Raw genomic sequence first — 288358 nt, forward strand, 5'->3', positions numbered from 1 at the left:
TGTTGGACTAGAATCCTTAAGGCCCGGGTTCAAGTTCGCCTTCAGCCATAGAAGCTCACTGGGTGATTTTGCATAAGCAATTCTTACTCAGTTCAAGCTACAGAGTTATCATCTCAGCCAGGGTTTCTAAACCTCAGGAACTTTAAAAGGTGTGGACCAACTCCCAGAATTCCCCAGCCAGTGCTGGCCAGGGAATTCGGGGAGATGAAGTCCACACATCTTAAAGTCCCTGAGGTTGAGAAACTCTGAGCTAGGCCGTTTGGTCGGGTTCATGGGAACCAGTTACTAAGTTTTTTCTAAGTTACATCTCATCCATTGTCATCCTGCCCTAAATTGAATAAATCATTCCATTTTTACAATTGTGGTAAACCTTACAGCTGAAGGCTGGTGAGAAGATGCTGATGGCCCTGTGAGAAAGTGCTGCTGAGCAGCCTGGCAGAAAGGTCAGTGGCAGCTGCATGAAGATCCTAGGAAAATAGGGTGGTACATCCAAATTGGGTAGCACCCCTGCCAAGCTACCCCACAAGGATGCTGTTGTAGGAAGACATTAGATGAGACGGTGATCTATAAACTACATGCAGCTCCTGGGGGAAAAGTGAGATGTAGGTCATACAAGCAAACAAACAAACAAGAAAGAATGAGGAAGTCTGTATTTGCTATCAAAGGAGTTATTTCCTCCTATTGTCATCCTATGGTGGGGGGGAGGGGCAGTGCTGATCAGGAACATAGCAGAGGTAATGGATTAAATCTATAATCCCTCTCTGAGTCAAAAAATCCAATTTAAAACCTCAATCCCACAAGTCATATAGGGCAAACCAAATGACTAACACCACATCAAGCTTCACTTGATATTTTGAAAGCAGTGCAGGTGTTGCTGTGTTTTTAAAACGTTTGCTTTTTAAAAAGATGGCATTTCTCATATACTGCTTTGTCTAGTGCTGCTGCAGTATTTTAAAGGTCAAACAGCACAAACAGGATCAGGCTAGGCTTGCCTTTGGCACATGTGGCTTAAGCTGATTCCTATCTGCAGAGATAAGCTTGAGAGAGAGAACTTTGGGTGATAGCACCATCGGTTGGAGAAGGAGAAGCCGCTTTCTTTTCTGCCTCTTGCTGTAGCTCAGAACGAAATCTCTGTAGGAAAGCTCTCAAGGCTGACTTCTCACTCTGTTCTAAGAGCCTTTGACAGCTGAGCATTTGTGTCCAGTGATGGCAGTTGAGAAACTAACTATCCCTGCAGTTTAAAAGCCTGGCATTACACTCAGGTGAAAAAGTCCTGTTCTGTGAAAGATAACATCTCACACGCAGAGCTCAGACCAAGGGCAGGAAAGTTCAATCAAGGGAAAAAGCCCAACAGATTCTGTGGTTTCAAAAGATGTAGAGATACTTTAGCAGTTGCTCCAGAATGCCTGCTGCTGTATATGACTTAAGCAATTAAAATCTTCCTAGTTTATGCCATCAGCAAATGAGATGGCAAAACTCTTCCTTGCCTGTTCCTCTTGGGAGTGCAGTTTAATGCTTCTGTTGCTAAGGATCCTCATACGTGTAGGCAACCTGGTGTTTTCCAGGTCTTTTGAACCTCAGCTTTCTTCAGCTCAGCAGACTGCCTGGGAGGGATGGGAATTCACGTCCAATTTATTTCTAGGATGTCAGGCTGAGGAAAGATAGGCTTTCCTCCTCTCCCTGCTCCATCACTCTCTCTCTCTCTCGCTCTCTCTCTTTCACACATAGTCATCTTAATGTCACTTTTTGTCTGCTTAGCCTTCTCTTTGTAGATCAAGAATGTGCAAAATCTGAGGGGACCACTAGCCTTTGGATAGCACATCAGAAGACACCCTTGAAAAGGAAGCAGGATACAGAAAAATATTTAAAGGTGGGAGGAGATAAAAATAGAGTTAATGATTACTGTTATTGTTTTAAATTGATTTAATTTTACTGTTAGCACTCACTTACATGGATTCTATCCCCAGACATTTCAACTGATCTTCAATTTAAAACAGAGAGTACAGAAAAAAAGCATTGTGCCTTTTGGAAACCCAAGATGAATAAGAATGGAGGATGTTCAATGACTATTTAGAAAAAGGTCTGTTTCAAATATGTGGTGTGGGTAGCAGTCTGTTCTCATCTACCCATGGCAAAGGAGTGACTGTACGTCTGAAAGCATGATTGCCTTGATTATTTATGATGGAAGTTGAGACAATTAGTGAAGGATACAAGAGTAATGAGAGATCCTGGATGTAGAAAATAAATTTTGGCAGGATAAAAATTTGGATGTTGGGGGAAAAATTGTCATGGGAGAAAAACAAAGCAATGTAAGAAACAACAGTGAAAGCAGAACAATTGCAAGAGAAAGTACAAGCCCTGTATATGAAAAAGCTTTATCAGCTAGATAAATTTCCCAAGATAATGAATGGAAAATGAAAGTAAGAAAGGAAAAGAAGCTACTTGGAATGGAGTGAAAAGAATTCTGTTACAGAGTGCTCCAGTCGAATGTAGTTATAGTAGTGGAAACTATGAAAAAGGATGCTTGATGGAATGATGAAGTGAAAGAAGCTATGGATAAGAAAAAAAATCATATAAGAGAATGATTGCTATATAAAATACAAAAAAATAGAGCAAGTAGCTTGATTTGATAAAATGTCTACTACAGATGGAAAGATGGATGGAGAAATTTTAAGATTTGCAAATGCTTTTAGAAATGTAGTAGGTAGTATGTGGTATGTTTTAAGGAATGAATTAAAATGAATTTTAAAAGGGCTGCTGATGCAAATTTGCACTTTGTTATATGGAAATAACAGGTAGGATTTCAGGAGAAACAAAAAAAAAGTCAAATACAGTGGGAATGGGCTACTTAAAAAGTTTGGGAGGTAAAACAAGAAGAAGCTCTAAATATGGGTTGAATACAAAAGTAAGTTACCCTTATGAAGGAAACAGTTGAGGAAGTAGACAACAAAGAGAATAAATATTAAATTACAAAATAAATATATAAAGGAAACTTGAATGGGCCAAGAGGACTGAAAAAGTTGTGGCTGGATTGAGTTGATGGGATCCTTTAAAAGAGCGATGTGAAAAGTTTTAAGAACATGAAGTGATAAACGGCTGGAATGGAAGCTAGAATGGTTGAAAAAGTTGGAAAGGTCTGGAGGGAGTAAATGGCAGGACGATACAGAAAGAGGCAAGCATGTGAGAGGTTATTGCTGACAAATAAAAGACAGTGAGGGGAGATATGGGCGCCCCTATGCTGTAATGGCTTTTTTTTTTGTCAAAGATTGGTAATGAGAGAAAATTGGTCTATGTACAGCCACTAGTGCAGTCCAGTAAATAACTCACAAAGTAACAATTAGCTGTTGTCATCAGCCCAGGAAGAATGGGAGAGGAGGGCAGGACTCTGCTTACCCATCCCAAAACTGTGAATGGATACAGTAGTAAGCACTATCTAACCCAGCCTTTGTCAACCTTTTGACCCTGGAGGAACCCTTGAAATATTTTTCAGGCCTCAGGGAACCTGTGCACATTCAGGCTCAAGCATAGGCCAGAAGTTACAAAATTATTATACTTGTTTCATGTGTAGGCCTGTAGATATGCACTAACAGTGTTCTTAAACTAAAAATAAAGAATGAAACTTATCTCTTTAATGTGAAGTTGCCTGAATTTGAAATAATTTTTTAAATTAATTGTGATCTCCCAGGGAACCCCTTGTGACCACTCATGGAACCCTTGGGTTCCATGGAACCCTGGTTGAGAAACCCTGGAATCTAACCTATGGTAGATGTACAACCAACAGATGAATTAGGTGGAGAAATTTATAGTCATAATTTTCCCTTCCAGGTAGCTGGATATTTCTTACAATTGTGGCTTCCTGAGCTAAACTGAGGTGCCCCCATTTAGACACTTTATCAGCCATTACAAATGCTTACTGAGTAATCTTTTAAAAACTTCTGGAAGAGCCTCAGTGTTCCTGGGATGTAACTAAGAATCAAGACCATAATGGAAGCAGCATAGTGAACACAGTGTAACTTCTTTGTGAAGAACTGAAGCTTGGATATCAATAATAAAAACAAACAGCAGAGTCAAAGAGTGAAAAGAAAAAAAAATCAAAAGCTGTTTCTTTGCCAGTTGCCATGAAAGTAGCATTCTGCTATTTAATTAGCATGAATAACAGCTAGATAGGGACATGGTTACTTCTTAGATCACTTTCCATTCTAGTCATGATCATATGACGTCCCCATGGCAACTCTGGAGAAATATGGAAAGTAATATTAGGGAAAGCATTAAGTGTTAGTTTTTTTTAATGTTATGTGGCAGCTGAAAAGGGAAAGTAGAAATCACATGATGAACTTAATCCCTAAAGACTGATGACATTCTTCGAGAATTATTGCTTTTGATATTAAAAATAAAATAAAAACAAATCTTGGGATAGGCATGCAACAAGGTTTCAAAGGCAAATATTTTCATGACCAAGTGGAAAAAATCATCTGGTAGACATTTTTTACACCTTATAAGGTGACCATGGGTGCAGTACAAACCCTGCTTTTCCATTCACTTCAGATATGCACGGAGTTTCACCAGCTTGCTGACGATAGTGGAACAGTGTCAATCTCTGGATGACTGTCATGGGTCTTTATTTATTTATTTATTTATTTATCTAATTTGCCCCCACCCATCTCCTCCCATCAGGGGACTCTGGGCGGTTTACAACAATCGATTAAAAACAACAACCATAAAATACACAGAATAAAATACAATAATAAATAATATAAATAAAGGTAAAAATAAAGAATCCAGGTGGTGAAAAATCTAAAACAGTCCAAGTGTGGGAGGAGTGGTCTATAGCAACCATCTCCATGTAGATCTATTCCCCAATCCACCCCAAGCGAGGCAGCAGTTTAGGGATGCAGTTAGGATTTCATGCCCTCTTTCTATCTCAGAGGAATAGTCCTTTTCCTCCAGCATGCTGGTTCTCACCATAAGCTCGGTGTGAGAGCCCTTCCCATCGTTGCTCTCCAGCAACTCACGTTGTGCCCTGTCTGTACTTGAAGCTTGTATATACAGTACACAGCATGGCAATTAGTCATGACAGATTGTATGGCATAAAGAAAATTTCTGAGTTACGCTATTGTTAATATTTAACAAACACTTATTTATGGATTATAAGGCTGTATGTTGGTGAAGGAAGGGTGGGAAACAAGATACTACTGTACAAGGGTGGTCAGGCTAGCATAAAACTGAACTGAAAAATGAAACCTGTTGATCATATCACCTCTTTGGAGTTTTATGGATAGCTTGTAATTCAGAAGCTATAACCAATTCAGAATAATAGAAGAAATGTTTTTTTCCTGTGTTTTCTCATAAGAAGGAAGTTTTTGTTCCTCAAGCAAGAAGCCAGCCAATGCAGTTAGTTCATAGACACATCAACTTGAAAACAGCTAGGAGGTCATCGAGTCTAACACCCTGCTGAATTCAGGATCTATAAAGCCGTTCAGTAATTATCCAGACTTCAATGTATGTCTCCAAAGTGCTGTCTTCAGACTAGCTGTCTGGCCATTCAGTCTGTCTTCTTTTCCTTAGTGAGAAGCAGGCAAACGTTCCCCATATTCCAAAAGAAAAATGAGAGGATCAATGCTACTTCTGTCTAGTCAGCGTGTTTGATAGTGATACTTGGAAAAGTTACAGAATAGATCATTAAAATGTTCATTGGTGAGGTAGGCGTGAGTTTCTTAAGAAAAAAATCATGCTAAACTAAACATACCTCTTTTTAAAATGAAGTTACAGGTAGTCCTCAGGTTATGACCATTTGTTCAGCAATCATTCAAAGTTACGCCGGCGCTGAACAAATGGTATTTACGCCTGGCCACTGAGGTTATGGCAGTTGCAGCACCCCCATGGTCACGTGATCAAAATTCGGATGCTTGGCAACCTGCCTGCACTTACGACCGCAGGGGCACTTCAACTCCCCTCACCCGCCTATCTCCCCCATCTCCCTCTATCTCCCTGCACACCCCCCATGCTCCCTGCACTCTGCAGCCCTTACTGCCCTGTGGTCTCACGCCCCCAGCTGACCTTCGTTGTCTTCTTGCTCCCACTGCTGACCAAGTGTGCCTGGCCTGGCCCTTTGTGAGGCAGTTGCTAACCATGCAAGGCCTTCTTCCTGAGCCACATGTGGTGGTTTCTTTGCTGCTGAGTAGGCTGGGCTGGGCTGGGCTGGGCTGGGCTGGGGCAGCTGGGGCAGCTGGGGCTTCCTGGAGTGGCCATGGCTTTGTGCCAGGCTGCTGGTCTGGTCTGGGCTGGTCTGGTCTGGGCTGGTCTGGCTGAGGCTTGCACTACACTGCGACTCAGGGGCTTCTTGCAGTCCCAGAGTCATAGCGCACCAAGAAGCCTCTGAGCCACAGCATGGCAAGCAGCCCTAAAGCAACACAGTTCTGGGACTGCTTGCTGCCCCACAAGGCAGGGTGCAGGCCAGCCAAAAGGGCAAAGATGGGGGGAATAGCAATTGGGGGGAACTGAAGAGGAGACAGTCCCTTACCTTGGAAGAACCGAGGCTTGGGGCTGGGAGGGACCAATCCAGGAATGGCTTGGATCAGAATGGATCTTTGGCTAACGACTGATGGGATTCAGTTAACAATGGCAACAGGGAGTACCAGGGTTGCCATTGCTAAGAGATGCGGTCACGTTACGTCATGCTTTATGACCACCTGGCTTAGTGATGGAACTTCTGGTCCCAACTGCAGGTGTAACCTGAGGACTACCTGTAATGGCCTGGTACCTCTTGGAAATTCTGTAGATATAGCATACTATACACTGATGTCAGCAAAACTACCTGTTCCTGTTGGCAAGCTGATAAAGTCTGGATTGGATTATACTAGTTTTAAAAGGAATTGTTTGACCAATAGACAGGTAGTCTTCAGTTAATGACAATAACTGGGACCGGGAACTCTGCCACTAAGCAATGCGGTGTAAAGTGTGACATCACGTGACCATACTGACTTACAACAGCAGTTCTGCCAGTTCCAGTTGCGGTCTTTAAATGAATCCCATGCAATTGTTAAGCATGATGTCATATGATCAACATTTGTGACCTCCTGCCAGCTTCCCTATTGACTTTGCTTGTTGGAAGCCAGTGGTGAAAGTTGCAAATGGTGATCATATGACCACAGGATGCTGCGACCGTCATAATTGTGAGCCGGTTACCAAGCGCCCGAATTGCAGTTCACTCTCATAGCATGTTAGGCTAAAACACATTAAAAGAACACACATAATAAAATAATAACCAAAAGCATGGGTGGGTAGTCTTTTTAAATTCAGCATCATCTTCCTTTTGGTTAAGTATGAAAACAAATGCTTCTTAAGTGTAAATAGAAAGTGAGGGTGACCTCAGTCCAGATCAGAACTGTAGCAAGATGCAAAGTGTTAAAATCCACTTCTACTGGAGTCTTGAGCTGGATCAGGCCCTCTCCACCTGCTGTTTATATTTAGACTGTGTTTGTGTGGTGCACCTCCTCACAGTTAGCTGGACTCTGGATATATGAAATTATCCCAATTTTCTGGGTTTACATGGAGTACTGTAACATTAACTAAACCACATAGGCTAGTTTGCAGAAAACACTAGGATAAAGTGCAGCCTTAAAAAATCCATACTGATTGCTTGCATAGCACCACACTTACTTAGCCTTGAGTGCAACCATTCACTTTTAAAAGAAAATTAAAAGGTATTCAGGGGAATGCTTCTACAGTGGAAGCCAGACCTGCCACCTCTCTACGGAAACTTCACCTGTGCTTATGATCCTCTCCTCCAATTGTTCTTTAAGGTTAGGAGAGCTGCCAAGGGCCAGGGTGGAGGGTGAGGGTATGGCTACCAGGGCTGCTGGCACCAAGCCAGGGCCATGAGGGCTCTGGGAAAGCAGAACAGTAGACTGACAACTGCCAGTGAAGTCATCAGCCCTCAAGGATCTGATGTCATTGGTAGGACTCTATATCTGATGCCAAGGAAGGAAGAAGAGGGGTAGAGAAAGGGAAGAGAGACTAGACTGACTGGTCTATTCTTGGTTCTAGCCCTTGAGCACTTTTTCTGCATTAGTATAGTGCATGACCTCCAAAAGAATGTGGCCCTTAGAAAAGTTTCACCCTACCCTTTCCAAACCACAGAAATGGGAGTCCCGTGGGAACCCTCCATGAAATAAGCTCCCTCTTTTTCCACCACAAGTTACCAAGTGCTTTCCAATGACATCTTCCAAGGATCCAGAAGATCTAGGAGTCTCCAAGAATAATTTGCTGGAATCAGATGTTTCACAGGGAGGTGTCAAAAAAGTCAAGATTGTGGCTGCAACTGCACAACTGAAGCCCAGCAACACATGTAAAAGGGGGCAGGTCTTCAATTGCACAGTTGCAATCACTTGACTTTTTTGCCCCACCTCCATAGATGGCCCCTGTCCAGCCAATATAGAATGACAGATTGTTGAGATCTGATTTTTTAAAAGCAGAGGTCATAACTGACTCACTCTTTTTTAGATTTTGCAATTCAGTATTTCTGAAAAGCTCTATCATGCAGCTTTCTAAAGCCAAGTTGTTTTAATTGACGTATGTTAAGTGCATCATCCCATGGGTCATGATTTTTTACTTTGCAAAGAAGTAGGAAGTATTTTCTCCTTTTGAAAGTTCTTTTACAAAATTTAACCCAAGTAACCCAACTTGTGACACAGAATTTCTGCATGACTCAGGAGGGAAATGGGGGATATCTTATAAGGGAAACAGTGTTTTCTACTAATATTTTACCTTGTTCTCTGTTTTTATTTCAAGACTAAAACTGTTTTAGGTTTAGGTACAATATAAATATGTATAAAATCAGTGGGCTAAATACAGTGGAAATATGGAGTGGGGCTACCATGTGAAAAGCGAATGGTCCCCTGTGCAAGCACCAAGTCATGTCTGACCCTTTGGGGGGACGCTGCTTTCGCGACGTTTTCTTGCCAGACTATAGCAGGGTGGTTTGCCATTGCCTTCCCCGGTCGTCACAACCATACCCACAATACCTGCCTGAAAAAAACTAGATGACCACTAGGAGATCAGCAGGAGTTGGGGTTTTCTTATCTCCTCACTGCCATCTCTGGAGGTTGTTTGGATTTTGCAACCCAAGCACAGGAGCTGTCATGAAAGAGTGGTGTGAAAGGAAGGGAGGGAGGGAGGGAGCAGCCACTGCTATCACCTCTGCTTCTGCTATGACTCTTGAATTAACCATTGCTTCAACAGCAGTAGTATGTGCTGGAAGTGGATCTCTTGGTTATTGCTCTCTTTGTCTTCTCGTTTTCCTCCTCATTCTTACTTTTGAAGAAATGAGGGGAGAGAGAATAGGCATACCATATTCAGTTTGCAAACATCCAACCAACCAATAGATGGCAGCAAATAGATGCACAAAACTAATTTGGTCACAGCAAAATACAGGCTGCCACCTAATGGCCATCTAGATTTTTGCAGCCCAGATTATCTCTTCCTGTTCTCCTGTCTATCTTCACTTGCCAATAACTGGAGGGAGAGGAGTTCCATGGCACCTGATTTCTTTCATCAGGATGTCAGTTGCCTACCAGTCGCCCCTATAGAAAACATTTATTTCTGGAAAAAAGAAATAAATAAAATAAAAATCCATAAAAGTAACTTCCTTACTATATCATGATTTACTGAATATCAAGCTTCTATATTTCCAAGGACTCTTAATCAAGCAAGATCAAGCAGGAAAAAATGCAGTAGAGGAAAAATGAGGCTGAAGTTCAAGACATATCAATAACATACCATTTTTTTCCTGGTTTATTTGTCTTGCCTGATTAAAAGATCTTGAAAACTACGAAGTTTGTTATTGTTTTGTAAACTGTCAGTTGGCTTAATCAAATTAGTGCCTCTAAAACCTTGTAGCAGCATAATTGGACCCATAAGGTAAAAGACTGGAGGATTCAAAAGTCCTCATCCAAAGGTCCACTGGCTGTAACACTCTGGCCTCACCTCCTACTCTGGTATAGCCATTCAGTAGTTACTGCTGCTACCACGTATTTTTCAAGATGTGCCTCCCTTGGCTTCCTCCCTCTAACCCAGTGTTTCTCAACCTTAGCAACTTTAAGGTGTGTGGACTTCAACTCCCAGAATTCCCCAGCCAGCTTTCCATAAATAAATCATGTAACAAGAGTCCCCCTGGTGGGAGGAGACGGGTGGTAACAAATTTGATAAATAAAATAAAAATAAATAAATAAAATAAAAAATTGTTTCAGCCATTCCTCCATACTTTGGAAATCAATCCCACAAGAGATAAATAAAATCAAACTTTACTTTTTAAAAAAGTAGCTCAAAAGATATGGTATACAAAATTCTATTTCCAAAAATACATGCAACACTCTCAGCTTTCCACAAGATGATGTTGGCCTGCTATAATTATTGATGTTGGGCAAAAGATGGCTTCCAAGTTGTATATCAGTTCCCAATAAATTAATAAAAAGAAAAGTAAGTCTTGAACTCATTCTGAAATTACACAAAATACCATACTTCAGCAGAGAAATAAGACTAAGGATTCTAACACAGACAAAAGAAACTAAGGCTCATTGCAATACCTAACTAGAATAGTTAACTATTCCACAGAGATACCTGAATCCTGAAGCAAAGACTTCTGATTCTTTATCCCTTGACCTTCCCCAGCTTTGTGAGGTAATTCCAACTATTTACCAGAACTCGGAGGAAATGGTACATTCCACTTGTTCTCCCAGCTCAGGCCCAGAAACTTCTAACTTCATGTCTCTGGAGTTCTGCCTTTGTCTTTTAAAGGAACAACCCTTTTTCTCTGCCAAGAAGGGAAGGGGTTGAAGGAATCTCCTGAGCATAAGTGCCAAAACCCATTGCTGAGAAGATATGTATACAAACTCAGACATTGCCTGGCATTTAGACAGGCAGGGAAACTGCAGTATTGTGAATGCTGGCTGGCTATTCACAATAGTTGTGTTCTATTATGGGATTAAAATGTTTCCTTGTTTAATATACTAAAAAGTTTGCCTTAGGTTTCTAACACCTTTTCTCCTTTCATTTAAATTATTCTTTACCATAATCATAGTCACTTTATTTGTATGCCACTTTTCCAAGTATATTATATACAACCATACATTTTCAGCAAAGGATCGTTACCTTGTTGTGGTGCTGGAGCTTGAGCACCTCAATGATGCCATGAGCTAAACCGTGAAGGGCCACCCAAGATGGGAAGGTCATGACAGAGAGGTCAGACTAAATGCGATCCCTGGGGAAGGTAATGGCAACCCACCCCAGTATTCTTGCCGTGAAAACTAAATGGATCAGTACAACCAGAGATATGTCGGTATACCATCGGAAGATGAGACCCCCAGGTCGGAAGATGGTCAAAATGCTACTGGGGAGGAACAGAGGATGAGTTCAACTAGCCCCAGACGTGATGACGCAGCTAGCTCAAAGCCAAAAGGACGGCTAGCGGCCGACGGTGCTGGTGGTGAACTGCGAATCCGATGTTCTAAGGATCAACACACCATTGGAACCTGGAATGTAAGATCTATGAGCCAGGGCAAATTGGATGTGGTTATTGGTGAGATGTCAAGATTAAAGATAGACATTTTGGGCATCAGTGAACTGAAATGGACTGGAATGGGCCACTTCACATCAAATGACCACCAGATCTACTACTGTGGACAAGAGGACCACAGAAGAAATGGAGTAGCCTTCATAATTAATAGTAAAGTGGCTAAAGCAGTGCTTGAATACAATCCCAAAAACGATACAATGATCTCAATTTGAATTCAGGGCAAGCCATCTAACATCACAGTGATCCAAATATACGCCCCAACCACAGATGCTGAAGAAGCTGAAGTAGAGCAGTTCTATGGGGATCTGCAGCACCTACTGGACAACACGCCCAAAAGAGATGTTATTTTCATCACAGGAGACTGGAATGCTAAGGTGGGCAGTCAGATGACACCTCGAATTACAGGTAAGCATGGCCTGGGAGAACAAAACGAAGCAGGACATAGGCTGATAGAATTTTGCCAAGACAACTCACTCTGCATAACAAACACTATCTTCCAACAACCTAAGAGAAGGCTTTATACATGGACTTCACCAGATGGACAACACCGAAATCAGATTGACTACATCCTTTGCAGCCAAAGGTGGCGGACATCTATACAGTCGGTAAAAACAAGACCTGGAGCTGACTGTAGTTCAGATAACGGACTTCTTATTGCACAATTTAGGATCAGACTAAAGAGATTAGAGAAGACCCACAGATCAGCTAGATATGAGCTCACTAACATTCCTAAGGAATATGCAGTGGAGGTGAAGAATAGATATAAGGGACTGGACTTAGTAGATAGGGTCCCGGAAGAACTATGGACAGAAGTTCGCAACATTGTTCAGGAGGCGGCAACAAAATACATCCCAAAGAAAGAGAAAACCAAGAAGGCAAAATGGCTGTCTGCTGAGACACTAGAAGTAGCCCAAGCAAAAGGCAACAGTGATAGGGGGAGATATGCCCAATTAAATGCAAAATTCCAGAGGTTAGCCAGAAGAGATAAGGAATTATTTTTAAACAAGCAATGCGCAGAAGTGGAAGAAGACAATAGAATAGGAAGGACAAGAGACCTCTTCCAGAAAATTAGAAACATTGGAGGTAAATTCCAGGCAAAAATGGGTATGATCAAAAACAAAGATGGCAAGGATCTAACAGAAGAAGAAGAGATCAAGAAACGGTAGCAAGAATATACGGAAGACCTGTATAGGAAGGATAACAATATTGGGGATAGCTTTGACAGTGTGGTCAGTGAGCTAGAGCCAGACATCCTGAAGAGTGAGGTTGAATGGGCCTTAAGAAGCATTGCTAATAACAAGGCAGCAGGAGATGACGGCATCCCAGCTGAACTGTTCAAAATCTTGCAAGATGATGCTGTCAAGGTAATGCATGCTATATGCCAGCAAATTTGGGAAACACAAGAATGGCCATCAGACTGGAAAAAATCACCTTATATCCCCATACCAAAAAAGGGAAACACTAAAGAATGTTCAAACTATCGAACAGTGGCACTCATTTCACATGCCAGTAAGGTAATGCTCAAGATCCTGCAAGGTAGACTTCAGCAATTCATGGAGCGAGAATTGCCAGATGTACAAGCTGGGTTTAGAAAAGGCAGAGGAACTAGGAACCAAATTGCCAATATCCGCTGGATAATGGAAAAAGCCAGGGAGTTTCAGAAAAACATCTATTTCTGTTTTATTGGCTATTCTAAAGCCTTTGATTGTGTGGACCATAACAAATTGTGGCAAGTTCTTAGCGGTATGGGGATACCAAGTCATCTTGTATGTCTCCTGAAGAATCTGTATAACGACCAAGTAGCAGCAGTAAGAACAGACCATGGAACAACGGACTGGTTTAAGATTGGGAAAGGAGTATGGCAGGGCTGTATATTCTCACCCTACCTATTCAACTTGTACGCGGAACACATCATGCAACATGTTGGGCTTGAGGAATCCAAGGCTGGAGTTAAAATTGCTGGAAGAAACATTAACAATCTCAGATATGCAGATGATACCACTTTGATGGCTGAAAGCGAAGAGGAACTGAGGAGCCTTATGATGAAGGTGAAAGAAGAAAGTGCAAAATCTGGCTTGCAGCTAAACCTGAAAAAAACCAAGATTATGGCAACCAGCTTGATTGATAACTGGCAAATAGAGGGAGAAAATGTAGAAGCAGTGAAAGACTTTGTATTTCTAGTTGTGAAGATTACTGCAGATGCTGACTGCAGTCAGGAAATCAGAAGACGCTTAATCCTTGGGAGAACAGCAATGACAAATCTCGATAAAATAGTTAAGAGCAGAGACATCACACTGACAACAAAGGTCCGCATAGTTAAAGCAATGGTGTTCCCTGTAGTAACATATGGCTGCGAGAGCTGGACCATAAGGAAGGCTGAGAGAAGGAAGATAGATGCTTTTGAACTGTGGTGTTGGAGGAAAATTCTGAGAGTGCCTTGGACTGCAAGAAGATCAAACCAGTCCATCCTCCAGGAAATAAAGCCAGACTGCTCACTTGAGGGAATGATATTCAAGGCAAAACTGAAATACTTTGGCCACACAATGAGAAGACAGGACACCCTGGAGAAGATGCTGATGCTAGGGAGAGTGGAAGGCAAAAGGAAGAGGGGCCGACCAAGGGCAAGGTGGACGGATGATATTCTAGAGGTGACGGACTCGTCCCTGGGGGAGCTGGGGGTGTTGATGACCGACAGGAAGCTCTGGCGTGGGCTGGTCCATGAAGTCACGGAGAGTCGGAAGCGACTAAACAAATAAACAACAACATAACCATACATAGGATATATAATAATATATCCTATGTACAGTATATATTAGGATATATCAGAAATAAGACTTACCATATTCAATGGGCCAGAGTCTCCAGAAAGATGGTTTGCAATGGCTGTTTAAGAATGTATCTGAAGAAGCAGGTTTGGAGGTATATTGTTAATTATTAGAACTCTTAACTAAGTCTTTTGCTGACTTTGGTCTTTATAATAGAAAGAAGATGGTAGTAATTCTTTACCTGCTCTTGAATAATGGCATAGAAACATAAACATTGAAAAATAAATTATGGTATATGAAAATAATTTCCAGACTTAGTCTGAGTTTGAAAAGACTGATCTTAATCAGAACAGTTGCTGGGCCTGTGACATCTTCTTTTATGAACAGTATTATAACATGTCTTAGACTGTCAACACTTCACTTGTTAGAAGACAGAGAGTCTCTTGGAGGAATCTATAACTTCTAAAGTTTCATTTGACATGATCATGTGGGCAAATCTTCGTCCAAAGGGAATGCTTCTAATTGGTCATTAGTCTTGGGCTTTGCTTTGAAATCTGTTCATATATGTCAAGGCATATCCATTTGTAGCTCCACAGCAGATTCAATGACCAGCCTTGTGTCAGTTTCATCAGAGAGGATTTAGAAAAATACAACACAGAGTTTTTTGACACGAATCTATAAGAACCCTGAGGAAAACAGCTGTGGTTTAGTTCAATTCCCAGAGTGCCCAACTCATCCACTTTCTTCTCTGTAATTGACATGGTGATGCCTATAACCAACTTACCTGTGACACTTTATTTTCCCCTTCTCCAGAATATCTTGGAGGGTCATACTAATGTGACAACTAGCCAGAAAAGAACTGATAAGGTGCCATTGGAAAGCCACATGGTAATGGATGTTACAACTACCATCTCAGGTGATGACTGGATTTTTGTCTAGCTGGATTTTAATAGGAAGCCGTACAACCTAGGAAAAGTTTACTTGCATAGAATGTTAAAACCCTAGTAAATTCATATTTAAAATTACTACTAATGTTCAGTATTGATCTAGAACAGGGGGTGGGAGAGTTTATAGGTACAGGTATCATTGTGTGATCTCACACAATAGGACTGGCAGTACTTCATAATTAAAATAAAATGACCATAATCTCATAAAAACATCAAATCTCATGAGAATACAATGATATCACCCATGAAATTTCACGATACACATGAGAGCTCACATCACAATCTTGTAAGATTTTTGTCATTTAACAAAAACAGTTTTGCTCTGAGGAACCACAAATGACACTTATCTAGAACTTTATATCCATTTACTATAATAGTGTTCCTCAACCTTTTTTTTTTTTTTGGTAAGTCCTGCCAATCACTCTATCAAAGATCCTGACTCCCACCCAGATAGAAAGAAAAAGGCTGTTTTTCCATAAAGGACATTTATACATTTACATGCATCCTATTACTATATTTATGGTAAGTTTTAAGTACATAAAATGTACAGGACTACTGCTGCCAATCATTTTACTGCTATAATTGTAAAATACAAAGATAAGAACTAATTTTATCACTACAAAAGATATGACAATAATAACAACCTCACGTAAAACAAAATCAGCTCTCTCTATACATGGAGTAATTGAATGCAATGAAAAGTGTTTTTGTCTCAGCCAACAGGAAAAAAATATCGATAGATCTCTCACCTATAACCACCCAAGCACACATTGCACCCAACGGCCAGCAGCATTTCTGCTGTATGTTATAGTACTTGCTGACCACTTCTAAGCTTTAAGCTCTCTCTTGTGTTTGCCTTTATCCAATATGCACAAAAGGAGGTAGCATGGTTGAAACATCTTTCTCAGAAACTATAGTAGAGAAGCACCCCCCAATTTCTCTCTCCTGATACAGCTGGGCCACCCACCATGGCCATGAACAAGAACCAAACTGCCTTTGTGCACTGATCTGAAGACTACTTGCTATTTTCTTCTCTGCTCTCTTTTGTCTCTCTTTCCCATGTAGAGATTGGGGAAGATAAACCACATCCCACCTAGGATTCTTCTCTATACCAGCAGTACCACCTATACTACAAGTGGGGAAGCACTGCTCTGCAATATCTGAAGTTACTAGTGACTCAAATCACAGGACCATCCAGCTGTTGTACTAACAGACAAAAGTCTCCTTTTCAGTTGTTAGCATTAGTCTTCCATCTTTTTTCAATGAAATATAGTTTTGAGATAAGTCCTCATGTATCATAATCTATCATATCTTTCACTTACCTATTAGATGCCAATGGACAGTAGTAACCATTTCAAAGGAAATCAAATGAAGATGGAAGGCATATGCTGAAATTCTGTACAGTTCAGTAGAGATGTCAGCAACCAAGATACCTTAGAAGATACTCCCTATTTACAAGAACCTCTAGTACTAGAAGATGAAGTTAGATAAGCACTCATTAGCAAGTCAGAAGCCTATAGGAACTGATGGAATACTCATAAAAAATATGGCAATGGAAGAAGGATCAGTAAAGGTTCTAACCAAGCTATGCCAGCAAGTCTGGAAAATGACCCAGTGACCAACCAATTGGAAGAGGTCAGTCTACATTCCAATGCCAAAAAAAAAGGAAACTTAACGAAGTGTGCAAACTATCATACAATATCCTTAATTTCACACGCTAGCAAAATAATGCTTAGGATCATCCAACACAGATTAGAGCCCTACATGGAAAAAGAGATGCCAGATGTTTTAGAAAAGGCAGAGGAACATGAGGCATTATTGCTGATGCATGCTGGATAACTGAAAAAGCCAAAGAATACCAAAAAGAAGCTAGCATGTGCTTCATTGAATACAGAAAGGCCTTCATTTGTGTTGATCACATCAAGCTGTAGAATATGCTTAGAAAAATAGGAACCCTAGAACATCTCATTGTCCTCATGAGAAACTTGTATCCAGGTCAGGAAGCCACAGTACAGACAGAACATGGTGAAAAAGACTGGCTCCTGTTTGACAAAGGGGTGCAACAAGGCTGTATACTTTCTTGTTTGGGCTGTGAGAATAACCATGAGGAACAAGAAGAAAAGTCACAACCAAGACAATGATCAGATAAAAGAAATCTGAATTCAAAGCAAGAATGTAATTTGAGAAAGCATCTCAGACTTGACCCTCCCTAGCAGTCTTGAATGTAAAGGCAGGGAGGGGAGAGGAACAGATTTGCAAGATTCTGTTAATGTAACCTTATAATAAAAGCAGTATTAGCATTCACAGTTTTGGTTTCCCTGGTCTGGACTACCTCGAAGGGCTTACATCTTTCCTTATTTATTCAACCTATACGTTGAATATATATTAAGGGAAGCTGGATTGGAAGAAGAGGATCATGGTTTGTCCAGCCTCCTCTTTATAACCTTCAGAGATGGAGAATCCATCTCTGCAAATATTGTTGCATTATTGTAAAGAAAGTTTTCCTTATATTTAAATGAAATCTAGGTAGCTGTAAATTATACTCTTTATTTTTGGTCCTAATTTCTATGTCAGTGGAAAACAGTTCCATCTTTTCTATGACATCTTGTTGTGTACTTGAACACTGATGTCATCACTGCCCTCAGTCTTCTTTTCCCCAAATTGAACATCCCAAGTTCCTTCAGCCTGTGCTCATAGGTCATGTCTCTATGTAACCTTTGTCACTCTCCTCTGAACCTGTTCTAGCCTGTCAATAAATGTGGCACCTGGAATAATACACAGAACTGCTTGTTTGGTCTCACCAGCGTAGAATAGGGGTGAATAAAGACTTCATGCGTCTTTAATACAGAAGTGCATTAGCCCTTCTAGCAGCTCTCTCATATTGCTAGCTTATGTCCAGCTTTTTGCCAGTCACCATCTACAAGTTCTTTTCTGATGACATGCTTCCATGCAATGAATCCTTCGTTTTATATCTCAGGCCTATATTTTAACTCCCTAAATGTAATGTAATACTTCACATTTCTTCCTGTTGAAGGACATCTTGTTCCTCCCAGCCCTGTCTTCTAACCTGTCCAGATTAGATTGCAAAATTGTTCGGTCATCCCAGATATTGGTCAGACCTCCCAATCTAGCGTCTTCTACAAATTTGATAAGCAGCCTATCAATCCTGTTATTCAGCTCATTAATAAAACTGTTTCATAATGCTGGCCCCATGACAGATTCCTATGGAACCCCACTGATTATTGCTTTCCAGTTTGATGTACAGAAATTAATGCTTAGTCTCTGAGTGTGGTTAACCAGTGGGTTGCGAATCCAGCTTACTATAGTGTCATCCAAACCACATTTTAACAGCTCGTCAACGAGAATGGAAGCTTGTCAAAACCTTTGCTGGAGTTGAAATAGATTGTATCAGCAGCACTCACCTTGTCCACTAAACTAATCACCTTGTCCAAGGAGGAGACAACATTTGTTTTACATAACCTATCTTTGGCAAAGCCATGGTGGTGCTTAGCAATCATGGTATTCAAGCAGCTTACACATGTTCTCCTTTATTACCTGCTCTAACATCTTTCCAGGTATTGAAACCTATTGGCCAATCATTGCTGGGACCCTTTTTGTTCCCCCCTTAAAGAGAGGGGAAACACATTTGCTCTTCTCCAATCCCTTGGCACTTCCTCAGTTCTCCAGGACTTCTGAAAGATCATTGACAGAAGTCCAGATGGTACTTCAGGTCATTCCTTCAGTATTCTAGGATGTACGGTATTTCATCAGGGCCTGAGGACTTAAAGGATTCAAGTCAGTTAGAAGATCCTTTACTTCATTATTGACCTACAACATCCCTGTTACATGTGGTCCCAATCAATTCTACTCAAATCACAATTTTCTTTGGGTGTAAGGACAAAGGCAAAATAAGAGTAGAGTTCTTCTCTTGGTCTTCTGTTAGAGTAAGCAGTGAGCCTATTTCCTTCTTTGTCTTGCTATTGACTTTTTGGGGAAAAAACATCCCTGTTGGATTTTGCCTATTTTGCTAACCTTAACTCATTTTCATCCTTTGCATTCCTGACCTCATTCCTATATTTCCAGTAACATCCTGCTTTAACCTCAGCTTCTTCTCAAGCTGTGACTTCAATCACACTGGCTCCTTTAAATGTCTCCTATTTTTCTTCCTCATTGGCACTGTTTGAAACTGCATTAGCTTTAATTTCTTTTTCAAGAAGTCCCAACTGGCTACCATACCTTTGCCTTTAAGATTTTCTTCCTACTCTATCTACTATACTATTTCTCTTAGTTTATTAAAATTGGCCTTTCTAAAATCCATTGTGTGGATTTGACTGTTTTTTTAACCAAGCTTTTTGTTAAAATCAAGAGCCCTTTAAAATTGATGAACACTTAACAATCCAAAATGTCCACCACTTTAATAACTTCAACCCTTCCCCACTGCCATTAGTAGGGACCAAATTGAAAGTAATACATCCTCAAATACTGACCTCAACTTTTTGGAAAAGGAAATTACCACCAAAAATTATGATTGTGCAGGCATTCCAGTCCAAACACATATGTAGAGCATCCAGGTGTGGAAGGCTGGTCTGACCTAATTAAGTTTGTTTAACACTCCTCCACAACTGTAACAACTGTAGACTGGGGATTTCCCATGGTGCCCAGGAATATCTTTTTCACTCCCCCACATTTTATTTGATGGTGTATTTAACACCCTGTTTAAGGAGAGTTCCAAGATACTAAAATCGTGCTTGCTGATTTGCAGTAAGAAGAAAGTAATTACCTGTGGGCCCCTCCTTAGAAGTCCTTCTTACTCTTATTTCAGTTACTGCCTACCTACTACAAACACCCAGGAAGTGAGCTTCTCTGACCACTTGGTGCCTTTGAACAGGAATGGGGAACTCCCACTGTTGCTGAACTACAGTGTAATTCTTATCAGCTCAGTCAACAAGAACCCTGGGGGTTGCAGTTCAGTAACATCTAGAAAGCTAGTTTCGCAATCAATATTGTATCCTACAGCTGAAATTAATATTAGAGCTTAATATTTTACTAAGGCTGTGCATGTTTCAAAAATTATTTAGAAGTGCTTTGGACCGTGCACAACCACACCTACTCTCTGCTATTAATTAAAGCAGACTGACTTTTTTCAGGCCTCCACGTGACACTGTATGAAAGTTGTGGCTGCTTTAAGGAGTAGATTCATTAAAGCTAATGCAACTGTTACATGGGGACTAGGAAGCGTATGTGTCCAACTTGACAAAAGACAGCACTCTGTTTAAAAGGCTGTTTAGCCCACATCTGGTTTAAGTATCAAGAACAGTGAAAAAGGAAATCCTTGAAAGTTGTCCAACCGTAATTCCACCTGCCCAACAGACTGAACAGACACATAGGTGTGCTCTGTTATTTCCATACAATTTTCCATTCAAATCTTCTCTTCTATGGTGAGATGGACTATATTTCTACTTAGAGATGGGCATTTAAACTTAAAAAATACTTATTTTGTTGGTTGTTATAGAAATTTGTTTTGAGGTGTAAATGGCTACCATCAAAGGAGTAAAGCAGAAAAAGAGTGCATATTGTGGCAGAGAGACAAGCATTATTTTTTATATATCAAATTTAGTAACTGCCCATTTCACTCAGAGTATTAACCAGTACTTCCTGATTTATAACTTATCTGCTACTCTGCAGCAACTCTCTAAAGCACGTTTGTAGTTTTTCCTACTTAAGTCTCAAGAAATTATGGTTACCAGTTCAGAGTTTATTGCAGACCCCGAAAGCCTGTAAGCCAATAAAGTGCCCCCGCCATGTGTGGACAACAGATATTTAACATGTCTCCTAAGACACTCTTAATCATTCAGCCGGAAATCCTCCAGGAACATTGTTTCAAGGTTCACCTTGTCATTAAACAAAAGCAATTGTTGCTGTTTTTTTGTCCTCGTGTTGCTTAAAGATTGGTTTCGGTCATGTGACTCTTGAGGTTCCACTTCAAAATAAACACCTGCCTTCATATCAGAATTAGTTTCCAGCAGAGAAGCTTTGGAATGGATTTGTTCCAAGAGAATAGCTAACATGAATTCTATATAAGAGAATGTGATCAGAAAACAGTGGTCTGACCCACTGAAAATATACTGCAGATGTGAGATGGTGGTGCCATCCATTTACTGTTTTTGAGCCTAAAATGACAGGAGAGAAAATCAGCAGTCACCACAATCACCCAGCAAAACACCACAGCAGGTAAAAGGCCCGGTTCCCACTGACTGACATGGGAAATGCAACTAGATGCATCACTTTAGGTTGCTTTATGAAAGATATGATTGCGTACTTCATCAGAAAGAAAGACCCTTTTACACAACAAACCTAGATATCAGGGAGAGGTGGTCAAATCTAGTATTCACCTGGACATGCTAGTTTTCTATGTGCAGCTGGATAACCATTTGTGCATGGAGGATCCTAAAAGGCACTGGATGACCTCTAATAACCTATGAATTTTGAGACATTTCCATCTTTTATGATATCTAAAATGTTAAGATCTTGAGAGAGCCAAAGGAATCATAATGAAGATGAAACCAGAAAGAGATTTGTACATTCAAAGAAGTTCACCACAAAGCAATTTCCATTCTTCACTATGTGTCTATAAAAGCGGGGGGATATAAATGGTTGCAGTTCATTGTATGTTTCACCCCCTTGCAACCATTTTCACTAGGACCTGAGTTCAAATCTTTGGGCCAGGTACAATCTCTCAGCCCAACTTATCAGAGGTGGGGAATTTTTATTTTTGAGTTTATTTTTTTGCAGGGGAATGGAGCATGCTGGCTGGGGAATTCTGGGAGTTGAAGTCCACACATCTTAAAGTTGCTGAGGTTGAGAAACACTGGTCTAATTAATAAAAATAAATCCCAGAATCCCCAGCCCTTTGCATTTATACCCTGTTCTTCCTACAAACAGCTCAAGGAAATATACATGTTTCTAACCAATCCCCCGCTCCCATCAGGACTTATTTTCAGCATAAGTCCGTGTAGTAGATTAGACAGAGTTAAGATAAAACTAACCAAACATGACTCCTGGTCATTACATAGAAATGGTTTGTTACTGCTTTCTTTGTTATTTAATTTCCCATTCTAGCTTATAGCTCTATGATGTTCTGGTGGGCTCCCATCCAAGTACTGAAATGAGGTCTTTATTGCTTAGCACAGCAGGGGGCAGCATCTGTGTGACCTTGGCTGAGCTCAGAAAGGCTAAGTAGAGTCAGACCAAGTTAGTATTTGAATGAGAGAGCATCATGAAATCCCTGGGCTGCAGATTAGGCCAGAAAGTTGGAAAAACAGCCTGGATAGAGACAAAGGCAAAGCACTTCTATATTGTTGCCAAGAAAACATGTCGCCTGGAGTCAAACTCAACTCAAAGGACCTTTTTATAGTCAAGGCCTTTTCTTCAATAGCATGCTCTTGCAGGAATATCCTTCCGGATATATAACCAATGTTGATAATATAATTCTTTCGGCACCAAACTGTGATGCAGTTATTTACTCCCCTGTTGGGGGAAATGGGCAGTGATATAAATTTAAATAACAGATGGATGGATGGATGGATGGATGGATGGATGGATGGATGGATAGATAGATAGATAAAAATTTTGAAGGTTGATATTGCTTCAGTCAAGAAAGCCAGTGTGGTGTAATGGTTAAGATGCTAGATGGGGAGGGAGGAGACCCAGGTTCTCGTCCTCCTGAGGCACAGAAGCCAGTTGGGTGACCTTGGGCAATCATGGCCTTCTCAGCTCTAATCAGCATCAGGGTCTGCAACAAGGCAGGAGAAAAGCAAAAGCCCTTGTCACATCAGGCACTGATAAGCCTCACTGTAAGATCTAGGCAAGCACAGGGCAGAAGAAGCAGAACTTGCAACTGGGTGGGGCAAATGTTCAGAAAAACAACAGCCCCAGCATATTGCTTCAGTGGAAGTTTTGTGTTTTATAATCATTTGCTATCTCTCAATTTGCAATATAAGTGCACAGCTTTCCTGCAATTTTTGCTCGGCGTAGGTTTTGTTGCTTTTCCAGGGCTCTGGATCCATTGGATGAAGGGCGGTTTAGAAGCACAGCACATAAATAAATATTCCAGTATGCTAACCATTGCACTATGCTGGTTCTGTTGGAGTAAAATCCACCTTCGTTTCACCTCTTTGTTGTACAGTCAGTAAAGTATGTCTCTAAGCAACAGTAGATAAAACACAGAGACGTATAAACATCCACACTGCAAATGGTTGATTTCATCCCTCCTACATTTGAAAAACTATTTTCAAATACCAATTGTATTCCCACTTTATTGTAAATAAAATTTATCTTTATTTCTATAAACTGTTGTTCCCATTCTGTCATGGATAACATGGCATTATGTAAGCAGGTTAGGTAGCTGTTTCTCCTTTACCCTTGACAATATTGTTAAAATGCAAATGTTTAAATTTTAATTTATAAGGAACACCCTGTTCACTGCTCACAAAAGATTTACCCCGTAACATTTTGGCTCACATGAACCACCCACACAAAAGCCAGAGCAAGCTGGAAGGAAAAATAACGCTTTCAACTGTTACCTTATTTACTTTTATCCCCTGCCCCCCCCCAAAAAGGAAGAAAATGTTTCTTTGCAATCCAGAGTTGCCCCTATATGGGGAAGATATGGCAAGGATTTCAGGTGGTCTATGGGTTTAAGAAACTGTGGGGAGTGCTCATCTTTTCTCACCCTGCAAGAGGTGAAGTGGATTTGTGAATAGTCTTGGAAAACTTCTGAAACTAAGGGGGAAAAGTAGGACCTGGAGGTTGCTGCAAGTGCCGGGAAAACAACCACCACCACTACAGGATATGAACATGTCTTAATGGTAACATTCAGTAAGTGATGAAAATACTCTAATTTTCAGCAGTGACTTTATTGGAGGATCTCTAATTACACATATAAAGCTGCCTTATGCTGAATCTGAGTATTGGTCCAGCTGAGTTCTCTTGTCTGCCCAGAATGACAATAATTCTCCTGGGTTTCAGACAGAGATTTTTTTCCCCACTTACCTGGAGATGGCATAGATTGAATCTGAGTCTTTGGTTTGCAATGTTTTCTCCATTACTGAGGGAAAGCTCCTCTTTGGTGTGTCCACGGACTTACACATGGTAGAGAGCATAGGGCCAAGATTGCCAAAATATAATGACTTGCTCATATTTGACATTTTGTGGTTTGCAAGATGTACTGAGCCACAAACTGGCCCATCACATTTTAGCCTAATGTATTATGCAAATTGTGCAAAGACTCAGCTCTCTGGAAAAGGGTCTAAAGGTGGAAGGTTGGGAAAGGTGGAAGAGAAGAAGAGGACGATCAGCAGCAAGATGGGTGGACTTAGTTATAGTGGTTATAAGGACACCATTGGGAGACTTGAAAGAACAGGTTAGGAACAGGTTGTCATGGAGAAAATCTATCTGTGTGGTCACCAGGAGTCAAAAACAACTTGATGGCACATAAACAATCATCAATCAATTATGCAAATTCATCCAGTTGGTTATTTATGGTTCCTTGTGTTGTATTCTTCAATAATTGGATTTACTGAACTATGTTAAGTTAATCTTTTGAACACAGCTTATAGAAATATTTTCCATTTTCCAATATTTAATTCTGTAAGATGCCCAGAGTCACTGTGTGTGAGTTGGGCAGCCATATAAATTAAATAAATAAATAAATAAATATTTAACAAAATTGAATTATGGTCAACTAGTATAGCACCAGTAGACTGATTAGCTAAGAGTATATGATCAACCAATTAATGACATCCCAACTGTAACTGAAAGTAAAATAATCCACTCCAATACTTACAGGAATATTGTAGCATACTATCTTTTCTAATACATCATCCCTTGAACTCATTATCAGCTTACCAGATATATTACCAGATATTGATAACTTTCCAACAACCTAAGAGACGGCTTTATACATGGACTTCACCGAAATCAGATTGACTACATCCTTTGCAGCCAAAGGTAGCGGTCATCTATACAGTTGGTAAAAACAAGACCTGGAGCTGACTGTAGTTCTGATCACGAACTTCTTCTTGCACAATTTAGGATCAGACTAAAGAGATTAGGGAAGACCCACAGATCAGCTAGATATGAGCTCACTAATATCCCTCAGGAATATGCAGTGGAGGTAAAGAATCGATTTAAGGGACTGGACTTAGTAGATAGGGTCCCGGAAGAACTACGGACAGAAGTTCACAACATTGTTCAGGAGGCGGCAACAAAATACATCCCAAAGAAAGAGAAAACCAAGAAGGCAAAGTGGCTGTCTGCTGAGACACTAGAAGTAGCCCAAGAAAGAAGGAAAGCAAAAGGCAACAGTGATAGGGGGAGATATGCCCAATTAAATGCAAAATTCCAGAGGTTAGCCAGAAGAGATAAGGAATTATTTTTAAACAAGCAATGCACGGAAGTGGAAGAAGACAATAGAATAGGAAGGACAAGAGACCTCTTCCAGAAAATTAGAAACATCGGAGGTAAATTCCAGGCAAAAATGGGTATGATCAAAAACAAAGATGGCAAGGACCTAACAGAAGAAGAAGAAAGCAAGAAAAGGTGGCAAGAATATACGGAAGATCTGTATAGGAAGGATAACAATATTGGGGATAGCTTTGACGGTGTGGTCAGTGAGCTAGAGCCAGACATCCTGAAGAGTGAGGTTGAGTGGGCCTTAAGAAGCATTGCTAATAACAAGGCAGCAGGAGACGACGGCATCCCAGCTGAACTGTTCAAAATCTTGCGAGATGATGCTGTCAAGGTAATGCATGCTATATGCCAGCAAATTTGGAAAACACAAGAATGACCATCAGATTGGAAAAAATCACCTTATATCCCCATACCAAAAAAGGGAAACACTAAAGAATGTTCAAACTATCGAACAGTGGCACTCATTTCACATGCCAGTAAGGTAATGCTCAAGATCCTGCAAGGTAGACTTCAGCAATTCATGGAGCGAGAATTGCCAGATGTACAAGCTGGGTTTAGAAAAGGCAGAGGAACTAGTGACCAAATTGCCAATATCCGCTGGATAATGGAAAAAGCCAGGGAGTTTCAGAAAAACATCTATTTCTGTTTTATTGACTATTCTAAAGCCTTTGACTGTGTAGACCATAACAAATTGTGGCAAGTTCTTAGCAGTATGGGGATACCAAGTCATCTTGTCTGCCTCCTGAAGAATCTGTATAACGACCAAGTAGCAACAGTACGAACAGACCACGGAACAACGGACTGGTTTAAGATTGGGAAAGGAGTACGGCAGGGCTGTATACTCTCACCCTACCTATTCAACTTGTACGCAGAACACATCATGCAACATGCTGGGCTTGAGGAATCCAAGGCTGGAATTAAAATCACTGGAAGAAACATTAACAATCTCAGATATGCAGATGATACTACTTTGATGGCTGAAAGCGAAGAGGAACTGAGGAGCCTTATGATGAAGGTGAAAGAAGAAAGTGCAAAAGCTGGCTTGCAACTAAACCTCAAAAAAACCAAGATTATGGCAACCAGCTTGATTGATAACTGGCAAATAGAGGGAGAAAATGTAGAAGCAGTGAAAGACTTTGTATTTCTAGGTGCGAAGATTACTGCAGATGCTGACTGCAGTCAGGAAATCAGAAGATGCTTAATCCTTGGGAGAACAGCAATGACAAATCTCGATAAAATAGTTAAGAGCAGAGACATCACACTGACAACAAAGGTCCGCATTGTTAAAGCAATGGTGTTCCCCGTAGCAACATATGGCTGCGAGAGCTGGACCATAAGGAAGGCTGAGAGAAGGAAGATAGATGCTTTTGAACTGTGGTGTTGGAGGAAAATTCTGAGAGTGCCTTGGACTGCCAGAAGATCAAACCAGTCCATCCTCCAGGAAATAAAGCCAGACTGCTCACTTGAGGGAATGATATTCAAGGCAAAACTGAAATACTTTGGCCACACAATGAGAAGACAGGACACCCTGGAGAAGATGCTGATGCTAGGGAGAGTGGAGGGCAAAAGGAAGAGGGGCCGACCAAGGGCAAGGTGGATGGATGATATTCTAGAGGTGACGGACTCATCCCTGGGGGAGCTGGGGGTGTTGATGACCGACAGGAAGCTCTGGCGTGGGCTGGTCCATGAAGTCACGAAGAGTCGGAAGCGACTGAATGAATAAACAACAACAAAAATTGATAACTTACATTTGTTGTTTATTGACTAACATTGTCAAGCTTCACATAAGGACACAGCAGAAAATCTCAGCTCTCCAGATACTTAATCTCTTATTCAGCAATTATCTTACTTGGCAATTACTCCTAAACATGATTTAGCTAAATTAGATTCTTTATGCTTACAGGAATTAAGCCATATATACACAGATGAGTTGCCCTTTGCAATGCAAAGAGGTCAAAGTCTTTATACATTTCTGTGTTCCTCCAGAGTTTAAACTTTAGGCTTTTCCTCCTACCTTCCAAAGTTAATGGATACTTGGTAGTCCACTTGTGGCCTTGGGTGGCATGTTGTACCTAAAGTTCCTCTCTAGTTTGCAAAAACATTTACAACATGGAGCTTTTTCTACAAGTCTTCTGTCCAATACAGCTTGCAAAATTTTGAGCACAAGAGACATTGGGTGGTCACAGTTGCTATATTCACCTCTAAAGAAATCAGTACTAAAGATAGCTGTTACCAATTAATTCTAGTTCCTCTTCAAGAAAGTTTGTTGTAAAATATTGCTGGAGCCAGGCTGCTATACTCCTAAAAGGTGGAAATAGAGACCCCCTTCCTAAGCTTTTAATCCAATTTTTGATAGGCAGATGGAAAGCCTACGGTCAATTGATAGTTATAGCACACTGGAATGTGAGTCAAACCCACCTGCCACAGTGGAATTAAAACTTCGTTGCCTGATTTTCCACAATGAGGCTTCCCCAGATAGTACATCCATTACTGTTCTGTGGAATGTGGTTTGCATGAATACCATAGGAACACATTGCATAGTGTATCTGTGACAGCATTAGTCATGAGAAACATGCACAAAACCAAAATGTGGTTGGGCCCTGGGTTTTGTTAGTTTGGGGAAAGGCTTTGTGCAGCTTTTGGATCCTGATGGGAAATTGGAATTATAGTTTGCAAACAAGCTTAGCGATGTTGCAAGCCCCTATTTTTCTGAACAACATCCCAGAGCAATAGGAAGCTGTCTTAATGTCAGACCACAAAGTCAGACAGCTGAGATAACCAAATGAGAAATATCCATAGCTGGGGTTATGTTTTGTTTCATCATGTGAGATACACATTTTTAAGACCTCAGATGCAAGTTCTTACAAAGTTCAAAATAATATTTTGGAGTCTGATTATGAGATTTTTAAAAAGTCTCTGATCATCCTAAGTAGAAAAATGAGACAGCTGTTTCATCAAATTTTCAAATGGCAAAACTGTGGAGCTGAAAAACGTTAAAATTATTAGGAAGATGTTTCACTTAGGTCCTCTTGCAAACTTGGGCAGAGTAAGAGATGTTGCTACAAAAAGGTTCAGAACAAGCAAAGAAAAGCAGGTGACAAGCTGAAGTTAAAGACAGAATGAATTAACCTAATAGACTATTTTTTAGTCTCCTGCACAACCAGAATTTTTTTTCTTTATTTGTTAGAGATATATCCTGCCTTTCTTCCAAGAGCTCAAAGTGACATACGCAGCAGTCCCTCCTCCAATTTTTCCCTTGACTGGGGATGGAGGGGATACGTTCTAAGACATCTGGAAAGCCCCAACTTGGGGAAGGTTACCATAAGAAGAACCTTGCTGAAGCAGACAACAGTCCATCTGGTCTGCCATGAGGCAGCCTGATACTCCTGGGAAGTTGCCTGAACTCAGCAGTCCTCCCGTTCTTTGCGTCTTTCTCATCTCTTAGCATTCCAATTACTTAACATCGGTTTTAGGCACATGCAGAATCCATCACTGATAGATGGGAGCAGGGGAAGGGGATCAGGGAAGGGAAAGCGGGGGCAGGGGGAGCAATCGCTGTACTGATTCAAAACGTTTTACCAGGCTCCAAATGACTGTATCGCTTAGACTTCTGTTTGTAATCTTCCTTCGTTTTTCTTCTAGTCTTTCCAACTTTTTGCTTTCCATACAAATCCAGATCCAATCCAGAAAAAGGAAGCAGCTGTAAAATGCCTTTGTTGGTGATAAAGGTAATCTCTTTGGAAGCCCTTCTGCCTTTCCCACACTTTTTCACTTCTTTTCAGAGCCATCTAAATGAGAGGGCTTCACTACAAATCATGGCAGCAAATGGCACATTGTGTGAAGAATGACATTTTTTTCATCTGTTTTTAATTTAATGCCCATTAGTTTAATTGGTGAATTGGAATTTGTCTTATGGAATAACTAGGTAAACTATTCACTTCCATTCTGGGAACTCCAGCCAATCCATGACTATAGCCTCAGTTCCTGTTTGGCCGATATGATACCAGACTTCCACCTCATTCACTGTGATGCCTCTTGTTTCTGGCCCTTGTGACTAGTTGTAGACTGTCAACTTGTCAGAAGTTAAGTACAATGAGCAATATTGTTATGGAACTTGGGCTGGATGATTTCCTGGAACCCTCCCCATCCTTATGATTCTATTGATTTAAGACTGGGGTTTGGCTCAGAGAGAGTTAATGCTAGAGAGGATTTAATGAGTCTGGCAAGTATCTCCTTGTTATGGAAATCTTACATTAATAGCCCACAATGTCTCTGAAATGGCCAGTTTTCTGGAAGGAGGATAGATACTGGGAAGAAAGGGGTCTGCCTTTCCTGCCACCAATTGACCTTCCCCTTTGGCTTGTTAAAATGACCTTAAGGATGGGGGTGTGCGTGAAAGAGAGAGGGAGGGAGATAAAAGAAACCAGAGTTTGGAAAAAGGCAGACTGCAAATAAAGGGCTTGAGTTTCAAGGTATTGGATGCCCTTTGAAATCTAGTTAGGTAACAGTGAATTTTGGATGCTCAGTGAGGTTTTAATGCTGTCCTATATATTTAGCTTGAATATTTGTAAATAAACTAAACATGAAATGCCAGTCAGTCTCTAGTGGGAAACCAATGTTGGGTAAGTGCTGCATCTTTGAAAGTGAGAGTCCATGTAACAGCTTTTGTTCTGCTATTTAAAAAAAAACACCTCAGCCTGGAGCACTCTCCTTGCCCTGCTTCTCTCTCTGCCATGCACAGGCTTGCTCTGATGTCTATGGAAGTTCTAGGAAGCCACAGGTGACCCAGCCTTCTTGTTCTACCATTGGTCTGGCCTCTCTGATGTCATAAAACCACACAGTCAAGAGTTAGAAGGATTTTGAAGGCCAAGGCCCATAGCAACAGGTTTTAAATTAAATGCTACAGGAATAGTTGCCATGTGTTTTCAAACAAAACATCTGCCAGATCCAATGAGCAGCTGTAGATATTTCATTGGCCTGGCTACATAGACAAATACTTGCTATTTATATGATTGCACATATATTGTAGCTTACTGTTTTAATTCTTTCTAGCTACTTCTCTTCCTTTGTTAGGAATATCATCTCTAAAAGGGCACACACCTTATTAATGAAGGCATGTTACTTATATGAATTTATTCTTCTGGGGCTGTAACATTTTTAATTGTTATTGGGGAAAACCAGACTTGCAGCAAAAAAGCACATTTATCACTGCCGAATTCTTCCCTTCTACAAGGATAAACTTGTCACTGGTGAGTAGGAGGGCTGCTGGTTAATTAGCACAACTACTGTCTCTCAGTTTTGGGTATGACAGGAAAGTGGGTGTAAGCACGTATGAACAGGGAATGCAGATAATTCTCAAGAGATCTCAGTGGGTTCTTTATTTAAATTTCTCTGACAGTAGTTTGATTACCGGGCAGTATTAATGGCCAGACAGATTTCCTGTCTCCCACTCTGGGCTGGTTCAAGAAATGTTGTTGCTTAAGTTACAGCAGGCTAAACTCATCCGCCCATAAGTTAAATGTACAGTACTCAAGGCCTGTGGCTTCTGAAGCATAAACTACCAGAGAAATCTCTTGCTACCCCAGCAGTAAAAATGCAACACTGTAGAACTAACGCTTTGCAGCCCTTTCATGAAAGTCTAAATTGGCTGCCTGAGTGCATCCTTAGCCTACCTGCTTCCAGTGTGAAAGTACTGAAGGACAAGCTACACCTCAGAATACCCAACCATATGTAATGTTGTTATCTAATACCTGCTGCTTCACTTCAAAGTATCCTGTTAGGTGGGGATGATGTGCAACAGAAAACCTGCCAAGGGCACAGTTGGGAGGAGTTTTAGAGAAATCAGCCAAGTGGAAGAGTAAAGGTAAGACATTACTGCAAGGCAGTCTCTCTCAATGCAGAACAGTAGTAGCCGCTGGCTAGCGTTTGCATATAGCTTGAAGTCAATGACAATGAAGCCATGAAAAGATCGGAACAGAGGATTAAGGGAAAACTGAAACTAACCAGGTGAAGTGCTTATTTACTTATTTATTTTATTTAGTGTCATATTTCTCCCCGCCCAACTCGTACGATGACTCTGGGCAGTTTACAGACAATTAGAAATAGAAGAATAAAATGTCATTAAAACAATATAATATAAATATAAATATATACAAAAATATAAAATAAGTAATATAGAATAAATAATGTAAAATTCAAGATGGGAAAAACACTGCAATGTTTTTCCTTTTGATGGCTTTTTTTCTGAGTAGCTCTTACTGTTTAATTGTTCTAATTGAACGTCGTTTTTAATCACTCTTCATTTCCTCACTTTGGGGCTCCTTGAAGGAGTATAAAAATAAAATAAATCCCAATAAAAATGTTGCTGTTGTGTAAAAATTATTTCATACTGATTAAATATTTTATTATTTAACAACAACAAAGAAGTTTTAATTTAGCAATAGGCAACATTTTGCTGGCTGAAAATCACATTTTTAAAAAGTTTATGGCCATATTTAGCAGGTAAGAGATATAAAGTGGATGCGATAATTTCATAAATGTGGAATAGGAACAGGATTTTCTGTGTTGTGTTTTTCCAGGACTGAGGAAGAAAATTGGATTTTCTTCACCAGCCCCAATCCTGCAGATATGTCACAACTCCAGTTCCAACATGACGGAAGAAAGTCCCATTACATCTTGTGATGGGAGGCAGATGTCAGTTTGGAGAAAGTTGTTTTGTTGGGGTAAAAAAAGGTTGACAGGGAATGTTTTTGGCTCACACACACGGCAGAGAGATGCTCTCCAGCTTAATATCCTGACGCTATTACTCCCTCAATATACATTCTTATGCCTTGTCCTTGGTGGTAGTTTTGTGGGTGACTAAGGTTTGTGTTAATCAGTTTATCCGTGAGAACCAGTTCAGTCTAGTGGTTAAGGTGCTGGGCTAGAAACCAGGAGTCTGTGAGTTCTAGTCCCGCCTTAGGCCTGAAAGCCGGCTAGGTGACCTTGGGCCAGTCCCTCTCTCTCAGCCCAACCCAGTGCAATGTAGACTAGCCTCCTCGTGATGCACACCGGGCAACATGACTTGTCACCGCTAAATAGTCTACACATCTGGCTGCTGGACCTCACAAGGATTTCCCAGCAAGAAAAGCAGCATGAACACCAAACTGCTATGCCATATGATAAAAAAAGAAAAGTTTAACACTCTCAATGGTGGAACCATTTTCAAAGCTAAAGAACCAGTTCCACAACATTTTTCTCATCTTCACCTTTCACTGGGGGTGGGCGAAGAGATCTGCAAGCAGGAAATTTATGATTGTCCTCAGTTGCCTTTCCATTGACCATGAAGACAGCTTATTGGCCATATTTTTAGGCCAGTTTTCAGGGTAGGTCAAACCAGCTGCACAACTATATATAATCACACAACCTTTTTTACTTTAAAATCTGCTGTTATGTATAGCTCTGCAGATGCAGATGCATTTATTGACTTTAAAAAAGATACCTGAAACAACCCACATGACTTCCCACTTCTCCCGCAATTTCAGCTCTTGTGGCTTGCACATGTGCTCCTGCTATAAACATAGATGATAAAGCATATGTGACCTTTCAAACTGTTCCTGCTGCCAATACAGCACTACACATTGGCATATGATGCTTAATCATATTATACAGTGAATACAGTGGTATATTAATGAATGTATCCATCGAATAACAATTCTATGTGAAAAAAGACTGACACAACAGGGCTAGAAAGCCAAGGGAGTTCCGGTTCTGATTCTGTGTCAGGAATGACAAACATTCTTCCAGATGTTGCTAAACTACCACACCAAGAAGCCTAGACTACCTAGTCAATAATCAGGAATTGTGGGAACTGTAGTGGAGCAATATCTGAAGGCCACAGATTCCCTTATCATTCTTGCACTAGACTTCTCAAGACTGAGAGCCAATAGGATATAGTGGCTAACGTGCTGAATTATGAGCAGAGAGAGACCCAGGTTCTTATCCACCCTTGGCCATGGAAGCTCACTGGATGACTTTGGGCCGGTCACTCCCTCTCAACCCAACCTATTTCACAGGGTTGCTGCGGAAAAAATAGGAAGAGGGAGTGCTATGTATGGTGCCCTGAGTGCTGAATAAAAATCAGGATATATAGATCAAATGAATGCATGCATGCATGCATGCATGCATGCCAGGGAACATAGATTGGCGAACTGTCTCTCTTTCTACAGATTCCTTATTAATGGTGTTCAGTGCTATTCATTCTTAAAACAGATGGGTGGTTGTCCAAGATCATATGGTAATCAACTTAATAGTTGACTGGAGATCTGAATCTTCACTCAACAGTTGGGGAAAGATATGAAATAATGGCTTGTAAGGTACAGGCTCATACCACTGAGTCTCATGAGTTTATAACTATCCAGTATAACCCTCATATATAAATACTAATCTATATTGCTGTTAATAAACATTTGGGAAACATCGGTCTTTAAGTTACTGCAAATCATTCTGGTTAAGTAGTTGGATTTTATTGTAAACATCCCATGGAACTCACTGGGTGGCTTTGGATCACTCAGATTAATTTAGCTCACAGAACTCGTGTTGTGGGAACAAAATAAGGAGAGGCATGTTGTGCCTTGTTCCCAGAGAAAAGGTAAAATATTAATGCAAATAAGTCAATCTATTATAGAACCCTATATATTTTCCATCTAATGCTGGAATTCAGTTCTTTGGAATGTATGCTTTATTATCTTCTTTTTTTCCTCCAGAATACTTAACACATTGACAGTGCAAGTTAACAATAGTAGATGAAATGCTGACCCCCAAAATTTAATTTTAGATCTAGCAATACTATGTTGTGAAAGTTGTTTAGGAAAAAGTCTATATATTTTTCTGATTTTTTTTCCTTTTAATGTGGCATTTACATTTGGCAATTTTGCAGAAATGTAAAGTAAGTCATCACAGAGAAGAAGAAAACGCATACAAAAGGTAGTGACACATGCTTTGCCTTAGAATAACATAATCAGATGTCTAAGGCTAATAATAACTTCTGCACAATAAAGGTTGAAGAGTTTCACATTACTCTGTTATAATCTGTTCAAGAATCCTGAAGGTTAGCAGTGTCATCCTTGTATCAAAAAAGGAGCGTATGTGTGATAAAAAGGTTTCTCTAAATTCATCTAATAAATCTTAAATCAATAGTTAGATTGGAATTCATCATTGTTCCTCCCTGGCTAGAAACAATGGAATATAAGAAATGTTCATGGTTTTGGAGTTGACAGTTATTTCATTCCATTCTTCCATAAACAGTTTTATAGTCAAAACAACAGAGAGTCTTGCTGTGTTTTACAGACTAATACATTTCTTATCATATAACTTTTCATCGACCACAGTCCGGTTCATCAAGTGCACAGATTAGGAAAGGATGGACTGCCCTGAAACAGAAAAATGTTACCTGTGACTATCAAGACCAATGGTGTTTTTTTTTTTCTTTTTGGTGGTCTGACTGTCAGGTGCACAGCTAAGGCATGTAAGCAGTTACAGAGAAAAGGGGGGAAAATAAACTCCTTAGAATCACCTGCAAGCTGGCACATAGCTTTTGAAAGAAAGAAATATAAAAGAAGCCAGAGCAGGTAGACAGTGTTGGAATTATCAGGGTTCAACTCAGCATTGTCTCATAAGCATAAGGGGGGTCACTCTAGCAAATCGCATCTCTATTGTGCTTGTGGGATGTCACATGGGTCACCTGACTTCCTCTTCCTCCTCCTTCTTGGGCTTGGGGATTAATAGTCTCCATTACCTCACAGGTAATGGACATGCAAGCAGGAGGTGCTGCAGGAATGCAGCCCTCCCCCAACCATCCTCTGCTACAAAGAACCAGTGATGATTAAACGCTTTCTACTATGAACCTACCTGTATCCAGATCTACTGAATAAAAGTAAGCTGTCTCTATTTTTCTTCATCTAACTACAGTGTGAAGACTGAATTTATTTCTGAACGTAATTAAGCTTAATGTGCAAGTTCTCTTTTTTGGTTCACGCTTCTATTTTGTAAGATTGCTGTTAGCTGCTTGGAGTTCTTTTACTAACCTTTAAAAACTCCATCAGACAGAAGGGGTTCTTCTAGATTTGGCATATGGTGCTCCTGGAAAGAAAGGCAACCGAACAGGACATGAAGTCAAAGAGGCAGCAGCCGAGAGATCCAGGAACCAGATGATCCACAGCCAGGGAGAACACCAAGAAGTCTACAGCAACTGAAGACAGAGAAGAAAACCACAAAGGGTCTGAAGAAAGGAAAACACAACCCTGGACTGTAGACCATGGCGGAATAGATACCAGGTGGTTCAAGTGCTGGAGAACTGGGCAAGAAGGATTTCAGAAGGGGTGAGATTAGAAAAACTTGATATAGTTGCAGACAGGCAGACAGGAAAAGTTGCATTTCTAATCCTGTAGATAAGTATGTGTGGGAGGATGGAAGAAATTAGCAACCAAATTCTTTATATTACAGGTAGTCCTCATTTACTGACCGCAATTGGGACTGCAATTGGGACCAGCAACTCTATTGCTAAGTGGTGCGGCTGTTAAGCGAACCATCACATGACTGCACTGACTTATGACATCAGTTCCAGCTACGATCATTAAGCAAATCACTGTGGGTTGTTAAGTGCAATATCACATGACAGTGACTTATGAATTCCTGCTGGCTTCCCCAGAAGCTGGCTGTGAAAGCTGCAAATGGCAATGGCCATGGGACACTGCAACTACCCTAAATGCACGCCAGTTGCCAAGCGCCCAAACTCTGATCATGTGACTGCAGGGACACTGCAAAGGCCACAACTTCAAGGACTGGTTGTAAGTCTCCTTTTTCAGCACTGTTGTAGCTTCAAACAGTTGCTGAACAAGTGGTTGGCAAGCGAGGACTACCTGTATAAAGTAAAGGGGCTTGAATTTATTTATTTATTTATTTATTTATTTGTCAAATTTCTCTGCCACCCATCTCGCGTACGATGACTCTGGGCACCTTACAGATAATAAAATGACAAATTGCTAAAAAACTACAATGTAATATAAATGTAAATGTAAATACCCATAAATACAAACACAAATATAAAAATACAAAGAATATAAAGTATAAAATATAAAAGATGGCAATAAGATCTAACAATTTAATTACAGTCATCCAGTGAGCTTTTGTGGAGAGAGGGATTCAGACAAGGGTCTTCTTTGCACTAAGCCAACATACCGGCTGTATCAGCAATGCGTAATGTTTCTCAGCCTGGTGCCTGCCCTTTCTCTGTGCTACTTGCCTACCACAGATGGTGCGGCTGATTATACTCTGATGTCACTGGAGTGAATAGGGCCAATTTTTAGACTCTTTTTGTTGTTCTGTAGGGGGAAATAAGGAACAACATGGGTACCTAAATCCTCCACATTTTGCTTTTTAAACTCACACCCCAGCAAGTGGCTCAGTTTGGGGGGGTCTGGTTTTTAAGGGATATTATGAATATTTGAAACCTCTTCAATATTTAAGGTACCCATTTCAAAGTAACAAACATTTTTAAACATCAGCCCTGTGCATTGTGTGAGGGCTCTGAGGACCATACTTGGCTGCTGGAAGGCCACAAATACACTTCATCAGCTGCTTAAGAAGTGAGCTCATGCCTGAACTATCTGATGAAGTGTACTGTGATCTATGAAAGCTTATGTGCAAATATATTTGTTAGACTTCAAGCTCTTTACCATTTCAGCTGCAACAGACTGTTCTTGCCCATTATGCTAAGGCATGCTTTCTTTAACCATGTTTGTTGAATAAATCACAAATTGCTTGATCCCACAATCTGCTAAATAATAAACCATGGTTTATAAACCACAGTGGCTAGATTTTCACAATGTGTTAACGAAAACTAAATAAACTACATCATAGTTTATTGGGGGGGTTGCATAAGAACTTTATTAGATTTAGAACAAAGATAAAAACTACAAAAAAAACTACAAAAAGAAAAAAAAAGAAAACTAAGACTGTGAAAATACAAAAAGAGAATTTTTTTAAAGATTACACAGAGAGATGACTTCAAACTTTTAACAGCAAGAATATATAACAATTTTCCATAATCAATCCCTTAATCTGTATTAAACCAAAATCACAAACCTGTCTAAGACCAAAACAACTACCGCATTGTCCTGCCTGCAGAGCCCACGGACACAGCTGTTCAGTCTGCCATGTTCCCACTGGAAGTCCCGCATCATAGTTTATTGTGATGTAAGTTCCTATCCACAGGCAGCTACTACTCTTCTGGAAACTGTTGTAAAGGGTCAGAATTGAGAGGGGCAAGCATTTGAAGAGGGAACCAAAGGGATCAAACACCCACACTCCCAGTGATGTCAGAGGTATGCTGGAAGTTACCATCTGCCTTATAATGGGTTCAAATGAAATTAATTTCCAAGTAGGGAAAACTGCTTGGTCCCCTGAGGACCTGTAAGAGCTCAAGTGTACTTGTGATGTGCTGTAAGGGATTTAGAGGAAAGCTTGTAACTTAGATCTGGATGGCCCCCATTCTGCTGTGGTTTAGAAGAGCCATGAAGACCTGGCTCTTCACCCAGGCCTTCAGCAAGGGAGAGCGTGACCCCTTCCTTCATTGCACTTGCCATCTTTTATCTTTATCTTTTATCTTTTATTGATTTATTGTGATTTCTTTGTTTGATTGTTGTGAACCACCCAGAGTCATTGAGACTCAGGCAGCATATAAGTTTAAATAATAATAATAATAATAATAATAATAATAAGGAGGAGGAGGAGGAGGGGGGGGTCATGCTTGGATCTGGTCAACAATGCTAACAAACAGGTAACTTAGAAAAAAAAAAGATTCTTCTGCAGGGCAAGGTCATGATATGATTCCTAGAACAAAGCCTTGTTTACTTATACCATTACTTGAATTATGAGTCTCTCGATAATTAATCTGAAAAAGGTTTAGCACCATCTTAGCAACATTTCAAAATGCTCTGCAAAGCAGGACCTGGTTAGCACTTGGACAGGATAGGCCTCAGCAACCCTAGAACTGAAGCTGAAAAGAAATTCCCAAGAAGATGTCAATGAGAAACTATTTCTATACTAATGCCAAGGAAACTACGTTTGTATCCCTGTACTCACTGGAGTCAAACTTTACTTTACAGAGTCTTAAGGGCATACTAAACATGACACTTAACATGTTTAAGTATTAACTGCAGATGTAATAATTGCATTGAAGGAGGTTTTTTAAAATGCAAATAGCATCAGGAGCAAGAGGCCCCACACTGACAGAGCAGGCCTAGAAAGAGAACGGAATTCTGTCCTCCCCTGCTGTGCTCCTGAAAGGAGCAGTATTGGCCTTGGTAGGAAATCTCCCATTGGCACAAAAAGGTTAGACAGGCATGTCCAGGAAAGGAATCTTCTCTGTGCCATGCACTGGAGAACTGTGAAGGCTTTGGTGCTTTCTTCCCAAGATGATCAGGCTGAGAACAAAGTGTGCTTCTGAATGATTAAAGCTAGTTGGGATAGGTGAGTCATTGTTTCATTTTCTGAAAGCCACCTACATCTGAAAATACCTCTAAGATGGAACCTGCATCCAAAGGGAAAACAAAAACTTGGATTAATGTAGCTAATGTGCTCCAGATGGTCTCCCATACAAAGGCAAAAAAGCTAAGCCAGCAAGTATCCCTTACCAGTTGTTTTTACTTCTGTTGGCAGTGAGCAGGGTTACATCCACAATCAAAGAGCAAACAATTTCACATCACTATTGCTTGTGCCACGTTTGGCTTTCCTGATCGTGTTTTTTGGTTTTAATTGCTGAATTGAACTAAATGACTGTTTCAGCATATGACCCCCAGACTAAACACTATGTTAAAATAAGCAGGTTTCTTGCCAAATGTTTGCATTGCCTCGCATCAAGTTTGACTCTCCCCCACTCCAGAAACAATCTTACCTGGCACTAATCAGATTTGCTAAGTAATTGAAGCAATAATTCCTCCTTCAGCACAGATTTAATTGGATTTTAAAGTTCCTGGAATGCAGAAAGTGTTACGTTGTTAAGCCAGGCCACTTTGCAAGGAAAAGAAAAAGTACAATAAAGACTGGAATTAAAAATATAAAAATGAACAGGTACAGTTCATTAGTTAACATATTCCTCTGAATTATCTTTTTTGAGTTGAAACAAAGTTTGTGCCAAGAGGATGAATTGTTTCCTTTCTGGATCATCATGTGTGTTGCACAGGACAAATTCTGGGTATTAGGATTGTTGTGGAGAACAAGAGGTGATGTTATATGTGATTTCAGTGGCATACCTAAGGTTTTTTTTCCCTCTTATGTACTGTATAACCACTTTGGCAGGTGTGTGTGTTTGGGCGAGGGGTATGAATTTAGGATTATTTCCTAGCCCCAGAGGAAGATTAGACAGAAACGCCCCCCTCATCATCCATTATTATATTCTCAGTGAATCTACGACAAGCTTCCCACTATAAAAAAAATCACTTGGAGAAAACATCCTCAATGCAACTGACAGTCCCAGGAAAGAAGCTCTAGAATAGTTCTGCTGTAATCCTGCTCCTGAATAGGAATTGATGACTTTACATTAAAAAAAAAGCTGGATATGTTAAAGGCAGTACTGTAATATATTTAACTTTGGGTTTAATTTCCATGCTAAGCCAAGCTTGTCTTAACAGTAGTTTGTTGAATAAGACCCACTGACAGGCTACACACATCACACTAAGACATAAGCCATGCTTCACACAATGGATTATGCCACAAACTACCTGATGGCTTAGTGTCTATTTTGGCCTACAGTTTTCTTTGAAAAAAAAATCTTAATCTAACTTTCTCAGTTTTAAAGGAAAATAAACTTTGTCATAATATTGGTTAGGATACTGTATAGAGTCACTGGGAGGGATCTGTGGGGGATTAAAATGGCAAGATGGCAGACAGAGCATTGTGATATGAGCCCCACCCTTGTGAACTTGCACTTTCAAAGATCACTGTGCCATCTTGTCAGTTCTGATACATATACCCCCACAATTTGCTCTCAAAATTACAATTTTCACTGCTATCAGTGGGATCTAACCTCTCTTAGTCACAGTTTCATAAACTTTGGGTGCTTTGGGAGTGATCTCTGCATCCTGAGTAGCAGATAACTGGTAGTCAATCATACATTTCTCTAGATTTGGCATGAAATTTTAGACTTAGACTTGCCAGCATTCAACCATGTGACTTCATAACTTGAAGTGTAAGTTTTTGTTACCTATTTTATGTGGAACCACAACTGAGGAACTGTGGTTCAGTTCCAAGAATATTACTCCAGTGCAATTTTGTTTCAACTCTCAGATTCACACTAACTGCAATATCTAATTGTGTTTTGCATCCTGAATCAGCACTGCTTATTTATTGTTTTTCATTTATGCAAACTTACGTTTATACACTGTGAAGAATCTACTGGTTTCAGAGTTTACTCACAGCATGAGGTATTAACCAACTACATAAATCGTTGGAGAAGAGTGCCTGTTATAACTCATTTTCGTTACTTTTTTTTTCAGGTTTAGCAAATTCAAGGCCTTGGAACTTGGAATTAACAGCTAATAAAACTTCATTTCAAAAGCCAAGCTAGGAGGTTTGGTATTATATGGCACTACCTTGGTTTACACTGTTAACATACCCAGCACTGATGTGGATCTATAATTTAGTTCTTTTTATTGGGCAGACGTTACCAATCCAGATCACTTTTTAGAAATAAAGCATTAACAGAAATGTTCAACATCTGTGCTTTTAAAGGAATGTTTTATAGAGTCAATGGTGGAGACCAAAAAAGGGACAATAAGTAAGGATTTTCATCAAGTTTCATGTACCAGTCCACCTTTGCACAGCAGTCCTGCAGTGAAGTGTTGAGAAGCAAGTTGCTAGCCAGTGATAAAAATTCTATGCTTAATGGTCATCTTTTTATGATTAGCTTTATCACCATAACCATTTATTTGAATTTCAGCAACAAAGGATAAAAACTGTGTATCTGTGCAATCAGTTCATAACAAGAAAAATAGCCTAATTAAAAATTCCGTAGTACTGTACTTGGTGAAACACAGTTTGTGTCACTAACTAAAGTTTGGGTCTTATTATGGGTCCAACTATTAGTTTGCCCCAAAATATTTTCTATGTTCTGATATGGCAAAGAAACTGATAGCAAACAGGTATCTTATAATTGTTCCTTCCAGGTCACAGAACATCTATTGTGTACTATATCCATCAATGCCTTTTCAAGATTCTGAGAGGTCAGCTGGATCACATGCTCATTTGAGCCCCCTTCGATGTTACCAGATCTGGGCTGCAAAAACCTGGATGATGACTAGATGGGAGCAAAGAGACACAAAATTCTTCTCACAGCATCTTTTAGCAGTGTAACTTTTTTCCCCAATTGCTTTTCTCTATTGAAATCAATAGCATAGCCAATGAGGGGGAGGGGGAGGGGGGAAGGAGAACAGCATGACTGAAATCATTGTTGGTATTTTTAAGTAATTAGTTTTCCTGCTTTAAATGACATGTTTTGAGCAAACTGATAATTCCAGATACTAAACCAGGCTTTGGATGTAGCCCCTTTATTTGTGGAGCCCAGAGCCTTGCCCCATCCCACTTACCATCTTATATTTGCATCTTCTATCTGTCTTTGAGACAGCCTGCAGTAGTATTCCTTTCAGCAACAGTTGTTATTTAATTCAGTGTTTTATGGTATGGCCTTTTTCTCTCTCTAGCTGACTATTCTAATTTATCTGTTCATTTGTACTCACTGGTAAAGAGAAGCAACTCCTAAATCAGGGATGCACAACTTCTGTCTTCACAAGAACTATAGCAGGTATTATGTGGCATGTTAAAAGCTTTAGACACCTCTTTTGTCCATTAATCTTCCCAAATCACTAAAAATGCACTCTAGAGGGTTTCTGAGGCCACTAAAGGAAAGGCTGACGGGCTGCAGGTAGCCTATATTCCATACTTTTTGTATTCTGTCCTAAATTATAGACATAAAATACTTTTCTGTAAATAAGGCAGAAGTCGGTGCAGCTTATTTTTGCAAATAAATCCAGTCCCTTTCTTTAGTCTTATGTTAATCAGTTTCACTCCTATTGTTGCATTGCCAATGACAATGCTAATTGCTATCTGTAGGATCAGTCTCTAGAAAAAAAGAAAAAAAAGCTGACAGGTTTGTTTACTAGAAGACTGGTGTTATCCCCAAGGGCCCCAAAATAAAGCTGCAAATGGAGCAGAGTTTGTGTCTTGATATTTGGGGCCCTGTAGTAATAAATGCCCAACTCTCTTGGGAGCAAAAAAGACAAAGCAGCATGCAGTGTAGCTATTTGTGTGTGAATTTTCTCAGTGTACCTAGAATCCATTGCAGTCATGTGAGCTTTGTTCACTGGCCTTTTTCTCTTTTCAGTTGTCAATATTAGCACCAGAAGTGACTTTTGACTTCATGGGAACCAGGAGGGGAACTGGTGAGTCATTGCTCTTTTGAGCCATATAAGCACTCTCTCTCATGGTAGGGCTTGAAAAGAAAACACACACAAAAAATGGATCTATAGGGCCTCATCCCAGCCAGATGCTGAACTTCTTACAGGGAAAGCTGACCATGCGTTATTCTCACAGATATCAGCCAGCACTTGCCCTGGGCTTCAGAATTCAAGCCCCAAGAGACACATTCAATGTATTTTTTTTTCTAAATCAGCAAAAATAAAATGCAGTAAGTAGAAGATACACCTTATTCAAAACATTATTACTACAGTATAGTATTAGGGCTGTACACAGCATTCAAAATAGGTGCTTTGGATTGCAACATGTGAGGACACAAAGAAAGCATGGGGTTTTTTTTGCAAAATTCACACAGCCGCTTTAGCACCTCTTTCAGAGCTGAGAGCTACTTCTGGAGAATCCACACTGGGAAAAGACAGAACTGCTTCTCATGCATTGCAAAGCACGTTCTTTGAATGTTTTGCCCAGCCCTAATTAATATTTTGTTAATAATATTGTTAGATTGCCCCTATTCTAATTCCATCTCCATTGGATAGGAGGAGACAGCCCTGGAGTTTTAAACTTTATCTTTGCAGTCTTTCGTTTGCTTACAAAGAACAGTGCTGGACTTCTGGCTTTACTTTGTTCAGCAGTTTGGGGAAGTGAGAAAAATCCTCCTCAAAAAAGGGGGGGTGGGGTTAGGGGTTAGAAAGGCATTAGAATATTCCAATGTAAATGGTTGGTTGTTATTCTGACTGATAAGCCAAAAATGAAACAAAAGTGCTCACCTAATTTAAGGCAGTGGTTTAATTTAAGGCAGTGGTTTAGCTGTTTAAAACAAACAAACAAATAAATAAATGCACAGTAGCAATTCCAAAGTATTTCTAATATTCTGTCCACTTTTATAGGAGACGATCTCACAAATGTGGCAGAAGATAATTCTACTCTCCCAACCAAAACAGCAGCAACACATATTAGAACAGTGTTTTTTAAACTTGGCAACTTTAAGGTGTGTGGACTTCAACTCCCAGAATTCCCCAGTCAGCTGGATCTGCCTGATTGCATGACATTGGATTATTAAGAGAACTGAATCAGCTTTTTCTAACTTTGTGCTAGTTTGAAAATAGAACAAACCTGGGAAGTTCCTTGAGATTCAGTGACTGTAATGAGTTTGTTGGCAGTTTATGTTCTCAAGGGCAGGAACTCTTACCCCACCAGGCTTCTTTGCTTCAAGTAGACTGTTATTCTTACCTTCCATCATCCCAACTGCAGAGGCTCAGCACCCAGCTGATAGTGACAAGATTGGAAAGGGATTCCCACCTGAATCTTTTTGTTTAGGCATCTATAGCTTTGCATTGTTCTCCACTCACACTCCCCTAGTATCTAGCTATGGATACTAGTTAGTCATTCTGTGTGGTGGAATCTACATAGAAGAAAGATGCAGACAAAACATTGGTCAAAATAACTTTTTTTGTGCTGGCACTGATTTCTGCACTTCCACTTCTACCATAAGAATTACAGCCTTGTAGACAATTACTTCAGAGTAAGCCTCATTAAATACAGTGGGATTTACTTTTGAGGAAACATGCATATTATTGCAAGATACTTTGGAGAAAATAATAGGATGAGATGCTTATTTTCTTTGGTTGGTGCTAAAGTGTTAAAATGTTCATGTAGAATAGAACATTCCTTAGAAAAGAGTAAGAGTGGCAATAGGAAGCTTAAAAGCAAGCAATCCCTCATGTATTTCATTGTTAGCATTATTTTGCAAGAAACAAATTCTGACTAATAAGTTGTTGTAACTCCCAGTTGCTGAGTGTTTGGAGATTCCAGAAGAAGGCGGCTTGAAGGGGATTTCAACTGTCTCATCATGTTCATTTCTCTCTAGGACTGAATCATTTGAGTGCAACAGAGTTTTTTGTTGTTCTCTTTCATTCTCATTCCTACAGTTCTGAAAATACATGCATGATTTATTCCCTACCCCCCACCATCTTAATGATGTAAAATGAATACTGTAGGACCTACTCTTCAGTAAATATTGTTCAAGGTGAAAAATAATTCCATTATAAGGATAGTCTAAAACTAAGAATTGGATTACATAACAGACCATTGTTGCAGTTAACTACTAAAATAATGAAGAAATCATTGAATCGGTGAAAAAGAAAACTTTTATGACTTTGAATGCCCTTGTAAGGAGCCAGTTAAGCCCCAGAAGGCTAACTGCTCTCCCAAGAGATGCATGGCACCAATTAAGATTCTATCCCTTTTCTGGAAAACAAATCTGAGTTCCCTTCTTTCAGCATAGAGCCAATTTATCAGATGCTTTACCATATCAAACTAGGGGCTTTTCAAACTGAGCTACTGTACAGTACTTACCCCAAGCTACTGGGGAATGAAAGAAAGAAACTGACTGATTTTACATGTTACATTGCCTTTAAAGAATTTCCCACGGCAACTGTGGACAAAAGTTCCTTCCAATGAGGAAATGGACTGCTCACAAGATGTACTGAGCTTCACCATAGCAAAAAGAAAGATAATGTTTAACAAACTGAATTATACTACCATTAAGTTGGAAATAAATGGGTTCAGCTAACACTGAGCTGCCTGTGAACCTATAGAACCCCAGTTACTCTTCCTGATACATTCTTGATTCTCTGAGTTATTTCCACCAACATTCAAGGCTAACACTATGCAACCTATCATCAGATCCACTGTTGGTTTCTCAACATATGCATTCCTGGCAATGGGATGGAGATGGACAGTAGTGATTGCAGCCCTTTGCTCAGCATTTGGTACCTTGGAATCTCTATTTCTCAAAATGCCCAACAGCAATACCACACCAGTAACGATCTGAGATGCTGCAAGACATTTAAATAGCAGTTCCAAGCTATTTGGCATTTATTAGAACTCTAAGAAAGAGGCCCATTTAGTAAACCTTCCTGGAGTCCCAGCATCTGGCTAATAATACTAATGTTGCATGCACTGATACCGTTGCTTGAGTATATTTATTTCAATTTAGATGGTTGCCCATCTTGCAGTAGTGACTCCAGGCAACTAACACAGCTTAAAAGACTTCAAGTCCAACAATATAAAAGGGAAAAATATAATAGAGAAACAAAATGGCAACCAAGGATAAAATCATTCAACAGTAACCTTAACAAAACCTCACAGGCTTAACTAACCTCCTGACCCTCCCATGCCCAGGGCTTTAAGGCTTTCTGAAAGACCAACAGGGTTGGGACCAACCTGTTGGTCTCAGGTGGTATGGTATGGGCAAGCACTGCAACTGAAAAGGCCCGCTTTCAGAGTCCCACTAGATTATAATCTCTAATTGATGGAATCTGTAGCATGCCCATCCTGTTGGACCTTACGGGGTAAAAAGAAACAATCACAGTAGGTTGAGTAGGAGAGAGAAAGAAGAAAGATGCAACCATGTGTTCAGAAGCTCTAGTAAGCTTGAACCAGTATAAATTTATGGTATCAATTTATGCTTGAAGACCCTGAGTGCTAATTTATAAAGGATAGTCATCAATTTGAATTTTCCCCGTGTTTGAAAGAATGTCTAGTCCTAATTTAAAAATAAGGATGAGTGCAGGGATCAAAGTTGCACCTGGACAACAGGATAGAATCATAGAGTTGGAAAGGACTTTAAAAACCATCTACTCCAACCTGCTCCACATCTCTGAGACAACCATCCAACCTGTTTGAATACCTCCAGCAAGAGAACTTACCACTCCATGTGGCAACCTGTTCCAGTGGCTGACATCTCATATGTCAGGAAGTTTCTCCTGACATCAAGCTTCAATCTACTTTCTTGTAATTTTATCCCAATGGTTCTGGTCCTGCCCTCAAGGGCAATAGAGGATAAGCCCACTCCTACTTCTGTCTTGCAACATTTCAGATATTTGATGATTGCTTTCATATCTAGTAGTCTCTTCTGTAGACTAAAAATATCCAGCTCCTTTTACCATTCTTCACAGGGCCTAGTTTCCAGACACCTCACTATTTTAGTAGTCCTTCACTGAACTTGCTCATATTTGTCACCATCCTTTTTTGAACTGTGGTGTCCACAACTTTATTCCAAATTGGGCCTGACCTCCTCTCCAGAGCACAGTAGAGTTGATGCTCCTGTTAATTCACAATAACATTTGCCTTTTTAGCAGCTTTTCACACTGCTGGCTCATGTTAACTTACGGTTGACAAGGATCAAATCCTTTTCACATGAACTACAGCTAAGTCAGGCCTTTCTCATGCTATATTTGTGCCTTTCATTTTTCCTACCCATATGCAGAACTTTACATTTCTCCCCGTTAAATTCCATCCCATTCACTTCAGTTCACTACTGAAACCTGTTTATATATTTTTTAATTTTTTTCTCTCTTCTAAAGTATTAGCAACCCTCCCAGCTTTGTATCATCTGTAAGACTGATAAGTGTCCTTCAATTCCCTCATTCAAATCTTTAATAAAAATGTTGAACAGCATAGGCCCTAGGTCAGAGCTCTGTGGCACTCCATTTGATACTCCCAAGTTGCAGTGGAGCCATTAATGAAACTGTACGGATGCAGTCACTCAGCCACTGTGAGTCCCTCAATGCAGTACCATCTAGCCCAGATTTTTAAAGGAGACTATAAAGAGAGGCTCTGACAAAGGTTTTGCCAAGGTCCAGGTACATTATATCTATGACATTCCCCTGATCTACTAGCTAGTAACTGTATCAGAGAAGAAGAAAAGGTTTGCCTGGCACAATTTATATGTAACTAACTTGGCTGGCTCCTGTCGAAGTGCTCATATGTAATGGTATGTGGGAATGACCTTGGGAGACAGGAGGAAGAGCTGCAGACTGGACAACCAGCAGGTAAAATATATCTCAGTCCACAGAAGGAGAAAGGGTGTGGAAAGTGTTTCAGAAGGGACCCCTCCTGATTTTCTGGAGAGTAAAAGGAAAGGAGGGGAGAAATAGAAATGCATTCTGTAATGTAACTTTACAATAAAGATAGAGTTGGTACTCACAGTTGTGCTTCTTGCCTGGACTACCCCGAAGGGCTAATATCACACAAATGCCCAGTATTGACATCAAGCTTGACAAACCATATGGTATCCAGGGTCCTCCTTCTCTCCCTTCATGATGATGACAGCATTTGTTCTCCTAGTATCCTGGCCAATCTTCTCCTCTATGGTGGGATGTAGTGTATTTTTGTTTAAATGCAATTTGACCTCTTGACAAGAAGATGGAAAGAAGAACTAATAAAAGTATAATAGATTTCAGTTAGAAAAGGTGATCAGTGTGGAACAAGTCCAGAAGGGAGGAATTTATTTTAGATGGAAATAATAGAAATGCATTTAATTAGAAATGCCAGCAGTAGGAGCTATCAGGATAGATTTTGAGAGAACTTTCTCTCACAAGACCTCATCATTATGTAAGGAATGAGTAGAATCCTGTGTCCGGATGTTGTGGAATCTATCAGCTCCAAGCAGAATGACCAATAGATTTATAGTCTTCAATATCTGCAGGATCATAGATTTCCTCAAACTGAGAAAGATTGAGATGACCAGCTCAGGCACCCAATACTGAGACAAAGGAATGGTGATGAGATGCTGAAGGACTGCATGCATGAGGCCTATCCTACAATTTCTAAATTAGTAGCGGATACTATCACCAACATTAAGTAAAATTCAACTCTTGACTATTCAGGTAGGCCGCACAGCACAATGTCCTGGGCAACTCTGTACTAGAAGATATGCATATCAAATAAGGACAACAAAAGCTTCTTGAAGCCAAACTGTTCATTCAGAATTATCACAATATGAGGTTCACTACTGAACATCATATTGTGGGATCATTGTAGACTTCTGTTAATGCAGTCTGAAATATCCTTGCATTTTTTAGCAGACATTTCACATTGCTGGCTTTTTATCCAACATTCTCCTCTGATAAACAAATTTGGAAAGTTTCTGATTGACCTGACAAGCACACATAACCTATTTGATGACAGCAGGAGAACAGCAATACTTATGCACACCAAACTACAAAACCAAACTTCCTTTTAAAATTGTACATATCTACATACAAATTCATTGTAGCATTTTAGGTTTGTGCTCTTCGGTTTACTCAGGTAACCTGTAGAACTCAAATTCACAACCTTAAAGAATGTATATAAGGAAGCATATCTAAATGTTCCCTATTTAATAACAAATATGCAAACATATCAGTGCCTGTTGTCAATCAGTAGATAAGTGAAAAAAAGTTCTCCGTAACTTTGGGCGCTTCCACATTACACCAGTTATACTTTCCCAATAACTCCAAACTGTTTTAAAGCCAGCTGTGCAATGTCTTGACTCCATCTGGCCTCAAAATGCAACAAATGTGCTCAGATTACCATGACAAATCAGCACTTCCCCCTAGCCAACCAGTTTTTTTTTTTTTTTTTTTTGTGCCTTTGAGTCAGTGTTGACTCCTGACGACTGCCTGGACAAGTCCCTGCAGTTTTCTTGGCAAGATTTTGGAAGTGGTTTGACATGGCCTCCTTCCTAGGGCTGAGAATGACTGGCCCAAGGTCATCCAGTTAGCTTCATGCCTATGGAGGAAGTAGAACTCACAGTCTCCTGGTTTCTAGTCTGGTGCCTTAACCACTACACAAAACTGGCTCTCAGCCAACTAGTAGGAGGATGCAAAATCTGTATAAAGGTCTTCAAAGAATCCCACCCTCTGAACACCCTCATACAGGTTCGGTTACTATATAACAATTATCCCCACGCCCAAACTCTATAATAAAATGTTAGCACCCCAAACATCTTCAGAATAGGTTTATACTTGTGTGGCATGAAAGCTGCCTGGCCACATTGTTGATCCTTTAAAAAACAAAACAACTCTTCGAATTATGCAAGTAAATGTCAGTCTTGCTTCTAAACTCTAGGATGCAAGACATTAGACTTAAGGGATAGAAGAAGATCAGCATGTACTAAAGCCACCAAGCCACCATCAATTGGCTGTGGAATCATGCTTCAAGATGTCGTGGGGAGAGGAGAGGAAAATGCATCAAATTTGAATGCTCATTAACCTGGTAGGCAAGTACTGTACTTGCTCAGGATTGCTGTTCTCGGAGCTTTTGCTTTGCCTCCCTTTGCCAACAATTTGGTCCTTCTACTATCTGCTCACTACCTTTGTCACTTTTGTCCCCCCACCAACCTCTTTCCCTCTCTGGAGTATGGGTAGGCTCCAATGGAAGGTATTCATGGCTCTCTTGCTCCCAGAAGCTAAGAGGTTTGGTAAAGCAAAAGCTATGCCAATAGAAAACCAGACTGTTCTAACATTGAAAAAAAAGTCCCAACTTTGTTCCAGTTATTGTAAATTGGTGAAGAGTGATAAAGTAATTTATGTTGTTGAAATATGCTGATATAACGTGAAGAGCAAAGATATTGGGTCTCCTAGTCCCAGTCCCATTAAGATCTAGTGATCTGAAGTACACTTTCATATTTGCATTGAATATTCTTTATTCCAAGCTAAATTCATCCAAATCTTTTAACATGGCTTCATAGAACTTGATTTCCAAACCTATATTTTGTCCTTCTCTGAAGGTACTGTTATAAAATACGACATTTGGAACTGGTGGTAGCCCTAGTAGCACATAATCAAGTTATATACAATTACTTTTTCTGATCCAGTTACTAAGGGTGCTTCCAGACATGGCGTTGTTTTGCAATTACTCTGCTACATTCATAGAATTTTGCAGAGGACCCAGATGCCATTGACTTCTATCTGTAACCCTCCCTATATTATCTGACCACTTTTTTCATTTTTTTTTCTTAAAGAAAAGTCCTTTGGGGGAGATGGTGAAATAGCTCCAACAGCTCCAAATAGCTCCTAGTACTATTAAAGCAAAAGTACCTTTTGCTTTAATAGTACTAGGAGTTGTCTATATGGGATCATTGCAGACTTCTGTTAATGCAGTCTGAAATATCCTTGCATTTTTTAGCAGACATTTCACATTGCTGGCTTTTTATCCAACATTCTCCTCTGATAAACAAATTTGGAAAGTTTCTGATTGACCTGACAAGCACACAAAACCTATTTGTTGACAGCAGGAGAACAGCAATACCTGTGCACACCAAACTACAAAACCAAACTTTCTTCAAAAATTGTACATATCTACATACAAATTCATTGTAGCATTTTAGGTTTGTGCTCTTCGGTTTACTCAGGTAACCTGTAGAACTCAAATTCACAACCTTAAAGAATTGGAGAAATAAGGGCATAGAGAAGGACCCAAAGGCAGGACCTACTAATACTTATTAGTTCACAGTTGTCATCCTGCTGGCTTGTTAGAGAATGGCAAAAGAAGTCCTGTGTCCTGCCCGTGTGTGCCTGTGTTTCCGCACGTGCGTTCTACAGGCCAGTCCTTCCGTTAGGGCATAGAAAGCACCACCTCAGGCAAGAGATTTTCTTGTCCCGATGTGGCAGCAAACTGCTAATTACTTAATTCGTCACGCTTGCATTCTCCTGCGAGGGAAGGAGAAGCGCTCGTGAGATTCCTCCCTCAGGTGAGAGGAGCACCTTGCCTGGGGTGGGGGGACTGCCGCGTCTTAGGCAGCGACAGGTCCTGGGCCGCGCTTTGCGGTTCTCCAAACCAAAGGCCCGACCATGCGAGGGAGGAACTCTACGCCGTTTGAAAGAAGGGCTACTTGTTCTCACGAAGAACCGGTGGGGACGAGGCGAGGTAAGGCAAAAGCCAGGGCGCCTCCGTGGAGCTCTCGTGCTAACATCTACCGAAGCCGACAAACCCTATCACCGCCGCAAACTCGGCTCATCCACCCTCGCCGCTTCTCTCTACGGACGAGGCTGCTGCGCGCAAGCGATTGGCTACCGAAGCCGGGAGCCAAGCAGGCGGGCAAGCAGCGAGTCCGGACCGCGCCTTTTTTTTTTCCGCGCGCGCGGCGCGGGCTGGGAACAGAGCCAGGCAAGTACTGTAGTTGGGAGTCCCGGCGGCTTGGAAGCCGGGATATTTCCCCGCTCCCTCCCCAAGTAGGATTCACCACGTTGGGATTGGAGGCGACCTGCATGGAGATGGTCTCTCTCTCCCTCTTTCTCCCTCTCCCCGACTACTGAGGCTCGCAGTGGCGATCTCCCTGCTAGGCGCAGTCGGCCTGAAGTGAGGGAGCATCAGGGGTCTGTAAATGCGTGACATTGCAACGGATGTGTGGGGATGCCCTCCAGATGTTGCTAAAGTACCGTGTTTGCCGTCCAGCAGCACGATCAACCCCGAGAGATGCTGGCAGTTGTCCTTTATCAGAATCTAGTGAATCCCAGATTGCCCATCTCTAATGGAGGAAGATAAACGAATGGGTAGGTGAACGGTTGGTAAAGGGAAGGGGAAAAAAGGTGGAGACGTTTATTTTCATTCGTTTCTTTAAACTTTAAAGGCATATGTATTGTTCCTATACCCCTTAAGATCTTCAAAGCAGTGCTGTAGAGGGGGAAAAAAGAGTGGGATGGATAGAAAAGACCTTTATTCAAAACTTTATATATATGTTTTTATGTGAGAAAGTGTTGTTTACCTCATCTTCTGCTTGTGTAGTGCTGTGGAAATGTTGGGGTGGAAAGGGGAAGCTTTCCACCCCAATTACATGAACATATAGTTTTATTGGCAACAATACAGAAATGATTTGCCATTGCCTTGTAGGATTTTCTTTTCTTTTCTTTTCTTTTCTTTTCTTTTTTCTTTTCTTTTCTTTTTATTGAGTTCCTAGCCCAACCTACACCCTGGTATTTCCTGATAGTCCCCTATCCAAACATTAACCAAGTTTGACCTTGCTTAACTTTTTTGACATGAACCAAGCAAGTTTGGCTAGGTGCTGCCACCTGCTGTGACACCAGATGTAATAATGGCCACTAATTTAAATTATTTTAAGAAGGGATGAAACAAATTCATGAAAGAGAAGGATTCTACCTGTATATTCCAATTGCTGGAAAGCAGTAGTTGAGGAGGACTGTCATTGTCATGCCCTGTTTGTGAACCACCTAGAAATATCTGGTTGACCCTGTGTGAGATAGAATGCTGGTGGAGACTGTTTATCTGACACATCTTCCAAAGACCTTGTAGCAGTACAATCCTATGTGGAATGATAGGCTGAGAAATATTTGAGGCCAACCTTCAAGTTTTATAGTTGAGTGGGGGGTTAACCTGAATTTCTTACATTCAGAAAAAGCACTACTGCATCACCCTGTCTGGGTTACCTATCATGCAAAGCAACATAAGGGTTTAGTGCGATTTGTGAACCCAGTTGACAGAACTCATTTTAATTGTGTTGAGGCAATGCGTCTTTTGGTAAGATTGGCATGGGATTCTGTGTGAAAACAGAGAGAACATAAATTGTGGGATTCATGCTGGAGGAATTTGGTGGAATACTGTTGTAAAATGATGTTTGTACTCTTAGTTGTGGTGAGAATGAAATGCAAGACTGATGAAGAGGGTTTTTTATGTGGTAGGCGCAAAAGGGGTTTGGAAGAAGGAAGACAGCATGGCATGTCACGAGTTTGTGGGGAGCTTAAACTGGACAGGATGGGAGAAAAAAGGGACACTTTCTGAAGTATGGCTGAATCCGGACATGACAGTGTTAGCTGTAGAGCAATGAGTACACACACACACACAGCATGGGTTTGTGCAATACACTGTTCTAAAATGTGGTTAGCTAGCTTGTGGCTGAGTGGGTTGCATGAATTTAGCCAGAATGGCTACTTTGTTATTCACTGTTGTGCAAATCCAGACAATTGTGTTAGATCAGAAAACCACTGTTTAGTTAACTATATGTTAGCTTGTTATGTGAACCCAGCTACCGTGTAGGTCTGGTCAATAGGCTAATTTCTGAGACCCCATCTGCAGATACAAGATGGCTGTTGAAGCTGGATGCTGGATGTGGCCCGGGCAAGATTATTGTCATTTTAGTTTTACAAACTTCTGACCTACATAATGTTAAACATAATCTCAAAGCAGGGAATAATTAAAAAATAATTTTTAAAAAATGTAATAGCAACATTAAAGTATTTATAAAACTCTACTTATATAGAACCTTAAAACAACTAATATAGGACATAAGAAAATGGAACCAGGATTTGCTACTAGGAGAGCTGGATTTTTTCCCGTTTTGATGGATTGTTGTTTGCTGACGCATGGAGTGATGTAATCTTTGTAAGAATGTCAAGTATTAAGATGAATTGAGCTGGGGAGGGTCAGAGAGTATGTTAGGGACAGAAAGAGCCAGGAAAACTGACAAAAGTGACAGGGGAGGGGAGAGAATTGGATTGGGCTAGACCATTTCAATCTAGCTTGAAACTACCTCAGCTACTCATCTCTGCTGGTTAGAGGAAGGAGTGAGGCCTTATTGATTGTTGGATCTCAGTTATTTTTGATAATATTAACTGTAGCATCCTTTAGGAGTGACTCTGCTAAGTGGGAATTGATGGTACTGTAATAAAGCGATCACAGTCTTTTCTATCAGACAGCTTCCAGAATAGTAGCAAAACACTGTTGTCCAACTGGTGGCATTTAAGCTACAGAGTGTTGCAGGGTTCTGTCTGGTGGGGAAGGTCATTCAAAGATTTAGGCCAGAATGCCATCAATATTCTGATGACAATTATTTCTGTCCTTACTTTCGCTCTGAATCAGGTAAGGCACAGCAGGGATCTGGAAAGCATGTTGAGGTACTAATGATGAGACAGATAGTTCCCAGGCTCACAGATGGGAATACAACCTGGTCTGGATGATCTGCAGTGTCCCAAAAAGAGCAACAAGGAGCTGATTGCTGTCCAGTGGCCTTGTTTAGGGTGACCTGGCTCCTCTTGGATAGGGAGGGCCCCTCAGAACATCTGCTGGGCTGCTATGAGCATTATTCAGGCTATAGCAGATAAAGTCAGATTCACTCCAATTCTGGGCAGGGCAGGCCGAGGTGCACAGGGGGTATGATCTGGGATGAGTTTGAGCCACTGACACCTGAGGAAGTGGACAGGGTTCTCTGTGTGTCAGCATGGCCACCTGCTTACTGGATCCAGGCCCCTCCTGGGTCATAAAGCTGGCCAGGGAGGTAACCTGCAATTTGGCCCCTGCTGTGGTGTTGCCCATTTCGATGGAGGGGGTGGTATCTCATGCCCTGAAAGGGGCAATGGTATGACCCCCTCCCCAAGAGGTCATCCTTGGTCCCAGTGGTTTCCAACAACTGTCAACAAGTCTCCAACCTTCCCTTTGTGGGGAAGGTGGTTGAGAAGGTGGTTGGTCAGCAGCTGATGAGAATGTACCAATCGAAGCAAATATTTGTAGCTCAGGGTTGGAACTGTGGAATTCTTGGTGCTCTCTGAGCCTTGTTGTTTTCTTGCAGATGTTTCATTGCCAGACTAGGCAACATCTTCAGTGCGAACAGGGAGAGGGACTTGCTCTCTGTTTGTATACAGTGGCTTGCCCTGCTTGTGTTGGTGGGGGTGTCGTTCTCTCCTTGGGAGTTCTTTGATTGGGCTGTTTGACTGAGTTAATAGTTCCTTAATTAGGGTGTATTCTGATGAGAATGTTTCCAGTTTCCTGGAGGAAATGGATGATCTAAACCCATTTCAGTTGTGTTTCAGGCCAGGATTTATTACTGAGACAGCCTTGATTGCACGGTGATAACCTGTGGCAGAAATGGGATGGAGGTGGTACATCCATCCTTGTGCTCCTTGACCTCTCAGCAGCTTTCAATACCACTGACCACGGTATCCTTCTGAGCCAGCTCTGTGGGTTGGGGATTGGTGGCACTATTTTATGGTGGTTTCTTTCTCTTGAGCCAGTTCCAGTCGGTGCTGGGTTTGGGGATGAGATCACTCCCTAGGCCCCTTTTGTGTGGGGTGCCCCAGGGTCCTACTCTCTCCTCCTTTTACATGAAACTGCTGGGTGAGGCCATCTGCTGGTTTGGGGTTTGGAAGCATCAGTACACTGATTACATCCCAACTATATTTTTCAACCCCAGGCTGGCCAAGTGAGGCTGTTGAGGTTCTGTCCCAGTGCTTGGAGGCTGTGCAGGTTTGGATGGGGAGGAACCATCTCTGGCTGGATCCTACCAAGACTCAGTGGCTGTGGGTGTTTAATCTGGGGTTAGTCCATTTCTGACCTTGGATGGGGTTGCACTTCCCCATTTAAGTGCAATGCACAATCTGGGGGTTGTCCTGGACTCACAGCTCCTGGTCAGTGAGTAGGTGACAGCTATGGTCAGGAAGGTACAACTTCATCTGGTGTACCAGTTGTGCCCTTTATTAAATCAGGGGTCCTTCAGTCACCCATGCCCTGTTCACCTCATGGCTTGACTATTGCAATGCACTCTGTATGGGGCTGCCCTTGAAGAACTCTCAGAGGCTCCAGTTGGTTCAGAATGCACAGGCACAGGCAGTGATGGGCAAGCCTTGGTATGCCCATGTAACACCTTTGTTTTGTGAGCTGCACCAGTTGCCAGTTTGTTTCCGGGTGTGATTCAAGGTGTGGCTGTTACCTATAAAACCCTACATGGCACAGGGCCTTGTTACTTGAGGGACCACCTATCTCCCATAGTATCTGCCGGCCATTTCGATCTTGTAGGATCGGCATGCTTCATTTCCTTTGATTAAACAATATCATCTATCAAGACCCTGGAAGTGTGCCTTCTCTTTAGCAATGCCTGCCCTCTGGAATGAGGTTTCCCCTGAGATCCAGATGGCCCCCACTCTGCTGTTGCTTAGAAGTGTAGTGAAGATCTGTTTTTTCACCCAGGCCTTTGGTGAGGGAGTGGGATCCCTTGCTTCATTTCTGTCCAATTTGTCATTCTTGTTCTAGTTGTTTTCCTCTTCTTCTTTTTAATTGGTTTTATTGCAATTTCCTTGTTTTGGTTGTTGTGAGCCACCAAGAGTCATTGGGAGTCAGGCAGTATACTGGTTTGATAAATAAATGCACACATACACAGTCCAGCTTTGTTATTGGATACCCAGGGGATTTAGCTGGTGTGCTAGTTGCAGCATTTCCTAGTGATCCATGTCTTAGAAGTTTATTCTGAGATTATTATAGTGCATTCTGGGACTGAAGATGGTTTGGAGGCTTTAACTAGCGCAGAATGCCTGGTTATGGTTTGGCACTGCATGGTCGAAATCACATTCTCCGTGATCTGCACCTGATGCCTATTTGTTTTGGAGCGTACCTAAAGATACTGTTGCAAATTTGCAATGCCTTAAGCATCTTCAGATCTAGGTATTTGTTGGAATGTTTTTTCTAATATAGGACAAAGGTCATGGTGCTGAGAAGTTTGGAAGGGATAAAGATGATGGTGCTGTGACTAGCTGATGCCAGGAGGCTGATGCCAGGAGGATGCCAGACCTACTTGGTGGTGGTGCCATCATTGCTGCTGAACTTCTTCTCTGTTGAACTCCCCCTGCTTGGACCCTCAAGCATAACCTGTAGTTCAGTTTCACAGTCTGCACCTGATTATCCAGATTATTGTATTTCTGGCCTTCGATGCCTTTGCTCCTGACCATTTTGCATTGTGCTTTTATTGTTATAAACTATTTTCCAGTCTTTGGGTGATAGTCATCTAAATACAAATCATGATCATCCGTCATTTCTACTCTTCCACAAGGCAAAAATTCTCTCCCTGGACGGAATGAATCATCCTGGGGTGTGAAGCTTGTAAGCCAAAGAGGAGGTGGAGTCTAGTGTTTTTCTGGTGAAGCTTGTACTTGAGGGGGGGCGAGAAGAAAATGTTGCGGGGTGCGGCTGCATCTCTGCTTTTGCATTTGCCGAAGCGAAACGTTTTTCTCTGCGGAAACGGGTCAGCCAGTTGCCAGACTCTCGGATTCTTCTCCATTGTTGCTAGCACGATTTAAAAAGAGAACTAGAAGGGGGGGCGTCCGTGGAGAACGCAAAGCAGAGCTTAGCGTGGCTGCTGCAAGTCAGCAGCCTCTCTCGATCACAACCGCGGCGGCTTCAGGAAGCTCCTGAGGACATAAGGAGGGAAGGAGCAGGGCGGGCCGCGGCGCGGCGCAGGGTTGTGGCAGGCCGCGCGTGTGTGTATGTGTGCCTCCACCCCCCCCCTGCATATAAATGTAAACAGTGCCCTCGCGCTGTGGGCGGAGCTGGGCCGCCTCTAACGCGCCGGGATTGGCCTTGCTGCCTTATTTTTTATTGGCGACGGGGAGGGCTTTCTCTCCCCTTCGCCCGGAGAGGCAGTCAGAGCGCGAGGCTGCTGCTGTCGCTTGGCTGGCTGGCTGTTTTGTCCGCGCGGCCAGAGGCCAGCTCGCTCTGAAACGCGCGCGGAGCGTGTAGTTCCCAGCCGCCCTCGGTGCCCGGGGAAGGTCCGGATTGCCTCTGATGATTCAGAAGCCCTAACGCGTAAGTAGGGCCGGGAGAGGGGGGGGCGGGGGGCGGGATTGGGGGCCGGGGTATCTTGGTGTGCGCCCGTGTCTCCACCCTCTCTTCTGGTTATCCCCTCCCCCTTTGCGTGTCTCTTTCTGGCTCTGTTATTCTCCTGCCTTGCACTCGCGCTCCCTTTGTTGGGCTCTCGTTGGGAAGAGACCTGTCTTTCGCGGCGCCGACCGCAGCTCTCCCCCGGTGTCGTTCGACAGCGAGGGAGGGGCTTTCCAGAGGCGAATGAAGTGACTTGGCCTTGTAATTGGATTTCTTTTCAAGTCCCGGCGCGGGGCTGTTTTCCCCTCCCTCGCCTCTGCCCGACTTCCCGCACCATCACCTTTTTTGTTCCCTGCTTGTGATGGTTTCCCCAACTTGGTGGTGGATGCTTGGCTTGCGTTGGCCCTTTCTTCAACCTGTTGTTGCTTGCGTGTGCGCCTAGTCCAGTCGCGGGACACAGGCGTTTGAACGAAAGTAAATAAAGGTGAGTTAGAGTGCGGTAGGTGGGTGGGAGGCTACTGTTTCTTCTTGCCTTGCGGCTGGAGTGACCTGTCGCGCTCCGTTTCTCGCTCACGCCTTTTTGCTCTTGATTTCGCCGCCCGCTCAACAGCATCTCATTAAAAAAGAGTGCGGTTTTTCGAAAGGTGCCGAAGTGAAACGTTCTTCCCTGCGTGTAGTATAGAGGAGGATTTGGTCATGGCCGTAAAAGGATGAGGGGAGGTGGAGTGAACGGAGGAGCACTTTGCAGTGTACAAACTATTGTGACGCACTTTTACAACTGATTGCTCTTGCCAAACCTTCCAGACTTGCTGTGATCAGCATATTCGATAGAACAATGGAGCGAGAGCCTGGCCGACTTCCCCGTCCTGCACAATCACCACATCGACTCCTCACTTAACATTTCAACACTGTATCTGATCCTCCTGTCTAGAACTTGGAGGGCCAGAGGGTGGGGATCCCGAGTTAAATGTTTCAACCCCCTCTCCTTTTTAAAGGAAAGCCAGTTGGTTCTTCTGCCCCCCCCCCTCAAAAGATCAGAATTGGAATATTGCTTAGCAGGCCCCCAGGTTTTGTCTTAGAAACTTTGTTGCTGTTTTCTTTTCAACAAGCTTTTTTCGCCCTGGGTTGGATACAGCAAAACACCTTTACCAGTTACTGGGTTTTATTTTACTTAAAAGTTTGACACACAGGGAATTAGATTAATTAATTAAGATTAATTAATGGGGGAATGTAAAATGCCATGGGATTTGCATTGCCAATGTTCTGGTAGTGATTTCTCTGTACTGCAAGTCATCACTGTTATCAAGTTTGAATGAACTTTATGTGTAATTTGAGTTGTTTTTCTCTCTTTTTTTTCCCTTATTTCTTCCAGGGTTGGGGGGAAAAGAAAGACCAAATGGCAAAACAATCTTCTGATTTAAATTCTGAGTGTGATAGAGAAGGTGGACAATTGCAGCCTGCTGAAAGGCCAGCTCAGCCTCATCACCTTCGGCCTGGGGCCCCTACCTCCTTACAAACTGAACACCAAGGTAATCATTTGGGTGAGCGGGACAGTTCATCACCCAGTAGCCCTCAGGGACCACTGGCACCACCCTCCAGTCCCAGTCCATTTGCTACCAGATCCCCGTTGTTCATGTTTGTAAGAAGATCCCCACTGCTGTCCAGATCCTCCAGTGGGTATTTCTCTTTTGACATCGACAGGAGTCCTGCACCTATGAATTGTGACAAAGCTACACAGACTCCGAGCCCCCCGTGTCAAGCCATCAATCATTATCTAAGCGCAATGGGTAAGCAAGAGCATGGTAAGAAGCTTTTACACTCATATTCGAAACAGTCAACGCTTCCTACTCCCTTTTGAATCCTGTATTTGTGGTTTGGAACTTAAGTCTCAAGAAATCAATTTGTCTTGTGTATTACTAGAACTCTAGTTCAGGGGGACCTGTAATGGTTAACAGGTTGGATTGAGGACATCCAGGTTCAAATCCCTACCCAGCCTTCAAGCTCACTGGGTGATCTTGATCTCATTATTATCTTTCAGCTTAAGCTTACTTTACAGGCATAAAAGTAGGGGAAATAAAAAAGAGAACATGAAGGTTTCCGAAGGAAAGGCAGGGTACAAATGTAATAAATAAATTCTAGGCAGCGTTTGAAAATTTTGTGGTTAACCCTCTCATATGATAAATAGGGATAATAGTACCAACCAATTCATGAGGTTGTTTGTAAAGATCACTAGATAATATATGTGAAATGTTTTGGCTCTTCTACATAAATATGCAAACAAAATGAAGGTGGTAATAATGAAAATTTAAAAAGATGTGTTTTCATAGCAATAACCTTTTGTAATATAGAAAAAAACAGGCAGAAAGTCCAAATGAACCAGAAATTGCCTTATAGCTTGTTGAAAATGTAATTGTGCCCTTTTGTTTGGGTAGTGTTGTTAATGTTTGTGGCTGTTGGAAGAAGTAAGACCTAAATTGCATTACTGCATGTAAACATTTGTATTGTGAGTGTTTGAAAATGATACATAGTAGGAGTAGAATGGACGTGTTGATCAAGGATTGGGACCATGGTGCACCAGGAGGTGACTTTAAATCTTTATTCCTTTATTACAAGTGAAGATCACAGTTTCAAGTGGTTATTAGCCCCAGGAAGGGAGTTTCCATTGATGCCAAAAAGCACTTCCATCTTGGGGTAGATAGCTTTGGGTGTCAGTGCTATTATCCAGAGTAGGCCTCCTGGGCCTGTTCACTCCATTAGTGAAAACTAGAAGAAATGGTAAGCAGTATGTATAGTTTGGCCCTAAGATGAGGATTATAACCAAAATATCTAATGAGCTTCTTGGTCCTTTCTTTGCATCATTTGGGAGCACAGGAGGACAATCTCTGAAATATGAGGTGCCTTATTTCCATGTACAGAGATTTTGAATTCCATTCAGTTCCACTGAGTTTCCTCTATGCTAGTCCAATGGATTTGCTTTAGTCAAAATGGGCTTTATTTGGTTTCTGAGTGAACAACTGGTTTTCAGAACAATTTTTGTATAGTTGGGTAGAGGTGTATGGAGTAACTGAGTTCTAAAATTTGTTCTACTGCAGTAGTGTTTCTTTTAAATATGCAGTGATCAAGAGCTCTGTCTTTATTTTTTTCTATCTCCTGCAAAAAAAAAAGGTGGGGGGGCTTCAGATAACTGTTTGGTCATTTCCCTACAATATAAGGTTCCTGAATATGATGCTGAACCAAATTGCTGCTTTAAGCTGCACCGAACTTTCCTCTCCGTTTTAAAGAAATAAATCGGTTATATTTTTTTCTAAAATGAAAATGTTTTAAGTTTTTTTGCTAAGTATCTTTAAGTCATGTAATTGCAGCCTCCCACAAGGTACCCACACTCTTCTAGGAGAAAATGCATATTTGTTATGATGGTTATCTATATCCAGCCCAATGTTCTTTTAAGAAGAGACCTTGTCTAATGAAAAATATAAAGCTAATGCCAATTAGGTGTTTTTGCAAATTGATTCAGGTATGTTCTACTTGGTTCCTACTTGGGATATGTATGCATGAGGTACACATATAGTGCATCCTGTTCCCTGTACTTCAGCATGGCTGATTTCCTGCTTTGAGTGCAGTGTTCATATAGCACTAAACCAGGAGTAAGAGAAGCTACTTCGCATAGACATCCACTTAAGCCGCTATACTCCTTTTTAAAGTGGTTTTAGGCATCTTAGCCTTATATTGCCAGCATGTTTACCTTCCAGTTTTTACCATGGAAACTGAAGGTACTTCCTGAAAATCCCACCAATCAGAATGTAGAGAGGAAAAAAATCCCTTGGTTCTTAAATAGACTCTTTGCTGTGATATTTAAACTCTGTTAGGGCTTAATTTGCCTGGCATAGCTGGAAAAATAGAGTACTGAATGCATCTCAGGAAATCTGTACAGCCTATTGATTAGGTGGTAGACCGTGATAATATATATCAAAACAAAAAACAATATGTAAACTGTAAAATAAGTCATTTTTTGGATTGAGATAAAATGTATGGGGAACAGTTGCTACCTTTAATGATAGAGGCTTTGTAGCATTTTTAAAATATTGCTTTTTCTGGCGTGGAGATGCAGTAATGGGGGAAGTTGCACTTACTGAATCTCTGCCTACAGCTGTTAAAACAGAGGAGCTTTGTTTGGGGAGGGACAGCAACACTAGTAAAGAATGAAGTTAACAAGTAGAAAAGGGGCATTACTGAGTATTTTCAGCAGCCTGCCTATGTTGGATTGGTTAGGCCAATCTACCCAAAATGATTCAACTCCTGTTTTATTTCATTTGTTGCCCTCTTCTCAGGAGTTGGGACTTTGTCCACTAATATGAGAAAATAACAAGATGTCAAAACTGTTTAACAGAAGAAAATTGAACATAACAATTTAAATTCTGCTATTAAATGAAATTATATCAAAAATATTCATGTGGAAGATAGATTTATCAGACCTCTCAAGGAGAAAAACCCAATTTTAGAGCAGCTCTCAAAGATGCTATCTTATGTTCTTGTTGCTTAGATGATGTAGCTATTCTTCAGTTTTGCTCATGTACAGAAAAGGATACATATATGGAGGCTGGTCGGGAATTATTTTTCATTACCACAGAAACTAGGTCAAATAATGGGTATAAGTTGTAGATACTTAACTTTTGTTTTAATATAAGGAAAAGCTTTCTGATGGTAAAATCTGTATTACTGTGGAATAGTCTACTTACAGAGTTGTGGGTTCCTGATCCCTGGATGAACCACTTCTCATGGATGCTTTAGTTGGTTTTCCACCAAATTACAGAGGGTTGGGCTACATGATCCCTTTGAGCTCCACAGTTCTGTGATTCCGCTGTACAGATGTGCTCAGTTTCTGTTTAATGGTGATAATGAAAAATGATCTTACACATTTTACAGATGCTAATGTTGTTAAGTTCAATAGGATGTATGCTATGGATAGTGTACACAGTGTTTGTAGATTAAGTTTATTTTCTGAGTTGAAGAGTTTGGCATTCTTGGTAAGTTATGCTACTGCTCTAGGACAACATAAGCTAGCTTCAGAGAACTGTTAGGGAAATATGAGGACTTCTGTGATGTCACACCCACCTTCTGCAGATATTCTAGAAATAATATAGAACAAAATTAGTGTTTGTTAAAGTTCAGCAGACCAGCAAATTGGTTTGCTATCAATATATGATTTATAGATTATATAAGACCTAAATGGTATTTGTTTGTAGTCTGTGGATGGATCCTGGCAATCAACAATTATTTTTTAAATTGATGTTTTAGTTCTCAGAGTTTCTTTAAAAATGAATATGGGGAAATGATTTTTGAAAACATTATCTGAGGGATAATTGCATATTTTTATGACGTCCAAAAGCAGGTTGTAGATAATTTCAAACTAATGATTACTATAGTCTATAATACAGAGCAAGTACAACATAGAAACTTGCTGCAATTTGGAATTCCTAAGGATGAAACAAACATGGCTAAAACATGCAAACTCACCATAGCCTAGTGATTTGTGAAAATTGTCAAGTCTTCCAGTTTGGTTTTCTAAAACCACAAAGGAGATAGCTTGGAAGTACAAAATGACAGATCTTTGTTTTTGCTCTTGTTCTAGCTTTTATATGATCACTTTGAGCCAGTTCTTAGGATTCCTTCTCTGCCTTTAAGTCTATAACTTGATTTTTTGTTGCTTTAATACTAAGGTTTTTGAAAGTTATCTGTGCTAGTTTTTTTGCAGCAAAACCCACAAAAGACTTGTGATACTTTAAACACTGTTTATTGTTTGGCACCTATGTATGACAGATCATGCAGAATGAACCATTTAGAATTAACTAGGCAGGTTAGGTACGCACCTTCTTTCACTTAAGAAACAGATTATGAATTTTAATCATGTTCATTTATGATGAGTGTAAATAAAGCAAAGATTTTATGCTTATTGTATCATTTTACATTTCTGAATGTCATATTTTTCTTGCAGCTTCAGGCAAAGTTTACATCTGAGTTTAAAATGATGAAGGGGGGAGTTTTCTGCATTGTGCAGTTTATATAACCCTTTCTTCATATTTCAGGTAAAACTGATCTTATGTTTGAATTGTTTTAAATATAAACACATTGCTTTCCTATTTTTTGTAGGAAACAGTGTTTCACAATCATGATACTATTTGAGATACATATATACTATGAGTTGGTTGCATACTGAAAAGTCATTTTAAGCGATACAATTAAGAATAAGCGCCATAGATTAAAAAACTGCACAGTTTTGCTGAAAGTGTAAGTTAATTGAAACAAGGACGTTTTCTCTTCTTTATATTGCTGCCTGGTTTGTTTGTTTTTTGAAACGATTGCAAGTTTTACAAGCTCACCAAGAAGAATGCCTGCTTTCAACAGAAAAAGCAATCTTCAGGTATCTTCACATCAAGATGACGTATTGTTTAATGCCAAATTATACTAATATCCAGCACTTCCTATGTGATGAAAAAGGGAGAAGATATCTTTTTAAAAAAAGCTATGAGATGCACACTATTACATGTTCTTACTTCTGTAGATTGCCTAAATGATTTCTAGAGAGTACAGATTATATTCTCCAGAAAACTGGCACCTAACTTTTTTTATTATACCAGTGCCCTGATAGACACGAAATACGTCGTTTTCTTTTGTGTGTTTATTCATTCCAGCATTCAGTTCTGTGAACACCCTTGATCAGTAGCAAAAGTATTGGCATAGATTTCAGGTTAGTGAGAAATTACACCTAAATGGTTTTTGCATTATAGATAACCCTTATGTAGTATATGCTTTTCTTCTTGTATTTCTGCCTTTATAAAAAAAAAAAATCCTTTTCACAGTTAGAAACAACTGCTTCTGGCTTGAACGGGTTATGGCTTGCATAAGGAAAGTTGTGGCAGGGTTTTCCTTTTTCTTTCCTGGGATGATGCTGCTACACTTCCTGAAATTCACTAGAGGTCCTTCTGACTCCAGTCCAGCCTGTGCTGACAATTGGAAGCACAAATTTACTTGCTTTGCGGGTAGCTAAATTACCTCTGTGCTAAGTCTCAGTTTCTTGAATTGTCCTGTAGAGCAAAAAAAGGAGGAGAAAGAGTAAAAGAAAAAGTGGGTAACTTATTTTTCCTGTTTGTCTCGGCTGATACAATATTAACCCATAGAAAAACAATACAATAGGATTTGTACTAAGATTTTCATCCGGTAAAGAACGTGATGCTCCAGTTTTGCAAGTTTTTGGAATGATTGGTGGTGCGTATGAGTTAGATGCTTAATAATGGCTTGAAAAATGAGATAAAATCTTGGAAATGAACAAAAATTATAGTCATATTTAGCATTTGTGTTTGTATTACAGAAATCTACCTGTAGTTATGGTTTGTACAATGTAATTTTCAAATTCAGTATCATAATTAGCCATTTGCTACGCTGACAGTGTTACAAGGTAAAATATTTTGAACATTCCAGCCTACATTCAAAATTTGAATAGATCGAAGAGTTTAATACTCCCAATGCTTTTATATGATGATTAATGTGAAATGAAGTGTATGTGACCATCCCTGTAATAAAAGAATCCTTATAAAGAACCAAAAGAACAATATTTGAAAAAAATATTTGTCTGGTTATAATTTTAACCTCTTTGTGTTATCTTCATATTTGTAATATAGAATCTGCTTCAAATAGTGCTGTAGAAATGTTAACTCCTACTGCTCTATCAGAAATCATGAGCTTTTAGTTGTATTTCCTGGATTTTCAATATATTGTTGAGTACATTTCCAGAATTAGATACAGTAACATTTAAGAAGAGGAGAAACGTAAGCAAAAAAATCTTTTTTGTATTTTTTTCAGAGCCGTTGAAGGCCGGGGCAAGCTGTTGTATGAGCATTTTGTTTTCTTAAAACATTGATTCATTCATGATATTGTTCATCTTATTCATCTCTTGAAAATAGACTACTTTATGATAATGTGTTGATGTATTCTAAGAATTTTATCTCTTAGTCCTATATAGTGTAAAAGGCTTTCTGGTATAGTCTAGTTTCATATTAGTACTATGGTTTTCATACTATGTTTAAAATGATGAGTCAAACATGTTTAAAAGAACATTTTTATATTTAGTTCTCTGTGTTTCTAAATCACTCCACCGTATTTTTTGGCTCTCGTGTGATTTAAACACTTTTTGGTTGAGTGAAACTATTTCTCAGTTTCCAGATAGGGACTTTAAACCAAAAATTGCACAGCAGTCATGGTAATGTAGTGTTAGCTTCTGCAAATATTATTAAATAATTACTGATTTTCTATGTCCCCTGCACTTTGATTTAAGTATATTTCTGAGATTAAACTGATGTAAATAACCTGTAAGTGTTGGTAAAATCAAGTATGCAATTCATTCTAAAAGCATGAAGAGTTTGGCTGCATTTCTCAGATTACTGTGGCATCAAGTTCCAGCAGCTGTTCAGTGTGTTGCCTCAAATTAATGTGACTGTTTGCCCATATGTGTATAGCAATTCAGTGTGCTAAGAATGTTGGAGGATTCCTGGCCTCTGTCTTCCCCAAGTTACCTGCATACCTGCATCCATTGTCTTTTTTGTTATGTTCTTAATCTGATTGAGATTTATGTATTTGTATTATTCGTTATCTTGTAATTTGAAAGATTGGTTATAACGGATAAAGTGTTGAAATATTTTGTAAGCTTAGCACTTTTTATTGCACAAATAAGTTTTCTGAGCTTATATTGGTAGTGTCTGGTGTGCATGGAACAGCTGTGCTTCTCTGCAGCAGCAGCTTTGTTTTTTTGAGGAGGGGAGGAAACCAAACACTTCTTTTTTAAAAAAAATATCATATGTGGAATCCTCATTTCTTTTCCACTATAATAGTACCATTATATCAGTGAAATCCTAAGCTACTATCAAAATACAATATGAATGTTCCCAAGTCTCCTAAATTGCTGTCTTAGAGTATGTATGTTCCAACTGCAGCATGGCGTTAATGTTTTTTTTTTTGTCATGACTGCAGTGTTTCACAGCTTTTAAGTGAGATGATTATGTCCTGTCTTCTGCATTTCTCTTGTGTGAGATTGGAAGTATTTCAGAAGTATTTCAAGGGCCATTTCCTGATCCTTCCAGGAAATTCCTCACTTGCTGACATCTTTCCCCTTTGGAGGAAAGAGGAAGGCACAGGTGTATCAGCTATCTTGACTTGATACTGATCAATAAAAAAGACATGTGGGAAGTGGAAGTGGCAAGAACTTTGGGAGAAAGTGGCTGTGTAATGCTGAAAGACTTGATTTTAAGGGAAACTAAAACTGAGCATAGTTACATACCTTACCACCCAGAGTCCCCCATTGGGGGAGATGGGCGGTGATACAAATTTAATAAATAATAAATAATCTTAGGATTCAAAGGGTGGATTTTAGTAAACTCTAGACAATGATAACTAATACCCCACGACAGGAAAAGCCGTTGGGAAAATGGCTGTTCTTAACAAATATTAAAAGCACAAGTGCAAACAGTTACAGTGAGGAAGAAAAATGGAAGACAGAAAAATAAGCTAATATGATCTCACCAAAAGCTTTGTGCAGATTTGGGAACAAATAATGGTACATGTAGGAAATGGAATGAGGGTCAGGTCACAAAGGAAGAGTACAGATGGGTAGCCGGCATGCATCAGAGTGGTAGAGGCGCGTCAGGGAAGCAAAAACTCAGAATGAGTTAAGTTTAGTGAAGGATGCTAAGAATAACAAAAAGGGTTTCTTCAGATATGTTCAAAAGAAAAAGAAAAGAAGCAGTATACCAGCTACTCAATGAAGATGGTAAACAGATAGCAAAGAAACAGCAGGACTACTCAATTTCTATCTCAGTTCAAGCTTTTCTAACAACAACAACAACAACAACAAACCCCTATGTATTCCACTATGAATTGTAAAGGGCTAGTTGAAGGGGGAGAACTGAAGCTTGCGCTGAATAAAAACACGGTGAATGATATCTCCTTACTTTGAATGACATTAAAGCTCTAAGACTAGATGAATTGAATTGGCTGATGGTCTGGCTGAACTCTTATGAGTTTTAGAGACCCTGTAGTGATGATGTGTCAGGTGACTGGAGAACAGCAAATGTCCCTGTTTTCAAAAAGGGGGAAAAGATCCCGCTAACTATAGACAAGTTAGCCTGGCATTGACACCTGAGAAAATCTGGAGCAGATCATAAAGAAATAGATGTATAAACAGCTTGAAAATATTGAGGATATTATCAGGTCAGTATGGATTTGTCAAGAACAAACTTGCCAGACAAATTTAATTTGAACTTTTGATTGAGTAACTTCCTTAATAAATGGAAATGCTGCAGGCATAATATACCTTGACTTTAGGAAAGGATTTGATGAAGTGTCCTATAACTTGGAAGCTAGTTAAGTGTAGGTTGTATGGTATAACAATGAAATGGATATATAACTGGCTGGAAAATTAAACTTAATGCTCATAAATGGTTCTTCATCAAATTGGAGAGAGATGTTAAGTAGGGTACCAGAAGAATCAGTCCTGGGTTCTCAACTCTTCATATATTTTCATAAATGATTTTGATGAAGAGGTGGATGGAATGCTTATCAGATTTGTCAATAATGGAAAATTGGGTGGGATAGCTAATAGTCTAGAAAATAGAATAAAATTCAATCTATTTTTAAGAAACAGAATGAAATTTAACAGAGACAAAGACAAAGTTATTCACTTAAGTTTAAACATTCAGATGCATGAGTATAGGATGGGCAATACCTGGCTTTGTATTAGTATTTGCAAAAAGATCTTGGAATAATAGCTGTTTGCAAAGTGACTACAAGTCAGCAGAGTTGCAATGCAATTTTAAGCTGCCAGTGGAAATAGCTGGAACTGGAAACTGAGTCCTATGAAGAAAGGCTGAAGGAGCTAGGTATGTTTTGCCCTGAGAAAAGATGACTGAGCTGGATACCTTAAAGGATGTCACATAAAAAGTCTGGACCTGTTCTCTGTCATTCCAGGATTCAGTTTGTAGAATAATGGATTTAAGTTACAGGAACACAGATTTCAGTTGAATGTTAGAGAAAATGCCCTAACAGTAAGAGTTTTATAGAGACACCAGCTACATGTTTAACAAGATGAACAAATGATGATTGCAAGAATTCTTGATGTTATGTGTAGCTGCTGCTGTGCACAGGTTTATATATTATACAGTGCAAATGTTTTTAATTCAAGATACTCTGCACAAAAGTGATTTAGAGATTGGCAGATCAGGGAGAGATTATTGCTAATGGAGAAGATAACCTAGAAATAACCCCTTTTAGTTTTGCTTGGCAGAATGGTATGTTAGATGGATGTTTTCATATTTCCTGTGCAAAATCTATTAAAATTAACCAGAATTATACTGAGGCATTTATTACAGTGACAATTTTTATGAGAGTTTGATTATCTCTGTTGGAGATGTAGACATATTTCAAGCTGTTTGATTGTGGTTATCTTGAAGACTAGCAAGAAGAATGTCTTACATAATAGAACAGAGATATATGTAGTGCATGATGGACATCTTTACAGTAATGATTGCATTTTTTTCAATGAGGCACTGTGACATCACATCCATTGTTTAAATATAGTATCAGCTGTTTGTATTTTGAATGGATATTAAGTATGAATTGAAAATGTATCTCTATTTTGCATAACTAAATGACTTGACACTCCTAATCTTTTTGATCTTGCAGTCCCACAGAAAGTCCTATATGAAAACCTCAAATTGATTTCATGGTTAACCACATGAAACATTTATATTAATTTCTTGACTTGCAGAAACTGTCATTTAGAATCAATTAAAGCTTTTTATACCTTTGTAGTCCCATAGGTCCCATTATATGTTTATATGATTTTGGTAGCTAGTTGAACAGTTCTGCTTTTGTCTGCTTATGTGAAACAAACATCTTGTCAAGTAATATACAAAGCTTAAGCAGGTGGCTCACAATCTCTGTTCCTCAGGTCCTGGTATATTTTGATTTCTGTGTAATATGCAGAAACCTCACTTCATAATTGAGGAAAGAGTAAATTTTTGCCTTTTTTTATAATAACTTCACTGATTAGTTTTTGCAAAAGTCTAATGAAGCAATCTACATTGTTCTTACTCTTTAAAACTGCATAGTTTCCCAGAGGAACTATATTGATAGCTTCCAGTTGGTATGCACGTGGTAAAAACCATCTTTTGGGTAGCTGCATACAGCAGATTCTGTGTAGAGTACATACATTTTCTGTTGCAGAAATTACTTTTTAAGAAAATTTTTAAATTTAATTTTTAGGAAATTTGTTCTCTTCGAAGAGTCCCCCTTCTTACTGAAATTAAGTGCTACATTATTAAGTGCAAAGTGATACTAATTCCTTGTTCTAATGAGTAGCACTTAATTTCAGTAAGAAGGGGGACTCTTCGAAGAGAACAAATTTCCTAAAAATTAAATTTAAAAATTTTCTTAAAAAGTAATTTCTGCAACAGAAAATGTATGTACTCTACACAGAATCTGCTGTATCTACATAGAATCCGCTAGTTTGATTTCATCCAGAAACCTCTTGGCTGCTTATAAACAGATCATGGAATGACATTTTTGAAGCTATGCTTTATTTCTCAGACTGCTGAGGCACCTATTCCTATACACATTCCCACTGGCAGAAATCGTACTATTATTCTTGGCCAAGATTGCTTTAAGATTTGATTCTGCTCTAATTTCTGCTTTGCCAATTTTCTGCCTCAGGCATCAAAATATTTTGGCTGGCACTAGATGTCACGTACGTAACTTGAATACTACATTGGGTGTTGGAATTTGCTTGAGTGACATTTATAGTTTGGGATTTTCCTAGACATAGCTCTGTACTACCAGGGAATGTACCAGTGGAAATGATATATTTGGATTAGATTTGGGAGGAACTATTTTTATATGTTTGATTAACTCAAATGCAAGTTGAGAGACAGAAAACACCAAATAGGATTGTTCTTAATGAAGTAATCCTGTGATGGTTTCATTAAAAAGGTGGGGAGGGGGGTATAAAGGGTATGCTGAAATAAAGCATGATTTAATGCTTTCTCCCCCACTTAAACATAATACGTTGGCTAAGCATCATAATGGGAAGTATGAGTTTGTATATGTTGGTATATTTTGTCAATGTCTGGAGTGCTACTGTTTAAAGAAAATTTTTAAAAGTTTGTGTAACATTCAGCTTGTTTCAGTAATATGGCTTTGGTTATAATGCATGCTGAAACAAAAGCTGTTAAGACATTCAGTGCCCTTTCACTTAAGTGCCTATTCTCTGTGCACTTTCATTCAAGTCTTTTGTTTCAGTGTGATGTTTAAGAATGGATCAGCCAACATCTCTTCCGTGTTGGGTAGAGAGGGTATTTGTTTGGCGAGTGGCTAGTGCAACTGAATAGATTCAGAACTTGGAAAGATGACAGAATACCCTGAAGTAGTTCAAGGAATACAAATATTTCACAGGTGTCCCACAGGGAAGGCAAAGAGGATCAGACTCAGAAAAACAGCACTGTGGTGTTGTGATGCAAGCCCCATCCTTTTCTACATACTGTAGGTTGTGATCTTGCATGAATAGCCAAAAGGGGCAGAGATTGCAGCACTGATACTAGTTTTGTCATTATGACAAAAGCAGCCAAATCTTGCAGACACTGCAAAATGCTACTTTGTTTTGTCATTTCCATTCCTCCACTGTTGAAAATTTTGAGAATTCTATTGATTTCTACAATGGTATAATTAGTATAGGATTACCTGTACAGGTGTGATGATCAAATTAGAGTGAAATAGCTTAATTTTAGGCAGGAAAAGATGGCATTGTTATATAATTGTGGAAAACTTATCTTCCAGTATACTATAGTAAGATGAATTTAGCTACCTCTCCTTTAAAATGATTGAAAGATTAGGAATTGAGTCAACCAGTATTGCAAGACGTCTGCTTACTAAGCTGAAATTCATTCAACAAATCACTAAAATTGAGCCTGATATAAACTCTTATTTTGAAACTTGATGTAGTCTTTCTCCACTATAATGTGAAAACAATACATTTGTAGACCAATGAAACATTAGTTTGGCTCTGAAATAAATTTTCCACCCAGTTTGGAGCCAGGCACATTTGCTTAATATTTTCACTGCTCTGCTAGTGATTGTTGTGAGATTGGGAGTTATGTATATTCCCTTATGATCCTTTCAAAGATTTTAATGCCAGGTTTGTGGAATAATTTGTGTAAGAAGGGCTGTTATACTTGCTTATATTCGCCATTCATTTTTGTTGGCGGAAGAAGTTAGACCAGCATCATAGAACTAAGAAGTGTTCAAAGGCATAAATTTTCAAAGGCATGGGCATCTGAAGGATACAGGGAGCAAATAACATGATGTGTAAATGCATCAGAGGTCCATCACTGAGACTTGTTATGGACACTGCAGCTGAATGGTAATCTTATCAGGACTTCTACAGTGGCAAAACTGTGTTGGTAGACTTGTATGCCCATTGACACATATGCTGGCAATTGCCAGGCAGTATTTTCCTTCCCCTTCATATGTAATGACAAACAATTAGCTACCAAACAGTGTTTTTGTAGGTAAGATATAGATGTTTTTGTACATAGTTGTAATGGTATGTGGGAATGACCTTGGGAGACTAGGTCCAGAGACACAGGCTAGACAGCATAGTCTGCAGCTGTGTAGTGGGCGGGGCAAAAGGCTCAGAAGAGACCTTCCCTAATTTCTTGGGGTGTAAGGGTGATAGGGAGAATTGTACTTCCAGACTTGCAAGATTCTGTTAATATAGCGTTAAAATAAAGTAGAATTAACTCATCTGATTGTGTTTCCTCTCTGGTCTACTTGGTAAGGCGGACTGTACTTCAAAAATGAACCAAGAGCTTGATGTGTGGAACATTCTCTATTAGCGTAAATGATAGTCTTCTGATGTGATAGAAACCGCGCGGCGGGGTGAGCTCCCGTTGCTCGTCCCAGCTCCTGCTTACCTAGCAGTTCGAAAACATGCAAATGTGAGTAGATCAATAGGTACCGCTTCGGTGGGAAGGTAACGGCGTTCCGAGTCGTCATGCTGGCCACATGACCCGGAAGTGTCCTATGGACAACGCTGGCTCCAAGGCTTAGAAACGGAGATGAGCACCGCCCCCTAGAGTCGGACTCGACTGGACTTTACGTCAAGGGAAACCTTTACCTTTACCTTTACTTTCATTTAAAGATCCCCTTGTTATTTCTTAGATATCTATGTAAGAACATATACACTTCTCAAAACAATTGTTTTGAATTGATTTGCCTCTTGTATATCATTGGCTAAGTTCACATATGGTGTACATCATTGACTAGATTCATATATAATACCCATAAAGCATAGTTTACAGACAGTAGTAGCCAGATTCCTATACAGGTAGTCCTTGTTTAGGGACTGCCTTGGACAGCCACCATTCAGTTACAAAGGTGATGAAAAAGTAACTCTGCAACCAATGCCTACATTTATGACCTTTGCAGCATCTCTCTTTCAGTCACATGTTCACCATTACAGTCAGCCAGTACACATTGTCTTGTGCCTGACCTGTTTTTTTTCCTTTTTCCCCTCTTTGCAGAGTGGAGAGATCGCCTAAACAAGCAATCTCTTCCTGAGCTGCCTTTCTCCACAGCGCAACCCGTCCCTAAAAAGTGCTAACCACAAGTTAACAAGCTTAGCTCTGTGACCTTAATTAGTTGATTAGAATCCTCAGGCCAGCTGGCACTGCTGCCTGGCACTAACAAGACTCTAATCAGTTTCATACTAAAGGCTTTTGGTTGCCTCCTAAATGGCTCCTGTCTCACAGCCACAAGTGTGCTAGGTGGACAGCCAGTGCTAGAGCATTACTTTGGATGAGTAATCCGCATTGTGGGCCTGCTTACTTTCTTGTAATCTCTTCCTCTCCAATGAATGTAAATACAAACATTTAATTTCCTTCTTGCTAATTATCCCAGTGCCAGGGTAAGCATTCCAAAGGGTGGGGGAGTGGAAGAAAAGAGCTATAAGATTTGTCCTTTTACCTGGCTTCCTCATGAGTCAAGTTCTGGAAATCTTCCCCGCTATTTGGGCTCACCTGGCCTTTAGGGGTCGTATCCCTCTGACACTATAAAGCAAAGGAAAGCTGAAGTAAAATAGTAAGCACAGTTGTGGTCATGTGATTATCACTTAGTGACCACTTTGTTTAATGACTTAGTTGCTGAAATCAATTGCATTGCATTAAGCCAAAAACAAGGACCACAGTAGTGTGATGTATGAACCTAGGCAGTGTTGAAATGCAGTTTTAAATTATTGTCATACATTTTTTATCCATCCATATTCTGCATTTTTCCAAAGAATTTTCAACTGCTATGTTATTGGAGAAACAGAGGAAGGGGAGATACAGCAGAATATATGGGGAGGAATAAGCAGTTATTTCAGTGATGCATCTTGGACTTAGTTAGCAGCTGAGTTGTAATTAGGCATAGGAATCAGGGTATTGTGCCAAACACTTCATGGAAAAGGTGAGGAACAAAACAAATATCTCTCTCTCTCTCTCTCTCTCTCTCTCTCTCTCACACACACACACAAATAAATAAATAAATAAATAAATAAAATTTTTGGTGGTTTGCTTCAGCATCTATTTGTGAACAAGTTACTTGAGTCTACATGCTTGAAATATATCTTTCCTTACACTCAACATTTCTCAAAGAGAAAAAGTAATAGTCCCAAAGGGCAATCCTCAAGACTACACTGCCCCCCTTTTTTGTTTTGAATAAATGTATTCAGTGTATCTGTGAGTAGATAGAACAGTATACTGCTTGAGCTGAAATACTGCTTGGCATCTTCTAAAGTAAATTTACTTGAGAGTGGAAAGCAGCACATTCCTTGACCTTTGAAAAGAGTACATTTAAACATAGTTTGGAAGACAGCTGTAAACCAGGTTCTAAACATCTCATAGTTTGCTAATAATGTGAAACTGTAACAAATCCTAGCTGGTTTGCTTGTATATTTGTGCAAGGAATGAAGTTTAGCACATACTAGTATTTTGGTTTATGTGATATGCGGCCCTTTAACAGCATCCGTACAATGTTGGGCTTGTATGCGAAACTGTTCTTCAGATTTTGCTTGGTTACAGAGCCTGGAGTAAATAATTCTCTAATGTTTAATCCAGAGATGATGTTAATATGTGCTGTTTGAAAATTGTCAGAGAAATGACAGAATACTGCTTCACTGGTAGAAGTGCTACTGATTTCTGACTGGCAAGGGAAGTGGGATATAAATCATAATGGCATCAGAATGCTCCATGCTATAGGCTCACCTTTTTTGCTTTAAACATTGTTTTTGGGGAGATAATCCTCCATTATTTCTGTTCTCTTTTTACCTGTCTAATTGTAAGAGGGTTTTTGTGATTCTCTATGTAGTTCTATTTTACTAGTACTTTGGAGTTTGATTTCCCATGTAGCTGTTGGAGCAGTCTTGGATTGTTCGGAAAAGAGTTTGTTACTAACGGAGTGGGAAGTATCTGAAAGCCCATAGTGGCCATGGATATAGCTTTGCTTTGCACAATCTACTACTACTATAGGCAGAAAATACAATTTAACACTGTAGATTCAGTTGATATAATGAACAAAAGAATTCAGAATTTGATGACATGATAGCTTCAGTATAAAAAATAATCACAGATATCACTATGATGTCTTTAGTGCAAATTATTTTCCCCCTCTATCTTTATTAAATTACTATTATAGTTTGAAGAGAAATAAGTAGTAAAATCCTTTGAAGTATGGGCATTGTGGGGAATGGATGTGGAAAACATTTTGGAAATGTAAAAAAAAAATTGTGTTGTTTTGATCCAGCTTCCAGATGGCAGTCACGGCCAATACCTGAGGATATGCAGCCAGAAATATGGATTGCACAGGAATTACGACGCATTGGAGATGAATTTAATGCTTCCTACTGTCCAAGAAGGGTAACTTTCAACTTTTTAAAAAAATTATTTTGCTTATTTCAATGATGTAGCTCTGTCTACTTAAACAGAGGACAGGGGAAAGCAAATGTTATGTAAGTATTTCAGCCATTTTCTAAAATACCGCCCTCTTACTCAACTATATCTGATTTCTAAAAAGCTGAAACCTGATAGCAAATTTGTTTATTAGCATATTTACATTTCAAGGCACCCACAACAGTTTAAACACTAGACCTCTGCTCCAGACCGCTCTGCTACTAATTAAAGCAGCCATGTCCTTTTCAGGCTGCAGTGGTGACCTGAAAAAAGACACTGCTGCTTTAAAGCAAAAGGATCTGCTTTCAGGCTCACATGGATCCTGAAAAAGGATATGGCTGTTTTATGTAGGCCTGTATAAAGTTCTGTGTCAATTACTACAGCAAAGATAGACAGAATATTCTCACAATCTGTATCAGCTGATTGTAATTATACTGTGTGTTATATTAATGTTGTATGCACATATGAACCATTGGTACATATACAGGATATAACTTACTGAACTCTGAACTGGTTGAAATTTTTGCCAGTGTATACTGCACAATTGTTATATATTCCTGCCTACACAATTTATTTTAGAACCAGTATAAAGAGCTACATCCTTGGTATTTAATTTCACTTCCCTCCTCCAGTACTCTTAACTTCGCATTTACTCAGCTGTTGTAAGAACTGCTTTTAATGCTAGGAGCATACCAAGGAGATTAGCTTAGCAATGGGAACTGACTTTTGTTTTTGCTGGGAATTGAGGGTTAAACCTAGTAGCATTAGATTTGGTAAGAGGTCATGTAGAATTCAGCTCAAGCTACTGGGCCAGGTGAGGTAAGAGAAAATTAGGGTTTAGAGCCCAGGACCAAGCTTGATTTCCTTAAACGGAACTTTGGGAACGGAGTAGCTATTACAGTCTGGGGAAATAGAAGCAAATTTAAAATAAGTGGTGGGTTTTTTAAAATAAGTGACACAACGTCCTTTGGGTAATGAGATAGTGTTTTAGTTTTATCCCAGTTCTTGAATTTTTGAAATGTTACAAGGTACATCCTTTTTAAAAAGCACTGAAAACCTAATCTTATTGTGAAGCTGCTATTGTTGTTGTTGTTGTTGTTGTTATTCAATCCGTTCAGTCGTGTCCAATTCTCCGAGACTGCCTGGACAAGTCCCTGCAGTTTTCTTGGCAAGTTTTTTTCAGAAGTGGTTTGCCATTTGCAGAGGAGGATGTTGACCCTTTCCCTGGGCTGTGTGTTTTCAGGGTCCCCTAGATGTTTTTCTACTCATGAAAGAAAGCCTATGAGGATTTTTTCTCCTTTGGGTGGAAAAATAGCTAGAGAATCACCACTTCTCTTTATCCATTGCAGTGATCAAATTCACAGCTCTCCTTGGCAGCCTTTTCCTATGATTGGGTGTACATAGCTAATGGCCACTGATAGCCTTATCTGTGAATGTTCCTAATTCCTGTTTTAAGCCATTGAAGTCAGTGGTTGTCATGTGTTGAAGGAGCGAACCCCACAGTGTAATTCTATTTTCTGTGATTACTAATTCTATAATGTATGGGATATTTTGGTGTGCTTTGTACCTGTAGTGCAAGGGAGAAACAAGGAAATGGAGCTTTCTTTGACAGCAAAACACCAAATTTGGTAGCATCTTAAAAGGCTTAATCAATTAAATTATCACATAAATATTTATAAATTACATCCACCATCTGATGAATGAAATAAATTCCTATGAACTTGAAAGTCCGTAAGGTTGGGGTATGTTTGGAAACAGTGAGAACAGACAGGATTGTTCTGGCAGCTGAGAGACATAGATGCACAATAGTTTAAATATGGACAATAAAAAGTAGTGTTGTGTCCGTGTTAGTCCCATGGAAAAAAAAGAATAGTGTGACCATGATACAATTAATGTTACCAGTACACTGTAGATTCAGCAGTGTGAAGGCTATGTGTTTCTGTTTTAAGGGGACAAAAAACACTCTGGTCTTCTATAGGCTTGTGCAAGTGGCTGTGCTTAGTCTCATGGAAGTCAGGAATAATGCACCTTAGCTCACCAAGGCATCGCACCTTATTTCCAAGTTCTCTTGTGGTGCATACTGAACATGCCAGAGGAAACCTCAGAAGCAGTGTAAAATAAATGTGGCTCTGAAATACTTTTAAATAAAAATGGTAATATGTACTCTGAGATACAATATTCAGCTCAGAGTTTTGAAATTGCATGCGCCCACTCCTCCTTTTTCTCTCTAAAATTCTGAACAGACAGTAGATGGAGTCCAAGCATGGAACATGTTGTTTTCTTCCAGCAACTTCTGTTCACATGATGGTTGAGTTTTAGTAAGCTTTCACTGTATTTTTGATTAGGGAGGGAAACAGGGCACCAAAGGAAATACTTGAAATGGAAGATACTTTTGTGTTTTACTTTTTCTATGGCAATACTCTAACAGCAGCCTTGTATTAAGAAATTAAGCACAAAATGCTTTTTCTGGCATGGAGATAAAATGATACAAAAAGCTTGAGTTGCTCAACATCAGTAAACCTCATTACAATTAAAGGGAGAAAAAAATGGCAATTCTGACCAGTAAAATGACAAATAAAAGTATGTTTGGCTTTCAGAAACAAAACAGAGATATTATCTTGACGATTGACACATACATTGCATGTCATTGTAAGGCTCCTTGTTGGTTCTTGGTGCATTTGGTAAATGGAGTAGCTTATGGATCATAATTCTGTGTAATTAAGGGTATGCTGATAATTCGAATTGTTTTAAGAGTAATGGGAATCAAATAATAAATAATAGTTCGATGAATTGTGCTATTGTATAGGAAATTTGCATTGTATGTGGCAAATTTGGATAGGGTAGAACCTCTGTGTTGTTTTTGGTCATACAGAAATAGATCCATTTTGGAGTTCAATATGCCCAATTTGATATTGCCCAGTTACAAATAGCAGTTGTAGTTTGATTCCTTCTGCTGAAATGGAAACAACTTTCAAAATATATAAAAGCTGGGATTTCTTTTCTTTTGTGTATGTAATATATGTGTGTCTTAAATGTACATATAAACTGTTAATTTCCCAGTATACTTTAAATGCCCTTTCCATTTCTATGGCATCCGTCCTGTCCTTGTTTCCCTTGATATGGTGTGCGTCTTTGGCCTTCAGCTCAGGTTGGCAGACCTAATGCCCTTACTTAGAAGTTCACATATTGTTACCACAAACTGATCTGTGATAGCAACTTTGACAGACTCCTCTACAGTGTATTTGAAGCAATCATAGGTTGACTATTTAAAGTGAATGCATGGGAAGGGGGAAGGAGACATTTGCACAGGAAAGATGGTGGCGGGCTTGTGATGCTGAATCTTCTGCCCTGTCTGCTCCTCCTTGAGGGACGAGCAGCCAAAGGGCAGGAAGGAAGGAGGGTTGAAGGCGTTAAGCTTCCCTCCTTTGACTGCCCATGTTTGCATTGCTGGTCAAACTTGCACCAGTGGTGTACCAATATTTTCCAGGCTGCTGTTTTCAGCCTAGGAAATATTTCCTCAATACTGTTTTGCTTCTCATTAGCTATTTGTTTTGGCTAAACTTCTTTGGCTGTTTTATATTTAGCTCCTTCCGGTTTTTCACGCCTTTATTTTGGACGATGTAGCTTTCTTGTTCAGCTGGCAAAGCATCACACACCTGATTTGTCGTACACGAAAATAACGTGCAGAAGGGTGTTCTGTAATGAAATGTTATTATGATGAGTCATTTGGTTTATACATGAATTGGGTTTTAGACAGTTTTTGGTTTCCTCATTCATATCTGGAAACTTGAGTAGAATGTACAGCTAAATGTTACAACTGATAACAATAGTAAATTCACAGGAGACTTCAGAAAGAGCAAGTGGCTGTCAAGGTCTGTTTTTGTTTCCTATGCACCTGCTTCCCTGGATTGAACTTGCAGATTGTTTTGATTTGGGTATTTCTTCATTTCACTGTTGTGCCAATGCAGGCACTTGCATTACATCAAGCTTGTGGAAGTGACCAATGCAGAGAAGTTAACCCTTAGAAACTGCTTAGCTGAGGAACTGATCTCCACATGGAGTCTCCTAAGGCATCAGTAAAGCTCATGTTGTAGTGATCTTGGCAAAAGCAGCACTGTTCTCAAGACATACTATATAATACAAGAAACGTATACTTGACGTTGCTCAGTGTTCCCAAAATATAGTTGTACAGAGGGTCAAACTTACATGACAGACAGATGGTTCTAGGAGAGAGATTAGATTTCAACTGACATGGTTTCATTAGAATTTACACCTTGGTCTATTGTGCAGTAGCCACATTTTCGTGTCCATCTTATTCTAGCTGCCTACTTCAGCTCAGTTATGTATTTTGGCCCCTTTTTGCCACTTGCTTTTACTTCAGTTCAGTCCTCAATCCCGTCACTCTGTTATTTAAAGCAATCGAAATATTTTAAAAGGTGTGGCTAGCTGAGGCCTTCTACTTAGTCTGGACCAACATTTGAAGCACACCCCTAAGATGAAAGGTCATATGCATCTAAGTATTCAAACATCAAGATTTACTTGCTGTTTTGAATGAAATTGCCTTTAAGCTTAAAATAGAATCTGTGCCCTGGCCTCTGCTTTGCTGTGTTGTAGTCACATAACAAACATTTATGAAGGGTCACAACATCTACCAACATGCCTTTGTGTAGGGAAGAGGTTTGGGTGGATTTTTTAAACATTTGAGTGCAGTCTCTCTTTAAAATTGAGCACTCTGTATTGTAGTCTCTCTGACTTAATCAAGCAAATTAGCTGTGCTGCTTTTTCTAGAGTTGATGGTGAATTACTTGTAACAAGACAAGAGAGAGTATCCTTTTATCTCCAATCTTAAACTTTGGCTTCTAAGATAAATTTATCTGAGGCCAGTTCCCTAGTTGTTTTAAGGGCTCCAAACAACTTTGATTCTGTTATTTATATACCTGACTTCTCCCCCACATGTATTTCTTTTGTGGATATTTAGGGAAAACATGAGAAGCTTTACTGTATTTAATATTTTTAGAATACAGGTTATGGACAAGCTAAGGTGGACAATTTTTTTCATTAAACTGAAAAAAGCTACTATATGCAAAACACACTCCTAGACCTGGTGAACTTTAACAAGACTCTGGCTGAAGAAAAAAACAGAGTACAGATAAATAATCTCTTACATCGCAGTCATTTGACTTACCTTTATTTTGTAAGTAGCTACAATTTCCACTACAGAAATAGTGTCTTGGGATTTGTAGAAGGGAGAGCATACCTTTCTTTGTGCATTTAATTATGCATCCCATAGGCACACCCCAGAAATGTCTCTCTTGTATCCTTCCCTCTCCTTTGAAAGGGTAGCAAGAGTGCCATTTTTTGTGGTTTCCCATGTGCTTAACCACAATTAACAATGGGGAAAAACATAACCCCTGGAACCTATCCATTCTTTCTATTATGATTGATAATCCAGTTAAGTTTGTAACTCCTTTAAACGTCAATCCAAAACAGGCCTTTAAAATTTTGAAAGTATATTTGTGAAAGGTTAATTGTGGAACAACCTTGCACATCTAAGATAAAAATCACAAGCTGTTGTTAAAATGCCCTTACAGGAATTGCAGGCATGAAACTTATTTCCTCTCATCTTGTTATGTAGAGATGGAAGGGAAGTGCCATAGCCTTGCCAGAATCCCATTATGTCAGGTGGATCAGGCAAGAGCTTTGCTGCTGCTGTCCTTCCCTTGCTTGGTTTTTAGAAATGTCAGAAATGTTATATCTTTGCTTGGCTTGAAAACTGAAGGAAGATGTAAACAGTTCAGATGTAGGTGAGCTGCACCATCTGGCTTTTTCCAGCTAAAGCAAAGGCAACTGCAGTGCTGCAAGACTCTGGCTGGGATAGGACAAAGAAATGACTATAGGCAGCAAGCCAATTCCTTTTAACCTTAATCTGAATTAAGTGTAGTTATAATTATTTCCCACATATTTACTAAGTTCCCAGTTTTGTAGTAGCCTTTGGAGGAACTCTCAAATTGTGCATCTCTGTTATAAAATAATTTATCTTCTTGCCAGACTCAAGATCTTTGAAACAGATTTATGACTGCATTTGACATAATAGGCTTTACTACATGAAAGCTTATACCACAATAAATCTGCTAGTCTAAGGTATCCCAAGATACTTCTTGTGCGTATGTGCTATAGTTGGTCTTCTGAGACTTTTTGGTGTTTGTTTGATGCAAATGAATGAAAACCTCTATTGCATGTGCTCATTGTATGTATGGATTTAATTACTTTAAAACAACCTTTTCTAAAATGAGTTGAAAGAGAAATAACTGGCATGATTGTCCCTGGATTATCTTCCTTATTTCATCAAAATGAGCCTTGTGGAAGTTGAAGTCAGGCAGCACACTAGTGTGCCTGTCCTTCTTTGCCTTACATGGCTGCATCTTTCCTAATGTACTGCATGTATTTATACTCCCAAAAAAAAAAAAGTGAGTATTTATACAGGTGGAGTCACTTGAGAATAATTTGGAGGTTCACTAGTTCATTAGCTCTGGCACAGATTGCCAATAGTTTTATTTAGGTTCCTGGCATACATTACACCAAATCACTGGTTTCTCAGATAAATTATAGCTACCAGATTTCATCCTTTGGGAACCTCTGTAACATTTTCAAGAGTCAACAATTTAGACAATGACATGATTATGCTCCGAGAATACCATCCTGGTTTTGGCGTCTCTTGTTTCCCCCCCCCCCTTCTGTGTGCTCTACCAGATCACATAAATTATATACCATTTGTTTCTGGTAACAAACCTCACATTAAGCAGCACAGAACAAGATTAAATATAGTGACAGTTGCTCCAAACATAGTGTTAAAGTTACGATGCATTCACAAGACTTTCTTCTGCCTTTATTTCTAGCCAAATTATGGATTTAGAGTCTATATAGAGTCTTCACCTAGAAGGTGGAATGTCAAAAAATTTCCATACATAGGAAAAATTAGGCTGTCCATAGAAGTTGTTTTTCTTTGTTAAGATCTTGTCCCACAGGAATTTTAGAGCATGTTAGATGAGCCTGTGTTCTGGACACATTAGTAGAGGGAACCCATTTGAATGAATCCGCTTTAGTGTGTGTGAAAGTGTGATTGAGGCAGACAGCCGGGACATTGAGCAGTGTCAGAAAATGGATATAGGGAAAAAGAATTAGGTAGACATACAGAATTCTATGACTTAATCATTTTTTTCCAGGTTTTGTTGAATGTCCCCAAGTAATTTTGCATCACGTTAATGAAGCATACTCCATATGTACCTTAAATAAAAAGGTAATGAAATACATGTCTCCCAAAGGATGAGTTTAGGATTGAGATATAATACTGCTTCTTACACTCCAACTTTTCTATTCATATTCTGTTTTGAATATGAGGTATACATAATTTAGGTCAAGGATTAATAATCTCTTCCAACACACACTCTATGCCATTAGCCATTTGGAAACTTCTGTTTTTGCAGCACGTAACCCCTGAGCACTAGATGGGTTATTATTATTTATTTTTCTCATCTCATTAAGTGGAGATAGTAGAAAATGTCTGTCTTTGGTAGCGTACTTGAAGCAACTCATTCATAAATGGCAACTTTATTTGATTTGTAGCCCATAAACAACACATGCCCTTCCTTTGTCTTATACCAGCTGAGTCAGGCTATTTGCCCATCCAGTCCTACTCAGACTTGCAGAGGCTCTAGAGGGATTTAGGCAGAGTGTGACTTTCTACAAGCAACACCCTGCCATTGAGTTCTGGTCTCCTCCTTTGAAATGTAATTCTGATCTACATAGATTTATACTGAGCCATGAGCTAGCAATTGTATGCTTAATTTTTTTTAAAAAAAAGTGGTGAGGACTGCCTGCTAAGGAAAAGAGAATTTGAAGCAAGAGAGAACATGTTTTCTTGTTTACATTATTTATTAAAAAACAAATGATAGAAGGTTTTCATGAATTAATCAAGAGAAGGTAATTTTCATGCAAATACTTATTGACTTAGCAATCTCATTAAAGCTTGCCATCATACACACTTGTTCCTTTTCAGATGTAAAGATGCAATTATAGGCCTTATTGCAATAGAAAAACCAACTGCTTTGTTACAATCCCAGTTCTACCCACTTTTGTTGCATCTGCAACTGCCTTATGGGCCAGCTTAACTCCTCTACCATTTGTGCTTTGCTAAAGCTACCCAAAGCACTTAATGTGTTCCTCAGATGGCCTATACATTTGATCATCTTTACTGCCTGAAATGAAAGCTCCTTGTTTTAAAATAACCTGTTATTTCTTCTTTCAGGGTTTATTGGATTACCAGGGAGTAAATCATCAGATCATAATTTTGCGCCTCTTGCATTACATCGTCCGCTTCATATGGAGAATGCAGTGACTAGTGCTTCAAGATGCCATGAAGATTGTTTACTTGGTTCTAGCAACAAAGCCCATGAACAATCTCTCTGGATGCAGCTAACCTTCCTGACTTTAAGTGTCATCCAACAAATTAAAGGAGCAGGAGGACTCCATATTAAAGAATTAATAAATTGTGATGGATTTTTGGAAATGGATCATCATCTTTTTTTTAGAAGCAAGATTTCATGTGAGAGTAGAGCTGACATCATGTTGTTGTTGAAACTTTTTTTTAAAAAAAACTGTGCTATATAAAGCTTTCAAGAAAATAATTGAATCATGTTGTGTTCACATTAGGAAATGTGTAGGCTGCTCCTCTGTCTTGCAACGGAATTGACTGAGCCAGCTACTTTTGTAAAGCTGCCTTAGTTTTTATATTAAAGACATATTGTACAGCTTTTAAAAAACATGAATCTTCCTAAGCAGTGAGAGGCCGGACTCTAGTATTAGGTCCTCCATTCATTCCAGATCACTTCCATGCAGAAGAGCTCATGATCATAAATTGAAGCTGGTGGAGTAAAGATGGAAAGATTGGAATTGATACTTCTGGTTACTCCTCCCCAAATTTCTGCCACTGAAGTCAGCTGCCTTTGTGTGTCTACACACAGAACATGTACCCATCTGCTGTGCAAGTACCAGATTGGATCTTTCCTCGTGCAGAGCTTCTTGCAGCCCAGAGGAAGAAATCTTGAAGATGCTTTGAAAACTGAAATTAAACTGTGAAAGTTTAAATGGTCCAAATAATGACACCAGGTTGCCTTTTATAATTTTCTTCCTATATTATTTGTATAGAACATGTATATTCTATAACATAAACTGATGTGGGGAGGGAGGGAGGGGGCAATGTAGCAATACGTTTTTGCATGTGGGTGAAAGCAGTTCCCGCACCTGTGCAATATTGCCCCAAGTTGTTACAACAGGGTCCTACTGCATGATTCCTGGCACTGTTTTGATCCTCATTGTGGTATTTCACTGTTGTTTAAATCCAGTTTGGGTGTCTTTATTTTTTTAACACGCACTCTGGATTTAGTTATTGCTGCCTTTATTCTTAAAATAAATTATCAGGAGGGATGAGCTATTAACCATAATGTGGAATGTACAAGAACTACTGACTCAGTGCATGGGTTTGAGGTCAATTGCAGCACAGTTTTCAAATTGATTCCACGGGTAAAAATTCCAAAAGAGAGACAGAAGCAATATTTTTTTCTTTTATAAGTTTTAACAGCAGAATTTGTGGACTCCCCACCCCAGTGCAGCCTCTTATCTTCATATGAGAAAGTAGATGACAGGCTGCATTTACCTACTATGTTTGCGAAGACTGCTTGTAGTATGCTCAGAAAAAAGAAAAATCTTGAACCAAGGGTAACTGATTCCAAAAAGCTGGACTGTGCAACCTTAATAAAGGAAATAAAGCAAATTGTGGTAAGGATAGTGATTCCCAAACTGGACTAAGGGTCTGTCATATGCCATGGGAGAGACCGAAGTGTGTCTACAAAAAGAAGCTGCCATATTTGATGTTACTTCATCCCCTTTCTGTGCCTATAGGTGGAAACAAATATCCTTCCCAGGATAAGGTTTCTCTAGAGTTCCTGATTTAGGTTCTTCTACATTTTTACCAGGTACAGAAGACTCCACAAGCATAGGAAGCTGCCTCATTCTGGATCAGACTACTGGTCTGTTTAGGTTAGTGGTTGTTAGATGGATCTTTGCCAGCCCTTCTCAGAGATTTATAATATTTGCATGCGAAGTATACGCTGGACCATTTAATTATGACCATTCTGTCCCAAAGCCCTGATTAATATAGGAGAAGGCATGATGGCAGCAGGTCCAGTTCACTATGGCATTTTCTGTAGTTGCAAGGAACATGCCTGCTCGTTACTTTAGGCACTGACTGGAAAATCAGTATATTATGAACTGGACCTTTAGTAAAGACAAGAACGCACAGTGCTCCAGATAGCAACTTTAAAAACAATTTAGAAGGTGAGAAAGAACCTTGAGGCACCTTATTTATGGAAATCTTCTCTAGCTTTCCTTTGCCTTTGGTGTTTACAGGAGAAATGATCAAACACTTCCAGGGTTTTTTTGGCCGGGGGGGGGGGGGCTTCCAAAATTATTAAAAATTTTGCTTTAAAACAACAAAAGCTCAGGATATTGAATTCATGAAATTAGTTTTTAAAAAGGCATGCACGTAAGCTCTACCTTGAATGAAAATGAATCAAAATATAGCAAGTAAAATTCTAATATAAGAATGGTGGCTAGCCGATGTGCATGTTGACTTGCTTTCAAAAAAGCTTTCAGTTCTGAGAAATCTTTTGCACCCTTCTTGATTTGTTAATTAAATATAAATTGTTTGACTCTTCAGATGTCATAGGTGATAGTAAAATGTAAAATAATAGATGATACAGCTTGGGAAAACTCAAAACTGAAAGCAGCAGTGATTTAATAGAAATTAAGCAAGCAGTAAAGCTGTGCTGCACCACATTATGGTCAAGTAGTTCATACGTCATTTTTTATTTGGCCATGAGAGGCAACTGAAAGTGAGTATTTGCATAAAAGTTTCTGTTTATGTAGCTGGCCCTTATTCTCTTTGCCCATGTAATTTTATCTGGTCCTTGATTAGGTATGTATACTGGTGCAGACTATAAACATGATTCCAAATACTGTGCCACTTACTTCTGGTTTCACCAGCACCATGGAAAATGTGTAACTACCTTCAAAAAGTTACAGGTTTTGACTTCTCTTGAAGTCATCCAAAGTGCATTTGTAGAATCTAGACTCTTACGACTTCTCTGTATTATCAACAGCACCTCTGTGGTTTCTCTGTATTGTACTATAAATGTTCAACTCCTGCGCCTGCCTGGAATGTGTGGAATGCTAGTCCACTTAGTGGAGAATCATCTGTCCCCTGTATTACTTCAACCTATTGTTTCAGAAGTCCAGTGAATTAAAATACACACCAGGGTCTCCAACAAGTGAAATGCACATGCAGGTGCAAGTTGTCCTCAACTACCTGACAGTGGTCACCAAGGAGAGAGAAAACAAAGTGCTAACCGTATCTTGGAAATGGGGAAGTTAAGAGTGTATTAGATTAAAGTTCTTTGCCCATCTTAACAGGCAAATGACTTTCCAAACTGACAGGGCTGATTAGCTGGCACTGTGTTCTTAAAACCAGGAGCAATGCACAACCTCAACAACTACTTGCCACCCTCTCTTGTCCATATATTATAGGGCTGTGCAGCACTTCAGATTCAATTTCAAAAAATGCTTGAGAATGCACAGGGGAAAGGAACATGACCCTTGACTGCAACTCCTTAAAGCAGCTGTACCCTGTATCATGTGACAGGTGTGTGATTTCTTGGAAAAGATGCAGGTGCATTAAGGTGTGCCAAGGTGCAATCTGCTGTGCATTCTGTAGCACCTTATAGGAAGAAAGCCATGTTAGTCTATGGTAATAAAAAGTCCGGAGGGCTCTAGAAGAACCTTTTCTGACTCACATTTTATTAAAAGACGTAGGCACTTGCAAGCTGCAGCTCACTTCTGATGCACAGAGTGGCTAGATTGATACAGAATTTAAATTGGGGCAAGGTGGTGGGAACGGGGGAAAGACAGGTTGGTTATGCAGATGCAGCTTTATCCCACAGGTTACCTATGCATCTGGTGGAGTGAGCTGCAACTCACAAAAGCGTATGACTTTTAATAAAATGTATTGGAAAAGGTGTTACCAGAGGCCTCCTGATTTTTTAAAGCATCTTTTGGAATTGTGTCTGAAGCACTGCAGATGTCTACAGTTACAGATGCAGCAGGGGAGACACATGTGGAAGTCTGTTGCTTTACATGCTTAGCTCTTGATAAATCAAGCATCGCTTTGGTAGCTCTATAGGAGGGAGATTCCTTGTTTGATAATGTTGGTCAATAACTTCCTTGATTTGATTTGTTACCTTAATTTCAAATAGAAATGACAATGTTGTTAATAGGAATTTGATCTGTATATTTGCATGTTGCCTGCAAAATCTGATCTATTGAAAGAGGAAAGGAAATGGATTAACAGCTAGCATTATGCTGCTCAGATTGATACCGTGCAAAATGCCAGAAATTCTTTCTGTTCCAACCACAGTGATGCCGATAGACAGCGTTTGGCACAAACTTCTTGATTAAGAGTTTGCCAGTAATCTTGTCTGTGTGTCATAGGATCCTGTATATAAATTTGACCATATTTTAAATGGGAATAATTACCAGAAGTATCTTTCAGCACAAACTGGCTTGTGTTGGTTGCCCACATGGACCCAGCATAATGTGCCTAGACGTCATCTCTCTCTATTCACCAAAGCATATTTTCTTTTTAAAATGAAACCTTTTGCTCATGCTTCTGTACCTGGAGCGCTCCAGCGTTAATACAAAATTCTTCTGTAGACTTCATCCATGGTTGGGATCTTGGGAGTTCCATGCATGCACCTTATGTTGGAGGACTCCTTTGTTCTTTCCTTAGATTGGGGCAGATGCTGCTCTTTAGAATACTCTAATTTGAGGAGTGGCTTTTTCTTAGGGGTGGGTGTATGGAAATGAGCTGCTGTAGGAAGGGGGGCTTCGAAAAGTCCTAGTGCATGAGCAGCAGCAACTGTGCTGCCCTTTTGCATCCCTTGTCCTCCCCCCATCCCTCAATTTCTTAAAAGGCTTGGCTGGCCCAGTGCCTTGAGATGTGTACACATCCATATGTGTTAACTGAGAGCATGGAAGCACAATGAGCTTGCTGCCATGGCTTAAGGCAAACTTATTATAAGCCTAGTACATATTTTTAAAATTCTGTGAATTATAACGTAAACAGTAAATGACACGATATTGGCACTGTGTGGCCCAAACCCAAGCTTTCTTTTTTCCGCAGACATTTATCTATCTATATAGATACCTATATCTAAAAACTAAATCAAATAATGCCCATTTGGTTTTCCAGTTCACTGCAGGTTTTGTGCCTTGACAGCCCCACTGTGAACTTAGTAGACTTGTGGGTTTTTAAAATCTTGATATAATTTAACATATATAACCTTTTTGTCTATTAGAGGATTTTAAAAAAATAAAATTTCCTTTTAAATAGTCCTGCCAAAACATTTTTATGAAGAATTTTCTTTGGTTGTGGAGAAACCAGATATAAATTTCTTCCCAGAGAATTACTAAGACTTTCAATGCTTTTATTTTCTTTCAATGATTGTAAATATTTGAGTATTTATTAGATTAGAGCAGTTCTTCTCATCTGAGCCAAATGTTACCTGTGTGCAATGTTTCCTCTTTTCTTACTATTTCATGTAAGATTTTTTTTTTGTATAGCAGCAGAAATTTCTCTAAACTTCTTTTTGTAAAATTGAACTTGTTAAATACTGTAGGTTCCCCCTTTCTTTGTACTTAATGCACTCTACTGTTTCATAATGCTGTAACTTGTAGAAACGTTGTATATTTATTTTCTGCTTATTTAAGTTCTTGTAAAGTCTTTTTTTCCTTTAAATTTTACTTAGCATATATGAAAATAGTGATTGATCAGTTTAGAGCACTGTCTACTAGTTTGGGATAGTTGGCCCTATTTTAGATGATATTAACCCCCCTACTTTCTCTCATTGCTCTTGCCTCCTCCTCTGGCTTGTTACAGGGTTCAAGCATGAAGTGCAAGCAGAGAGTAGAATTCCACGGTGTCATTAGGAAAGCCCCATACCCAAGGGCCACATACAGCATCTCACTTGAAGTTTTGAAACATTTGTTCTACATAACTTTTTTGTGGGGACTGATGGTGGCTTTCAAAGAAATTTTGACTAAAGCAACATGCAGTGCTCTGAATTAGTCTTCAAAAATGATAGGATGTGACCTAAGAACTCGCATGGGCATCTTGTGTGTTCAGTCAGAATTCAGTTGACCCCAACAACCCACCACAAAAATCAGTATCTGTAGAAAATTCATGAAATGCCAGATAACCTTTTTGGTGCTTCCTGTTTCTTCCTTGAATTGTGCTAATTATTAAGGGCTGTTAATACTGCATCCCTTGACCTCAGTTTATGTAGCACAGGATATGGCTGTTACCTCATGATCAAGAAGTACCTGCAATTTATTCAAGAACTACTAAATTTTTAGGGGATGAGTGAAATTTTGCACCCTGGTTTAAAGACCACTAGTTACTGTATGACAGACCTCGTCATCGAGTACAAACATCAACGTAGCACTGATCTTGTACTGATTAATCACTAATTGGTTTCATAGAACCCAGCATATGTAGCATTTTTATTGCAGTTTCCCTGGCTTACTTGTGTTTTGCACTGATGAAAATTTGACAGGGTAATTGCCACTTTACTTGTGCAATACTGCTGTAAATAACTGCAGATCCTTTTTTTTTAAGATGCAATCCTTTATGTTCTTAATAATGGATTTTATATGAATAAAACTTTCAACTATTCATTGTGTACTTGTTTCTCATTTATCAGCAATTTTCTCCACAGATTTGCATATTTTTATTGTTGCATTTCATAAATCTGCATGCAGTTCGACTTAAACATCTCGGCACCGTACTTGTAACGTAGTCCATGAGGCTGAAGGTAGCAGATGCCTTGCCTGCCTGCCTAAATAAACTCAGTAATACCATTTCTAAAATACATAGTGCCTAGCTACTGCTAGAGTAGCGTAAGCAGTGAAATGAACAGGGGAATTAAAACAAGTCGGTTTGAGAAAAGGATATGATTTTTAAAACATGTAGGGAAAATTGAATTAATAATGTGAGGGTGTATTAGATTTGCTTTTTCTGTCATCTTTTTGAGGGGAGATTTTCTAAAATCCAGGAATGTCTTCCTTTTGGGCAAATACAGTAACAAGTTAGTACAAGTTAGTTAAGTAGGGATAGCTGCTATGGCAGACAACATGTGGGCTTCCTGGAGGGAGATGGGCACTACATAGCCTGCTTTGGAAACAGAATAATCTACAAAGAAAACCTTTGGGAGGATCAGCATGGCTGCTCCTAACATTTTAATATGGCTCATATGTTGACCTATTGGTTATTTCTTCAGCACCCTATTTACTGTATCCTTAAACTGTTGGTAACCCAAAGTGTTGAGTCTGTTTAAATTTAGTAATTTGTTGCTGCCTCATCTTGTGGAATAGCCCAGGCCCTGAGGTAAGGATAGCTTTGTCCCTGCTGACATTTAAGAAGGAACTGTGAGGTGAGTTGGGCTGAGAGAGAGGGACTGGCCCAAGGTCACCCAGCTGGCTTTCATGCCTAAAGCGGGACTAGAATTGGTTTCTAGCCCAGCACCTTAACCACTGAATTGGGATTCCCCATTTGCTGATTGATTGTGTTTAGAAATACCCTACTACTTTTTTGGCTTCAGTACAACCACTTATAAATGACCTCTGGTGGGACTTGGATTGAGGGAGGACAACCATCCTTTTCCTAGATCTTTGAGCTGCTTTTGATACTTTTCACCACAGTACTCTGGACTGCCTGCAAGGATCGGGAGTTAGTGGCACTGTTTTATAGTGGTTCTGCTACAATCTAAGAGGACGTAGGAAAAAGTCAAATCCTTAGATTCAGGTCTATTACAAGACATCACAGGGTTTGGTCTTCTCCTTTATCTATATGAAACTGCTTGAAGATTTGGAAACTTCAGCTGGTCCAAAATGCAGCAGCCTGCATGCTTACTGGCCAGTCTTGATATTTCCATATTATACCGTTGTTGTAGAAGCAAGGTCAATGCATCTATTGCTTAATCTGAATGACAAAGATTGAGCCAATGAGGCTCTGGATAACTATAGGATATTCTTACTAGAGTGCCCATTCACATCATCTGTAAGTCAACATGGATGCAAACAAAGTTATCATTCCATCCTCCAAAATTGGAGGAACGTTATGGGATATTCACATCCAAAGCCTGCTTCTCAACTTGCAACTTGCTGCCCTGAAAAGTCTAGTTAATTCACTCATTGCTTGAAGGCATGAAAAAGTTTCATGTCTGCTGCTGAATTCCTAGATGTGGACACGCTGATAAACAGTCTGCCTTTCCAAGCAGCTGCATTTTGATGGGGAAACAGAGTGATAGGGTTTCAATCAGCCTGTGCATGCTGTGCTGAATCAGCAGGCTGCCTGAGCTCTGGCAGTATGCCCTCATTGAAGAAGGGCCTCCATGGCTCCCTTACCTCTTGTGCAACCTGCCAGGCAGCCCTGCTTCAAATCCCAAGGGCGAAAGCATGGCCAGGTGAAAGCATGGGCCTGGGACAAAATGGATATTTTAAGTCAAGAAGATACTGTGTAAAGTTACTTCAGCATGTATAAAGGGAAAAATGGGTGGGTATTTCTCTATAGATTTCATAACCAAGACAGAAATTTGCTTGGTACTGAGCATGCACTCTGGGTCTACTATCTAATTACAAGCAGATGGGGTGTGTTTGTACATAAGAGAGAGACTCTTACAGGGGACAATGTGGGACAATATTCCATTTAACTGGAACAGTCATGGAAAAGATCTCCATTGGGTCATTTGACTTGAGGGTTCTACTTTTAAGACATTTCAAATTAACAAGGCTCCTAGGCCCAAGATCATCTCAGGGATGATCCTCAGCAACCACTGATAGAAATTGGAGTTCCATATTCTAGCACCCCAGTGACTGATGGAAAAGGAGACAGTGTCTGATCTGGCCATGGAACTCATCTCAGTGACAACACTAGCAAGGCACCAAGAAAACTCTCCAACAGACATTCCATCCTCCTATTCTCTCTAGAGGGCCACTCTCAGAGAACATTCTACCATTCATGCTATGAACCGGGTCAGTCCAGACAGGCCATTAGGCCTGGCTGATTCAGGATTAATCCACTGCTCCCCATAATCACCTGATCAGTTTTAGATGTTTGCAAAATTAACACATTTTTTCTGATTAATTCTAAATTGGATACAAGAGGGGGAAGCATGATCATTACCAGTCTACCTTGTAAATTACATTATCTCGGTTCGATTTTGTTGTATGCTTAGGCTTTTCACATAGTGAGAAGCAGACAGAAGGAATCATACTCAGAGTGGGTTAACTTAACTTTCCTTACTTAAAAAGGGGAAAAATATGCAAGATCATCTTGGCATACTTGAATTTAAGAGGAAGACTTGGTTTAGGCTGTGCTGTGCTTCATCTAAACTGCCATGGCTTCTTAAAAAGTATCATGTAATCATAAAACTCTTCAGCCAAGGTGCAATGTAATATGGCAGCCCCTCCTGATGTAGGCCATGTATACAGCCATCCATTCTTTGGACAGTTGTAATAACAGCATTTGTATTCCATTAAGACCTGTCAAGAGCGATTTCATGACCCAGCCCTGCTACAGTTAGCTGCAACAGTCGGAACAGCTGTGGCGCAGCGTGGAGATGCCTTTCCAAGCCCAGAGCAACTCATATCCCACAGGTGCTAAAGAAACAGCAGCAGTAACTGTTTATACAATCCAGAAGCTCTCATTACACTTCAGATGCTATGGTACCAATAAATATTCCTTCTCACTACCGTGGAGGCAAAAAACAATTTAAACCAGTGTTTCTCAGACTGAGACTTGCAGATCCTGTATCTGAGATACTCAGAGATGGGCCTGCCGACATGTATATGCCTCTACCCACAGATACCTACTATAGAACCAACTTAGCTGGACATCAGTCTACAACATTTAACAGCATTTTTGGTTGTGAGTTCACATGTATGCATTATATTACCATCTGAACTTCAAAATATTCAAGAGTAATGGCTCTGGAGGCAGACTGATTTTTTTAAAAAGGCAAATATTAATTATTTCATGTTATGGGAGTTGACTGAAGCTGCTGTATTTGTTCTAGTGATGGAGAAATCTGTGGATTCCACTATTTTTTAAATTGTATTACCGACCTACAGTTGGAACCAGAGTCAGTCATATTTAAAATAATTTAGGCCAAATTTAAGCCCTAATTCATTAAGACTTAGGTGCAAATTATTCATGCTTACCTTACTTGGCTCAGTCATTTCCTTGGGTATGCTTATATAAGTATGCTTAAATTTGCAATTAGAACAATGTTTTTAAAGTTTTAATTTCTCCCCCCCCCCTGTTGTTTTCCATCACAATTATTCTGGACTGAAAAGCAGATTATAATTTTCAAATAAATAAAATGAGAAATGTGAGTAGATAGAAATTGTGGAAACAGAACTGATCTCTTTTCAGCATCCACCCAAAACCTCAAAGTGTCCCTCTCCTAAAACTTTTAAGTGGAGCCAGTATTTAAGTTAGCTATATGGAATGATTATTGGCTACCACTGCATCACAGGAACAAATGAGAGTTAAATGAAGCCACATGATTTCCAGGAAAGTGTTATGAATGACAGGAAGTTCTCACGAGCCGCTGGGCTGGTGTCCCTCAGAGTGTTTGCTATTGGTCAGCTTAAGGCTTGAGTACAGCCCAAGGGTCCACAGCAGCAACCTGAAAAGGGTACACGCTCTCTGCAAGGGCTACCGAATGAAAATACTTCGGTGTGATGGAGAAGCAAAGGAAAAGTTGTAGCACGGGAATTCCAGAACTGGCATGCTCTATTGGTGGAAACGGGAAAAGCTGAGTTCCGAGTATGCCTTTCAAAGCTGCCTCCAAATCCACTTTTATTCTCTTTCTTTCTTTCTTTCCCACTCCAGGGAAAGGGCTGATTCTCGTCCTATCACCACCATTGGGTGGGAATTACATCTGCCAACTTCAGGGCTGGTACACACCCTCCCCCGCCCCAAATCAGGGTTAAGTCTGGGGAAGCCCTTTCACTCCACCTAAGTTCCAGGGTCAGAGAGGCAAGGGGCACAGAAGCGTGCAAGGGAGCTGGGAGGGGAACATACAGCTACAAACCTTGCTCTCTCTCTGCCTTCATAGAAGAAGAACTGATCCATTTATCCTCACTGGGACGCCTAGAGAACATAGGAGTACAGCAGCCCTGAATTAACCATTAAGCAAAATAAGCATGCTCTTAGGGCACCAAAGGAAGGGGGACACCACAAAGTTTTCCCCCTAGCTATCATGCCCTAACTCTTCCACTGCCACAGTCAGCTTTAGTCAATTCTTTTGTAATTGCCTTATCTGCTGTGTTTGACTTTAATCTTGTTGGCTTGTTAAAAAATGTTTTCTTTGGCACGGGAGTGACTAAAGTTTAAAAGCTTGTTTTGGAAGTCTCATCAGATATCTCATTTGTTTCCGTCTCACACCGGGAGACTTTTGCTTCCACTGAGGGGCACCATTCCTGGCCTGTGCTTAGGGCATCAGCTGGCCTTAATCTGGCCCTGGTGCACAACTCTTAACGCACCCTGCTCTGGATGCCGGAAGGAGGGCAGAGGAAAGGAGAAAGAGCAGTCGGTGCTACAGAAGTCTGGTGGTATACAAATAGAAATAGAAATACAGTCCCTCCCTCCCTCCCCTCTTAACTTTAATGGTGCTTCTCAACAAAGATGAAAATCTGTCCTTGGGGTATGGCCAGGTGTACCTAAAAAAGCATCAGCTCTGGAACCACAGTTATGAGGCAGTTGTCAGAACGGGATAAATGCATGGAAAATTTGTCTTCAGAGCTGGAAGCAGAATCTGGCTAAGCTGGAGATTCACTGGTTGGTAGCTTACCATCCTCATTATATGCCTCATCACCCTCCCTGGAAAAGCTTTGCAGTTGAAATTATTGAGTTCTAAACAAAACACTGTCTATGCTTTGAATCTGGGCTACTACGAGATTTTTTTATCCATCATGACTGCATGAATTGTAGCCAGTAAAGTTGCCTACAGCTGAATCAATCAATTTATCAATTGACTACAATTGTTTGCAGGCAGAACCAGTATTTCTGAAACTGTATTTTCTTTCTTCTTAGATCATACATGAACGTATGTATCTTAGCAACTGTTTTCTTGGAACAGCCGTTCCAAGTATGTGAGAAAAAGCTTCAGTTAAAATGGTGCTTGCACTCCATAGTTTTTATAAACATAGCAGAATGTAATTATCTTTATATCTGTTGTTTGATTTGGGCTCAAAGAAAAGGTTAAAAAACGAGAATACGGTTTTGTATAGGTTTGAATATGTTGATCTATGGATAGAAACACAAATCTACGAAACCATCACTATACTTTAAATAAATATGCTGGAGACAGTTTGGCGTAGTGGTTGTAAGGCACCAGGCTAGAAACTGAGACGGTGATTCTAGTCCTGCCTTAGGTGCAAAGCCAGCTGGGTGACTCTGGGCCAGTCGCTCTCTTTCATCCCTAGTATTGATGGTATTACCTAGTTGGATAATGAAACGTCTGCAGGCAAACAACCAACCGTACCAAGGACTCCACATTCAGTCCTTGTCTTCTATTGAAAATTGCAGGGACTTGTCCAGGCAGTTGCCAGGAGTCAACATTGACTCAAATGCACCAAAAAAAGATATGCTACCCATTTGACTATAGCAAGGAACTGTATACTTGCTCAAACTTAGCCATTTGCTAATTGTTAATGGGCCACGTAAAGGTTCCTGCTCACCTTTTCATTTTTAAGTAGAACTTTAAATGGATAGCCCTTGGTGGATTATGCTCTAAAATTAGGGTATTTGACCACGCTATGACTGATTAATTGGAACCTTTTTTGTAGCTGATCAGTGTTGGGTAGGAAGTTCATACAAACAAATAATATACCTACTATTATAATGTTTGATAAAGTAGGCCAGCATTGGTAAATAGATCTCCTAAAGGTGAAATCCTTTATACGTTTATCTGTAAGCTCCATTGATACTAATGAGACTTGCTTCAGAGTAAACACATATAGCACTTCACTGTTAGGTTGTTCAAAAATAAAGGTTGAACTCAAGAACACATGTAGAACCTCAGGACACATGATGTCTCTAAGATCTCAAGATTACTTGGTGTAACTGTAATTTTCAGCATATGGAACAGGCCTTCTCCAATGAGAGCGCAGTTGAGAGCCAGAGTTTCTCAGGGCAGAGATGTCAGTTATGTTAACAACCAATCATCATTCTACTTCAGAGAGGTACAAGGCAAAAAAAGCAGTTAAACAAAAGGAGAGATGACAGAAAGAAGCTGCAGACAGCACCCAACTGTTTCATGGTTTATTCCTAGTATGCAGGAAATACCTTTACTTAGCTGTGTTGTGTAGAGTGTCTGAAAGCCTTAGGGCTAGAACCTAATCAAGCTGTGCCAAGTTCAGCATTCAAGAAATTCTGATGCGGTCTTGCTAGTGAGCCTGACTTCCCTGAAACCAGTTGCATAAGCACCTGAATGAAAGAAAAAGGTTTCATCTCCAAGGTAGCTACAAAGAGACTGTGTAGAACAAACCTGCCTATTAAAATGCAAGCTAGGTTAAATATAAGGGTTAATTCAAATGTTGATGTAAAAAAAAATCTCTTATTCAAAATTATTTGGTCATATCCCATGATTTTGAACAGGCAACTACCAGATTTGAATACAGACTATATAGACTATAGACTGTTGAATATAGAGGATAGACTGTATGCCTGTGGTTACATATTGTTCTGGAGGCACAACTGAGTCAGATGCATTCTGGGGCAGTTAACTGACTCATGTACCAGCAGCCCATGGAAATGGATCACTGGGTCATCACAGAGTAGCCAGCTGCTGAAATCTCCCCGGATACTGCAAAGGAGGCTAGGAGGTTGTAACTAGTTTGCCTTTTACTTTTCAGTGAAACAACCTCTTGTGCCCCACCTGTGGCTACCTATCTCATCCTATCCCTTTTCCACCCTCTTTGGCTACCAGATAAAATAAAAAAGGGTAGCTGTTTGGCTACTAAATAAAAAATGGACAGAGTGACTAGAAACATCTTTTTTTGTGGATCCTCTCTAGAATTTAATCTCTGCTTTTGTGGTGCTAAACCCTCTGGGTTGATTTCCAAGGTTTGGGTTATGGTGTTTGCATGATACCCCTTGATCAATTAAGTGTCTTGTGCAAACAGGGCCTATATCTATTTACTTGCAAATAAGTTGCCCAGAACTTAGTGGATCTTACAAACATGGGCAAAGAAGAAGTAGGCTACATCCTTTCTTCCATTTTTTAAAAAAATCCAATGGAGAAGAGCATTTACATTCAAAATAGATTGGGATATGATATTTTATATTAAATATATTTGATATGAATGTGTAAATCTCTTTTACTTAATAGGTTCTTGGTTACTCCATTTATAGAGCTTCTTAGAATTACATAAGAGTTGCATGCACATCAGTCACTTTCTCAGCACCCCTGAATTGTGCCACTGAATTATAATTATGCACTGGTGCTAGATTTTTTAATTTTTTTAAAAAAATATTTATTTATTTATCAAATTTATTCACCGCCCATCTCACTCAGAGAGCAACTCTCAGTGGTTTACATAAAATAGGAATAAAACAGTTAAAATACAATAACACAATAAAACAATACAATAAAATAAATACAATAAAAATACAATAAATAATTAAGCTTCTGATTTTATTTTTTAAATCCCATCATACCTCACATTTAAAAAGGACAGAATTCTGGTTCTACCTTGGTGGGAACATCACTGCATGACCATACTTTCCTAAAAGGTTATAACGAAAGAAATTGCTACTCTTATCCTAGATTAAATTACTTGCTCCAGCCAAGTGGCAGCATTTCATGGACCTTGGGTGAAGTTAAGCAAGGGCAGTTCAGGTAAGTACTTGGATGGGAATCCACCAGAAATGTCAAAATAACATCCTGGGGGAAGGCAACAGCAACCAGTTTCATATTGTTCCAAGAAAACAACAGAGATCACCTACCAGAAGTTAAACTTGACTTTTTGGGCTGAAGTATAGACTAATAACTGCTATATCATTTAACACATTTGTTATCCAAACACAGAATGTTCAAAATAACCCAGTTTACTGTCGTGGAATCCTTGATATAGAAGAATAACGATCTAAGAACAATTAAGCAGAACGCATGCCTTTTTTTTTCCTTTTTGCTGTGTTCTTTTTATGCTAATCAGATGTATTTTTAAATACAAAGTATAGGTTCTATTTTGTTTTAATCTATGTTGTGAGGGACCACTGCGTTATAACAGATAAAGTACAGTTCATTGTAACTTATGTGCAGCTGGAGAAAGTGGAGGTCATAATGGAAATGGGGAGGTACAACAGAAGCTTAGAAGTAGACCTTCTACAGAGGAAAAACATGTTTTAGCACAGTGTGCCCAGCCCCAAACCCCTTTCCACCGAGAGAGGCCCCTGCAGTGCCTCCCACCCTCCCTCCCTCCTGCCTGAATGAGTCTGGCTGCGGGCAATCCCCAGCACTTCATCAAGAGAGGTCATTAGGGGAAGGGTAGCTTGCCCTTGCGTTTGTTCCTATTACAAGGCTATATTTAAACAAGAGAAAGAAAATTTCTTCTGGGTTTGTTAACAGCGGGAGCAACTCTTGAGTTCTACTTTTAAAACCCCGGAATTACTAATCTGTTCTCCTAAATTTATCATAAAGAGATACTGCCAGTCTTCAGTATCCTCTTTCCTTAACATGGAAAAGCAAAGTTGTCTGCATATTCAGCTACTTTTCATTTATTTTATAAAATAATAAATTTATATGATAAAATATTAAACATTTGTGGGTGTGCATTTTATACTGTTTGCCATTATTAGACATTTGAAGCAATTTACTACAAAACAATGAATATACAGTATTACAACAAGAAGTTAAAAACAATATAAAAACAATGTATTTGGGTAAAAAGTCCAGAGAATTTCATACTAATTCAATAAAGCATCCTAAGTAAGTTATTTTACACAACCAATAAACACATCCATTCTGGATAATATGAACATCACTGAAGTTTAAGCAATGCTGAAAAAGCCAGCCATCTATGCCACAGAATCATGGTGGTATAAATTTACCCCATCACTAATTCAGATATTAAAAGGTCACTGTGTTTTATGCAGTACTTTTGAATTGTCCACAAACATCATAGTGCTTCTCATGCCACTAGATAGCATCTATTATTTATTTAAAAAGTTATTTAAAAAATAATTATTCTGCATCAGCCACAGCTTTTGGTCAGCCCTTTAAACAAATCTCAATGTGAGACTTCCAGTGTGTAGACAACTGTAGTGGGGCTACCCCTGTCTAGGAAAGGGCACACAGTAGGTGGTGTATTGGGATTGAATGTTCCAGGTATTACTTAGATATTTTTAATTAATTGATCCCTACTCTGGAAATTAACAAGCATTATGCAGATTAAATTTTAAATAAATTCATAGCATTCTTGGAGCTCCCCTCATTGGGCCCCAGCATTGACAACTGGAGGGGATACTATGAGCAGAATCTGTTTCCCTTCACCCCTAGTAATAGCCTACTGGCATTGTTAAATCAAGGTGGTGTTTGCAAATCACCACGAGAAGCATTTCTGTACACTTTAAGAACATTTGCATACAACTATTAGGATGACAAAAATGCTCCCCCGTTCTGTTTGAATCACCATCTCCTGGCTTAACACCTTCAAGTTCTAGCCTGCCATGAGCAGCTCCATCCTTTCTACCAAGAGGAGGAACACTATTTTCTTTAACCCCATGTTTCCTGTTTAGTATGAGGTGAAGGCTTAAACCCTCCAGTTCATCCTTTGTCTAATAGTAAAAAATCAGTTCTTCAGTGCTAATTAGGAAGCTCAATTCTGGTGTGCAGCAACCATATTACAGTTCCCCAAAGGTAAGTCCAAGTTAATACTGGGCGCTGAATTTAGAGTAGTTGAGCAGGAAGATCCAATATATGGTAGCCACCTGTCACAAAATAGAGGCAAATAATGGCTCTCAACTGCCAAAGAGGATGGGCAGAGGAATGTGACTGGCACCACTAGAAAGCAACCCAATTCTTGGGTAGGACAGGAAATTATCAGTGCTTGGCTGTGTATAATTATTTGAAACAGATGCATTAACAATTCTCATATGAGGGGATAGTCATATTCCAAAAGAAAGAAAGAAAGAAAGAAAGAAAGAAAGAAAGAAAGAAAGAAAGAAAGAAAGAAAGAAAGAAAGAAAGAAAGAAAGAAAGAAAGAAAGAAAGAAAGAAAGAAAGAAAGAAAGAAAGAAAGAAAGAAAGATTCACTTCGATTGAAAGAAAGGAAGTCTGGTAATATTTTTCATATGTACATATAAGGAAAAAATATCCACAATTACTTCCAATTTGAATTAAGAAAAAAGGGATCTCTCTGCTTGAATCTTGAATAAGCATGTGTGACTCCACATTAAGCAAAAATGATATACTTTAGACTAAATGGAACATGAAATTTAATTAGGACTGTATTTCAACATCAGGTAATAAGATACCTCTGAGGCAACATTACATATTCTTCAACAAGAGCAAGTCTTCTCACCCTCTTAGAATAACCAGAAATTGTCATTGCTCAATAAAGGTTAATTCTACATCTTAGGGTATTGTCTAATTTACCTGCATATTTTGTATAGAATGCTTTTATATATTTATGTATATATTGCCAGAATCTGAAAGACTCCTGGTGGTTTACAACTTTAAAAACATACAAAAAGAATTCAAGCAAAAAGCTTACATACAAAATAAAATAAAATAAAATAAAATAAAATAAAATAAAGGTTACAATAATTAAATAATTAATAGTACCCTCCTGCATTGAAGATGTTTTGATTACCTTCTGAAATGTTGTCCCCAATCTGACTTCTAGGGAAGGCTATTCCATACAATGGGGGCCATCACCGAAAACACTCTCAGCCCCCACTGGGTTCATCCCACATGGACTGGATAGAGGTCACAGTCCCATCTAAGCTGAGCAGACTGGATGGGTCAGTTCTTCCTGAAGAAGGCAGTCCCTCAGATACCAATGGCGCAAGCTATTAAGGGCTTTAAAGTTCAAAAACAACACTCTGAATTGTATCAAAAGCATTTGGACAGCAAATAAAGCATCTGCAATATGGGTGTTACAGGTTGTCCTCGCTTAACAACTATTTGTTTAGTGATGGTTTGGACTTACAATGGTGCTAGAAAAAACAACTTATGACCAGTTCTCACAGTTACAACTGTTGCAGTGTCCCCACGATCATGTGATCACAATTTGGGTGCTTGGCAACCAGTTTGCATTTATGACCATCACAGCATTCTATGGTCACATGATCACCATTTTTGACCTTCCTGGCCAGCTTTTGGCAAGCAAAATCAATGTGTGAACCTTGTGATTCACTTAACAACCACGAGGTTTGCCATGATGATTTGCTTAACAACCACTGCAGAAAAGGTTGTAAAATCGGGTCTGATTCGCTTAATGACTGCTTTGCTTAGCAACTGAAATTCCGGTCCCAATTGTGGTCGTTAAGCGAGGACTACTGTACTCCTCTATAATGGCTTTCACCTATCAGGCCACAGGCAGCTGCAAGTTGCATGAGTCATAGCTCCTGAGGAGCCTCAAAGGTAGCTCCATATAGAACATACTGCAGTAGCCTATTTGGGGTGGTGGGGGTGGTGATGAGGACATGAGTTATAGAGGGAAAACTTCTGCAGGCATCATAGCAATATACTCCAATCCACACCATTTTTAAATTATTTGCTGCTGCTATGATATATGATATGATATGATATGATATGATATGATATGATATGATATGATATGATATGATATGATATGCAACTTTCCTGATACGTTCAGTGCATATTAAGGCAAGATGGCATGACAGCTAGCATTTTGAATTTGGACTGGGGAGATTGGCTTAAATCCCCGCCGGGGCCAACTATACAATACATAAAACAAGCATTGTGCCACTGCCCTTCTGGCTTTTATGTTTCCCTGTCCTGTTGTACAAGTACACAATGGCCTGATCCAAATCAGGGCCACTTCAAAGGAAAGCATCCTCTTTCCCGCCAGCCCCTTTGTTTATAAACATTCCAACAGCGCCCTGGCACAGGCCGGGATTTATAAAGAAAGGAAGAAAATCAACTTGTGCCAGGAGCAGTTTGGAAAGAGCTGAGCTCATGCAGGGGACAGTGGAAGTTTTATAAACAAAACTTGCTGGGCAAACGTGCGGAGCTCCTAATCTAGAAAGGTGTGCTTACACTAAAGCAGTGTTTCTCAACCTCAGCAACTTCAAGATGTGTGGACTTCAAGTCCCAGAATTCCCCAGCCCGCCATGCCGGCTGGGGAATTCTGGGACTTGAAGTCCACACGTCTTAAAGTTGCTGAGGTTGAGAAACACTGCAGTAGAGAAAATGAGAGCTGAAAGGGTAGCTGCACAACACACATTTTATATGTTGGGTAATTTACCTCTACAATGTTCGCTGGGCCAATAGACACTTTTCTCAGCCTAACCTACCTCACAGGATTATTTTTACAGCGCATATGCTTCTTCCACTACCTTGGGGAAGAGCAAGGAACCATGACCAGAGAAGGGGGAAAAGAGGAAAAGCTGCATTCCCTTCCCCATGGCCCCTGTTGCTGAGAGAGGCCCCTGTGATGACTCCCTCCTGCCTGAATGGGTCTGGCTGCAGGCAATCCCCAGCGCTTCATCAAGCGAGGTCATTAGGGGAAGGGTGGCTTGCCCCTGCGTTTGGTCCTATTACAAGGCTACATTTAAACAAACATTTATTCTGGGTTTATGGAGAGCAGCAAGAGTAACTTGGATGATACTTTACATAAAAAAACCTGAAGTAATAAATTATTCTGCTGGAAGAACAACTTGCAAGTCTACCCTCTCCTCTCCTTTTATTGCAGCAAAGGCCTTTTCTGAGCATGCCAATTTAGATCAGCTACACCAGTGTTTCTCAGACTTAGCAACTTTAAGGTGTGTGGACTTCAACTCCCAGAATTCCCCAGAAGCTTTGCTGGCTGGGGAATTCTGGGAATTGAAGTCCTCACACCTTAAAGTTGCTAAGGTTGAGAAACACTGAGCTAGACTGTGTGGTGCTTAGAGTGGGATATTCCATGTAGTACTTGAGGTGTTCATGTGGTTTCTCCCATTATTTCCAATCCAACGGAATGCTGGGAAGAAATTATCTAAAAGGGTGGTGGGATGTCTATTCCTCCATTTGTCTATCTATCAGCAGGATAACTCTCCAAAAACAAAACAGGATAAATTTGGTATTACAGGAAAAGCCAACAAAATTGTTCGGGTTTAAAAAACAGACTGGATCCAGCTTGGGGCTGTGGAAAAAAACACTCCAGAAAAAAAATCTCCCCAATATGTCATCCATTTCAAATGCCCACCCTGCTTTCCTGGTCAAGTGGCCCAGAGCGGAGTGTATGCAGCCCACCCTGTGATTCTCAGTGCTAACATACCCACAAACACATACAGATGCAACACCACAACAGAAACACGAACACCCGTAAAGACAACTTCAGATAAAATAGAGATGCCTCCCGTGGCTATTTCTGGTAAATGGGACTGGAAAGAATTCCAGAAGCCATGCTTTGCATACTTTCTCTACCTTATTTTGGTGCTGGCGTATTTTTAGGAGGCGCAATGACGTTCTTTGCTGGAGCATCAGGATAATTAGACTGTCTTGTGCTCTGTCGAATGAAAAACAACAAGACTTTCAAATTTTACTATTGTTTGTGATACAGTAGTACAAAGCAGCCTTTCCCAACTGAATATTTTTTAGATGTGTTTGCTGGACTACAAGATCCAGAATTCCAAGTTAGCTTGTGTAGGGGCCAGGAGATGCTGGCACAGAGAGAGAGTCAGAGAATGAGGAAAACAAGCAGATGCAGGGTCGCTATTTCCCCCCCTTTCACTCCAGCAGTTGAAATGGTAGTTGTGCAAGATTTTCTGCATTTATAATACAGGTGCTTCTTGCTTAACGACTACTCATTCAGCGACCATTCGAACTTACAATGGTGCTGAACAAGCAGTACTTATGACTGGTCCTCAAAGTTCCAGCTGTTGCAGAGTCCCCACAGTCACATGATCGTGGTCCGGCTGCTTGGTGACCAACTCACAATTAAGACATTGCAGCATCCCATGCTCACATGACCAACATTTGTGACATTTGTTAGCTTCCTACAAGCAAAGTCAGGAGGTTGCAGATGGCAACCACATGACATCTTCACTTAATGACCTGTGGTGATTCGCTTAATGACGGTAACTGGAAGTGCTGGAATTTCCATCGCTACGGGGCATGGTCATGTAATGTCACGCTTTATGACTGTATCACTTAAAGACAGAAATTCTGGTCCCAATTGTCATTGTTAAGTGAGGACTACCTGTAAAATTTAAAGGCTACACTTTACCCAGCTGGTAAACTTTTGTAAAAGATCAAAGCAAATTGAATCTATGCATTAAAAGAAGCACCACTGACTCCAATGTACCTCCATCCTGTAAACATAACTACAGTATGTGACCTCATTAATACTGTACTTTGTTGCAATGTTTTGGATATTTTGTGTCTTATAGCAGGTAATTTTCTGTGAAGGGTATGGTTCCTTTAAGTACCAATATGAGGAAAAGAGAACAGGTGTATTCATACAAGTTGCTCATAGTGAACTACTAACCCAGTCTTAACTCCTTACTTTTCAAGCCAATAGCCTAACATCCTACTACAGTAACTGGGTCAAGGGCTACTTCCCTGCCCCCAGCTCCACCTGGTATCCCATGAGCCCTTGCAGCAGCAGACTATTGAGAAGCCTTGAATGGCCCTTCCCAGTAGCCAGCCAAGCAGCAGCAGGCATGGCAAGGGACTTTGGGAAGGGTATTGTACATTGAACTCCCCTTGAGAGTGAGTTGGATAACGGAGTCCCTGCAGTTTTCAATGCTTTCTATCTCCATCTCCTTCCTTTAGAGAACTGCCCAGATAGGTCTTAGGATCATGTAACTCAACCAATGGAGAAAAGTAGTTTGTTCACAATTGCCTCAATTAAGTTGGGGATTAAAACTGCCCATCTTGCCCTGTATTGCCATAATTAAGGAGTTCCCATTATATGCTGGAGTCTTAACTGGCCCTTCCAATTGTGTTGTATGAATCTGGCCTATGTGTCTATGTTTGCATGTATGCCTGTGAATGTAGCTATTTATTTTCCTTAGCAGCAGGAGTAGGTAGTTATGGTAAGATCGTACACCTCAATATTTACAATAACATTATTGATCCCAACCACTCATTTATCAGGTCCCCAGCATTTCTAGGCAGAAGACAGTCTACAGACCATAAGTGCAGAACTTCACTACGTTTGGAGGTATTTTCTCATTAAAATACTGTCATGCAAAAACAAAACAAAACAAAACAACAAAAAACCCTTCTGTAAAAAGGTCCTATTGCTTTGCAAGTGTCTATGCCTGACCTCCTTCTCAACTACTTCACTTTCCTGTGTGGGGGATAATGCTACCTTATTGCTGGGAATTAGAAGAACAGACACTGTACTGGGAACTAGGAACTTTTCTTCTTGTATTGGGTTGTTGTTTATTCGTTTAGTCGCTTCCGACTCCTCGTGACTTCATGGACCAGCCCACGCCAGAGCTTCCTGTCGGTCGTCAACACCCCCAGCTCCCCCAGGGACGAGTCCGTCACCTCTAGAATATCATCCATCCATCTTGCCCTTGGCCGGCCCCTCTTCCTTTTGCCCTCCACTCTCCCTAGCATCAGCATCTTCTCCAGGGTGTCCTGTCTTCTCATTGTGTGGCCAAAGTATTTCAGTTTTGCCTTTAATACCATTCCCTCAAGTGAGCAGTCTGGCTTAATTTCCTGGAGGATGGACTGGTTTGATCTTCTTGCAGTCCAAGGCACTCTCAGAATTTTCCTCCAACACCACAGTTCAAAAGCATCGATCTTCCTTCTCTCAGCCTTCCTTATGGTCCAGCTCTCGCAGCCATATGTTACTACTTGTATTGGGAGGAGCCCACAATTATCAATTCTCTTAGGAATAATGTCGATGAAGATTCTCAGTCATCCAGGTGGAATTGTCTGTATGGCAACTGGATTTCTTTCTTTTTGGTAGAGATGTTTCGCTGCTTGTCCAAGCAGCTTCTTCAGTCTGGGCAAAGGTTGGTGAGCCACGTATGTCTTCCAGGGTGGCTGCATTGTCCCTACACCTGAATGGCTGTTAATTGTGCCATGGAGGTGTGGATTGTCTTTGGGATGTCTTACTCCTAAATCCTTTGTTCACCGCCAAGTGGATCAGCTCTACCAAAAAGAAAGAAATCCAGTTGCCATGACTCAACCTATAGACCTTAGGAATAATGTGGGGGAACTGCAGAAGCTGGAGAGGGGGAAGTAATGTTTTTGTGAAATCAATAGCCATTCCACCAATCCCTATTCACATTTCAGATCTATTTGCATGCAAGCCTCAGACTCAGAGTGCAGGACTGAAAAACTTAACACGCTTGGATAGAAATGGTCAATAATGAGCCACATACTGGTAAGTACCATTTTACACAGGAGCTCCATTCATTTGGTAGACATGTCACTAGTAATATTGCTCATAATTTCTGCTTTAAACCCTCTATCATCTCTATCTATCTATCTATCTATCTATCTATCTATCTATCTATCTATCTATCTATCTATCTATCTATCTCATCTATCTTTGTAAGAATGAGTTTCAGAAGTTAAAAGCAATATGCTTTTCCTTTTTAGCTGCACTGGAGAGATTAGTCAGCTACCTCTAAACCTAGTTGCAAGTAAACAAAAAGGAGCAAAACAAGACATAGTTTCATTTTTTACCTCAAAAACAAAGAAAACCACCCCCGTTTTCTACTCAGTAACTCCCAAGAGTGCTCCTATAAACAGCTGTGAGTTAAACAGCCGTGAGTCTATGACCTCTGTCACATTTTCGTCTGCCCCATTGTGTCTACCTCCGAGTGCCTCAGACCCCATTGTGTTTGATTTCCCCCTCAATAGTTTCACTGGTTTCTGGAAAATCACTGGAGAAGAGTGAAAATAAACTAACAGGTAAAAATAGCTCCAAATCTAATATTTTTTGTTTGAGATAGAGAGGAAATTCTTCCCTTATTTAGTTTGCCTTAAACATTTATCCAAATAAAAATGTGCATGATGCTCACCCAATAGAAAATATAAATTAGAAGGTCTCTGATAGGAAGGCAGTCTCAGTTTTTGTACCAGCCTACTAATGATTTTTTAAAAAGGCAATATAAGGCTTGCTCAGCTATTTGTGACTTTTCTTTTAAAAATTCAGGCACTGAATCAATACCCAAAGCAGCTGATATATGAAGAATCCCGACTTACACATAGCACAAACCATTTAGGAGTTGGAAGTGATTCATGTGTGTTATCCAAGCAATTCTTACAATACTATAAGGCTTGGCAGCATTAACTTCTACAGTGCCAGTGGAGGGGGCAGACCCTGAGAGAAAGGAGCCTGGCAAAGGCTAATTAAGGGACTTAACGGACAAGACATTTTTGCATTCTTGCTTTTCAATTTAGTAACTGCTACTGTATCTATGAATGGGTGACTTAAAACTAAGATACGTTGTCCATCAAATTATATGGCCCAGTCCTTGACTGGAAGATAGGATTTTGAACTGGAGCTATATGTCTCCTATTTTTTTAAATGCAAAAATTTAAGAAAGGTTCTTGCTTGTACCCTGCCTTTGGCTCATTTTCTACATAACCCCTCAGAGTGAAACTAGAAAAGATAGTAGAAACTATTTGTTTAAGCTAGGCCTGTCCTGATTACACATAAACTAGAGAATCAACAGAAAACTGTGGGTGAACACTTTAAGTCTTCCTTTCACTGTTTAACTCTCCCCAATTTGTTCTTTGGATGCTTTTCTCCTTAGTTAAGCTCCAATATCAGAGCAAGGCTAGGAGAAAAATGCAGAGGGAAAGACTTCAAGAAGGTCCTTCTCACTCTAGGAATTGGGCCCAAGCAGACTTTGTGGGATCTTTGTCTCCTCTCCTTCAGCCTATGCCACCTCTCAGGATTAGTCTGGGAACAAAATGGGATGGCTGGATAAGAATAACCATGACACCTTCAGAGGCTTGGAGGAAGAACGGGAGATAAACAAAAGTTGCATAAAAAGATGTTTAAAATCTCTGACATCTGCTTAACATTTGCCCATTCTTTTCAGAATAAGAACTTTCTGCAAAACCCCCCATTTTCAGTCTGATTAAAATACAAAACTGTATCCTTCTGATCCTTTCTTATTACAGGCCCACTTAAACCTGTACTATGCAGGTTTATTTTTATTCTGAAATCATACTATACTAATTATTCATTTAGAAATATAGCAAATAATTTCAATCAAACAATAGTAAAGTACAAATGCAAAAAATGCATTAATAGAAGGACTGATACTATGAGATGAGGAGTTTAGGAAAGATAGATATTATTCCAGTCTGCTTTATATGCCACAGTGAGCTCCTTATGAATATGTGGGATAGAAATTTAACAAACAAATATGATTTTATATGGTAAGTTTTATTATATGTTATTTGTTCAACTGTTTTGTTTTAAACCATTTTTTAATTTTAAACCAGTTTGTGAAGGATTACCCTAAAAAGTAGAAATCAGTAAAATAACAACATTTATGCTCTTCCTGCTTAAAATATGCTTACATGGCCCTTCTATTCTGGGGGGAGGTATTGACTTGTCTATCCATTCAGTTGTGTCCGACTCTCGGTCACTTTGTGGATCAATGCTCTCCCTGCCTTTCTATCTCTTACAGCTTCCTTTAGTTCCATCAAAGTCATTCCAGTGTCCCTTCAGATGGTGACAAGCCAGTGAGTCCTAGGTATTATCTGGTATTATTACAGGTACCAGATTAGAATCCAGTTGTTACTATTTCTCCCCAAAATAGAATGGAATATGTAATAGTTCATTGTTTATACGATGGGGGCAAACAACAAATAGGCGGTGATTTGGTAGAAAACGTTTATGGCATTTCCAGTCTGGATCTCTTGCTTGCTTTAGCACCCTTTTGAAAAATGTAAATCACATCACATGTAGGGAGCACCAAAGGATAAAGATCTGAACTTTAGTTAGTCTTGAGGATCCATGTACCTACAGAAGGTATAGTTCTCAATGTTTGGGAAAACTAAGTAAGAAAAAGTAAGATAACTTAGGTTTTCTTACTTAGCACTAGGGCCTTTGGCTGCTGAATTCTAGCAAGTTATCAGGAATACAGACAAAGATATACAGAAAGAGAGGCAATTCTATACTACATATCAAAATCCCATTCTTCTAGGAAACTTAGGTTGCCCCTATACCATTTAATGTTAAGGAAATTTAGTTATCTGCTATGGTAGCTGGAGATTTCCATATATACAGTGGCTAGTTCATAAGCTCTTGTGTGAACTGTCCCTGCATTTGGCCCACAGATTTTGGTATCTTTTCTTTAATCTGTTTGAAGAGCAAAGAACCAGCTCATGAAGTACAATTTCTGTGAAAGGTTAAGCTGTATGTATTTATTCCTACTTAACAGCACATGAGACAGATGTAATGTGAAAATATGTCTTTCATTTACTGTGATGCTGGAGTTGGTGCCAGTTCATATCAACTGAAATGTTCTGCAGAAATTTTATAGCAACTGCCACTGTTTGACTCTTGGGTCAAAAACTTCTTGTACCCCATATTTCCCAAACTTACATAGTTCATACATTTGAAAACTGTTGGTACAAGAAGGTTCCGAAAGGTCTGAATCCTAGAGAAAATGCAGCAGACCCAAGGGATTGCTTAATGCTAAAATAATTAACACACAAAAGGACAGAAAGCAGGGCAGGAAAGGAAACCAGTTCACCATTTTGATCTTTGCCTCTCTGTTTTTCTTATGCCTCTCACGCAAGTCATTTATCTATTTCAGTCATTTATGTTCCTCATTTCCACCTTGGTAGGTTAAGCCTTGACTCTCTCTCTAGTATGCAGCAAGAAGAACTAGACCAAGTGTTTTATGGCCAGATATAATTAATGGTAAGCACCAAAAAGACATAAAAGATTGGATCATTTTGAGTTCTGGTCTCTTACTACTCATGCCCTTTCTGCCTCCTCAGATCACAGATGGCAGCAGACAGCCGATAATACCAATTTATGATTTGGAACAATGTTCTGTTGAGATTTATAATATGAGTATTAAAATATTATGGTGAAATTAAGTGGCTGTTGTAACTAGCAATTCAATTAAATGGAAGTACAGCTTAGATGGCATAATGAGGTGGCTGAAATGATCATAGATGATATAGCAGAGCAATTATTCCACATGACTAAAAAAGAACCATCTATGTTTTTCAGAATGCTTGCATGAGATGCACCTAGATTTTATCCTTAGAATAAAATAAACTCTGCATGGTAACAGTTCTTGGATTCAGGTTTCAAATAAATTGGGACCATTTGGCACACACTGGAGCAAAAGAGAAGAGCTGGAAGGAAGGGAAAATAATAGAGACTGGAAAAATGTGGCTAAGGGGCTCAACAGGGGGAAAGGCATGCTTCACATGTTGCAAAGTTTATAGGGACAAAACAATTATGTAAAGAACAGAGTGAAGGACCCTCTGCTTAAGTTATGATGGGCAGTGAAACACACATAAATAAAGACCATTTTCAGGTTAGTTTAACTGGTCAGGGCAAATGTTATTCAGTGGACCTGAGAAATCAGGAAACAGCCCCTCTCCCACCCAAGATTCATCAAAGGTAAAATAAAATATTAAAGAGAGTATTTATTATGCACATAATTAACCCGATTCTATACAGAACAATGTCACACGTTTTCCTTTTTCTTCTTGTCCCCTGCTCACTTCCAGCTGTTCATCCAGCTCCTCTGCTCTTCTCCTGGACCATGCATATTGGATATTTGGGACTGATGGACTGGACCCTGGCAATGGTAGCATTTTTTTTTTGGCCAATGCAACCTTTTACTGAAGCCAAAGAGCCTCTCCAACATTCTGCGGGTTGCATTGCAACAAGCTGTAAATAAGGATGAAGAGACATTTGTAGCAGCAGCTCTTCTTTTTCCATTAAAAACCCCCTCTTCCTTTCTCTTTTTGTGCAACAGAAAGGAATGTATCTAAGCCAACCCTTGAGATGAACTAAATACAGTTTGGGTTTGGAGACAGGAGGGAGGATTGGGAGTGCAAATCCCCAGCACTTCTGGCCCTCCCTTCTACAAAGGCCCCAAATTTTCCAGCTTTAGAAAGCAAAATCAGGGGAGGTTGGAAGGAGGAACAAAAAATTCTATGGCCCTGATAGTGCCATATTGGGACCTAAATTGTCCATTATCTCATATATACTACAAAGAAACATGTATTCATCATTGTTTTAAGTTGAATCCTGTAGACTGTAACCTTGTACATACCTCAGAATAAACCTTGTGAAGCTTAAAGGGACTTACTTCTAAACAGATACACATATACTAGCATTGTTAAATGGACAGTGCTATATAAATATCTGTTTCCCCTTTGAATTTATTTAATTGAAGAATATTCCTAATAATGCTAAATTCTTAATCTAGTCCTATTTAGTATCATCTATCATATCAGTATTAATCTGATTTTGAAATAGCTTTTTAAAAGAGTATTTTCTCTTAATTACTTGCAAATTACCTTGTGAGGATTCTTTATGAAAGACAGGATACAAATTTACTGAAGATTACAATAGATCAGCTACATTTGTTTTGAGGAATTAGATAAAAGCCACTGAGGCTGATTAAGCTAAAGGAGAGCTCTTTATATGTGAAACTGCAGGTACCTTCACATGTATGTATTTCTTTTGCCACAGGAATGTAATATCTGAGTATCCCAACATGGTTAAATTTACAAAACATGGCCCTGCAGACCTCAAGTCATAAATACAGATAAAGTTTGAGTCATGATTTTACTGCAGAGAGAGAAGGGGGGCGGGGGGGGGGAGAAAGAGAGAGAAGAACTTGTTTCTCTTGTTTGTTTTCTTACAGATAAAAGGGCCTTTGAAGAGCCCAACTATACATGACTTGGAAAACCTGGGAGGAAGAAGGGTGAAACCAGGACTCTGTAATGGCACACAAAAGAGGAAGTTCTCTGGTAAAAGTGCCATGACATCAGCGTGAACATGCAACAGAACTGGCTCTTACAGAGTGCAACTGCTTAGGGTAGGGAACACATATCTCTGTCAAAGTTCATGGCCCTGCAGCTGCAGTGAAGCCAGTGTAGAAAGGCCCATCCCCTCCTCTTCTTTCTCTGGGCTACCAAAAGATCAAAAGAGGTCCCAACTAGCTGCTTGTGAAGACCTTTTGAAATTAGCCTGCCTATGTTCTATGGCTACTGGTTGCCTACCTCTGCCTAAAGCCAAACAAATCAGATCTGGCTATCCCCCGCTTTTTTTTTCCTTAAAAGAAACGGCAAGGTCCCCAAATGAGATCTGTTCACTGCCATTTAGCTTCTTAGATTATTTAAATTCCCCCTACTCTCCCTCATTCTCTTTGACTTCATTTAGTCTGTTAAGAGTTGCACACTATTTTTTGCAATTGAGAAGAAGGAAGATAGGGTAATGATGCCTCCTACTTTGTTCCTTCCTCCTATTATTGCTTTATTTATTTAAAATATTCTGATTCTGCTTTTCAGCAAAAATTTGTAAGTGAGCTAGGAATTAGGAATAATACAATTCCATATTTGATTTAAGATAATGAGTCTATAAAGGCCACAGAAAAACTAGGGTCAAAAATGGAGACATAGGAATAAAATGAATCTTTCTGGGAGGTAAGTTATTTTCACACCGTGGCTAAAGGGCTAGAGAAATCAATATCAGCTGAGGATCTCTGCAGGATTATCCCACAACTGCCACCACCCAAAAGATGCCATGTTCATTCCTATCTGCTTCACCTTTGAAGATAACAGTGCCTGCAGCAGGATCTTAGACATCAAGTTCCCAGCTAATGGGAATTAAATTATTGAGCCAGGCAATTAGTACCACCTAGCAAGCATGACAGACCACTGAAAGGTTATGAAAACACACACTTATTTAATTTTAACATGTTTCATTTTATAGAAAAGCAGATAAATAATTTACTCCCTCACAGTAAATATGAGGAGGAGGAGCAAGCAGAGAGGCAGTCTAGTCTGGCTTCTTCTGTACATGGGCAAAATACATGCAACCTCTACCACTTGCCTCTTTGCACTCACTACAAGGGCAGGATTATGCCCAATCTACCGAACATGGCTAAAGAAATAGTAATTCTAAGAGGAAACTGTTTTTGCTGCTTCCCAGCTGCCTTCCTTTATCTTAGCACCCTCCAAAGCCATTGAGCTGTGATTTCTATCATCCAGGACTGGCATGTCCAGTGTTGACTGGTGATGATGGGAGTGGCAATCTTTAACCAGTTTGGAGAAAGCAAGGTTAAAAATACATTTGCCCATGTCAATTTGGGAGGAGGGGGGCAATTGTATATACACCATGAACTAATTCTTACACAGCCAAAGAAGCAGAAATACCTAGAATTATCCCAAGCATTAAATACACAGCAAATCATATTGTCACTCTTTTCCAATAACTCAGCACAGAATCCTCTTTTGGTCCAAAGCTAAAAAAGAGCAAGATATTAAAACAAAATAAGAAAAAAATATCCTTTTTTTAAAAAAAATCATGAATTCCACATTAAAACCCCAGCAAATCAACATTGCCACTCATCCTCAATAATTCAGCTGTTTTTCTCCCAGGAAATTCTTTTGGCCTAAAGCTAAAGAAACATGAGATTTTTTTTTTTAAAAAAAAAACACTTTTATTGCAGACAATGTTTGGATAAAAATACCAGTGACTTCATCCTCCCTGACTACACACCCTTTTGATAAAGTGTTTGGAAGAGGTCAGGTCAGTCACCCTACTGGTCTAGCCAGTTTGGTCTCTTTTAAGTACAGCTCCTATATAAATGCTGAAATGCTAAAATTCATGAATAGCCATCATTCAAGAGATGTGGATGTACTCTCGGCAGTTCCCTTTCGTAGGCCTGCAGCATACTGTCTAGACAGGAGTCTGTCTCTGTTTACACACAGCACCTGTGTTTTCCAAAACAGCTCCCTCGCCTTCGTTCCCCCTCTGCCTGCCCGCAAAATGCCACCTTATCTCTCTACGCCATCTTCCGTGTGGTCTATAAAATAGAACTGAAGCCGGGATTAAGAGTTCCCTGCTAGACAGCCCCACAGTCAAAGTACAAGCCCCATTAACTTCAACGGAGCTTGAATTGGTGCAGGGTTTTGAGTCCCTTTGTGTGCAAATTCGTCATGGTGGACTGGCCATTAACTGGATGTAACTGGAACCCTCAGGGCTGCAATGGGTCCACCACCTGGTGCTGTGACTCGACCAGAAAGTGCCCTCTGTTATCGGGGAGAATGTCACATCGGTCCTTATGATTGATTAGATTTCTTTGCAGGCACACAGTTAAAGTCAGAGGGCAAAAGAAAATCTGAAATGCATTATTTCAGACTCTTGGGGATAGAAGACAACACACGATTTAAACACTCCATGTTATTTGTACAAGTGGGTGAAATTCCACAGGCTCATGAAAAGAGAACAAGAGGGGTTTATATCAGCTGCCGCAGGCAATGTCACTCCCCAAAGAAGGTTGCCCGGCATTGCTTTCAGCTGGGTTTTCAAGGCCATCTTAGACAGACGATAACCATTCTGATTATACCAACCAGTAGCAAAAAACTGCACATGATGCATGTTATGCACTTTGGCAACATTTATATTTTAATTGCTGTTAATGCTTGATTAATAATTAAATCAAGTAAAAATCAATAATAGATACATCAAGACAACAGCACATCAAACTGTAATAAAATGTAATAAAAATGGAGCATTCAAAATATTTAAGATCATAAGTATGTTCTGAATAAATAAGTAATGAAAACTAGTCTAATGAACAGCAAAATTGGTGTCAGATACTTCTTTTTGGGAAGGTATTCTGTAACCTGGGATGAGAAAGCCCTTTTCTTGCTTAGATGGAGATAGTACTTGGAGAATATGTTGGTCAGTTATTTTTGCACAAGACAGGTTGCTAACAGAAGAAACACTCCTTCAAGTACTTAATCCCTACTCTTCGTGGGGCTTTGACAATAAGCATTGTTACATGAACTGGGCCTAGAAGCAAATAAGCAACAGACTGTGAAGTTATTTTTACACCGATCAGACACGATCCAGGCAAGTAGTGCTAATCAGAATTCTAGCCATTGCATACTCTATGTATAGTTTCCAACTGTTTTCAGAGGCAACTCTTTATAAAATGTATGGCAGTCATCCAGGTGGGATGTTATTAGAGCATGGTTAGTATCAATGAAATCTGGTGAAAGACACATCATGCCACAAAGTTCATCCAGGTTTCAAAAGAAAAGGCTCAAAAGAAAAAACTCCATTCAAAATTGATTAAGTAACATCTTCCAGCACATGGGAATTAAGACAGTATCCAAGCACTTCCTCAGTCTCCCTGTCTCTGATGACAAGGAAAAGTCAAGTTGGGTGTCATCTACATATTGCTGTCCCTTCATATCAAGTCCCTAGGTGACCTCCTCCAGTAATCTCATATGGACATTAAATGTTTCTATAACAAAAATACCAAGCTGTTAAACAAAACTTTTCCACCACAACTTTCTTAAAACGACAGGGCAATTAAGTATGGAATCATTCCAACACCATGCCACTACAGCTGCTTTGGAAGAATGCTTGGTAGATTATATCAAATGCTAAAAGGTAAATTATCTATCTATCTATCTATCTATCTATCTATCTATCTATCTATCTATCTATCTATCTATCTATCTATCTTGCACTCTAACTGCACTCTTTCCATAAGATTTCTTACTGAAATACATTCCATTATCTTAGCTCAGACAGTATTCTGGGTAGATTTAGAAAGACTGCCTCAACTGCAGCATCCAGATCAGAAAAAATACCAACATTTTTAACCTTCAAATATATAGCAAATTTACTGTAGCAGGCTTCTTTTTTCTGCCATTGGGCCTAGCTGAAGGAATACCTATAGTAGGGTATCCATCTAGTTTTTAATAGAGACATGATTCTTATGTGGAAAAACAGCAGATGGGGAACAGTACTGTAAAGCTGACAATTCTTCCTCACATCAGTTTCCCATTTGAGATAACAGCATGGGCATTTGCTTTAGGTTAGAAAATAAAATGTGACCATAGTGACATATGTGAGAACTATGTGATTAATTCCAGAATGTGAGTTTAAGAGATTACAAGTTTATTAACAAAATTTAGACAATCTATTCTAAGTTTTGACTCAGCTGTCCATCAGCACTGTAAAATAAGTCTTCACTGCTTTCCAGACTTTAAGGAATCTTGAGATAAATACATATGACATGCAAATTTAATTTATCTGATTAGAATCTTGTTGTGGCTGATTTGGGAGCGTTGGGATTATTTGGTTTTAGAAACTGTTATTGCAATTTTGTTTTTGCTGAATATATACAGAGAGAGAGAGTGCTTTTAAATTGTAATCTATTTTGAACTTTTGAGGTGGAAAAGTGGATATAATAGATAAATCGTGCCTGTGCTACCTCTCTTGTCCCATTGAACCTGACACTCCCCATGGTTCATGGAGGAGCTGAGGGTTCTGAAGAGGCTTAAGAGATGCCTAGAGCGCCACTGGAGGAAGACGGCGTGACTGAATACAAGCTACAGTCGCTGTTAAGGCCTACCCTGTGGTGGCAAGAGTGGCAAAATGTCAGTATTTCTCTGCTCTTATTGCATCCGCAGAATGTCACCCAACAGCCCTGTTTAAGATCACCCGATCCCTTTTGGGGAAGGTGGGCTCAGAAACCCACCTACAGGGCCATGCTAAGGAGTTTTCTGGGCATCTGGAGGATAAAATCACTCGGATTCATTCCAAGTTGGATGGCAAGCATGTAGCAGGGTCTGCGGAGATGCCTGGGGAACGTACTTACCCTGTTATCTGGGAACAGTTTGATCCTGTTGGGCCCAAGGAAGTAGACAGGTTTCTTGGGTCTGTAAACACCACCACTTGTCAACTAGATCCCTGTCCCTCCTGACTAGTGAAGGCAGCTCGGGAGGTAATGTGTGGGTGGGTCCAGGTGATGGTGAATTCATCCTTAGGGGAGGGAGTGGTTCCAGCAGCCTTTAAAGAGGTGCTGGTGCACCCCCTCCTCAAGAAACCATCACTGGACCCTACTATTCTGGACAATTTTCATCCAGTCTCTCACCTTCCCTTTTTAGGGAAGGTGGTTGAGAAAGTGGTGGCATTACAGCTCCAGAGGATCCTGGATGAAACAGATTATCTGGACCCCTTTCAGCTGGGTTTCAGGCACGGATATGGGATGGAAACAGCTTTGGTCACACTTACGATCTCTGGTGAGAGCGGGATGGAGGCAGTGCATTCATCCTGGCTCTTCTTGACCTCTCAGTGGCTTTCAGTACCATCAACCATGGTATCCTTTTGGATTGGCTCAGGGAGTTGGAGGTGGGTGGTGTAGTTTTGTGCTGGTTCATCTCCTTCTTCCAGGGCCGGTCCCAATCAGTGTTGATATGAAGTGAGAGATATGGCCCGTGGCCCCTCCCTTGTGGGGTGCCGCAGGATTCAGTGCTCTCTCCACTCCTTTTTAACACCTACATGAAACTGCTGGGTAAGATCATCCATCACCACGGGGTGAGGTATCATCAATATGCTGATGATACTCAATTATACATCTCCATTCCAGGTGATGTAAGTGAGGCTGTGACCACCTTTTCTCGATGCCTGGAGACTGTAGGGGTCTGGATGGGGAACAACAGGCTTCAGCTGAACCCTGGTAAGATGGAGTGGCTGTGGGTTGGGGGCTCCTGAGTATCTGGGAATTTGCCATCTTTGGCTCTGGATGGGGTTGCACTGCCCTTTCCTGGATCAAGAGTCCCTCCGAACGGTCACTCATGCCTGGCCATCTCCCGCATAGACTACTGCAATGCGCTCTACATGGGGCTATCCTTGAAGAGTATCTGGAAGCTACAACTGGTGCAAAATGTGGCCACACGAGCAGTCTTAGGAGCCCCTAGAAGGGCACGTACAACACCGTTGCTGCACGAGCTGCATTGGGTACCGGTTTGCTTCCAGGTCCAATTCAAGGTGCTATAAAGCCCTATATGGCATGGGTCCAGGTTACCTGAGGAACTACCTCACCCTCGCTACATCGACCCATCCCACCTGGTCAGGCAGGGAGGGCATGTTACGGACCCTGTCCATGAGGGATTGCCGATTGGCAGGGTCCAGGAGGAGGGCCTTCTCTGCCGTGGCACCCGCCCTCTAGAACAAGCTACCCCCAGGGGTGAGACAGGCTCCCACTCTCCTGGCCTTTCAAAAGGGGGTAAAAACTTGGCTATGCCACCTGGCCTGGGATGGGAGGGGCGACAGCTCTTCATGGGGGTGGTTGGCCCCATGAGGGTGCCAGGATAAGATCTCATTGCCCATTTTGAATTTTATATTTTATATTCGATATTCATATTGTATTTATATGTATTTATATGATTTTTATTCTTTGTAAGCCACCCAGAGTCATTGTGTATGAGATGGGTGGCAGAGAAATGTAAAAATAAATAAATAAATAAATAAATAAATAAATAAATAAAATGAATGCATACAATATTCTTAAAACCACAGGGTTGGATGTAACTACAAAAATACCCATCTACAATGGGGTAGGCTAATCTACTTCCCAGTTTTCTAGAGATTAATCCAGTGGTCTTTTGATCATTGAAATGGGTTGCCATAAGCAACAGCACTACTTACTGATACATGGTAGAAAGTAAAACAGCCTTACCAAAGGCATGTTTGGATTAAAGGTGGATTGGTTCAAAATCAGAAAAGTATAAAGATTATTGGATTCACTCATGCAATTAATACTACCAAGAACTGCAGACAGGAACAGCAAAGAACAGCTGATGTACATCAGGCCAAGCAAATGAGTAAGTTCAGATGTACATCTAATCAAAATTATTAGACAGCAAGTGAGGTGTTAGAGGAGAAATAATCCAGATTCCTATATTTATCACAGGAGAAATACTTTTACTTTTATTTAAGTAGAAGTATTTCTCCTGTGGTAAATATAGGAATCTGGAGACATTAAACAGCCTGATGATGCCAGCTGTATATTCTTTCAAAATTAGGTTTTATTGTAAACTAATGAATATTAGTTTTTGATGGGCAAAAACATTGTATAGACAGAGGGCCTATTTGTGCAGGAATCCCTGTGGCTTCTTTTAAGGTTTTTATCCTTTTCAAAATGGTAATATTCCTAGTCCTAAAAAAAAAGTTCATAGTAGTATCTAAAACAATGGCTTCAAGGATCCAAGCCACTTGCTTTCAACTAGTTGTTTATGTTACACAAGTGACACCACAAATGTGTTGTTTGCTTGTTTGTTTGAAGGCAAAGTGATGGAGAAAAGAAAAAGAAAATGGACTCCCTAGAGCCCTCAAATCTCAGGGTTTTGTAGTTCGTTGTGGTTGTGAAGATTTGTACTATAGAAAGCTTTATTGTGCAACTACGATTCCCAGGGAGGCATAATGAGAGCAAATTGTTGTTGTGAGGCACCTGTATAACACCTCTACTTTGAGAGCTGCACTGGTTTCCAGTTGGCTTCCGCTGCAATTCAGATGATTGTCTCCGTTAAAGCAGGGCCTGCATATCAGCAGGATTGCCTTCTTCTGTAACATCTGCCCACCAGTACATCTGCCCAACATCTGCCCACCACTCTAGTAGAGTGGGCTCTTTACATGTCACCTTGATCAGAGATTTCTACCTAAAGGAGCCACAGAAATAAGTCTTTTCCATTGCTGCTCCTATCCTCTGGAACAGTATCTACCCAGCCACTCAGATGCCCCCTCCCTCCTGATCTTCAGAAAGTCTGTGAAGACTTGGCTGTTTCACCAAGACTTGTGGGGAGGGCTTCTATGACTATCCTTTGGATGAATAATTACTCTTAATTGTGGTTTTGGAAAGTTTGAGTCATGGTATATACATTTTGGTTTTATAATATATGACCTGAGTTTTAATTTTGATTATTATGTTTAACCCACATTATGGATTTGAGGAATTATATGGCACTCAGAGTCAGTTGATGGGAGTGAGAGCCCTGCAGAGAGAGAGATTTAAAACTGCAAACTGTTGTCCAGGAATGAAGGGCATAAGGTTTGGAAATACTACATAAGTTGGGAGAAAGGTAATCCATTTTTTGTAGAAAAGCAGGATATAAATTAGTAAATTCATCATCATCATCATCATCGGATGACCACTTAATCATCATTTTTAAAAAAAGGACTATGCGGCAAACCTACATAAGTAGGCTGACCATATTTCCTCGAGACAAAAACGGGACACTGGGATGGCAAAACGGGACGGGGTTAAAAATGGGACATTGGGATGGCAAAACGGGGCAGGACTGGGCGACGGGCTGGATCGGCAGGCAGGAACCTCTCTGGTTTTCTCGGGCTGGGAATCTTCGAATTCCTTCATTTGCAAGAGGCAAGGCTGGGCTGGAGAGTCAACGGTTGTCCATGACAAGCCGTTCTTCCTCTGGCTGTGCTTTTACGTTCTTTTCTTCCTGCTGTTTCAAGGTAGGAGCCAATCAGCTCGCATTCGCCCTTTGATCACCGCCTATCAGCTGATCCTGTTTTTTTCTTTTTAGGTTTCCCGCCGGGTTGAGCTCTGCGGCTTTTTTCCTGCCATTTCTGCTGAGCTTCCCCTCCTTCCACTTAAAGTCAGACTGCATTCTGACAGGTTCACAGGAACTTTCAAATTTTTAAGTAAGGTTTTTAAGAAAACGGGACAAAATGGACATTTATATTAAAAAGATGGGACAGTCTGGAAATATTAAAAAAATGGGACTGTCCCGTTCAAAACGGGACGTATGGTCACCCTATACATAAGATATGAATATGTTTATTCCTAAAGACTGAAATACAGTCATGTGAAAAAGTAAGTCAATCCATTGAAATGTTTGACTTTTTCAACATATTTCAACATACAGATATTTGATCTTCATTTCAGCAATACTGATAGATAAAGAGGTCATAATATAACAAATATCATGTACCATTTACATTTTGTAGTCCTTTGTGTAATTTAAATAAACATAAATGCAAATTTCATATGTGGAAAAAATAAGTACAATCCTATATTTATCACTAGAGAGTCAGTTTGGTGTAGTGGTTAAGGCATCAGGCTAGAAACTGGGAGACCGTGAGTTCTAGAGCTGCCTCAGGCACCAAGTCAGCTGGATGACCTTGGGCCAGTCACTTTCTCTCAGTCCTAGGAAGAAGGCAATGGCAAACCACTTCTGAAAAGCCTGCCAAGAAAACTGCTTGTCCAGGCAGTCTCTGATAGAACCAGACATGGTTGAACGGAAAAAAAAAATTATTACTACCTCAAATACCTAAAATTAGGATCAGGTGCACCAGATCAGTTGCAAATGATTAGAACATCATTAGAGAGGATCTGGGAGGAACCTATCTTATTGAAACCTCAAGCATTTAGTTTGATTTGCTTTTGATGTTGGAGTATGTAGTATGACCATCCCTAGATTGAAAGAGCTCTCTGAGGCCTTCAGAAAGAAGGTTATAGATGCCTATGAGTCTAAGAAAAGATTTTAAAAGATTGCCAAACAATTGGACATCAATCATTCCTCTGTCTGGAAGATCATCTACAAGTGGAGAAATTTTCAAACAACCACCAACTTGCCCAGGCCAGGCCATCCCAGCAAGTTCAGCCCAAGAGCAGAACACAAGATGCTGAAAGAAGTCTCTAAGAACCCCAGAATTTCATCATGTCACCTACAGGTAGCTCTCACCATTACTGAAGTCAAAGCACATGAGTTAACCATTAGAAAGAAGCTGCACAGATTAGATCTACAAGGGAGTGTGCCAGGAGGAAACTCTGCTGTCCAGAAAGAACATCAGGGCATGTCTAAAGTTTGCTCTTGAATACCTAGGCAAAGACCAGGACTTCTGGAACAATGTGCTCGGGGCAAACGAGGAAAGACAGAGTTATTTGGCCACATGTTTGGCAAAGACCCAAGACAGCATTTCTCCAGAAGAATCTGATACCAACTGTAAAGCACGGTGGTGGAAATGCTATGGTTGATCTCAGAGACCGGTAGACAGTTATAAGAAAAGCCTACTTGAGGTTGTTTCTGCCAAAGAGAACAATACCAGGTATTAGACTCAAGGGTTTACTTACTTTTTTCACAGAAGGAAATGGCATATCTGTTACTTTTTTTTATTGAATATATGATTGCAAGGACAATTTTTCAGTTATTTTGTTCAATTACATCACATTTATCTTTATATACTGGTTGAATGAGGATAAAATACTGATATGTCCACATAGGTTAAAAAAGAAAACTTGGGGGGGAGGTTCTTTTTCACATGACTATATGGCTGAAATACTGTCATTTTTCTTGGCATTCTGACCCTATGAGAGGCAATAGTCTCAAGTTAGGGGGGTGAGTTTTTTTGTGTTTTCTGAGGTAGACTGTTTCTTTCCTAGCAGTTACAGCATGTTCACAGTGAAGTATAAAATCACTTTCTGTTAGTTTCAGCATAGTACACAATAGGGGGGAAATACTGTCAATAGTGCACACACAAAAAAGAACATAGCAACAACACTGAGTGTTAAAATAGTAAATGATTCAATCAACAATTAACAATTCTGTCAGAAAATAAATGAACACGTGTAAGTTTTCATCACTTTGAGAAAGGAAGGAGAGTGCCCCACACTGTAAAAAAGAAAATTTCTAATAGAATTGCTCATAGCTGTTACTACTCCTGTTCACAGTAATTTAATGAGAGTTACATGCACTGTTAAGATAAATCCCTTTGAGGGAGTGAATTAATTGCCAGCTGCTGACCTTTCATTCAGGATCAGAGGAGGGCCCATAAAGGGAGGGGCAAATGCAGACTTGTAACACCAGTCTCAAGCACAGGATACCACAATCTCATTGCAGGCATACAGTATTGTGAGAAATGAGGAAAAGTTTCTATTTGCATTTTCTACTTTTTGAAATTCTACCATGGCCCTCATTGAAGCTTTTTTGTTTTTACAATATCCCCAAGCTCTCTCCCCTTATTTATTTGTTTTAAAATTTAATCTCAATTTAACATCTGGTCCACTGTGTAATTTTTTGGTTACTGCAAATAGCTTATAAATGGAGGAATTCAGTTTAAAGCTTTATTTTTTTTCATTTTCATTGCAAAACCATAAATTATTTCTCCCAAGTCTTTATCTTTTGAAACCATTAGACCAGAACACATGATGCTCTGTCTGCTTTTTTTCATTAATTGCAAGAGATTGTTTGTGTGTGTATGTTTTTATTTATATACACACATCTTCTTTTCCCCAGTTATTTATTTATTGCACCCATGGGGTATAACAACACATATTTATTGGCTATTTTTCAATTATACAATAAAATTGCAAAAATATGATTGATTGGCAAAAGGAAGAAGATATTTAAGCTGCTTCACAGGCAAAAGCTGCAAAATGCTAGAAAAACAGCTCTCTTCTGGGATCTCAGTAAAAATTCAATCTCATGGTGATCTGGCCAGTGTGCTTTTCTTTGAAGGAGAGGATCCAAGTATTTGGAGCAGGTGGCAGTGTAAATTAGGGCAGAGTTGCTGAGTATAGAGCAGTGTTTCTCAACCTTGGCAACTTGAAGAGGTGTGGACTTCAACTCCCAGAATTCCCCAGCCAGCAAACCTGGCTGGGGAATTCTGGGAGTTGAAGTCCACACCTCTTCAACTTGTTAAGGTTGAGAAACATTGGTATATAGGGATCTTCTTGTAGCTGCTCTCAGATACGTAGAGGGCATTTGTTGCATCCGGAGTTTTGTTAAGGCTGATTGAAGAGAGGGATAGTGATATATTTTGAATATGGCTCACATTCCACCCTGGTTTTTATTATTGCATACTAAGGGGCAACTTTGTTGTTTACAATTGCACTTAGATCAATCTGTGTGGAAATATCTGTTATCCTCTTCTCAAAGGACTGGAGAGCTATCAAATTGTTCTCATGAGCAAGGACATCTGGTGAGTATCTATGCACAGAGAGAAGTCCCTTCAGTGTTGTAACTAGTAGGGATGTTTCCTAGAGGTATGTTTCATTTTTTCAATCAAAGTTTGGGTAGTTGAACATCTGGAAGGGACTTGAGCTTTATTCAGTATTTAAAAGCTCTAAGGGTAATCAATGTAGTGATAGGTTGAATGCCTGCCTCTGCTCAAAGAAAGGCTATGAAAGTGCCTTTTGGGACTGCTAAGATAGATTTTAAAAAAATGTTTTGAATTGATTCAAGATTAAATGCTGGAGAAATGCCCCATAGCTTTGCCGCATAAAGAAAAAAAGTGGCAAGCTTCATTTTAAGAAGATGAAGTGCTGGGGGAATTAAATGTCTATCAGCAGAGTATCATCATTTAAGTAGTACATTTAGTTGCTGAGATGTTTTAATTTTGGGGGTGTGGTGATGGGCCAGCCAGATACCTGGTGATGGAAATAAGAGACGGAGGTATCAATAGATGGTTACTTGATCAACCAGAGTGAATGCCCTGTTTCCACTTATATCTGGGGAGATTCTGGCTGAAGACCATAACTTTTGTTTTTTCCCAAGTTAATAAATAGGGATTATTTTTTTTTAACAGCATTAATCTAAACGAGAAAGCAATCTATGGAGACCAACGGATGTTGTAGAAAGTAAGATTAGATTGTTGGCACAGAGGAGAGCAGACAGTTCTCTGTCAGCAATTTTGGCTGGGAAGAACTTGGCATCCTTCAGGACAGAGATAATATCGTTGAGATTGAATAAGAGTGGAGCTAGAACACAACCCTAATATCCTTAATAGAAATACTGTAATAGTCAGTTGGAAGTCCTGTTGAAGAGTATCTTATCTGGATGAAGAAATCTGGGTGAAGTCTTATTACCAAATCCAACAGCCTCGTATCCATACTTAATGTTTTGAGTTTAAGCCATAGTTTGTTTCAGTCTATAGAATCAAAGCTGAATGGAAGTCCACAAATGCAATCTAAAGTTTTCTTTTGGCAGAGTTAGTGTACTTATTATTCAGATGGAACAGTACAAAACAATGATGAATAGAGGAATAGCCCACGTGGAATCCAGCCTGTTCTTCGCCTAAAAGTCTGTTGTCAATGACCCAATCTTCTAATTTAGGCAAAAGATGTTTGGGGTATAGCTTAGCTGTGATGTCAGTGAGGCTAATTAGCCTATAATTGGCTGAAGAATTTCACTCACCTGTTTTGAAAATCAGGATTACAGTACTTAGGTTCCAGAGTTCTATGAAATGGCTAGGGAAATTTATATAATTAAACATCTTAATCAAAATAGGACTCCACCATTCTGGATGTCATGCTCCCAGATCAAATGTTCCCAGAACATCTGATCAGACTCGTATGCATGAATGGAATCAACAAGGGTTGAGACTTGCGAGTCAGTAGAAGTGGGAGGGAGGACAAGCCAGGAGTGTGAAAGCATCTTGTTTGGACTATCTCTGGCATCCAAGGTCAACCAGCAGAGCCACTGCAGACATCTGCACAGAACTGAACAGACTGGCACAAAAAGGGAGGCTGCATACCGAAGAAGGGGGAGGGGGTTGAGTTCATTGGGCTGTTTAACTTGGACAAAGTGCAGGAACTTCTATTCGCAACTTTTTCACTGTACTGCACACTACACTCCATTAAAGAGATTTCTACTTAATCACGTATGAATCGAAGTTAATGGTAAGCTGAGTAGGCAGTCATCACACTGGACTGTGTTTAAACAGATCAACAGGAAGGAAATCTTCACCAAGAGCTTTACTTGAGGGAAGGGACTCAATGTCATGTTCGCCGTTTCAATGTCTTTGATACATCGTAACGTTTCGCATGTCATTAATTGGATGCGTGTTTCATCTTTCTCGGGAGGATGGGAACGGTTATCTTTTGGCTTTGCTTTGGAATGTATTTGTATTATCTACTGCGCTCAAGGTTACTTTCCCAGGCTAGCAACTCTGACGATTGCTAGCACCTGTGCCGGGCGGGGCTGTTACGAGGGAGGCGGGATACGTTTGCACCAAGGGTTTAAGTTTGTATTTGGCGCGCTTTTGCTCATTCTCAGCTTTCTCTGTATTTGCCTTTAGTACTCTAAATAAATCAGATTTCATTTAGCAGCCTCTTGTGAGTCTGAGTATTTGGGGCTAGGGCAACCATTACATAAAGCTGAGAATCTAAGTTCCTAACTCCGCTGGCCCCTGTCCAGGAAAGACAAGCGTCTAACCCTGTGAGGGAGAGAGCCTGCGATGACTGAACCCGACATCATGATGATGGAGGAAGGGGAACCGGACTCGACCGTGAGGCAGTCCGGCCGACCGTCCCAAGGAGGGGAGCTGTCAGCCGTCCGAGAGGAGGCGAGCTCCGAGTCGGAGAGTGAAGCCGGGGGGCTGAAAACGGCCCCAGAGACCACCGTAAATTCTCCGGGCGAGCTGCTCACCTGGGATACGACCCAAGGAGATGCCACGGCAGCGGGGGGTCCCTCCTGGAGGCAGAGATACCCATTGTCCCCCAACGTGGTGCAGGTGCAGCCAACGGAGGGCTCACCCACTCCGGATCGGATCCGAGTGTTGGAGTCCAAAATGGATTCGTTGGAGGCTATATTGAAACAGCTGAGCTTGGATGTGACCTCGTTGCGAGAGGTCCGGGAAGAATCAAGCCAAAGGCATTCAACCCCCTCTTCCCAGGGGCTGTCCCCGGAACGGTGAAGGGTGGTGCGGAGGCGCGAAGGGGACCAGTCGGTCCGGATGGAAATCGCAGCATCGCCAGGGCGATCGCCCCGGGGCCCCGTGCCGCCCCAAGCCAGGGGAACACAAGCCGCGGCAGCACCGGTGGTGGGGCGCAGCGCGGCGGGAGGCGGCATGCGAGACTTCCCTGTCAAGTTTGATGGGGACCCGACCAAACTCTCGTTCTTCCTGACGAACGCGAAAGCCTATATGGAAGAATGGGGGGCGTTTTTCCAATCGGAAAAGGCAAGGATCATCACCATTGCCACCAAACTGAAGGGGAGGGCGGCAGACTGGTATGTCCAGATGTGCCAGTCGGAGGCGCCTGAACTGGAAAGTCTCGAGGAGTTCCTCTGGGCGTTGAAGCAACACTTCGAGGACCCCTTAGCAAAGGAGAGAGCAAAGCGAGCCCTGAAGGAACTCAAGCAGGGGTTCAGATCAGTGGCCGATTATGCTTTGGAGTTTAAAGCGCTAGCTGGGAAAGTGGATGACTGGTCCCAAGCAACCATTATCGAGCTCTTCAAGGATGGCTTGAATACAGAGGTGCTGCGCTGGTCCCTGGGGAGGGACGACCCATACACGCTGTATGAGTGGATCCTGCTGGCGGGGAGGGCTGAACATGCCCAGGAGATCTTTGCCCAGCGGAAGACCGCCAAGTCGGGGCGGGAGGTGAAGCCCAGCCGCCCATCGACCACCGGGGGGAAACCGGGACAACGACCCTGGGACGAGGAGCGGGAGAAGCGATACGCAAAAGGCTTGTGCCTGAGATGTGGTAAGGAGGGGCATAGAGTGGCAGCATGCCCGAAGGCAAAGGTGGAGGAACGGCCCGGAAAACCGCCAGCCAAGTCCCCTGCATTGCCGAGGAAGCAGAAAGCTGCGGTGGCTGAAACCGAGGGAGACGATGTGATGTTCTTCGAAATCGAGGGGGAGACCGAAATCCCGCAGCCGGCGGGAAACGCCAGCCACCTGCTCTAAAGGGCGCCGCTGGGCAGGTGGTAGAGGATGGGCGCGAGCCTCCATCGGTGAGTGGCACTTACCGCATACTCATGGTGAAATTGAAATTGGGCTCCCAATCCAAGACTGTGGAAGTATGGGCCATGATTGATTCGGGGTGTTCCCGGTGTCTTATGCACCCCGACGTGGTGGCGGCTTTGGAGCTCCCCACGTTCCCTTTACAGCGACCCATCGCTTTTACTCAGCTGGATGGGTCCGTGGCAGGGGGCCAACCGGTCACCCATTTTACAGGGCGTGTAGCCTTGCAACTGGGCAGTCACCAGGAAGGGCTGTCTTTTGTCGTGGCTCCGGTTGGGGGGCCATTGGTGGTGTTGGGGGTACCCTGGTTGGTGCAGCAAAACCCCCACATAAACTGGGTCTACCGAACTATCACGTTTAGGGATGGGTTTTATCAAGCGGCCGAGGGTAAGGGTGCCCCAGAGGAGATGGTGGGGGTTGCGGCAGCTGCGACTCCGCCTTACCCGGCCTCTCCTCTGGAAGGCTTGCCGGCCGAGTACTGGATGTTTGCTGATGTATTCGGTGAAAAGGAAGCCGATCAGTTGCCCCCCCATCGAAAGACGGACTGTGCCATAGAACTGTTGCCCAACACCCAATTGCCTAAACCAAAAATCTATTCCATGACGCAGAAGGAACTGACTCTGTTGAGGGAATTTGTGGACAAAAATCTGGCGCGCGGATTTATTGAGCCGGCGAATTCACCTGTGGGGGCGCCGGTTCTTTTTCGCCCAAAAAAGGACGGGACATTGAGACTTTGTACGGATTTCCGCGGATTAAATGCCGTCTCAATTTCCAACAAATATCCCTTGCCATTGATAAAGGACATGTTGTCACATCTGGCCAAGGGCAAGATCTTCTCTAAGCTTGATTTAAGAGAAGCCTACTATCGTGTACGGATCAAGGAGGGGGATGAGTGGAAAACCGCATTCAATTGCCCGTTGGGAGCTTTCCAGTATAAGGTGTTGCCGTTTGGGTTGGCTGGGGCCCCTGGGGTATTTATGCAATTAATCAATGAGGTTTTGCATGAACATCTGTTCAAAGGTGTACTTGTGTATTTGGATGATGTATTGATTTATACTGAAACCATGAAAGAGCATGTAGCTCTGGTAAAGCAGGTATTGTGTAAACTCAGATCGGCTGAATTGTATGCTAAGCTGTCGAAATGTGCCTTTCATCAGACCCAAATTGACTACTTGGGGTATAGAATTTCGGATAAAGGCATAGAAATGGACCCTGCCAAGGTGCAGGCTATCATGGACTGGGAGAGTCCCCGCACCCGCAGGCAACTTCAAAGTTTCCTGGGGTTCAGCAACTATTACAGATTGTTCATAAGGGGATTCGCTGAGATTGCCTTGCCCCTAACTGAGCTGCTGCGAACCAAAGGGGTGGGAGATACTAGGAGAGTCAAGAATCCCGGAGCGCTGTTGAGGTGGACGCCTGCTTGTCAGACGGCGTTTGAGCGCCTGAAAGCAGCTTTTGTCAAAGAGCCAATTTTACAGCATCCTGATCCCTCCAAGCCGTTTGTTGTACAGGCAGATGCTTCCGATTATTCTATTGGGGCATTGTTGATGCAGAAGGATGAGGCAGGATGCCTCAAGCCCTGTGCCTACCTATCCCGCAAATTCTCTGAGACTGAGAGGCGTTGGCATGTTTGGGAGAAGGAGGCATTTGCAGTAAAAGCTGCATTAGAAGCTTGGCGGCATCTGTTGGAAGGGGCAAATCATCCCTTTGAAGTATGGACTGACCATAAAAACTTGGAGGCTCTTAGTACCCCTCGAAAACTGAGCCCTAAACAGGTTCGTTGGGCTCAATTTTTCAATCGCTTCAATTTTCAGTTTAAATTTATTCCAGGGAAAAAGAACTTCTTGGCTGATGCCTTGTCAAGGCAACCTCAGGACTCTGGGGCAGCGCCAGATGTGGTAAGCACCCTATGGACGGCGCCCCAATTGGGCTTGCAGGCTGTGACGCGAAGCCAAACGCGCGCACAGCAGCCGCCCACCACAAGCGCTGTTCAGCCAAGTCCTTTGTCAATTCCCTCCCAGTTGCAACAAAAGTTTCTAAAAGAACTAAAAACGGATACTTGGTTGCTTGCAAATAAAGACAATGTTACTTTTGACAGAGGCTTTGCTTGGAAATCCGACCGCCTCTACGTTCCTGAAAGCCTCAGGAAAGATGTGTTACTACGTTCACACGATGACAAACTTGCAGGTCATTTCGGGTTTGTAAAAACCTTGCACCTCGTTCGGAGGCAATTCTGGTGGCCCACATTACGTAAAGATGTCAAAGACTACATTGCCTCCTGCACTGTTTGTGCAATGTCCAAGCGCAAGGTGGGCAAGCCCCACGGACTGCTGCAACCGGTGGCAGCCCCTTCTTCCCCTTGGGAGGAAATCTCCATGGACTTTATTGTCGAGCTCCCACCCAGCCAACGCAAAACGGTCATTTGGGTGGTCAAAGACTATTTCTCCAAACAGGCTCACTTCATCCCTTGCGTGTCCATTCCGTCGGCACGTCAATTGGCTCGCCTATTCCTTGTACACGTGTACAGGTTACACGGATGTCCCTCCCGCTTGATTTCGGACAGAGGTACACAATTTACCTCACAATTTTGGCGGGCGTTTCTCAAGCTGTTGGGCACGAAACAAGCCCTATCCACGGCTTGGCATCCTCAGACGGACGGGGCCACTGAGGCGCTTAACTCGACTCTAGAACAGTACCTTCGAGCTTTTGTGAATTACCAGCAGGACAATTGGGTAGACCTCCTACCGTTTGCTGAAGTGGCTTACAACAATGCAGTGCATCAAAGCACTGGCCAAACCCCCTTTCGGGTAGCCCTGGGTAAGGACTTTGTACCTATCTCTGATCTACCGCAACCTCCGGGGGGTGCAGTCACTCCAGATGATTGGACAACGCAACTGGCTGACTCCTGGCCAATGATTCAAAAGGCATTGGCAGATGCACAAGCAGATTATAAACTGTATGCTGATCGGAAGCGGGCCCCCCAACCGGCATTCCAAGTGGGGGACTCTGTGTACCTTTCAACAAAGTTTATCAAGTCATCCCAACCTTCAAAGAAACTTGCGCCTAAGTTTGTGGGTCCTTTCCCGATTATCGCTCAGATTAACCCTGTGACTTTTAAACTTGACTTGCCTCATAACCTTAAACGCTTACACCCTGTTTTTCATTGCAGCTTACTCAAACCGACTATTCCTTCTGACCGTTGGCATCGTCAACCTCCACCTCCCACCCCCATCATGATTGATGGTCAGCAACACTTCGAAGTTAAAGAAATTCTGGACTCTAGACGCCTTCGCAATTCTTTGCAATACTTAGTTCGTTGGAAACATTTCCCTCATCCTGAGTGGGTCGCTGCACCAGATGTAGCTTCCCCTGTTTTGGTGGCCCGCTTCCACTCTGCTTACCCCACAAAACCGGGTCCCTAAGTGTATTTTTAGGAGGGCGGTATGTCATGTTCGCCGTTTCAATGTCTTTGATACATCGTAACGTTTCGCATGTCATTAATTGGATGCGTGTTTCATCTTTCTCGGGAGGATGGGAACGGTTATCTTTTGGCTTTGCTTTGGAATGTATTTGTATTATCTACTGCGCTCAAGGTTACTTTCCCAGGCTAGCAACTCTGACGATTGCTAGCACCTGTGCCGGGCGGGGCTGTTACGAGGGAGGCGGGATACGTTTGCACCAAGGGTTTAAGTTTGTATTTGGCGCGCTTTTGCTCATTCTCAGCTTTCTCTGTATTTGCCTTTAGTACTCTAAATAAATCAGATTTCATTTAGCAGCCTCTTGTGAGTCTGAGTATTTGGGGCTAGGGCAACCATTACACTCAACCAGTAAATTGAGCTGTTTCCTTATGACTGGGGGGAGGGGGGGCACGGTTCAGCATAGTTGGACTAAAAGGTTGGATTAAAGTTGGTATATGGGTGCAAGGAGGCAAACAGGAAATGGAAATGTCGCTTCCTGTCCTGTCCCAGCCTAATCACACGCAATATACCAGGGAGGCAGTTGTAAAACTTTACTGAGAAACTGGTGAGGTAAACTTGTGAGGTAATGAACAGGTGGCAAAGAAGCGAGAGTGCAAACGCACACACTCTACAGAAACAAGCCCCAAAAGTCCTGCGAGCTTGCCCTAAGGCAGTTTAATGTTCAAAACGACATTAATCAAGCGAGTCCAAGAGTCAGGTCACAAGGTTTCCGATCAGGAGTCAAGGTACATGGAGTCCAGTAAGCAGACAGTTGTCTCCAATGACCAGTCTGGGCTTGCAGCTCCCTCTTTATAGAGGCAGACCCAGGTGGAGCTTATGTAGGAGGGCGGGGCTGCTTTCTCACACGTAGCCTCACCGACCTCCGCTGTTCCTTTCTCCTTCCCACTCTCCTTTCTCAAGCACTGGGAGGGGGCGGCAGCTCTGGGTCTTCGTCCTCACTAACCAGCGGCGCCTGTGCCTGCTGCTCGCTGACCAGCCCCGCCTCCTCTGACTGCTCAGGCGGCCATTTATCTAGAGCTGCCTGCTCGCCCTCCAACTCTACATCAGAGGCTGGCTGCCAGTCCTCATTGTCTGACTCTGACCGCTCCATGGACTCCGAGCCCGAACCCCCCATGACACTTCCATGCAGGTTTAGATACCTGGTGTCCAAGGCAAATTTATCTGCACATAATTCTCTACAGTATTTACTAGCCTCCAGGTGAGTGTTATGTCCCTGAAGCCTACGGCAGAGTCCAAGTTGAGCCAGAGCTGTTCTAATACTTTCTTCTTCTTTATTAAAAGTAATTTTTTCAGTTATGTATTTATGTATTTAATTTCTGTAGCTGCCCATCTCAACAAGTGACTCTGGGAGGCTTACAATCATAAAAACCATAAAACTGTTAAAACAATTAAAAACAATTAAAAGTACAAAATAAATATATATGGTCACCAAGTAAACAATGCATAATGTTAACGTTTATTTATCTATTTAATTGCCAGAGCCAGATGGCAACAAGTCCTTATCTCTTCTGAAAAACTGGAGGATTAGGGTTCTTTATCTTATCCCATTTTTTAAATTTAATCTGACATCTTGGTTACTTGATTTATATTTCTAACCACAAGTATTTATGGCAATTTAGTGTTTGTATGTTTGTATATTTAACATTTAATTTTCATTTTGAAACCAGCATAACTGGTTTTCAGTATCCTTGGGATCAACATCCACGTGCAGTGCCTCTGACCAGCACTTCCATCAACCTGCATGTGCACAAGGAACTCTAGGACTGGTTGCTTCTAAGAAAACCCATGAAAGAGAAGGATGCTGTATTTTTCTGCCTCTCAGACAAGACTTATAGCCAAAATAACTGTTCTTTCTTCCATAAAATAACACAGGGGAAAAAATCTCTTTGGTGTTAAAAACAATTTTAAAAGATTATCATGATAACTATAGTTACAGAAGGAAGTATAAAAACTCCCTTCTCTGTCTGGGGAGATCTCTGTAAAATTTGGATTTCCCCAAGTGTAAATAAACCTAAAAAATAGCACAGCCTCTCCCTGGCAGAGTCAAACATACTAAACCCCAAACCTCAGTTAATAAAATAGAAATACAATTGCTGTTTTCACATAACATGCTACATCCTAACAAGTAAGCCATATTACAGCTTAATTCGATGGCCTTATTATAGAAAACACTAAAATAATTGCTAAGTTTCCACAACACATTGCAACTACCTAACTCCTTTTTAGTATGTTGTGTAAATTTGTTAAAGTTCACACTTCGTTAAAAACATTGCTTATTCTCATCTAAACTTGCTTAATATCACAACACTGTTGTTAAGAATATAGTAGGTATTTGATGTACAAAGTTATTGGATCCACTCAGAACTGGACTCTGGACAGGTCTTATGGAGTTGACTGAGGAGGGGTCTTGCTGTTATCTAGGAAGAATTTGAGCTTGTGTGTCTCAAGGATGTGGACCAGGTCCTCAGGCATGTGAGACCTAGATCCCTGTCTGTCCTGGTTGGTCAAAGCCTCCCAGGAGATGACCAGTAACTAGTTCAAGTAGTGGTAGATTCATCTTTGAGTGAGAAGGTTGTTCCATCTACCTTAAGATGTGTCCCCTCCTCAAGAAGTCATCACTGGACCCAGCAGTGTTGTCCCCAACTTCCCATTTTTGAGGAAGGTGGTGAAAAAGGTGGTGGGGCTGCCACATCAGAAGGCTCTGGAGGAAGCAGATTATCTGGGCCATTTTCAGTTGGGGTACAGGCCAGACTACTGTATTGAAATGGTATTCATCACACTTATGGATAACCTCTGGCAGGATTGGGATAGTAGTGGTGCAACTCTGCTGATCCTGCCTGATCTCTCAGTAACTATTGATACCATTGATCATGGTATTCTTCTAGGGAGACTTTGAAGGTTGGGGGGGCACTCTTCCTTCTTATGGGGTTGGTTTTAGTCAATGTTGATGGGGGCAGAGAGATCAAGCCTGGGGACTTCTAATTTGCAGGGTCATACAGGGCTCAACACTTTTCCCACTCCTATTAACATCCACATGGGGCTGTTGGGTGAGCTCATCTGTCACACCTGGATACCTCTGGGACCACCTCTCCTGTTGTTTCTGCTCAACCAAGAAGATTGGGCATAGTTGGCTTGCTCCAGGTCCCAGCTACAAAGCAATCATCTTGCAGGGCCTAGGAGATGGGCCTTCTCTGTGGCAGTGCCTGCTGTATGCATTTCCCCAGACACCTGTGCTGGCAGTTGACCTAGCAATGTCTCCCCAAATCCGGTTCTTTCAACAGGCCCTGGACAGTGTGGGTTACAATCCACCCACAGATATTAGACTGGAATTTTCTCCTGCTTGTTATTGGATCTGGTGTTTCGTTCTTCTGCAGTGTGCTGTTGGTTACTAATGTTGTTATTATATTGTCATTTTTGTGTCTGTTTTATAGTTTTTTTTTTTCATCTTAATATGTAAGCTGCCTAGAATTGCCTCTATGACTAAAGTGGCAAAAAAGTTTATTAATAAATAAATACCTGAGTGCTAGGTACAAAGACACATGCAAATACTTTCCCATAAATATTCTCAATATGTTTACCGACTTAACTTCACTTTTCCCCTACATGAAATGCAGCTGGATTCCCAAGTTCTGAAATAAACAGCATTTGCTATGTTCTTCTAGACTACGGAATAATCAAACCCATTTACCATTTCAAAAAATGTGAAAAATTATTTAAGAATTAAACTATTTAAGATCCATAGGAAGTAACTAATAGGCTTCAGAATAGAATTCATTGATCAGGTCTAGAGCATTAATAGTTAACTGATGACAACACAAAAAGTTTTTATATTGTTTTATTTTATGTAGGCATATTTTTATATTTTTGAACAGAACCTTCCCTTGAATTGAATATCCTCTGATGAAAAACCTTAAAAATGTTTTGGATCTGTCAGTTAAATGTTTTCTTTTGTTTTTCACACCTCTTAATTATTTATTTTTGTCCATGACTGATCATGCTACTTTCTTACTTATTAGCCAAATTGTCTAATCACATATTTAATATGGTGAATATTTAAAATTAAAATGGATTGTATGTTTGTGTGTGTGTGTGAGAGAGTGAGAGAGAAACAGAGAGAGAGAGATGTGTGTGTGTCTCTCTCTGTTTTAGCTTTCAAATTTTATGTTGCTAAATCTGACCTGACTGGCATACTACATCAAGGGTTAAATCAGTTACTCTTTAACTCTTATTTTCACTAATTTGGTCCCCATCAGTTGTGTTGAAAATCAACTCCCATTCTCCCTAGCCAATATCAGTATCTAGGGGACACCAGGTGGCGGACATCTATACAGTCGGTAAAAACAAGACCTGGAGCTGACTGTAGTTCAGATCATGAACTTCTTATTGCACAATTTAGGATCAGACTAAAGAGATTAGAGAAGACCCACAGATCAGCTAGATATGAGCTCACTAATATTCCTAAGGAATATGCAGTGGAGGTGAAGAATAGATTTAAGGGACTGGACTTAGTAGATAGGGTCCCGGAAGAACTACGGACAGAAGTTCGCAACATTGTTCAGGAGGCGGCAACAAAATACATCCCAAAGAAAGAGAAAACCAAGAAGGCAAAATGGCTGTCTGCTGAGACACTAGAAGTAGCCCAAGAAAGAAGGAAAGCAAAAGGCAACAGCGATAGGGGGAGATATGCCCAATTAAATGCAAAATTCCAGAGGTTAGCCAGAAGAGATAAGGAATTATTTTTAAACAAGCAATGCGCGGAAGTGGAAGAAGACAATAGAATAGGAAGGACAAGAGACCTCTTCCAGAAAATTAGAAACATTGGAGGTAAATTCCAGGCAAAAATGGGTATGATCAGAAACAAAGATGGCAAGGACCTAACAGAAGAAGAAGAGATCAAGAAAAGGTGGCAAGAATATACGGAAGACCTGTATAGGAAGGATAACAATATTGGGGATAACTTTGACGGTGTGGTCAGGGAGCTAGAGCCAGACATCCTGAAGAGTGAGGTTGAATGGGCCTTAAGAAGCATTGCTAACAACAAGGCAGCAGGAGATGACGGTATCCCAGCTGAATTGTTCAAAATCTTGTGAGATGATGCTGTCAAGGTAATGCATGCTATATGCCAGCAAATTTGGAAAACACAAGAATGGCCATCAGATTGGAAAAAATATCCCCATATCAAAAAAGGGGAACACTAAAGAACAAACTATTGAACAGTGGCACTCATTTCACATGCCAGTAAGGTAATGCTCAAGATCCTGCAAGGTAGACTTCAACAGTTCATGGAGCGAGAATTGCCAGATGTACAAGCTGGGTTTAGAAAAGGCAGAGGAACAAGGGACCAAATTGCCAATATCCACTGGATAATGGAAAAAGCCAGGGAGTCTCAGAAAAACATCTATTTCTGTTTTAATGACCATTCTAAAGCCTTTGATGTGTGGACCATAACAAACTGTGGCAAGTTCTTAGCGGTATGGGGATACCAAGTCATCTTGTCTGCCTCCTGAGGAATCTGTATAACGACCAAGTAGCAATGGTAAGAACAGACCACGGAACAACGGACTGGTTTAAGATTGGGAAAGGAGTACGGCAGGGTTGTATAATGGAAGAAACATTAACAATCTCAGATATGCAGATGATACCACTTTGATGGCTGAAAGTGAAGAGGAACTGAGGAGCCTTATGATGAAGGTGAAGGAAGAAAGTGCAAAAGCTGGCTTGGAGCTAAACCTCAAAAAAACCAAGATTACGGCAACCAGCTTGACTGATAACTGGCAAATAGAGGGAGAAAACATAGAAGCAGTGAAAGACTTTGTATTTCTAGGTGCGAAGATTACTGCAGATGCTGACTGCAGTCAGGAAATCAGAAGACGCTTAATCCTTGGGAGAAGAGCAATGACAAATCTCGATAAAATAGTTAAGAGCAGCGACATCACACTGACAACAAAGGTCCGCATAGTTAAAGCAATGGTGTTCCCCGTAGCAACATAGGGCTGCGAGAGCTGGACCATAAGGAAGGCTGAGAGAAGGAAGATCGATGCTTTTGAACTGTGGTGTTGGAGGAAAATTCTGAGAGTGCCTTGGACTGCAAGAAGATCAAACCAGTCCATCCTCCAGGAAATAAAGCCAGTCTGCTCACTTGAGGGAATGATATGAAAGGCAAAACTGAAATACTTTGGCCACATAATGAGAAGACAGGACACCCTGGAGAAGATGCTGATGCTAGGGAGAGTGGAAGGCAAAAGGAAGAGGGGCCAACCAAGGGCAAGATGGATAGATGATATTCTGGAGGTGATGGACTCATCCCTGGGGGAGCTGGGGGTGTTGATGACCGACAGGAAGCTCTGGCGTGGGCTGATCCATGAAGTCACGAAGAGTCAGAAGCGACTGAATGAATAAACAACAACAGGGGACACCAGGATGAGAAAAGCTAATACATCTGTATCTTAAATATTGACTAAAGAACAACTTTTCAAAGCATTCTAGATAAAACTGTGTTAATTGTTTTAATTGTTCAATTGTGTTGTTAAAGAATGGTTACAGAGATAGCTTGAAAAACTGGCAATCATATATGAGCCTAGAGTCTTCATACCAAATTTTGGGCCTGAAATGGTAGAGCAAGATGTGTCAGCTTGGTAGATCTGTGTTACTGATTAATGCATTACAGTCTATCACACTATTGCATTGATTGCCTATGTAAGAATATCTTGTATTTATATACATTTCAATGTTCATAACATCGAATTTTTAAGAAGATGAATAAGCCAATCTTGTAAGGTAGACCAATAATATCTCCATTTGCAAAAGGAGATTAATCTGAAAGAAGAGTTCTTTTGGTACAGGTGAAGAGTGGACCAAGCCTTGCCATATGTACACCTTTAGCTATTCTGCTGTATCACATGTTTTCTGTAACTTAGCTTCTTAAAAAACACTGTTCAAATTGCAAAGGGAGTGGGCCCTATCACTAGCCCCACCTATTGAAACATTCCTCTAAGGCTCCTGTTGTGAAAAGGTGATGGTAATAGGGAAGGGGTGGGGATACCTGGGTTAAAAAGGATGGTGTCAAAAGTTCAATTTGTGGATTCATTGAAGCTCTCTACCTTTCATTCCCCTCCAAATAAGCATTTATCATAACATGCCCTGACAGGCCACTCAAAGACTCAACCACCCAGTGCTTTCTCCCAAGAACATGATGCTGCTATAAATGGGTGGGCACTTGAACTTGAAAGGCTTTTATTGGAATAGAGAGAAGGGCCTTGTTTATACCCTAAAAGAACTACTTCATCTCCAACCCCTTCCCCCATCCGATGAGAGACATCTCAGGCATTAGGCCTCTCATTTCCTGTTTCAGGATGAGCACAACACATCTGGTGAGTTTTTTCCTTCTGCCACAATGGTTTTGTTGCAGAAGCTGTACTTTTGTTTACAGTAGAACACTTCCCTCACAAGTGTGAATATTTATGAATGTTGTGTAACATCAGAATCAATTAGCCAATGGCACCCAGATAGGCAACAGAGAACTGAGAACCAGAGTGCTGCTTCATGGTTGGAGGGTTGGGTATGGAGACAGGAGAGCTGAGTCTGAATTTTCTCTAACTTTGAGTGACCATTACTATAGTCAATTATGCTCTTTTAGCATAAACCTACCTCACCAGGTTACAGATTATTGGGAAAATAAAACCAGGGACCAGCTTTCTAATGTCTACCATTTCACTCCTCTGGAAGGAAGAGTAGGAGATCAATGTACAGTAGAAACTCATGAACTGACATTGTTGATAATATTTTAAACAGATGAACAGTCCTTGGTTTTCTTTTTGTAGTTCTGCCACGGTTTTGACCTGTATCTCAAATATTCGAGATAAATTACATGTTAAAAATTAAACTGACATTTGTCCTGCCATATATAAACACCTACAGTTCAGTTATCGATTATGATAAGTTTAATGATATACTTACATTCCAATCATTTAGAAAGAAGGAATGTGGTGCCAAGGAACTAATAATAGGTGGAGGGAGCTAGTTATATCCTTTCAGAGTCAGAATATTATTGTTAGATTTTCATAGGAGGGCACTGATGGAGTCAGGAGTACTGCTGAAACTGCAAGTAATTTTTTTTTCTTAGGGAGGTTGGCTGATTGCTCTCAATAGCAGCTGTATGAAATACTTGTAAGAAGGATTCTTCCAATTTTAGCTGTGAAAAGAAAGCTAGAATGCAGTTTGGGTCAAAGTGAAGAAAGGCAAGGAGTCATAGATAAGTGGAGTGTTGAGTTGTTGTGGCTAATAATATTTTGGGTATTGGCTACTTCTGTCAAGTGATGTGAGCCAAGTGTTGGCCAGGAACTAGAAGCCCCCGATTCTACTCCCAACATGACATGGAGTTCAGTGATTTGGGGCCACTCATGATCTCTCTGCCTAACAGATTATTATGAGCATAAACTGAGAGAAGACCCGGTGTGTGCACTCTTCAGCGCCTAGGGAAAAAAAACGGGATGGAAATGAAATAATAAACTGTTTGTTATAATGTCCAAGCTGTATCTCCATCTATATTCAACATGTATCTATGTAAATGATGGTTTATTACAAAACCAATACACCTTGAGTGAGTATCTTCCAAAAGGATCCAAATCTGCATTATGGCTGGAACCTTGGAACTTCTCACTGCTTGGATAAGGGAAGTGAGCATAATCCTCTGGTGGCAGTAATTCATGCCTCCAACCATTCTGAAGGTGGATTACCCTTGAATGTGCTTTCCTTGGGGCTTCCTTTGAAGATGACTCAGAAACCGGTGCAGAGTGAGGCACGCTGGCAAGCAAGAGTTGCTTCAGCCATGCAGCAACAGTTTTCCAGACCCCGCAATAGGGTTCCAGCTAAGTGCTCCTTTTATTGTTTTTTTTTAAATTTGATATATGTTAATATCTGAGTGTAGTACAAGACTTTTTCCCCCTGTGAGGTAGGTTAGGTTGAGAGAGTGACTAACCCAAAGCCATTCAATGAGCTTCTGTGGCTGAAGGTTTCCCCACTCCAAATCCAGCACATTAATTACTACACCACTCTGGCACTCATATTTTAATCTCTACGGCCCTACATGTCTTGGCTCCTGGTTACCTTCAGGATCATCTCCATTGAACTGAATCTAACTGCTCTATTATCAACCCAGAAGGGGATGCTTCTGCCACTCAGAGAGGTGTCTGGGGTAAGAACCAGGAGACAGATCTTTGTGGCCACCCGGTCTCTATAGAACAGCCTGACCCCAACTTTTCATCCCAACTTTTGTATTTGTCAGGAGGGTAAAAATCTGCCTTGTTTTGCCAAGCTTTGGGGATGGTCTACTTGTTTTTTCATTTGTTAAAACCCTGGAATTATGATGGTTCATTTTGTATTATGGGGGTTTTTGAAAGTTGGGTTTTAATATCATCAGATGGAATGGTTCTATAGTTTTTCTGTTGATGGCTTTGCTGAATGTTATGTGTGTAAATTACCTACAGCTAGTCTCATAAGCACTGTAATAAATACATAACAAGCAACAGGTAGCCCTCGTTTAGCAATCACAATTGGGACTGGCAACTTGGTCATTAAGTGAAGAGATCACTAAGTGAAACCACAACTGTGCTTACAATCTAACTTCAGCTTTCCTTTGCTTTACAGACTTGCGTAGGTAGTAAATGTGAGGACTGGTCACAAAGTTATTTTTTTCATCACTGTCATAACTGCAAACAGTCACTGTATGAAGCAGTTGCTAAACAAGGACTACCTGTATATTAATTAGGAGCTACTTCAAAAATTGGGAATGTTACTCACACACATGGAAAACTGTTCTTGTTGATGTTTTAAATTGGGTTTCTTTTCACAGAAATTAAAGAATATTTTTAAGTTGAAATCACTGACATTTATGATGTATGGCACAAAGAATTAGAATATCTGACAAAGGAACATCAATAGTTGCATGTTTTAAAGAATGTTAAATGGGTCTCATTTGATTTAAGATTGAAATTGATAAATCAAAAAAATCTGTTTTGAATTTATTGACTCCCTAAAGAATGTATTTGAAGGGATAGACATCAAGATTTTCTCTGTTGAGAATGTAAAAAAAATCTCAGGGGTCATTAACCCATATGACTTTGTCTTGTGAGTTACTGGCATCAAGTTGGAGCCATATTGTAATATATATAAATAGATTTATAGGGAAATCTCTTAATGCTGAAGATGTTAATGTAATTTATTTTATTTATTATTCTAATTTAATCACCGCCCATCTCCCCCAAAAGAGGGACTCTGGGTGGTTTACAATCAAATCAAACTATGGTCATAAACGTTACAATCTCATAAAAATCAAACACATTACAATTATTATAAAATGCAGTAAATAAATATAAAATCCAAGAGGCTATAAAATTCCAAGCCGGTGGGAGGGACTCTAGGGTGCGAGCCACCCCCAAGAGTGGTTACCCACTTTCCCGCCCCAGGTGAGACGGCAGAACCAAGTCTTCAGGGCCTTCCTGAATGTCGGAAGTGAAGGGGCCTGCCTCACCTCCGGGAGCAAGATGTTCCAGAGGGCGGGGGCCACTGCAGAGAAGGCCTGTTTCCTGGACCCCGCCAGATGAAATTCTCTTACGGACGGGGTCTGTAACATGCCCTCTCTGAATGATCGGGTGGGGCGGGCCGATGTAATGGGGATGAGAAGGTCCCTCAGGTAACCTTATGTTATGTTTGATTATGCTCCAAAAATGTGGAATTTGACTGTTTTTGAGGAACTTTGGTTATATTGGCCATGGGGAATTGCTAAGAGAATTATCTTAAGAAATTGGAAAAGTACCAGTATTCTGGATATTAAGGATTATATCCAAGACATGTGTAACTTACCCATTTTTGAAAAGGCAATTTTTCCCACTAATCAAAAAATAAAATAATATGTTGATAAAAGTAAGATTCTTAGCCTATAGATGCCTGCATATCTCTATGCTTGCACAGTTTTTAAATTTGTGGTCAGTTTGAAGAATTATATGATTTTTAGCAATTCAGCTCTCTAGGACAAGGAAAAGCAGCAATGTTCTCATTCTGCCTCCTGACTCAGGTTCACAGATCTCCAGCAGTTTATCCCCACTTCTACTTCACCTAGTCCACCCTGCTTCCTTCCCATCCACTAATAATTCTGTGACAAGTAGCTGCAAAGCACCACATTTCCTTTCCTCAGAACTGGGCTAAATGGGTGATCCCAAGCTGACCTGCAAATGTAACAAGTACACCTTGCACCTGGCTATTTAGCAAATGGAACTGTAGCAAATGCTCTAATGGCCAACAGTCAGGCTGGCCCAATACCTGCTGAAGAACAAGCAACACTGACAAGAATGGCTAGTGGCTGGTTCAGCCCAGGTGAAACTGACACAGGCTACTGAGGGATGCTCATAATCTCTTGAGGCTGTTTACATACCAGACTGGAAATTACCTAGGTGAAAGCATGCATTCAATCCAGCAGCTATCATATCCTTGGTTGTAGTCTATAAACAACCCTGAGGGTTTTGCACTTGGCTTCCTCTGACGCAGCCTGAACTTAACTGTGTACATCCTCATGAGTCATGACTGGTTTCAGTATGTCCAGCTGTGTAAATCCTCATGAGTCATGACTGGTTTCAGTATGTCCAGCTAACAGCTATGCTGAATAGCCCCCCAATAACTCAGAATCAGCCAACCTCTCTGATAGAGATTCATGGGGAATCAGCCTTTTCAATATAATGTCATTTGACTGCAGCCTCGTCTCCCTCCTTCTGCTTTTTCCTCAAGCCTACTGTAAGCTTATTGTGTAAGGCATCTATCAACATTGCTTATGCAGTTCTATGAGGTATACTAACATCTCCCTTAATGGGGGTATAAATGCATAAAGAGCAACTGAAAAGGCAACTAATTGCACTATTAGTTCACACAGATTTGCAGGCTGGCCCACATTAAAACATTTTAGGTCTAATTGTTTTAGTTGCTTTCTACCATGAAAGAAGAAAAATTCCTTTTTGCTTTAAGGAGAACCCAAAAGGTTGCATTCTTTCAAGCCATTCCATAAAGTAAGACTGTAGAAAAGAAAGGGAATCATATAAGAAAACCAGGACGGTGGCATCTGTTTTGTTCTTCTAATGTGATATCATCCCTCCCATTTGGTTTGAACATTCATATTACTTTTTTACAACAGTTCCAATTCATTGCTCATCAAATGGGATTAGTATAGCATTTTGATCTTAGAGTTGCCTTTGAAATATAAAGCTTTTTTTTGTAGCTTATCCAAAGTCAGCACAATCAGTAATACATTTGATACATCCATGTGGAACATAATGTCTGGATGATCAACTCTAAAATGAAAGCTAAAATACAATTTCCTTCCTTTGGCAGCTATTGGACCAATTCAAGCTAAAACATAGATCCCATTCTTATTAAAATGTTCATGTTTGCTATTTGATATCAATGCAAGTTTAATTCAGAGTGGTAGAACAAAGAGAATAATTTTGATAAGATAATGATTGAAAAGTAGTATTTTAAAATGTGTCCTGCTCTACAAATGGTACTAACTGTAGAAGATTTTCTCCAAAGGGATTAGTTGAAACTTATAATTTTTAATCCCCAAATAAATAATTGGCATTATTCAGTGCATCACTTAAAAAAAAAATATTTCCCTGGTAGCCTGGAAATCAGATGCACTTTAAAGACCACTGGTATTCTGTAAGTAAAGGATGTTGAGTACCATCTTACAACTAGATGCCAACTAACAGGTAATGATACTTCCTTTAAAAAGATCCTAGCCATCCATACCTGGAATAAAAAGACAGTTCCATTTGGGTACATGCTCTGGCATAGTTCAGAATATAGAGCTTATCTTTTTCTGCCACACATCCCCCAAACAAGACCTTCTGGGAAAAGTCTACCCATGAAGAAATTAGTGCAAGCTCTTGATTTGGATGAAGTCAAGAGAAGTGGCCTAAATAGTCATACTTAAAAAAGCATAAGCCACATAAGCTACTTTGAATCTGAACATTGCTGAGTGTATCTATACTGTACTCTCAAACAGGAATGGATGCAGATTTTTCTGCTATGGAGTAAGCCTGGTTTCTCCCCATCTTTCTTCCTGTAGTAACACATATAGTCTCTAGATCCAAGACTGCCCCCTGCCCATCTTGCAGGTAAGCTTCCTATTTTGATTTTGATTTTATTTTTCTGTAATGTACATTTTTCTGCTTAAACATTTGTTCTGTTATGCATACATTTGTGTATGCATGTTTATGTAATGCACCAACATACACAATATATCTAATTTATATACTTTGAAAAATATTTTAAAAATTAATCTGTGAGCAGGGAAGCTATGAGACTGATAGAAGGACCAACCATTCAGGATATCTGTGCAGATCTGCTATTGGTTGAAAACCAGATGGACAGGTTTTTCCCTAAGTACAATCTGGGAGAGAAGATGGTATATCTGATCAAAAAGCACTGAGTGTATACTTCCACAACAGGCTCACCACAAGAACTTACATGTGCCCTATCAGGTATCACTGAAAGTGTGCAGACTTGTTGAAATTTTGGAAGCCAAAATGGTTACAAGTGGGCCTCCCAAGTTGTCATGGGTGGGCATTCAAAGTGTCACACATCTCTTTGCCTTCCTCTTAACTAGGAAATGTAGAATTAATTATGTAAAACGAGCAAATATATATGCAGTTCCCTCAATGGGCATAATATACAAGTAGACTATAGACTCCTACATTTCTTTGTATAGATTTTGGGATTTGGGGAAGTTAAATTATCTTCTTTAAGTTTGCTATATACAGACTTTTGGCCATCAGTACTAATTTGGCTTATCAGAGGTCCAGAAAAATCCAGTTCAAAGCTATCAGTGCTTTGGCTTTTAGTTTGCAAAATCTAAAAAAATATTATTTCTCAGCTTGTGAGAAGATAACTGATAAGGAATCACTGTATCACAATCCTTACTCATAACCATCCTACTGAATCTTTGTTAAAATACTAAAAGTTGTTTTATATAGCTTCATTTCAATTGCATCTCAGCTGTGGAGTTTTTCATTCACTCATTCTCTTTTTTTTTTAAGTGCCCACTTTTTTCCAGCAAGTTCAAGAAAGTTAGAAATTAGACTCTAAAATACAATGAAAGGTTAAGATTTATTTGCCTTTCTATCCCTGCTTTCTCCTTTGTTCCTGTTCTAGCATACACAAAGAATTGTGACTGCAAATATTTGTGTATGTGGGATGGTGGAGGGTGAGCAGTTGATCATATTCTACCCAGTCCCATAAAAACACATTCTTAACAAAAAGAATGAAGGAAAGAATCCTTCCCCCTATCATGGCTTTGTGGCTGGTCTTAAGTATGTTTGTGAAGATGCTGTGCTATAGAGCCAAAGTGGCTATTATCCAGACAAATACCTTGATTCCCACAACTTGGAAAGGACAAAGAGAATATTTTGTCAGAGTTGGAAAGAGAGATGATAAACTGCTCTGCTGTATGACATTCACCCTTAGACCAGTGTTTCTGAACCTTGGCAACTTTAAGATATGTGGACTTCCTCCCAGAATTCCCCAGCCAGCATGGCTGACTGGGGAATTCTGGGAGTTGACTGCTTTAGACTCTCCTTGTGGATATTTCCTCAGTTCCACGGCTCAGATAATTTTAGTTTACAGAGATAGGGGCTTCTTTAGATGATCGTGAATATCACTTGACTTCAAAAAGTGGTATGCTAGATCTGCTGGGCTTAGAGGATTTCCTGCTTATTCCCCAAAGGAGGATCCTGGACATTTGCCATGAAGTCCTTTGCTTCCTCCTCCACAATTACCGCCACACCCGTGCTTCTAAGCTCACTTTCTGCAAAAAGGAAGTATGTTAAGAGGCACCCAGGGAAAAGACTGAATATCCTATCTAACACAGAGATTCTACTCTGCATGCATGCATGCATTCAGTTAATTACTTCTGAGTGGCCCAATAATCATAGCTCTCTGGAGGATATTACTCAAAATAATAAAATGCAATTAATAAACACAGGAAAAGTACTTAAAATCAAACTGAATGCAAGGCTGCAAAAAATGCCTGGGAGAATCAGAATGTCCCAATCTGGTGCCAAAAGATATTAATCTGGGAAGATCATCCCACAAGTGTGGCCTTAAAAGTGGGGAAGTGTTTTCTGATAGCCACCCACTTCATTCAACCTGGGGAGGTCAGCAGTAGCAGAATTTCCAGTATGAATGAAATACGCAAGCAGATATATAAATGGCTCTCCACATCTAGGATTAGCATTATAAAGAGAAAGTAAGATGGGAAACACTTTATTTTTCCCCCTAAAATTTAATTTGCTGTTTGACTTCTCAGGCAACCCAAATTCTGCATATATTCTATGCCACAAATGTCATAAATGAACTAAGGCATACTTACATGTATGATTGTGAAAAAAAGGACTATATACAGAACCAGCACGTCTTAGTGCTGCCTAGTGGAACATTTTGCTTACTTACTACTAGTAGTAAGGACAGCCTAAGAATCCCCTGTATTTCCTCAGCCTTCTCCTTTGTCTGATGACAGATACACTCTGGAAAAGCATTACATTAAATTTACAGCAAGGCAAGCCAAGAAGAACTTGAGGATCATTTAGTAAGATATCATGAGTAGAAACTAATTTGAAATTTATTAGTAGCAAGAAACTCAAAAAAGGCTGAAAGACCATTTCGTGACAAAGGTATAAAAGAATGACAAAAAGTGTAAAAGGCAGGCACTGAAAGCAGAAACATTTTGGGTGGAAATAATGGAAGGATGGTAAAAGATGAAACTTCAGAACTGGCAGCCTAACTAGCAATTGATTATCAAGGCAAGTGGCATTAAGTTAAGATTTCTGTTCTCTGTTCAAATACATTATTTTTTTAGTAATTAGTACATGAGCATTTCAATCTTTTATTAATTGGATTATACATGTAAAATAACGTTGCTCATAATGTATTTGATGTATTCAAATTTGTTAGATTTATAGCTTACCCCTTTTCCAGCATACATAGCACTCCCTACCGATCCTTTACTAAATTATCAATGGCTAAATATATCTGCCTTACCAGGGCCTTGAAAGCTACATCCTTTAAAAAGGTGTATTCCAGGAAAGATTATTCCAGGAAATTAGAGACCTAACTCAGGTTATTTTGAGTAAACTATTACTAAACATATGGATTATGTGAATACTATGGATACAAACAAATAATTAACATTTGCTATATAGAATTCTGAAACTGCAACATTTCAGACAAAAGGTAGGAATTGCAGCTTGAATCCTTCTGTAGTTGTTTCAAATGGGAAAAGGCTAAGTTACAGCCTTATTTGTATTACATTAAAAATGGAACTGGGAATATTATACAGAGAGAGGAACAGACAGTTTGCAGTCTGTAATAGGATAGACCCAGATATATTAATCCACACCAGAATATCTAGATCAATGTTTCTCAACCCTGGCAACTTTAAGACGTGTGGACTTCAACTCCCAGAATTCCCCAGCCAGCAAGGCTGGCTGGGGAATTCTGGGAGCTGAAGTCCACACGTCTTAAAGTCCACACGTCTTAAAGTTGTCAAGGTTGAGAAACACTGATCTGTATTAATAGAAGAATCAGCCTTGCTGAAAAATAAACACTATAGTTTCTGCAAACAGGAGTCTTGCTTCTCATCAATTTAGGATGCCACTGAAGGTGTCTGTCAACACACAGATGAGAAAAAAAGCTAAAAGGCATTTTAATTGTCAGCTACTCATAAATATGAAATTGGTTCTTAATTTTATAATATCAGGGCCAAACAGAACATGGTGTTTGTTGTATAGTTTATCTTTCTATGAGTGAGTCCCTAACAAATAGTCCAAGGACAGAGAACTAATTTGGGGAATGAGCACTGCCACCTCCAGCCTTCCAGCTAGAATCAGCAATGGGAGAACAGCTTTCATGGGCTCCAATGTGAACTTTCTTACCACCACCACCACCACTGTGAACTGCAAGCAGGGAGACATTCCCCACAAGAGCTTGCATCCAGCTCAAGGCCCCCTTGAGAAAGGAAAATTAATTATTCCAGGGTAGTTTGGCACTTACCGGAGAAACTGAAGGATGGATGCATGCTTGATAAGTAAGGAATACAAGGACAATGCAAGCAATTGATTACTGAAGCTGAGGTTACGCAGTAGATAAATAACTGGGATAGCCTGAAATCATTTTCCCTGTCAGCCTTTTTGCCTACCCATATAGATTTTTTTTCTTTTTTAATTTGGTGGTGAAGAGCATGAAAACCTTAATTTCTAATTGGAAAATCCTCTTGGGCTGGTTTTGAATACTTCAGGCTAAGATTAATGTGGCACTAAAAGGCAGATAAAACTTTCATTCTACTGGTGTGCACATGAGAATGCTATCAAGCATAGAGCAAAAAGATGAATTATTTTAAAATATTTCAAAATCTAACATGTTCTCTAAGTGGCACATTTTTTCCCAAATTACAGTTTTAGAACTTTTGTAATACTTGTGTGACAATGACCTTATCCTGAAACCTAGTGGTTCAGATTGCAATCAACTATCCTTCAAGAATCCAGTCTTGTCTGTCTGCCTTGTGCCAAGTATTTATGCATGCTCTTTCTGAAGCTGAGCTAATTATCTTTCTGGATGGGCCTTATCTAATTCAGAGCTGATGTCATTATGAAAACAACCATTTAATAACTCCAGCCACATCAAGTAAACGAACAGCGGGAGGCTGCAACGGGTCCAGTCAAAGAGAGGAGGCAACCTGCTGCGCCGTCTGCTCTAATGAACGCAATTAGTCTGCAATGGCAGAGGGGGAACAGCCGTGGCTTCTGCTGGAGATAAAAAAAAAACCACCCTGTTTCTGAAGACTATAATCTTGCTCAAAGATAGATAAACAAGCTGCTTAAGCAGCCCTATAAATCCACACAAGATTAGGTTCTGCATAGACGAGACTGCTCTCTTTCACCAGGGCCTTATTCTATTTCTTAGTTGTAATTCAGTCCTAAAGCATAGATCCTCCTAAGATATGATATACTCAGGGCCAGTTTCCCTAGCCTTCATTCAAGGAATGCAATGAGCAAATGTCTTGTTGCTTTATTCTGATTCTTTTCAGACAAAAGAATATTGCCTGCTCCAATCTCTAAGTTTTTACTTGGTGGCCACTTTGTTTATATCTTTTTATGCCACTGTTTAAAACTATTTCAACTTCAGGATTCAAATCAAAGTTCTATAATCAAAAAGGTTCCCAAGTGAAGAGTGGCAGATAATGAAAGCACTTAGTTCTTTGAAGGTAGAATCAAAACTATTTATTTATTTATTAAATAGATTTATAAGGCTGCCCAACTCACACACGGTGACTCCAGGCAGCTTATAGAATTAAAAACCATAAGTACCCCCTCTTTCCAAGAAGAGAAGAGTTAATCCCTTCTGACTTAAAAAATTAACTATTTTTTTCCAACCACAGGATGGCCAGATCATTGCAGAATCTGATTCATATGTTGACAGTTCTATGAAGAACTGTAAATACAGGCATGAACAAGGGGGAAAGTGACAGTGAAAATTAGCTTCATGTTTCTGTGATTCCTTAGAAGAGTTGATGCAAGCTGCATCTCATTCTTAGATAGTGACCACCTCTAGCTTTTCCTTTAGGCAACTCAGTTTTTTATTTTTGTTTTTCTGAAAGTAAGAAATTACATTTGCAATTATTTTTGTTTTTGGTTCTCCTCACCTAGGCAAGAGTTGCAAAGAACAGTCTCATACAGGCTTTCATTTCAAGAGCAAGCAGATGTATGTAGGATTACTACTGGTTTGTGTCCCAGCCTGGCATTTAAAGTGGCAAGCTACTGCAAAAATATGTAACCAATATACTTGCAGGAAAGCTTTCCAGCCTGCCAGGCTTTATAGATGTTGATTGCAAACAGGAAAAAAAAATCCTAGAATTTAGTGAGAAAAAGGGAAGAGAGAACCAGGGAGGGTCATGCAGGCATAGTACAGATATTTGTTCAGAAGCTAGGAAAGTCTTTAAGTATCAGCAGCAGATTTGGGAAAACAAGTCAGCTTTCATTTGAAAGACAGCAGTTACTAAAGAAAGCTGCTTGTTTTATGGCTCTCAGTTACCAGCACTTTTTTTTCCCCTGATCTTGCTTCTCTAGGGAAAGTAACCTGGTAGAAGAAAATGAGCTACAAAACAAGCTTGAAAGAATGAAAAAAAATGCCATGCAACTTTCAAAAATAACACTTGCTGTTTTGAAAGCCCCATGCAATTAATAAGCAAACAACAGCGGGAGCTAGAGCAATAGGCTCAGCCTCAGTATAAATCCTCAGATAGTTTTATAAAAACTATCTTATTATCTGAAATAAGACTCATCAATGGCAGGACCATGAAATTCACGACAGGGTGAAAGATAAGTTGGTTCCCAGAGGAGCTCATGGAAAGGCTTTAAAATGAGGCAATTTGAATATAAAATCCAACAAAGCACACAGTCAGGCACGCTGCTTTCTTGGAAGCCAAAAGCCCAGGCACTGATCTCCTTTGTTATTGAAAGCCCATCTACTAATGCCAAGGCCACACCCTCCTCAGTCTCATAGATGTTGGCAGGACTACCCTCCCTGCTCCTTTGGATCTGGCCATCAGCAAAGGCAACAAATGATTGGCAATGGTTTGTTTCGGGGATCAGCAGACTTAAGTCTTGCAGGATTTGCTTTGTTTTCTTTCACTAGGAGATCCACAAGCTGGAGCCTGTGAAAAATAGATTTTATTTCTTTATCCCTCACCATTCCCCCAGGTGACACAAATGTTCTCCTCTGCTTCACTGTAGCCTCACAACTACCCAAAGGGTTAGGTTAGACTAAAGAATAGTGACTGAACCAAAGTAATTCACTGAATTGTTCGGCTTCTTCAGGAGCTGAATCTAGGTTTTCCTGGTCCTTGTCCAACACTCCAACCAGTTCAGTTGCTTCCAACTCTGTGACCCAATGGACAACTTTTCCCCAGGTTTCTCTGTTAATAACTGCTTCCTGGAGTTCTTCTAAGTTCATGCATGCTTGTGTCATTTGTGATGGAAGTTATCCACCTTCTCTTCTGTTGGTCAGCTTTCTGGCTGCCTTGAGTTTTTTCCAAATATCATGGTCTTCTCCAATACTCTTAGCTTTGCATTACGTATTTAGCTTCATTATTGGTGCTTCTAGTGATCACTCCGGTTTCATCTAATGCTGAACCGAGTTCTCACTTGAGGGACAAATGACCAAGCTCAAATTATCATACTCCAGACACATTATGTGAAGACTCAGCTCTCTGGAGAAGACTGTGATGCTGGGAAAGGTGGAAGGAAAGAGAATAAGAGGATGACCAGCAGCAAGGTGGATGGGCACAGTTACAGTGGTGATATGTACACCATTGGAAGAACAGAAGGACCAGGTTAAGGAGATATCATTGTGGAGAATATCTATCTATATAATCAATTAAAAACAACCCAACTGAACAATTTATTCAATATCTAGTCAAACATATTCTCAACAAAATCCAGCACCACAATTCAAAGCATACAATTTTATTCATTTAGACTTTCTGATGATCCACATATTACAACTGCAAAAATCATATATGTACCTCTATTGTGTCAATATGATTTCTCTGGGCTTTAATATTTTGTCTTGACTTGTTACAGTCTTTCTCCCAAGTAGCAAATGTCTCTTTATTTCATGACTACAATCCTCATTCCTGTGCATCTTTGAGCCTAGAAAGGCAGTTTGTAAGTCCCTCAATTTTTTCTCTGTATAATTGCGTTGGATTGGTACTGCCTGATATAATCTTAATTTTTAAAATATTGAACAGTAGATTGGTTTTACATTTCCCTTTTTCACTTTCAGCAAGAGATACCTTAAGTCTTCCTTGCTTGCAGCCATCAAAGATCATGTAACACCAGTATATCTAAAGTTATTGATGTTTCTCCCAGCAGTTTTAATTCTAAGTTTTATTTCTTCTAGTCAAGTAATTCTACAATATATGCTGCATATAAGTTAAATAAATAAGGAGATGGTATACAACCTTGACACACTTCCAGTGTTGAACCATCTAGCTGCTCCTTACCACATTAGTAATAAAGAAGGTTCACTCCAGGAATTTGATTATCAGAGCTGACAGGAGCTTGCAATCATGCCACATGCACAACACAAAAAAATCCTATTTCCAGTTGTTTCAAGTTCTCTGTACACAGAATGGAGAACCAATTCCCTATCAATTACTTGCATTTCTTCCAGTGATTAACTGCTAGATTTTGCTCACTACTGCCTAATTCTATAAAATTCAAGGGTTTCACTTCTACCCTGACTCTATACTCTTCTTAATCTTGACACTAGTTTGATGGAATAGAGGCCTATTCACACACAACTGGTTGCATTTGCTCCATCCTGACCTCAGTAAGTTTGTAGCAAAATAGATATCAGAGCACAGCCTATTGTAATTAATCCAAAATACAATTCAATGTATTCCTATTCAGGCCCTTACTTGTAGACTTTCCAAGGGATCGCCTGCTTCTCTATTGTGAGGAACAGGTTGCTGTACTAGGTGGACTTCTGATGTAATTCATTAATGCTGTTCTCATGTTCTTAACATTAAAGTGTGTTTAAAGAAACAGAAAAGATGAAATTGTGCATAGCATAGATTTTTTTTTTAGAATCCGGTCAGGCAGTCTGTAAGAAAGAAACTATTCTTAGGACCCCATCACTACAGCCATTTAATATTTGCATTCTTTCTTGCATAGAACTCTGTGGGGTTTCAAGCATCTTGAATTTTAAAGCTCTCAGATAAATAATCACAAATCCTTTAAATCCAGGATTAAATTTGCCTCTATCCGGAACCACATGTCCAACTGTATCTTTTATTGTGGTACACATTCCAAATTATACTGAGGGGAATGCTTGAGCTATGTATCAGACTTGCCTTAGACAAACTGTTCTGTAACTGCATCAATCCCATTATATTTGCATTAAGAATGGCCATTTCAGAGCTCTTCGAAGTTATCTTTGTAAAAACATATTCAATTAATTACTAGCCATGCGTGCAAAAGGTCCCTGTTCCAATCCCTGAATTCTCTAGGTATGGTTTGGAAACACCCCTGTCTGAGCTACTCCTGCCAATCAGTGTAAAAAGTATGAAACTAGATGGACTGACAGTTTGATACAAGGCAATTTATTATGTTCCAAAGAGATTTCATCACTTCCTTTCTAAGCTTAGAAAGAATCCTTATCCTTAGCTGTGAATTTAGGATATGAATTCTCCAAGTACTTAGGATGCAGTTTAGGAGTGCAATAATTTTTAAAAATGGAATTGAAAACCAAAAATAAAGTTTTTAGCAGACCAGTGAATATTCTTAGAATATATTCTTCTTTTAAGATAATGTTCCTTAAATTATGTATCTTACCAATGTAAAATTAAACCAAGTAACGATTGTATTTCATAATTTCTCAGCTAACAGAAGGTAACTAAATAAAGAACTTTTAAAGTGAAGACTGGAGCAGTTTTGGAAGAAAAAAATGAGTTTTTCCTGCTGGATATGAAGGATCCCCCCAGTCAGGAACAGAAAACTAGCTTGGAAAATAGTTGAAAAAATTGGCCTAGGCCAAAGGACAGAATATTCTAAGAGGAATCTGTGTCATTTTCTGAGTATATTTGAAAGCTGCAACAATGAATAACTGACAATTACAGAATTTTTAATGAAACAGAACGTTTCAGAGAAAAGCAGATATATCAGCCTTCAATAATACTTGAACCCCACAGTGGGATCAAAAAAGAATCAGTAGGAAAGTGCTCTGAGAGAATAAGTGACAACTTATTTTTCAAGAGTCTTGGCTATCAGGGATACTAAAAAAATGGAGTCAAAGTACCTTGAACTGAAGAAAGTTAGAGAGATATTTGCTTCTTGGCCCACAAAAGTGATTTTCAGCTTCTTTAATAACATAAATATACTAGTAACATTAATGTTCTTACCTCTAGAAAAAGTTAATGTACTGTATAGCAAAATCCCCCAATGTTGTTATCCCCCAACTGATTGTTCTCAAATTGTTGCTGAGATAAGCATGTCCTGAATTCTTGCGATATTCGTAGAAATAGAACAGAACGCTAATGTGTATGTATAAATATACATTAATAAATGATTACCTGTCATTCTATCAGGGAAGATTGTATTAAGGATGTTTGGGTGCCTATTAGTCTTCTTCTCCAAGAGCTAATTCTTGATGGGCAATTTGGAAATCCTTGTACTCTTTTCCTCTGATTATTTTTAATGGAAACTCAGCTTGGATAGTTTTTCAGATAGAAGGTAGCCATCATACCTGAAAAGGCTGAGCAGGCAATTATAAGGGGCCATTACAGAGTGGCCAACCATCTACTCTGCATGCAAAACCTGAGTAGTCTGGCATTTATAGGTTTAAAAAAAGAAAACTTGGGTAGCAGGACTGCTTAAGACACTGGAAAGTACTGAACAGTTGGAATGGAGAAAACTTCACACTAAAGAGATTGGAGGTCTAATATCTAAAGCATGTTATGGATGTAACAAAGTTTGTCCAGTCCAAGATCTGCAATGAATTTAGAAATCAAAATGAAAGTTATTGAATATGTTACTAAGCTGTTCAGAACCCTTCCCTTACACCTCTCTCGAAAAACTCCTTGGATTTGGAATATGGGGAGATTTTTTGTTTTGTTTTGTTTTGCTATTTCTTACACTGGGCTGTTACTCTCCTGTTGTTAAGAGCTGACTCATGCAATAGCTTTCCTGCTCTGTTCAGTGCTTCTGTTCTATCACAGGTATAAAGAATGTTTTCCGATTCATATTAAAATTAAAACTTGGACTGCAACATTCCGCTCCTGGTAGACTTCCTGGACTGTTTTTAAGGGAAACTCTGCAGGAGGTACATTTCCATAGTCAAAATAATTTTAGTTGTGCCTGCAGCACAGAGCAGGATGAAGCAGAACAGGAAAAATAATGCTAAGATTGGAAAACATTAAAATGGCATGGCATAGGGCAAAGATATTTGATCTCTAGGAAAAGGTACAGCAGGTGTGTTATATGAAGGTGGTTTTCATGAAAACAGAAATGGATTATTCACCTTGCAACAAAAATAGATTGAGAGATTCTTTGAATAGTCTTTTACTTTCCATGAAACAACTAACTGATAAGTTTTTCTCTTTGGTTGTACAGACCAAGGCTGCAATCCAGGCCATGGTTAATCGTGTTTAAACCTTACTTGTCTCAAAGGGAATTAAACAAATAGAACTGCAGGCTGGGCTTTAGCCCAGATTTTCAAATGCTTATTGCTTACAGCAAGGTCCAAACTTTTGAAAATATTTCAAACCACCTTTTTGGCACTCAGCTGAGTTACAGATTTTCAAATTTCATTCAATCTTGACAACTCCCAATTCAGCTCTTTATGATAGCACTTTCAATAAAAATTCTGCACCCAGCATTTTTTCCCCCTTTGTTTTGACTGGCATAGTTGCATAAAATCAAAATAGAGTTAAATTTCACAGGACTGTCATTCACAGAGGTCACTAAACTAATATTTCAAGTACCATTTGAAGGGGTGACCCTCTCTCCTACTTTGCTACACACTCTATTGATCTTTGGTGCTACTAGATCGTGTTAGTCGTCAGCAGAGTCACTGGTTAAGCAATACTCCAAAGAAAAACTTTCAAGCCTACAGTGGCATCATTCATGCCATATGTTCAGAAAGACCAAAATCAATCCAAGAATTTCTGATTTCATTGGTACACTGCACAATGTGTACAGTGTACACATCAAGGACAGCTGTCAAAGATATAGGCGAACACTGGAGTTTAGGGAGAATAAGCAACTACACAATGTCTTTTAAGGCTATATTAGAGAGATTGCTTTGAAATAAAGTTTATCATTATTTAAGGGAGAGTGATGGGTACATGTACATGTGTGAAAGTAGTTGCTTCCCTTCCATCATGGGCAATTTAAGGGTAAACACTAACAGGCTTTGCCCAAGGAACTAATTAAATTCTGGATATAACCCTTCTGCTCTATAGCTGTAGCACAGATACATTTTTAATGTTCAGAGAATGAACACACCTATACACAAATTGTGAAAAAGTTGCCATAGAGAAACAACCCTGTCTTGTGGACACAAGCCACTAGGATGCAACAGGCAAAGACCACAGTGCTGCATGCTATTCACTTTCAGAGAATAACGCACACGTATCTCAACCCAAGGCCTCTCTTCTCCCAGTGGTCATTGCCCCTCTGTTGAGATCTGGAAGTGAAGGTTCCCTGTGGGTCCTGACCCAGGATCAGGTCGACTCAGTTATTACCTTCTTTTTCTGAAAAAGTGTTCCCCCAATATCAGATTGGGCCCAACAATGTTAGCTTTTTCCAAAGCCATTAAAAACTGGCTGTTTCACAACTTTGGGCCTGAAAGACTCATTTGGGTCTCTCCTGGTTTGGATGATGTTACAGTTGTTTGTCAGTGTGCGGGACATTAATTAAATTGTTATTTTATTATGTTGGTATGTTTATACTGTAATTTTTTAACTTCAATCTTTTTACTGTCCTAGGAAGTCTGTAAGCAGCTCAGAGTCAGGCATGACTGGAGCAGCATAGAAGTCTAGTAAAATAAATTCAAATAAATGATAACATGCCTCCAGCTCCTACCATTTTAAAAGCCATTCTAGAAGTTCTTTGTATTTCAGGAATGGGTTCTTGAATGACAAGGAGGCATGAATTTGGAATGTCCATTAACTTGGAGGCATCTTCAGGATGTTGGGGGTTCTCTGTTTTGCAATGTAGTGAACTGCCATCAGGCCCATCAAATGCAATCCACCCTCATTCTGTACCTTTATATATGTCACTGGCACTCTATTTTAGGCAGGGTATCAGCCACAGGCTGTTTTTCTTAGAAAAAAGAAAAAGAAAGCTGCGGTATTTCATAAAAAGTTCAGCATTACAAAACTGGACATTTCCTCCTACCATGTGCCAGCATGCAGCGTAACAGATATCTGTTGTGCTCCTGATTCCATGGCTAAAGAAGGAGGCTTTTGCAGTTCTTCTATTGTATCAGCAGATAACATCATTATAAATGCTCCAACCAAAACCACCCTGCAGGAATTCTTTGATCAGCTACAAGAAGGTCAGCAATTTACTAATATACCCAGCTTGCCTCCAAACTTTCAGACATAATATTGGAAGGCTGTATTGTTACACAATGAAAGTACATTAATAGAAAGGGACTCCCCCCTACTCACAGGCTGCTACCCACTTCAAAAGCTTTCCATCAAATACTCCCCTCCCACCCAGGAAGAGACGGTTTCTTGTTCTGGATGCCTTTGATGTCACCGTAGGTTTGTTAGCCAGCAAATACAGTGTGGGTTTTGAATAAGCAGAGTTCACAATTCCTCCCATCTTAAGCCACCAGGAAACTTGCCTAAAGTAGAGTTAGAACTTTGGCAGCAAAGTATCAAGCAGGAGCCAGGAATGAAATTGCAGGAAAGAAGCATCCTAACTCTTCTACACATAAGCTTTCCTCTGCAGGTCTTCACCCCTGCCATTTCTTCCCCCCACCGCTTGTCCTCCTGCAAGAATGGAGCCTGTTCACAAGACCCATAGGACATGAGAAGAATAAGATTGTGCCTGCTGGCCCTGCCCTTTCTGTCCACACATTCACTCCACATATTGAAGATGATCTAAAGGATTAATGGACAAGTCACCCAAAAAGGAACAGCTGCAGAGATGAGTTCTTTCTAATACCCTTTGAAATACCTTTATCAATGTAGTTTATAGGTAGACCTTGGATTTGCTACATAGCAAGAGTGTTTGAAGCAGAATTTTACTAAGGAGCAATACTCTTGATAAAAATATTGTGAAATTAGTTGGGAACAATACGAATCCAAATAGCTGTTTTGTTATCAAGTAAATGTATTTTTACAGTTCTTTTAATGCCCCTTTGTTGTGATTTGCTAAATTAAACCCAAACTGTTAGTCAGTACAACAGTATTTAATTCATTCAGTTTCTCTTTATCCAAAGCAAAAGGTTTGCAAAAGACAGAAAAAGTAACATCTCCTTCAAGTTGGGCATGAATCATGGTGACTTAATGGATCCATCCATGTAGTCTTCTTGGCAATAATATGGAAGTGGTCAATCACTTTGGTGATCCCACATCTTTAACCCAGCTTGATTTTTTGAGAACAACCATGGTTTACCAGATGCTCTGCCACCAGCCATAGGCAAAATGTTGGCATATAAATCAAATAAATAATAGCTATAATCCTAAGAATTTGAGATATACGAAGTGTAGTCTATACCACTTAGTTTGGCCTTTCCCACTTGCTACTGGAAAGTATACAGTTCTTTTTGTTTTAATTTAATCTGCATCTTAAAAAATGCTGAAACCATGTGCTGCCCATAGGGACAGGTCAGCTGTTTCAGAACAATTCAGCATATGTGATGCAGGATGCACCTGTAATATAGTAGCACCATTGTATAACTACTGCAGGAACAGAAGATGATGATCAGATAAAACTGTATGTTAAGTACCAGTACAGACATGGTGTGAGTAAAGAGGCTTTTGGCTCAGCCATCTGTATTCTACGACGACTGTCAGAGTGGTTCTTTTGTACCACTGACAACTTGTACAGCACAGCCCTTTCCTGATTTATGAGCAGGAATTGAGCAGGCTGAATTCTGGAAGTGTAAAAGGAGTTTGAATCCATCTCTGCAGGCACACACCCAGTGGAGAGTCATGCCAAGCATATCACAGCTGCATCTCCACATCTAGAGCAGGGTAGTCCTGGCTGCTGCTCACACATATACATACTCACGCATATATTCATGCATGTGTATCTGTGTAACATATATATGCATGTGCTTACACAAACACTGACAGAGTAATTACTCCCTGCTCTTCACTTAGCAGTTCATTACTCATCAAGTGAAACAGCTTCCCAGCGTTGTGTTGCTGGAGTGTTGGGCAGTTACACTATGGCTTGCAGTGCCTGCCAAACTGTAGATCAACCAGAATTTTCCTGACAGTTCACGAAGGGTAATTCTTGTTTTCTGGAGCCACTACTCAGGTTTATATGTCTTCTTTTGGACCAAAATAAAGTAAATCTTGACTATCTGTATATACTTAACAGTTTGTTTTGTGTCAATAATATAATTGTAGATCACTCAGAATAAAAATTGTGAGATACACATGCCAACAAGGAGGAGGGTCATGTATTTTGCTTTTTAAGATCTGAGATCCGGGGAATCAAGTAAACCCTTTGATTGTTTGTAAGCTACCACATATATTGGGTTTCTTACATAATGGTCCTTAAATGATAAGAAAATAGCATTGACCAAGGAAAGAGGAACCATGTTCTGTACGTCCTCCAGACATTTCTGAATGATGGAGGTTAGGACTGAAATCTGAACTTGAAAGTGGAATGAATGAATATATTGTTAATTAATTATTTTAGCTACCAGTCACTGCAAATCCTTCACATACTAACAAGTCTAGAATTTTTCAAAATCTAATCAAGGAATCCATCGGTAGTTTAAAAAAGCGATTGAGGTGTCAAATCTTTAAAAAAAAATTAAACACGTTCATACATAATAAGCAAACCTATTACTAGGTTTCTTTGTCATAACATGTCATGTTCACTGTTTCAATGTGCAATGTACATCGTAACATTTCACATGCCATGGCGCTGACGCGCATTTTTGTTTGGGAGGGAGCTGCTGTGAAACTTTGTACCAAGCTCTGTATCTATGTTCATTTCAATGGAATGTGTTTGGGTTATGTGCTCTGTTCAAGGACTTTTCCTGCAGACCATCAGAAGCCGTTAGGAGCACCTGGGATTGTGAAGTTGAGAAGATTCTACGGGGAGAGGGATTTCATTTGCACCGAGGGTTTTTAATTTGAATGTGGTGCACTTTCATCATTCTCAGCTTTCTCTGTGATCCTGCATACTATTCTTTAATAAATCAGATATCTTTGCATTCCTGCTCATGAGTCTGAGAGTGTTTTAGAATAGGCAATCATTACATAAAGCTGAGAATCACCAAAATTGTACCGTTAGCTCCTACCAAGATCAATTTCTTGTGAGGGAAAATAGTTAATGATGGCCGAGGGGGACTTAACTCACGACCGGGGGACTTGAGGAGCCAGCTAGCTCGATGCCCGAGCTGACGGTCAAGAGTGGAGAACTGAGCCTCACCCCAGAACCATCAGAGTTCAGGCAGGATTCGAGCTCCAGCCCTGAGGTGGAGGAATATAATGATGGGGGAGAACTAGAGCAACTGGCACCCAGCAAATCACCTGCAGAGTTGATCACCTGGGATGCAATGGGAGAACCCCAGCCAGGGACGTCCCAGGCATCCTGGAAGCATCGGTTCCCGCTGACCCCAGATGTGGAATCTACCACGGTATCAACGGAGAGACAGCCTAACACGCAAGGGAGGGAGGAATCTCAAACCCCTGAAAGGCTAAGAGTGGTGGAGGCCAAAATAGAAGTGATGGAGTACAGGTTAAGAAACGTGTCTCTATCATTGGGGGGGCAGGGGAGGCACGACGGAGGTCCCAGCTTCACGCAACCATCCCCCATCCTCCCACCTGGACCACCGGCGAGACGGCTTCAGGATGAATCTCCACTGCGCAGAGCACCAACTACCGTAACCTGGGGCCCAACCACTCAAGCAGCTGCCGGTTCTGCTCCAACAGGAGTGGGGGTGAAAGACCTTTCCGTCAAGTTTGATGGGGATCCAACCAAGTTATCTTTTTTTCTAACCAATGTTAAAAGTTACATGAAGCAGTTTGGAGCATACTTCCCTTCCGAAGAGGCTAAGATAACTGCCATTGCCACCAATTTGAAGGGTCGAGCGGCTGACTGGTATGTTCAATTAAGTGAGGCTGACTCCCCTGAACTGGAGTATTTCGAGGACTTTATGGGGGCGTTAAAGCTGCATTTTGAGGATCCTCTGGCCAAGGCAAGAGCTAAGAAGGCGCTGAAGGATCTTACCCAGGGCCAGCTGTCTGTAGCTGATTACGCCCTGGAGTTTAAAGCTTTAGCTGGGAAAATCCCCGACTGGTCTCAGTCAACCTTAATAGAATGGTTTAAAGAGGGACTCAACCGGGACGTCCTACGATGGGCGTTGTGTAGAGACGACCCAGAGTCATTACACAAATGGATCTGTCTGGCCGGCAAGGCTAAGCATGCCCAGCATACCTTCATGCAAACCAGATGACCTGAAAAACCACCAGCCCCCATGAGGGGACCCCGAAGTGCAGCAACTGCTGCCCAGCCAGGCTATAGAGCCTGGGAAGAGGAGAGAGATCGGCGCTATGCGAGGGGTCAGTGTCTCCGATGGGGAAAGGAAGGGCATCGAGCAGCTGATTGCCCAAAAGCCAAGGCTGGAGATCGAGCGGGCAAGCTGCTGGCCAAATTGCCCCCCCCCCCTCGCGGCGGATGACAGCAGTCAAGGGGGCAGCCGACGCTGAGGAAGCATTCTACTTCTCGGGAGAGGCTGAAGATGACTCTAAGGAGCCAGCAGGAAATGCCAGCCACCTGCCATGAAGAGCGCCTGCAGGCAGGTGGAGGAGGATGGGCGCGAGGATGCTATGGTGAGTGCTGACTGTCTCACTTTAGCAGTAAAAGTGAAATTGGGCTCCCGTACAAAGACTACAGAGGTCTGGGCTTTAGTTGACTCTGGGTGTTCCAGGTGTCTAATTCACCCTGATCTGGTTGCTGCTTTGGACCTGCCTAGCTTTCCCCTCCAGCAGCCTTTGATCTTTACACAGATGGATGGTTCAATGGCGGGGGGCGGCGGCAACCCATTTCACTGGAACTATCGCAATGCAAATGGGCAGCCACCGTGAGACTTTAAAATTTGTAGTGGCACCTGTTGGCAATCCCTTGGTAATTCTGGGGATCCCCTGGTTGACCTATCGAAGCCCATATATAAACTGGGAACACAGAAGTCTGACTTTTAAAGATGGGTTTTACCAAGCCCCTACAGCGGAGAGAGCTTCACGTGTGGGGGTTGGAAGGGCTGCAATTGCCACGCCGCGCCCTAGTTCGGCACATTTAGAAGGCTTGCCCGATCAATACCAAGACTTTGCAGATGTCTTTGGGGAAATGGAAGCTGATCAGCTACCCCCCCATCGGAAAACTGACTGTGCAATAGAGTTGGTTCCCAACGCTCAATTGCCCAAGCCAAAAATTTATCCAATGACTCAGAAGGAGCTTGAGGCATTACGGGACTTTATTGACAAAAATCTGTCAAGGGGGTTTATTGAACCTGCAAATTCCCCAGTTGGGGCCCCTGTGCTATTCTGGGAAAAGAAAGATGGCACACTTTGACTCTGTACGGACTATTGGGGGCTAAATTCTGTCTCAATTTCCAACAAGTACCCTCTGCCGCTCATGAAGAACATGTTAGCTCACTTGTCTAAGGGCAAGATTTTCTCCAAGCTCGATCTTCGTGAAGCCTATTTCCGCATCCGCATACGAGCTGGAGATGAGTGGAAAACTGCTTTTAATTGTCCACTGGGTTCATTTCAGTACAAAGTCCTCCCTTTTGGGTTGGCAGGGGTGCCCGGAGTCTTCATGCAATTGATTAATGAAGTATTACATAATCATTTGTTTAAAGGGGTCCTGGCTTATTTAGACGATGTTCTCATTTACACTGAAACCGAGGAGGAACACAAACGCCTCCTCAAACAGGTGTTAAGCAAACTGAGAGATGCCAAACTTTATGCCAAGCTTTCCAAATGTGAGTTTCACAAGACCCAACTTGACTATCTAGGCTATAGGGTGTCTGACAAGGGCATTGAAATGGACCCTGCAAAAATTCAGGTGATTTTAAGTTGGGAATGTCCCCGCACCCGGAGGCAATTGCAAAGTTTCCTCGGGTTCAGTAATTACTATCGCCAATTTATCCAGGGGTTCGCTGAGATTGCTTTGCCCCTCACTGATTTACTCCGTACCAAGGGCTTGGGGGAGACACGCAAAGTAAAAAACCCTGGGGCAGTGCTGAATTGGATGCCTGAATGCCAAGCAGCATTTGAGAAGTTAAAAACCCTCTTTACTGCTGAGCCTATTCTACAGCACCCTGATCCTGAATGCCCCTTTGTGGTCTAAGTTGATGCTTCTGACACCTCAGTTGGGGCTATATTGTTACAGAGAGATTCTGAAAATCACTTAAAACCCTGCGCTTATTTGTCCAGAAAATTTTCTGAAACTGAACGCCGGTGGCATGTTTGGGAAAAGGAGGCTTTTGCTGTAAAAGCCGCTTTGGAAGCCCGACGTCACCTCCTGGAAGGCGTTAAATGCCCTTTCGAGGTTTGGACCAATCACAGGAATTTGGAAGCCCTCCGCACCCCCCGGCATCTCAGTCCTAAACAAATTCGCTGGGCTCAATTTTTCAGTCGCTTTAACTTCCAGTTAAAATTTATTCCTGGAAAGAAAAACTTTCTGGCCGATGCTTTGTCACGTTTACCTCAGAACCTTGACCACGTGGCAGATGTGGTTGGGACTGTTCTCACTGAACCACAACTGGGCTTAGTTGCTGTCACGTGGAGCTAGACCCATGTGCAGGCATCCCCACCCCCAGCCCAGTCTGGGAAGCGGAAAGTGCAAGTTCCTTGCCAATTACAAAAAGACTTTCTCCAGGCGCTGAAATCTGACACTTGGTTGCTAGCTAATAAAGACAATGTTTCTTTTGAAAACGGTCTGGCATGGGTGCAACACCGCCTTTATGTACTGGAAACTTTACGACCTGACATTTTACAGTGTTCCCATGATGATAAACTTGCTGGGCATTTCGGTTTTGTTAAAACATTGCATTTGATTCGTCGTCAATTCTGGTGGCCCACCTTGAGACGTGATGTAAAAGACTATGTGGCTTCCTGTCCTGTTTGTGCAATGTCAAAGCGAAAAGGGGGGAAACCACAGGGGCTTCTGCAGCCTGTGGCCAGCCCATCCCATCCCTGAGACGAGATTTCTATGGATTTTATTGTGGATCTTCCTCCCAGTCAGAAGAAAACTGTCATTTGGGTTGTAAAAGATTTTTTTTCCAAACAAGCCCATTTCATTCCACGTGCATCCATCCCGTCGGCCCCGCAATTGGCGCGCCTCTTTCTCATCCACATCTACCATCTCCACGGTAGCCCCTCCCATTTGGTCAGCGACTGCGGGACACAGTTTACTTCCCAGTTTTGGAAATCATTTTTAAAATTGATTGGCACCAGACAGGCGCTGTCCACATCGTCCCATCCTGAGACTGATGGATCTACTGAGATTTTGAACTCCACCCTTGAACAATTCCTTAGAGCATACATTAACTACCATCAGGACAATTGGGTGGACTTGCTGCCTTTTGCTGAAGTGGCTTACAACAATGCTGTCCATCAGAGTACCGGGCAAATCCCTTTTCGTGTGGTTTTGGGTCACGACTTTGTTCCCATCCCTGAGCTGCCACAACCCCCTCCACAAACATGTTCTGCCTCTGATTGGGCTGTTAAGCTTGCTCATTCTTGGCCAGTGATTCAACAGGCTTTGGCTGATGCCCAGGCTGCTTACAAGTTTCAAGCCGATAAGCGTGGTTCTTTGCAACACATGTGGCTTCCAAACTCTTTTCTGGTTGCCAACTGAGATTGTGCTGCTAAAATCTGGTAACAGATTGTCAAATAATGGAGGTGTAAAACCACAAAAAGATCTAAACAGTCCCTAAAACATATACCTAGAAAAATGCACTGACATCCTGTCCCCAATTCCGTTCCTTGATATTATCTCCTCTATTATGGAAAAGTGGTTCCAGGCAGTCCCTAGTGCTATGTCTGAAAAGAGATGGTAGAAATATTTTCCCTTTTCCTCAACGCCTGTTTTTTCCTGGTAAGGCAAAGCATACAGAGAAAATATGACTTCTGGAATGTTTTCCATACCCTTAAAAACAGTTTCACTTTATGAAGGAAGGAAGAGTGGGGGGAATTAGAATGGAGCGGTCAGCAACACTCTGAACCACAGTCCAACTACCTTTTCCATAAGGATGATTGGGGAAAGTTTTCTCTCCATATTCCCTGGCCAGATTTGGCCTATTTTGGAACTTGATCTTTCTTTTCCTGGCTTCTCACTCACACACACACAAATACACAAACACACAAACACACACACACCATGGAAAATTTCATTCCATTCAGTTTATGATGGCTATCTTACTGATTGACAAACAGACAGGCAGAGAGGGTCCAAGCCTCTTTGCGTAGTTTCTTTCCAACATTTGATTGAGTTGTAAAGAATAAAACATGATAAAAGAATAGTGAGAAAATATGGGTGGCTTCCAAATGAAGGACAAAGTGATCTGGATTCCATGTAAAGTGCTGTGAGCTTTTTTTTTTCTTCACGAGCAAGTCCAGTTTTACCATAACCTTTCCCATCCTCATTTATTTTCCACCACTGTCTTTTGAGCCCAGATAAGTGGACCTGATTAGTATTCGGGTGGAAAACTACTGGAAATTCCAGACCTGTAGGCAAAACTGTAAAATTGAAAAAATACCCCAGGAAATCTATGCTGCCAAGAATCATTTGATTCTAGCAGGGTTGCATTTGATTGCATTTGGATCGATGGGTGGGTGGATGGATTGTGGAGTCCTTGGTGCTCTCTGAGCTTGGTTGTTTGCTTGCATTTTATTACCCAACTAGATAACATCATCAGTGCTAGTGAGTGTGGAGTTTGCTCCTTGCTTATAGGCATTTGTGCAGAAAGAATAGTTGCTCCTTGGTGGAGTTTTGCCTACATGCAAATTTCTCCCATTTGCGTGCTTTCTGAAGCATTAGACGCCCATATATGGTTCTAATAGAAAAGAATAATGAAACATCTGCAGTGAAATGTCTGCAAGCAAACCAAGCTCAGAGAAGGCCAAGGACTCCACAGTTCAACCCTGAGCTACAGATATTCTCTTCTAATAGATGGATAGATGGATAAATGTACAATCTGTTAAGCTTTACCACTCTTTCCATCAAAAGCAAAGTCAGGTGATTAATAGTGCGGAAGACAATTCTCACAAGATCAGAAGCAAACAACTGAAATAAGACAAAGAGACAGGTGGAAACAGTCCTTTTCATCCAAAACTGAGTGGCTTCAAGCTCACTACACCACACAAGCAGAAAAAAGAAGCATGAGAATATAAATCTGGATTTCCCTATAAGTAAGGCTTGCATTTGATTCAAAGCAGTCACTGGAATTCTCTCATAACACCTTTTTAGCTTTTCTACAATCAACATTATCAGAAATATTAGACTGAATGCTTGTGCCTGCTTTCAGTCTAACATTGTCACGAGAAGCTTGCTGTGTCGCAAGTGGGTGAAGAGAGCAGCTTGTTGGATTTTTCAGGCTGATGCAGGCATGTTCCCTCCCTGCTGGACCTGATCATCCTCATCTGTCACTATTGCCCCCTGAAAGAGCCAAACATAGAAGCTTTGTGCCAGAATTTGCTCTGCTGGCAGTACTTTGTTTTAACTCTATGAGCCTTGCCAGTTTAGAACAAGGCTGAAATAGCAAGACCAAACTGAGCCAGAAGAATCTGGTAGTTGGCCTCTGAAAGGAAAAGGGAGAGAAATTCTAAATAAAGTGCTACTTGTGATTGTTTCCTTCCATGACTCCATTTTAAAAAAAAATTATCCAACTTGGGTTACAACGGAACAGACTGTAGGAAGAGAGGCATGGGAAAGCACCTAGAGATGATGCAAGAATCCCTTCAGCCAGACCTGCCTGATTCCTGCTATACCATTGTCACTGATGGATGTTATTCCTGGCAGCTGATGAAATCAAGACATGGGAGTCAGCAAAGCCAGAAGAATCAACTAATTGCTTTACTAATCTCACAGTGCAAATGCAAAATCAAGACAGCACCATTTGAAAGGGAATCAAAACAGATGCAATAGAGCCATGATAGAGGGCAGGAAATTTCACAGTGGTGTAATTTTCTGTTGACTCAAGGATGAGTGAATAATTCAGCAGTGGTGAAATATCTTTAGTAACAATCTAAATCCACAATTCAAAGGCATCTATTTTCTTTCTGCTGCTCTTTCTCACTGTTTAGTTTTTGCAGCTGTACATTAAAACTGAAAAACAAAACATTGCTTTAATTATTGTGTTCTTTGTTGTAGAAATATTATCCTCTATAAACTTGTCTAAATTTGTCATATTGCCTTTTTCCTTAGGATTGATCTCCCCTTCACTTCTCCAATACATTGTCCATCTTTATTCATTCTTTGTCCCAAGAAGACAGGAAAATCTACCACCCTTACTTCTTAATTGTTAGTTGTAAGCTTACCAAACACACTAAGTTAACATTTATTTATTTATTTTCTATCCCACCTTTATTATTTTTATAAATAACTCAAGGCGGCAAACGTACCTAGTACGCCTTCCTCCTCTGATTTTCCCCACAAAAAAAACCCTGTGTGGTGAGTTGGGCTGAGAGGGAGTGACTGGCCCAAGGTCACCCAGCCGGCTTTCATGCTAAAGGCGGGACTAGAACTCACAGCCTCCTGGTTTCTAGCCCAGTGCCTTAACCACTAAACCATTAACCCCAACTTTTCATTTTCCATTTTTTACTTTCACAATGAGCTCTTTTAAGTCTTGTTCACTTTCATCTAATGAAGTGACATTTCCATACCATTGTGTTTCGACTTCAATTTTGACTCAGCTGTCGTCTCTTCCAAGTCTGTCATTCTCTGATTTTATTTATTTTATTTATTAACATGTTTTAAAGAACGGAATAGAAAAATTACAAAATACCCCCCCCCCAAAAGAAGGGGAAAGAAATACATGAAAAACTACAAAAACAAAACAAAGAACATAAAAAGGGGAAACTATTGATGTCATGTTAATCAAACATCAAACAGATTTATAGATCTATCTTAGGGGGGAAATAATAATAAATGTCTACCCTTATAAACTATCATAAAATCTGTGCCGCAGAAAAACATACTGTCTGCCATTCTCATAATATATTCCCTGTTCGAGAGAAAGAGATAGGAGGACAATGTCAATCTTTACCTCACTGCCTTCCTCATTCTGAGCCACTGCTTCTCCAAACTCAGTTCTTACAGCAGCATTTGCATGCTATAAAGTTTCCTCAAAATAATCAGAATAACTTTATATACTGTATATTCCACATTCTGCCATGATTTACACAATCAAAAGTCTTGCTATAGTCAATAAAGAAAAGGTAACCCCTTTATAATCTCTTGGCCTCTTCATTATCCATCTTAAGTTTGCTATCTGATCTCTTGTCTCTGTTTTGACAAGCCTGCTGATTTGGAGATTCTTCTCTCCCTATACAGTTCTATTCTTCTTTCTAGGATTTAGAGTCCATTGGAGTGGGGCAGCTAATAAATTCAAATAAATATATCTTAAGCAACACTCTGCTTGTGTGAGGAATTAGTACAATGGTTCAATAATATGCGTCTTTCTTCTTTAGTACACAGTAGATATACTGTATACACCGGCCTTTCTCAATCGCTATGCCATGCAGCTTCGTATTTGCTGATGCAGAGCTGTTAGAACTTAAACTACCTCTTCTCCTATAGCTTTAAATAGTTCAGTAGGTATTTCATCTGGGTCTGGTGGTTTCTTTCTTGATAGTTGGTCTAATGCCGCTTGTACAGTATCTCACTTTCTAATGGAGTTGGTTCCTAAATGTACTTCTATACATGGGCGAGTATATATGTATCATGTATGTATATACATGCACACATATACATACATACATATATTCCAGAATTATGTTATGAATTCTGTTCCATACAAATTTTTTTCTCATTCCTTTTTTTCTGAAAACAAGCAATAGGAATTTTTTTTTCTTATTGAGCTTTAGAGATGCCACTACATTAGCTCTCTTTGCATCAGTCTCCTGTAACATTGTGTTTTTCATAAGGAACCTGTCATCAAAGCTGTTCACTTTCCAGAACCAAAAATGCCTTGGTTCTAGAACCAAAAATCAGAAAGTAGCTTCTTGTACCTTTTGAAAGTGCTGTTTTGTTCAGAAGCAATGCCATCCCACTTTGCTAGTTTCCTGGATAAATCCAGAGCTATGAATATCATGCCTGCATTGCAAGTTCCATTTAAGATAAGGAGTAGTTCCCTTTTCTAAATCTGCAGGTTCCTCTTTGGCCATCAAACACATTTATGACAAATAATTTCCATTTTCAATCATTTTAGCTAGCTGAAAAATCAGTTAAATTATACAACAGATTAATTATAAGGAAAAACAACAGTTCTACAAAAATGTCGGTGTCCTTTGATTTTAGATAAAACACAATGGTATTACACCATTTTAAAAGAGATCCATCTTTTAAGTCAAGATGGATCATTTAAAGCTTTTATATGAATTTGTGTTAGAATATATTAAAAATATGAACATTTGTTTCTCTATTTTACATCATTTTAATCACAATACTTGGAAGCTGATTCATCTGATAAACTGACTAATATAGCAACTCTACACAGAGACATACATAGAAGCAAGTCTGAAAGAAATGAGAAGGCCTAGCAGCTTTAGAATTGTATTGCAAGGTTGCACATTTTCTAGAAGTGGTCACAGAGCTATCTCTCACTTTAACAGTACCTGAAGAATCAGATATTACACAACAATGCTAATTTTTATTTTAATTGGAACTGTGTAATCTCTTGCTTTCTAACACTACTATTATAATTAGTACTGCTTTTGTCTTCAAAGCATAACGTTCCTGCTCTACAACAGAACAAATTAAAAGCAAAATAAATCAATAGAATTCCTAGCAAAAGTATGACCATGGATATACCCAACCTTAACCAGCAGCTTTCTGCAGGCATTATTAACTATATCTAGAGGCACTTCCATATGAAGACTCAGCTCTGCTCCGAGGGTGAACTGACTGTGACTCCACAACAACCCCCATTTAATTGGTGCCATCACTGTGCATGTGCAATCGTATCAGTTCAGAGCATCCTTTAGCAGACCAGGAATTCTCCTTGGCAAGCAAAAAAACGCAGTAGCAGAAGCAGATGGTTTTGCTTTGATTTCAGTTGCTGGACAATAACTGAATTGGCTGAGCAATGATTGGCTTTGACATCTCTGCTGATCTATTGGTCAGAAAGAGTACATTCTGACTGGCTGTCAGCTCTCAGAAAGTACTACACAGATTGTGCTAAATTTCAGATTGTTGGACCACAGTTTACTTCATAAACCACACCTGGCTGTATGCACAATATGCTGAGCCATAAGCCATGGTTTGCAAATTACAGTGGCTGGGTTGCAGTTGAAACTATTTTCTGGTAATGCATGAAGCTAGTCTTAAAGTAGCATAGTTCCAATTTAGGCAATACTTCAAAAGAGAAGAACATTTATTTGAAAGACTTTAAGGTAAGACACCTACAATATACTAGCTTTCTAAATGCAGACTAGTTTTGACTTGAGAAAATATTTACACTTGCTACCTCTCTTTGTTCCTGTACCCTACCTTCATATGCTTGTGGGAGCATATTTGAAACTGAAAGGAGTGGACTGCACAGAATTTTCTATTTACTACAATGGTTCAGTATCCTAGCTCCTAAATTGTTTCTTATTTGCATTAATACAGATTATTAAAGCCAGCAGAACTGCCAAGGTTTTAAGGTCTAAAGTTGCAGAAGAGATTATCAGCGAAGTCTCTCTAGAGAGATGGCTCCAGTTTTTTTAAAAAATCCCTATCCTTAGTTGCAAGTTGTAGTGGGGTTGGGATTCTAACAAGTGCTCTGAGGACGTTCTTAACACTCATGCAGGTCAAGCTGAAGAAGGTGGACCTTCAGAAATGCAAATACTAATCTATTTAGCATTTTAAAAGTGAGGAGAATGTATTTCTCCTAAAAATTAAAAGCAGAAAGAAAAGAGAGAGTTATATAGTTCAGAACACATGTTTTCTGTGCAAAACACTCTGAAGTTAGCCCGAGATCACTAAGCTGGGCTGGGAAAAAATCTTATGTCTCCAACCCTTGAGAGATAATGACTGCATCCACAGAACACAGCTCACTGCTTTACTGAATTAATCTATTTTAAGGATTTACACACGGGGCCGCAACTGGGGGGGGGCAAGCGGGGCATGTGCCCCGTGCTCCATGCTGGGGGGGCGCCAAAATGAGCGCTGGGAGGTGCCAAAATGGGCGTGGAATCCATGTTTGCCCCGGGTGACACAGCCCCTTGTTGCGGCCTTGTTTACACAATACACTGAATCACGAACTATCCTAACAGACTTTGTTCTCCCAACATGCTAAGCCACAAAAAAACAAACCAGGAATAACACAATGAAGCTTAGCTTGTGCAGATGCATAATAGGTCTTTAACTGACCTGGTTTAGCATTTTGTGCAACCATCACCAATGTTTTATTGTGCTGGTTGAACCACTGGAATTAACACAGTAGCAGGCAGCTTTGTAAGTTCCTACCTCTCAGACACCAACTCAGACGGAACTTTTTCTATTTTTTAAAATGTATTTTTGGGGTTGCTATATTTCACATTAGATCACTTTCAAGTTATATTTCTCCCTATGTAACTCTATCTCAACCAAACACAGCAGTTTGATACTTAGAGTGCAGTTGTTAAATGAAAGAATCCTATTCTCCACTTCCATTCAGTTATTAATATTTTCAGTTATTGTTGGATACAATAATTAATGAAATTTGTAAAATCTATTTAATATATTTCTATATATTAATAATTTCAATTATTAATGTATACAAGGTATATCTGTATACAAATAGTACAATTTGTATAAGGTATACATACTGTATATATTAAACAAATACATTAAATAAATTTGAACCAATATTTGTAAAGCCACAAGCCACTTTAAAAAAAATAATAAATGGCATGCTAGAATATAAAAAAACAACTAACAACATAATAGTTTAAACACCTCAGGCTGAGGTTTTTCCTCTCTCAATTTTTTCTTCCTCCGTTTTGTTCTTTGAATTTGAATGTTGCTGAAGCCCTTCACACTTCAAGATCTGAGAAAAGTGTAGGCTGAGTATGTGGTGAGGGAAAGGATGTTATCATAAAAGAGATCTGAGTGATTAATCTCTTTTTAGAATATGATCCTAGACTTCTGGTCTCACTATAACCTACAGCAGTGTTTCTCAACTTTAGCAAAGGACCTAACAGAAGAAGAAGAGATCAAGAAAAGGTGGCAAGAATATACAGAAGACCTGTATAGGAAGGATAACAATATCGGGGATAGCTTTGATGGTGTGGTCAGTGAGCTAGAGCCAGACATCCTGAAGAGTGAGGTTGAATGGGCCTTAAGAAGCACTGCTAATAACAAGGCAGCAGGAGACGACGGCATCCCAGCTGAACTGTTCAAAATCTTGCAAGATGATGCTGTCAAGGTGATGCATGCTATATGCCAGCAAATTTGGAAAACACAAGAATGGCCATCAGATTGGAAAAAATCAACTTATATCCCCATACCAAAAAAGGGAAACACTAAAGAATGTTCAAACTATCGAACAGTGGCACTCATTTCACATGCCAGTAAGGTAATGCTCAAGATCCTGCAAGGTAGACTTCAGCAATTCTTGGAGCGAGAATTGCCAGATGTACAAGCTGGGTTTAGAAAAGGCAGAGGAACTTGGGACCAAATTGCCAATATCCGCTGGATAATGGAAAAAGCCAGGGAGTTTCAGAAAAACATCTATTTCTGTTTTATTGACTATTCTAAAGCCTTTGACTGTGTGCACCATAACAAATTGTGGCAAGTTCTTAGCGGTATGGGGATACCAAGTCATCTTGTCTGCCTCCTGAAGAATCTGTATAACGACCAAGTAGCAACAGTACGAACAGACCACGGAACAACGGACTGGTTTAAGATTGGGAAAGGAGTACGGCAGGGCTGTATACTCTCACGCTACCTATTCAACTTGTACGCAGAACACATCATGCGACATGTTGGGCTTGAGGAATCCAAGGCTGGAGTTAAAATCGCTGGAAGAAACATTAACCATCTCAGATATGCAGATGATACCACTTTGATGGCTGAAAGCGAAGAGGAACTGAGGAGCCTTATGATGAAGGTGAAAGAAGAAAGTGCAAAAGCTGGCTTGCAGCTAAACCTCAAAAAAGCCAAGATTATGGCAACCAGCTTGATTGATAACTGGCAAATAGAGGGAGAAAATGTAGAACAGTGAAAGACTTTGTATTTCTAGATGTGAAGATTACTGCAGATGCTGACTGCAATCAGGAAATCAGAAGACGCTTAATCCTTGGGAGAAGAGCAATGACAAATCTCGATAAAATAGTTAAGAGCAGAGACATCATGCTGACAACAAAGGTCCGCATAGTTAAAGCAATGATGTTCCCCGTAGTAACATATGGCTGCGAGAGCTGGACCATAAGGAAGGCTGAGAGAAGGAAGATAGATGCTTTGGAACTGTGGTGTTGGAGGAAAATTCTGAGAGTGCCTTGGACTGCAAGAAGATCAAACCAGTCCATACTCCAGGAAATAAAGCCAGACTGCTCACTTGAGGGAATGATATGAAAGGCAAAACTGAAATACTCTGGCCACATAATGAGAAGACAGGACACCCTGGAGAAGATGCTGATGCTAGGGAGAGTGGAGGGCAAAAGGAAGAGGGGCTGACCAAGGGCAAGGTGGATGGATGATATTCTAGAGGTGACTCGTCCCTGGGGGAGCTGGGGGTGTTGACGACCGATAGGAAGCTCTGGCTTGGGCTGGTCCATGAAATCATGAAGAGTCGGAAGCGACTAAACGAATAAACCACAAAAAGATGTGTGGACTTCAACTCCCAGAATTCCCCAGCCAGCAAGCTGGGAGTTGATGTCCAAACATCTTAGAAGTTGCTAAGATTGAGAAATACTGACCTACAGACAAGAGCCACTTTATGGAACAGAGTTCTTGTTGAGGTGCAGAAATGCCCAAAATACAGGTACATGCCAAAACTTTGTTCCCCTTTCTAACATTCTTGACCAAGGATATGTTACATATACCTCTTGCATCAGGAGCAGGAAGAAGGTAATCTGGAAAACCTTGGTTGATTAGCCAGGGATTGTAAATTGTATCAGAGTACTATGAACAAAAAGAGTAAACTAATGAGGTAGAGAGAGAGCTAGGAGTAGATTTTTATATGAAAGTGTTATTTTTGGGACTCAGAGCAAATTTCTGGGCTTTAATTCTAAATGGGTTACTTTTCACCTGGCTGTAGTTGACATATCTCAGGGAACTAATTAAAAACCAGCATAACAGAGCCAAACAAATCTGTAATCTGTTCACTCCTGTCATACACTACAGGGGCCTGTATTGGTTGCTGATAGTTCTACAGTGATGTTTTGGCTTCTGCCCCTGCTGAATTATTATCCTTTTCTTCTTTCCTTCTGGAAAGATTTAGGAAAGGTGCCTTTGTAAACAAAACAAACAAACAAACAATAAAACACCCACCACTGATTGTGTGAATTGATAGAACAGTAGAAGTCAACACTTTCTACAGGTACATTTTTCAATGGGAAGGAATGAACTACACTGTGTTTTGAGGGAAACACAAACACACACAATAATGGCATCAATATATCAGCATTTAGGCACCCGCACATACTGGACTATAGTTAACATTGTTTTCAGCCACCTACAAGATCCATGCCCCTCCTGGCTTTGAGAAGGCCATTTGGGAGGTGATGTGTGGTTAGATCCATATAGTGGGGTTATCCTCCTTGAGGGAGGGAGTGGCCCTGCTGGCTTTGAAGGAGGTGGTGGTGCATCATCCTTCCTCAGGAAGTCATTGTTCAACATTCCTGAACAATTGCCATCCAGTCTTCCTTTCGGGGGAGGTTGTTAAAAAGGTGGTTTGGCTGCAGTTCCAGAAGGCCTGGAGGTTATCTGGACCCTTTTTGGTCAGGTTTCAGACCAGGGCATACTACACAGACAGCACTGACTGTGTTTGGGAATGACCTCTGGTGAAGCTGCCTTATTCCTATGATGTTGCTTTCAGCCCATTCTCAAATTGTGAGACAGGCTTGAGTCCTTAACTGTATCAGTACTAATGTTTTCCCCTTTATTCTGATATCATCTAAGGGCAGTCTCAAAGTGTATAAAATCTGTTAAGCTTTGTTACTCATGACCTTGAAGAGAAGTCAAGTGACTGCAGTAACTGGGATCAGAAGCATTAGAGCCAGGACAGGAATTGGCAGTGGGGACTGTAAATTTCATGTCAAGAGAATTTTCTGCCAATGCAAGAAGAGGAGGATAGCACTTCAACTCAACAGTGGCAAAAGGCACTATACCACTCCCCCCCCCACCGCCCCCCTTATTTACGGCCTTCTCTCTTATCAAAGCTGAAGCCTGCAGGGAAAGGACAGATACCTCTTATCAGAGACTTTGGGACCCTAAAATAGGCAAAAACATAAGCCACTGCTCTGGCTTCCCCAATAGAAAGCTGGAGTTGTCACCTTCAGATTAAAAAACCCTTATACTTTAGCCTGAATTCCAAGGGCAAGGGGCAAGGGGCACATTGCCAAACAGAACCAATGGCTTTGAACATAGGCAACATACTTTTAATAATTGACAAGAAGCAGTACTGAAAGATAAACATAAGAAAATCTAATTCATGAATGTGCATAATTTTATTTTAAATATGATACATTATAGTATATCTTAAAGAATGGAGTAAACCAACAAAAAATGCAGCAGTTTTATCCTTCCTCCAGTTCTAGCAACTGACAAAATGGGTGCTAATTCTAACTGGACTAGAACATGGCATTTGATTTGACAAGTTTATGAGAAAAAAATAGGACAAAATTTCATTACCGAGCTCCATCTCCTTGATGCCACCAGCATTCTACTGTTCCACACTATTACTATTATCCACCTGTTAATAGTTTTCAATAACTTAAAAAAAAAACAAGTAAAAAAAGAGTAATCTAGCTCCAAGATTACAGTATGCTAGTGGGAACCAATCCATGCCAAGTGATCTTGACTATATCACTTAGATAATCCCTTCCCTGTGTTAACAGAACTGTTGATTTAATGCTTAGATAACAATCTGTGTAATCCGTTTTCTTTGAACATAGAATATTCAAGACAAGAAAGGTCCATGAATGCTACACTACCTCCCATATCATCCATACTGTTAAGTACAAGCATCTATCAGTGCCAATAGAAAAACACTCTAAAAAACAGAAAGCACTCTTCTACAGACTTGAGTCAGACTAAAAAAAGTTGTCAACTAAATAATGAAGTGTAATTTTATAACTTTCCAAAATATGAACGTAGAGTTGAAGCAAAATCTCATGGTACCCACTATTCAAGGACATAGCCAGGTAATGTACTGTGTGACCTCATTCTATTATATTAGAACACAACTGAAATTGTACCATTAGTAATAGGATCAGCCATTTCCTTGGGAGCAATTAGACCCAGGTTCATTGCTGATTGACACACCATCTGGGTTTTTTGAATGAGGAAAAGCACCTCTGTTATGTTCCCAACATTATGGCACTCATATGTATCTCTGCACACTTCATTATATTTTTAGACATAGGGAAGTACCTCTTTTGAAATATCATCTGTTCTCAAGCAGTGAAAAAAGGAGTCACTTGTTCTAGGTGAAAGCATATACTTTAGAGGCTGCATGATGCAAGAGAAGGAAATGGGTCTGTATGTCATCTGGAAAATCTGGAAATTAAAAAAAAAGTTTGTGACAAAAAAAATGCTTATAAACCCAAATGTCATTGATCTGTACCACTGTAATTTAGCAGAGCAACCCAAAATTTAAGAGTACTAATAGTCAGCTCACTTACTACATACAACCTAACTGTGCAATCAAGTGTGCCTCTCAAGGTCAAGCTGCATCATATCTGTTTTGTACAGGTGCCTATACCACCAACTTTCCCCAGCCTGGTGCCCTCCACCAAAACTGCATTTCTACTCCTAGAATTCTCAGCCATTTTGCTGTGTGTTTGTGTGTGTGAGAGAGAAGGAAGAGTGTTCGTGGGCGTAGGATTTGCCTAAGAATGAAGCAGATTTATATATACATAGAGAAGATAAGCCTAGCCTAGCACCTAGCTAGGTAAATCCTATCAGGAGGATAGTAGCAAGCAAAAGGCTCGTGTATATGCGCATGCATGGGTGCATCCCTCTCTAGGGAACAAAGGCATGAAAGAAGACCCAGAGACAGCAATCTCATAGACAAAAAGGAAGCAGAGGGGAAGCATAGCAGAGAGAACATAGACGTAACTCTCTGTTTACATCCACTTCCCCAAGGAGTCAGCCCCACTGAAGTCACACTTCTAACATGAAAGGACCCCTCCCTCAAACTGCTATTGGCTGTAAGAATAGGAGAACAAGCCAGAACTGCTTTAAGCCTTGACACATGGAGCATTCTTTGTAGAGAAAGAAGGGGTTTAAACTTTATTTTGTTGGTTAGATTCATAAAACAGGTTATAGAGTTAACCCTAAGACAGTGCAAAATAAATAATTCCTTATTTTATCATGAAGACAAAGGGTTAACAACATTGTATCTACCTGTTCATATACTGCGCTAAAGTTCATATACCGTGCTAAAATCTAACATGGTTTGTCTCTTTCAGCATAACACAGTATGCTAATGTAGCCAATAAACAAACTTTGGCTTGGTTTTGATAGGAAGCCACAATTTCAAATCATGGCTTGGTTTGCAATACTGAGTGCAAACTTGGCTAATTGTGGTATAATTTCCTGTCTTATGGCTGGTTTCCGCATCTCTCCTAATCCTTTAACCAATCTGCAAAGATGCAGGGCAAGAGTAGTTTTAAAAGGAAGGAAAACTACCCAGGAATTGACCAAACAGGCATGACTCTGGCTTGTGCAATACCATTAAAACAAACTATAGCTAATCATGGTATGTGAAATACAACAATTTTTCTTTGCTGAATCTAATAGCTCTGCAGAGGGGTACAGGTGTGGGGGAGAAAAGGAGAACAATATTGTCTAAATAAAATGAACCAAATCTTCAAGCAGCGGATCTGATCAATGATCTCCTTCGCATAACATCTCTTTTGGCCTTGAGTCCTGAATTTGCAGCTTGAAAGAGAAGGGTGGAGAAAAGATCTCCCATGAATTAGCAAATTTCTAGGTATCTTTTATCCAGCACTCAAAGTTCTTAGAGGCCAATATCCAAGTATCATAAATCAAGCCAGCTTCAAAAACATTTAAGAATCGTTCTAATGATGAATGAAACTCTTTCCCTCCTTTCTTCTCCCCCACTCCTTCTCAGAACAGAAAGGAAAAGGGTTGGGATTGGATGGGGGAATGCTGCTAACGGAAAAATACTTTTTAGAGGAGGCCTTGCCAGGAAACCGTAGGCACATCTGCTCTTAACGGGTTTCAGCTGAAACTACTGAAAATATACATGGGGCTATTTATATGGAACAGCTTGTATACATGATAAGATTACAATTTGGAGGATAACAATGGGCTTAACTATGGAAAAAATAAGGCTGCTAAAACTTCTTTTCTACACATGGCTGTAACATTTTACTGCATATGTTGTTGAGGGGCACCAAAATTTGTTGAGAATTAGGAAAATCTCAGCATTTCCAGATTAGCATCAAACAAACTCAAGATGTTTCAGCAACTTTCTGCCAGGACTTAACTCCTTAGTCTACAGAATTCCTAGTGAGTGACAACTTTGCTCAGTCAAAAAGAACCTGAAGGATGTGGGCAAAAACAATTTAACATTAAAAATCCCTTAATAAATCTCTCCATTATCTTGTTTTAGGGCCTGTAAATATCTTAGATATTCCATAAGTGTTAGATGTAGATTGTATTGTATTATTTAATCATACAAGAATGGAACTGCCATGGCAAAAAATCTCTGTACCTGGGAGAAAGCCCATAGAGTTAATGCAACAGGCACGGTGTTGAGCAGCTGTCATGGTGCAGAGAGGAAAGGATGCCTGGGTGCCTGAAGCAGCTTTCTACTTTCATCGAAATGTGAAAAGCAGCCCTGTGCTGTTGCACCACAAGCTCCACCCCTTTGGGGCATGTGTGTGATGAGCAGTATATATTGTGTCATGGCAGTATAACACTGGTTTCATAATTCTGCCCCCCCATTCCATCCCCCGAGATGCCACTGGATAGAAGAGGCTGTTTCTAGAAACATATTTATTAATTACAATTATTTGTATGCTGCCCACCTGAACACCTCTGATTTGCAACAGTGCATTAAAAATCCATTAAATCCAAAATATTAAAAACTTTAATCTTAAAAATGCTGCTGTCTTTCATAAAACTCAGGCAACTGAAGTAACATAAAAACATAAATTTCACTCCTCCAAAAGCCTGTGCCAGAGGAAGGCTTTCACCTGTTTCCTAAAAGATAAAGGGATGAAAGTCAGCCTAACTTCAGAGGCTGAGTTGTTCCAGAGTGATGGAGCTGCCAGTGACAAAGCCATTGTCATGTTCAATTCCCTTAATTTCTCTTGGGGTGGGCATCTGCAGGTCATGTTGGGCAGATAGATTCTACTGGAGAAGACAGCCCCGAAGGTGGCATTCAAGAGTTCAGAATGTATAAAGTATCCTTCACTGTAAAGGCCGCTGGAATGACTGAAAAGCCAAGTGGGACACTTTAAAATAGGCAAAACACTAGTCCCTAAGCCCAGACAAAGGGTTTTAGGGCACCTAGTTGACCTTGGTTGATAAAAAAAAAAAAAGTTGGACCTGATTATTACTTGAATTGAAAGACACCAGGAAATTCCAGGACAGCATGCTAGATTAGGAAATTGAAAAATATCCCATAAGGCAGCAATGGCAATTCACTTCTGAACTGTCGTCAAGAAAATTACATGAATGTGTCCATGTCATCACTAGAAGTAATTGGGTTGTCTTGAAAGATCCTGGTTCTTGCTTCCAATTCTGTACAGCTTTACACTGTTTAAGTAGCTTATCAAATATGCTTAAGCAGTTTGCTTGGATTAATAACTTGTCTGGAACTGGTGCCCTTAAGGTATGTGGGAAAACTCCCATAATCCCCACTGGCTATGTATGCTAAGAGTAAAAAGGGGTTTGTCACTCAACATGTCTGCAGGGCACCTTGTTGAGGAAAGGTAGCTTGTAATGTTCTCCGACAAAGAATTATCTGCATCCTGTCCTCAAATGATCAACTTCATGATTGTTTTTGAGGAAGTCCCCACAGTTACATTGGTTTAAGCTCCTGCTTTGTGTTTTACTGTCTTTGATCATCCTCTGCCAAAACTATGGGTTAATATGTTCTGTCCTGAAATAGAGAACTTGGCACTGCAAAATACAAATGCGCCACATGAAGCAGAGGTATTAAAATTGTGCTATCAGAGACAATAAATTAAATTGCCATCCAACAAACCCTTTAAGGAGGTCTGACATAAACACAGCAGATTTTTCATTTCCCACTGCACCCTGCTGTGGATCTTCACCTGTTTTATTAAATCATAAAGTCTCTTTTTAATAAGTGACCCAGCAGAAAACAATAGTGAATGACAATTTTCATTAGATTTGGAATTTATTTATTTTTTTCAGTTGCAAGCAGAGAGTAGAAAGTGCATATTATTTACTTCCTTTGCAGAGTTAATTTTGGTATGTTTTTGCACTCAGTAAAATTGGTTTGGTTGCAGTTCTAGAAAAATTGCAGTTGAGTTCAAATAATTCCCAACAACATACAATTACAGAAGTAAGACCACTTTTGATTGGATACAAAACTAGCTTTTTTTTCCCCCAGGGGACTGGAAAGTAGTTGGGAAATAAGCAGAGTTTTTTTTTTTAACTAACCTATCTCACTTTGCCTCTGGGTAAAGGAGGTTCTGTGAGTTTTTGTGTTGCTTCAGAAACCTGCCAAACCTGTTTAGTTGGATTTGGTAGCAGGAGAGAAGCAGCATGTGTTTATCACAGGAAGCACAGGCTCTCTGAAACCACTTTACTTATTCCTGAGAGCTACTCTCTGAATCCATTGTATATTTGCCATAGATATTTCTCCTAGATGTCTCTGCAGAGAATCATTTCAGGAAATAGGTGGGGGAAGAGGAAAAACTGAAAGACATTTTTAAAATGTAAAAATTGGAAAAGTAGGTCAAAAAGGATTGATAGCAATCTTATTGTCTCAAGGCAGTAAGTAACTGTGTGCCCGTGAGAACGGTGCCCTCAGAACCGATGAACTGCAGCTCACCAGACTTCTACCCGTCTGATAGACAGAGCAACTCTTTTCTAGTTGCAGAGTCGTTACTGCTGAAAGGAAGCAGCAGCAGGGTCATCTCGTCCATCTCATTGCATCAGGCTATGATTTATTTCATTATCCTTAAGCCATCCCTGATAGATGATGCATGTCAAGTTGAGATGGTGATGTCATAACCTCCTCATGTTTCCTGTTCCATTCCACTAACCACTCTAATAACTATGGCAGCCTTTCTCCCCCACAAATCTCTGTGGAGCGTCTGCTGTTGCTGCTTGCAGAATCCCAACGCCATTCACTGTTGCGCTTTGTGCTGCCTTTGTTAGCAAGTAAATGCTTTCATTAGTGGCTGCTCATACTTTATTTGTAGAAGAGATCTCAATCTTGTTGTCTAGACTTAATGGGTGACTTAACTGGAGTTTTGCCATAGATTTCAGCAGAGGGAGGCTTTCTCCAAATATGGCTACATAGTGTGCAAATAATGATTAGCAAGTGGCAAACTGGAGTCTCTAAGGCAGGGCATCCAGTCCACATTTTACAATTGCCATTCCAGACATGATGCCCATTGTTTCCTCAATAGTGACCAGATTCTGTATCTTTGGTTCTGCATTCACATTAATTGAATTCAATTTCCATTGTGCATATATGAGCATTTGTGTGTATGTGACCAATTCTCAATAAAGTAGTCATGATGCAATGCCATAAAAGGTTTTGGATGATCAATTCAAATGGAGTTCCTTGCAAGACATCAGTTATTTTTCATATTGGTCTGGGGCAGAATAAGATGCTTTTTGCTCTCTTCACACCTTGATGTTATGGCGTGACATCACCAACATGTGATGTCATAGCATCAAGTGAATGATGTGTCAGCATTGTTCTGCTCATTTCACCAGGCTTCTCTCTCACATCCAGTGATGTACTGCAGAAGATAGGAAATGAATTGGCACAATGAGGTCACAACATTGTTTCACACTCTGCTGTACTGCATGGGCAAAGAAATAAAGAGGAAGGAAAAGATGTGTGGGTATGGGCCTCTTCATCATTTCTAATACAGCTCTCTAATTTAAGGTCTGGCCAGCAGAATTCCTTTCACTACCTGATGAACTAAGCAAGATAATGTCAAGATCACAATGTTTAGAGGAGGATAGAGAGACCTAACTGGCTATTCAGCCAGTCTGTAAAGCTTCCTTGTGTTTTTCCATTTAGCATCCCATTGAACAATGGGAGAACATGTGGAATAAAAGTTTGAAATTTATAATTTGAAAGAGAATTTTTTATAAAATGATGTACCTTTGGTATTTAACACCAGATAAGTTATCAAAAATGTTTAATGGGGTATCAAATGTTTGTTGAAAATGTTCTCATGGTGAAGGAACTTTTTACCATCTTTGGTGGACTTGTGAGAAGGCTAAGAAATTCTGGGACCAAATATGCCTTATGATTTAAATGATCCTTAAAGTGGATATACAGTTGAAGCCATCTTGGTTTTTCTTGATGCTTCTGCCATCTTTTTTTCTTTCCCTTGAAAAGCAGATACCTCTACAGGTCTTCTGATTGGCAGTGCTAGAAAGCTGTTGAGAAGCACCCTGAGGCCTATCGATTACAACATTTCTGGGTAAGTAAGCTTTCTACTGACCCAAGTAGATTTTACAGGGAGAGAACAGTCAGAATGCTAGATTTTGCACAAACCTCTCCTTTACAATTTATTGCCTTGACTCTGAGTTTTACAGCATTATTGCCTTCAGTTTACAAGTTGAATATTTACACAAATGGATTTAGGTCAAGACGAAGGGCAGGTTTTAAATGTCCCATGACCACTGGCATTCTGAACACATTCTCATTTACAGCAGATTGCTGGTTTAACTCTGCAAATGCTGGTATTTTCTATGTTGCCAGATGATAATTACAATAGCCCCTAATCTATACTCATACCTTCCATCTATTCACATTGCATACTGTTAGTCTGCCACAGCAAGCAAACAGCTTAACCAAAGTCACAGGAGGATATATATTTAACACATAACAAGCAAAGGCAGCAAAATTAAAGAGCAATTGAAACAAAGAGAACTATATAAAGCAAACAACTCTTTTAAACTCTACCAGGGTGTTCACAAATCTTAACCCTAACTGTCCCATTTTGAAATATTCAGATGTGTAAATATCAGATTTCATTCCTCCCTTCCCCATGTGCACCTTCAACAGTTCTCTGCCACAGAAGGTGAAGCTTTTCCACTAGGATATGGAAAAATATGGATGGGGAAAGCTTAACACATTTCTGTTTTTACATGCCAGGCTTCTGTTAAAGGCCAAATCAGAGGAGGAAGAGGAAGGGGAGGAGACAGCTAAATCTCCTTTCTTTCTTTCCACAGCTTCTTCAGTCACTTCAGAAACATTTTCCTCTCTCCCACCTCCCCAAGAGTCCTCTCCATAATGGTGGTTTGAGTTGCTCATGCTAAAACCATCCCTGAGCCGTTTCTGCCCATGTGGAACTCTTTAGGGATCAGTGTGAATGGCATTCCCATCAGGCCAGTTGGATCGATGACTTCACTGGCTCCCACTGCCCCCAGTGCTTCCACTGCACACAGCAGACAGCATTTGTTCTTCAAAGCGCTGGTTCTCCACACGCTACATTCTGGCCTGGAGCCTCTGTCAGTACACAGCAACTCATTGAGATAACACGGAGGCCAGGATAGCACAGGCTGCTCCAGGCACAAGGCACTGCTAAGCTCCCCAAATGTTGTAAAACAGGTCAGATTAGGATAACGCAAACACACACCAATGATGTTAACCAGTCATTGCTTTGGCCACCTGCCAGGTGACACCTAGTTTATTTCTGCATTAAAAAGTGCTCTGCCAGTTTTGGAACTGGTTCTCTTTTGCAGTAATTGAAGTAGTATAAAGCAACATTCTTGTTGATACAGACGTGATCTGTATTGTTTTCAATATTTGAAACACATGGTTCATATCAAGAGTGTAGCCTGTGGTTGAGGAGGGTGGGGTGGGGGATGGTGAGGAAGAGATTGCAAAGTTTATTCAGCTTATACAGATCTTAGTATTCTCTTCAGAGTTCCAGCTTACAGAGCCTTAGCCATTTTTTCTCACTCAGCAGAAAAGTATCCATCCTGTGCCAAATGGGACAGTTTCACACTAAAGCATCCAAATGGGACTCTCTTTAAAGGAACCAAAACCCAAAACTCTAAAGTCTTCCTGCATGAGCTTTAGGTTCTTCTGATAGATTTGCCATTTGAGGCTTAATTGTTTTGTTTGTGGGGAGAGATAAGATCTCCAAATACTAATCCATGTAGAATGGAAATAAACATTTTTACTCCCCACCCCACGTTGCCTTCCATGCATTGATTACTGAAGAATGAACATTTAAAATAGCAGTCACTATTTTTTTTGGAGCTGCATCCAAGGCTTTTATGACTCACACGCGGCCTGATGCCTCAGCTTTTGCACCTCTGATCTAACATAAGACGACTTGGAGGACATGTGCAATTACTGATATTGAGATGTTGCAGATAAAGTTAGACACTCTTCTCTGAGTGCCAAAAGAGGCATAATAGAGGTGTTATTATGCACAATCAGCTCACCTTCATCTCCAGTGCAGAGTTCGTGTGCATTTGTAATCTTTAAATAAATAGTACAGTCTTCCCTGGACATGGTGGATCTTCAGATATAGTTCAACACATCTACAGGGCACCAGGTTGGGGAAAGCTGCTAGTGTATGTGCATCTAGACCACTTACAATTAAAAGCAACACACTAAATCTGCTCTCTTTCTGTGTCACACACACATGCACAATGGAGAGAGAGGGAGGGAGGGAGAGAAAATATGCTCACACCATATAGTGCTCCAGACTAGATCCAGTCCCATGAGTTATGGTAGAACGGCATACCCGTATTTATTGTGAAGCTGATTTCCTCTTTGGGGTGTGAGCAGAAGAACAGTTCCTTATTCTGAATTCAAACTTTCTACTCCCCATTATTTAAAATACTCCCCATTGTTTGATACAAGGTAGGGCAGAAGGATTAGTGAACAGGAAGAAAACCAAGATTTGGTGTTTTTTAGAAACAGCAGTATAATTGCCACCAAATTTATCAGACACAAGCAGTTTTTAAGCTGGTTTGTCTGGAGAGGAGAAGAATGCTTAAAAAGAGCCCCGTGGACCAGACCAAAAGCACAGCAACACCCTGTTTCTTCAGGAACCATGTCCCCTGCATCTGCAAAAGCCCTTAAGCAGGGGCTGAGGGCGAGACCTCCAACATGGGTGTTCTCCAGTGTCAGGTATTCAAAGCCCCATAGCCTCTGAAGCTGGAGGGAGATGAAGCCAAGAGCCACCTTTGGTCTTCCTCTGGCCTTCAGCCATTCCAAACCATGACTCCATCATCAAAAGTTTTGTGGCTTAAAACTCAGCCTTCCTCCTGGATCTCTAGCAGCCTAAAAATACCTTTTACTTTTGACCACCTTTTGCCATACAACACCTTTGCCATAATACAGACTGTTGGACTGCCTCAGGGATTAGGATATTGGGGAGGCAATAACAGCCTATTAGAAACAGCCTGTAGCTCAAAACCACAGGCAAATCAATCTATCAATAGAACAAATAAAATGTTAAATAAATAAAAGGAAATGTACTGTGCTCTCCCCCTCCAAACCCAAACCAGTCAACTGTAGCCACTGTGGACAATGTGGCAACAGCTTTCAGTCACTGGTTCCACCTGGAACCTGAAATGTGGCAAAAGAACAGCGAGTGCAAAGGAAATCTTACACACACAAACATACATGCATGCAAACCCGTCAGCAGATTACAGCAAACCACACTCCTGCCTTTTAATGAGGGAGCACACTTCAGATTGCTGAGGGCTAGCTGTTAGCCTGGCAGAGCAGGGCTCCTTAATGGCTAACAGAGGGACTACAAGCTGTGCTGTGGTGGACTAGAGATGGCTCTCTACGTTGCATGAACCATTCCCGTGGCTGACAGCTACACGAACACACCCATCCACCCATGCAGAGCAGTGGAGAAGAAGGATTTTGCCAACAGTATAATTAAAAGGACATAAGCTGCAAAAAGTACAATTAAGGGCCAAGCATGGCCATGGGAATAGAACCGACAACCTTGGCTCTCGTGCAGCATGTGGTGGGGATTGGAATCGGGGGAGATGGAAGAGGTAGAGTCTCAGTCTGTAATTCATAACTTTCCCAACTTGGAACCTTTCTTCTCATAAATTAACTGGTTACGAATTTAACACAACAGGCACAGATGTAAAGTTCCAGATTTTCACCTGGAAATGCCACTTGTCTTCCAAACCTTGATGTATCTGAGAAAAGATGCAGTTGCTGTGTCCCCTCATCCCACTGCTCCTTTCTCTCCTACCTGGTTTGGCTGTTCCCCTCCCTCTAGTGTTTGTTTGTTTGCATTTTTGAATGGGAGGCTAGACTGAGCTAGATATGACATTAAATACACCATATTTGCATTTAATGGGCAAAAGGAATATTGCTCCCATAAGTTTGGCAAGCATTTGATCACATACCTAAACCATAAAAAACAACACCACAGTATTTTTCTAACATATATAGCAGATACTGGATGGGGAGAAGGAGATGAGAGCTGAATAAAGATCAGGCTTGAACCAGCAGGAAAGAGGGGTTCAACCTTTCCTCCCTTGCAGCAGCTACTTGCATGGTTCTCACCAGGACCAATTTAGACCACTGTTTCTCAAACTTGGCAACTTTAAGATGGGTGGACTTCAACTCCCAGAATTCTGGGAGTTGAAGTCCACCCATCTTAAAGTTGCCAAGTTTGAGAAACAGTGATGTAGGCCGCCCGCTGTTCTTTCTGATAGTTATCCCCGCCCCCCCCCCCCCCCCGGCTTTAAGCCTCTGTTTTGATTTTAGTTATAAGTCCTAAGTCATCTCAGGCCAGCTGTGCTTTTTCCAGTCTCTGGGGATAATGAGTTAAAGCTGAGCTGTAGTTCTCTGGCTTAGCATTTGGGAGAGCAAAACATGCCTCAAATTTACCCTAGATTGGTTCAGAGCAAAGCTGGCTGGGGAATTCTGGGAGTTGAAGTCCACCCATCTTAAAGTTGCCACGGTTGAGAAACACTGCAGTAAAGGTTCTTTTTCCTATGGGCTGATCCGATTTTTCCTTCCTTCCTTGATAAATGTGCTTGCAAATTCTGCCCTCTTGACCTCGCTTCTCCCTACCAATGTTACCAAATTCATTAAATGAAGATGAAGTGGGGGGAAAAAAATAAATAATGCCTTGCTCTCATTTTCAGTCACCATTTCATCGTCTTACATAAAGAAAAGTCAGTAAAGGCTCTTTCTTTCTAGCATGGGGTGGAGAGAAAAGAGAGGAGAACTGAATGATGACCATATTGGAAGCACATGTCCAATTCCAACTACTTGACTAAGTGTGGTCTTTGCCAGGGATGGGGAAGTGGCAAGAGGCAGCAGCAGAAAGGTGGTACCCTTGCCTACATTTCTTCTTGCTTGATTTTTTTTATTGTGGGCATGCAAATATTGAATTTTTTACTGAATGTAAAAAATGCATCTACCACCTTTTGAATTTAAAAGCTCTCAAGGAAACTTAGCAACAGAATAGTTTAAAATAGAGTACAATCCAAAACATCAGCACAAAGTCAAATAACAAACACAGTAGAAATAGCAAAACTGTAAGAAACAAAAATAAAACCAGCAGTCAAAAACCAGATTAAAGGGATCTTAAGTACACATCCAGTACTGATAGGGTGAAAAGCATTAAGTCTTTAGATTTTCATTCTTTTGTTGTTTGCTTGGAACAAGTTTACATGATCTTTCATAAAGGATCTAGCATAGACATCCTGAAACTGACATCTTCCAGATGTGTTGGGAAGATAATTCCCTTCATTCCAGCCAACTATCTGGATGGTGACAAGCTGGGGAAGGCCAGTTAGTGTATATGCACGGGGTCCAATCTACTAGGTCTCTCAGATATGCACAACTTTTCTAGGATTGCAGGCCCCAGGTGGCTTTCCAAGGAGTAAGGACATCTTATTCATCTATTTGCTTGCAGAAAACTCCCGTTGGAAGTACTACACAGAGATTCCAATGGAGAGGACATACAGGATGATGGCTGGCTGGCTGGCTGCAGCTGAAGCCATGAATGGATAGCCCAATCCCTTTTCTCTGTTTCTGCCACCTTCCTGTCACTCTCACCCGTCTGCTCTGCCCAGCAGAATGATGTGGAAGGGACAGGCCCTCCTTGACAAAGTTCTAAATTGTTTAGTTACAAGTTAGAAGAACAAAGGTTAGATAAAATTGGTCCAAGTCCTACTGGATGTCATAGAAAATAGGTCAAGCTGAAAGGCTGTATATAAATGAAAATCGAATTTGTATTACTATTACATAAATATAACTTTTTATAAACTTTTAGGTCACATTGTGCTTGGAAAGAAAAGTATCAGAGTTAGTTATAACATTTTCATTTGCCAATTTACCTCCAATAGCAGATTAACCTGACAGGAAGAAGGGAGTATGTATGAATAATCCTGAATTAAATACATGTGGTAAATTTTGAAATCTCTCAGTATTGGCAGTGAAAACCCTTTCTTGAGGATTTAAATGGCTGAGGTGCAAAGACAGGATGTTGAACGCTCTTAACTGCTGAGAAAGTAAATGTAAAACCTGACAGCATCGTGGATCTTCCATGCATAGAAAATGGAGACCAATGGCTATTTATCAACTTTCAAGAAAAAGAAAATACAGCAGGAAAAAAAAGAGGACAGGCACTTAAATAAAAAGGAATAGGCTAAGTTATATATATATGGATGCAATTTGTATATGAAAATATAAAAACAGAAATACAGACTCTGGAAGTAGAGTGCCCAGATAATCTGGATACCTGCTTAGCAGCTGCACCAGAGTAAGTGTTGATGGACAACCTTTTATGATGCTTAATTTTTAAATCAGCTTTGACCTGGGCAACCCTTAATGGCCTAAAAATATTTTATTTATTTATTTATTTGATTTCTATAGCCGCCCATCTCAACAAGTGACTCTGGGCGGCTTAGCCATGAGTCTATGAGGACCCCCAGATTGCGCACCAGGTCTGTCTGGGGCAGTGCAACCCCATCCAAGACCAGAGGTGGAAAAACCTTAGCACTGGGAGGCCCACAAACCCAAAGCCACTCAGTCTTGCTTAGGTTGAATCGAAGCCCATTGCACCCCATCCAGGCCCTCACAGCCTCCAGGCACTGGGTCAGGACATCCACAGCATCACTCAGGCGGTCTGGGGTAGAGATATAAAGCTGAGTATCATCAGCGTATTGATGGTATCTTACCCCAAACCGTCGGATCACCTCCCCCAACAGTCTCATGTAGATGTTAAATAGAAGAGGGGAGAGAACCGAGCCCTGAGGCACCCCACAAAGTAGGGGGCATGGGCTGGACCTTTCGCCCCTATCAACACCAACTGGAACTGACCCCAGAGGAAGGAGGAGAACCAGCACAATACTGTGCCGCCCACCCCCAACTCCCAAAGCCGGTCCAGAAGGATACCATGATCGATGGTATTGAAGGCCGCTGAGAGGTCAAGAAGAGCAAGGATGGTTGCACTGCCCCCATCCCGCTCCCGCCAGAGGTCATCTAAGAGTGCAATCAATGCTGTCTCAGTCCCGTAACCCAGCCTGAACCCTGACTGAAAAGGGTCCAGATAATCTGCTTCATCTAGGGTCCTCTGCAGCTGCCATGTGACCACTCTCCCCACAACCTTCCCCAAAAAGAGGAGGTTGGAGATTGGACGAATACTGTCCAGGCTAGTTGGGTCAAGCAATGGCCCCTTGAGGAGAGGACACACCACCACCTCCTTAAGAGCTGGCGGGAGCACCCCCTCTCTCAAAGAGGAATTAACCACCACCCAGACCCAATCACGTGCCTCCTCCCGGGCAGCCTTGACCAACCAGGAAGGGCACGGATCTAATACAGAGGTGGCCGAACTAGTAGCTGCGAGGGCTCTGTCCACTTCCCTGTATTTCTTAACACAGAAAGCTGTTTTCTATAAATAACTCAGAACCACTATAAGAATTAGTAGTACTAGAGAGGTCTTTGGTTAGATAGTGTATTTGAACTTGCAAATTGCAATTTGGCATCCTCCAGAAAGTTTGGGCTACATCTTTCACAATCTGTTGTTTTGGTCATAAGGTGAGGCTGATGGGATGCCTCTGTCTATGAGTGATGTATGAATCAGATGACCTGGGAAATGGGGGAAGTTACAGGAAAAACACAGAAAATTCAAAAGAAAATAAATTAACATTAGTCTTTGACTTTGTTACTATAAATTACTGATTTACATTCTATCTCTTCTTGAAGATGTTTAAGCCATAAGCTTAATATTGATTCTTCAGCCTCTTCTTTTCCACAACAAACCTGTGAGGTAGACCATGCTAAGAAATAAGCACACAAGGTCCCTTCATATCTGAAATATGATTTGAACACAGATTTTGAATCTAACACTCCAACCACTGTATCACATGGGCAAACAATTATCACAGTACTCTTTAAGCAACAATAACAGAAATAAGTAGCATCAGTGTAGTTAACTGATCATATACTGAGCAGAGGGTTGGACTAGATGAGCTCTGAGATATCTTCCAACCACTGTGGTGTGGTACTGTATTGCCAGTATCAAATGTTTGGCTCAAGTAAGCCCTGATGGTATATACCAATCCAAAATCCTTCTGTGGGAGAGAGCAGAAGAAAATATTCCAAAGTTAAAATGTATAGCATTTTCCCTACCATCAATGCAGCACCAGCCTACAAGAAGTGTGATAAAACCCCAACTACACATTACATGTTACAATGTATGCTCTGTGCCATTAATTTTGCATTTTTTTCTTTGTTAGCTCGATGACATCATACAAGTCCTCCTGAGCATGACACTTCTGGCTGAACTCCTGTTTGGCTGATTACACACTGAAGTTAAAAAAGGTTTTATTTTAAACTCTTTCCTCTACATTTAATAGGAATGATTAACCAGAGTGATTTTCTGACTTTTTTCGTCTTCTGATACAAAGTAGAGAGATGCATGTGTGGAGCCTTGCCACCCCACCTTGCAACTGCAGGCTCACTGTTGTTTTGTACATTTGCTCCCCAAATCACTGGGCTGGCAAGTCGATCTCACTGAATTCAAGGGACTTTTGTTTGAGTCTGAAAATTGCCAAGTGAGCCAGAATTACCAAATCCAACAAAGCTTGTCTTAGATTCTCTCTATCCTGAAATGTCAGATCTGAGGACTAAGAAAGGTAGGAGAAAGCTTTTTGGCAGTGGGTAATCTGGGCTGGCGCTTAGCCCTACAACTGTGGAAAGCTGCCAGAGCTCTAAATCATATTCTCTCTCTTTCTCTCTCTGTATTATTATGTGCATAAGGATTTTCCTGCCAAACATAAAATAAACCCTCACATAATCTAGAAGAGATTATCTTTTCAAAAATCAAATTTTGTTTAGAGATTGAAAGTAAGCTCATATGTTGGTTAAGAAACAGTTGTGCTCCCCCACCCCCATCACATCCTTTTCAGGTGAGTATTAAAAACAGCTTTTATGAAATCAATTTCTTAGTTTTCTGGTGGGGGGTTACAGAATTAAAAATGACAAAAATAAAGGACACAGTTGAGTATCTTCTGTTGGAGAAAAGCATAACAAATCTCCCCTTTCTTAGGGACACAAGGATACGTCTGCACAGAGACTTGCTGGCTTAAAACTAATTCTATTTCCCAGGAAACTGGATTTGGGAAGGCAGGGGGAGAGAAAATTCAACAGAAATTTCTCTATACTGCTCCCCAAAGCAGAGAGTAGTAACAATTTACAGGAATCTTTGGAACAAGCCATCATAGTTGAAGAGGTGGAAAACAGATTACTGTGTAGATATGCCCCAATGTAGGCATGATATTGGGCTGTCTCTTGCACATATGAACCAAAGCTGGATCCAACAAAAAGTTCTGTTATTTGACCTGGAGTAGACATACTGAAGTAATGACCCTGCTCCAGATTAGTTTAAAAATGCTACTGATAACATTTCAGGGACCATTACAAAAATGACTCCATACCAAATAAATTAACACAAGACACCAAAAGTATCTGCAATTATAAAACAGTAACAATCAGGTAGTAAAATTAAGCTGCCAACTTTCAAATGTTATGTGACTGAAATGTTTGAGTGAGTCAAAGGTTTCAATCTCCTCCCCTCCCAAATGTAGAAAGTAATTAACTTATTAAGTCCAGACAATTCTCCAGCTGATTTCAAAGCTAAGCTGCCTTTATATGGCCTGTACCTCTCAGGTCTGGAAAGCTGCAGGGAGGGACTTTTCTCACTACCAATATGAATGCCTCAGCTTGTCTGAGTTATGATGTGAAACTGTCACTGTGGTTAACTCCAAAATGCTAGGACCTCAAATGCTAAAAATACTGTATATACTTAAGACAAATTCTACAGAATAATTTGTAGTTGTCATCTCCACTATGATTCCCATCACACATAGACACAATTTTGGCGTATTTGTTTGCTTATTCTTATTTGCAAAGATCATCAACTCCTTCCTATTTCATTGACCTTTTGGAGGTGACACCACTCATATGAAGGGCAGATGAGCTCGCTTTGATCCCTGGCAGGACTCTGCCTCGGAGGGCTTGTCTAGAGCAGATCTGCCCACTCCTGGCAGAAAGAAAAGCGACAGCTTCCTATCTTTATTTGGGACTTTTTGTTGGCCTTCTTGCAAGAGATTGCACAGGCTCTATCCTGTCTCTAAATCCTGTTTAATATACTGTATATCTAAGTATCCTGGGTGATATTTTTCAGACATTTTGAGATGAACTGCCATTACACCCACTTCTATGTTTTACATTAGGCAGAGTTTTCAGATTTCGGAACTTAATATAGGTAAGCAGACTAAAAACAGCAGTCTTAAAACCAGCTCTGTCATAATCAAACTCCTCAGTCCCTAGGACAGGGGTCAGCAACCTGTGACCTAAGGGTCACTTGCAGCCCTTGACTTAATTGCATGCAGCCATTGGCCTAACAACAAAAGCAATTGTGACCTTTGCTAAGAATTTCTTTACAAGCAACCTGTTGTCTGGGAGTCAGAAAGAAGAGAATGAGGGATAGAATATGGCGCATTAGGAAGAGAGAGAATAGGTAACACCACCCAATTTTGGACTCTGGTCTCATCCATGGTTTGCTTCAGCCTACCTCCCCACTGACCTGCATCCCTAACTAATTTTTCCTGGAAGCATGCAACCTTTGGCAGAAAAGAAAAAGATAATCTCTGCCCTCAAAATATATGATTATCTACTAAGATCTACCCTTTGTCAACCCTGTGTTGGAAGTACAATTTGATGGCAGGCATGACTGACAGCAGCTATTCTGTGATGATACTAAAACCATTACCCTGAAGTCCTATGCTGCTTCATCATGGGGGTGGGGTGGGAGCATTTGAGGGAGGGATGAGCAAGCTGCCAAGAGTATACTTTTCATTATCCCAAATTGGGGAAAAGGCTGCATTTTTTGTTTCTCTGGTACAGATAATGTACTTCCTGTGTATTACTTATGTCCAGCTGCTTATACAACACTTTTGAAGTCTATATTTTTGTGTTTTTATTGTTTTAAAGCATATGGCATTCCGCAAGCTTGCAATTTATAAATTCACCAAACAAAGTAAATAATATATCTTCATATTTAATATACTGCTCTAGGATCAGCATCTTAGCATATTTTCACACACTGGGGAAGGGCTGATGCAAAATCTACTATGGTCAGAATATTCATTCAAATTTCAAATTATTTTTCTCTGTTATTTACTTTGCAGACTTGTAATGCAAAATATTAAATTAAATAATAAAGCAATCACACAGCAGTTTGTATTATCAAACCACCATATCACAGTATCACAACTTAAGAGAAGGATCCATGTCCTTTCCAACCTCCTAAAATGTTTAAAGTCTCAAGTTTCAACTTTCAAGGCCCAAAACTAAAAGTGCTTTTGAGAGCTCATCAACATAAGTACTAAAGGGTCATTAATAACCAAGGGTTTATCAGCACTTCTGATGGGAAGCTAAATAGGTATCAAACTTTGGTTCAGAAACTGCATGTATTTTTGATTTACATCTGCATAGTAAATAAAGTATGTGTTTTCAAATGTCAGATTAAATACTGTAGGTGGATTGGGGAAAGGCACTCTGACCAATAAAAGCATTGCTAATGATAAACTAAACATGATCAGCTGATGGGATCTACATTATCATGAAACATAACTGATGGATCCTGGGCATTTTCACTTGTACAGAAGCCCTACCAAGTTTCTTTCTCTTATTCTGAAATAAATATTAGTAAGATCGCCTAACCATGTTTACTCAGAGGAAATTTTTATTACATTCAACCCACCTTAATAGGGTTTTATGGTTGAAACTAAAAAAAACACCCTTTATTTAGGCTGTCATGAAGCTTCTTAATGATTCTCATCTAGGGCTACCAGATCTGGCCAGCAAACATCAGGATGACCACTAAATGGCAAAAAAGACTTAGAATTTCTTAATCCCTTTGCTGTCATTTCATGTTCATCTGGATTTCTGCAGCCTGTATCTCATCTCTGCCGCCTAGAAAATCTTTTACGGTAATGGTTTTAACTGCTTGCTATTGCTTTTATTAAAAATAAAAATTATTTTATTAAAAATAATTATTTAAAAATATTGAGAGCCAGTTTGGTATATTGAGAGCCAGTAAAGGCATCAGGCTAGAAACAGGGAGACCGTTAGTTCTAGTCCCACCTTAGGCACAAAGTCAGCTGGGTGACCTTGGGCCAGTCACTTTCTCTCAGCCCTAGGAAGTAGGCAATGGCAAACCACTTCTGAAAAACCTTGCCAAGAAAACTGCAGGGACTCGTCCAGGCAGTCTCTGGAATCGGACATGACTGAATGGGAAAAAAAATTGCTCTTATTAAAAAAAATTCTGACACAGGTTCTTAAGCCTCTGTTTTTGATCAAATCATTTTTGAGAAAAATAAATTTTGAAATAATTATTTATTTAAATAAATATTAATATTTATTGTATTTCTTCTCCACTTTTTGTGGTAAATAATCAAACAAAATAATGAGCAAGCAACATAAAAAATCCCAAAAACTATCATTCAGAAGCACATACTGTATGAGGATCCTTTTATTATGTGAGATCATTAATCCATCTAGCGCACTGTACACAGCCATGATTGGTGGCAATTCTACTGGGACTTAGAATCTCCCTGGAATCCTTTCAATAAGAAGTACCAGAACTGGAAACTTGGCACTATTAGCAGGCAAATATCCCTCACTTCAGTATGGACCCAACTTCAACATCCCATCAGTTCCAATCAAAAGCATTGTCTGAAACCACAGAATGCAATTGAAATGAATGTAGTACAGATGTCATATTTGTTTCATATTTATTCTGTTGTTTAAGTATTTTACAATTCAATGGTTAGAGTACAGAAGTGGAAACCCAGACCATAATATTTTTAATCAATTAAAAAAAGGGAATGGAGACAATTTCTCATTTGTCCCTTGAGTGGGCTGGCCCCAGTTCTTATGGTAAGCAAAAATGTATTGTCAATTGACCTAACAGAATAATCTTTAACATATTCAGCAAAGATGTGGTGCATCACAGAAGATCATTCATCAGCTCCCATACATAAGATCTGACATTGGTGCTGAGGACTCAAAAAGTTTGTAGGGGAGTCAAAATGCAGTGAAGTTTTTACCAAGCTTGTGCCTTCCAGATGTGTTGGGACTACAACATCCATAATTCAAGATATCCTGATTGGTGAGAATTGTGCTCTCAACACATCTGGAAGGCAAAAGCTTAGGGAAGGCTGCATTATAGCTTTGTGTTCAGCGGACAAGACATTTATTACTATAACATGTGTTGGAGATGAGAGGACTTGGCAGAGCAAAAAAGACATGCTTCAATATTTTGGAGACTTCTCATGCAACCAGTTTTCCAGCTAGATTATTGCATTTTTATTAACCAATTACCATGCCCAAACAAACATGGAAATAAACTGACTTCTGTTATATATTTACTTCTTGCAACAACTATAAATCTGCTGCCTTTTAATTTGCTAACATGCAATGCATGAAAAATGCATCAAGGAAGAGGTACATTTCTCAAATGGAAGGGATGCTTCCCCTCAGGGAAAAAGCAGCTGATCTCCAGAGATCTGAACCAGTTTCTTTTCCCTTGGAATTAATTCTACTGGTCCATATTCACCTCAGTACTCTAGGGGAAAATAAATCACAAATGAAAGCTTAAAACTTAACAGGCAATTTAGAGAGTTGCATGGATGTGATTGCCCCAAGCAATTTCAAATTTAAGTTCTAGGACAAAGTACAGGCTCTGATACAGTCTCAGTCCTATCACTCACACACACACACACACACACACACACACACACACTGTGTGTGTGTGTGTGTACGTTTCTTTCTCACATCCTGTCTATAAATACTTTAAATATGCTATAGGAACTGTTAAAACATTTTAAAAAATTAAAGAGTTCTGTCTCGGTTGGTCTTTCTGTAAGATATCTGCGCTATATTTTGTACATGGTGTCTCTCAAATCACTTTCTAGCTGGACCATGTATTTTATAATAAAGTAATAGTTCGAATGTAGAGCAAATTTTGAAATGTATGAACTGGTCCTGAGGGAACATAAATTACAACTCTGCAAGAGCACACAGAACATTTGTCACATGCAGCATCAAAGCTAATTTAGCCAACTACAATATGGATAGCCGGGGTTCCTTTTAAATTTAAAATTGTACTGCATATATGTCAGCTTAATGTAGGTACAAAACGACAAAGCAACAACTAGAGCATTTGCTGTTAACACAAAGCAGATAAGTAAAGAATAATAGGAAACATCAAAGACTAAAAATGAAAGACGACCTAAGGAAGAAGGAAACTGATAATGGTATAGAGATTGCAGTTATGGTGGTTTAGGAAAAAATTCACTTAATGCAAAAAACTAAGGAAGTTTGACCCTGAGTAGTACTTGGATGGGAGACTACCAGGAAGTACAGGGCTATGGGCTAGACTAAGAAATAAAAAGAGTATCTTATAGGAAGGCAATGGACTAAGCTACATCCCTTGGGGGGAGATGGGCAGTAGCACAAATTTGAGAAATAAATAAATACATCAATATTGTTACCAAAAAAACCACAAAAAACAAAAACCCTACACAGATGTGTCTACAAAGTTATCAGGTCAAACTTGATTTGAAGGAAACTTTACCTTCACTTTTATTTATTGTTGATTCCCATAAGCTACTGGTGCTGCTATTGCAAGTTATAAGGCCTATAGTTTAGACAAGTGGATTAGATAAATTGAAGAAAGAAACTTTCAGTCTGGTAGCTTGAAGGCTATGATGTTCCAATCTTATTTTGATTGTTTCAGTTAGCAGCTGGTTGGCCAATGTGAGAAACAAAATGCAAGGAATGGATGGTTATTAGGCTAATCTAGCAAGACTGATCTTTTGTTGTTGTTGTTTATTCATTCAGTTGCTTCCGACTCCTCGTGACTTCATGGACCAGCCCACGCCAGAGCTTCCTGTCGGTCGTCAACACCCCCAGTTCCCCCAGGGATGAGTCCGTCACCTCTAGAATATCATCCATCCACCTTGCCCTTGGTCGGCCCCTCTTCCTTTTGCCCTCCACTCTCCCTAGCATCAGCATCTTCTCCAGGGTGTCCTGTCTTCTCATGATGTGGCCAAAGTATTTCAGTAGGACTGATCTTACCATACACATTACAAGGGTCTCAAAGCTCCTTTGCTGGTATAGCAGGCAGAACTATAAATCAAAAGGGAATTGGGAGGTCACCAAGTCCAAATGTAATGTTTCTCTTTCTCCATATTTGCAAAACTGCTTGCTGTGAATGTGTATACATAGGGAGGTTAGTAGTTGCTGAATACAGTATGGCAACTGGGAAGTCAGCACAGCGTAGAATAGTGGAGAGGTGATTACATCTGTATTACTGAGAGATGAGTTCAGCTCCTTGCTCTGCTATGTAGCTCATGGCATAGCCTTGGACCTGTCAGTAATTCTAGCCCAATAGGACTGGACTGAGGTAGCCTATGATTGTAATATCTCATACTTTTTGCTCCTAAGCATGTTTTGGAGGAGGAAGGCTAAGATGGAAACATACATAAATACAGGTTTTAAACAGACATATTTTCGCCTATCCATGTAATCATAAGGATCCTGTCAAAAGAAAAGTCATCTTTAACTGAGCTAAAATAAGCAAGCAAATATGCAGCCATGCTCATGGAGATTCTCCCATCATTACACCCAAGTTAAGGGTGCTTCCATTCTACAGCATGCTTAATAGAATTGTTAATCTAGGTTTGCACAGTATTTAGTCATACTGACAAGTTTGGGAGGACCCATCAGTCTGTGAAAGAAACAATGCTTTAGATGGTTAATTAACCAAGTAACGACACTCATTCCTTATGCGTTTGAATTAACAAATGAAAAGCTGGCAAGTACCACAGAGGAGAAAGCTAAATGAACAAGTCTGGTGAATCTGTTCATCCACTGGGGCTATGAAAGCTTATTTACCACATCCTTTAGATTACAGTTTGTTAAGCTCTGATGCTCTTCTATAATTTAGTGCTGAAATTTGCTTATTTTGTTAGTTTAAGGGCCAGGGTGGGGAGTAGTTGTTAAATATGGCAATTGGCAAGCCAGCATCATTAATCAGATCTGTGCCTTGTTCACAAAAGTTATTCATGTTTAGGGCATTAAAGCTCAAAGCTGAAATTGCAGCAGTAGGCAATTTGAGTAGGCGTAGCATGTCCATCTGCAACAGATTTATGACTGTTTACTCAACAATGGATTATATTGGGGAGGTGCTGAGTGAGGTTAAGGGAGAAAAGTCCTGTTTCACTACATCAAATCACAGTATCTATCTATCTATCTATCTATCCCCAAAACCACCAGAGCTAGTTTCGTGAGGACTGCCAGGTTGATTCATGCTTGACCAAAAAAAAAAAAAAAGCCTACCATCTGTTCAGTGGTCCGGAATCATTAGACGGCCTAACCACATACCTATTAGCTGGGATTGCTTGCTGCTCCGATCATATCTGCTGAATGGCTTTGGTGCATTGCTCTTTGTAATCTCATGGAATATAGATTTTTAACTTCTCATGAACTTCAGGCCTTAGAAAAGTTCTAACTAAACAGAGACAGCTTTGTAAAGACCACAGAATTGTGGCCTTGTAAGATACCACTAGCCAAGATAGCTTCATCTGAACTTGAGAACATTTCATTCACCTGGATCTCCCTTGCCAAGAAACTGCTAACTTAGGCAGAAGGTATAAAAGCCAAGACAGAAGGAGAAAGAAGAGGTAAGAAGCATTACTTTGATTTAACGCATTAAGCATATTTTTAATTGAACGGATTTAAATCACGTTGCTCTTCTTTCAATCATATTTACATATGAATGTAAATAGTTCAATTCATGAGCTTGTTCGTATAATAGGAAGATATACAGTAATGTTTAAGCCCCATATGATATGACAGGACAATATTATCTAGAGTTCTGAAAGCCACATAAACAAACTTGCTTTGCAACATATTGTCAAATTTAAGCAAGAGCAATGGAAAAATTCTACATACAGGGCTCACTGTTTGAATACTCTTTATTTCTGCCATCAACAGGTGGATTGGAAATGTGATATATTAAGAGATGGTAGGGTAATAAACTCTTGGCATATTTTACAGCATTCACTATGGTGACTATTTTTTCTTATTAGATCCATGCAATGGGCCCCTGTACAGTCTACAAAACCTTTAAGTCACAGAGCTTAATGCTGAATTAATTTAGGGAATGCACTGTCAAAAAGTCATGGGATAGCCAGTGACTTAGGTCAACCTTTTCCAATCTGATGCCCTTCGGTTGAGTTAGAACTGCAACTTCCAGGGGAAGAGGCTGAGAAATTAGATAGACTTTGGTTCAAATCATTCAGACTGTTGTGCTCTTATTTGTCTAGATTTATGCTGATATATGGCTTTTTAAGTTGCCATAGACACACTAAGCCAACGGAAGGCAGCCTTTTTTGAGCCCCTTTGGAATTTTGAGAAGATGTCACGGTGAGGCTGCTCTCTGCAGTCCTCATAACATCCTGGGATGCTCTTTATCACTCCTGTTTTTTAATCTGTTTTTCTTGGCCTAATAGGCACATTTCCAAACAAAGAACTAGACTGCATCATCCACAATTTCTATTTTCTAAAATATTCATGGGTCTATGTGGGAGCCTAGCAAGCACCAAGGAAGGGTCAACTTATCTCTTCACCAAGCTGAAATAAAAGATAAATCCTCTTTTGAAACAAGCTCTACTCATGGTGACTTCATGGGCGTAATCACTATTTCCTGGCAACAATACAGAGCTGGTTTGCCATTGCCTTCTTCCAGAATGTTTTTGTACTTCCCAATCTAGTTGATAACCTTGAGATGTCCTACTGATCTCCCATTCAGAAACTACCCAGGCCCAAAGCAGGTTAGCTTTCAAACCCAGACGAAGCCAGCTAGGTGCTGCCAGCCAATTCCTACTCAGAGGAAATAAGGCTAAGTGTAAGTATCCATGGGGAAGAACTACTCATTGAGGAGGGAAACTTGTGCTGCGAATGCTTAGAAGAATTCTCTGAAGCCAAGTGATGCTAGTTGCCCAATGCAAGGAACAGGAAAGCATGGGAGTCAGCAAAAAGTAGCAGGGCCTACATAAGCCTGGCTGCTCCAATGGTATAGAGGATAACTGCCTCATGACAAAAATCCAGAGGGATGTACTTGGTTATTCTTGTCTTGGAATAATTTGTATCATTTGAGAGCACACTATAAATAATTAAAACAAACCATACCTCTTATTAGATCATACATCCAAAAAACTGAGAAAAAACAGTGAAACACAAGCCTGATTTGTTTGCTACCAATAGTGTGCTAATTGCCAGCAATGGGGCTTCAAGGAGTGTGGCTGGCTGGGGAATTCTGGGAGTTGAAGTCCACACATCTTAAAGTGGCCAAGATGAACAAACACTGCATTAAGTTCTCGAATTCTCTTCCTTACCTTTCTACCTCTTCTCTGACAACTTTGGCTGGCAGGCCCAGTCTTACTAAGACTTAGAAGTCATCCTCATGTCCCCCTAACTGTGGCTCAAGTGTGCTTCCATCCAAGTCCTACAGGCTGGCAAAGAGGCAGTGGAAAAAAACCTGGCCTGCGGTGCACTGTTTTATTAAGATATAACATTTACCCTTCCATATAAACTGAAGGGAATGTTGCACACGGATGCGCTGGTTGTGAGAAAATGGCTGCCCAGGGTGATATCTCGTTGGTTTAGTTCGGCCTAATTTGTGGGAATTAGCTGTGATTTTTTCCCCCCCTCTCCACTCGGCCTTTGATGAGATACAGTGGGCAGTAGAAGGATAAAGGCACAGCGCTGTGGGAGCCACCTGCCAAAGCCAACCCTGAAGCACCTGCTCAGGATCCAGTTGTTGCTTAAATTAGCCATCACCGCTGATGTCTGCACTCTAAGTCTCTCTGCCTCCATCTGTGGCATTGCACAAGCATAACTATTTGAATACTTCCATCTGGAAAATTAGGTTGCTGAGACAGCAAGTTTGGAGTTCAAGCCATAATTACACCAAGCTAACTTTTAAGGCCAATGTTATTTCAATACATGGAAGAGGCAACATATAAAAATGAATGTTGTCATTTTTTTAAATCAGGCCTGTCATTTGTAATATAAGTGTATTTCAACTTCATAGGAAAGATGGAAACATTCTATGTATCTAAGTTAATACACTTTTAGAGATGCTCAGTTGGTGAAATAAACAGCTGTAAATATGTTGTCCCCTTCCCAGGGGTTTTGTTTCGTTGGTAATTCCTTAGTATAAACAAAGCCCTGTAAGTATATTATCTTTTCCTTCTACTAAAAATAAAATGATCTGCAGAAAGATAACTTATACTTAATAAAAACAATAATCCTATAGAAAAAAAAGCATATGACATCCAGGACCATCTAGCCTAGATTTTCTCCACTTTTAAGAAATAGCTTTAGGATCTTGGGATGAGAGGTCTTTGCACTATTGTCCTTTGAAGAGTTTTTCAAATGGTTTAAACTAAAGATTTCTGGCTTACAAAACAGGTGTTGAAACTGACCTAAGGTTCTTCTGCAACTATGTGGGGGGACTGGGGGAATTCTGGGAATCGAAGTCCACACATCTTAAAGTTGCTGAGGTTGAGAAACACTGTTCTAGATGATGCATCCGCTGTCCTCCTACTTCCCATTACAATGCTATGGTAACACTGAGAAATACCTGAATGGATTATTCATCCTTTCCTCTGGATCAAAGAGAAATGATCAAGCCTAGGCAATTAGGCCCTGGATCTGAATACAAAAGGAATGCAGATAGCAAAGTCACCCTGTAGGTGACATCATACAATACTATGGGTTCCTCTAGAAATCTGATGGGAAAGAGAGGTTTAATATAGGATTAATGCTGTTATGAATCTATATTAAAAATAAAAATGGCATTGGTCTCTAATGGGATAAGAAATAAGGTAACATTATTTATACTGAGTTTGTGACTTTGCATTCTAACCCTGTTCTTTGCATTCTAACCCTCCTATGTGTTCCATAAAAAGAGTGAAGTTTTCAGTGTCTGCTAATATGATCAAAACTTTGCTGTCAGCGTAGAAGCAGTAACGGAGTAACCAGCAAGCTCCCATATCTGCATACACACATACCTATAATGCTGATCAAGGTAAGCAACATTAGGCAAAGCAGGGAAAAAAAGTAAGAAGTACTGGGTAAAATAAACTGAAGGCAGGAGGTAAGATAAAGAAGGTAAGAAAAGATAATGTAACTAAATCTAGTTCACACCAACACCATTCATTATATCTTTTCCTATCTTTCTATCTTTGTAAACCATCCCTGCTTCCACTCTGTCTATACAGTTTTATATATTACCTTTTGTTCTTTAAGATGCTCACATCTCTCTTTCTGAGGATCAAGTCCACCCAGTTATGACTTTCGTGGTCTTTCCCTTCCTTTCAACCATTCACTCTTCTTTCATATATTTGTTTTGCAATTTGATCTTCACTCAGTTTCTCTATAGACCAATCCATCTTAATGTATTTCTTTCTTACTGGTCATCTACTTTTTAATTCAGTCCATGTTTATTCAATACCCATTCATTCTTGGCCCCATTACTTCTTTTTTTCACCACACACGCTTCTTAAGTTACTTATTTCAACTGCATTCAAATTACTTTTATTTTTCTTCTGACATATCTAACTCTTGCGTTCATATAACAGAGTGGACACTTATACACTGCCATTTTCCTTCTTCGACAAACATTTTTTTTCTTTCCAATATATCACATACTACCTACTTCCTTTCTACCGGATTTGTGCACCTTGAAAAATCTCTATCCATTTTCCTATTGTTAGTAAATGTTTTAACAAGATACACAGAGTCATCTACTCACTCTGGTTTTCATTTTGCGATTGTTCACTCCATTTTTTAAAAAATTAATTTTTATTAAATAAGTTTTTGCAAAGTAAAAATAATACACATTTAAAGAAAAAAGAAAAGTAAAAGAAAAGTGGTAAGTAAATAGAAAAGGAAAGAAAAAAGACAAAAAAGAAAAAGAAAAGAGGTATAAAGGAGTAGCTTCCAATCTTCTTTACAGCAGTTATAAATGCATTTATATTTTATCCTTTCTCAGGTTACATTGTGGCTCCCTTCTTTGCATATTTTACCTCTTCTAATCATCAAACCCATAACTAGCAAGTTCATTTTTTTCTGTTTTCAGCAAAAAAGTCCATAAAGGATTTCTAGTCACTAATAAATGTAGTTATTGACTTTCCCCTAATCAAACAAGCCAATTCTGCATCTCTGCAAAGTCTGTCATCTTCACCAACCATTCCTCCATTGTGGGTATTTCAGGGTCTTTCCATCTTTATGCATATAACAATCTCGCTGGTTTCAGTTGAATATTAATCTTTAAATTTCTTTGTATCACTGTGTGTATTTGAACCCAGAATTTTCTAGCTTTTTTACAAGTCCACCAAGCATGATAAAATGACCCTTTATGTTTTTCACATTTCCAACATAGATTTGAATTACCTTGATATATTCTATAAAGTTTTTCTGGTGTCATATACTAACAGTACATCATTTTGTAAAAATTCTCTTTTAAATTATAACAGTGTGTGAATTTCAGTCCTTTCAACTGCATATTTTCTCATTGATCCATCTGTATGTTATAACCAAAGTTCTCAGCCCATTCTATCATACTCTTTAACTTGTTCTCGTTTCATTTCAAGTTTCAGTAAAAGCTTATGCATTTTAGCAATTACATGTTCATCATTTGCACGTAATTCAGTTTCAAATTCTGTCTTGTGTTGTTCAATTCCAAATGTTCTTTTGTCTACCTTAAATCTTTCTCATAGCTGTACATACGAAAACCATTGGAAACTAAGTCACTCTGCAATCAATTGATTTTTTGACTTCATCTTATATTCTCCATACAATTGTTCAGTCCATTTTTCATGTCAAGCACAACCACATCTTCCCTGTCAAACACAACCATCGAAGTGAATATTTGTAGCTCAGGGTTGAACTGTGGAGTCCTTGGTGCTCTCTGAGCCCTGTTGTTTTCTTGCAGACATTTCATTGCCAGACTAGGCAACATCTTCAGTGTGAAGAGGGAGTGGGCCTTACTCTCAGTTTATATCTGAGAGCAAGGCCCACTCCCTCTTCACACTGAAGATGTTGCCTAGTCTGGCAATGAAACCTCTGCAAGAAAACAACAAGGCTCAGAGAGCACCAAGGACTCCACAAACACAACCATCTACATGAATTTTCAGATCCATATTCCTTGTTGCATCATAAAATCATTCTAACATTCTGTGCAATCATTTAGGATTTCAGCTAACAATTCAGCATTGTCTACGTACAAAAGTACATGAACATTTATGTCACCAACTAATGAACCTCTAATATCACATAAATTAAACAACCAAGGGGAGATCTCACATCTTGCCTTACTTCCTAATCAATGTTCAATCATTTACTAAGTATTCAATTCATTGTTACACACGTTATTTCCATCAAGTATGTCCTTATAACAGCCAACAACCAACTTTCAGCTCCATATTTTTGCGTTTAAAATTCAAGCTTATTCACTTTATCACACTTCCTATAACCCAACAAAAATGCAAATAACCATCTTTCTCACATCCACACTTTTCTCAATAATCTACTGAAGATTAAAAAAAAAATCTGTTCTGGATCCTCCCTAACATACATAAAGCCACACTATGCCTCCCAAATTTTGGTAATTGGAACATCTTGTATGCTTTCAATAAGAATTCTGCCAAATGCTTTCTTGGTCACATTTAACAAATGAATCCTCCTACTGTATAGTTTTTGCATTCATCTTTCCTTTTCTATGAGGTGATTAATAGCATTATTGCAATTGTCAGGCATTATTCACATGTTAAACAAGTCACACAGCCATAAGCAAACAACATCCATTCTTACACTACCAAGAAATAGTCTGTCCCTAATTCAGAATCTCTTATTACCTTAGTATCCTTCACTAACTCTCAGTCTTTGACCATAAACTATCAAAACAATCATGCTTTTATATGTACCATTCCATTGTATAAGAAAATAATAACAGCATTCTTTCACTTTGTCGGACAGGCGATATCTTTACATACACATTAAACAAGTTTCACAACCACTCCACAAGCAATTCACATCCATACTTTAAAATTTCTCCAGTGACATTTATAGTTTTCCTTTCAACTCCAGTGTATCCCTGTCATTCCCATTACAAATCTCTAAAGTACGCTCTCCAGCATTCCCTCACTTTAGTTTCAACTCAAATCATTTCATCACTTTTATTCTTAATCCATTCACTCTGCTGGAGATTCCTTGTTTATACTTTCCAAACAATTTATATTTCCATAAAAATTGCTCTGCATTTTCTTTGCCTCTTTTAACTGTCTCTTGCTCTTTGATTACATTATTTAAGGCTATTTTGTCCTTTCAATATATATTTGATATATATATTCATTCACAGATTATTTCATTTCATCATTCCACCAAGTATCCTTTTTCATATTTAGTGTTATTCCACATACTTCTGTGGTACTTGGTAACATAATTCTTTTTATTCTGTTCCAAATAGTTTCAGATCTGTTAACTCCATTTGCATCATTTTGTATCCTTCACTAATTCTCTTAATCTTTCATCCTAAACAATCAAATCGATCATGATTTTAGATTTGTATTCATTCCTCTGCCATGTGTGCTTATAAACAGATAGATACTAAAGCATATAGTCATTTTCTAAGCAGGTACTTACCAAATACCACCCTCTTTCATTCCTGGGTCTCTGAATGGTTCAATCACTTTTTCCTATACACTCTTATCTTGTTCTCACCTATTCTTTCATGTCACCTAATAGAATAACTTTTTCTCAAGATGGCATTTATTGAGAATGCACAGTTTTTCCTCAAAATGCCTTCCCGGTTCTTTCATTATCACCATTTACTGGAGCATAGCATACATCTATCACAAAATGCATGAATTCCTATAGTCATATGGACCTACTTTATGGTCTCCTCTGACTTGGAGGAGTCAGAGGCTGAGAGGCCTGTTCCAAAAGAGAGTCAGGCTCAGCATTCAGTATGCAATCAACCATCTGAGGCCGACGCATCCAGCTGTCAGCTAACACAGGTGTGGGAGGAGACAGCTGAAAAGGGCCCCAGTCCTGAAAGACCACCCAGGCAAAAAGCTGAGCAAACGTGCTCTGCTTGGCTCCTCTAGAAGTAGAGATGTGCATGCCCTTAGTTAAACTACACTTGCAGGCAACCTACGTTAGAACAGCCACCAGCAGCTGGGCTGTTGGGAAGAACTGTGCCGACCTTGACTCTGTATGCCTGTGTTTGTGATTCCTGTTTGCACCTGAACCTTGGCTCCTCAATCCTACTAGCTGATGAACCTCCCTATCAAATGGACTTTTGGACTGCTGTGGACTATGCCTACTTGTGCTCTGTTTTGGCTTTGGACTAAACACTCTCAGACAAGATCTTGCTGTCCTATAAACGTTGCTGGAGCATGTATGGATCTGCACCACCTGGCCCTCTGCCTGCCCTGTGTGTAATCGCTTACTACCTTGCTCATAAACTATTTGCAAATCAGTTTGATGTCTATGTGTTCAGCCTGAAACAGGACATCTACAACAATCTAGATGACACCAATTCATAGTTTCTGACAAACAAACTGTCATTGATAATTAAAGCTTTTGTTCCGTGGGTGTATTCATCAGATCTACTCAATAAGATCAGTTAATATTCGGATCTAAAACATCCTTCCTGTTTTTATTTCTCTTTCTTACACTTAATTCATTACTGTAATTGAGTTCTCTGTAGCCACCCCTCACTGCAGGGAGATGGGGCTTATTTGATCAGCCCAGCCCAGGTGATCGATTGACCAAGTGTGATTTCAGAGGGAGCTTGGGGTTTTTCCCAAAGCAGAGGCCCTTGTTGCACCTTGGAATGAGCATGTGCCAGGCGATGTGTTCATGGATCATAGAGCACCGTAGTTTACCAAGGAGCACCTAGAGCAGCAGTTCCCAACCTTTTTCGCACCAGGGACTGGTTTCATGGAAGACAATTTTTCCATGGACCGGGGGTGGTTTCAGGATGATTCAAGCACTTCCTCTTTTTCCCAATCTTTTATTCCTTTTCCTTCACGCCATTTGGAGATAGCAGCCAATGGGCTTGCTTTCTCTGACAGGAGGTGGAGCTCAGGCGGTAATGTGAGTGATGGGGAACAGCTGTAAATTTGCTTGCTTGCCCACCGCTCACCTCCTGCTGTGCGGCCCAGTTCCTAACAGGCCACGGATCGGCACCGGTCCGCGGCACAGGGGTTGGGGACCCCTGGCCTAGAGCACTGCTGGTGAAAGACAAAGAGTGAAGCCAACCAAGCAGAGTAAGAGCCTTTATTAGGACTGACCTTGTGAGAGAAAGGGTGATGAAGCAAGATTACTTCTCCACTCTTACTGCAGCTGCAGATAGCTGGCTGGCAGCCATGTTTTGTGTGACCAGGTGCCTCCTGGGTAAAGAGGAGCTGGGGACCCCTTGCAGGGCTGCTGTGAGGAATATACGACTTCACTCGGAGTTGGACTCTGGCTGGTCAGGTCTTTTGGAAATGACTGAGACACGTCTGAACTTGATTATCTGGGAGGAGTTTGTGGTGGTCAATCCTGAGGAAGTAAACAAGGCCCTCATGGCTGTGAGCCTGGCCACCTGTGTCCTGGACCCATGCCCCTCCTGACTGATCAAGGACTCCCAGGAGGTGTCATGTGGTTGGGCCCAAGTGGTGGTTAATGCCTTTTTGTGAGAAAGGATAGTACTGTCTGCCTTGAAGGAGGTGGTGGCATTCACCCCCTCAACAACCTTCCTTTTTAGGGAAACAGGTTGTTGAGGGTGTGAATGGCTGTCAGCTGCAGGGGGCCCTGGATGAAGCAGACTATCTGGACTCTTTGCAGTCTGGGTTACAATATGAAGACAGCATTGTTTGTGCTTGTGGATTGTGATTCTGCTCTGGAGGACTTGAGAGGAGGTGATCCTGGCACTCCTAGATCTCCTGGCATCTTTCAATACTATCAACCATGGTATCCTTCTAGACCAGCTTTGGGAACTGGGAGTGGGAGGCATTGTTTTGCTGTGGTTCTTCTCCTTCTTCCATGGCTAGTTCTAGTTAGCATTGGTGGGAGAGGTCTAGCCCTAGGCCCCTGCAATATGGGGTGTCTCAGAGTTGGGTCTCTCATCTCTTTTTAACAACTGCATGAAACCGCTGAGTGACATCATTCAACCACAAGGGTTTCAATATCAAGAGTATGCCAATGATACCTAGTTGTACAACTCCACTCCTGGGCGGGCAGGTGCTGACCCAGCACCTGGAAGTTGTGAAGGTCTGGATGGGGAGGAACCAGCTCTGAATAAACCCAAGCATGTTGGAATAGTTTTGGGGTCTGATGATGTGTTACCTCTGACTCTCAATGGAGTAGCACTTCCCCAGACAGAGTTGGTGCACAGTTTGGGGGTTCTCCTGGACTCATAGCTCCTGCTTGAGGATCAGGTGGCAGCTGTGGCTTGGGGGACATTTGCACAGATACAGCTTGTGCATCAATTCTATCCATTCCTGGCCTGGGAGACCTTGCTTACAATCACTCATGCCTTGGTCACTTCTTGATTGGACTACTACAATGTGCTCTACATGGGGCTGTCCTTGAAGACCACCCAGAAAGTACAGTTGATCTAGAATGTGGCAGTTTGTGCAGTGTTGGGTGCCCCCCAGTTTGCCCGTATCACACTGTTGTTGTACAAGCTGCACTGGCTCCCAGTTTCTTTCTGGGTACAATTAAAAGGTGATGGTTATCACCTTTAAAGCAGGACTGCCACTCCCTGAGGGTATCTGCCTGTTCCACCAGGAGAGATAGGATGGGCATACTCCAGTTCCCTTCCCTTAAATACTATCATCTTATGGGACCTAAGAAGCACACCTCCTCCATGGCAGCCCCTGCCCTGTGAACAACTTTTTCCCTGGGTCTGGCAGGCCCCCACCCTTTTAGCCTTCTGGAAAGTTGTAAAAGAGCTGGCTTTTCCCCCAAACATTGGGATGGGGTGAGGTTGGAGACTAGGGACTGTATTGTTAGATGGACCAGAGAATGTGGGCTGAGGTACCAGATTTTTGGTTTTACTATTTTTGGCATTTTTTAATTACTGTTTTGAGCCACCCAGAGCTATGGCCATATAAGCATTTAAACAAACAAACAAACAAACAAACAAACAAACCTATCTATCTATCTCTTTACCATTTAGTCCTCTTACATTCCAAGCATAATCTCCCATATTTCATGGTAATCACCAGATGTACCCACAGATACTGACTTCTGCTACCCATCATGGTTTTGATCAATTGAAGCTTTTACATAATGCTTTTTAGCAAGAGAAGGAAAAGATTAGACTTAAATTTCCAGTCTAAGAGATCCATGCAATGTACTGTCATACTTGTCTGTGTCTCTTGTATGGGATTGTTACAGTTCCTTAAGGGAGGGTTCTTAGGCTATACTATTATATTAGGAAAGTAACATTCAAGGGAATGATCGGTGATGTTGCTAGGGAAAAACAGTGGGATCACATTAACTAAGTTGCACTGGCTGTTTCAGTCTCTGCTTTTTTCATGTTCTAAGAAATCTTCTCTTGGAAATGCTTCATATTAACCCAATATACATCTAAGATGGATTTTTCCAAGTATTGTTCACAGAGAAACCTTGCTACAGCAATGGGATTCAAGCTTTCTTTCTTATCTGGATCCTGTCACTTATGGTTCCCTTTCTATCAAGCAGATTGATATGACTAGAATGAGGTCAGTTCATCTCTATTTCAATTAAAACAGATATTTATGGATTGCAGTTAACAGTGACAGGAATCAAATGTCATGCTGGTTGTTTTAGTTTAACACGTTGTGTGGTATCAGACACTAAACTATCAATCATGGTTTATAGCTAAATGTAATTGGTAGGCCCAGATAGCTGTGGTTTATTGAACAAACTATGATTAAAACAGATACAATTTAGTGAAATGGGTGAACCCATCTAGTATTTGGGCTGCTAGTCAATGTAATCATATTCTGGGGACAGCCCTAGATCTCATGATTGCAAATTCCAGTTTCAGATACTGGCTGTGATACGGAAAAACCCTTGATATCTTCATTGTGCATTGTGTGTGGGTGTTGACAGAGTCCTGTGACCTTGTTAATATTGTTACTGCCATTATTATATTCAGATTAGGGTCTTTCCTTCATGAGTACTGTATGAATGTGGCCAGTCAATTTAGAAAATGCAGAAACCACTACAAGGACTGAGTCAAAATGAGACAGCTTTCTATCGTTCTACAAAGTAACTCCCACATGACTAGGGTTCAGAAGATGTGGGTGTGCTGGATTGCCAGTCTCTTGGCACAGGCTGTTCATTTTCTGTTGCTTTTCAAAAGCAGGGAACATGCTTTGCCATGCACAGTTAAAAGGATTTTAGAAGGCAACAAGGCAACACTGAAGGAAAAAAAAAACCTCTCTGCAGAGCTGCTGCTGGTAAGAATACATAGAACTGGACCAGATGAACCAAAAGTCTGATTTAAGATCCTTTAAAGTGAGCTTTTATTGTGCAATTGCCCTGTTTTCACTCTGTACTCCCTATCATTTCTTCTACCCTTTTTCCTTATTACAGGAAATGCACCGAGGAGAGAAAGATGGAAAAGCTGCAAAAGATCTGAGGAACCTCTGCTTGGAAGTATTCTCATTACAAAGCAGCTTGCCTACACATACAACTTGCACCTACAATTTAGAATCTCAGACATGACAACAAAATCAAAGTTAAAAATAATTAAACATAGACATGAGTTGAGCTGCTTACCTAAATATTGAGCATACTAAGTGGAGATCATCAGCTTTGTGGTTGTATGTGTCATTAGTTCCACATTCTGGATTTTTTTCTGTGAAATGTTCCAGTCACATCTTCCCACATTTAAACTGAAACTTGGTGTCTCACTTTTTCAAAATGCTATGTATTTTACAAAAGTGGATAGACAGTAATCTCTTCTTGCCCCATACCATTGTATTAGACACAACCCTAATGCACATAAAACATAGGACAAAATACGATATGATACGATATTATATATAATTCTAATTGGGTATTTTTAAAGACGGATAGTAAATCTCTTAGGACTTGGTCACACAGTGTCATTAACCTCAAGAGCAAGTATGCACCAGTATCATTTTCATGCAGCAGCTGGGCAGATGCTTGGCCCAAGTAAATAAGGTTCTGTATAAAACTGCAGTTCTAGAGCTGGACTTTGCTATTATCTCAATAATGGTATGATTCAAATCAGAGCTTGAAGATATACAGACATATAAAGAGAAAAATCAACAGACAAAAGGGAGTTCTAAACTCCTTATATGTGTACTGATTCTACCGTACATATACAGGTTTGTTTGCCTTTTGACGGTAAGATCGCTTCCTGTTTTGAAGCCTGAGTGGGCTGGGAGCTTTTAAAATAAGCTGGGGTACATTTTCAGGTGAGAATCAGTGATGCAAGAAAAATTGCATACCTTTGTGTATCCATCAGTGTTTCCCAAGCAAAGCATCCTCTGCCCCCATTCATTTGGCCAACCAGCAATAATTTTATGCACTGGGCTGCCATCCAAAATAAGGCTAGATATCTTTATACTGACTGATTTAATTTCAATAGGCTTCAGCATACCTACCATTGTGAAGAATATCAGAGACCAGATATAAAGAGAATAAATCTTTTTGATCTTTAAGAAAGACCTGCATGACTTGTAACTCACATATCTAAACATGGTCAAACAGTAAAATATCATGACCTGTCAGGAGCTTAATAACCTAGACCGGTGGACCATTCGTGTTCACCACTCAGTGGGTCTTCCAAACATTGTTGTCAGACACATCTATCTGGTAAATTACAAGTTATACAGATCTTTATTTACTTTACCAAAAATTAAGTAGTCATTTCAGCAAGTGCAGCCCGAAATCACATGCCAAGAGGCATTGCTGCTGTTAATTACTTCCAACTTTTTTTTTACCTGAACAACATCCTTTCATCAGGATTGTCTGTCAGTAACAGCTTCTTTGAGTTCCTAAAACTTATGCTTGTGTCATCTGTGATAGTAACTAACCACTTTGTCTGCTCTTCACCTCTTTTATGATTGCTTTCAATTTTTCAGTGGTTTCTCCAATGATTCTTTTTTTTTTTTTTATTTATTTTCTATCCCGCCTTTATTATTTTTATAAATAACTCAAGGTGGCAAACATACCTAATACTCCCTCCTCCTCCTATTTTCCCCACAACAACAACTCTGTAAGGTGAGCTGGGCTGAGAGAGAGTGACTGGCCCAAGGTCACCCATCCAGCTTTCATGCCTAAGGCAGGACTAGAACTCTCAGTCTCCTGGTTTCTAGCTGGGGCCTTAACGACTAGACCAAACTGGCTCTTGCTTCTATTGTATATCCAAAATATTTAAACTTTACCTTTCTTATTAGAGCTTTCAGTGAGTAGTCTTGTTTACTTCATCTAGTACTGAATACTTTATTCTATTTGCAGGGTAAGGAATTCTCAATGATTTTCTCCAGTACCATAATTCAGTGGAATCACAGAATTGGAAAGGACCACTACAGCATCTCTGACAGATAACTATCTGGTTTCTATTTGATGACGTCTAGTGAAAGAGAACTCACAACTTCATGTGGTAGCTTCTTCCACTTAGTGACAGTATACAGACCTAAAAGTATACACCACAGAGTCATTGGGAAGTGAAGGGCCCTTCACTATTATAATCCATGGAGTCTTGTGTACAATAAGATTCCATCCACTGTTGATCTGCCAGCCTAGCTGAATATGGAGTTAAGCATTTGAGAACTGTTCTCTATCATTCAGGAGGGCAAAATATAGAATAATGGTTTTAAGTTGCAGAAAGGCAGACTCTAGGTGAATGTTACAAAAAATAATTAGAATATTTTTATAATAGAGCCAAAGGAATGGTGGGCTTCCTTTTACTGGATATGTTCAAACAGGAATCGAGTTGCCATCTGTTAGGGATATTTTAATTTGGATTCCTGTATAGAGGAGGGACTTGAACACAATGACCCTTTCAACTCCTGTGATGACTTCTACAGAATGAAGAGCCAGTTTGGTCTAGTGGTTAAGGTGCTGGGCTAGAAACCAGGAGACTGAGAGTTCTAGTCCTGCCTTTGGCATGAAAGCTGCTGGGTGACCTTGGGCCAGTCACTCTCTCTCAGCCCAACTCACCTCACAGGGTTGTTGTTGTGGGGAAAATAGAAGGAGGAAGGAGTATTTAGTATGTTCACCATCTTGAGTTATTTATAAAAATAATAAAGGCAGGATAAAAAATAAATAATAATAACAACATTTTAAAATGGGTTTGAAACACTGAACTGGGGTGTTTAGAACCATGTGCAGCTCATTGGCTGTCTTTTTTATTTATAATAATGTATATGCTTTCTCCTCCTGGGACTCTAGGTGAATCACAATAAAATAAAATATATAAACAACCACAAAATATTAACATTAAAATAAAACAAAATAAAGCCCATCATGTGACCCCTACACTAATTAGTCCCTGGGTCAGCTGCTTCTAAATAGTTGTACTGTCTACTCTAAAGGCTTGTTGGAGAAGTAGTCTTAACTGCTTTCCAAAAGGACAAGAAGAAAGAGACATTTTCACCTTGGGGGAAGGTGTGGCGGGGGGCGGGGAGAGACTCTTGCACAGCAAAGAAGCTATCACCAAAAAGGCCTCCTTCCTGCCTCCTCCCATCTTACCTTAATGGCAAGGAGATTCTCAGCCTGCTTTCTCAGCTTGCACGAATGGACAAATGAACTATGCTTTGGATGGTCCTGAAGGTAACGAAGACTCAAGCCACAAAGGGCTTTACAAGTGATAAGCAACACTTGGAATTGGACCCAAAACCCTATTGGTAGAGAGTGCAGCTCCCACAAGATTACTCTTACATTGCTGTATCAGTACCAACCAGTCCACAGCTGAATTTTGGACAAGCTGTAATTTCCAAACTGCCTTCAAAGACAGCCCCTAAGGAAAAGAATTGCAAGAATCTAAGCGTGATTTACTGTTGCCAGAGCATCTTTAGAAACAGAAGTGAATGAGGTTATGGTTGGATCATAATTTAAGCCACCACCAAAACAAAGAGAAACAAGTCTACTGATTTGTGCTATACTAATAAAAACATGATCATCATTTTGTTGCAATAGGGAAACTTTGTTGAAAACAATGATTTTTTTTCTCTTCCCCAGAGGAATTCTGAATAGTGAGGTGAGGGTTAAAAGCCAATATATCTGGAAGGCACCAGGTTGAGGAAGCCTGGTGCGTTTAATGTACAAGAAAGATAATGCATTTCATCAGACAATCAGTAAGGAAGTGGGAGTTCCAGTTTGGCCACATCTGCAGCCCTACCGAACTATAGTTCTTAGCAGTTCCTGCCAGTTTTATGATTCAGCATATTATGAGAAACCAGCTATTGACTTAACATGTTGTGTGAATTAGGGCATCATGTTAAACTATAGTGCAATTAATGCTGTGAAAACCCTCCAACTATGCTTTATTAACTGGGCTTAAGATTAAGCATGTTGTAAAAGTCTACATAAGAATCTTTACTTGGAGGGGGAAATGAACATTACCTTAATGAGCTACTAACTTCTCAGCAAGTAAACACTAAGGTATTTAAAAGAATTCTGGAAGTGGAATTGTTCACCTTCGTAATCTTTCTTTTTTTCCCCCAAAATTTTTCACTTGGCAATTACCTGCTATACAGTATGGGCTGCAAACAATGTTCCAGGACATATCTTTAAAAAAAAAACATAATTAGGAACTGCTCTGAATTTGCTCATAGAGTCCTTGAAATAAAGGAAGGTATTTTCAGTGTCTGCCCTAGGAACAGGAAATGTGTTTTGCAATAGTGATAGTATTTTTCAACTTAGAAGCATTTTACAGAAAAGTTTTTGTTGTTAAAAAAAAAGCTGGAAAAACTTTTAACGATGAATATCGTTATGTCATGGTTAGGGTTAGGGTTTTACAAAATAACCTAGTTGGGAAAACATTATGATTTTTAACCAAACCCACCTTTCAGAAAGATGGGATGTTACAGTATGGGGTGGAGAGAAGCTGTGCCTTTTGGAAACCCACCCAAACACTTCTGAACAAATTCAGTCCAGGCAAAATAGGGTCATAGCATTGAATGAGAGGGAATTAGGCAACCTAGACCGTCCAGACAAAAAAAGTACCTTTTCTTTAAAAATGAATAACTTTAGAAAAATGACTATCGCAAAACGTGATATCTATGCATGACATTCCAACAACATGAATTAACTGTGCATTGTCTCCTTAAAAATAACTATACTTCCTCTCTTCCATTAACCAAAAGAGACTCTACTTCAAGTGAAGGATCATGTGCTTCTAGTAAAATACAACAGACACAGTTTTGGTGTACGCTGCAGGTCTTTTATATTTTTTAATATTTAATGTTTACTTAAGGAAACAGTCAAATCAATAAAATTGATTTGACTGGCCCTGACCCTATTAGACTTTGGGAAGGCTTTTAAGACCTGGCTGACCTTTCAAGTATTGGATTGTATTTAGGTTGTTAGAGAAGCTTATCCGGTAAGGTGTAGTACATATTGGCATGTCCAGACTGTGTGGTAGGTTGCTGTGTTTTTTGTTTTATTCTGTTTTTATTGTTGTATGCTGCCTGGAGTCACAGTTTTGTGAGTTGGGCTGCCATGTAAATCCTTTAAGTAAATAAATAAAAATATTGAAAATATAAAAAGCATAGCAAAGAACAAAAATAAAAGCAAAAATTATACGGGAGCAAAGCTACACATAAGTACAGAATTTGGAAGTGTATGAAAATACATTCTCAATATCAAGGGGAGATATAAATTCTAAACATCCATATTTAATATTTCTGTCCAAAAGTATGGGTGGAGCTAACATTTTAGAAACAGTTTCATTAACATAACTAAATACAGAGAGCAAATATGAATAAAACAGTCCTTAACTAAAACATTCAAGATTCTTTTCTGTTATGTTAATTTTCAGTCATTGCTGCTTCCCATATTTTAAATACTACTAATCCAAATAAAGATATATTTTAGTTTTTCAAGGTTTGCCATAATAAACTCAGCAGCCAACAAAAAACTACTTTACAAGTCTTCAGGAAATGGCTATTAAACCCACACAAGAATTGATTACCAAAGGTTACTGGATACTTTTTCCACTTTCCTCAAAAACATTCAACTGAAATGAGTAAGATACGCCTGACTGTATCTGGAGGACCACAATCAGCTGCTGTTCCAGTCAACACGCTGAATCCCTGAAACACTCTTGGGATAAAATGGAACTTTCCAGAGACAAGCAAGTCTGTATTGCACATCTCTAATGATATTTATTCAGGGCAAGTTGCAAGGGCAGGTAGAGCTCTTTCTCACCTTTGCATGCTAAGCTGTCCCTGCAGAGAATTCCTTTTCTGCACTTGTTAAACTTGCAGGAGCTTTGTTGTCCTGTGTTGTATTGCTTTAATCTAAATGGGAAGAGGAGAAACATTAACTAATAGATCACCATACTCCTAGAAGTCTCCCAAGTTTTACAATATAGATTAAAATCAGCCAAAATACCAACATTACAATTACAACGATCAAAATCTACAATACCAGAAAACCTTACTTGGTGTCCCTCCTCCAATTGTCTTAACAATTAAAAGTTCTATGTAGAAACTTGGCCTTTATTACTTCCCAACCCTCAGGAAAGAGGCCATCATACAGATCTGGGTGAAGGGTGCTCACCAGAGGGATGGTGCCATAACAGAAAAGCACTGGCTCCTGGGCCCCTCAAACCCCACAGTTTCAGGGGGGTTTGGGGGGGGCTTTCAACCTCCCTGCTTGGATACATTCTACTTATTGCAGATGGTCTCAGAGATACCTGGGCACCAAGCTACATTGGTCAGAAATAGCATTTTGAATTCTATTCAAGAACTCACTGGTGACCGAAACAGATTCTGCAATACCAGGTTATTTGAGTGTAGTGGCTCTCCCACCCAACACTTGGGTTGCTGCATTTTGCACCAACTATAGCTTTGAGGTGGTCTTCAAAGGCAGCCCTGTATTTAGCACATTGCAAAGTCTATTTCAGATGTGATAAAGGCATGAGTTATTGTCACCAGGGTAGTAGATATTTTCATCTGACTAGTCTTTTTTTCCTTAAATAGTTTAACTTCTAATGGATATTCTTAAAGCATAGTAATGGAGACACTTTTTTTTTAAATCTACCATTTCTTTTGGAGGGAAGAATTATCTTAAAATCAGGGTCATCTTCCTTCCAGGTAAATGTTGGGAATCAAACATTTAGATGAAATTCCTGGGGGAGGTCATCTGTCAGTCTAGGGTACAGTATCATCAATATGCTGATGACTACCAGCTGTATGTTGCTACCTTGCAGCTATACAGGAAATATAATCAGTGTCTTGACCCAGTTTTTGGAAGCTGCATGGGTCTGGATGGGAGAAATTATTTGAAGTTGAAATCAAGCAAGAGCTGCTGTTTGTTCACTGGGGTTCCTCAATGTCTCTGGTATTATCTTGAAATGGGGTGGCATTGCCCCTTGAAGGAGCTGGTCTGTGATTTGGGAGTTCTCCTGGATTCACAGCTACTGCTAAAAGAGCAAGTAGAAGCCATAACCACCCACACCTTTGTCCAGCCTTTGTTCAGCTCCAACTGGTGCACCAGCTATAGTTCTACCTGGAGAGAGAGATCCTTATAATTCAGGCCCATATCACTATTCACCTGGCCTACTGCAAAACATCTACATGGGGCTCCCTTTGAAGACCATTCAGAAGCTTCAGTCAGTCCAGTATGTGGTTGCCTGGTTGTTGGAGATCCAACTGCAATTCAGGGTACTGGTTTTGACCATATATATAGCTCTAGGTCAGGGTTCTCCAAAGTGGTCAATATCGACCCCCAAGGATTGATGGGACTATCCAAGGGGTTGTTGTTGTTGTTGTTGTTGTTGTTAGTAGTAGTAAAGTAGTATTTATTAAATTATTTTCGTATTATTATTAGTAGCAGTTAAAGTAGTATTTATTAAATTATTTTCATATAATAAATGTTTGGGGGTCGATGAACAATCTGAAACTTCATGAAGGGGTCAATGAGCTGAAGAGTTTGGGGACCCCTGCTATATGTTAATGTTATTAAGAGGCCAAAATCAGGTTACTTCTATAGGGAACCCCCCCATGGAATGTTCCACATAAAGTCATACCATCTGATACTGAAGGCTGTCAACCAGTGGTAGCTTTCTATGAACAGGGTTTTTCATCATGACAGAACTTTCCTATGCTACCACTACATCCTACTCCATTAGTAATAGAAGAAATTTGCAAGGATTACTCACTAAATAGAATGCCTGTATTTAGGGCAATTCTGCACCATGGCCTTAAACATCTCCTGTGTTGATACTGGCAGAAAATGAAGCCAGCTTAAGAAATAGCGGTCAGGAGTTCATTTTGGCAATGATACTGCCAGATGTTATTATCGCTCCTGATTGGTGGATTCCCTGCTTCTTTACTTTTCCCACCCCTGCTGAAAACAAGCACCAACTGCTTTCCTTTTGGTGGGCAGATCTTTGCAAACATGTGGTTTCCATGTGTGTGAGCAAACAATATCCAGCAATCATAGAATCATATAGTTGGAAGGGAGCTCAGAGGTCACCTAGTGAAACACTTCCGAAGTGGGCAATATAGCCCAATTTCAATGCAAATCAGTTGTTCTGAACTCAAAACAACTTCTTGGACTCTAAATGAAGTGATTCAAATTTGAAACATTTTGCACACCACTAACTGAATAGTCAGTGAATTCTTTATTTCAGTCATTGACCAGCAAGATTTAACTGAATATAGATTTGCCATTGTTTTTAAAAATGAGATACAAGTATAAAGATAACTTTTGTTAGTCAAAAGGTCTCCTGGGAAGGATTTGATTATTTGACAGAAATAGAAACCCTGAAGAAATAATTGAGCTACAAGTAAAAACTAGAGCTGCATCTTGCAAATTGTGGGCATAATTTAACATAGTTTCAACACTTTGAAGCTTTGTAGTGGTTTCTGAATATCTGCAGAAATGAGAAATAGAAGTATTCCTATCAACACAAAAATTTCAAGCTGTGCAATCAGAATTCCTGACAATTTTAAAATATTGGTACAGTAATTACATTTTATGGTAGATTATGGAAACTAGGAAAAGATATTACAGTAATATAAAAATCACAAACATTGATGAGCAAATAAGATTTCCTGCAAAAATTCTCAATTTGTTAGAACATTCATTTGTTTATTTTTAGGGGGGGGAAATCCAAGCTGAACTTTGTATTTGTTGTTGTTTATTTGTTCAGTCGCTTCTGACTCTTTGTGACTTCATGGATTAGCCCACGCCAGAGCTTCCTGTCGGTCGTCAACACCACCAGCTCCCCCAGGGACAAGTCCATCACATCTAGAATATCATCGATCCATCTTGCCCTTGGTCAGCCCCTCTTCCTTTTGCCCTCCACTCTCCCTAGCATCAGCATCTTCTCCAGGGTGTCCTGTCTTCTCATTATGTGGCCAAACTATTTCAGTTTTGCCCTTAATATCATTCCCTCAAGTGAGCAGTCTGGCTTTATTTCCTGGAGGATGGACTGGTTTGATCTTCTTGCAGTCCAAGGTACGCTCAGAATTTTCCTCCAACACCACAGTTCAAAAGCATCTATCTTCCTTCTCTTAGCCTTCCTTATGGTCCAGCTCTCGCAGCCATATGTTACGACTGGGAATACCATTGCTTTAACTATGCGGACCTTTGTTGTCAGCGTGATGTCTCTGCTCTTAACTATTTTATTGAGATTTGTCATTGCTCTTCTCCCAAGGATTAAACGTCTTCTGATTTCCTGACTGCAGTCAGCATCTGCAGTAATCTTTACACCTAGAAATACAAAGTCTTTCACTGCCTCTACGTTTTCTCCTTCTATTGCCAGTTATCAATCAAGCCGGTTGCCATAATCTTGGTTTTTTTTGAGGTTTAGCTGCAAGCCAGATTTTGCACTTTCTTCTTTCACCTTCATCATAAGGCTCCTCAGTTCCTCTTCGTTTTCAGCCATCTAAGTGGCATCATCTGCATATCTGAGATGGTTGTTTCTTCCAGCGATTTTAACTCCAGCCTTGGATTCCTCAAGCCCAGCACGTCACATGATGTGTTCTGAGTACAAGTTGAATAGGTATGGTGGGAGTATACAACCCTGCCGTACTCCTTTCCCAATCTTAAACCAGTCCGTTGTTCCGTGGTCTGTTCTTACCGTTTCTACTTGGTCGTTATACAGATTCCTCAGGAGGCAGACAAGATGACTTGGTATCCCCATACCGCTAAGAACTTGCCACAATTTGTTATGATGCACACAGTCAAAGGCTTTAGAATAGTCAATAAAACAGAAATAGATGTTTTTCTGAAACTCCCTGGCTTTTTCCATTATCCAGCGGATATTGGCAATTTGGTCCCTAGTTCCTCTGCCTTTTCTAAATCCAGCTTGTACATCTGGCAATTCTCACTCCATGAATTGCTGAAGTCTACCTTGCAGGATCTTGAGCGTTACCTTACTGGCATGTGGAATAAGCGCCACTGTTTGATAGTTTGAACATCCTTTGTCATGAGTAAGGATGGCGAGCAGGGGGCTCCCATCCAGACTGCTAAGCGCATGCGTAGCACTGAGGAATTGGTCAGTCATTCAAAGAGACACAGATTGGGACCGCCTTAACCTTTGGGGTTTATATGTCTGGGTTTTTCCCACGTTTCTTCAGTTTGTTAGGATTACTGTTATGTATTAGCAATAAACATTAGAGACCAGTTCCCTGTCTCAGAGTGTTTCCTGGGAGTCAGGACATTCTTTAGTGTTTCCCTTTTTTGGTGTGGGGATATAAGGTGATTTTTTCCAATCTGATGGCCATTCTTGTGTTTTCCAAATTTGCTGGCATATAGCATGCATCACCTTGACAGCATCATCTTGCAAGATTTTGAACAATTCAGCTGGGATACAGTCGTCTCCTGCTGCCTTGTTATTAGCAATGTTTCTTAAGGCCCATTCAACCTCACTCTTCAGGATGTCTGGCTCTAACTCACTGACCACACCGTCAAAGCTATCCCTGATATTGTTATCCTTCCTATACAGGCCTTCTGTATATTCTTGCCACCTTTTCTTGATCTCTTCTTCTGTTAGGTCCTTGCCATCTTTGTTTCTGATCATACCCATTTTTGCCTGGAATTTACCTCCAATGTTTCTAATTTTCTGGAAGAGGTCTCTTGTCCTTCCTATTCTATTGTCTTCTTCCACTTCTGCTCATTGCTTGTTTAAAAATAATTCCTTGTCTCTTCTGGCTAACCTCTGGAACTTTATATATTTCGTATCAATTGATTACTTAACTTCTGGAAGACAATACCACAGTTTCTTGTGTGAACACAGGAAGCTGTCTTATGCAGGTTAGCCTATTTGTCTGTCTAGTCTTAATATTGATAATTCTAACTGGCAGTAACTTTCCATGGCTCAGGCATGGTCACCTACCTGAGATACATTGCTACCTGATCTTTTCAATGGAGATGTCTGGCACTGAACATGTAACCTGCCATATAATCCTTCTACCTGATCTACTTTGCCTGTGAATCTCAGATAACCCCAAACATTTGGGATCTTAAAGGAGGAAAAGTGGTGCCTCCTTTGTTGTTAAAATATATGTAAAAGTGTGAACTCGCTGCTCTTTTTCAATATCTGAAAATCTGTTGCCTAAAGTGGACTCTTACCCAGCTGAAAGGCAGAGCTCACTCTAAGACAGACCATAATAAGACATTACATATGAGAACATGTGATGCCACCATTCGATGATATCCATTAAATAAGAAGCAAATGATAGCTTAAATTAGTCTAAAACAGAAGGTGAAGAATCTAAAGTACATGAGTCATATTACAGTCATTTTGTGATTCCTATCCATTGTGCCATCAAATTTATGAGAACACAAACTTTCTTTCATGTTACAGTGGAAAAAACACAGGTACAAAAAGGAATACAATTAATACAATGCAATTAATTCTTTTACAATTAATACAAAGATATACACAATCCAGAGGAGGAAAAAAATCTCAGAACTTCTCATTCACAGTATTAGCATTCCAATACAACTGCTGTCCTTGGTTGCTTCCCAAACCCAATTTTAAAAAGTAGGACCACTGGCCACATAGAACTTGCCTGCCCTAATCTAAAAACTATCAAGTTTACTGTAGTTAAGGCTTAAGTCAAAGGTGTAAATACTTTTTATTTACTTTTCTAATTCTCAAACATGGTATATATTCTAAACCATACATTAGTTCATAAAAATGGCATCAGATAAGATGGCTTGGCATCGAATTTGATGTTAGATTGTTTTAGGATGTCATTTTTCCCATGAAAATGTGATTTCCTCTCAAATAACATTAGAGGACATGTCTGTTGTCTTCCTTTCCCATCTCTGCAAATTGTGGTTCTTCTGAACATCCTATTTCACAAAGCAACAGCTGCAGAGCCTTAATATGTATCAAAGTGAAACGCCATCAAATAACTGGCTTTAACATTCAAATGACTTATTGGCAGAAACAGGTTTAAAAATAGGAGTTTTCATGATAAACAAACTCAGCCTCACAGGAAATGACTGAGGAGCAAATCACAGAAAGTCAACATGTAAGATTTCTGGTGAAGTCTTAATTTTGTTTTGTAAATATACAGCATTCTTATAAAATGATAATTTCTTGGAAGAAGAACCTTTAGGTATCAGTTTTAGTAAGTTAAAGAACTAAAAATACGAACATAAGACTACAATGAGGGTACATGTATTTATGTGTGGGAGGCAGAAGAACTAGATCACATAAAATATAATGAATAATAGGCAGAAAGAACGAAATCCAACGTGAGAGAAAGTCAACTCTCTCCCCTCTTTTCTCTGCGGCCCTTCAAGGAGTGGGGTGGGGAGAAAGGCCTACGTGGGAAAAGGGAGAATTGTGCCTCCTCGTTTTATAGACAATAAGGAAAAAACTATGTACCTTTAGAAAATGAAGAGGGCTAATGTTAAATTTGTTCAAATTTGCAGCTCTTTTAAGTTTTGGATATAAACTTAATCTACTTAATTGACATTTATTTATTTTTATGAGTGTATTTTGTGTATCTATTAATGATGGCCGTTTGGGATGAAACAAAAAGAAACAAAAAAAAAAGAGAGAGAGAGAGAAAATCCCTATTCGGCAGAGTAAAGATTTTTATTCCAGCGAGACAGACATGTTAGTTTTTAACAGCAAATACAACAAAGGGTTTGATAGCATTTTAAACATCTAAGCACATGCACACAGACACATGCAGGCGCGCGCACACACACACAGAGTATAATTTATATTAAATTATAAAAGGTAGGGCCAAAAGTTCATAAAACAAAAAGTCTGTGCCACTTCTAGGCAAAATCCACCTATCCACAAGCTACATTTTCCTACTAGGAATCTTAGTCATTACCAGCATCCAAGAAAGTGAACATTTATAAACTTGGGTCATCATCAAAACGTTAAAACTAAAAAAAAAAAGCCCTTTAATTTAAAGCCCAAAACTTAAATAAAAATTCATTCCTATGAAAAGGCAGAACATACTATTTTTTGGTCTTTTATCTGTTGAAATAAGAAACAAAGTAGTACCAATAAAAAGAAAATTTCTCAGTGATGAAAAAATTCTGGAATAGTTTTTCCTTCATTTTCATACCACTGGCACGCAGGTTTATCCAATGATAACCAGTTAGGATACATAACCAATAATTCTTACATTCGTAGCTTGGCTCCAAATAATACATTTCATTTCTATGCATTTGTGTTAGCATGGTCAGGAATGGAAAACAGAAATGGGGAAGTGTGGAAATTTCACTTGGAATCTCCGAGACCCAGAGGTGGAAACTTGCCCATGTGGCATAAATGCCAAGTCTACCTTCCACATCTCATTTTTGTCAAAAGGCAAAAACTGTGTATTTGAGACACATGTAGGAGGAAAAATTCCCCTCCAAACCTCCCATTTGAAATATAAAAGTATCTTGCGCTGCATCACAGAACCCACAAACAATTCCTAATATGAATTGTTAAGCCACTAATAGCAGAAATTATGGCATAGATGGGAAGCACGCAGCACTCCCCGGTTCTTGCTATAAGCAGTTTTCTTTTTTTAAGAAATAAGTTTCTAGTCCTTATGGTTGCAAGGGGAAGTTTGAAAATATGAGAAAAAATCTGACTAAGATCATAGGTCCTTGAAAGAAAATCCACTCTTATTGTGGGTGTCTTCCTTTTAAAAGAGCACACTGCAAAATTTTTCAAAACTTAGCTCATGCATGTCTCATGTCTTAATGCTAAATGTAATTGGACATCTCTGATGTTCTGGAAAAAACACATCCAAATTGTGTTGATTACTTGCATCAAAAAATAGGCAATTTATGTAGAACTCTTTGACTTCTTATTTACTTCAAATGTATGGTCATCAGAACCAAGAAATTTACCATATCAACTGATAATAAAATTTAACTTATGTGAATCATAGAAGGGGTGAGGCAGAATGTGGCCATCACTCACTGGCCATCACTCACTCATCATTCATTTAAAGCCATTAAATCTCAACATATTTATGATCTCAAACTAAGCTAATCTAATTAAAAAGAACTGGAAGAAAAAAATAACCTGCTTCAATTTGTGAAAAAATTGCAACTTAGTTTTGAAGGGAAAGGGAACATTTCTACTACCAGGAAGCCAGTGATCTAAGTTTCTATTGTCAAGGTTTTTAGAAATGTTCCACACTAGTATTTTTGATGGAAGGAGCTTAAACTCCATTGCTCAGATAACCCTAATATTTGATTTTTGTTACAAAACACGATGGGGGCCTTTGCTCAGACTAGTTTTGCTAGCTTGCCTCTCTTGTCAACAGGATAAGTCCTTAATTTCATTTTTTTGAAAAGAAAGTTTTACAACCACAAAAAACAAAGAATTACAGCAAAAAGGAGAAAAGTCATATATATGATGATAACAGAAAAAAACACCCACCCATATGGAGAATTAAGCAATTTTTTTTTAAAAAAATGCTCTGTAATGTTTTTTCTGAGTACTGCTGCGATTCAATATATACACACACACAAACACACAGATGGACCAAAAGAGAAAGGGACTGAAGCTGTAGTTATCGCTCTAGGGCAAAAAATAACAATTGCATTATTTTGTATTTGAAACAGGCAACATTTTTTAAGTGCTGAAGTTGGCAAAGAAAATACAGAAATAATTCCCAAAGGGGGAATTGTTACCCTGCTGTTATCTCTTCTCAAATGGGCTTTGCAGATTTTGGAAGCACCCCAAAACCCAGTAAAGTTTTACTGGATGACTGAAGATTCCATGAACACACCTCTTAGATTGATTTTATTCCCATGAATAAATGTATTTATGTGGCTTAAAAATGAGGTGCTATTCAAGATTTGAGTTCAAAGGCTCAATACTTAACTGGTATTAAATATTGCAATGACCCCACCCACCCCTGCTAGTGGTTTTGTTGTAAAGAAAGGCCACTGTCCCATCAATGAGATGCTTTGTTGCTAAGATAAAGTAGATCATTAGTATCAGCTTCCAAACTGAGGGAAAGCCCTTTTTTTCCGCCTCCTGTTTCTAAATGCAAAGTAAGAATTTCTTTTATTATGTGGACAAGACCAATGGGTTAGAAATAAATCCAATGGGTTAGAAATAAGAAAGTTATACCCATTCCTATAATCCATGAATCCTTCACTAAATATAACAAGCATTAAGCCCTTTGGGGAGGGTGAGGAGAGAAAACGCTAAGCCCAAGAAGTCTCCTTTTATTTCCAGCATTCTAGAATTTTCACGAAGCATTTCTGATTCATTTTTCTTTCTTTCCTTTTCCCAACAGTGAATTTTGATTCTTGGGGGAGACTGCACTGTCTCTCCACATTACCTCCTTAAAGAAAATTGGGAAGGAAGGGGAACTCACAGAAAGGTTTTTCTCCACTGCACCACGACTGTTCTTTTATCAAGGATAAAATATTACACTGCGGGTGCTGAATTATGAGACTTAACATCTGCCATCCTGCTAAATACAATGTAGAATATCTTTAGTTGGTTTAGGGGGTTTTATGGGCATCTGGAAAGAGCTCAAAATTGTGAACTAATGCTGCAACATGTCTAGACTTCAAAGGTTTCTTGCTTCTGAAAAGGTTAAACAATTTTCCTAGCGAAACCAAGTGTGGGTTGTGAAAGACTCATGTTAAATGAAGAAAATTTTCCCCAAGGGCTATTCATTTAGTATCACCAAAAGTCATCAAGTTTCGGTTTCAGTTATTTGTATTTATTTGTAAAAACAAAGATTAAAGTGGCAGAATGAAAACAAAAACCTCATATTGATTTTTATATTCTACAACTGTTTTATTTCAGCAATGCACTACAAACTTTTAGCTGATAGCTGTTGTTTCTTTATAGTTTTGAATATCTGTGTCCTTGCTTCTAGATTATGATTTGTAATGAAAAAAAATTAGCAGATAGTAAACGAATCATATCAAGTGTTTTCTCTGCTTTTGATTATGTAAATATATAGTTAATACACTTTAATCATATACCAGTAGCTTTTCATTTTTAATCACTAGCTATTCCCTTCAGTTACAACAGACAAAAAAATATGTGAACACCCCAAAATAAATGTCAGATGATTAAATCTGTAAGCAATCACTGTTCCATCATACATTCAAAAGTGGAATCAATATTTTATTTAAATCAGAGAACAGGAAAAAATATCCAGCTTCAATATAAATGTGCTTGAAGCATTTTAAGATACTCAGTAAAGAGAATTTGAGTTTAAAGGAGATTGCTGTACATGCAACTGAAGCTCTCAGAATGCATCTCTTTTCTGATAAAGGTAAATCATCAAATAACGTCAAAATATTGGAGGCTCTTTTCAGTGGTTAGTCCCACCATCAAGGAGGGGAACAGTTTGTGTGTGTGTAGGTATGTATGTGTGTGTACACACACACACGAAAAGCAAAAAGTGGTGGAGGCACATCAATATAGTCACATACCTATATTCAGATATCTACCTCTAGTGGTCTTTTAGTTTTTAAGGTGCTGTTTTTGTAGTAATTCTGTTGTTTGCTTCTCTTATCGGTTCTATCTATAATTTGTGGGCACTTTTCTCGTACTTTTGGTAGAAGACATTGTGTTCCTGAACTCCTTACAACATGTGAGCTACTGTACAGTGTACTTAGTCGGTGGAAAGCCACAACTTTTGAGAGGGTTGGGTTGATGAGAGGTGAAGTCAACACATCTGGAAGTACCAGTTTGGAAAAGCCTGCTGTAATTCAAGAGCTGCATAATTTAATCTTCAAATCAGAAGAAGATAATGTGTTTCTGAATCCAAAGAAACCCAAACTGTCGCATGTTTAATCTTTCTGAATTCCAAATCAGTGTCAAGCTATCTGCACTTTCGTAATTCATCCCTTTTGGGGAATGGTTCAAAATGTTTGATTCAATTTGTATTCTTCATATAATTAATCATTAATAGGTTAATATCAAAATAATTGAGTTCTCATCCTGAATTAAGTCACATCTCAAAATCTATTTTCACTGTTTTTGAACAATTACTCACAAAACTCATACTGAGAGTCTTTTCATATTTAGCATGAGAAGTAATATATGTGATTTTAGAAATAAACATAGTTTAATCAAGTATGGAAAAGCATTATGCTATTTCAAGGGAAATAAAGGCCAAACAAATCAAATACAAAATGATATAATAGTTTTGCCAGTTGATACAAAGTTTCACTGTTTAACTTCTAGTTACATGATCTCTTCTTTTGCTGCACTAAACTATCCATAGCTAAAATACAACAAACAAACTAAATAACCATTTTCTTTGTAACTTAGAAGAAGCAATACTGCTGAGAAAAAGACAATTAAGGATGAAAGAAAAGTACCTACTATGAAAATCCAATTCCCAGCTAGGCAACACTTGAAGCAATAATTATAAAAAAAATATTTTCAACTCTTTAAAGCAGTTCTGTCTCCCACGCTCTGTCTTGGAGTGAGTAAGACAGAATGACACATTCTGAAACTATTTACTAAAGCTCCCATTTCTCTAATAACTAAAGTTAAAATTAAATTAAACTGTCCCTGAAATGTTCAAAACAGGATTCCAAAAGTGGATACAGTTAAACTCAGAGCAAACTAACCCAGAAATTATGGTATTCAACAATCTGGTTTCCTTTTCTTTGTTGCTGGATTTAGGAAGGATGACATTTTAGCAACTCTGTAATCATCACTATCTGTTTTTCTTGTGATTATTAGTAACGAAAGATTAGCAGTCTTCTGTCAAAGTAAAATAGAATGAATGACAAACTTTGTAACTGTATGCATGCATTTGAAGGTGTAAGTTGGAGTACAGTAAGGCTGGTTACCATAACTATGCATACATTTTATCTATCTACCCATGCCTCAAAAATAAAGAAGACAAGCAATGTAATATGTACTCCTTCATGTTTCTTCACTTCCTGTGCTGCTGATATTAACTATTTAGCTGAAGCTTACTTTTCTTCTGTTACTAATAAGCCAGGGAAACAAAGGATGTATCAATATAAAAACTGTCTTTTATAATTATAATAATACAATGAAAATAAATACTGAATTGAGATCAGTTAAATACACAGAAGCTAGGCTGTTAAATGTGCCACTAGCAAAGTATATTCATAAAGTAATAAAATCAACAGCAGTAACTGTCGAGACGAAGTCCAGAAGTTTAAAGTGAAAGCTGGTAGTGCCTTTTTCTTAATATATTTCTGTCTTCTTCCACTAAATACCTTTTCTGAACACCCCACATTACCAAAATTGCTAAATATTGTACAGATGATATATATCGTTTTGACTCATTTGTTTCTTAAAACGTTTTCTGTAAATGTGAATGCATTACTTTGCACATACTGTACACAATTTACCTACCCTGTTCTTAGTAAGAACAGAACTCAGTATGCCTGCATAATCATTATGTATAAAGTGCTCTGCTGTCAACCTGAAATCTCCAGAAAAATTTCAATACTTTTAAAATGCAGGGAGAAAATAATTAATAGCTTTACTGTAACTACAAACAATTAAAATATATTTTTCAAGTCAACACCAATTTCTAATTAAAATATTATTCCATTTTCAGAATACCTTTAGGAATATGCTAAATTTGGAACAGTAACAGAACACATTATTAATTGCTTATTATGAGTAAGAAGTTTTTAAAAGATGCAAAGACCAGAGATTTCTGAACGTTCTTATATTAGTAGAACACATATAATAATTGCTATGTACAAAAACGTATGAACACTACCTAATCATCCTTAGTCTTACCTAAGACTCAGCTCAACTGAACCCAAAAGGTTTTACTTCTGAGTACCAGTGTTTAGGACTGCACAGTTATTCTGTTATCCACATAAATGTTTAATCAGTCGGTTACATATGAATGTTTAAAACCAGTAGTTTAGGTCCATGAAGCATCCCTATTGCACGAGACAGGAATCCCTCTTTTAGATATTACTTACTATCAGATGCAGTTTCATGTGTTTCTATTTTAGAAAGGTGCACAATTTGATCACTCTGAACTGAGTAGAAGTCTTTCTAATATATTAATCTCACCACATGGTTCAATTAAACATTGCGTGATTAGAAAAACAAAACCAGGAGCTCCTTCATAGCTGAATTATAATATCCTGGTTTCTACAATAAGCACTGGAAACATTTAATCCAAGACAGATTCAAAATAATGGTTAGAGGCAGACTAAATTAACTACGTGTAGTATCCACTAAAATTACAGCTATCACTGAGTTCAGTGAAGCTTATATTCAAGTGATTTTGCTCCAATCCAACCCCAAACAATTTAAGAAGAAATTAATAACCTAAGTATTTGCAGAAACGTTACACACACTCACATACAAACATGTGGAAGCACCCCTCCCCCCAGTTTCAGTGAGGTTTCCTTTAAAAAAAGTTTATTAAATTTTTTCAACATATAGATAAAAACCAAAAAGGTTGAAACAAAGGAACCTACAAAGAAAAAAAGAAAACTACAAAGAATTACAGAAAACTAAAAGAGTAACTTCTGACTTTCTAGAGCAAATATATACATAAATCAATATCAATCTCTTACTCCAATTTAAACTATAATAAACATTATTTCTATAAAACATTTCAATTCTCAGTATAACATTCCCTTCTAAAACAAATTATCCCTCCCAGTTAAAAAACATAAATAACCCCTTCAAACACAATTTTTCGCCTAATAAACTAACAAACATCATTCTTCTTCACTATAATTCACTCCTATCTGCCAGCTAAACTAACAAAAAATAACCTAGCTACATCTGATTACTATTATTTATTTATAAACATATTATCCAAAAAATAAAGACATCCATCTAAACCCTTAAAAAAATCATCCTGATAAAAGATGTTTAAAGAATTATCAAGGTAAACCAAGGCATTTAAACTAAAACAAAATAACCTGCCAACATCTTATTACTATTATATATTTAGAAAAGTAACTTTATTAATACCCTTTTACCAAAAATAAAAGTATTATCCAAACAGCAAGAACATATATCTAAACCTTTAAAATACCATCCTAATAAACACATTTAAACCATTATCCCACTTCAAAGTAAACCAAGGCATTTACATATCTCAGTATTATACACAGAGCTTTCTTCTTGTCAATCTCAAATTTTACAGCCTGCCTTGAAAAGTCCAAATATTCCTCAAAAACCTTCCAGCCTTTGAAGCCTAATTCTCTTTTTTGGTCCTGATATGACATCATCACAGCCTTTCCCATCCCTCTTTTTATATTTAGGTCCAAAACTGTTTCTTCTACAAATCTCCACAGCTGTTTTCTTCCCTTCACTTCTTAAGTCCAAGTCACCAATCCTCATCTTCTTCTTGGGGAAGCCACTTTATACTTAGGGTAATTTTCAATCTTGTCACCTTCTGTCAATTGTTGGCACAGTTTGGACTGCACAAGTTTTGAGAGATGATCCAGAACTCGGGTGACCTCAAGGTAAAAGTCTTTAAAAATCACTTTAATTTCCTCCATCTCTTTTCACAGTAAGTTATGATGCCCTCTAGTGCCTCAGGAAGGTAAAGTCCACTAAGACTGTTACTGAGAGCTTCCTCCAACTCATTATTTTCAAAGTAACCAATCGGGTAGAAAATAGTAACAAGGACCATTCCCACAGAAAAGTGAAAGCAAATAGGTAAGAATTCCAATTCAACCAAGTAGGAAAAATCTTTTACACTCCTCAAAACTTGCCACGGAGTGAGGTATCATCAACATGCTGATGATACCCAATTATATATCTCCAACCCGGCTGACTTAAGTGATGCTGTGGCCACCCTCTCTCGGTGCCTGGAGGCTGTAGGGGTCTGGATGGGGAACAACAGGCTTCAGCTGAACCCTGGTAAGATGGAGTGGCTGTGGGCTGGGGACTCCTTGGCATCCAGGAATCTTCCATCTTTGGTTCTGGATGGGGCTGCACTGCCCCAGACAGATCCAGTGCAGAACCTGGTGTTTCTCCTGGACTTATGGCTCCTGTTTGAAGAGGAGTTTGCCCAACTTTGTGTTGTGTGCCAATACACCCCTTCCTGGATTGGGAGTCCTTCTGATCAGTCATCTCCCGCATAGACTATTGCAATGCGTTCTACATGGGGCTACCCTTGAAGAGTATCCGGAAGCTACAGCTGGTCCAGAATGTGGCTGCCTGAGCAGTTTTAGGAGCCCCAAAGATGGCCATACAACACCTTTGCTGCACAAGCTGCATTGGATGCCAGTCTGCTTCCAGGTCCAATTCAAGGTGTTGGTTATCACCTATAAAGCCCTACATGGCCTGGGTCCAGGTTACCTGATGGACTGCCTCACCCCCATCACATTGACCTGTCCCACCCAGTCAGACAGAGAGGGCATGTTACAGACCCTGTCCATGAGAGACTGTCGATTGGCAGGGTCCAGGAAGAGGGCCTTGTCTGCCATAGCCCCCGCCCTCTGGAATAAGTTACCCCCAGAGGTAAGGCAGGCCCCCACTCTCTTGGCCTTCCAAAAGGGGATCAAAACTTGGCTATGCCACCTCGCTTGGGCTGGGAGCAGGGATAGTCTGTCATGGAGGTGGCTGGCACCTTGATGCGGCCCTGGGAAATTTTTATCAAGACTGTGATCTCACCATCTTGGGTTTTATATCTCATTTCATATTTTAGAGTTTTTTGTATATTTATATTTTTATAATGCATCTCTTTTAATGATATTTAATTCTTTTATTGTTTTAATTTGCTTGTAAACTGCCCAGAGTTGTTTGTTGAGAAGGGTGGTGTGTAAGGATTGCCTATTCTAATGGATATCAGACTCATAAGCAGGGTTTCAAAGATATCTGATTTATTGAAGAATAGCATGCAAGATCGCAAAGAAAGCTGAGAATGATAAAAGCATGGCAAATTCAAACTAAAAACCCTCGGTGCAAACAAAATCCCTCCCCCCATAGAATCTTCTCAAGTCCACAATCCCAGGTGCTCCTAATGGTTTCTGATGGTCTGTGGGAAAAGTCCTTGAGCAGAGAAAATAACCCAAACACATTCCATTGTCTTGAAATCACATACAGAGCTTGGTACAAGGTCTCACAGCAGCTCCCTCCCAAACAGAAATGCGCATCAGCGCCATGGCATGTGAAACGTTACGATGTATAAACTACATTGAAACAGTGAACATGACATGGTGAAGAAATGCGATTAATGAATAAATACTCCTCAAAACTCACTTTATTAAAAAGAGCAATAATAAAGACAAAATTATTTAGTTCTCAGCGTAACAGATTACATATAAAAAGAAGCCAAATCCCCAAATTAATAAATTCCAAAAATAATGGAAGTCACCAAGCAAGTCCACATTTCTTTGTTGTAAAAAGTCTCTCTTTGGTAACAAATAAACAAAAAAACCCTGGTGTTATAGGAATGGGGCGAGCAGCTTTAGAATCCATTTTCAGCTTCAGTGCGGGTTGGGAAAAGATGACAGCCCCGCCTCCCAGTTAATGACTCATCAGTTGATTGCAAAACACTGTTTTGCAGTCTTCTGGCTGTGACCAGAAGTGGAAAAAAAATGCTCAAGCCACCACTTCCAGTCCCCACTGGAAGTCCAGTGAGGTTTTTTGTTAAGTAGATATGCTTAACATTGTAGTTGGAGACAGAGCCTATAGTTTTTCAGAGCTGAAGGCAGTTTGAAAGTATGTGCATATAATTCATCCCATATTTGCTTCCGGTAAGTGTATTTGTAGCTTTCTGTGTTGTTTCAAAACCTAAACAATCATTTATATTAAGAGGTAATCAATTAATATGGGGATATATGAAATGCTTGTGGATATAATAAAAATTAAAATCTGTTATGCCACCTTCCAATCTCTTTAAAAAACTACCTGGCTGCAGCCAACCCCCCCACCCCACCCCAACTTCGCACTGAGAGCCCTCTTGGAAAGATCTAGGATTTGTAGATGGAACACCATTTCTAAAAATGAAAGCTAACTGCATTATCAGGAAAGGAATTTTTTTAAAATATAAAGGCTTTTCTAGCAAGCCAAATTACATATTTGCATACATTTGGAAAAAAGAGAAGTTGCACGAGAAATCTTGAAGATGTCTTTTAAAAAGTTTCTTAGTTCAGTAGCTTTACAGCTATTGTATAGTCCTTACTCACTCTTTACCACACCAACCCTGTGTGTGGTAGACCACTACTTTTGTCTATTTATTATCTAACAGTAGACAGTAGAGCTCCTGTTGAGATGCTAAAGGCCTTATGATGGATAAAGATTCAAAAACAGATCTAATGGATAATATATTTTGGCTATACTAGCTACTTATGAATAAGCTGACCAACAATAGTTCAAACTACAGAATAAATAGTCCAAAAATGGAAGTTCATATTCAGTATTGTAGTGATTGCCAATTCTGGTTGGCAGTTATTTATTATCTATTTATTTACTGGAGCTGATATACTGATTTAGTTCAGCAGGACTCTGCAAAATTTTGCTAGAGTGAAGGCTCCTCACCTGCCAGCCAAGATATCTGGAACTAACCTGGAAGTGAAGCAAATATAATTTGCAAAATTTCTGTGAATAACTTGTTTTAAATCTGTTGTAGAACAACTGTCAAATAATGCATGCATTGTCAATCATTTAGTCAAAGATAGCTGAAAACAAAACTGAGAAAAACACCTTGTGGCTTGACAAGATTAAAGTTAATTTCTTTCTTTCAAAAACTGCTCTGCATTTTAATGAGCAGTAGCTTTTACAGCATACGCTATATGTACCTGACATTTAAAACGACCCGCCCAAGTGCCTATATTTATCTTTAGATGAAACCTCACTTCAAGCCCCTGCCAGTTTCAAATTTAGAAAAGCATCCACGTTACCCCACTGAAATAAAAGAAAAGAGAAGGAAAGAAAGCACCCACATGGAGGAAGAAACATTCTGTGCAGATCTACTTAATGCAAAAAAACCTTGTCAGCTGTTTTTTTCTTTGAAGCAAAGATCTAAACTGTTTGTTCTATAACCGTCATTTCTGGAATATAATATTATATTCAGACAAACAGCTACACCTCCCTTGAGCTGTACCTGCAACAAATACAGATGGGTCATGCAGTTGGGACTTTATTGTGTAGATTGGTGAAATCATTTGTCCACTTCTGAGTTCTTCAGCATAAAAATCAGTGGCACCAGATTAGAGATAAAAACGTTCACATTAGGCTTTGAACTTATAACAATCCAAGCTTTTTCCATTTTTTAAAAAGCAGCTTTCTTAAAAAAAAATTCTGAATCAACTAACACATCTCTTTATTGACTAAGAGTCACTGCTAATTTCTTTTGCTTCTAAACAGTTCAACTTGTACAACATAGCCTATTTCATAATGTGATGCTTTGCTAGTTTGGGGGGACTTTTTTGCATCCACTTTTATTAAGATATATAAAAGGTGCACCCATCTCTCTGGTTATACATGATGTTAAAATAATTATTTCACCTTAATGACCTAAAATATATACTACAAATACACACTATGGCTAACAGACTGCCTTGACCTTATCTGGAATATAACTTGCCTTATCACAAACTCTACAACTTAATAATTCTAGGACTTATCCCCAAGTCCTAAGTAACACAACCTCATATAATATTAGAAACACAAATATTACATTATTACAAATATAATATTAAATCCTAGATGGCTGCCATTAGGAAGGGATGGATCAGGTTATTTTTGCCTGTGTCATTCATAAAACTATTTTTCCTCTTTTCTAATATGAAGTGTTTTTTTAAAAACTCAGCACAAAAATTTACATTTAAATAATATATTTAAATGCATTTTCTCATAAAACATAGACTTCTAGACGTATTTTCTTCCAGAGCATGCATTTTAAAATATATTTTCTCCAGTGTTTGTTGGTTGGTTTCTAGGGGCAAAACCTGTACTACAAAATTCACAGAAAGGTCTAAGCTTAAGGAAATGGCATTCTGATCTGCACCAGGCAGTACTGATTAGGCCAGTTTTCTTCAAACTACAAAATTAATAAAATTCTGTACCATCCTTAAACATTCCACACAGATATAACAAGCTGAAAGGGTGAAAACAGGAAGAGATTTTAAAGGGTGGCAGATACACTGGATTCAACACACATTTAAATATTTTAATTTAGATCATTAAAATTCTTAGTTAATCAGTGAAAAAGTATAATTGAGACAATGCCTTAAAATGTTAGATGTAATATATATCTCTTCTAAAACTCTGCTTAGAAAACAAAATTAACATCTTATTTGGATAGATAAACAAATGATAGTTTTGCATATGTACTTTTTGTTTTGGAGCGGTGCTCTCATTATCATTCTAAAAGCTTTAGTGTAGGACAAAAAGGATATAAATCAAATCTATTTTGGAAAGTGAGATGTTGTTATTTCTTCTAATCTATATTTTGACCTTTGCTTGGTGGAATTAGTTACAAATCCCATGCAAGAAACAAATAAATAATAAATACTTTTCAGTGGCACTTCCTCTGCATACTAGAAGCTACAAAAAGATTCTTTGGACTTCTAGAAAAAAGTTTCTGATACGAAGCATTGTAGATACAGAGGTCCAAAGTAGACACAAGGTCATTCACACAATTAGCAAAAGCTTGGATGGGCTTCTAAATCCTCTAGTGTAGAGGTAAATCCTTGTGCTTGCTGTTTTGGGGCTGGGGGGGGTGCTTCTACTCATTCTATCAGCTAATGGTGTAAATGAAATTGTGTCTCATTGAGCTTAGAAATAAAGGAAGTGTTTAATATTGGGATAGGAAACTTAGAAGCATATGCATACCTAAAACTATGGTTGCAGTCCCTAAAACTCAGTGAAATTTTGGGTCCAAAATTTGGTAACAAATTGTCAATTTTCAGTAATGGCAGCCCAGGAGGTGACATGCGGTTGGGTCCAGGCAATGGTTAATGCATCCTTGAGAGAGGGGGTGTTTCCAGCTGCCTTCAAGGAGGTGCTGGTACACCCCCCTCCTCAAGAAACCATCACTGGACCCTACTGTGCTGGGTAATTTCTGTCCTGTCTCCCACCTCCCCTTTTTGGGGCAGGTGGTTGAGAAAGTGGTGGCGTTGCAACTCCAGAGGATTCTGGATGAAATGGATTATCTAGACCCCTTCCAGTCAGGTTTCAGGCCAGGATATGGGACAGAGACTGCTTTGATCACGCTTATGGATGATCTCTGGCGAGAGTGGGATGGAGGGAGTGCATCCATCCTGGCTCTTCTTGATCTCTCAGTGGCTTTCGATACCATCAACCATGGTATCCTTTTGGGTCGGCTCAGGGAGTTGGGGGTGGGTGGCGTAGTCTTACACTGGTCCACCTCCTTCCTCCAGGGCCGGTCCCAATTGGTAGTGATAGGAGATGAGAGATCTGACTCTCGGCCCCTCTTGTGCGGGGTCCCGCAGGGTTCAGTTCTCTCCCCTCTCCTATTTATCATCTACATGAAGCCACTGGGTGAGATCATCCATCACCACAGGATGAGGTATCATCAATATGCTGATGATACTCAGTTATATACCTCCATCCCGGGTGAGGTAAGTGATGTGGTGGCTGCCCTCTCTCAGTGACTGGGGGCTGTGGGGGTCTGGATGCGGAACAACAGGCTTCAACTGAACCCTGGTAAGATGGAGTGGCTGTAGATTGACGGCTCCTCTGTATCCAGAAAGTTATCCTCTTTAGTTCTGGATTGTGTTGCACTGCACCATTCAGACCCGGTGCATAACTTGGGGGTCCTTCTGGACTCACAACTCCTGCTCGAAGAGCAGGTGGCAGTCATGGCCAGAAGGGCCTTTGTGTAACTCTGTGTTGTGCACCAGTTACACCCTTTTCTGGATCAAGAGGCCCTCAGAACAGTCACTCATACCCTGGTCATCTCCCACATAGACTATTGCAATGTGCTGTACATGGGGCTACCCTTGAAGAATATCCGAAAGCTTCAACTGGTCCAGAATTGGGCTGCATGAGCAGTTATTGGTGCCCCACAATCGGCTCATGTGACACCACTGCTGCGCGAGCTGCACTGGGTACCAGTTTTCTTCTGGGTCCAATTCAAGGTGTTGGTTATGAGCTTTAAAGCCCTACAGAGCTTGGGGCCAGGCTACCTGAGGGACCGCCTCTTCCCCATTATGTCAACCTGTCCCACCCGATCATACAGAGAGGGCATGTTGCGGACCCCATTGGTAAGAGAATTCGGTCTGGTGGGGTCCAGGAGGCAGGCCTTCTCTGCAGTAGCTCCCGCCCTCTGGAACATCTTACCCCTGGAGGTGAGGCAGGCCCCTTCGCTCCCAGCCTTCCGGAAGAACTTGAAAACCTGGTTCTGCCACCTCGCCTAGGGTGGGAGGGGCACCAGTTCTTCTTGGGGGTGGCTAGTACCATAGATCTCTCCCCAACTAATAAGATCTTCACCTCTTGGATTTTATATCTATTTTATCTTTATTTATTGGTTTGTTATATTGTAATTTATATGCTTTTAATTTTTGATTTTATTGTAAACCTCCCAGAGTCCCCCTTTTGGGAGAGATGGGCGGTAATAGAACTTTGAAAAATAAATAAAAATAAATAAATAAAATGATTTATTTCTCTACCACTTTAGTGAAAATGAAGTTAAAAAAAACCCAAGAAGGTTAGCCTCTTCTAGAGCAATACTTCTATTTGGCATTAACACTTTCCCCCCAGGGTTTCCCCAGGTGTCAGTTCTGCCCACTCCAGTAACATCACTGCATTATCACTACACCCTTACAGGTCTTGGAGGCTACAGAAATAACAAACTAATAAATGTATGATCCCTAGCCCTTGACAGATTTATGGACATGGCATTACCAGTTAAGGGTTTTAGTATATTGCCACAAGATTAAAGGAAATGTTATGTCGTCATACTAGTCTGTATTTTTGCTAACATTGCATACTTTTTCAGAGAGCTAAAGAATATCTCCAAAGTAAGAAGCTTTACAAACATTGAGATTTGCCTTCAGATCATGCGAATGCATGTCACTGGACCTGTTTCAGTCAAATTGACATTTCTTTCTGGGTAAGAAAAAAGCAACAGTGCTTCTTCTAAAATGGTATCTATCATCTGTCCTTTTTCCAAATAAAATCAATTTAAAAAAATTAAAAATCTGCTATCCAATCCAGTGAGGGGCACATTTTTGGTTGATTAGTCTAACAATTAGTCATCTGGGCTCAATTTTTAAGCATAAAGAACAAAAATGATTAGACATGTCTCACCACACCCACTTATATATGATACTTTTGTTCTCTCACCGTATCAATTAACTGTCCTATTTTCTCTTTTCTTTGCTGAATTCCAAATCTGTACAACTTCTATGTCTTTCTGACGAATAGCTGGAAGATTATTAAAATGAAAAAAATTGTGTGGGGGAATGAGTAAACTTGAAAGGCAATGGTATAAACGCTGCGTATTGAGTAGGAAGTTAAAACAAGCAGTGTCAGGACTGCAGATGGCTAGTAAACATCACTGTCCTAAAAACTTTTGGCAGTGCAGCAGAGTTTCTTTCATAGGCACTTTTAGTGTCTACTAGAAAGATCCTGGAAGGCTTGTTAACATATTCCCTCATGTGTTTCCTTACCAAATTCTAATTGTTCCAAAATGTATTCATTTCCTTTTATCCATGTTTTGGCAACCTTTCGCTGAGATATATGACAGTATATGTGAGGCTGAAGAAGAAGTACAACCTTTAGGAATCTCCCCCGCTCCCCGCCTTGAAATCCACTGGGGATTCTGAGAAACCCCATTCTGTCATCTACCACAAACATTCGGTTTCTGCTTAGCCCTAACCCTTTGAAGAAGCGAACGCTGATCTTCGCATGGATTCGCACTGCAGCTGATTAACACTGCACTTCAGAGGTGTTTTAATGAATTCATCTCATTAAAGCAAGTGTGTTTGGGGGCTGGTTGACTTTTCCTAAAACGTCTTATGATTTATGTAGCAGCAAATTATACAGTGATAAATGTGCCACAGCAAAGAGGTGGTGTATCTCCCCCAGTAAAATTCACTTTATTTTAATACCACGTTTTGTGTATGCATCACTACAGTTTCTTCCTTAAGTGGTAGAAACTTCTTGGTACAAAGTTTGTGTATTATAATTATTACTACTGTATGTTCACTTACAATTTCTTTCTTAAGCGTTCTCAAGCTCCTCACAAATACTCAGCCAATACAAAACATCATAATAGAAAGATAAACCATCAACCCTGATGAAAAGTCAAAAATACCAAATTCACTGCGCCCCATAAAATCAATTTAACAGCTCAATCTAGAGCAAATTCAACTTCATACAGAAAAAAACCAATGACTGACAGAGCTATCCAGTGCTCCAAAAGCAGAGCTGGCAACAAACTTTAAGGCAGCAAATTGGCAGAGTGGAAAGAGGAAGCAGCAGCTTGCAATACAAAACACACATTGTGTGGCCTGGGAGGGAAAGTATGGGAGTTGCTGCTGCTGGTTGCTTGAGAAGGTTGTTGTCACTTATTGTTAGAAGTGGGAGAAAGGATAGGTTGATGTCAGAGACAATTAGGTACACAATAATAATCATGACATTGACTATAAACCATGTCAATTCAGTGATCTTTATGTGCCAAAGTTGGGGTCATTTTCTTTCTTTGTTTTAATGCTGTGCACAGGCTGGTGTTCTAGAGTAAAAGCATGGCCCTGCAACATGCGCTACACTCTTTCTTTCCTTTCTCCAAACTGCTTTGGGACCCAGATTGACCTCGAGGCATTCCGAACAAGGAAGGGGATGATGGAACAGGGTGCTTTGCTTTCCAGACAACGCAAATCACTTTTAAAAAAAGAGGAGGAAGGGTGGAAAGGGTGGAGAACTGAAAAAAAGAATCCCAAAGGGGGAGGGTTGTCAGCGGTTGTATTTTTTGTTAAATTTGCCTGGTTTCAGGCAGGAGATATTCTATGCAGCTTGGGTGTGAAAGTTTTGTGTACTGAGTAGGGCTTGTCTACTTTTTGTGTGAGTTACCCTTGGAGAGGCAACGTGGAAGCATAACTGTCTGGGCTTTGGGGAGTATCTCAAAGTTCTGTGTTCCCTTGTGTGACTCTGTGTGTGCTATTAAAGGTTGTGTTTTTGTGTATTTTTTTCTAAGAATGGATGGTTTTTCCTCATCTTTTTTAAGGTGACAGCTTAGGAATGTATTTTTTATTTCACATGTCTGTGTGCCTGGAGGAAATGTCTTTTGTTTGGGGGCAATTTTGCTTCCCTCCTCTTTCTATTTGTGTATTTTTCTCTTCCAGAAGATTCCCATGGATTTGGGGTAGAATATTTTTGGTACGCCTATATGTGTTTTCCCAGCTTAAAAAAAGAAACAGTTGGGGAGAGTGTTTTTCATGTTTTGGGGTGAGTGATTATGTTTCTGTAGGCATCAGCAAGGGTTTTTTTTGGAAAATGGGTAATTGGTTGAGCAGAGTGAGGTCAAATCTGTGGTTTGGCATTTGGAACACAAAGCCAATCTCCACCTTGTACCATTTGACTAGACAGGCCTTGTGGCTGGCAGCCACTTTTGAAGTTGCCATGATAGTAGCTCAAATTATGTATTTGTTCACAGGGCTCAAAAGGTGTGGATATGGGCATTAAAGAAACACTCTTAATGCGAGTTGCTCAAAATGGCAAAATCTACCTGCTTTCCATTTTAATGTGACTTCTGTATTTAAAAGTCCACAGTGTCTTCAAACACTTCCTCAGATTTTGGAATGTCTGTTGGGGTAAGGTGGGGGAGGAATGCCATTTCCAAAGCAAGGAGGAAGGGAGAGGTTTGTTCAGCTAGAGCTATTTAAAGAACTTTCTCATACATGCTTCTGTTCACAGCTTCTATGTGGTTGACTTGAAGTATCTTTATGGCAGATAATCCAGCAAGGGAAGTACCAAGATGAATAGCTATAGCATGCCCTCAGCCTCTTACAGTCAGAGCTGTTTGTATGCTGTGACTGATGCCATCAGTGGAGTAAAGTGTAAATTTTAACTCCTGAAGACACTCTTTTCTGAAAGCAGATTTCTAGGTCTTGTGGTTGAATTAATATATGCTTGAAAGGATATGGCAATGATTGTTGAAATACCCAAAGCCAGTGAGATGCATGAATAAGATTCCCACTGAAGAATGGCGAGATTCTGTGCACTGCTTCATAGCTCTTATTTCTTCACCATGGCTACAAAATCCAGAAAACAATAATGACAAAACATAGAATGCCTAGAAAAAAATTCTTGCAGCATGCACACAAACATGTGTAATTCTTGCACAGGTTAAATTAATCCTACAACTCTGTTTCAGGATACATAGTCACCTCTCTGATTCAGTTTATACAAGTTACAGGGCATCTATGTTTACCATGCGAAAAACCAATCTACTGTATATATTTAAGCTAATTTATAGGGATAATTAGTTCAAAACTGACAACAAATGATCAGAAAACAAAGACCAACAGGCACAAACCTCTCAAAAACAGATCCTCTCATAGTCTCATCTTTATTTTTCTCAGTATACTTCGAATAAAAGTTGTTTAGTGAAAAAAGGCTAAACTGTAAAAAATCAAAATAGAAACCCTAATTTAACCTCTTAAACAGTAAGACATCAATAAGTGATTATGATTATGTGCCATCAAGTTGGTGTTGACCCGTAGCAACCACACAGAGGATCTGTCCCCTACCTGATCTTTCACTTGTGCACCCATCACTGCTGATGGGACTAAGATTAAAATGACTTAGACCACAATTACTATGGATGCTTAGAGTAAATCTATTTCACATTCACAAGATCCCTTTGCACTCTTCTAAAAATTCTATTCTGTTTTGAATTGTTGCACCCCTAGAATTACATCAATACACAATTAGATAAATATTTGGGGGAGGGGTTCTGCCTTAAAAGGAAAGAAAAGTGGAAAGAACATTTTTGAATAATTCTGAACTTGTTTACAATGTCCTTGACAAGACAACACAAAAGGTCATCCAGGCAACAACATACAAGACAGTTAATAATGGGTATCTGTGAAGCATTTTCCTTAACAGAGTCAGTGATTTAGCATTTTCAGGACGGTTTTTCATCCTGAATAAATACAGATCAGCTGAATATCTTAACAAACACATACTGAATAATATAGATTCTAATAACGACAAAGGAGAGGGGGAAGGAATTTATAGTGAAAATCATAATGAAAATACAATGACCATTTTTGAAGAAATGGTACAATACAATTCCCTTTTGCAGAAAGTTGCCAGATTGCAGATTTTCTTTTTAAATTCATAAATGAAGCAACTATGTACTGCTTCTATTTTCTTCTCTCCCTGGTGGATAAAACAAGGCGTGCCTCGCAGAGCATGAAGGGGAGAGAACAAATAACAGGAGGGAGCAGGATATAGAGAAAAATTCACCACTTCCTACAGCACAGCCACTAATTTGAAGTTACAGGTGGAATATTTGAGGCGACAACATTGCTACTTGTAATATAAGGGTAAATGGTCAAGAGCATTGTAGGAGAAGAGTCATGTTACTCTATGGTAGTAAAAACCAGGAATCTAGTAGGAGCTTTTATGACTAACAAATGTTATTAAAAAGCATAAGCTTTTGTGAGCTGCAGCTCACTTCATCAGAGACATATAGGAAGAGTGATGTAGGATTTAAATTGGAGTGAGGAGGGGAGGAAAGGAAGATAGCTAGATTATGCAGATGCAGGCTACATGCGAGACAAGTGTCTTATAAATTATAAACCGCAATGTATTAAAAGCTCATTGTGTTTGTTGAGACCTTCCGAGATTGCCTGACATCTTTTGATATATATGAGTTCAGTAAATTTCTTACTCAGTGGTACTGTTAAACTCCTATTTTTCCAAAACAGTCACTTTGACATCTGCTGTAGTCTCTCCTGGGAAGTTAAAATGCTCTGCTGACTTTATTCTTGTTTTGTGCTTTTGCGTGAAGTTTGTCCTGTTTGCCCTACCTAGAATCCAGAGGAGCATTGCTAGCAGGTGGTGACAATATATCACATTAGAAGAGCATGTGAGGGCATCTCTAATGTTATGCATGTATTTGTTGAGCCCTGTGATGGTGCTGCTGATGTAGATGTGGGGACAAAGTAGACATTGGGATTGAGCAGGGTCTGATTCCCATGTTAGCATCATTGTCCTGTTGTCCTGTTCTTATTGCTTGTGACAACCTGCTTCTGGTGGAGAGGTTGTCTATATGCAAGGACAGACTTGCCACCCAGCACCTGAGAAAGTGCAGTATCATTGTCCAGCATGGGCTGTAGCTAATTAATAATATGTTTGAAAGGCTTGAGTTGTGAGCTGTAGGTGACTATCAGTGGTGTTCTGTTGTTCTGTTTCTATGATGTATCTTTAATAGGCCCTCCCTGGGAATTGATTTGGCTCTGTTAATTTGTCTACTGATCTCGTCAGGTGGGTAGTTCAGTCTCCCAAATGCCTGGTTTAATGCCACTAAACCACATTCATTTTGACTCATTTGACAGATCTGCTCAACTGGTGGATGCACAACAGGAAGTTGGTTTATTAAGCATGCTTGGGAAGGTGTTTGGCAGAATTGTGACTGAAATAGTATGAAAGGTGACCATGAGCAAAATTTGGGAAGTGCAGAACTAGCATTGTCCCAGGGAGGAAGTGTGCACAACAGATTCTTGTTGTCCAGCATGATCCTAATGTAGCTACATAAGAAATAAAGGTTAATGTACACTTGTTGCTTTTGCTTTAAAGAAGGCATATGATAAAAGGTAGAGAGATGAACTATGGAATTTTTGCCTGCATATGAAGCTGAAGGTTGGTTACTTAATGTGATAAAAATCATATATGAAGAATATAAAGCATGTATGAAAATAAAGTAAATGGAATGCATAATGAATGGTTCAGCATTGAATAGGGAGTAAGACAAGGATGTGTAACGTTCCCTTGGATCATATTTACAGACAAATGTATAAAGAATGCTTGTGGTGACATGAATATGTATATGGCTGAGAATGAATGTACTACTTTTCCAAGCAGCTCTTTTTCAGCTCTTTTTTTTTTAAATGTATAAACAACAACAAATAATAATACAGTGGAGACTTTAGTATTAAGCATTAAGCTCCTCAAGATAGAAACTTTTTTATATTATAAAATAATTCAATGCATTTTTCAATTGTCTATCAATGCATTATTCAGTTTTAATTGTACAATTCAAGCAACCTTATGTTTACTAACACTTTAGAAATTACATTCAACACTGATATAATTTTTTTTCTTCTTTTCTTTAAAGGCTCAACTTATCTAAACTATCATAGTGTTAACAATTTCTAGTTTAAATTGTATAAATACCACTGTGCCCAGCTAATATCTATATTTTATAATGAAGTATTTGCATCTTATAATGAAATAAAACAATTATTTGGGGGGATTGCTTATGTAGCAAAAGCAATATAGGAGTGTGCTTTTGCACACTTCGTTACATGGAAGTGAGAGCTGCATGGGTCTGCAGAAACATAAATGTAAACTGAATGTAAATGGAAGGAGCTTCCTTATGAAGAATGTCTTCTTGTTAAAGAAGATATAGGATCAAGGATGAATGGTACTGGAAGAATGTGGACTGAATACAAAAGTGAATTACCAGTATGAAAAAGTATCTTGAGGAAGATTGGTCTGATACAGAGAATAAATGAGGACTGAATTGCAAACTGTGTGTGTGTGTGTAATGGAAAACTATAGTGAATTATGTTGCCATAAACTAGTTTCAGTTATGATTTCTTTTCCTAATTTCAGCTTTTTATTTGGCTTTGTATTATTTACTCTTTTTTCAGCTCTACATAAAGTTGCTTAGATTGAAAGAGTTGTGTAAGGGCTATATATATTATGTATGACTTTTTTTTAATGAAACAAGTATTTTCTTATCCTATGACAATTCTAGCTTTTTTCCAATATGCTTAAGTGCAGTGCATAAGCTATTTGGATTTTGTTTAATAACAAACTGATTAGGAAAGGTCAGACACCTTAAGAGTCCACAAGAATAAAATGAAGCAACAACGTATTCAAGGACCAACCTCAAAGTCCATCTGTTTTATATCAGGCTAATGATAATTTACAATAGTTAAGACTAGTTTGATGTAATTGAAAAAACAATCAAATGGGATGATAGCAACAATATTCACTATGTGACAACATATTGCATTTTCATACCAGTATGATACCTGATTATATTATATTGTATTGAGCTTAGAGGCTCAAATTACTGCTAGAAACTGCTAGAAACAAGGTGGCAGAAAAATTAAACAGCTTGTGTGATTTTTTTAAAATGAATAGTAAAACAGTCAAACTATTAAAAGGATTCTGTACTGTATCTGCTGTAGTTCAAAATTCTGAAAGTATGAATACTGTTTATTGCTTTTCTGGAACTTTCAGTCTACAAAGCAGTTTACAATACTTCCACTGTTCATGGAATTAACCTTCAATTTAGCCTCACGCTATCATATATTGTTTGTTCTTTTGCGGGGTTTTAATAAGAAACCCACAGTTGTAGCTGGAGAATATGCACGCTAAGTAACAGGAGTAAAGAAAAGTATCTTGTGTGTTATGTGTGATCAACTGAGTACTTAAAAATATTTGAAATGCCTCATCAGAATGTGGGGGTGCAGAGAGACAAATATACTCAGGCAAACCCCTAACTTAAATAGTAACTAAAGTGGCTGAATTAATAAAAATTTACCTGAATAAAAAATTGGTGCAGTGTATAATGGCTATGAACCAAAGTATCTATCAGTTGTCTTAAGACTAATCCAGTGATTGGGGTGACCATGGGTGATGTATCAAAAAAATCAAGATGGACTCCATAACTGTGTGGTTGAAGCCTGCCTCTTTTATATTTTTCACACAAACAATGGATGTAAAAAGAGGGCAGGGCTTTGACCATGTGGTTGCAGCCACTATCTTGACTTTTTTGATACCCCCTTTTTGACACCCAACCTGATGGCAGTTGCCAGAACAAGGAAAGTAGAAGAAAGTTAACCCTTCTAAGAAATTGGAAATGATGTTTTTCACATATACAGTAGTCTCTTAAATCAGAATAGGGCCAGATATTTTTTTATTTAATATTTAAATATTTAATATTTTTATTTAATATTTAAACATGAAAATAAATTTGTAATTTAAAAAACAGAAGAGAGCCAGAGATGGTTTATTTTTAAAATGAAAACCTAGAAACTCAAGGGAAGGACTTCTAGTGTCTCTCAATAGACACAACCAACATGCTTCTATGTCATTAATTACTTATCCATCTAAGTTTTCCCTGGGGAATGTGCAAAATAAAAAAGAAGTTAAAATCACAATTACGATAGAACAAATTAAAAAGCAACATATGAGACTTCAAAAATCAAATTATTTTTAAAAAGAGATTAACACTTGACGTGGTAAAAAAGTTTAATTAGAATCATATCAAAAACATAGCGATGTCTAGAATCCCAGTTCAGTCACATTTCCATAATGCTGAATGAGTTGAAGAATTATTATATGGTTCTTTCTGGAACTGTTACTGCTTTCAGTACAGTAAAGTTATATTCAATGCCCACAGCTGATCACCTGTGGTTAGAAGACTCACTACGGTATTCTTTTATAAGAAACAACTAGCAAAGCCAAACCAAAACCAAAACAAAATAAAATGCATCTATAAAGATATATTACTCACATATGTGGGCAAGGTCAGTGTGTTGAAATGAGTACTGGTAAAAGTAATACGTAAAAACATTCCCAGTGAAAGCGAGATAACAAAAGCATCTTTCCTAACCATAGGCAAGATTCATCTTGCTGTCATGATTCATGAAAGGAAGTCAATCAGACAAGCAAGAACTTCTAATGGAATATTGCAACAAGTATTTTCAAGGAAAGAAGAAAACCTTTGAACTGATTCTACTTAAGAGACATATTTTCACACGAGATGCTCAAGGAGGCCTGTTGTTACCCAGGCTTTCATGTTTTTGTAAATTGGCAACAAGAGCTATTGTGACAAAATGTTTTTTTTTGGCTTTGGTATAATAATAATACCACCTCGACATAACGTTCTGCTAATTTTGTGAAACCTTATTCTGTGTAAGGCATTTCCTATTGTGGACCTCTATTCAAAATATTCTGTAAATATGCAAGTTTACTCCTCCCTCATATTTAGGGATAGAAAAATAAATAAATAAATAAATATTTGCATGCACTTGTTTTCCTGCACGTACTATAATCTTCAAAGCCAAGGAAACAAAACAAAACAAAAAATTCAGCACAGAAAAGATCTGCAAGCATAGAGAGAGTCTGGAATCTGATCAGAAACTGTCCATGCATCTATATATGGTTTTAGTAGCTAAACCACAGTTTACCATCACATCTCAACTGGTCTCTTGTGGTTTTGGGCACTGATTCTCTTTCCTATGAGTTCATGTCCCTCTTTCATGGTTCTATTCAAAGTTAGTACTTCGCATTTAAGTAATACTTGCAAGATTCAAAATATTTCATATATATTATCACTGTACTCTTACAGTCTAAAGAACCAGGCCAAGCACTTTTATCAATTACTTATTGAAGATGTGGGACAGAGGCTGAAGAACAATGACTTGCCTCACTGAGTTAGCTTTGAGCTGTGGAACTTGGTGATTTCCTGGATCAATTTATTCTCTGCAATTTCACTACTGTGCTATAACATAAATAAAACTGTTGCCCAACTGATTGATTTTGTCCTGCTTAAGAACCCTCATCTAACTTGCATTTGTGTATGTGTTTGTATGTGTACAGACAATGCAGATGAGACCAAGGTTTGCCCCTAACTAACCTGGACCCTGCAGGCTTTCCTTTGCCTGAACTTTGTCCCTGGAAGGACTTCAGGCTACCTACAGATCTTACAGTTCTATCCCTGAGAGACACGTAGTACTAGACATTGTGGGCACCGCCCAGAACTGTTTATACAGCTTAGGAGACACAGTAATTGCAAGGTCAAAATCTCATGTTAAAGCTGATATTTTACAGCACTCTGCTAACAGTTCACACCTCTCAAAACATTTGTCTACAATAAAGCAAATCCTAGGTGAAGGTTCCTTTAATTATAGAGGGGAACACAATCAGAACACTGGATACATGGGCAGAGCTAAGTTGTATACATAAAAATAGAAATTGCAATGCATCTTTCCTTCTCCGCCCTGACCATCTTGTTTCTCTAATTTTTCCAAACAGCTGCCCCTCCTTTATTTTAAAACACAATGACTTTAAATGCAGATTGATCCTCTAGAATCAATATCCCCCCCACCCCCGTTTACAAAATGAATCCAGAATTAAAAATCAGAGATTTCATGAAAGCACTATCCCTACTATGTAATTTTCCTCCAGATGCTTCTAAATGCACTTCTGGGGAGTGGGGGTAGAGTAATGACTGGCCTGCCCTTTACATCAGGTTCCTCACTGATTTCTCCTACAATCCTTCACATTTAGTCTCTCCATGTCAGAAATTTATGCAAGAACTTTGGGCTCCACTTCACAAGTAGAGAGTTGCAAAAATAGGTTGTATAAATGCAGCAGAGAAGGACCAACAGGCACATTCTTGTGTTCCCCCTTTATGCAACTAGAAGATCCATTCCCAAGCTGGTGTCCTCCATATGGGTTAGGACTGCTTCTGGCCATGCTGGTTCAGAATTTGGAAAGTTAACCAAACTGAACTAGAATTATGTGAGAAGAAATGAGTGACTAAGTCTACACGCTTCAGCTAAGCAACAGACTGTACACACCAGGCTCCTAAGCAAAGGTTAAATCAGTTTCCACAAAACTCAGCCTAGAAAATGTAACAGAGAGAATGAATGGATTTCTACAAAGGCTGACTGCTCAAATCTTGTAGGTTTGGATGCATGCTTGGAGAACAACTCTTCTTTCATAGACAAATACTTACATACACAAATACTTGTATAGCCACATTATCATCCACGCACAAGGGCACAGGGGAGTCAGCATGCTTGAGGACTATAATATGTGTAGGTGGATAAACATAAACGAAGTTTTAAATTAAGACTCCATAAACCACAGTTTGCAAGGACCTTGACATGTATCACGAGAGATTAAATGTGATTTGTGATATAGAACCAGCCATTATAATCTGCAAACTGTAAAGCTTGGCTTACAGTGATATGTGAACTCCACCAATTATATTTAATAAACAATAGCTAAACAAGCCATGGCTTAATGCAAGATGTGAACTCAGTCACTCCCTCTGTAGGATGTAAAATTACTGTACCATGCCTCCAATTCTTCTGGAACCCCCACAATTCTATGAAGCAGAATTTGGGACATAGCATATAAGATGCACAAGAAGCTGTTAGATGAATGTACCCTAAAGAAAATATACTTATACTGCACATGTCCTTCCACCACTAAGTAGTTCTATCTGATTTTACTGAATCTTTTCATCTAGTTTAAGACCTTAAAGGTCGCCTACTTAATATTTCTTCTGTTTTTTTCATGGGACCCATGTATTTCATTACAGATGTGAACAAGTTTGATTTTTTCCCCCAGAAAATTATTCACAAAAAAAATATTTTCTTGTTGCTTGTTCCTACAGCTTTTGTCCCAAACAAGACCTAACTGGCATGTTTTACATTTAATCTCCTGATCTGTCTACGGGATCCTCCTCACAGCAGCACTGAAATCTGGTATCCAGTGTGGGAGCCAGCAGAAAACTATGCTGATTTAAGGAAGTGCTGAGCAATCCCAATTCTGCCTCAGCAAAACTAATGTGGGGAAGAGAGAGGGAGGGTGGGGAATGCCTCCTTTTGTAATTACTCCATTGGGCCATTCTCTGATGTTTCTCTCTCTACTTTATAGCGAGGTTGGGGAAGACGATGAACTCTTGCTGTCAGTTCTCTGATCCCATAGAATGATCATTCTATGGGATTAAACAACAGGCAGCAAACCATTCTCCCCCACTTCTCTTTTTCCTCTTCTTCTGTCCCCCAATAGTGGAAGGAAAGCGGGGGAGAGAAGGGAGAGGAGAGAGACAGGTTTTTTAATCCCACTTCTCCCAGCATGAAAAGCCAAAGCTGTAGAGAAGGTATGTCTGTCTTCAATATGTGAGTGTGCCACCCCTTTGTTACAGTGCTGAAGCCACAGAGGGGGACATTTTAAACATGTATCCAGAAGACACATGTTTAAAATGCTCCCCTGTTGCTTTGGGACCACAGCACCAAAGGCTAGGTGTTCATAACATATGTCCAAGAGTGTTTCAGAAAAACCACTGGACCCTGAGCAGATGTTAAGAAAACCACCAGACCTATATTTAAAAGTCCCTCCTTCCCCACAGGGGTGGGAGGCTGCACCTGAGGCTTTGCCGCTGGCACCCCCATGGTAAAGCTGCCACAGTCTTATTGTAGGGATTCAGGCTGAAGAGTCTCTTCCACCCCACTTCTCTTCCCTGTGCGAATAGAAGTGGGGAAAGCTGCTGTTCAGCCACTCTACAGAAAGAAGTAGGTTTTTCTAGTGTGGTGAGAACTGAAAACCCAGACTACTACCCCTTCTCTCCCCATTCCCATGGAATGGCAGGAGAAGGGGACTGATGACTTTTGCCACTCCTGTACTGCCAAAAGGCAAATAGCCCTGAAAGTCAGAGGCCAGGACCTGAGGGGATACACCATTGGTAGCCTCAGTAGGAGTTGGGCAGGACCAACCCCTAAACTTAATTTGGAACTATCTGACTGACTGACATGACTGTTGTCAGTGTAAGTTGAAAAGCAGAACTTTTGAAGTATTGCAAGAAAAGACAAGTGGAGGATGCCTTCATGGTAGGCTGGAAGCAGGTTGAGGACAATGTCCTCAAGAAATGGTTACTGGGGCATCTTTGAGTTGGACAAACAGGATATGCAGCTGAGCCCTAAGACTGTAATCTAATGCAGACACAGTTTAAGTATCAGCCACACTTTCTCTCTTCTAGTTCTACCTCTCATTCTTGGAGGAGGTAGGATTTTTTAACCTTGTCCTAAAGAAAAGTTCTTGAAAACTCAAAATATTGGATACTATTTTCCAAACTTTCAGCTAGTGTCATAAAAGTGCTGCCTTCATATGGATTTTAGACTTCATTACTCAGGGTCAACACAGCTGCTTTTACTTTAAAAAAGTGAAAAGGACTCCTCTGAGTCAAGCTCGAGCAAATTTTTGGCATGATATGGAAGTGGCTGGATATTGCCTCTTTCCAGGATGTTTTTTCCAGCTTTCCAGTCTTGCCTACAGTCCTGTGCTTCCCAGCTGGTGTCCCATTCAAGTAAATAAGGCAACCTGGCTTAGCTTTCTGGATTAGTTGGCTAGGGGTTGCCAAGGGGAGCATGAACCCTAGCAGGTATATTTCAAATCCTCCTGTGACACACTAGTGTATCCAGAATTACTTTATGCCTAATCCTTGATCATACTAAAAAGAAGAAAAAGCTAATAAACAAAACAACAAAAGCTCAACAGCAACCAAAACTGCAAACAAATTAAGATGCTAGGACAAGAGAGTCAATAAGTAAATTAATATATGCTACTAATGAATTTTTTAAAAATCCCAATGCAATTTACTTCCCCCTCCAGGAAAAAAAAAGTTCTCAACACAGTGAAGATTCAGTTCTCTGCCCAGTGGGAGAATCAGTGGAACTAATAATGTTAAAACTCTTTCTCTTTCACAAATAATGTCCAGTGATAACAAGCTTTGGCAGGTGACCAGCATGTTTATTGACAACTTGACAACTGTCAAGACCAAATTTCATACCAGATACTTACAATTTTATGTATTCTTAATGGCCCAAATTTCCCATTTTGTTTGCTATTACTGCAGGCATAGTAACTTGATTCTTTAAAAAGAAAACATGAAAAGGCCTTTTTAAAATTCAGAATTAATGATCTAGATATAAACTGTTTTTAGACATGGAATTCAAGAATGTATATGCTATACATAGGCAGAAAACACTTTAGATTCAGATAAACTAAAATGTGATAGAATTTAAAAGTCACGTTATGTTTCTCTAACATAATTCCTTTATTAATAACACCCCCTACAGACTTTGGGCTGGTACTGTTTCTATGAAGACCAAAAGAAAATCGAGATGACAAAAGGATCAAACAGATTTTTAAAAAAGATGAAAGGAACAAATAGATTTTTCTTACATTTTCTAAATGTGTGTTACTGGTAAGTAACGAGGATGACATTAACTGACATGTGATGTAACCCACAGGCTCAGCACATGCACTGAAACTATCACTCTCTTTAGCTATAACCATCAGGTCAAAGTGGGCCCTGTATTTATTAGTACTTCTTATTTTAAGAATTCCAAAGCATACTGCAATTATCATAAAAGCGTAAGATTAAGACACAATAAAAAGAGGATTAAAACAAGGTTAAAATGTTTCACAAAAGATTCCATTTCTTGGAATCTGAATCTATAACCAAAGTGTATATAGCAAGGGTGGATCATCATTGGTTCTAAGACTGCATGCCTCCCAGGGTCACTTGTTGAGATGGGTGGCCATATAAATTGGATACATACATAAATACATAAATGCAACTTTCGATCTACTATCATGGGGTACTCAGCCTAATTATAAAGTTTTGCGCAGACTTTTGCCAGAACCATCTGCTGTATACTGCTGCATGGGCAGGGAGGCATGGAAGGGTGCAAAACTGAGAGAGAAAAGGGGACCCAAATCCAGTGGGTGGGTAGATAGATAAGATATCCACTGTCCTTGTTTGGCTTACCCTAAGCAGGAGCTCGTCACTCACATATCACATACTGAGCCATAACAAAGAAAAATGTAAGGCAGTTGGGATAACACTAAATATGCTTTTGTTCTATAAAGCTGCTTAGCCCAGGGCTAGCCTTGCCCAATTAGTCAGGGCCCATTTTTTGGGTTGTTTTAAAGCTGTAGCAATTCTAGGGACAGCCAAAACTGATCTCCTATCTTATCACCTAGGATCTAACTAACTCTTCCTTATAATCTTCTCCCTGGGTGAATTTTGATGATTTTAAACTGCCAAAAGCTTTGATGGTTTCCACAGCTGGATGCAATGGTTAACTAGTTTTTACTGCATGGGGTAGGGCAATGTTTTGCTTTTGTGTGAAGCTAGCTGCTTGGAGAATGCCTAATTTACCTGCTGATTAACTTTAAAGTTTAAATACCCATAGCCTAACATGTTACTCAGAAAAGGAGATAAAATGTCATGCATTCTCAGTCACTTTCAGGAATATCATGTAAAAAGTACTTAATTTTTGTAGTTCTGAGTCATTAAAACTTAAGAAGTAGATGATCTGAAAATGATAGCATTTCTGCTTCACGTTCTTGATTCCTAAAGAGGAGAGCCTAAAAATGCAATACCAGTCCCTCTAAAATTGGTTCAAACTCTATCTGCAAGTATGGTAGCCCTAGCCAAGTTAGTATGGTGGATTACAAAAAATTGTACCAGAGGAGTGAGAGAAAACCCCTTAAGCAAGCAACAGTTTGTCAGCTCTCTTCCTTTCTTGGGAGAGCCTAGGTGCCACGGGGGAATATCTGGGGGCCACGATCTGCTTATCTTTGCTATGGATATATAGAAGCATGTACTGATACAATGCAGGACCCTATATTAATCTATAGCTGTATGTATTTATTAATTCCCAGCATCCTAACTTAAATAGTAAGAAAAATGCTACTGAATTTACTAAATGCACTTTATTCCTAGCTTCTGGGCACTAAAGTGCCTGCTCATCAATCTTAACAAAATTGTAAGAATGGTGGTATGAGATACATCAAGGTGCAATCTATGGAAGACTATTAATGGGAAAAATTAATGGGCTGAAAAGGTAACGGAGAAGAGTATGTTTTCAATTATTTTATTCTATTAATTTTTATTCTGTGTCAGTACTCCATTCTCATGATGTCTCACAGAGAAAAATGTATACCTCTCAAATCTGGGCTGCAAAAATCTGGACAACCTTTAGATGGAAGAAAATGGTTAGTTTTCTTTGTCTCTCTGCTAATATTTTGTAGCTATCCAGATGTTTTCAGCCCTGATCTGATAGGTTTAGGAAAATAAGAATCATTTGTAATAGAAAGCAAAATAAATTATAAAATTAAACAATTAGTTTCCTGCCAATAATTCCTTCATGATTTATTTAAAAAAGATATGCAATATTGTCAAAAGACTAATGGTGGCCAATTCTGATGGTATTTTGCTAGTGTAGCTACAATTATGCCTATCAATACAGATTTTTTTCAGAGCTTTTACATTCCTAAATGGATTTGCCTATAACTGATTGATTGATCATGTGTCATCAAGTCAGTGCTGACTCTTAGAGACCTCACAGATAATGTTTCTCCCTGATTATCTGTCCCTAACCTGGTCTTACAGGTCTTCCAATGGTGCACTGATCACTACTGTAATTGGGTCCATCCACCTTGCTACTGGCCATCCTTTTCTTCTCTTTCTTTCCATCTTCCTCAGCATTAAAGTCTTTTCCAGAGAGCTATGTCTTTGCATAATGCATCTGAAGTAGGCTAATTCGAGTCTGGTCATTTGTGCCTTTGATGATCCAATTGTTTGTTCTTTTGGCTGTCTATTATATTTTCAAAAGTATTTTCCAACACCAAAGTTCAAAAGCATCAATGCTCTTTCTATCCTGCTTCTTCAAAGTCCAATTTTTGCTTCCATAGAGTGTCACGGGGAATACCATGGCTTGCATGATTCTGATCCTTGCAGGTATAGGCACAACACAGCGTTCAACTATCTCTTCCAAGGCCTTCACGATTGCTCTATCAAGTGCTAGTCTGCAGCATATATTGTGACTGCTTGCTCCTTTATAGTTGATGGTTGATCCTAAAATGCAGAGCTTTCCACCACTTCAGTATCTTCATTGTCAGTTCTAAGGCTGGTTGTTCTACCTGTGATCATCAGTTTGATCTTCTTTATATTTAATGTTAGTCCCATTTTTTCACTGTGCTCTTTGACTTTTATTATTAGAGCTTGCAGATCCTTTGCATTTTTTGCTATCAGAATAGTGTCATCAGCATCATGTAGGATATTGATGTTTCTTCCTCCAGTCTTAAAACCACACTCATCTTCTTCCAATCCAGCTTCCCTTAATCCAGCATATAGATTGAATAAACAAGGAGAGAGTATACAGCCTTGTCACACTTCTTTGCCAACCTGGAGCCAGTCTGTTTTGCCATGTTATTCATGTGGTTTTCTTGATACAAATACAGGAGTGGTTTACATTGCTTTCTCCCATACAATATGAATTGATGCCTTTGCCATTTGTAACTAAAGTGATCATCTGCCTCCGGCATCTTCCTATATTGCTCCTGCCCAATATTGGTTCCTGTGTGCTTTAGCTGGGCAGCTGGGATGTCCTTCACACCATCAGTGACCCTGCTGGGAATATATACTCATGGCATTCATTTCTGACATTCTTTGCTCATTCCTCCAAGGAACACCGTCTCCCCGCCATGATGAGGCAGCACAGCAGAACTTGGTGGTGGGTGGGAGGTTTGGCTATAACACTGTAGAGTTATTATATGTACATCTGTTGATATTTTCTTTTCTATGTAACTTACTTATTTGTATATATGGGTTTTTTGTGTGCTTAGTGTTTATTCAAAGAGTTTTTCATTTCTTTAACCTTTTTCTAACTTGGAATCTTATTGAAAATATATTTTTGTTTCTCTTCAAATGGAGTAGTGAGTTTTTTACTGGCTTCTGTAGCCGTACCTGTAAAAGTAGGTTATGTAGAGACAGCTGGTTAAATGTGTGTATCCATGTATTTAATGTTCCAGTTTCTAAAAGGAGTGATCAAGTGTCTGTTCAAAATGTATGCCACAAACCACTTTTCTCTTTTTTCTTACCAGTTGGCAACTCACTCCATGCCTTTATTTTCTGAAGGAAAAAAATAGATTGCATTAAAAAATACAGGATATTTTATTGTATTTATATCTGATACAGAAGAACTCATTTGTGGTACTAATGTGAGATGAAATACAATGTTTCAAGCAGATTTTTCTAGCAGACACAGAGCAGAGAAGATTATTAACTCAAATTTCTGACCTGTAGGATCTAGTGAATTTCTTGCCAAGAGAAGTAACTTACCAGGAAGCAAAGAGTTTTTTTAATCTATTGGAGCCAAAATTCTCTACCACTGCAGAAGCAAACCTCCCTTGAGTTCTTGCAACTTTGGCTTTTTAATCCCCATGGCATAATTAAAACATATCAAAAGGAAGGGAAAAAGAAACCAAATGGAAATCCTTTAGGAACAAGAATATAACAACATAAAATGTTTTACAGTATAATCTTCATCTGTCTAAACTTCATTTTGCTTACACATTCAAAATACACCCAAGCTGAGTTTTGTAGTGCAGAACTAAAGCACATCATTGGAGGCAAGGAACAGTCCAAGTTTAATCTTGGCATATCGAAGTAGGGCTGAGAAAGACTCCTGTCTGAAACCCAGGTACCACTCTCAATCAGTGTAGGCAATGCTGAGCTCAGCAGAACAATGGTTTAACTTGGCATATCGAACCATAACTCTAACCCTTAAGTAATTCTTCAGAAAGTCCTCTCACAACTGATTATGTTAGAATAACCATAATAATGCCACATATGTGAGATGGGTGGCTATATACATTTAATAAATAATAAATACAATAAAATGTTACTTGATGACCACCTTTACTATATCTCTGAACCCAGACCATGGCCAAGATTATGTTAATAGAAACAAATACGGGCCTGTGACTTGCTTACACTAAGCATGTTCACCATTGTATACTGGGATGGAGTTTAACCAATGATTCATTCCCTTTTTGGTAGGGCTACCAGATATGGGCAGCAAAAATCCAGATACCAACTAAATAGCAGCAAAGATACACATTCATTCTCTCACACACACACACACAGACATAAATACGAATCATGCATTTCCTTTTAGATTAAGCAACATTATGCACAGAAGACATAATGAGTCAAAGAAATTGTGCACATAACATAAGGAAAAGAAAGCTAAATCTAATTTACATCAACACCATTCACTATACCTCTTCATATCTTTTATTCTTGCAAGCTATCTTTCCTTCTACCACATGCATTCATTGCTTAATACAGTACCTTTTATTCTTTAAACTTTAACCTCTCCCTTTCTGAGAATCTCATTTACTCTACCCAGCCAGGACTTTCACGGTTTTCCTCTACTTTGGACTGATTCACCTTTTTTAATTTATTTGTTATGCAATTCAATCCTCACACCTTCTCTCTATTGAAAAAACCACCCCAACATACTTTTTTCATATGGTCTCTCACTTTTGTATTCTGGCCACATTCATTCAGCACCCATTCATTCTTTACCCTATTTCTTGTTGTTATACACTTCCTTATATAACGCATTCCCACTGCATTCAACCTTTTTCTTCTCACTTCCATTTAGCGAAGTGCACAGATGCACATTCTACATAGCCATATTACCTGCTTTTGAACCACATATTACCCACTATTTTTCTCCTAGCATTTGCACATCTTAAAATTTCTGTTTCCCCATCTTTAGCAAATATTCTAACAAGGTACATAAATTCATCTACTCACACCACCATTTATGTACAATTTGCAGTGGTTTACTACACTTTCCCTGTCAAACACATCTACCTTTGATACGTTAATTTTCAGTTCCATACTCTGTTGCATCATATAGTGGGTCTTTTCTGCTGCAGTGTCTACCCTCTGGAGCACCATCCCCCAGGGATCTGACCAGCTCCAACTTGGCTAGTTTTCCAAAAAGCCTTGAAAACATGGCTATTTTACCAAGTGTGGGGTTGAGGAGTTTAAGAGAGCCCATGCGATGGTTGTTACAGACATTATTGTTGTTTTCTCAGCACAATTATACACACAGGTAGTCCTCACTTAACGACTGCCCTGTTTAGCAACCATTCTAAGTTACGACAGAGCTGAAAAGGTAACTTTACATCCAGTCCTCGTACTTACGACTGTTGCAGAGTACCATGGTCACATGATTGCCATTTGCGCGCTTCACAGCCATCTTCCAACAAGCAAAGGCAATGGAGGAGCTGGCAGTAAAATTGCAAGTCGTAGTCCTATGACGTCTCGCTTAACCACTGTAGCGGATGTGAGGATGTAAGTCCACTGCAGTCATGTGATTTCTCACTTAACAACCACATCACTTAGTGACAGTTCTTCCCAGTTGTGGCCATTAAGCGAGGACTATCTGTATATATTATGATTGGTTGTTTTTACTGTGCTTTTAATTCTGTTAGCCATCTAGAGTCACTGTTTGCAATATGGGCAGCCATATAAATTGTTTTTAAGAAATAAAATTTAACATTTGCTGCAAGTCATTTAGGTTCTCAGCCAACAACATGGCATCAACTGTATTAAAAAGTACATCTACTTTCACATCCCCAACAAAGATATCTCTGTTACTCCAAGGATTGCTTGCATATGTAAATATTGTCTTACTCCTTGCTTGGTATTGAACCTTTTGCTAAACATTCCATTTATTCTAAATGCATGATTTACTTCCATTATACACTACTCTTACTGAATTCAACAACCTACCATCTACTACTCTACATTCTACAATTCAAACCTATTCACTTTATCCTGTGCTTTCTTTAAATTCACAAACATACAATAAGCTAACCATCTCACATAGATCAATTTCTACTGAAGAACATGTTATACATCAGTTCTAAAGAATTAATTAAATACTTTAGAGAGAGCCAGTTTGGTCTAGTGATTAAGTCTCCAGGCTAGAAGCCAGGAGACTGAGAGTTCTAGTCCCGCCTTAGGCGTGAAAGCCGGCTGGGTGACCTTGGGCCAGTCACTCTCTCTCAGCCCAACCTACCTCATAGGGTTGTTGTTGTGGGGAAAAGAGGAGGAGGAAGGAGTATTAGGTATGTTTGCCACCTTGAGTTATTTATAAAAATAATAAAGGCAGATAAAAATCAAATAAATAAATAAATAAAAATTAATCAATGTTAAAATCACACTCTCCCTCACAGACACATACAGCATAGCACAATGCCGTGTATTTGAAATATAGTTGGAGCTGATATCTGCACCCAGTAAGCCATATAGCCAAGTCAGATGGAACAAATAATAATAAAAATATATAGCAATGTTAATGTGTTATATTTAATCATATTCTTTGTGTTAGGCAAAATGTTTTCACCATTGTTCTGCCACTGTGCAACTTTGAGTGCCAGAAACAGAATTCAGCTGCCAAAATATTTACCCATTTTTTCCACTGTACAGTTTCAATGAGGATTATAATTTGACAACCAGAACATATTCAAGTGCAGGTGAAAACATTAAGTACAATGTCATAAATAAATCAAAACTTTTTTATTGTTTTTGTTAAGTCTTCTTAGTTATTAACAGTTGCAACTCATCCAGCTTTCATATCTCCTGGGCAATCTGACAGCAATAGAAAAAACTCCCTCTGGAAAGAATCAGCACTGCATGATCTCAGCATAAATATCAGAGATTGTGAAATTTAAGAACATCCTTCCCATGGAATCCTAAATAGTATGTATTTTCTTAGAGCTTGTGAACAGGAACAAAATAGACATATACCCACAGAAGCTGTCAGTAAAATCATATAAACTGAGAAATTACAAAAAGGCCTCTAATCTTTTTTTTCAAAGTAACTTGTCAATAAAGCTGATGCAAAACTGCAATAAATTCCAGTTTTCAAGTATTTTACTTCCTGCCAAGTTTTGATTCTAGAACTTTTGTATAGCAGGGGGTATGAGCACTTTTGATTTACATTTCACAACAGAACTGCAAGTGGCATGTGTTTTGTTTTCACACTTCTCAGCAGTATCAGAACTGGGACTCACTCATGTCTGTTGAGTAATGAGGACCTCACATATCTCATTACAAAAGAGGAGGAGGACCACCTGCCAAGCTTGGCAACAACCCACAGCATGATTCATGGCTACAGGTGTCCCCTTACTTTTTTTTCAATCAACCTAGCACTAACAAAAGGATGTTACTCAATTCCATGTAATGCCAGTTTAATTCACTGATACATATATATGTATGATACTGTGTTGCGGAGAAATTCAAATGACAGCAGAAATAGTCCCAGCTGCACAGGGCCAGCAGCATGCTGGAAACCTCTGCTGCCTTTGCTTTTATCAGACTGTCTCTTCAGGTACCTGGCCAACAGGAATAACCTTCTAATAAGTCAGAAGCATCAATGACTGGGACATTAGGTAAAGGTAAAGGTTTCCCTTGACGTAAAGTCCAGTCGAATCCGACTCTAGGGGGCGGTGCTCATCTCCGTTTCTAAGCCTTGGAGCCGGCGTTGTCATAGACACTTCCGGGTCATGTGGCCAGCATGACGACTCGGAACACCGTTACCTTCCCGCCGAAGCGGTACCAATTCATCTACTCACATTTGCATGTTTTCGAACTGCTTGGTGAGCAGGAGCTGGGATTAACAACGGGAGCTCACCCCGCCGCGCGGTTTCGAACCGCCGACCTTCCGATCGGCAGCTCCACAGAAAGAAATCCATCCCTGCTACCATTTTAATTTCCCCATATGTACATACTGAACTGCACTGGTAGAAAATAAATATAGTGATGTCAAAGGGTCCAGCTATATCGACCAGGTAGGAGCTTTTGTCAACACCATGCAAAGTAAGATAACATAGCATAACACATTAAAAATGGCAAACAGAGCTGAAAACTTCTATAACTCATCCACGGGGGATTCTGTTTGACCTGTCCCCAAAACCAGGGGAAAATAGCCATCCATTCATCTGCCTATTGCCTTCCTAAAGGCCTGTAGGATTGGGGGCAACTGTAAGTCTGGGAGAAGATCATCCCAAAAATTGTTCTGGATTCCCATTGCCCCTGCAACACAGAATTTTGTTTTGCATATCTGTATTACAACCTTCTCCTTCACTAGTTTCAAAGCTAAGATAGAGCTGCTCTGCCTTCTTGCAGCTCTTATAAAGGCCTTACCCCAAAAGAAAAAGAACTCAGCTGAACTTCCTTTGGAAGAATATTCCAGAGAAGAGGTGCTGTAATTGAAAAAGATGTAACAAGCAGGCCTCCTTGATAGTGGACTACAGAGCATGCTTCTTATGGTATGTATCTAATGACATTATAAAGTAATACAGCAGAGTGAAATAAAAAATAATAAAAACCTTCAGAGGGATAAGACGTTTTGAGATTGAAACCAGATAAATGAGAATGCTGGAAGATCTGAACAAATGAATAGGTCTGGTCCTGGAAAGCCACAGAGTCTTTCTAAAACAGATGCTACAAATAAGAGTGTTGGAAATGAAAAGTTCACCACCCACCACACTTATAAAATGGATATGAACTTAAATAAGAGCGTTGGATAGCAATGATAGTTTAGAAACCATGAGCTATAATCCTAAATACATTTTCTATATCTTAGTTGTTGCCTCTTTGGAACTGCAAAAGTAGGATGACTAACAACTGTGTGAATTACAGTATCAGGCTGGTAGGCTGCCTTTGGCTTGTTGTGTAGTTCTGCTCTAAGACGAACAAGCAGTAGTATACCAGGATTGAAGGTATAACTCCATGACACACTTTCCCCAACTAGTGCCTTCAAGATGCATTGGACAATTACTTTCAGAATAACCAGCCAGTTTAAACATGTTAGATTGGAATTTTAGGAGCTGCATTCCAGCATATATGGGCTAAGGAAGGCTAAAAACATCAGACTTCCCTGTTTATGTCCAAGGGTGTCCCAAATATATGTGCCCTATGCTGCTTATGTACAGGTATGTAGATTCATCATCAATGGTAGTGTCATCAATCTACTCTCAAAGGATCTTAACAGTAAATGCAGTTAATGAATCTTCAGCAGAGCATCTCTACCACTACAAATCTTAGCTCTGAGAAGGAAAACATAAACTAGAGTCTTATTTCCCTGTTTAAAAAGACCACAGCAAAATCGCTGATCCCTGGTATATATGCAAAGCACACCTCTGCATAGGTTCATGTAATAACTTGGCTTCTCCCTTTTAGTCTGATCTGACCCTGGCAACTCAAAGCAAGACTATACTGCAAAACATTGTTTCATCGTCATTGCTCTGGAAAGGTTGCAAAAGAAAATTGAGGCTTCTTGGATGGGCAATATTATGGGGAGAGAATAGAATTCTACACAATAGACTAAAATATAGCAGTGATATATTTAATGCTATAGGGAAAAACAACAAGTTATCCATTTAGATCTTGTCTTTTTAGACCCAATGTTTGATGTTAGGCACCCAAAAGAAAAACTTTTGACAGTGACAGTGTGTTGTGAGAATATTAGTCATAACGTGTATTTGCATCTTGTGGCATCTCCCTAGAGTGCCTTTCTGACTGATCATTTTTCAATTTCAAAATGTAATGACCATTCTCACTGGAATATTTACATTTTGCTCAGTTCTAAAAGTTATTTGCACTTTAAGGTCTAGTGAACTAGGGAAAGTTCTATACTCAGTGTCACTGAGAAAACTGTAGATGGTATGTTGCCACTAAAATCCTATCACGTTAGCCAATCGGAGAGTTATATAAAACAACTTCCTAAGGATATACATGACTACTCACAGTGCAGTGGGCTCTGATTATGTTAAAGGACAAGAGAGAAGAAAGAAATAGTCTTATCTTAAATACTCAGGTGTATGTGTTTTAGAAGAAGGGGCTGCCCTAGGACTCACTGGCTTGACACCATCTGAAGGGACCCTGGAATGACTTTGATGGAACTAAAGGAAGCTGTAAGAGATAGAAAGGCAGGGAGAGCATTGATCCACAAAGTGACCGAGAGTCGGACACAACTGAATGGATAGACCAGACCAGTATCTGTTTATTCGACAATTACCCAGACAAAGAAAATCCTTAAAGTTTTATACTTGGATGTGGTCAAAAAGGGGAAAATCTACATCCAATTAATTAGGGACTTTTTCCTCACCTCTGTTTGATAGTGAGAAACTATCAAGGTTCAAAGAGATGGTCCGCTAACATGGACATGATCAAACCCCAGGTGGTAACAGAAAAAATAAGGAACTGAGGGCTGAAGACCAAAAAAACCCCCCACTGGAAATATACTTAAAAAACAAAATGCTCACACACCTACAAGCATCAAGTAGGTAAAGATACATATTCTTAAGGTGAAATACTAATAGTGTAGTCTTGCTTTAACTTGCTTAAGTGCAGAGTACAAATAAACCTTCACATCTCGTAAACTGGATGCAGTGCTTTTATTAATTTAACCCAGGATTATGTTGGACTTTTTAAGATGATGATCTAAGAAAAAAATGTATTTGGTCTTCTAGTCTTTTGCAACTGTAAATCTGACAGCTAATAGAAAAATAAAATTAATGAATAAAATAAAAAGTAAAACAAGTAAAATAATAATAAAATGAAATATAATAATAAAATGAAAAAGGAATACCTTATTACAAGATGTATAGTGATACCTTCTTTAAAAGCCTGGCTCTTTCTCCAGACCTTGGGTTAAGACAGTTGGACCAGCTGCTTTAAGCTGGAGGGAAGTGAGGAAGGACTCACATTTGTATGAAGATTAAGTAAATAAAATCCACCAGAGGGTGGATGATACTCATACAGTACCTTTTAAATCTCTTCCTGGCCACATTTGATTTTTTAAAAACATTTCCCAATACAAGCACTAATAAAAGAGTTTATAAATAAATAATAAAATAGCGTAAGCATATTCAATATAATTAAAACTTCATTAGTTTTTGTGAATTAAATTGGCATGAATTATTTAAATCTGCCTAATCATTTCTTACTAATACAAATTATAATTTAAAGTAACTGATGCATAATTGCTTTGATATGAATCAATCCATTCTATTTTAAAGTGCTGTGGCCTTTTCTTTGTAGGAATGTGGCATAAACTACATTCTGACATTACATGCAGAACAACTGTAACATTTATACTGCACTGTTTCAAAAAATTTCCAAATTGGGGAGCGGGTTGGGCAGAAGAGTAGAAACACATATTCTCTTTCATTCCTTATCAGTAGTAAGGTGATTTTAAAGAAAATGCTCTACTTACTCATTTTAACCTGAAAGCCAACTTACTAGAATGAGGATGTGTAGGCAACAGCATAGCATTTTATTAGGTCATCAGGAATTTACAGATAGCCACATGACCCCCTCCCACCTGAGACACAAAGATCTCGTGAATATAGTTTCATTTACTATAAACTACAACCACATGAATTAAAAAGCACACATGTATAAAAAAAATTCAAACAGAAAAAAACACCACTACCCCAACACCCAGAAAATCAAAATGACGTGTAATCATTTGCTAACAGGCACCTTTCAAATTCTGCTTTCATCTACAATGACACTGTAATTTCTACATTCTTTCTGTCTATTTTTGTAGTCAAACTGCAACCACTTCTGGATTAGTGGTTTGCAAGTGAGCTACTCCTCTGCTTATCAACTGTCACTGCAAAGCATACCTTGTGCTGCAATCCAGATGAGCTGGGTGTTTTGCACAGCTACTATGATCTGTGATAGCCATGACAGTTGGTCTTTGAATTTAAGTATAAGCAGTGGCACTAGGGAAGAGAGGAAATATGATCACACTTTTCCTTGTGATCTAACAATCCTAGATAGTCAATGTATCTCCATCAGCATTTGGGCTTTGTAGCTGATTAGACTTAGAGACTGAAAGGAAGAATGTTACAAACACATACAATGCACACTGCCCTATCTCCCAGGGGAGGTGGGGGAGAGAAGGTAGACAGGGATCTCTGGGTGATATTCAGATATTCGGACTGCAAAGAGCAACAGCTAAAAACCATTGTTCACCTCCTGAACCAGGCTACAAGAAAGAATGGTTGGGAGAAAATTAGGAGCAGATCTTATTTGGAAGTACTTGCCCATTGGTAACAAGTGCAGATTACAAATCCTAAAGTGACTGTGCACGCCAAGGCACTCTAGCCCTTAACTGTTCATGAATGTGAATGAGCAAGGATCTGGATTCATGGTCTGTAATTCAGGCCCACCACTTCTGAGAAAAGCACTTCCTATAAAATACTTTTCCTCCAGAGTTATCACTTTCCCATATAAAAACAATATGCATAACCTTTTCAGGATGCATGGAGATTTTCCTCTGGTTAAGTGATATCAATGAAGAAAATTATCTTGTATAAAGCATCCCAGAAACTGTTGCTCAGAACAAGAATGTGAGCGGCAAAATTTGTAGTTTTGTAACCACAGAATTAATCAGCTGCATTTGGGAAGTCACAGGTTCATAAATCCAGAAGATGTTGAAGAGGGGGAACACCAGGTCTTGTTTGAGGGGTTGCAAATTGTAACACTATCCACTTAATGAAGAGAGAACCCAGTTAAGAACCCTTCAGACTAAAGCCCCTACTAAACTCTGTACACTAACAAAATGCTGGAAACAGGTCTCCATCCTGTATCCCAAACTCACTTTGTGGAACGGGTGAAGCACAAACATTTGGGCAATTAATCACAAAACTAGATATAGAAAGATGTCCACTTAGCCGTATGTCAGATAAGCTTCAGACTTTACATTAGAGAAGATGACCACATATCTTGCTGCTGCACCTGGTTCTCCAGCCAAACTGCACAAAAGATTCTCAGGTACAACACCTTATTTGAAGTCAAGACACCCACCCTTTAGTCGAATACAAACCTAAAAGCACAGTAACATTTTTTTTAACTAGCCGCCTCAGATTTCAAGACAAAGATAATCAGGTTTGTGAACTACTATACACAAAATTTTTTATGCACAAACCAGGAAGTATCTATTTGATCTGATTGGATGCTCTGTAAAGCTCCTATATGGCATTAAACTCAGGTCAGTACTTTTTTTTTAACTGTACAATCAGTTGTTGCTGTAAAGCAATTACTAAGCTTTTATAATTAGCATACTTTTATTATTAAGAGTTCTTTTAATTGGTTAAATGCATTCAGTGTAACATTCTCATGTAATATTTCTATTGACTAGTCTAGTGTTAAGTTTTATATAAGTTGTCAGGAGCACAGCAGCCACTATTCAGATCTCTCTCTTATATATAATGAAAGGGAAATGATTCAGCCAGGATTGTCATCTCAACACTGTATTGTATTATATCTTTGAAGGGACCTGATTAAAAGAAATGCTCTTATAAAATCAGAGACATCTAAAACTAAATCTCAACTTATATTAAATCTGTATAAACCAACACTAGATTCTGAATTCAGGTTTTCATAACAAGAGAGAAACAACGCTGCACCATCTGTTCTGTGTTCAGCTCACCAAACTTGTTTGCAACCCTGTTCACAGCTAAGTAAGATCCTAAAGCTGAAATAGATCAGCTTAAAAAATGGAATATTAATAGATTGTCAAATTGCTGATATGCAATAGAACTCCATACTGCATTAATATATGAGAATGCATTGCACTGAATTCCAAACTATATTTCTGCTTACTAGACAGAGCAACTAAATTATAAGAATCCTCTCTAGGCTAAACAGTTTGCAAAAAAAGAAAGGAATCATGCTTACCAGTGACAAGCTATCCTCTTCTTTCCATGTTCTTGAAAAATGTGTCCATAGAGATAAAGATTATGATCTGAAATGGTAGCATTTTATTAAAAGTACTGCAAGCAACAAAATATCATTTATTTCCCTTCATTTAAAAAATATAATTCTTGAAATGATTAAGAGGAGAGGGGAAAAAAAACACAACTCAGCCTTCCTGCTCACTGAAACACATTACTCATGCTGACTCACCAACCACAACTTCCTCTCCCTACATTCTATTCATATTTTAGGGTTTGAATAATCAGCTTCTCAGGATCTCTGTATCTCAAATTCTTCCAGGAAGGAGGCATTTTAATCCTTATTGTGGGAGGGAAATACTTTCCATCACCGTTCAAATAAAGATATCCTGCTCTTCTATCTCACTGAAACTCTACATCTGAAAGCAGCAATTGCTTCTTATTTTTTCTTGTTGACAGGGAACAGGTACTGCAGAGAGCATTCAGTATTTTGTGAATGTACTTCAAATATTTATATATGGCTTTCATTTATGCTCTTTCCTGATTTATATAAAGAGATAGCTCAAACTGAAAAAATCATATTACTGTAATGTCATGGCATGTACTGGATACAGAAATCTCTTATTAAGACTGTCAGCTATAATTTTTTAAAAATAACATTTTTATAGTTGCCAAGGCATTATTGGAAATATATCAGCAAAAGCTAGTGAAAACATAACTATATGCATTCTTCTTACCAAGGTCTGAAAAAGGCTTTTATTTAGTAATACTATCTTTTGTTTGAAAGGGTGTATAGTTCAATTCCACTTTAAAGATTAAAAAAATCTTAAAGAAGTAGATTGGGGATGGGAAGCTACTCATCAGCACTCAGGCAACGGGCTGAGCAAGTACACAGGTTACTTGACCATAGGCTTGCCCAATATGTTGGAATGAGTTCTGTTTAATTACAGTTATTACTTTAAATATACATATACACTACCCTCTTTTTTCCTTATGAAAAGAAATCCAGAAACAATAATATATGTAGACACACACAGAGATATACACAAAGTAGTGCAAATAATAAAAATTAGCACTGTGTTTATACAGGTTGTAAAATGTACTTATTTTCTAGAAGTTCTGAGTTGCTGTGGTGCATAATTATATATTTAGCACAGAATGCAGTGGAAGCACCTAGCTGATGCATGGCTGAACTGAGAAGCTAAGTAGGGTTCACCTTGGTTATTCCTCAGATATCAATCCTTCAAGGTAGAAGATACTCTATTCAGAGTAGGATACAAACTCCAGAAGACAACTAGAAGTATAATTTTGCAAGTCTGCCTGTGTCTTCCCTTCTCTCCATCTTATACCCCAAGAATTTGGGAGGGGGATAGTTTGAGTCGCTTTGCAACACTCTCCCACCTCTCTGGATTTAATACATTTCCTTCTATACCTGATGTCCCTAATGGCCTCTGGATTCCTTCTCCGAAGTCATCTCTCTGGCTCCCTGCATTTAATGGGAGATAACCTAGGAATATCACAGCTGTTGACTAGACTGGAAAGTTAAAAAAAAAAACCTTAAAAGGCAATGGCAAACTACTCCCATTTTGCTGCCAAGAAAACAACATGGATATATCCCCTAGGAATTGAACTCAACTTGAAGGAGTCTTTACCTTACATACTGTACGTATGGTTGATCTTATACAGAAGGTAACAAGCGATTGGATCGAAGTATTACCACTATAACAAAAACATAGAGACTCCATTGAGTCAAACATAATTTCTAGTAACTACATGGTTATGTCCCGATATTGTGGCTATGAAACTCTTAAGAAAAGCTTGATAAGCAGCAGCAATAATTGGCCATTTTACCACTTGTTCCTAGAAATAAAACTGCTTCCAAGAAAATGGCCAAACCAAAAAATGTTGTAAGAAGCAGAGTTGTAAACAGAAACTCTTTATAGATGGTATACAACTCTGTCAATAATCTTCAAGGTAGACAAATCAAATATAATAAATGTTGGAAATTTTATTTATTTATTTATTTGATTTCTATAGCCATGATACAGAAGGAACATTATACCACAAGTAGTTGTTTGTTGTTGTTTATTCGTTTAGTCGCTTCCGACTCTTCGTGACTTCATGGACCAGCCCACGCCAGAGCTTCCTGTCGGTCGTCAACACCCCCAGCTCCCCCAGGGACGAGTCCGTCACCTCTAGAATATCATCCATCCATCTTGCCCTTGGTCGACCCCTCTTCCTTTTGCCTTCCACTCTCCCTAGCATCAGCATCTTCTCCAGGGTGTCCTGTCTTCTCATTATGTGGCCAAAGTATTTCAGTTTTGCCTTTAATATCATTCCCTCAAGTGAGCAGTCTGGCTTTATTTCCTGGAGGATGGACTGGTTGGATCTTCTTGCAGTCCAAGGCACTCTCAGAATTTTCCTCCAACACCACAGTTCAAAAGCATCGATCTTCCTTCGCTCAGCCTTCCTTATGGTCCAGCTCTCGCAGCCATATGTTACTACAGGGAACACCATTGCTTTAACTATGCGGGCCTTTGTTGTCAGTGTGATGTCTCTGCTCTTAACTATTTTATCGAGATTTGTCATTGCTCTTCTCCCAAGGATTAAGCGTCTTCTGATTTCCTGACTGCAGTCAGCATCTGCAGTAATCTTTGCACCTAGGAATACAAAGTATTTCACTGCTTCTACATTTTCTCCCTCTATTTGCCAGTTATCAATCAAGCTGGTTGCCATAATCTTGGTTTTTTTGAGGTTTAGCTGCAAACCAGCTTTTGCACTTTCTTCTTTCACCTTCATCATAAGGCTCCTCAGTTCCTCTTCACTTTCAGCCATCAAAGTGGTATCATCTGCATATCTGAGATTGTTAATGTTTCTTCCAGAGATTTTAACTCCAGCCTTGGATTCCTCAAGGCCAGCTTGTCGCATGATGTGTTCTGCATACAAGTTGAATAGGTAGGGTGAGAGTATACAGCCCTGCCGTACTCCTTTCCCAATCTTAAACCAGTCTGTTGTTCCGTGGTCTGTTCTTACTGTTGCTACTTGGTCGTTATACAGATTCTTCAGGAGGCATACAAGATGACTTGGTATCCCCATACCACTAAGAACTTGCCACAATTTGTTATGGTCCACACAGTCAAAGGCTTTAGAATAGTCAATAAAACAGAAATAGATGTTTTTCTGAAACTCCCTGGCTTTTTCCATTATCCAGCGGATATTGGCAATTTGGTCTCTAGTTCCTCTGCCTTTTCTAAACCCAGCTTGTACATCTGGCAATTCTCGCTCCATGAACTGCTGAAGTCTACCTTGCAGGATCTTGAGCATTACCTTACTGGCATGTGAAATGAGTGCCACTGTTCGATAGTTTGAACATTCTTTAGTGTTCCCCTTTTTTGGTATGGGGATATAAGTTGATTTTTTCCAGTCTGATGGCCATTCTTGTGTTTTCCAAATTTGCTGGCATATAGCATGCATTACCTTGACAGCATCATCTTGCAAGATTTTGAACAGTTCAGCTGGGATGCCGTCGTCTCCTGTTGCCTTGTTATTAGCAATGCTTCTTAAGGCCCACTCAACCTCACTCTTCAGGATGTCTGGCTCTAGCTCACCGACCACACCGTCAAAGCTATCCCCGATATTGTTATCCTTCCTATACAGGTTTTCTGTATATTCTTGCCACCTTTTCTTGATCTCTTCTTCTTCTGTTAGGTCCTTGCCATCTTTGTTTTTGATCATACCCATTTTTGCCTGGAATTTACCTCCAATGTTTCTAATTTTCTGGAAGAGGTCTCTTGTCCTTCCTATTCTATTGTCTTCTTCCACTTCCGCGCATTGCTTGTTTAAAAATAATTCCTTATCTCTTCTGGCTAACCTCTGGAATTTTGCATTTAATTGGGCATATCTCCCCCTATCACTGTTGCCTTTTGCTTTCCTTCTTTCTTGGGCTACTTCTAGTGTCTCAGCAGACAGCCATTTTGCCTTCTTGGTTTTCTCTTTCTTTGGGATGTATTTTGTTGCCGCCTCCTGAACAATGCTGCCAACTTCTGTCCAGAGTTCTTCCGGGACCCTATCTACTAAGTCCAGTCCCTTAAATCTATTCTTCACCTCCACTGCATATTCCTTAGGAATATTAGTGAGCTCATATCTAGCTGATCTGTGGGTCTTCCCTAATCTCTTTAGTCTGATCCTAAATTGTGCAAGAAGAAGTTCGTGATCTGAACTACAGTCAGCTCCAGGCCTTGTTTTTACCGACTGTACAGATGTCCGCCACCTTTGGCTGCAAAGGATGTAATCAATCTGATTTCGGTGTTGTCCATCTGGTGAAGTCCATGTATAAAGCCGTCTCTTAGGTTGTTGGAAGAGAGTGTTTGTTATGCAGAGTGAATTGTCTTGGCAAAATTCTATCAGCCTGTGTCCTGCTTCGTTTTGTTCTCCCAGGCCATACTTACCTGTAATTCGAGGTGTCATTTGACTGCCCACCTTAGCATTCCAGTCTCCTGTGATGAAAATAACATCTCTTTTAGGCGTGTTGTCCAGTAGGTGCTGCAGATCCTCATAGAACTGCTCTACTTCAGCTTCTTCAGCATTTGTGGTTGGGGCGTATATTTGGATCACTGTGATGTTAGATGGCTTGCCCTGAATTCGAATTGAGATCATTCTGTCGTTTTTTGGGTTGTATCCAAGCACTGCTTTAGCCACTTTACTATTAATTATGAAGGCTACTCCATTTCTTCTGTGGTCCTCTTGTCCGCAGTAGTAGATCTGGTGGTCATTTGATGTGAAGTGGCCCATTCCAGTCCATTTCAGTTCACTGACGCCCAGAATGTCTATCTTTAATCTTGACATCTCACCAATAACCACATCCAATTTGCCCTGGCTCATAGATCTTACATTCCAGGTTCCGATGGTGTGTTGATGCTTAGAACATCGGATTCGCCGTTCACCACCAGCACCGTCGGCCGCTAGCCGTCCTTTCGGCTTTGAGCTAGCTGCGTCATCACGTCTGGGGCTAGTTGAGCTCATCCTCTGTTCCTCCCCAGTAGCATTTTGACCATCTTCCGACCTGGGGGTCTCATCTTCCGATGGTATACCGACATATCTCTGGCTGTACTGATCCATTTAGTTTTCACGGCAAGAATACTGAGGTGGGTTGCCATTACCTTCCCCAGGGATCGCATTTAGTCTGACCTCTCTGTCATGACCTTCCCGTCTTGGGTGGCCCTTCACGGTTTAGCTCATGGCATCATTGAGGTGCTCAAGCTCCAGCACCACGACAAGGTAACAATCCTTTGCTGAAGACCACAAGTAGTGGACATGTAAAAAAAACATCAAAAGTACTGGAAAGAAATAAACAGCATAATTCAGAGAATTTTAGAATCCAAATTTGAATTGAAACTGTATTTTTTTAATTACGCATAAATCCAGGACATATCAACGACAATCACAATTTACAAAGTATATATTGACAGCCACGAGGATAATTTTAGCAAAATATTAGGAAAAGAGATTCATTACCAATGTTATCCGATTGGGAACTTAAGCTTAGAGAATATGCAGCAATGGCAAAATCAACTGCATGTATTCACAACAGAAGTTTGGCTAAATTCAAGCAAGAATGGCTTCTATATATATTATATATTATGCAACAAAGCAAATTTAAACATTTAGAGTGTGGTTTTTTAAGGGAAAAAGAATTGATGAAAGAACTGAAATCAGAAATACATGAAAATGTTAAATGTTTATAAATATATATATCAGAGTACAACAAAAGGGCAGTTAGAAACTAAATATTTACTATAAGATGTCCTTCCTTCCTTCCTTCCTTCCTTCCTTCCTTCCTTCCTTCCTTCCTTCCTTCCTTCCTTCCTTCCTTCCTTTTCCTGTTAGGTAATTTATCTTTAAATAATAACATAGTGGAGATATTGGCATTCAGCTCAGAGATTTAAAAAGGCCTTTAAAATCCTTTTCCTTTTTGTTAAAAATAACTTAATGTATTCTGGTTTTTATGGTTAATCCTTCATCCACAATATATTGAGCACTAACTGTATAACTCTTGCAAATTCTCTGTCTGCTTACTGATATATCTTTGTCTTAATTTTTTCTTTTTCTTGCCTTTTTCCCATTTGCCTGTTCTATTTTTAAAATAATAATAATTAGAAACAGAATATATAATCTTTTTCTTTATAGACATTAACTGTAGGTAAATATCAATATTTACAGACGTTGGTTTGCCAGAACTTCCTTGACCAGCCTTTGCTAGGTAACAAACAAGCCACAAGTGAGGGTTATTTGAACCAGCATGTTTCAGCATGTCAGGGTGACAAGGCTTTACCAAACAATTAATAAAACAGAGGAAGTCATAACAGCTACAATTGATGCAGCCAGACTAAGTAATTTCTGTTCAGAGTAATAGAAAATGCAGGTTTGTACAAATCTAACCAGAAGACTCATTACCCTCACATGCTGAGACATGCCGGTTCCAATGACCCTCGCTTGTGGCTTGTTTCTTTATGAGAAAATAATAATTTTTACACCTTCAATCTTTTGTACTAATTTACAAGTGGCAGGTAATTAATTTAGTCTCTACCAAGCAGTTAACTCCCAGGTAAATGAGTATAAAAATACAAAAGATTGCAGGTGTAAAAATTATGATTTTATTACTTTTATCTATAAAGAAAACTTTTCATATTTACTTATATGTGGGAAAATATTTTCAGAAGACTGTTCTTGTTGATTGATGAAGGTTTGCAGATAATTGTAAACAGTGATATGCTCCATCTCTTTACCTATATCACTCCTATTCTTCTCTTTTTAAAAAATTAAAACTGAACATATTCCTCCTTAAAGAGATGTTGAAACTTTTCATTATGCAAAATGTTACTGGATTCTCCATACAGGTGATATTCCTATTTATCAGGCACAAGTTTTAGGGAGAAACTGTATGGCCTGTCAATTCTTCTTTCAGGAAACAGGTTGGTTAGTCTTAATCTTAGTCAAGTCTCTTTATTTCAGTCATCAACCAGCAAAACAAAGCTTTGAAACATCAGATTACAGCTACCCTGTTGAAATAGTAGTGTAACCTATATACTATACAAATTGACTAAAATATTTTAAATCACTAATACAAACTATAAAATCATGACACCAATTAAACTAAAAATTAAAACATATAGTGAAAATTTGTACAGTTAAGATAAAACTATAGACATGAAAGCCAGCTGGGTGACCTTGGGCCAGTCGCTCTCCCTCAGCCCAACTCACCTCACAGGGTTGTTGTTGTGGGGAAAATAGGAGGAGGAAGGAGGATTAGGTATGTTTGCCATTTTGAGTTATTTATAAAAATAATAAAGGTGGGATAGAAAATAAAATAAATAATCAACTAAATAGACAGCTATAGCTAAAATAGGTGATCAACAGAGCCAGATGGGAGATGGATGTTTTGGCAGGCCCCCACTCTTTTAGCCTTTCAGAAGGCATCAAGACTTAGCTTTTTACCCGGGTGCTGGGGTAGAGTGAGGAAGTCTGGAGTTGGTTGTGGGGCATTCCAAAGGGATGTTTGAGTCACTGGGTTTTGTTTTGGTTTTATGGCTTTAAGTCTTATGGTTTTTATAGTTCTGGGTTTTACTGTGGTTGTGAATCACGCAGGGTTTTGTTTTTAGACAGACAGACAAATCTTTTAAATAAATAATATCTTCAATAATATCTTAGATATATTAAAGTTTTGCTACTGTATTTCATCATATGGAGAACCTGCTAGTATAATTTTATAAATGGTGAAGTCTACATAGCATATGAGATGCTATTGTATAAGGGTTTTCATTAGACCCATTATAATCGTATTGCAGTAAATAGTAGATACAATGCTGGGATAGGGTGAGGTTAGAGCCCGAAGATGCTGGTGCTGGCTGCATCCAAGGAGATTGTTTGTAGCACTAGGTTTTTGCTTTTATTGCTTTTTGTTTCTATTGTTTTTATGCTGTTTTGGTTCTATACCATTGCTGAGCTGTCCAAAGTTGTGTCTCTTAAGATGGGCAGCCATATAAGTCTTTTAAATGAATGAATAAATGAATGAATGAATGAATAAATAAAATCTAAGAACATTTGAAGAAAAAATGTGGTGTATTGTACAAACAGTAGAGCAGTATTTAGCAACATTCAGCAAAGCAGAATCAGTTTGTTCTGAGAATAACAACTTGACTAAAAGTGGGAATAACAATTCATGGTGAGCATCAACTCAGAATGAGCAGTACAGTGTGATCTAGCGTTTCAGCTGCTCCTCCATGTATGAGCACAGTCTCCACTCAAATGAGATGTTCTGATATTTTCCCTCAGTAACTGCTGTTGGGAGGGTGTTAAACCTGGCTAAAGATAAAGCCCTCTGAATTTGGGAACTGTTATACAACTGAGATATCTAGCAAGGCAGAGTAGATGAGCACAGTAGCTCAAAGTAATGTCTCTGAGGAGACTGACAGATCTGTTTGTAACTTCAGGTCAATACCATGCTGCTTAAGATTGGCTAATGCATGTTCCTATCTTATTGAGGGGATGGCAGCCCACAAAAAGATACTTTAATTTCTCATGAAGTGTCTAGCTGCAAGAAGACTTGAAGCTGTCAGTCAGGAAAAAAGAAGCTTAAGCCAGTAAGAGAAGATGTGAGTCCAAGCAGAAGTTTCTATTTTAAGTAAGCTGGCTTCATGGTGCAGCATGAGATTTGGAAGATGGGATTTCAAAAACTGAAATTGTATCCTTTCAAGGGGTGGTTCAACAATATTTTTGCACATCGCAAATTGTGCTGCATATTCACTGTTGTATGTAAAAAGACATGAGGGAGTATCTGGTGATCTCCCCACTCCTAGTCATCCAAGCTTGCTTCCTCTTGCTCAAACATTTTATCGCTGCTTCCCTACCTTTCCTTCTCCCCTGTTACCATTGCCATTGTGGAAAAACCCTGTTAACAGAAAAACCTGGCCCTGAGAAAGGAGGTATTGTTTGGGCTAGTTGCTTGGCAACCTCAGGTCTCAACTGCAGTTAGCTTAGGTGAGGCACACTATCTGTATCTGTTTCAGTAAGCAGGGATGGATAGAAGAAATGACAAAGATAATGTAAGCCAGTGGTCCAGGCACTCTTGAAGCCAGATTACTTGGAGCCTAAAATATGGCAGAGAGGGAATTTTCCTCTGGCCTCTGCTGATACTCCACCATTGTTCGAAGTGGAAACACAAGAACTTTAAATAAGCAAAGTTTTTTTTTCAAAAAAATATGTTGGTCTCTACTGCTGTGGAAGCAAACTCTCAATGCGTTTGCAAAAATTTAGACTTTTTCATTCCCATGGCAGAATTAAAATATACAAGAAACAAGCCAAACAACAACAACAGAAGGAAGGCTTTTAGAAGCAAGACTATCATAACATTTCATGTTTCAAAAACTTCATCTCACCAAACTTCACTTGGCTTACACATCCAAAACACATCCAACATTTGCAGCTTGGAACTAAGCACATGATGGCAGGCAAGGTTCAATCTCAGCTTTAATTCCAGCTTGTCCAAGAAAGACTTTTATTTGAAATGCAGAAACCACTCTTGATCCCTGTAGACCATACTGAACTTAATGGAACAGTGGGCTGGCTAACATTGCTACTGCCACAAAGAAAGTTTTTGTGGAATAATAAGCAGTGAAGGGAATGACTCCTTTAAAGGGATGGGCAACCTGCTGAAGGCTCCATTTTCTCTGGGTGGGAATCTCATACAAACTGGTCTGGATGAAGCAAATGCTGGGTTGGGCTGAAACTGACAGACTCTATCACTCTTTCTGATACTCTCCTTCCCACCCTGAGCAGTCAGCTACCATGGGAAAAAGATCTTTCTGTTACCAGAGATCTGGATTATATACAAAGGCTTTTGAAATTAGGGTTAGAGCCAAAATTGCTCATCTCTGGAGCACCTCAATGGCCAAACCATCTGATTTGCTTCTTAAACTGGCTGGGTCTGTTCATGTAAACAGTTAATAAATGCACCTTGAGTTTAGAGTCTACCGAGTCACTGAAGGCCAAAAACGATGTTATCTTTAATGTCCATTGTGTAGCAGTATCTATTGTTTAATTTTTATTAATTATAGATATGAGGGAGTGTTACCAGCTTTCTGGTATACTTTCCTTTTCCAGCCACAACTCTCCTCCCCACACCATTGCCATTCATGACTATTAACTTAATAAATAAGAGAAAGCATGTAGAAGCGGTAGTGGCTGTAGACGTCTAACTTTTCTACTGAGTAACAAGGTAACATGCTGCATCTGTGTTTGGGTATATGTGTGCACTTGGAATTACAAAGTGGTCTGCATATATTCTGGTCTAGGTCCTACAATCAGCAGGGAAGGAGAAGAATGGTTTAGAAACAGTTTGCCTCTTCCACAGGGTTGCATTGGTGGTGGTGATGTTTCTGGATGTTTTCCTCTGTCGCCTCTAGCCTGATCCAGCCAATTTTCAAACCATCTTTCTTTTACCAACTTCTCTCCCCCCCTCCCCCAATTCTGTTTGGTTTCTGGAAGGAACTCTCGCTGACAGATGAGCAAAGATGGACAGCAAATTCCAACCATCCATTTACATAATTACTTTCCAGCATTCCATTGGGATGGAAAGAATTTAAAAAGTTTCCATTGGTGCCAATTGATTTTTTGTTTCATTTATTTGTTTGCTAAGCATTGTAGAATTCATAGGAGCATAAGGGTAAGATAATGTTTATGGAGTCATGCTTAGAAAGGAATGTAAGCTTCCCTCACCTTGTAGTGTGATACTACATACTTACAGTAGTATAATGTGTAGTTCAGTTCCAACAGAAGCTCAGAAAATACATTCAGGAGCTAGTGGTTCTTCTCTTTTGAAATGAACTATACAAGCACTGCTTCTCTCCTATTTGCACAAATCAGTATACTACTAAAGTTCTTCTACTTGACTTGAAGAAATTAGTAGCCAAAATAAGTCTGGGATAGTTTTCAACAAAATGTACCATGATATTCCTGAAAGAAATCACAGAATTCTATACACACATTCTTAAAACTTGTATTCCCAAAGAAACAATTAAAATGTAAGTTCAGATTCACTTAATGAACTAGGGCAGTATGAATATTTGAACTGTGATAGACTGGGTTATCTTAAATGTGACACCAGACTGTTATCTATATTATGATTATTTATATGAAGTGACAGGAATAATCTATTTGCAAACCAGAAACTTCCCATTGAACATATTAGACTGTTCTCTAAATGTCTACCTGTATTTTAATTCAACTTAAAAGTTAATTACTGAATTTTAACAACAGATAACTTCTGACAAAATCCCACTTCCCTTTTATGATTGTTTGGGAGGAGGAGGGAAGAAATACAGCCATATAAATCTTCTGGATTTTTTTCTGGAAACTGCTTCTCTCTGAATAATGTATATGTTCTTTTGATCTCATGATAACTACAAGGAAATATCACTGTATTGTTTAAAAATAGCATTTCTATTGTTAGTAAGCAGAGTATTGGATACGAATCTGGTTAACTACAGTTCTCATTCTAATTCAGGCCATAAACTTATTGCTTTGAGTAAGCTTTGCATTAGTAATTGTTTCACAACTTCTAACTCCTATTTGTAGAGCTTAGTTCTGTATTGAACTACCAACTACAGTTAATCTGAAGATGGAAAACTGGATGTTTCTGTAGGGGAAGGCAGAAATAAGATTGGCAAAGGAATACAAGAATCATAAGCCAATAAAACAGACAATAAATGACTTCTCAGTCCTGGGAAAGGTGGGAGCATGGGAAAGACTCAACATATTGATTCTATGTGGTATAAGAGGGGGCCGAGGAAAGCTCTGGTAGGTCTTCAGGATTATATTATGATACACTACAGCAATAAAGTAGATTCTAGTAGGCTTTGCAGTGTTTGTTTCCTAACCTAGCCTACCTTGAAGGGCTGACAGCTTCTCATTGCAAATCACACAATATGCTGTTTTATTTCACATCTGATAATTGGTGTTTTACAGCCCAGTACTCTGTATTTTTATTGATGACAATTCAGCAAGGTCTCAAACAGAGCTCTTCCTAGTACCTGTCACCTTATTCTTTTCAATAGTGATTGAAATTGAGATCTTCTGTATTTGAGGAATGTATTCAAGGAATGTATTATGTATTATCTCACCAAGTTATAGTCTTTTCCCTGCTTATTTCCAAATATTTGTGAATAGCAAGAAGGGTCGGTTGAACCATACTGTTGAAGGTAGGTAGGTAGGTAGGTCTCACACTGCTAAGTAATGCTTATTTACTTTTATTCGTTGTTTTGTTAAATGCCAGAACAATTTTTAATGTCTAGCTCAGCTTGTTGCAGCCTAGTAAAAACTACTGGCTAGAGCGAGCATTGCCTAGTAAAACCACTTTGTATTACCATATTCTGTTAAAGGCCTGGGTTCCTTTAAGAGTTCTGAGGACGTTCAACAAGTACAGCTCCTCTGATCACAATGCTGCAGAGAAGGAAAAGTTGGGGCTGCTAGTTGTCCTCTTTCAGAACTCTTCATAGCAACTTAGTCTGCTTTCTTTAGCAATATACTCACGTTATGCTCTTTCATATCCTTTACTCTTATAAAAACAATTTGCTCTTTCCTTACCTTTCATTTCCTTCCAGCAGTTTCCACAGACACTGATACAGAACACAATGCGACAGCAAACTGGCCACTTGTCCTGAAAATAACAACCAAACTAGGTCTCATGTCAATCCTGAAGGAAAAACAAAGGATGGCAGAAAAGGAAACAAAGGGATAATACTTTCCCACATTATTCCTACATGTACTGTTCTACTGTCCCTTTAGAGAGGCAGAAATATATGTTGATACGGAAGTGAAGCTGCTGGACAAAATTATAATCTGAGATTAAAATTAGCCCTTTTTTGAAAAAAAAGAAGAGGTTGGGGGAGTGATAGACCAACTGAGAAAAATAAGCAAATGGTTCTACTTTCTGGTGAACTTGGAGACCTTTCATAGAAAGGAGGCCTGGGATTTTCTTCCCCTCCATGGGAACATTAAGAATCAATCTTTCCCACACTGGAAGTCAGCATCAAACTCTTAGTTTTGTGGAATCTGGACCAAATGTTTCTGTTAAGATTATATTGCTACTGTGAGAAAAGAAGATCAGAAAAAATGAATACAGACGAATTAAATCTGAAAATATCACTGTGAATATACTCTGTGTATATGCAGCTGCCTTCACTGAATCAGGACACTGGTACATCTAGCCCAGGATGGTTTCCTCTGTCTTGGAGCATCAGTTTATGGGCTTTGTGTGAGAGAGCTCTCACTCATTATCTATGATCTGATACTTGTAAGTGCAGAAATCAAGTATTGAAAATTCAGGAGATACATGGTTCTCAATTTTTCTCAATGTATACAGTACCTGGTATGCCCAGCTAGATGGCAGTACCCAGCCAACCTTGGCTGATCTCAAAAAATTAAGCAGGATCAGAACTTGTTAGCCTTTGGATGGAAAAACATTTAAGCAATTATCAGAACTCTAGGCTATACTGGGCAGTTAGAAAAACATCCTGGAAGAAGGCAATGGCAAACCAGTTTTATGCTACTACCGGGAAACATATATGGATGGGTCCATGAAATCACCAGCAGCTGAGCTCAACCTGAGGGAGACTTTACTTTTAGACCTGGGATTTCACACTGTCTGAGCTTGTAAATCTTCAGACATCTGGTCTCCCACATCATCATTACCAGATGAAGAAAGCAGCATTGCAACACAAGCTCTGCCCTTATTGGGAATATGTGCAACTTCCTTTCTACAGTATGTGCAACTTCCTGCTGCACATAGAAAAGGGTGAGGCTTACATTGCAATACCAAATGCTGACAATAAAAGACAATAAACAAAAGATAATAAAAGAGACAATAAAAAAGCTAAGAAGGAAACAAAAAGTCCAGAACACATTCCCTCCAGCAGCCAACAGACAGATAAGCAGATAAGCCGGGTTTAACACCAGACAAACAGTCAAGCAGAAAACAATATCCCAATCAAGGAACTACCAAGGAAAAAACCAAACCCCACCAACACTGGCAAGGCAAGCTACTGTATATAAACAGGAAGCAACCCCCACACTTGCTAGCACTGATGATGTTACCTAGCTGGGTAATGAAACGTCTGCAAGCAAACAACCAAGCTCAGAGTGCACCAAGGACTCCACAGTTCAACCCTGAGCTACAGATATCTCTTCTATTGGAGAGTCTGTTTGGTCACTGATGCTATCCACTCTTACAGCTACTTTAGTCATTCAGGGAGAATGGGAAATGGTTGGCTTTCTTGCATCTCTGGAGGTAGTGGAATGGCCACAGTGCATGGGAGGCTAAGACTACCGACTTCAGAATGAGATACTAGTTATTTATTATGTAGTGAAGGTTAAGGAGATAACTGAGAATTAAAGATGATAGGAGAAAAGGGAAAAGAAAAGATGGTAGTTCATGGAGGAGCTGAGGGTTCTGAAGAGGATTAAGAGATGCCTAGAGCGCCGCTGGAGGAAGACAAAGACCAAATCCGACCGAATACAGGCTAGAGCTGCTATTAAGGTCTACCTTGTGGCAGTAAGAGTGGTGAAAAGTCAGTATTTCTCCGCTCTTATTGCATCCACAGAATGCCGCCCAGCGGCTCTGTTTAAGATTACCCAATCCCTTCTCTGGAAAGGGAATTCAGAGATCCATCTACAGGGCCATGCTGAGGAATCTTCTGGGCACCTGCAGGATAAAATCGCTTGGATCCGTTCCAAGTTGGACTCCGAGCGTGGGACAGAGTCTGTGGAGACACCTAGGGTACATACTTACCATGTTATCTGGGAACAGTTTGACTCTGTTGAACCTGAGGAAGTGGACAGGATCCTTCAGTCTGTAAATGCCACCACTTGCCAATTAGATCCATGTCCCTCCTGGCTGGTGAAAGCAGCTCGGGAGGTGACATGTGGCTGGATCCAGGCGATGGTGAATGCATCCTTGAGAGAGGGAGTGCTTCCAGCAGCCTTTAAGGAAGTGCTGGTGCGCCCCCTCCTCAAGAAACCATCACTGGACCCTACTGTACTGGACAACTTTCGCCCAGTCTCCCACCTCCCCTTTTTGGGAAGGTGGTTGAGAAAGTGTGGTGTTGCAGCTCCAAAGGATTCTGGATGAAACGGATTATCTAGACCCCTTCCAGTCAGGTTTCAGGCCAGGTTATGGGACGGAAACGGCATTGGTTGCACTTATGGATGATCTGTGGCAGGAGCGGGATGGAGGCAGTGCATCCATCCTTGCTCTTCTTGACCTCTCAGCAGCTTTCGATACCATTGACCATGGTATCCTTCTGGACTGACTCAGGGAGTTGGGGGCAGGCGGCATGGTCTTGCACTGGTTCGCCTCCTTCCTCCAGGGTCGGTCTCAGTTGGTGTTGATAGGGAGTGAGAGATCCGGCCCATGGCCCCTACTTTGTGGGGTGCCGCAGGGCTCGGTACTCTCTCTGATCCTTTTTAACATCTACATGAAACCACTGGGCGAGATCATCCATCACCATGGAATGAGGTATTACCAATATGCGGATGATACCCAATATACATCTCCATCCCAGATGAAGTAAGTGATGCCGTGACCACCCTCTCCAAATGTCTGGGGGCTGTGGGGGCCTGGATGGGGAACAACAGACTTTGGCTGAACCCTGGTAAGACGGAGTGGCTGTGGGTTAATGGTTCCTCGGCATCTGGGAAGTTGCCATCTTTAATTCTGGATGGGGTTGCACTGCCCCAGACAGACCTGGTGCGTAATCTGGGGGTCCTCCTGGACTCACGACTCCTGCTTGAAGAGCAGGTGGCAGTCATGGCCAGGACGGCCTTTGCACAACTCCATGTTGTGTGCCAGTTACACCCTTTCCTGGAAAAAAGAGGCCCTTCAAACAGTCACTCGTGCCCTGATTATCTCCCACATAGACTACTGTAATGTGCTCTACCTGGGGCTACCCTTGAAGAGTATCTGGAAGCTACAGCTGGTCTAGAACGCAGCCACAAGGGTAATTCTTGGTGCCCCTAGGATGGCACATGTAACACCTTTACTGCGTGAGCTGCACTGGGTTCCAGTTTGCTTCTGGGTCCAATTCAAGGTGTTGGTTTTCACCTTAAAAGCCCTACATGGCATGGGGCCAGGCTACCTGAGGGACCATCCCACCCACGTCACATTGACCCGTCCCACCCGGGCATGCACAGAGGGCATGCTACGGATCCCATCTGTTAGAGAGTTCCATCTGGTGGGATCACAGAAGCGTGCCTTCTCTGCAGCAGTGCCTGCCCTTTGGAATATTCTCCCCCCCGGAGTTGAGACAGGCCCCCTTTCTCCTGGACTTCAGCAAAAATTTAAAAACCTGGTTTGGTTATCATGCCTGTGGTGGGAAGGAGAACAGCTCCTCTTGGGGATGGCTAGCTCCCTAGAATTGCCCTGTTTTGCTTACAGATTGAGAGAGAACTCTATCTGGATGTTATTACATTTTAGTATATTTATATTTTATCGTCTATTTATGTTATATTATCGTATAGCATTTATCACACTGTGGTTGGGTTTTTTTTACTGTAAACCGCCCAGAGTCCCTCCTTGAGGAGGAGATGGGCGGTGATAAATGTGACAAACAAACAAACAACTAAAAGATAATGAATAGGTCAGTATTTTTCAACCATGGCAACTTTAAGATATGTGGACTTCAACTCCCAGAATTCCCCAGCCAGCAAGGGGAATCTTAAAGTTGCCAAAGTTGAGAAACATTGCTCTAGGCTTTAATTCACAGCTGATCTTCTAGGCACAAGTACACATGCATGTGTGCACACACAATAAAGGTGGAACAACACAGGGTTAAGGATACAAAGAAAAAGACACAGATCAATCCATAATAGGAAGATCCTAATTTGCATCTAATTCCACATTTCCCTAAATGGTGCTTTCTTTCCAATTCTTCAACTCCTCTTTAGGTTGGGGCATGTTTCTTAACTGGCAGGAACCAGAGTGACAAAAGGTGCTACCTCCTTGTGATGGAAGCCGAAAAATAAAGGCAAAATGGAGATTACGTGCCCCCCACCTAGAAGAGAGAGAGACAGAGAGAGACAGAGAGAGAGACCTTCCTGCTCCTGATTAGTTGCTCAGAGTTTTCAGTTTTCTAGGTTTTGTTGATCTCTCCTATTACCTAGACTGGCTAGTTTAGATGTGATGTCTTTTCTTCCTTCACTACAAACATTTGAAAATATCTTGGATGCTAAAACCAAAAGTTACAGGTTATGGCTTTTTAAAAGTAAATGCATTGAGTGCAGCAGACCCAATCTGGATGAGGATTGTAGCAGGAGAGGTAAAGAGTTAAAACCCTATACTCCAGATTTTTAATAAAGATTGAGCCCCCTTCCTTATAATACAGTTTTAAAAATCAGTTAGGCCAGCAGTCCCCAACCTTTTTGGCACCAGGGACTGGTTTTGTGGAAGACAATTTTTCCACAGACCGGTGGGGGGGGGGGGGGGATGGTTTTCCTTGGATTCACAAGGCACACGTCAGGCACTAGGACTGGCACGGAAACCAGCAGGTTCAGGCAAGGAGCTCCAGTCTGGTAACTGTTGGAGGCTTTGGCAGCAGCCCGGATGGGGCTTCGCTCGCTTCCCCCCCCCCCCGCTCACCTCCTGCTGTGTGGCCCAGTTCCTAACAGGCCACGGACCGGTACTGGTCCTTGGCCCAGGGGTTGGAGACCCCTGAGATAAGCAACTGTGGAATTGTCATCTTTTTAGTTTTGTCCTAAATGATACAAAGTAGAGAAGAAACATTTAAAAATAAAGTTAGTAGTAGTAGTAACATAATGTCTCACAAAGTTACAGAGGCTAAAGTAAACAGACCTGCCCAACAGTGTACAGTATAGAGTTAGTGCAGTTTTCCAGTACAGATGAGAGAAATATAAATAATTGTGCGTCTTAAC

General features: G+C 39.8%; 1 protein-coding gene and 2 long non-coding RNA genes across 5 annotated transcripts; 2 read left to right on the top strand and 1 right to left on the bottom strand.

Annotated features, from left to right (window-relative positions):
- The first annotated feature begins 58460 nt into the window (after positions 1 to 58460).
- On the top strand, positions 58461 to 85174 carry BCL2L11 (BCL2 like 11). 3 transcript variants are annotated; one of them, XM_063302158.1, is made up of 4 exons: positions 58461 to 58610; positions 59998 to 60427; positions 76503 to 76615; positions 84954 to 85174. In XM_063302158.1, the coding sequence occupies exons 2-4, from the start codon at positions 60022 to 60024 to the stop codon at positions 85041 to 85043; spliced, it is 609 nt and encodes a 202-aa protein (XP_063158228.1). In that variant the 5' UTR covers positions 58461 to 58610; positions 59998 to 60021; the 3' UTR covers positions 85044 to 85174. The 3 variants fall into 3 exon arrangements, with proteins under 3 accessions (XP_063158228.1, XP_063158245.1, XP_063158236.1); XM_063302175.1 differs by having other exon boundaries at positions 59998 to 60412; XM_063302166.1 differs by lacking the exon at positions 58461 to 58610 and adding an exon at positions 58860 to 59109.
- Positions 85175 to 87213: 2039 nt separating this feature from the next.
- LOC134496422 (uncharacterized) lies at positions 87214 to 91490 on the top strand. Its single transcript, XR_010067891.1, has 2 exons — positions 87214 to 87960; positions 87993 to 91490. It is a non-coding gene; the product is annotated as an uncharacterized LOC134496422 (long non-coding RNA).
- Positions 91491 to 111376: 19886 nt separating this feature from the next.
- LOC134496453 (uncharacterized) lies at positions 111377 to 219672 on the bottom strand. The gene is made up of 3 exons (XR_010067892.1): positions 219616 to 219672; positions 178812 to 178937; positions 111377 to 112897 (listed from the first exon to the last, which is right to left on the bottom strand). It is a non-coding gene; the product is annotated as an uncharacterized LOC134496453 (long non-coding RNA).
- Positions 219673 to 288358: the final 68686 nt, after the last annotated feature.

The sequence above is a fragment of the Candoia aspera genome, chromosome 1, assembly GCF_035149785.1.
Source record: "Candoia aspera isolate rCanAsp1 chromosome 1, rCanAsp1.hap2, whole genome shotgun sequence".
Lineage (NCBI taxonomy): Eukaryota > Metazoa > Chordata > Lepidosauria > Squamata > Boidae > Candoia > Candoia aspera.

Bases quoted from the DNA above. Each gene is read 5' to 3' on its own strand.
- BCL2L11 (XM_063302158.1), top strand. From the start codon at position 60,022: ATGGCAAAACAATCTTCTGATTTAAATTCTGAGTGTGATAGAGAAGGT. The intron at 60,428-76,502 runs GTAAGAAGCTTT...GTTTTGATCCAG, and splicing joins AATGGGTAAGCAAGAGCATG to CTTCCAGATGGCAGTCACGG. The intron at 76,616-84,953 runs GTAACTTTCAAC...TTCTTCTTTCAG, and splicing joins CTTCCTACTGTCCAAGAAGG to GGTTTATTGGATTACCAGGG.